General features: G+C 40.2%; 17 protein-coding genes, 2 long non-coding RNA genes, 5 other non-coding genes and 1 pseudogene across 34 annotated transcripts; 8 read left to right on the forward strand and 17 right to left on the reverse strand.

The window, feature by feature from the left end:
• The first annotated feature begins 10,674 nt into the window (after nt 1-10,674).
• Nucleotides 10,675-21,825, forward strand: pcyt1bb (phosphate cytidylyltransferase 1, choline, beta b). Its single transcript, XM_017704430.2, has 8 exons — nt 10,675-10,768; nt 17,604-17,703; nt 17,974-18,090; nt 18,454-18,605; nt 18,784-18,862; nt 19,253-19,395; nt 19,500-19,688; nt 20,424-21,825. The coding sequence occupies exons 1-8, from the start codon at nt 10,700-10,702 to the stop codon at nt 20,541-20,543; spliced, it is 969 nt and encodes a 322-aa protein (XP_017559919.1). The 5' UTR covers nt 10,675-10,699; the 3' UTR covers nt 20,544-21,825.
• A 56-nt stretch (nt 21,826-21,881) lies between these two features.
• Nucleotides 21,882-35,915, reverse strand: pdk3b (pyruvate dehydrogenase kinase, isozyme 3b). The gene is made up of 11 exons (XM_017704429.2): nt 35,595-35,915; nt 33,495-33,636; nt 31,867-31,938; nt 31,084-31,268; nt 30,403-30,492; nt 29,791-29,868; nt 28,062-28,138; nt 27,870-27,971; nt 26,964-27,077; nt 26,771-26,884; nt 21,882-24,056 (listed from the first exon to the last, which is right to left on the reverse strand). Exons 1-11 carry the CDS (start codon nt 35,695-35,697, stop codon nt 23,913-23,915), a joined length of 1,221 nt encoding a protein of 406 aa, XP_017559918.1. The 5' UTR covers nt 35,698-35,915; the 3' UTR covers nt 21,882-23,912.
• A 4,677-nt stretch (nt 35,916-40,592) lies between these two features.
• LOC108431258 (organic solute transporter subunit alpha-like) lies at nt 40,593-55,049 on the reverse strand. Its single transcript, XM_017704277.2, has 8 exons — nt 54,812-55,049; nt 49,957-50,108; nt 48,608-48,681; nt 48,225-48,383; nt 47,043-47,154; nt 44,885-45,031; nt 42,980-43,085; nt 40,593-42,295 (listed from the first exon to the last, which is right to left on the reverse strand). The coding sequence occupies exons 1-8, from the start codon at nt 54,882-54,884 to the stop codon at nt 42,126-42,128; spliced, it is 993 nt and encodes a 330-aa protein (XP_017559766.1). The 5' UTR covers nt 54,885-55,049; the 3' UTR covers nt 40,593-42,125.
• Nucleotides 55,050-59,384: 4,335 nt separating this feature from the next.
• On the forward strand, nt 59,385-85,268 carry taok1b (TAO kinase 1b). Of its 3 annotated transcripts, none has more exons than XM_017704422.2 (20): nt 59,385-60,032; nt 71,887-72,134; nt 74,190-74,261; nt 74,764-74,865; nt 74,956-75,001; nt 75,452-75,548; nt 75,709-75,822; nt 75,915-76,006; nt 76,117-76,210; nt 76,345-76,426; nt 76,904-77,071; nt 77,219-77,422; nt 77,915-78,052; nt 78,345-78,581; nt 78,756-78,884; nt 79,142-79,345; nt 79,994-80,233; nt 80,421-80,633; nt 81,158-81,340; nt 81,484-85,268. In XM_017704422.2, exons 2-20 carry the CDS (start codon nt 72,003-72,005, stop codon nt 82,021-82,023), a joined length of 3,087 nt encoding a protein of 1,028 aa, XP_017559911.1. In that variant the 5' UTR covers nt 59,385-60,032; nt 71,887-72,002; the 3' UTR covers nt 82,024-85,268. The 3 variants fall into 3 exon arrangements, with proteins under 3 accessions (XP_017559911.1, XP_017559913.1, XP_017559912.1); XM_017704424.2 differs by lacking the exon at nt 59,385-60,032 and adding an exon at nt 71,606-71,624; XM_017704423.2 differs by lacking the exon at nt 59,385-60,032 and adding an exon at nt 71,666-71,685.
• Nucleotides 85,080-89,454, reverse strand: LOC108431346 (protein ABHD15). Its single transcript, XM_017704425.2, has 2 exons — nt 87,990-89,454; nt 85,080-86,148 (listed from the first exon to the last, which is right to left on the reverse strand). The coding sequence occupies exons 1-2, from the start codon at nt 88,895-88,897 to the stop codon at nt 85,497-85,499; spliced, it is 1,560 nt and encodes a 519-aa protein (XP_017559914.1). The 5' UTR covers nt 88,898-89,454; the 3' UTR covers nt 85,080-85,496.
• A 1,575-nt stretch (nt 89,455-91,029) lies between these two features.
• On the reverse strand, nt 91,030-107,239 carry coro6 (coronin 6). Of its 2 annotated transcripts, XM_017704428.2 has the most exons (11): nt 107,105-107,239; nt 104,497-104,696; nt 99,565-99,687; nt 97,298-97,427; nt 97,007-97,185; nt 95,877-95,996; nt 95,671-95,775; nt 95,419-95,564; nt 93,891-93,948; nt 93,488-93,715; nt 91,030-93,245 (listed from the first exon to the last, which is right to left on the reverse strand). In XM_017704428.2, the coding sequence occupies exons 2-11, from the start codon at nt 104,692-104,694 to the stop codon at nt 93,123-93,125; spliced, it is 1,410 nt and encodes a 469-aa protein (XP_017559917.1). In that variant the 5' UTR covers nt 104,695-104,696; nt 107,105-107,239; the 3' UTR covers nt 91,030-93,122. The 2 variants fall into 2 exon arrangements, with proteins under 2 accessions (XP_017559917.1, XP_017559915.1); XM_017704426.2 differs by lacking the exon at nt 107,105-107,239 and having other exon boundaries at nt 104,497-104,724.
• A 3,514-nt stretch (nt 107,240-110,753) lies between these two features.
• On the reverse strand, nt 110,754-138,732 carry ssh2b (slingshot protein phosphatase 2b). 4 transcript variants are annotated; one of them, XM_017704419.2, is made up of 15 exons: nt 138,536-138,732; nt 134,886-134,929; nt 122,363-122,478; nt 121,779-121,843; nt 121,479-121,600; nt 121,143-121,208; nt 120,983-121,048; nt 120,615-120,809; nt 119,009-119,102; nt 117,836-117,964; nt 117,649-117,695; nt 116,992-117,138; nt 116,410-116,610; nt 113,595-114,531; nt 110,754-113,052 (listed from the first exon to the last, which is right to left on the reverse strand). In XM_017704419.2, the coding sequence occupies exons 1-15, from the start codon at nt 138,596-138,598 to the stop codon at nt 111,736-111,738; spliced, it is 3,609 nt and encodes a 1,202-aa protein (XP_017559908.1). In that variant the 5' UTR covers nt 138,599-138,732; the 3' UTR covers nt 110,754-111,735. The 4 variants fall into 4 exon arrangements, with proteins under 4 accessions (XP_017559908.1, XP_017559910.1, XP_017559909.1 ...); XM_017704421.2 differs by having other exon boundaries at nt 113,604-114,531; nt 138,536-138,731; XM_017704420.2 differs by lacking the exons at nt 134,886-134,929; nt 138,536-138,732 and adding an exon at nt 126,199-126,569 and having other exon boundaries at nt 113,604-114,531.
• Nucleotides 138,733-141,680: 2,948 nt separating this feature from the next.
• Nucleotides 141,681-145,029, forward strand: nsrp1 (nuclear speckle splicing regulatory protein 1). Of its 2 annotated transcripts, XM_037545764.1 has the most exons (8): nt 141,681-141,747; nt 142,354-142,441; nt 142,551-142,607; nt 142,811-142,939; nt 143,204-143,411; nt 143,704-143,806; nt 144,033-144,372; nt 144,406-145,029. In XM_037545764.1, the coding sequence occupies exons 1-8, from the start codon at nt 141,725-141,727 to the stop codon at nt 144,841-144,843; spliced, it is 1,386 nt and encodes a 461-aa protein (XP_037401661.1). In that variant the 5' UTR covers nt 141,681-141,724; the 3' UTR covers nt 144,844-145,029. The 2 variants fall into 2 exon arrangements, with proteins under 2 accessions (XP_037401661.1, XP_017559765.1); XM_017704276.2 differs by having other exon boundaries at nt 144,033-145,029.
• A 606-nt stretch (nt 145,030-145,635) lies between these two features.
• LOC108431256 lies at nt 145,636-146,027 on the reverse strand. Its single transcript, XR_001858140.1, has 2 exons — nt 145,995-146,027; nt 145,636-145,809 (listed from the first exon to the last, which is right to left on the reverse strand). It is a non-coding gene; the product is annotated as an uncharacterized LOC108431256 (long non-coding RNA).
• On the reverse strand, nt 145,880-145,953 carry LOC119265490. Its single transcript, XR_005131683.1, has one exon. It is a non-coding gene; the product is annotated as a small nucleolar RNA SNORD65 (small nucleolar RNA).
• A 78-nt stretch (nt 146,028-146,105) lies between the features above and the next one.
• On the reverse strand, nt 146,106-146,181 carry LOC119265488. Its single transcript, XR_005131681.1, has one exon. It is a non-coding gene; the product is annotated as a small nucleolar RNA SNORD65 (small nucleolar RNA).
• Nucleotides 146,182-146,634: 453 nt separating this feature from the next.
• LOC108431255 lies at nt 146,635-147,345 on the reverse strand. Its single transcript, XR_001858139.2, has 3 exons — nt 147,122-147,345; nt 146,899-146,998; nt 146,635-146,698 (listed from the first exon to the last, which is right to left on the reverse strand). It is a non-coding gene; the product is annotated as an uncharacterized LOC108431255 (long non-coding RNA).
• Nucleotides 146,768-146,848, reverse strand: LOC119265481. The gene has a single exon (XR_005131674.1). It is a non-coding gene; the product is annotated as a small nucleolar RNA SNORD49 (small nucleolar RNA).
• Nucleotides 147,346-147,888: 543 nt separating the features above from the next.
• On the forward strand, nt 147,889-147,971 carry LOC119265482. Its single transcript, XR_005131675.1, has one exon. It is a non-coding gene; the product is annotated as a small nucleolar RNA SNORD49 (small nucleolar RNA).
• An 884-nt stretch (nt 147,972-148,855) lies between these two features.
• LOC119265489 lies at nt 148,856-148,931 on the forward strand. The gene has a single exon (XR_005131682.1). It is a non-coding gene; the product is annotated as a small nucleolar RNA SNORD65 (small nucleolar RNA).
• Nucleotides 148,932-149,366: 435 nt separating this feature from the next.
• nup98 (nucleoporin 98 and 96 precursor) lies at nt 149,367-166,509 on the forward strand. Of its 2 annotated transcripts, none has more exons than XM_017704416.2 (33): nt 149,367-149,573; nt 150,981-151,087; nt 151,538-151,633; nt 152,324-152,506; nt 152,612-152,748; nt 152,868-152,975; nt 153,083-153,266; nt 153,556-153,689; nt 153,826-153,957; nt 154,191-154,323; nt 154,452-154,544; nt 154,656-154,799; nt 154,943-155,076; nt 155,193-155,380; nt 155,502-155,621; nt 155,803-156,086; nt 156,218-156,331; nt 156,433-156,571; nt 156,723-156,900; nt 157,339-157,482; nt 158,508-158,735; nt 159,206-159,335; nt 159,450-159,867; nt 160,124-160,350; nt 160,534-160,803; nt 160,929-161,086; nt 161,349-161,489; nt 163,353-163,507; nt 163,629-163,850; nt 164,251-164,492; nt 164,595-164,749; nt 164,903-165,014; nt 165,123-166,509. In XM_017704416.2, the coding sequence occupies exons 2-33, from the start codon at nt 151,009-151,011 to the stop codon at nt 165,323-165,325; spliced, it is 5,385 nt and encodes a 1,794-aa protein (XP_017559905.1). In that variant the 5' UTR covers nt 149,367-149,573; nt 150,981-151,008; the 3' UTR covers nt 165,326-166,509. The 2 variants fall into 2 exon arrangements, with proteins under 2 accessions (XP_017559905.1, XP_017559906.1); XM_017704417.2 differs by having other exon boundaries at nt 153,829-153,957.
• Nucleotides 166,510-167,200: 691 nt separating this feature from the next.
• On the forward strand, nt 167,201-192,392 carry LOC108431341 (neuronal acetylcholine receptor subunit alpha-9). Of its 3 annotated transcripts, none has more exons than XM_017704412.2 (5): nt 167,201-167,352; nt 179,853-179,998; nt 182,890-183,044; nt 189,165-189,697; nt 190,639-192,392. In XM_017704412.2, the coding sequence occupies exons 1-5, from the start codon at nt 167,292-167,294 to the stop codon at nt 191,370-191,372; spliced, it is 1,629 nt and encodes a 542-aa protein (XP_017559901.1). In that variant the 5' UTR covers nt 167,201-167,291; the 3' UTR covers nt 191,373-192,392. The 3 variants fall into 3 exon arrangements, with proteins under 3 accessions (XP_017559901.1, XP_017559902.1, XP_017559904.1); XM_017704413.1 differs by lacking the exon at nt 167,201-167,352 and adding an exon at nt 169,810-169,896; XM_017704415.1 differs by lacking the exons at nt 167,201-167,352; nt 179,853-179,998; nt 182,890-183,044 and adding an exon at nt 187,669-188,241.
• Nucleotides 192,393-202,120: 9,728 nt separating this feature from the next.
• On the forward strand, nt 202,121-203,378 carry LOC108431240 (olfactory receptor 10T2-like). The gene is made up of 2 exons (XM_017704261.1): nt 202,121-202,155; nt 202,391-203,378. The coding sequence occupies exon 2, from the start codon at nt 202,419-202,421 to the stop codon at nt 203,376-203,378; it is 960 nt and encodes a 319-aa protein (XP_017559750.1). The 5' UTR covers nt 202,121-202,155; nt 202,391-202,418.
• Nucleotides 203,379-208,150: 4,772 nt separating this feature from the next.
• Nucleotides 208,151-209,095, reverse strand: LOC108431239 (olfactory receptor 4E1-like). Its single transcript, XM_017704260.1, has 2 exons — nt 208,742-209,095; nt 208,151-208,612 (listed from the first exon to the last, which is right to left on the reverse strand). The coding sequence occupies exons 1-2, from the start codon at nt 209,093-209,095 to the stop codon at nt 208,151-208,153; spliced, it is 816 nt and encodes a 271-aa protein (XP_017559749.1).
• Nucleotides 209,096-213,232: 4,137 nt separating this feature from the next.
• LOC108431238 (olfactory receptor 10T2-like) lies at nt 213,233-214,192 on the reverse strand. Its single transcript, XM_017704259.1, has one exon. It carries the CDS (start codon nt 214,190-214,192, stop codon nt 213,233-213,235), a length of 960 nt encoding a protein of 319 aa, XP_017559748.1.
• Nucleotides 214,193-225,336: 11,144 nt separating this feature from the next.
• Nucleotides 225,337-226,275, reverse strand: LOC108431237 (olfactory receptor 146-like). Its single transcript, XM_037546251.1, has one exon. The coding sequence runs from the start codon at nt 226,273-226,275 to the stop codon at nt 225,337-225,339; it is 939 nt and encodes a 312-aa protein (XP_037402148.1).
• A 7,192-nt stretch (nt 226,276-233,467) lies between these two features.
• LOC108431236 (olfactory receptor 146-like) lies at nt 233,468-234,406 on the reverse strand. The gene has a single exon (XM_037546255.1). It carries the CDS (start codon nt 234,404-234,406, stop codon nt 233,468-233,470), a length of 939 nt encoding a protein of 312 aa, XP_037402152.1.
• Nucleotides 234,407-245,450: 11,044 nt separating this feature from the next.
• LOC108431235 (olfactory receptor 146-like) lies at nt 245,451-246,389 on the reverse strand. The gene has a single exon (XM_037546254.1). The coding sequence runs from the start codon at nt 246,387-246,389 to the stop codon at nt 245,451-245,453; it is 939 nt and encodes a 312-aa protein (XP_037402151.1).
• An 11,319-nt stretch (nt 246,390-257,708) lies between these two features.
• On the reverse strand, nt 257,709-265,690 carry LOC108431340 (annotated as a pseudogene).
• A 2,536-nt stretch (nt 265,691-268,226) lies between these two features.
• Nucleotides 268,227-269,165, reverse strand: LOC108431254 (olfactory receptor 52D1-like). The gene has a single exon (XM_017704275.1). The coding sequence runs from the start codon at nt 269,163-269,165 to the stop codon at nt 268,227-268,229; it is 939 nt and encodes a 312-aa protein (XP_017559764.1).
• Between the last annotated feature and the right edge of the window lie 19,193 nt (nt 269,166-288,358).

Consider the following 288,358-nt stretch of genomic DNA (forward strand, 5'->3'; position numbering starts at 1 on the left):
ATTGTAAGAAGAAGTTAAAACATTTTAATAACATCTTAAACTCTAAGGACACACCTGAAGGTTAGGCTTGCATTATTCACTTTCATAAAAATGTCATTGCTGCCATATAAGAACCTCCAAACTCTGTTTATTAGTATTATTTTAGTTTCACTGTTTAAAATGTTTCTCTTTATCTGGTCATGGTTTAACAGAAATGGTCCAAAGGAACACTGTTAGCAAAAAGGGTTCTATTTAGTACCACAAAAAAAGGTTCTTGTATGTGGCCATAACAATAGTGCAACAATAGTTTAATAACAGCGTAAAAATAGTGGAACCGTTTTTGGTGCCATATTGGAACTTTTTGAATGGTTTCTTAAAAACAATTTAACAGGCTTTCCATTACAGAGAAGAACCATTTAAGCATTCAAGGGATTTCTTTGTGTTCTCATGGTTCTATGTATAATCATTGCCATTACTAAAGGACACTCTTAGCAAAAATAGGTCTATGTAGTAAAGAAAAGGTTTTTGGTCATGTAAGAATAGAAGAACCCTTTTGCTGCTATACAGAACCATTTTCAAGTAACCATACACGTTTTCCATCATTATACCATGCAAATAAACATTTGTTGTTCTTGTTAATTGCTGAAGTTTTACATACACTTATACTTTTACAAAGGACCTCTTTTTTGAGGAAGAACTTTTGAAGAACCCCTTTTTGGGATGTACTTGAAATAAAAATCTCATTACATTCATTTACATCGAAATGTAATTTTCTCACAAAGTTTTCTTGCAACTGTGACAATGTATTACGGAATTCCATAATAGTTACTGAATAACATGTGGTAGTTACTAGACAAGGAGGCTTAAAAATCACTAAATAAACAGGGTCTGAAAGTTATTGTTGTGCACAGTGTCTTGTTTTGCAGAACATTGGACCTCATTCACCAACCACTCCTGAGAATATTTTCTTAAAACCCACTTATGCAGTTTTCCCAAAGTATCTAAAATTCACCAGTGTTTTCTTACGTGGGATTTGTTATTCACTAAGCACAGAATCTACAGATACTCAAGACCAAAGGTGTGAACAATTCTGCTCTTTAAGGACACGTCATAAACTGGCTTTGTACTTAATTATGAAGTATTAATTATAGAATTGTATTTAGACAGTACAGAGAAACTTCTAACCCCTAGACATCTAGGGGTTAGCCATTACAGTGACTGATGCCATGACTGCTCTTCCTTAATGAGTGAGATGTAAGTCAGCGCTGACTGACTCTGCTCCTCTACTAACACAGCTAATTAGATTCCTCCGTGGTGTAGACCATGTTAAGTTGGCCCCAGCACTCATTAACCTCTCGCTCTGCTCATCCAGCAACTGAGAGCATGTTTCATCAGCTCCAGCAGCTGAGATACTGTGAGGGAGGGGGAAAACAAGGAGGGAGACAGAGTGAGGGAGTGATTGAAAGACAAGCAGTTTGACCGTGGCCTGGGAATGCTCCATGTTGTGGGGGGTGGGGGTGTGATGAGGTGTTACTTTGAACATATGCCCAACCGCCACATACTGAGCACAGCACTACGGCTGGGAGGACGGTATGGAGAGGGGGAGCTCTAAGAGTCCCTGTGTCAGAGAGGAATGGCCATCCGTTAAAAGGACGCAGACACTTAAACTCTCTAATGTCATGTGAAGGGGCGTTTGGCTGTAATGAGTTATATCTTTATTACTGAAAGAAGTGAAGTGGTTCAGTTTCAAATAAGCAGATGCAAATAAGCAGCTATTTGCACTTTGAGTAGTAATGAGACTGAAGAAATGCTGACTAAAACAGGTACCTTTATTGCAACAAGTGGCTTAAAGCCTATGTGCATTATGAAATAAAGGCTCTAAAATGGGCTATTTTGAGTGACTCTAAGAACAAAAGCATTTGATTCCCTAAAGAATCTTTTACCCCTGAAATGGCCAGGGCCCACCTGCAGGTTTTATTACACACTCATATAACCTAAAAATAGCTCATCTAGTTAGTTACTGGACAGTAAGCCTTAGTATATAATAAGCCTGGGAATTTTAAGAAGTTAAAAGGAGTGGCTTCAATTGTAATTTTAAAGAATTTTCGACTGAGAGGTTCTTTATGAAACTAAGAGTGGATCTTCTCTTCTATGCCAAAGAACCTTTTGTGGTACCTTTATTTTTTAGAATGTTTACAGTTGTAATCAAAAGTTTGGTATCCTGGTAAAATGAACATTTTGTTCATTTTCTCAGTGAAAAGTAAGAACACATTGTCTACAGAGGAAGGAGCACATGTCTGCACAATTAATGTTAAATTACAGATTATTTGCTTAATGTCACACAGAGAGGAAAAAAAACTTTATGTTAAACTCAGTAAATAAAATGCAAACTGTCAGATGTTCAAACATTTGTCAGTGACTGTATGAGGCAGGCTTCATAAACTGCTGTTGGGCTTATCAATATAAGAATACTAATTCTCTCTCCTTCTTTTTTGTAAAAAAAAATCACCTCTGGTGCACAGCCACCAGGTCTTGCAGCCAAAGGAAGGCCATTATACCCCTGTAGAGGAGGGGGCGCATGTTCGGGCAGTGCGCTCATGGAACCCAAACTCGCCGTGCGTCTGCAAATCCCCAGCAATTCCCCTCTTATTCAGTATGTTCAATACAACCACTTGGGACAGCTATGGTGGCAAGAGAGGCATGCTGGCACTGCCAATGCAATAAATCAAGATGCCACAGCACTATCCCTCCACCACCCCCCCACCATCCCATCTAACCCCCAACACACACACACTCAATTAAGAGCAAACAGAGTATAAATAACACAATGCCTTGGACATTACATAGAATGAACACAAAGATGCCACATGCCAACTCGGCATTCCTTAAAGATCAGTGTTTGATCAAACACAGCCCAATGCTACTGTTCATTACTGAAAAGATTTTTAAAAAGGCTCTGCATATGTTCTAAAACAGTTTGCATCTGAGTATCTGTTGCTTTGCAGTGCTGTGCAAAATCCTGAGACCACTCCCCTTAATTTATTTATTTTCTAGTCAAAGTATATGAGGTAGATGTCTGGGGTCTAAGGCAGTTGTGATCCATTTAGCTTTGCTCTGAGTAGTTTTGGTTTTCCCAAAACCCAGTCAATCAATCAAAAATGTAAAAATGTGAGCATGGGGTATATACAGGAGGAACTGGCCAGTGGTCAAACAGTACTTCTTAGATCACTTCTGAGAGCCAATATAATGTTTTTCATTGGAATATGAAAAGCATAAACTGATCTTAGATCAGCATTTTCACTTTAGGAAAGAAATGCCTGTGATCACTTGCATGAAACATCTTAAATATTTCTTTTAAATAGTTCTAATTTTAACGCTTAGAAAGGGACAAATGAGAGTCTAAAATATTCACAATTATTTTTTCATGATTTTAAGAGGTATTACCCACCACACTTAATGTAAAAGGAAAAATTAAGGCCAAAATTCCCTCAAGCTGTTTTATGGAAGTGACCAATTTGTATAATTTATGATGGTCTTTAAATTCCTATTACATCAAAATAACCAGCCTTTGAAGTAGTGGAGAATGACAGCCCTGTCTGACCTGCTGTCCATGATCCAAACATTAAAACGGAATTTATTGATTGTTGTAAATACATGTAGTACACCCAGTGATATTTAATACGGCGGGCTGGCAGGCTGACTCGGATTCATCAACAGCATGACTTCTGAGAACATGCCTGACATCATCCACAAATGACTCGCGCACAGCTTTTCTAGAACACGATGAATGAGATGGGGATCAAGGTTATAACATTGTGACAATATCACTTATGCATGTCTCTCTTCCCCAATTTGTTTGCTTCCTGGAAACCCAAATGGCACAATTTGTGGTTCTGAAAACTGAGGGTGCCTAGCTGGTGAAAATTAATGGGCACGAGGTGTCCAGGAATGTTCGTGGTCGTCATTTCTCCGGCCACACCCACCTCTCCTTGAGACCCTTGGCAGCTTATAACCCTTGGTGTTATAAGCACATATGTGGTTTACATTTTCACGACAGTTGCTACGAGGATAATCAGGCTAATTTAACTCTGCAAATGTCTGCCAACATACCTGTGGCTAGAAGCCATCCATTGTAATCTTCACTTAATTGCTAGTCTCCAAACTGACCATTTTAAATGGTCTTTGGGGTTTCTACTGCGTACATGTAGAAAATGGGACGGGGTCAGCTTTAGAAAAGTACATTTTAGAAGTGTTTGACTCAACTTAGGTATATCCAACCTTTAAGCAGTTCTTGGAAAGCTGATATGTTGATTGATGGGCCTTTGGCTGCCTGACACAGCTGCCAAGTTGAACAAACATTTATGACTGCTATTCTGCCATTAGCATCTCATGTCTCACCACTGTTCCAGCCCATCACCTCTTTTCAGGAAAGCATTGCTCTCATTCTTCCATTGCATACTTATTGTGAAGCCATTTGAGATTTAGGCTACCAATCATTGGTTAATAATGTTTCAGATCACGGAGAGCTGATATGAGGAACATGCAGCCTCATACTTCCTCAGGAAAACCAAAATATTGTCTGAACACCAACAGCAAAAATTGGAATAGTCCTGATCTGTCTCCTTAAACAATATGTTCTGAACATGCATTCTAAGAGAGATGTAGGCCACACCATAAGAGAACAACACAGTTCTGGGGAAGACCTGATCTTTCTGAGAAGGAATTCTGTCCAATGTCCAAATGGAGCGCCAATGAGGTTCCAAAAAGCCACCCTATTAATTTGGATAGCAGCTTGTCCACTTCCTTGAAGCTGGTGGCACCTCAAGCTACTTCAGAGTTGCACCGCAGCCTAAGGCCACTGCTAAATGCGGCTGGTGAGTAACTGTGGCAGGTAATTGTAATAATCTGCAGAGCTAAATGTTCCACACTGGGGGGATGCCTGAGAGACACACTAGGGTGGCTGACTGCCATTTTACTTCTGAAAATGACACAAAGCCATGGACGCTGAGCTTGTGGTGCTGACAAGGCCCTTTTAAGACAAATTGGTCACCCAAATTTTGCCTATGGTGATAGAAGTGATTAATAGATGGGGCTCTTATTTATTCAACACAGTTGATGTGGCTATTTTCATCTTTTGCTGACCTGCTGCAGCAAAGTACATGGCACTGGTGGTTATATAATATATACATTTCTATCATAGTACGTAAGTGTGCAGTGTTGATAATGTACATATGCCAAAATATGAACACTTTTTCTCGGGCTTCCTGTGTATTTGGTGCAGCAATCATTATCAATTCATCGATCGACAGTCTAAAGGCTTTTTGGAGAACCCAATTTTGTTTCTTTAAAGAATCTTGATGAAATGTGTGAGTATGAGGAACCTTTTTAAACAACCTACACATAGATCCTATATCAGTTCAAGGTTTGCCTTAGACACCTGGAATCAGTTAAACTAGACACACCCAAGCTTGATTATTGCCAGCTCTGTTGAATCTAAACATCCCTTATATAGAACCTTTCCAGCAATGTGAAGTAAACATATGAATATATACGTGTGTGTGTGTGTGTATGTGTGTGTGTGTGTGTGTGTGTGTGTGTGTTGCTGTTGGCAGAAGAAACCCTTGTATCTCCGTTTTTGAGTTTTTGACAGAATAGTGCCAATTGCCCTTTACATTGTGTATAAATGGACCAAACAAACTGGTCCAAAATGACTTCTGGTTCCATTGATTTAGATTAAGTAGGTTTTTGCCTTTCCCTCTTAAGTCACCATTTGAGTGGGATTTACTGGTGTTCTTGGCCTAAAAAAAGCCTTTGACCTTTTTTTATAGAAAATAATTGCAGTTAAAACTGATATTTTCCCCAAATTGTTCAGCCCAGTGTCACATGGTCACAGAACTTGAACAGTTCACACTTAAAAGCCCTCCACTGGGGCTGAATTAAAGCAATTCTGATAAGAAGAGTGGGCCTCCACAGCCATGTGATTTCCAGTTATACAAAGCATTCGGATGCACTTGCTGCTGATAAATGTGGAACAGCCAGTTTAGGGGCAATTTTTTACATGGGTGCTATAACTTTTTTCCATTCAATAAATGAAACAACCATTTATCATTTCTTCAGGCTCCCTATGTCATATATTACATTCTGAAAGCAATTAGTGTCACAAATATGCAGCAATACAGGAAATCAGGCAAGTTCTTTTCCACAGCACTGTGAACAAGGCTCTTCTACTGACATGGACTTGCTTTTGTTTGGTGAGACATGTGAAAAACAGGTGCGAACATACCATAGCTGATTGTTCAGTAAGCTCATGACAACAGAACGTAGCAAAGATGTCAGCAAAGTAATGGATACTGCAGGACAGTATTCATCAACAAGAGAGCTCACAGAGCTCTCCTGCTGGATTTCTTACCTTCTTCCACCTCAGGTTGTCAATTATTTGAAGTGGTGCATCTTAAATGTTGCCCATAAAAGTGTTCAAATGAACTGTTGTGTAGAAAAATGCTAACATCATCTCATATGAGAAAACACAAATCAAATAAAACAAATCTAATAAAAACCCTATGTCCCTATGTTGTGTGACTTTAGAGAAAGAGCAAAGGCACTGAAAATAGCACTGTAAAGCTACTGTAAATCATAAACAGTTGGATAAATCACGTTAAGTGAACAAATGGACAGATGATTCACTTGATTGTCAAATAAATTATCATTCCACCAAAGCTACTCCTTATTTCGATGGTCCTCAAGGATTTTCTATAGATGTTAAACTGCTAATAAACTACCTGGTAAATTACAGCTGGATATCAACAGTGCTTACAGTTAGGTCTAGAATTAGGATTGATGTTAAGATTAGATTTAGGTTTAGAGTTAAAGTCAAGTCAAAGGTAATATATTTTGCAGCTCTGTTGAGTTTACTCAGTTGTAGATCTCCTAATCCATCGTTTTTTAGCTCTGCATCAGACTTACAGAGCTAAACTACTGTGACTCCATCGATTTTTCAAAAGTTCGGCATAATTAAATGGCTAAGATGTAAATGATGTCATTCAGAGTAGTTTGGTGCAAAATGTTTGATTCTAGTGAAACTTACTGAGTCGGAATCATTCACAGTGGTAGTGGTAGGAACCAGACGTCTAAAGAATTTAAGGCCTCTAAAAGGTACATCACAGGAAGTTACGTCAAATGGTTATGAATACTCAGCCTGATGTCTGAGACATCATTTTATAGTAGTTTTGGGATAAGTTTTGGCCTAAAATGTACATTAATCTGTTCATGGTGGAGGGATACATTTAGGTTGTTCTAAGGCAAAATAGTCCTCAAAAAAAAGTCTTTTTTTAAAGATTTGTTTTACCATCACCAGCATTACATACAAAATCCATACAAAAAACATACAAAAGAAGACTTATCTATACTGGTTTTAGATGTGAAATGAAATGGCTGTTTTTGTGTTTAATTGTTTAAGTCAATGGCTTAATTTGAGCTTGCTCAAAAAAGCAGTAATTGTACAGATAAGCTGATTTACAATGCATCTATGAGGGGTTCCCAGAATAAAGTGATACTGCATTGTCTAAACTAATCATCCAATAACTTTCAGTAATAATGAATCTCTCTTTACAGGTCCCTTCAAGAGCCGCCTGAAGCAGCCATTACACCTCTCTAATGGAAGTATTGTAGACTGCTGACACCTGCTGGTCATATGGTCCTCATACGGAATAGAGATATGATTTATAACACATTTTCCCACAATCCCACATGCTGCATCATGCACCTTTCTATATAGTGTCCTAATACAATCTATGAAATTGTAAATGGATTTACAGAAGTGTTTTTGAGATTTAAATCATTTAAATCGTGTTCATGGTTCTATATAGCACCATCTTTGCTGAAGATGTGTATGTGTGTGTGTGTGTGTGTGTGTGTGTGTGTGTGTGTGTGTGTGTGTGTGTGTGTGTGTGTGCGTGTGTGTCTGTGTGTGTGTGTGTGTCTGTGTCTGTGTATTTGACTAGAATTAAGTACGTAATTAAATACACAAGTTTGTTTTACTCTCTGGTGCGACACACGTGTACATTTTGGTTTGTAAGAATATCATAAATAGCGATGTTTTTATTATTTGATTCTCCTTTGCTTTTCATTCAGTTATACCTTCAAACTGCAAGGGGACAGGAAGCACTTGGTTGCAGCTGTTCCTGCTAAAGGTGACGCCGTTATTAAGTTTAGGGGGCAATTAAATTTTCACATGGGTGATACAGATATTGCCAAACTTCTGTCTTTCAGTGATGAAATTAATTTAAAAACTGTGTTTTATGTTTCCTCATATTCTCTTGTCCTCTACTACATTGAAGACATATGTAATATGGGCTTGTTGGTTTTAGATAATCTTGAACAGCGTTTTTATTGTTCGATTGCCCAAAGCTTTTCAAAAAAAAAGTCAGGTCAGCTTTAAAAATTATGAGAAACTATTAAAGCCCATGCAGGTCACACTGCTCTGAATTCATTCACCTTTTCAGTCTTTCTTGGACATTTAAGCAACTCTGTGGCACCTGAGTGGGACAACCATCTGACTACCTGCCCATCAAGCGATCATGAGTTCAAATCCTGGCAATAAAAACTCAGAAGAAAAAACTCTCAGGACAGGAAGGTGGAAAACTCTCAGGAGAGGAAGGCAGTCAGATGGTTGTGTAGTGGGAAACACCTCTGCCTTCTATGCTGTAGACTGGGGTTCAATCCCCACCTGGGTAAGCACCCTACACTACACCAATAAGAGTCCTTGGGCAAGACTCCTAACACCACCATCGCCTACCTGTGTAAAATGATCAAACTGTAAGTCACTCTGGATAAGAGCGTCTGCCAAATGCCATAAATGTAAACGTAAGGAAGGCTTCACCTCCCTGACTGGGGGCACTGTGTCATCAAGTGGTTGGACATTAGCAATGACTAAACTCTACAATGAACTGAGTAGAGCCTCAACAAAGCTTGTATTTTCATCCCATGCTGATAATCGATAATTGAAGCTCTAATTATCCTGGCTCATACACTTTTTACTTACTTGTTAGACTTATTAATGAGCTGGTCTAAACTGCTTCTCTGTCCGGGTCGCGGGGTTGTCTAAAACATCACATTTCAATAGACAACAAACATTCAGTCAGTCAGTAATATGATCAAATTGTAGGTGCCGGAGAACAGATAACATTTCTTTTTTTATTTCAAATATTTAGTCATTTTTACCTATTAATGATTTTAAGAAAGTTAATCTCAGTTGTCAAGTCTTTGTTTTTACTTCTTAGTAATTATAGTAATAGTAAGAAAAAATGAATAAGAAATATTAATCAAAATATTATCAGACTTAGATTTAGAATCATTTCGTATTTAGGCCAATATTTTAAAGTAAAAACTACTGCACTGAGTCATCACTAGTCTAATTAAGGACAAGACTATGATTAGTTTTACTTCAATTTGACATTACACTCTCAGGTGTAATAAAGGTGCTAAACTGTCACTGGGGCAGTACCCCTCTTCTCACTGGGGTGGTACCCTCAATCTCAGTACCTTTAGTCAGGGAACATATTTATAAAATAATCCTTTGAAATTATGTTTTCTAAGTTGTACTGAGTCCACACATCCCGTCTCATCTCCAGGCTTTTTATTTTACTGGTTATGAAAAGGTATACATACGTACGGAGCCTGCTGGTGACATCCTGTATAAATAAAAAATAAGGCGTGGCCACACCTAATTAACATGTGGGAATGCGATCCTAATGCGTGGCCACGACTTAGTAAGGCATGGGAATGAGATGATTACGTCATGGCCATGATTTAGTAAGCCGTGGGAACGAGATCGCTTCTTATTAAGTCGTGGCCACATAGTGAGATTTTGTTTCCATGCTTTACTAAGTCGTGGCCATGACTTAATTATCCCATTCCCACGCCTCACTAAGTCATGGCCATGACTTAATCATCCCATTCCCACGCCTTACTAAGTCATGCCAAACATTATTTTTATTTATACAGGTTAGTTTTTACCTGGGAAAGTGTATTTAAGATACACAACTGGACCTTAAATCGACTGTTGTACCTTTGAGGGTGCATTTACATTGTTTGTACCTTGATGAATGAAAAACGCACTTGCACAGTAACTTTACTTGTAGGCTGGAAGTTTTATACCATCAGGTAACTGGGAAACTCTGAACAAATGTTTGTATGTTCACACACATTTTTTTACAGAGCCCCGCTGGTGACATCCTGTATAAATAAAAATAATGCGTGGCCATTTTATGTGGGAATGAGATGATTAAGTTGTGGCCAAGACTTAGTATAGCGTGGGAACGAGATCCTAATGTTTGGCCACGACTTAGTAAGGCATGGGAATGAGATGATTAAGTCGTGGCGTTAATAAGGCGTGGCCACGCATTACAGGATGTCACCAGCTATTTTTACTACTGTGAATGAATTCGAGTGAGAAGTGAGATCAGACTGGGCCTCCAGTGGTTTCCCTGTAGCGCAGGGCGTCCCCGGTGAGCTGGGTTGTTTTAGTTCCATCCCTCCTGCGTTAGGATTGGCTGGTTCTGTCTGTTCTCCTGCCCTTTGATTGGCTAGTAGTTTATCTACGCCAGAAGTTCGCCGCACTCCCAGCCAATCATAGCGCAGGAGGCGGCGCGTGTCCAAAGTATGTGATACAAGCAGCGCGTGCCCGCGGAGCCCTCTGACTGGAGAAACCCGAACCTCCAGCATGGTGAACAGGAGGCGACACGGCTCACGCGCACATTCACACCCGCGCCGCAACCCTCCACCAGCCCAGGTAACACCAGACCGCGCCTGCGGCTCCTTCACGGAGCTTCTGCTGCGGTTCTTCATCCTTCTGTACTGACACAGTCCGCGGCGGAGATGATTAAAGGGGAGTTCCACCGAATTTTCAACATTTCTGCGTAATTCAGTGGTTGAGATGTAAACAAAGTCGTTCAGACGTGATGTGATGTGTAAGGTTCATTGTAGAGAAACTTACCCTCTCAGGTTTCTTTACAGTGGTGGTGATAGGAACCAGGCGTCACAATGTCTGTAACACAAATATACACCTGTCCTAAACGAAGCTGCATGACTCTGCACGTGTCCTTTGAGTGTTTTTATGTAATGTTGATAAAAGAAAACTGAAAAAAAGGTTTTCTTTGGGGGCTATTTTGTATTACAACCACCTGCATGCACCTCTAAGCCATTAATGCATTAAAACACATTTTAGACCAAACTCTTAACTGAAAACTAATCAAATAACATCTCCAGCTTTAGGCAGCACATTCTAAACCACTTCATCTAATCACTTTCTGTGAAGGAGCTTTTAGAGGCATTAACGTCTTCAGACGTCTGGTTCCTGTCGCCACCGCTGTGAACACTTCTGGCTCAGTGAGTTTCTGTAGACCGGAGCATTTCACACCAAACCGCTCTGACTTTCTTACATCTGAATGATTTTATTATGCAGAAATAAAATATGGTGGAATTCCACTCCTGTGCCACTGTGACTTACAGTCTGTGAACAAGTTATCACTCCATAACAACAGTCTAGCTTTTATCACTGGCAACTTTTTGAGTTTTGGTCTACAGCTGTGTGATGACACCAGCATCACACTGGTATCTGTTAATAATTGTTTTTTTAAATGAATTGGATAGATTTTTACATTTTGCTAATAATTCATTTTGAAATTAATTTAATTATGCATTTATTGTGTTCTGGAAGAGCAGAATGTTTAGGTGACACTGGGCTGCTGTGATAAAATGGATTTGTTTGTATATTTTGCTGTATATTTTATATCATATTAACATTTCTCTCTAAGTAGGTCTAAAGCATCCACAGATATGGACATAAAAATATCTGATATCAGCACCGGTCTACAATTCACACATCAGTGCATTGCTGGTGATGTCAGATGTTTAAGGCACTCGGGGTACAATATCTAATATATTTCATGTACAAATCAAAACTACCTGGATTTGCATTACAGAGCAATCTAGCATTTATTTATGCTGTTCTACAAAATCAGTAAATTGAATAAAATGCTAATATTTTATCACGGTAACCCAATATCAGCTAAAGTTTCTGCACTTCCAAACTGCACTACATCATCAACTGTTGGTTTAATACATAAGTCAAATCTAATCATCTGTTTGATGCAGATGAAACTGATTTGATCATGATCTGCTGACGTGGATATGATTCCAATATCATTGCGCATCCCTAACAAATAGATACAAACACACAGTTGTATGCAAAAGTTTGCACTCCCTAGTCAAATGACATGTTTTATTGAATTTGTAGGTAAACATTAGTTAAAAGTAAAAACATCCTCTACAGAGAACAAACTGAAATATGTCATTTTCTCATTGTAATTGACAGGTTCTGTTTATTTGCAGAGGTTACCATATTGGTGAAAAAAGGAAACATTAAATATAAAATGTAAAATAACTTTTGCTCAGGCCACATATATTTTATCTGCCCCCAGTGAGCTAGAAGATAAACAGTAATTGTGCATTAAAATGCGCAGAAGTGTTTTTTCAGTAGAGGATGTGTTCAGTAATTGCCACTTAGAAAATCAAAAAAGCATATAAGACTGTTGAAGATGAACATGATCACATTATGTGTACATATCCCTAAAAAAAATCTATAAAACTTTACTGCAGCATTATTACATAGTAACTCATGCCTTTTCCATTTAAATTTAAATGATAGATTATAGTTCATGATGTGTGTGTGTGTGTGTGTGTGTGTGTGTGTGTGTGTGTGTGTGTGTGTGTGTGTGTGTGTGTGTGTGTGTGTTTGTGTGTTTAATTGTAATCCATATTAACTGACAAATTTCAAAATTATAATTTTTTTTTATTTTAAAATGCTGAATGTTATTTTTGTAGTACTTGGCATTTATATACACTGCTTGAACATTCATTCAGGTCTGATTTGCTGTCATTCCTATAACACATGGTCTTCTGTGATAATGCTGTGGAGTAATGGAGGGCACTAAATCAATAAAACTCTTACATAATATTTGTGTGCACATGAGTAGTTTGCTCATCTGAGTCAGCAAAGACTTGTTCCATCATGCAGTGGCTCATAGTTAACATACAGTCGGGCACAGTTAACATACAGGGGGCACAGTTAACCCTTTAAATTCCCAGGGGCCACTCAGGCCCAAAGTTTCATTACACAACTCTATAACTCAGCTAGATTACATTAAAGTCCCTGTAGTTACTGAACAATAAGCCTTCAAATGTAATAGGCCTGGCATTTGAAGGGGTTAACATGCAGTGGGGCAAAGGTAACATACAGTGGGGCACAGGTAGCGTGCAGTGGGGCACAGATAACATGCTATATGGGGCACACTCATTAGCATGAATTTGCACAATTATTATTTTTTTGCATCTCTTTGTACAAGAGTTGAGTATGGGAGGGAAATCCTGCCAAAAAGGAAATGAAAATGAAAACAATAAATGTAAATGCAAACCTCTTTTTGCCATTTTTCCAAACATCTGTGCAAATATCCTGCCAAAATTGAAAATGAAATGAAATTTAATTTGCAATTTAATTTTTCACATGAGTACGAGCCGTTTGTGACAAAAATAAAAATAAATTGAAAACGCCTATTTGTCATTTCATTGTATTCGTTATTCTGGTTTTTCACGGCCAAATCTAACATGAAAACGCTAACAGACAAAAGAAAAAACAAACTTCACTTTGGCCTTGGCTTTTCTTCATGAAATGCAGAAAATGTGTCAAAACTAAAATCAAAATGCAAAGTTTACTTTCTTGTTTCTTTTTCATAGTGATTGGCTGCAAATCTGATAAAATTAAAATGAAAATGCAAAATGAAGCAAAATGAAAACGAACATCAGCGCCACCTGCTGCAGATGCACTTTTCATTTTCCAGTTTTCTTTTTCTAACTGACCAACATGCAAATATATGTTAATTAGCACTATGCAGGGTTACGGGTACATTTTAGGACATCCTCAGCCATCCGCGTCGGAATCTCCAGCATTCCTCAAGATAAAAGACTTTTTTTCATTTCATTTTGATTTTAGTTTTGACACGTTTTCTGCGTTTCATGTAGAAAAGCCAAAGCCAAAGTGAAGTTTGTGTTTTCTTTTGTCTGTTAGCGTTTTCATTTTAGATTTGCCTGTGAAAAACCAGAATAACGACTACAATGAAATGACAAATAGGCGTTTTCAATTTATTTTTATTTTTGTCACAAATGGCTTGCACTCATGTGAAAAATGAATGAAATTGCAAATGAAGGCATTTCATTTCATTTTTAATTTTGGCAGGATATTTGCGCAGTTGTTTAGAAAAAGAAATGCCAAAAAGAGGTTTGCATTTACATTTGATTGTTTTCATTTTCATGTCCTTTTTGGCAGGATTTTCCTCCCATCGTTGGGATGCTGTGCAGAATGTAAAGAAAAGTAGGATGCAATGATATGAAAATCATGTAAACCATACTTTTAAAGAAAAATACTACAAAGACAAGATATCTTGGTGTGAAAGTAGAGGAGGCAATGGATAGGGCAAGATGGAGGCAGATGATCCGCTGTGGCGACCCCTAAAGGGAGCAGCCGAAAGAAGAAGAAGACTACAAAGACAACATATCAAATATTGACACTGAGAGATTAGATTGTTTTTGGGAAAATGTGTGCCCATTTTTTATTTGATGCCAACAACATGTTCCAAAAAAAGTTGGGGGCATGTTTACCATTGTGCTTCATCACCTCTTCTTTTAACAGCACTCTGTAAGCGTTTGGGAACTGAGGAGACCAACTGCTGTAGTTTTGAAAGTGAAATATTTTCCTGTTCATTCTAACTGCACTACTGTTTATATTTGCACTATTTATACCTACAGACCTTAATCTGTATGTGCCTTATGTCACTTTAGTGTTCATTTCATAGCCTCTTATATTTATATTATTTTTTATTATTCAATTTTTCTACAATTAATGTTTATTTTTATGATTAGTGTCGTGTTTTTTTCACACTTTTCCTGTTTACCTTCTATTTAACTGGTAACTGGTACTGCCCCTTTTGACAGAAACAAATTAATGTAGCATTTCAGTGGGATTCAGGTCTGGGCTTTACTAGACTCATTTTTTTTCTTTTTGAGCCATTCCTTGATGGATTTACTTGTGTGTTTGGGATCTTTATCCTGTCACAAGGTCCACTTCTTCAACTTTAGCTTCATAAAAAACTTTATTCTTTGTACTATTTTCAAACATAGGGTTTCAACAACTTGCACATCATTGGATTTAGTTTTATTTACATTTTGCACAGCGTCCCAACATTTTTTGGAAATGAGGTTGTAATTATGTACCAGTTATCAATATATTTACAATATGGTGCCGCAGTCATCTGTGTTGTTGTTACAGTGATACTACGTATTTGACTGAAATCTTTATGTAAACTATGGCATTTTATGTTTATCTTCAACACATTTGTTCTTATCCAATGTAAAGTTTATGTTGCCACTGTCTAGCTAGTTTGTGTTAACTGTACGACATGATTTACATGACATTTCCATGCGTCTATCCTGTAATAACTTGTGCACACAGAACTACATTTGACAGGGCAAGTCTGTGTGTCTCCACTTTGCCCATATTGGCCATAAACAGGGTTACAACATGAAATATCCAGATCCTCAGCCACTGCCTGCTATGAAATGCCTCTTACTATTCTTGTTTGTCCTCGATTGGCTGTTCTGAGGAAGTTCTTTCAACAGCCGATGGTCCAAAGGCCACTGACAACATCACAGAGTTAGAGTACATGTACATATTCTGTGTGTTCATTGCGTGTCTATGGATCATTTGTCATTGCAGTTTCTTATCTAATACCAGATAGGAAGAATTGAGGGAATGAACATAGCAGTTATGTCAGGATTGTCCACTGCGGTGTTGAGCACTATTTTACATTTACGGCATTTGGCTGACGCTCTTATATATGTGGGCATAGAAGTATTTGATCATCAGCTAAACAGTATGTATAAATAAATGTTAAGTAATAGAACAAAAACAGAAGACATTTGACTTTGCAGTCATTCATTTGATAATAAATTGATTGAGATGTCATTTTTGTCTGCTGAAAATTAAGCACATTTCAGTAACTGGTGCTGCCCCTTTTGACAGAAACAAATTAACGTAGGTATTTCTTGTAACTGTCTACCAGTTCCTGGAATCTCCTGGAAGAATTCTTTTGAACTCTTTGCCTGTTCCTTCATGCGTGTACAGCCTGTTTTAAATCAACCCACAGCATTTCAGTGGGGTTTAGGTCTGGGCTTTACTAGACTAATTTTTTTTCTTTTTGAGCCATTCCTTGGATTTACTTGTATGTTTGGGATCTTTATCCTGTCACAAGGTCCACTTCTTCAGCTTCAGCTTATGAACAGATGGCCTTACATTCTCTGCAGGTTGCAAGTTGACCAGGCCCTGATGCAGGAAAGCAGCGCCAAACCATAACATTTTCACCACCATGCTTTATTGGTATGAGGCTCTCCTTTTGAAATGTTGCCCTCTGGTACTGTGCCCAAACAACTCTATCTTTGACTCATCTGTCCAGAGCACATTGTTCCAGAAGTCCTGGTCCTTGCCTAGATATTGATTAGCAAGCTTTAGTCATGCCCTGATGTTCTTTTAGACAGCAATTCCTTCATCCTGGTGTACCTCCCATATAGGATAGATTTGTGCAGTCTCTTTCTAATGGTACTTTGACATCCGCAGTGGCAAGAGCTAATCGCAGATCCTGTGATGAAATTTTTGAGTTCATTTGGCATCTTATGGTCTGCTCTTGGGTTAAAATGATCAAACTCTTCATGAAAAGGAGAAGGTGTGTTGAGGCTGAGAGTAGTGCTGTGCATCACCGGGAGCAGCACTGTTCTAGAGCAATTATCTTTATGGCTGTTGAAGACTGTATAATTAGTTATGGCCATTTAAATGCTTGGCAGGTTGTTATCAGGTCAGAACACTCAGTCCAACTCTGCCCAGCATAATCCTGCCTCTAATGATCTCTCTCACTCTGTCTCTCTCTCTCTGTCTCTCTCTCTCTCTCGCTCTCTCTCTCACTCTCTCTCTCTCTGTTGAAAGTAAACATGGCTAAAGGGCAGAGCGCACTGACCCAACAAAGCCCAACACTGTGTTGATTAGCCATACCTGAGTGTGATTGTTGAGAGTCTCTAGGCTATTTTGCTTATTCACACTAATCTGGAATGTTCTCCATTCTCACACTGTTCTAGACTATTCTCACCATTCACACTTTTCTAGAATGTTATCCCAACTCATGAATGCTCTAGAATGATCTCCCCATACACTGCTCTCCTCCATACACTCTGTTCTAGAATGTTCTCCCCATTCACACTGATCTAGAATGTTCTCCCCATTCACAGTTTTAAACGATTGTCCTCATCCACACTGTCCTAGAATATTTTCCCATTCACACGGTTCTAGACTGTTCAGGTCACACTAGTTCATTTGGATTAGTGGTTTTCTTAACATTCTAAAACTACTGCCAACCCCAGAATGTTAGTGTTTGTCGATTTTTGCTCGGTTGGTATCTGTATCAGGCTTCATGTTTTCTGTTTGGCATTGGGAATCAATGAAATCCATGTCAAATTTCTTTTGACAGACTCTGAGACAACCAGCAGTCTTTGCTAAAGCATCGGGCTCTGATTCTGATGTCCCTCATGATAAGCTGACCTTAGCCCAGGCCCGGCGGGGAACTCCCGGTAAGGCCAATTCTCTTTTGTTCATAGATGGACTGATAGATTTCTGTGTAGTGCTGAACTTTGTTGGAACATGGAACAGTGTGCTGGGCAGAGACTGAGGTGATTAATGCAGCATAAAGTTACCAAAAATGATTTTAAAGCAATGCCAAAAAAGAAGCACAGTTGATGCCCTAAAAATGGTTCTTTTAAAGATTTTCTTTGTAAATGAGATGTGTGAGTGTGAAGAATATGGAAGCAGTGAGCTTTCGAGAAATGTCCCTTCTTCTTTAGCTCACCGGCCTGTGAGAGTCTATGCTGATGGAATCTTTGACCTCTTCCACTCCGGCCATGCACGAGCTCTAATGCAAGCCAAGAATCTGTTCCCCAACACACGCTTGATTGTTGGAGGTGAGGTATACACACATAAACAGCTCACAGACACACTGACTACCAGCAGAGAAACATTAGTCTTCCTATTTTGAAACATTTACACCGCGGTGTCCAACCTCCAAAAAGGTGTGTACAAAGACCGGTGTGGCTACAGGTTTTCATTCCAAATAATGATTCCACTTCTTTAATCAATTGGTCAGTCTTCAACTGATTATGTGAGCTCCTGCTTTGTTGGAATGAAAACCTGCAGCCACATCAGCCCTTTGCGGATAAGACTGGACACCCCTGACCTACACAGAGTTTAAGTGAGGCCTAATAAAGCTTTAACTTGCTCCACAGAAAACAAGGAGACTTAATTATATCTGTGTATATCTGTCTCAGTTTGTAATGACGAGCTGACACATAAGTATAAAGGCTACACAGTGATGACTGAAGCTGAGCGCTACGAGGCCCTCATCCACTGCCGCTACGTAGATGAGGTGGTCCGCAATGCCCCGTGGACCCTCACACCTGAGTTCCTGAAAAAGCATAGGGTCAGTAGAGTACTTTGCAATCATATTTTCTCACCCAACATACAACTGTATGTTTCTAAATTATTGTCACCATCAAGAACTGGAGCTGGTTGGTGTCTGATGTCACATAAACAAGATTTTTCAAATGCTTAATCTAAATCTACTTTACTGATATTCTGCAGTTGTTTCTTTTACACAGATTGACTTTGTAGCCCATGATGATATCCCGTACACTTCTGCTGGATCAGATGATGTCTATAAACATATCAAAGCGGCAGGTAGGGACAGACCCTGAATTTCCCAAAATCAGACATTATATGCAACATAGTAAATATGAGTAAGGCAAAATTGCAATGACAATGCAATATTACCAGATCATATATGCACCAGAGGGTGCTATTAGCACATAAATTGTTTTGGTGCTTCACACTAATTTCACTGTGTCTTTGTTCTTCGTTTGAATCCTGTTTTAAATATCATGAGAATATCAAATCATGAACCACTGTGAATCGAACAGAAACATAGTCACAAGTTTATTGTTATATCCCTATTGTTATGTTTCCTCTCATATTTGCTCTCTAAATTTTGATCATCAGTCATCTTTGTTTAGTTTTGAGGGAGGTAAATAATTGAATGGACCAAATGTCTCTGCTGGGGTTGTGTGTTAGGAATGTTTGTAGCCACTCAGAGGACAGAAGGCATCTCCACCTCTGACCTTATCACACGCATAGTCAGAGACTATGACGTCTACGTCAGACGGAACCTTCAGAGAGGCTACACAGCCCGGGAACTGAATGTTGGTTTTATCAATGTAAGAATCCTTAAATATGCTTTACATACACTTTTAAGTGATTCTCAGCTTGGGTGTATACTTTTAAGAAAAGAAGTTTGCTAACTTCTTGCAAACAATTACAGGAGAAAAAGTATCGTCTGCAGAACCAGGTGGATAAGATGAAGGAGACGGTGAGGACGGTGGAGGAGAAGTCCAAACACTTAGTGCACCGTGTAGAGGAGAAGAGCCATGACCTCATCTTCAAATGGGAGGAGAAATCCAGAGAGTTTATTGGGAACTTCTTGGAACTCTTTGGTCCTGATGGAGCATGGGTGAGTGTATGGGGGTGCTACAGTATGAAATGGACATCCACTTCTTATTAAGGTTGTGACCTATTTAGTAATGCGATTTGGAGATTTGAGGCTATTTCTGACTATATTCGTATTAATATGAAGTGAATAAGGGACTTTAGGTAGATTAGACAACAAAAGTATTTATTAATCTTGTTAGCAGAGGTTGGTAAAGTGGCTTAAGCCCATGCTCAGATAAACCTATTGTTACTTCAGTGAAATAACTAAAAGAAAACTTACGTCAGCAAACAAAAACGTGGGTAGAAATTGTACTTAAACGAGATGATTAAGTCGTGGCCATGACTTAGTAAGGCGTGGGAACAAGATCGCGGCTTACTAAGTCATGGCCACGACTTAATCATCTTGTTCCCATGCCTTATCAAGTTGTGGCCACGCATTATTTTTATTTATACAGGATGTCACCAGCAGGGCTCCGTAGGATCCAGTGATATTCGAGAGAAAAATGCTTATAGGACAAATACGCATCAGCTTTGAAACTTTTTTGATAATCACAGGATGTGACAGAGGCAATTTTTGAAAACCCCATTCAGTTTCTCAGAGAAATTACTTTTAAACCTGAAGTTCCTTATATGGGCGTGGCGCTGACTGGAGAATGACAACATGATCATAGTGGTCTATGAAACAAAGTCTCAGGCATCACTGTCTTTCACTTTGACCTCTGAGTTTTTCTAACACTTTCCGCTGTTCATTTGGCAGCATATGATCCAAGAGAGGAGTGGTCGTGTGCTCCAGGCTCTGTCTCCATACCAGTCTCCCCGCAGCTCACCCAGCAGCAGCCCCACTAGAGGGCGCTCTTGCTCTCCCCCATCTTACTGACCCATATCAACCATATCTAATGGAGCCCATCTGTAGCAGTGTTGAAGACACACACACACACACACACACACACACATATATATATATATGTAGAGAGAGAGAGAGAGAGGCAGCAAAAAGTATTTGGACTCTATAACTCTTTAACCATTTCTGAAAATCTTCAGTTACATAATAAAATAGTTGGCAAAATGAATATTTGTTTCTGAGAGAAACACTTTTAGCACAACATCAAACTAATGGTTTAGTTTGTGGCTGGACAAAAAAAATCTAACCAGACTGCAACAACAGTTCTGTAAGGTGCAGATGTGGAAATGACAAAGCTTGGGCCTGTTTCTCTTGTGTTTATGGAATCATTCATTGAGAAGCATTTAAAGACATTTGGGGTGCAAAGTCTGCAAGGAAACTACTTAAGCGATAATGATCTGAAACACACCAGCCCTGTTTTGAAAGTGCCAAAAAATGCCACTCGGTTTTATGTTTTGTCTCCTCACACAACAAACTTAATATATTTTTAAGTATGGAACAAATGTCCAAATACTTTTTGTCCAAATATGTGAGATCACATTTTTCTCTGAAACCTGGAACAGCAAATTTTAGAATTCTGAAAATTTTAAAACAAGTTATGACAAAATGAAGAACAACTTTTTCTGCGCTATTTCTAGGTCACTATTTACACTGGAGCAAATTTGTGAAACTCACCATTTTAAGTACAAAAACAGCGGATTTTAGACAGCTCCCAGCTGGATTTCATCTACTGATCTGAGGCTTTTGCTCAGACTTATGGAATTCATGCCAGCTTGAGGACACATTAAAGCAAAAAGGGGACCGAATACCAAATACTAAGAAATTCTGAATTTCATAAAAACATTCAGATTCTACTTTTCACTCAAATTGTTATGCTAATAGCATAATTTGTAATGAAAAACTCTGTATTAGATTTAAAAGAATGCAAAATAGAAGCATTTTAACAGTGGTTTCAGACATTTGGACCCCACTGTGTGTATACAAACACACATACAAACATGTAGACAAATACGCACTCACACAAAACCTGTTTGCTGCATTCCAGTATCACTGTTTGTTTAGAACCTAAAGCACTGCCTGTGAAATTACATTGACACTACGTTGTAATTTTGATACGTTACTAAGATGATTGGTATTTATTGATGTGATTTTGTATTTATTGATTCTGTTGAGCAACTCAATCAGGTGTACTTCAATGAGCTCCAACATTTGTAATTCTATGCTTTTAAAAATGTAATAAACCACAACTCTTTATTAACAGCCATCCATAAACATTTCCTCAACATATTCATCAGAAAGAAAAAGTGTCCAATATCAGTTCATGAACTCATTTTTATTTGTCTTAAGACCTCTTAAAAACAGAACTTTCTCATAGCAGAGAGTTTTCCCTTTTCCACACACACCTGGCACAAATCGTCAGATAATTTATGAGCGCTTATTGAGGTTAAAATGGCAGTGGTAGAACAACATAAACAAAAACAGGGTTTTGGAAACACTGCTTTACAGCAACAAACATTTCTGTGTTTAACTACACATTCCTATAAAAATAAAGTCATATTTCTTTAGTATAGTTATTACTACTGTGTTCTACTAATTCCCTCATGGCCTGGAAAGAAGTTATGTTATTAGGCACAGCAGCTAAGATGATTAAGCAAAGCTTAAAACGATGAAGTCACCAGCAATGATGACGTATTCTTACCATAAGACCTCGCTCTAGACCATCATGTGGGCAGGCAGACATGGCTGTTCTGCTGTTCTGTTAGTTAAAATGACCAGACTAAGATCACCCCCTTTAAACCCTGAGGGTCTGTATGTAGGTCCTCACTACAATTTCTCAATTTCATAACTACATCATTTACATATGTTACCATGCTATAAGTCAGAGACTACCCTTTCATTCATTTAATATCCAGTCAAAACATCAAATTGTTCATTTTTCAGCATGTATATTTAACAGAGGTGTGTGCAGGACTTTTCAATATAAGCATGATCATTATTTTTTCATTATTTACTATGCTCATTCTTTGCCTTTGGTACAGCTTCCATTTCTTTCAGGAGACTTTCAGTTTTTCAAAGAAATCTACTTCTTGTAACCATCTCCAAATTTCAGTCTTAGAAGTTGGTTGCATTTTGTGCTTCTCATGATGCAAGTACTTTCAAACACATTCAACACTTTTGAGGTCTGGACTGGGTTTGGCCAGTCAGTTGTTCTAACAACACCATCAACAGGGGAAGGATCAAAATATTTTGACTGGAAGTTGAATAAACAAAAGGGTGGTCTCTGATTTTTGTAGAGTACTGTGTTAGTTTACTGTATACTGAATAATTCTTGAATAACTATTATACTGTGACATGGTGTCTTTAGATTAAAAACTGAGTACTAAGCCTAGGATTGAAGCACCTAATGCAAATAACTGTGTGAATATGACTTAGCACTACTAAGCAAGCCTAAGAACTCTGTAGAGGAGGAGACATTCAAATTAGTTCAGTTCTTATAGGGGATCATTTATGTATAGGAATTATAGTTAGTCTTGAACAGAAATGACCCGTTTCTATACATGAATTGTAACATTTCCAAATGTCCTGTCAGCAATCTATAGTCCTGCATACAATCAGAAGTCTTCACAGTATTCAGTGGCATCACTGAATCTTGACCATGAAAACACAGAAACGTGTTGACCTGAATCTGCGCTCAGTTTTCACTAGGAGAATGCAACAAACAACATGAAGGCAAATATGTACATATCTACTGCATGTCTGTGCATTTATGTTATAATCTGACAGGGAGTTTGAGCATAAATAGCTTCTTAACACCCCACACAGTACTTCTCTAAGGCTTTGGCTACAAAAGAAACTTTCTTTATATTCTTTTAACTGAGGTCATACAGTACAGTAGTTCTGTAATCTACTGCAATCTATCAAAACTCACTCATTATGTGTCTGCGTGCTTAGCATAAAGTAAAACGCAGTATCCCTGCAAAGAGACTTTGTGATAAATAAGTTTAAGCATTAATTTAGTGACAGAGAGCACAAATCACCCTTTGGCTCCATGGTGTTTCCTCTTGTGTTCATTTGAAATGCATGCTGCATAATAACCACAAGTGACTAGATTCCCCATGAAAAAGCCACTCTGCCTGATCTTCCACTAAGCCACACCAAGTGCATTTATCCCATGATATTTCAACAACAGAATACAAAAAGCAATATTTGAAAAAAAGCAAAAGGACAATAAATAAATTCAAACCAAACTATTAAACAAGAGTAGCTGTTTGTTTGGAACTTGCATTAGATTCAAGCATGCATACAAATGTGAAGCTAGTCAGGGCAGGGCAGGAGGATTTTAGGTCACGTGTTGACTTTGAATGTGGACGCATCGCATGGGTCACTGCTGGGGTTGCTCCAGTCATCAGCCTCTGGCCCTAACTGGTAGTGTCTCCACGCTGACTTGTTGAAAACTGGAAGACGTTCAAAAGACTCGCTGGACAGTGCCTGAAACAGTCAGAAACTCTCTCTTAATTTGTCACCTCTGTCTGGAGTGACATAGTCTGTCAGAGACCACATGGAGTTTGAAACAAGTTAATGTCTTGCATGATTTGTGTTTTACTGAAAAATTGACAGGTTACACATAAAATCATCAGTAATGAATTAGCACTTGCTCAAAAACCTGGAAACAGTTTCCCTTTTTTAAATCTTCGGAATAATTTTAGATTTTTACGGTCACTTTTCAGTTAAGTAAGAAGATGGGTTTGTTGCCATAAAACTGCTCATAAAATTACTCCTATAATCACACTAACACTATACCAAAACCTTGAGTATAGCTTGTAACACTCCACTCTGTGTCCTTTGTGTTCTTATTTGGTATACTCTTTAAAAAGATGGTTCTTTAGTGAACCCATGAAGAACCATCTACATAGAGCCATTTCATGCTTAAATGGTTCACTGCATGATGAAATCATTCTTCATGGAGAATGTGTTGAAAACGTAGCATGAAAGAAGGTTATTCTTTTGTTATGATGTCAAGCCTGTCACAATAGAAAAACTCTTTTGGAGCTGTAATGACCAATTTTCAAGAGGTTTCAATACAGAACCATATACAATACATTCAAGCAAAGAACCATTTAAGCATAAAAGGGTTTTATTTATAATTCATGGTTCTAAATAGAGCCATTCCCTTCACTAAAGAATTCCAGATAAACCAAGACAATTTCAATCTTGTATTTGTTCAGTCTACAAACCTTAATGTATTAAACTGCCTAATCAACTATATCACTTTCTAGTGATCTTTATTACTAGCTAATACTGAGTTACTGATGTCAAGTCCTGATGTCATGTAATGACATGAAATGATGCACCGCACTACTGCAATCTGGCAAATCACCAAGTGTCTACAGTAACACAGGAGCAAGCAAAGCTTACATTTTCCTCTTTAGAGTGTGAAAATCCAAACAAAAAATATGTGTTCTGTGAGCATATGTTCTAATGATGTTAGCGCCAACTACATACCCTAAAAAATAAAGAAACAGTACTTGTGTTGATTGTGCCGTGTGTCTCAATTAATGCATTTACTGCATTGCTTTATTTACATATAATTGCCTCAACCCAGTTCACATTCTGCTTGCCACAATAAAATATGATTGAATTCTAACCACTGTTGAAAATAATTGCAGTCAGCTTGAACAATCTTGATCAGCTCAAATAATCTTGATCTGGTGATTGTGTAACAATCATTTAACAGGCCCCCATACACTGAAACTTTTACTTTGGGGCAGTCGTGGGCTGGAGGTTAGGGATCTGGCCCTGTGACCTGAAGGTTGGGCCGACAGTCCATGACTGAGGTGTCCTTGAGCAAGACACCTAACCCCCAACTGCTCCCCGGTTGCCGTGGATAGGGCTGCCCACCGCTCCGGGCAAGTGTGCTCACTGCCCCCTAGTGTGTGTGTTCACTAGTGTGTATGTGGTGTTTCACTTCATGGATGTGTTAAATGCGGAGGTGGAATTTCCCCGGTTGTGGGATCAAAAAAGTATCACTTAACTTAAAGGTGGCTGAAACAGCTGAAAGTGCTAATGAGTGCTGACATCAGAACAATGGAATAAATGTGAGGTGTAAGTTTATTACCAAGGCAAGACTTTTTATCAGTTGTTACTTCAGTTTTGTAGTTTTTGGAAAGGAAAAATAGCCAGATCTAAATATTCCCAAAAAGTTATGACAGTAAGAAAAAAGTTATTTTCTGCCTTAAGAACCTTTTAATATATAAATATACACTCATTGCAAATTTCATGCAACATTAGAACTTCTGAACTTTACAATGGTAGCACTCTGTATGGTGCTTCACTTCTTTGGCTCAGAGAACACAACCTCCATTCTAAACAATCTGAAAGTCTGTCCATTTCAGATGAGTTCAAACCCAGAAAACTCGGTGGCCTTTCTGGATATTGTTGACATATTGTTTCTGCTGTGCATATTGCAGACTTAACTTGCATTTGACGATGCAATGAGCACTAATTATTGACAATGGTTTGTCAGTATATGCCTGAGCCTATGCCGTGATATTCATCATAGAAATGTGTCAATTTTTAATGCAATGATATCAGAAAGATCAAAGGTCACAAGCATTTATCTGAGGTTTTCAACTTTCTCTTTTACGTACAAATTTCTCTGGGTTCCCTGAATATCTTGATGATATTATGCACTGTAGAGGGTGAAGTACCTAAGATCCTTGCCATCTCTTATTGAGGAATGTTGTTCTTTAACTGTCTGATGTTTTTGCTGATACATTTTTGGCAAATTGGCCAAACACACTTGCTCAAGCTTTTCCTGGATGCTGTGTTCATACCCAAGCATGATTGGATCACCTGATTGATATATATTTTGAACATTTCATAATGTTCCTAGTTGAAATTGTCTCATTTTTAAAAAAATGTGTTGCAGATGAACTGAAAAAACAGTCTTTCTACTGTTTGTTTAAATACCAGTCAGAGTGGATTAACCACTAATGTAAAACACTGCTTTCTGTTTTATTTACATTTCACATACAATTTCAACTTTTTTTGGAATTGAAGTTTGCATTTAATATGCTATGTTATTGCAAACAGACAAAGAAAACATGCTCATTGTAACAAAAACTGAAAAGCTAGAACATTTAACAGGAAGCTTAGTTTGAACTAGGCTACACTTATGTGCTTTGAAGAAAGAATAGTCACACCTTTAGATAGATGACTGCATGAGTTCCTACACCTTCCATTGAGTACAGATTTAGGTCTCCCTGGAAGTACCGTGCATACAGTCTGGAGATTGGCAAGCCATAACCAAAACCAGCCTGCAGGAGAATGAGACTGTTACTACATCAGCCCACACATACACTCATATAGCACTGCACTGCTTAAGGTGTGGGTTACCAGAGGTGCAGCCGTCTGTGAGGAATTCAGTCTTGGCGTGGGAGCCGTGGAGTACATGTAGTTGAAGAGACGGTCAATCTTTCTTAAGGGAACGCCACCTCCCTGGTCACTAATCTGTGGAAGTATATACAGCACTTATACAATATCAGGAGTATATATGTGACAAACAGGCCACACAACTAGAACCCAATATTCACTCATTTTACTAATTTCTTGAGGCTGATTATTCAGTTGTTAATATTAAAGCTACAGATTAAATGTTTTGGGGCCTCTCTTGTGGAAATATTTACCTTCACGGAACGTGCGGAACAACATTTTGTAACGTCAGTTGTACTAAGGATCCTTGCCCAAGTGGATGAAACTGATGATTCTGAGCGAATTAAAGGATGATGTAAGTGAATTATCTACTTCTGGTCTCATATCCTCATCTGTATAATGTTGATTTTGCATTTGACACATAAATAACAAGCCAGATCTTATTTTTGAACCAGTGCATATAAAGTTAATACATAATGACAGTCTGAAAAACTCCTGCCAAATCCAACCCAACACTTTTAAATGATTTATTTCAGGCTCTACTTGGGTGACTTGCAGTGGTGGGTGCACATCATATTTCGGTGTTTTTTTCCCTTAATTAAAAAAAAATACATAGTGCAGCTTTAAATCTTATTAACATGTTACTTCGCTGAATTATTCAGTGACTACTCTGAAACTACTATGAATCTGAATCCTACATAGTTATGAGAGTGAAGAATTGATGTATGCATCCCCATATGAGCCATTGAAGGCCTAAACAAATTACATTTACATTTGACAAATGGGGTGTATTGTCTTCCTTTCACTAAGATTAAGGAGCCATTATGTCAGGACATAATGCAAGTAACAATCTGAAGTCGAAGCAGTTACTTTAATGGAGAGATCTTCCTTTCCCAGAGTGACAAGTGCCTTCACAGGAGGGAGTCCTTCAAGGCTGTTCTCATGAAGTTCCACTGTAGCTCTCATGGAGTTCTGCAAATAAAGCCAGTATTATGATCCATCATTAGAGCCCTTGTAGAAATACAGAGCGAGACCAAAACACTGTAACCTAAGTTCACTTGCCTTGAAGAGCTCAAAGAGCATGTGGAACAAATGGGATGGCACATAGACCACCTGGATGGGCTTGTTTGGCTTCTTGGCTGAAAAATATTGGATCACATTGATATACAGAAGGTGTGTTGTTGTCATAGGTACATGAGAGGCATTTACCTCTTTAAACTCTGAGACTTTTTTACAACCTAAGGATCATTAATCAGTAACTACATGGAAAACAATGCAAATTGGTCAATTCAAGCCTGGAACCACCCAGGGATGCAGGATGGTGTTTTATGTAGCTGGTGCGGATGTTCTGAGCAATATATATGTGATGTGAATGATGAAACCATGCTAAATTATTTGTCTTTATCCCATTTTTAATTGTTAACTGCTGACACACATCTTCTCTCTGCTCTTTCATTTTAGACATACTTTTAAATTAACTGAGTGGAGACAAATGATTAGTTAATATGTAGCAGGATAACTGACTGTGCCATGCACAGAGTCATTTCATAAGATTTAACACTGAAACACTCACTGAGTGGGATAAATACGGCATTATTATGATGTTAGTATTTTTAAGTTTAAAAACAGAACCTGCCTCTATCTATGCATAAACTTTACCTTAGTCTGTTTGTGTTTTTGTGACGCACACACAAAATGGCCAAATGTTGGTAAGGAAATTGATTCAACTCTGTAAATACATAGTTAATTTAGCTGCTGCAGGTTTTTGCAAATATATTAATAAAAATAGAAAAATACAAACTCCTCTAAAACAAGCCCAAATTAGTCTTTGCTATGTTCAAATCATCAAAAAAAGTTCACATCTCTCTCATGTTATTAATGTTTTTAGCCTTTTAAGTCCTGACATCAGGGGTTGCTGCCGTGCCCCCAGCACCCCCATTTCCCAGGTTCCTGTATGTCTGGGGTCCATGAACTCGTCTGTGTGTCAAATGAATTGTGTCTATAATTGTTTCTCTGTCTCTGCAATAATGCAGTGCAGAAATACAGTTCAAACATGTCCTTAATCTGTAGAGTCCATCTTACCATGAGATCATACATGACTCACATCTGGAGTCATGACACTACGAAGAGGGGCTGAGATATGCATCATCTGCCACTCAACATGTGGAACTGGTGGATTTGTGTATCTGTCTACATTTTGTGTGAAACTGACCAATAGACACTCAGGATATCACTAAGAATTTATTCATCACACTTCATTCTTCATTTATTCGACATCAGAGACATGTGAAATGGCATGCAAAACGTTTATAGCCGCTAAAGTTGCTGCAGCGATTTTGATATGAAACATATGGGGATCATCTTATATGCAATTGCCTTCAAAAATGAAATTATATGCAAAAATTGAGAAAATACACTTAGAGCTCAGAGGGTTAAAAGAAGCTGGGTTACTCTAAGATGAAATGGCATTGACACTGGGAGACATCTTAGTAGTTGTCAGTGGTTTATGTGCTCAACTTGAGCTTTTATTTTACTGGGAAAATGGCTTATGCCAGTTATTCTTTCAATAAGCACTATTGTCTTTTATGGACAATGGTGGAAACATTTTGGGGAATTACCAAAAAATAAACAATTAAAGGCAAAAGCTATGTTGCCATTTCATGTGTTATTGTGACGCAAAAATGGCAGTACTTATCAAATCGCAAAATTTGCATCTCATTACACCCCTAAGAGAATGCAAATATTCGTATTTTATAACAAGCTACAAGACATAAATGAAACAAGAACTCACAGTTGAATTCCTTGATCTGTAGTTCAGGTGCCCTCGTGTAATACTGTTCACACAGCATCTTTGCTGTCTCATACGCATCTGAAAAAAGAAGGAGTAATGAAGAGCTTGTCAAAGACTTTAAAAGGGCATGCAGCTAAATTACTGTATAAACTGCCCAGAATAACAATGACTAATGATAAATGAACACCTTCTGTATTACCACAATCACTAAAGTTAACCATACAGTCACAGGTTGTGCTTGCAGTTATTGCTTTTTTCTCGCTCATGGTTCAAGGAAACAAGCAAAGAAATTCTGCTGAAAGTGAATTTTGAACTTTCAATCAATACATTTTGTCTGCAGGTACAGGAGAGCATATTATGTAAGGATCTGGATCTGATGAAATACATATGTCTAATTTTGTGGAAAAAGAAGTTACTTCATGACATTGAAACAAATAGGAAAGTTGGAACTGTAGATCTGAACCAGTTGAAATGGAATGTAAATTGACTAAATGTAATTCATTATGTAACTGTGTCATTAATTATGTAATTAATCCTTAGATTTCTAAGGTTTCTGTGAACATTTGCTACAGCCTTTTTCAGTGGTTTATGTGTTCGTGAGGAAGGTCATACCTCTCACTACCTCAACCACATTGCAGTTTGGGTCAATGCCCCCAATGTGTTTTGGAGGTGCAGGGTTGATGCCATCGCCAAAGAGGAGAGCTGTAACATGACATGGTTAAATCTGGTCACCACTTTATACTGAAACATAATACATTACTGGTCCATCTGGGCTGAGTGTCACAAAAGCATCTTAGGACAAAGATGATTCTTAAATGGTAGAGCGACTGTCACAGTGAACACATGCTCCACCAGTTAAGATGATCTTAGCATTAAGATTTTTTGGGAACCTGGGTCCTGATGCTTTCTAATAATATATTTATGATCCACATCAACAAGGACACAGTGACACTGATGTGAAGCATCACTCTTATGAAGGACCAAAATCTACTTGAGTGCTAACAGTGCCCCCTTGTGGAGAATCTACAGCCTCCTAAATGTAAGTAAGTGAGTAAGTGAGTTACAAGCCAGTTCCATGCTTTGCCTATAAAAAGACAATATTTTGGAGCTACTTTTACACTTTTTATAATGTGTAACATTGATATAGGGTCATGTTTCAAATTTAGGAGATATACAAGTATTTAAATGCAAAAAAACACATGACACTGCCAGGTATATTTGATTTGCTAATCACATCTATTCTCAATTGAAGCTGATTTTAAGATGCTAGCTCTCACATTTGAAGGCACCTACTATGCTGATTGATGAGCATCCGGAAAGAGATGCGACTGGTGTAGAAGCGATCCAGGAAATACTGCACATTGCTGCTGATAAAAGGGTCGAAACCAAACTTTTCCTTGTACTCGATCACACCCTGTGCCATGGTGGGAACCACATCATTGTGTCTGTTCCGAATCTGGATAAGAATGTCTAGGAAACTGAATCAAAAGAACAGTGATAAAAAGCGCATCTCAGGAGAAGAGAATAAAAGGCCTATGCATCAAGAACATTTCAGGGACCCCACTGTAATACATGAACTCATGGACCTACAAGCTTTCTACCAAGACATGCTGTTATATGCACCAAAACAACAGAAAGGGATATTAAAATCTCAACAGTAGAAATAAAAAATCAAATATTGCCTTGTAAACTTTCTTTGGTCACCCACAGTGTATAGACCTTACCTCTCATATTTAATTATTTCTCACTTATAGCTCACTGAAGCAAATGGAGAAGTTCAGATTATAGAAGTTCAATCAATGCCACATTTATCCCTGAGATGTTGTATTATGTCATGAATTTGATGCAAATCTTAAATGTGTATAATCTTGCTTTGCGGAAAGAACAACTATTGTTTACACTTTTGCCATGTTTTTTTTTTCTTTGTTGACATCAAATCAAATGGAAAAAGGTGGAGATGCATATTCAAACCTGACTAAAAAGAATATAAAACATAAATTTAGACTTGTAAAGGTTAACCCAACACAACATTCTGTATCTTTTTAGTTTAGATCCCTACTGTGAGACATAACTCACTCGTTGAGGGTGCGAGGATCCTCTGGACTCCGGTTCTCACACTCTAGCAGTTCCTCAAAGCTCTGACTGTACCTGAAACAGCATGACCCCAAGAGCTCAAAATGACTGCTTTTAGGACATAATATGTTTCAGCATACTCTGGATACTTTAAGAAACAAGTACTCTGTTGCTGACAAGCAAAGGACACAGCAATTGTTTTATGAAAAGATCAAATCCTGCCTCATCTTGTGACCTTCTGGACACACGTGTATATCATTCTCTTATTAGTTTGTACAAAACAAAGGCTAAAAATATACTGTACTACCCTGAAATGGAAGCAGAATCAGGAGGACAAAATGAATTAGCTCTACAAACATGGTCTGCTTTCCATCTTTCTTAAAGATGGAATGTCTAAAAGGGAATATGGAGATCTATTGGCATAAATGAAAAATAATATACAAAACTATGTGTTCATTAGTGCATAACCACCTGTAACTACGAATCGTTGTGGTTTTATTACCTTAGAATAAGCCCTTCGTATCTACATAGGTTCACCACGCTGCACTGCTATGTTTCTACAGTAGCCCAGAACACTGGCTCTAGAGACTGCCTTTCATGGTTTGAAGCAGCAGCTTGAATTTGGTGTTGCTATAGTACAGGCTGGAAGGTGTAGAAAGAAGTAGAGTCAGTGGTTGCTGCCGGTGCTGGCCCAGATTTTGACAAATTGAGGTTCACACTCACCGCTAGATGCCACTAAATCTTACAAACTACACCTTTAACTACAGGGAGAGTTGTTAGATGTTGCCACTTACCTTTTACATTGTGTTACAGAAATGCAGGGCAGCTGAATGCATTTGGAGGCTACTAATTGTCCAATTCTGTGACCTTACACTGTCTTTCCCAATCCCTGTCTTCTCCAGAGGGTCAAAACAACCAGCAGGGCTGAACAATTCAGGGAAAACATCTAATTGCGATTTTTTTGCCAATATTGTGGTTGCAAATAAAATTGCAATTCATTTCTATAAAATATGGTCTAGGCCTGTTTTAAGCCAAGAAAACCAACCCATCCACTTCTTCTGGCATTAGACTTGAACACTGAACATAATGCGTCAGGCTGCCAGTTTGTTGTGTTACTATTGTGAATAATCTAATTTGTTCACAGACAGTTCACAAGCTCTGTTATTGGGTTACATTTCCCCCACTTAAGACAGCACTGCTGATAATATAGGCTATAATAAAAATTGAAGCTCTTGCAATGTGAGCATTTTACCTTCATTGAACTTTCAAACTGCGATTTCAATGTGAAAATGTATTCATCTTTCAGCCCTAATCTTTCAGACAATCTGGATTTCTCCAAGAACCGGATGTGGACACTCTGGTCTAACACATGCTTATTGGCTAGTGTCGCTATGTATCGACATGGATAACCTAAGCAAGCGTTCCCAGTCAATAAGATCATGGTCACTTGCGTTCTGGTGGACTCCAGGCCATGGATGACTCTGGCTTCGCTGGGAATCCAACTTGGGTTCCAGTGATAGCTGAGCAGACTATTTCAGCTTAACCCTTCAAGGCTTTATTATTGCTTCTATACTCACCACTGTGCTCACACTCATCACCACCCCCGCCCTCACTGAGCCCCGCCCCCTCACCAGCTCTGAACCAACTGGACAGATGGCTGACTTAGCAGATTGCCAGGCAACAGAGTGACTTCTCTCATAGTATTGGCCAATCGAACTGCCAGTTCTTTCTTCAGGAACATGTAGGCCGTCTTCTCACATGCATTTTCTCTACCTGGACAAGCGAGGGAGCATAGAATTAATACTTCACTCAAGTGGCACATTGTGAGTGAGCTAATGTATGCCTATATGTGAATATGTAGCTGTGTGCTTTATGCTTTACTACTGCACCTCTGCCTCCCCTCAAAGGTCAGGGGCAGCTGGCCTTGCCAGGAAAGTGCACCATGTGATGATGGTTGATATCAGCAAATACGTTACTATGTTTAGTTGATTGATATACCAAGATCACTTAAAGAGGGGACATAAAAGATAGTGTGTCAAAAAACACAACACAGGTTTCTGTCTTTACACTATTTTCATATTACTAACTGCAACTCAGTAAAGACATTTTGAGAACACGTCCTCTATGTGAACCAGATCTGTTAGAACAGAAAAACAGAAACCACACAGAGCAGCAGGTCACCACAGCTCAAGCTGGAACCTCTCGAAGTGTGATTTTTTTATGGGAAGTAATTTTAAAAGCCTAGAGTCATGAAAAAGATGGTTCTTCAATGGTTCTTTAGTGAGGACAAGAACCATGTCCACTCCAAGAACCATTTGCATCGTAAAATGAAAATGCATGATGAAACAGTTCTTCAGAATGATGGAGAAGGTGTGGAATATGGTTCTATATTGAAAATTGTTCTAGATAGCACCAAAAAAGCTTCTACTGTTACAATGGCAGGCTTGTTAAAACAGAAGAATTTAATCATGCAAATGGTGCTTTGAGGGTTCACAATTCTATACTGAATGACTGTCTTTACTAAAGAACCTCTGAAGAACCATGTTTTATGTGTATCATGAGGTTTTATAGGTGCAACTTAAGCTGGAACCTGTAGCTTTTGGTCGTCTATTTTCTGCTGTTTTTCTGACTTTGGTACACTGAAACGTTTTAACTTGTGCTTCTGTTTCACTACAGTTCAGTGTTTAAAGTAGGAATATCTTTGTTACATGATTCCATTCTCCTTCTATAATGTTGGAAACCTCCAGGCAGCTGTTCAGTCACCCCAACCCTACACTGAGCCCTTTCATTATCCCATGCTCCAATAAACAATTTTACCTGCAAGACCGAAAGACTCAGACAAACAAGTTTAGTTGTGTGCAGCAGTGTGCCCTTAAAGGGGAATACCACCACTTTTTCCAAATTTCCCAATAATTCAGACCTTGAGATGTAAATAAAGTCATTCAGGGTGGTTTGATGTGAAATGGATCATTGTAGAGAAACTCGCAGACTCAGATTTCTCTACAGTGTTTGTAATAGGAACCAGCGGTCATCTAAAACACAAGTATAGCCATTCTATTTACTGTCTAAAACCACCAGTGAACCTACGCATGTCTTGAGTTTTTATATGTGATGTTGATGATGGTAAAATAGTCATATATCTGTTTTCTTTGGGTTTCTGTTTTGCCTTACAGCAGCCTGCATGTACCCCTCCACCATGAATGGATTAAAATGAATCAAAATACTTTTCAGCCAAAACATTATCACCAAAAATGTCTGAGGTAGTGCATTTATAGCTATGTTCACATAATAACTTCTAGTGAAGGAGGTCTTAAGAGGTCGACGGCTGGTTCCTATCACCACCACTGTGAACAATTTTGACTCAGTAAGATTCTCCAGTACAGAGCATTTCACACCAAACCACTCGGAATGACTTTGTTTACATGATGTAGAAATTTTGAAAAATCGTTGGAGTTCCCCTTAAATTTTCCTCCCCCCTCAGCGTCTGACATGTTTATACCTGCAGAGCTCCACTCAGCAAGAAAATACGCCTGGATTCCGCTCTGAGAGTGAGCACACTAGTGAACAGACTGGAAGAGTTCACTTTATTCCTCTGGTCAACACTAAGTGTCCCCCCTGTCGGTAAAACCGCGTGTTTCTTCATTACAGCAGTCTTTCTGCCTCTACAGTGGCTCGCAGCGTGTCTCTGGCTCAGAAGCTGCCTGAGGTAAACTTCTGAACACACAACTCACCGAAATCCAGGAACTGTTTGATGGACATCGGCGAGGGCGAGAACCTGGAGTAGTACTCTATTTTGGGCGTGATATCTTTCAGCAAGAGGTTTAACAACTTCATGATTACGAAACACAGCCGAGGCAGCAACGTACTGTCCACACAAGTGCAGCTTCCACCGAGTGACCCGTCCGTTCACTCGCGGTCCGCGGGAAAAGCAGGAGCTCCCAGCTTCGTGTCCATTTCGGCGCCTCTTCTCTGCAGAGTTACTTTATTACATTTAATCTCACGAGCTCGTCTGAGCCTCTGCGCGTGACATAACAGCGTGTTTGTGAAGTGCCGCTCTGGGCCAGCAGGGGGCGCCCTTCCCCAAACACAGACATCAACCGTCAGCACACACAACAGCCTCTAATCCAACATAGACCCCATTATACAGCTATTACACAGCTATACTAATCATAAGAAACTATACTGAAACTATAGAGATAATTCTACTGCAGCTATAAGAAACTCTACTATAGACTCATTGTCCATTTTATCAGCTCCACTTACCATATAGGAGCACTTCATAATTCTACATTTACAGACTGTAGTCCATCTGTTTCTCTGCATACATTGTCAGGCCCTTTTTATCCTGCTCTTCAATGGTCAGGACCACCACAGAGCAGGTATTATTTGGGTGGAGGATCTTTCTCACTGCAGTAACACTGACGTGGTGTTAGTGTGTTAGTGTGTGTTGTGCTGGTACGAGTGGATCAGACACAGCAGTGCTGCTGGATTTTTTTAATGCTGTGTCCACTCACTGTCCACTCTACTTTGTCAGTCCACCTTGTAGATGTAAAGTCAGAGACAGTAGCTCATCTGCTGCTGCACAGTTTGTGTTGGTCATCCTCTAGTCCTTCATCAGTGGTCACAGGATGCCGCCCACAGGACGTTGTTTTTTGGCTGCTGGACTTTTCTCAGTCCAGCAGTGACACTGAGGTGTTTAAAAATTGTAGCAGCACTGCTGTGTCTGATCCACAGGATGTAACTGAACCTGGATGTAAATGAAAGTAGTCAGTGTACAGATTGTATAGCAGTATAGATTTACTGTCCTTTGAAAATAACTCAACACACAGCCATTAATGTTTAAATAGATGGCAACAAAAATGAGTACACGACACAGTGAAAACATCCAAATTGTGCCCAATTGCGTCGTTGTCCCTCCCTGGTGTCATTGTGACTCCAGGTGTGAAAGGGGAGCAGGGCTGTTAAATCTGCTGTTTTGGATACAATTCGCTCATATTGGTCACTGGATATTCAACATGGCACCTCATGGCAAAGAACTCTCTGAGGACGTGAGGAATAGAATTGTTGCTCTCTACAAAGATAGCCTAGGCTAGAAGAAGATTGCTAAAACCCTGAAACTAAGTTGTAGCACAGTGGCTAAGGTCATACAGCGGTTTTCCAGGACAGGTTCCACTCGGAACAGGCCTCGCCAGGGTCGACCAAAGAAGTCCACATATTCAGCGTCATATCCAGAGGTTGGCTCCAAAAAGTAGACGTATGAGTGCTGCCAGCATTGCTGCAGAAGTTGATGCAGCAGAAGGTGATGGACTGGCTAAGTACATCTCCGGACCTAAACCCAACCAGGCACCTGTGGGGCATCCTCAAGCGGAAGAAGAGGAGCGCAAGGTGTCTAGCATCCACAAGCTCTGTGATGTCATCATGGAGGAGTGGAAGAGGATTCCAGTAGCAACCTGTGCAGCTCTGGTGAATTCCATGCTTAAGAAGGTTCAGGCAGTGCTAGTTAATACTGGTGGTCACACAAAATATTGACACTTTGAGCACAATTTGGACATGTTCACTGTGAGGTGGACTCACTTGTGTTGCCAGCTATTTAGACATTAATGGCTGTGTGTTGAGTTCTTTTCAGAAGACAGTAAATCTATACTGCTATACAAGCTGTACACTGACTAGGCATGTGACGATACACTCAGCTCACAAGACGAGACGAGACACGATATTGGGTTCACGAGAACGAGACGAGATTTTAAGAAAACTAAAATGACAAATTATATGACTGGACAACAGACTTTTATTTGACTGAGTTGCACATGCATTTTGAAATGTTTTATTATAACTCTTAACATGCATGATGTAAGCATGAACCTTTAATAACCTTCTTCCTCTACAAATTGAAATTTAAATAAAATTTTATAAAAGTTAAAATAAATAAAATAAATATTTCTCCTTTTTTCAAGTGCAAACAATATTATGTGCAAAACAAAAAGTTCTTCTCTGTCAATACAGAGTGCAAATAGTGCAAACAGAGCCTGACCAAGTATGTCACTGACAATTTGCTGCAACTACATAGCAAGTTCTTTTTTAAGAATATCAGCATGTCCACATTCTCTGGCAGCAGTTGGGATCTTTGCGCATTGACTGTGTCTCCTGCTGTTGAAAAGATGCGCTCACTTGGAACAGAAAGGGACAGAAAGGCACGCTGTGGCAAGTTGAGACGGGTAAAATGCGTGCGTGACGGGATGGTGTACTTAGGTTCCTGTGTGTGAAGGAGTCGCCGAAATCCTTGATTTTCTACCACAGAAAATGGCCTCATATCTGCTGCGATGAAAACACCAATGTCTCTAGTTATTGCTGTGGCTCTGACGCTTGACTGTGGAAGTTGAGGTCCGAATGTGTTAGTCAGCGTTGTCTGGCTTGTTTTCTTCACAGGTGCAGTTGTTGATTTGAGTACTGTGCTGTGCTGGTGCTGTAAATGTCTGCATCGTGCTCGTATTAGCCGCGGTGTACGGCATTGTTTTCATATGGTCCGTGTCTTATCAGTCACTCTCTTCCCATTTATCATTTCCGCCGGGTACCCAAAATGCTGCCAAACAAACGATTTGAAAGTGGCGGGGGCATCTTCAATAGTAATACCTGTATTTTCCGTCGTCATTCTGGCTGCTTGCTGGATCACAAATCCCACGAGACAGATTTTTAACGCGACGAGAAATATCGCTGAGGTACATCTCGCGTGACACGAGATCTCGTCACACCCCTAACACTGACTGTCACGATTGGCCCCTCCCAGTCCTGTCCATGTGTTCATGTTTTGGTTTAGCCCATGTGCATTTGTTTTGGTTTAGCCCCCTCATTTCATGACTCCGCCCCTGATTGTCTCCACCTGTTTTCCACCTGTCCCTCGTTTTCCATGTGTATTTAAGCCCTGTATTTGCCCCTTGTCTTTGCTGGTCTTTGTTGGCATCTGTGGCCGTGTTGTTGGTTATCTTCTGTGTTGGTTGTACTGGTCTATGTACAGTTGTTCGTTCTGTTTTATTCTGGTTTGTCATGTCTGTCCCCCAATCTATCCATGTTGGATCTATGACCCTGGACCATCTTGACTATGACCCTGGATTTGCCCACAATAAACGTCTCTTATCTCCACATATGCGTCCACCTCCTCGCTCCCCGTTACACTGACTACTATGAGTTACATCCACGTTTCATTTCTATAGTGTCGTCCCATGAAAAGATATAATAAAATATTTGCAGAAATGTGTGTATATATATGTATATGTATGTATGAGAACTGTTCCACCACCTCACATGTTACAGGTCCTGTGTGATGAGGTGTTATTTGTCACCAAAACATAAAAATGCTTAATGAAGTGGAAATTCAATTTTTTGGTAATATTTAACTGAAACAATGCAGTGTGATTCTTAACTTGAACAAAGTGACACCAATCTTGTGGAATTACTCAGGAAACTCCACTTTGGACTTACAGCTAAAATAATAATATGAAACTCCACTTTAAACCTAATGCTAGTCCACTATAACTATATACATATATATATATATATACAGTACTGTGCAAAAGGCTTAGGCACCCAAACACATTTTCAAAATCTATTTATTTGTGTAGTGTGTTTGCTGAGAAAAGTGTTAATATTTGAATAAACAATTGATAGAATATTAACAAATAATGATTATATATATACATACATATATATATATATATATATATATATATATATATATATATATATATATATATTTTTTTATATATATATATATAAATATATATATATATATAATTATATTATATATACATATATATACTCCCGGTTTGACTAATCAGTGCTTCATTAAATTGTGCTCATGATGTAATTGATGATATTAACAAGTCCCTGTGGTGGCTGTGAAGGTTTCAAGGGAAAATATGGACCTAAGAAATTCTTGTTACTTTTTATTGTTTTTATGTTTATTTGAATTATGAATATGACTTTATTCTAATGTATACTGTGATAAACTCACTGCTGAGGTAAATTGTTTAAAAATGTGCTTAGATGCCTAAAACTTTGCACAGTACTGTGTGTGTGTGTGTGTGTGTGTGTGTGAGCTAGATCATATATGACCATATGACTGTTATATTCAACACTTAGAAAGTACCTTGAAGTTACATTGCAATTACTATGTATTGCTAGTGTTTTAGCTTAAACATTGAATACTTTCAGCACCTCTCTTGGTGATAAATAAAGTAATCAGCACCAATAGATGTGTTTCCCATAAATGCTTCCCATAATCATGATCTAGGTGTGGCTTATGAATTTTGAAACCGTTGATAAAGCACTAATATTCTTGACATGATTAAGCAATCTCTTAAGCAAAGTCTGACTGTGTATTTCCTCAATTAGATCTCATTTAAGCTATCACAAAATGGAAAGGTCTTAGTCATGCCCTACGTGGCTTTATGACACAATATGTTTATGACTTTGGCAGATACAGGGAGGTCGCTGTTATAATTAGGTGTTACTGACTTATGGACTAGGTTGGGAGTGGTACTCTTATGAAGCATGTTTGTAGCTATATGTAGATCATTGGTCATTCAGCAGTGCATTTGGTGCTCTGCAACTGATACACATATATCTGACATGTGTTAATTATGAACAGCTGCAGTGCCTTTACAGTGCATGAAATGGAATTTCAATAGATGGGTGTTCAAATAAAAAGCCAACAGCAAATATAGAAACTAGTCAATATATATTTTAAAAACAGTGACATTTATAAACAAAAGTTTGTTATAGTTTGTTTTTATGAGACAACAGCATTGTAGGATTGTTGACAAAGTACTTGGGAGACTATAGGTCAGTTAATTTATGCCTAAATGGGGTTATTGCCTATTCAAAAGTTTTAAAAAGGGACAAACAACCAAATAAACACAAAACACCAGGTAACCATGCTGTAAAAAGAAGGGCAGTGTATCAACAATGTTGGAGGTCTGATACTGTATACTTGGTGTATATGTTTTATAATGACAACCTGAAGTCAATTGAAAATGAATACTGGAAGGTTGGAGGTAGAGATACACAATGATATCTGAAAAATATCAGTATCAGTAGCTGATTGCTTAAAAAATATCAGTGTTGGACAGATTTGACTGGTATTTCAAAATGATATTTGATGACGTATTTAGTGGAAGACCAGAATGTTTAGTAGATGCTGGGCTACTGTGCTAAAACATCAGCATTTTATTCATTTTACCGCTTGTGTAACCCATCAAGGTGATTTTAGTCCCAATTTCTACACATTATACATAAGCATTGACAGATACGTACACGAAAAATGTCAGATATCGGCCACAGTTCCCATATCAGAGCGTCTCTAGCAGAGTTGGGCAGAATACTTTACAGAAAAAGTAGTGATGAATGGCTGAATAATGAATACACCATCCTAAATGTATTCAGGTATGTATTCCATTACAGTACATAAAGAAGTAATGCATTCATACATTTAGAATAAATATTGTTGAGACATATGGGAAAACTGTGCTGTAAGTAAGTTAAAATTCAGTGTTGCCGGTTGTCATTTTTTTTCGTGTAATCCTTCTCTTCATGGTCCATTCATTAAATTCACTCATTTAAATGAAGCTGCAAAATTCTCAATGTTATTTTTGGCTCTCACTGCCTGCTTTAGTCCACTGACTGTTAATTCCACTGTCCTCTCGTGAACTAATCAAGCAATTTGCCATATCCCAATAACAAAATCTTGTAAAAAATTTTAAGTTGATATAAAGTGGAGAGCTCAGTAACACTGAGATTAATATCATCACATTGGTTTATCAGTCTACTCAGGCTTTAGCAGGAACAGTGTTTGTAAATAAGCTGTTTTTGTGAGTTTTTCTTTGCATGTCTTTACATACCTTGTGTTGATTTCAAAATAGTTAATAAACAAACACTAGTGGTGTTTCTTGTAAAGGTTATTTTCCTTTAAAGGTACGTGTTCTCAAATAATGTAAAGGGTAACTGTATTCATATTCTGAATTCTGGAAATGAAGGCCTGGAAGGCAAGCGATAAAGTGATCAGTCTATAATAAAAGTAATTTGCTGAACTAGTGAACATGTAAAAAAGTAAGGCAGATATGAACTTACGACTTGTGCTTAAACTTATAGCACTGCTATAAGAAATATTGATACACTATAACACTTTTTCAACAAAGCATTTTAAAAAGGCATTGATACATTTCATAAATAGATCTCTCTCTCTCTCCCTCTCTCTCTCTCTCTCTGTCTCAGGCTGTGTGCTCCTCCACTGAGTTAGGGCACAGTCTGATCTTAACGTTCATCTCATTGTCGTTCTCATGGGGATCCAGGTTGACCGGTTCATATATGCGTCGGTACAGCATCCGGGTCACCAATGTGATGACGAACAGCTCCACAATCATCAGCTGCTGACTAAACGCTACAGAGTGACAGAGATTATGGCATTAGACTCTGAGCTGAGCTGAGTTCATTCACTGCAGTCTGCACATAATACAACCAAAACATTGTCAGAGTCTGTGGTGTCCATTTTAGACCGTTCCATACAGAATCATATTAAAGGTAATCTAACACTAGTTAAATTACTGGTGTTAATCAGATTCCACACTATTTAACACACTGAAAGAGATGTTTAATAGAAACGTGCCTAAAGAGCACTCAGTGGATTCCTGAAATACTAGCCACTGCACTATAAAATGATTTATCCAAAGTGATCAAAATTGTTGCCTTTTTAAACATTTTTTGTTAATTTTAGAGAAGGGTTTCTCAACCATGGGGCCACAAACCCTCTGGTGGTCCTTCAGCCTATACTCTGGAGTGGGCCAGGAGCACTTAGGGGGCAGTGATGGCACTTTGTCATAAAATTAGTAAAAATATATAAAAAAACATGTATTTTAATAAAAATTGGCTTATCAATTCAACGTAAAAAAAGACTTCATGTGGTAACAAATAAATAAAATAGTTTTAATTAAATAAGTACTTTGAATGAAGGATTCTTTCAGTCAAAGAAATATTTCAGTTGATTAAAACAATTTTTTTAGGTTGAACTGACAAGCCATTTATTATAGTGCAAGAGAGAGAGAGACAGAAAGAGAGAGAGACTCACTAGATCCTCGGGCAACGGAGGAGAAGGGTGGTGAGCAGGCAATGACACCATTAACGGCCAGGATATTGATAATAGCCGCCTGTAACTGGCTCAGAACAAAGACCAGCTAAAAACACACAGAAACAAAGTTCAGATATTCTGCTCACATCATGGACTTGTCATTAAATGTCATTAATATTTTCAAAATTTCAGCACAATAAATTGTTTGTGTAAATGAAGTCATTCAGAGTGGTTTGGTATGAAATACCCTGCTTTACAGAAACTTACTGAGTCAGATTTGTTCACTCTGGTGGTGAAAGCAACCAGATAGGAACTCTAAAAAGCTCTAAAAGTTCCGCCTGATGCCTGAGACATTTTTATAGTTTTGCGATAGTTTTGAAAAGGTTTTTAAATGGTGGAGAAGTACAATTAAGTTCAAACGTTTGATCTTCTACATCTAAAAATGTACCCCTATTATAGCATTAATCTTCCAAATAACATTACATACTCATTTAGAGGTGTTTTTCCCCTGTTATGACTTTCGTGTTAGTACAGCTCAGTCTGAGTCACCATTCATCTTTAATAGCAAGCAATTTAACTTTGTAGAATTAGGTGTCTGAGCTTTAAAATCATTGCCAGCACTTGATTCTTGATGAGTGGCATCTGGTGTATTAGGCTAGGCTTGTGGTTCAAATTTGCAGGTAGGCAGGTCTTCAGTAGCAGCCTCAAGCAGTTTTCGGAGAGCAACAAAGATGGGATCAGGAAAACAGATGTCAGAAAACCTCAAAAATAAATAGTAACATTTCATAGAGTTGGAGATGGATATACCAGGATATAAAAGTGTTTGGCACACCAGTAGCAACCATGAATACCATAATTCTGAAATGCAAGAAACGTAGTATAAGTGACTGTGCCTATGAGCAGAAGAACAGTAAATCATGGTGGTGGGGATGTTTTGGAGGTGTATGTCTGCATTAGGGACTGGAGGTCTGTAGTGGAAGGAAACATGAATGCAGGCCAACATCAACAGATTTTAGAGCAAAGCCTCCTAAAAATCAATCCAAAAGCTGAAAATTAAGTGTGGATGGATCCTGCAACAAGACAATGATCTAAAGCCTATAGCAATTTTTATAACATATTGAGTTCATTAAAATAACTTTCTTTGTTTTACTCCTTTTGTCATTTCAAAGTAAGAGGATGTATGTGCAAGGCATTGTAAGGTAATATAGTCTGCAAAGAAAGTTATTTTGAACTCTATTTTACTGTCGTCAACATTACATATGGTGGTTTTGGATGTGAATAAAATAGCTATATTTGTGCTGAAGACATCAGGAAGTTTCTCTACAATGAACCACTTCACATAAACCACTCTGGATTACATTGTTTACATCTCAACCACTGAATTATGCAGCAATTTTGAAATATCAATGGATTTCCCCTTTACGCACTGTGCTTTAACTGCTTGAAGACAGACAGTTAAATGAATGTCCATCGGGTGTCGCTGTTGTCACCTTGACTTCACCCTAATTGACTACAATGTGGCAGTTTTTATTCCCCTGATATTAGTCAAGCAACAAAACAATGTTAACTAATATCATTTATATCTAACATCATATACACATAATGTATAATGTGTCCAAAAGATTCTAGAGACCTGCTGATCCATTCTCTTGGAAATCAAGGGTTTTATTAGGGAGTCTGCCCCCTTGGCTGTAGTAACTGCCTCTATTCTTCTGGGAAGGCTTTACACTAAATGTAGAAACATTGGTGTGAGGATTTGAACCTCCAACTGCATGGAGGGCAGAGGAATTATTCACTACGCTCACCAACCACTATGTGTAACCAGCATATTAATCTGAATTTGAAAACAAAGGCAGACTGACCCCACCCGTGTGTTGTCAGTGGGCAGTCTGCATTGACACTGACCTGATACATGGCATACTTGGGCATGATCTTGAGGGGGCGCAGGGAGTCGCGTACATGCATGAACATGATTCCTATAGGCCACAAGCCAATGATTGTCAGCACTCCTACAAATAAGTTTATCCAGAGTGCAGTTCCATATATACTCAGCTGTGAATGAATAAACACAAAAGGAAAATGTTGAAATAACATTTATGGAGGAACAACACTCATTTATTCCTAGACTAGCTTTCCTGCAAAACCTGCTATCATATTTCTTGCATTTTCCTGGGGTGGACACTGAGAAATGCAATGGAGTGACCGTTCAAAAATCAGAGCAGGTCTCTGAGCTAGCTAAGCATTTTCTCCTGGTGAGAGATGGGGTTGCTGGGAGGAGGAGGAGGTCAAACATGATCTTATTGCTTAATATTATTTTTTCCCAGAAAACCTTTCGGGTATTTCACATTAAGAATCACACTTTTCAGATGAAGGCGAAACTTTATCTTCAGGAGCACATATTGGGGCTTTATTAAGGCCTTGTTATTAGTTCCCTAAAGCCCAAATTAGACACCTCTAAATGATTCATTCACTATGCTTCATTCATAATGTCCTGTATTACTACATCGTTGTGTGGCCAAAATGATAAATAAACAAATAAATAAATCAATAAATATATAAACAGAAATAAATAAAAAATGAGTAACAGAAAAGTAAAGTACATTTCTAACCTACTTTTATATTTAATTTATCTATTTTTATACTACTATACTATTTACTATTATATTTATTTATTATTTTGTCACATTTCACCCTCCAAATAACTGGAGGTCTGTTGTATGAACGTCAGTAATAATTTTATTATTCACTGGAATAAACACATTGTTAGGATATCGTCGAATACATGACCTAAATTCACATCTTAATGGTGTATAATTGGCAGGATTTTGTTCTAGGTAGCATTAAGTGACTGCTGGAGTTTATTGCTGTAGAGATAATAAGAGTTCAATAAGTCAGTAATACTAAGGTGTGTCCCACTAATACTTAAAGGTGTGTACAAAGTGTGTAGAGCGCTATCAATAAATAGTTCCTAAAAAGATTATGACAGAGTTTCAATAAGTGAGTTAGCATCATATATTCAGCACCTTGTCACACTATTTTGATTCCAAAAAGCACTGAAAACTCTTAAATACAAGAGTACAGTTTATCCACATTTGGTTATGTAAGTAGGTTAAGTAGCTTGTACTTTGGCTACCAAAAAGCCATGACATCAACACAAAACAGCTTGGGATGCAAATTAACTTATTGACACTCTGTTTATTTGTGCTTTAACCTCTAATTAATGATGAGTGAAACTTTTCTTTAGAATATGAAGCACATCTTGAAGTGTTAGTGCCTTATTAGCTTATATGAGTTGAAATGCACTCATCTCCAAACACACTTTATCCTCCCTAGAACCTACAGAGATAGAATGCAACCGAATATTACTAAAAAGATGTAAATAGAGATGATTACATGTCCAATCATTTGTGTAACAAGATCTTAACCATGTGTTTATGGTGCAATAAGTGATTTTTAAAATGTTGTACTAATACAGTTCATAATGAGCTTAGAGTGTAGTGAATAAAGCATTTAGAATGATCTTCAAGACCTTAATGAATCCCCTGAATGTGTTACTGACAATAAAGAGTTACTAAGATCATGCTGTTAATGAGTCAGTCTGTTAATTATTCATTCAGTGTATATTACTTTACTGTTCATTAGGCATCAGTTATTACTTACTAAATGAAAAGTAATTACAAATGGAGTAGTTTAGTTAAGGATAATTTGCCAATGTCAGTGGTTTAGAGCTGATTTGATCATTAACTGTGTACATTTTAGAGGCAGTGAAATACTTAGAAAACAAGAGTTTTGTGAACAAGATAGAAAACAAGAGTTTTGTGTTTTAAATGACACGATATGATGCACCATGACCAAAGTAAAAAATGTTTCACACAGTGATTAAATTAACTCAGAATATACCCACGTTATTCTTAGCCTACACACTCCAGAGCATTAACTGTTTGGTTAAGATCGTGTGTGTGTGTGTGTGTGTGTGTGTGTGTGTGTGTGTGTGTGTGTGTGTGTGTGTGTGTGTGTGTGTGTGTGTGCGTGTGTGTGTGTGTGGCATAATAAGCTCACGTACAGTTGAAACATCAAAGTTTCCATTGGCCCATAATGCAATAGAGAAGATGGAGAACACGGTCTTCAGAATGGCGTACTGCAGAGACCCCAGCTTTAGCAAGAACAGCAAGCGCCTGAAGACGATATTAGTGATACATCATCATGGAAAACATCATATTCTTGATTTTTTTTAAATTATGTATGTAAACATTGTGAAAGTTTCAAAATACATATTTTATGCCCTAGTATATACAGTCCATATAAAAACCTAAACTAAACCAGGGGACATGAGTATTTAACATTAAAACATCACAGTCTTTGTCCATCTTATCAGCTCCACTTGTTGTTCTTTTACCACTGTGTAGTTCTACAATTACAATTACAGACTGTAGTCCATCTGTTTCTCTGCATACTTTTGTTAGCCCCCTTTTACCCCGTTCTTCAATATTCAGCACCCTTACAGAGCAGGTATTATTTGGAAAATTCAAACAAGAAGCTGGCGATTGTCCTTATAAGAAAATATTACCAACATTAAAAGAATAGGATATTTTGATTGCCTAAATCAACTTATCATGCGGACGTAGTGATATTAGGTTGCGTCTGTACTGAATTAACATCAGAAACACATTAAAACACTGAGCTACTATGCTGTACTAATGAAATGTGCTTGCTTGGCAGGATGAATTTTGTGTTGTGAGAGTTTGAGAATCCAAATTTTGACAAGTAGAGGATCCTACTTATTATTTAGCCAAGAAAAAGCATGGTAGGCTGAAGCCTCACCGCCAAAGAAGCAAACACTTACAAGCGAAATAATTGAGCTGATGGCGATGGCCATTGTTGGAAGGGGAGGGGGAGAAATGGGGAGGGGGATTTGAGTTGGTTGCAAGTTGTAACCTCATCACTAGACATTACACACTGCTTCTAGGTAAAGAATGTTGTTGCTTTCTCCTGGACATACTTGCTTTTCTTTGTTCAGACATCGACAGTATGTAAAGGGGTGTGACACCCTGTCATTGAAAATCTAAATTATTTTTTGGGTTCCATGATTTGATATGTTGATTTGTTATATTGATACATTATATGTTATATCCATGTTAACAGAATATATTTTCATTGCTATGAAAATGTCATTTAAAAAAAACTTTAGACCTGTGTGCACACAGTTGCTGTATACAGGTCTATGCTTGCACCAGAGTGGGTTTACCGTGTAATAGACACTGGGGGCAGGCAGGGGCAACAGCAGCAGCAGGGTCCAGTGCTAACCTTGATCGTCTTCTTCTCAGAGTACCTCAGAAAGGCCTCTTCACCCCCACACTCCTCGAACAAGAGGATTAGAAACTTGTAAATTACGATAGCAAAGTATCTACAGAGAGAGAAAGAGAGAAAGAGAGAGAGAGAGAGAGAGAGAGAGAGAGGGAAAAGACGGGGTGTTACATCATTCTGCACACGCACACACACACATACAGTGACCTGGTGTAATATTTAAAAGAAAGTCTGTTATACTGTCCCTGGTCATTACTTATTATATGTCATACGTCAGTGACCTTGTCTTCATGACATTCACAGTGATTCTAAAGAATTTCTTACGAGTTAGACGTCATATCTGTGAACAAAGTGGCTCTTGGGATCCACAGTCCAAGGCAGCACATGGTGGAAATGACCTGCAAGGGGCAGGAACAACAGCATCAGCATGCCAAACATAATATGAAGCTAGACATAGATCCAGGTGTCTTGGTTTCTATTGCACAAGTTGACAGTGAGAATAAAACATCATTAAAATATATAGGTTTTGTTGTTCTGGCTCTAGTCTAGTCACGCATTGGCAGGTATGGGCGATATGGCAAACATATTTTGTATAGTAAATAAAATGGCTATATTTGTGCTGTAGACACTGAGACCCCTGGTTCCTTTCACTACCACTGTAAAGAAATCTGAGTTCATATGTTTCTCCACAATGATCCATCAGAATACTCTGAATGACTTTGTTTACAACTCAACAACTGAATTATGCAGTAATTTTGAAAAATCAGTGGGGCTCAATTTTTTTGCGTTAGGTCTTCCGCTGATGACTCTCAAGTAGATCTGATCTACTCATCAAAGATGGCAAAAGGTCAAAACACATAAGATCAAACAGAACAATAGGAAGCGCTCAGTACTCTCAGAGAAACAATACTTCGCAATGATTTTATCTAAAGGCCGGGTGTATCTACTCTATGCTAAGGATCTATGCTAAGGATTATGGGATCACAAACACAGGTGAATCATATCAATAGTCAGGAGACTGAGACCGCTGATAGGAGCGTTGGTGCAAGTTGGAGGTCACGTGGGATTCCTGAGTATTCTAGGAATTGGAGTTTGAATGCGACAGTTCCGTCACCTGATCTCCCAGAGCATTCTTTCCTCCATAGAAGGCTCCAAATGCGTGACAGAGCTAAGCAAGTTCAGTTACCTTCTCTTGGGTTTGTGGCATCATCAGCATTCAGAAACAATTTCATGACAATTTTGTGAAACCTTAAAAATAAATGTGCCACAAAGGTACTTTAAGTGATGCTCAAACAAGCCCAATTGTTTCCCAAAAGAACCAGATGGATGAGTATGAGAAACCTTGTAAAGGTTTTAAAAGCCTTCCCATAATGTAAATGTCCTTTACCAATTCACCCCTGTGAATGGCCAGGGTCCACGGTTGGGCCCAAAGTATAGAACAGCTCAGCCAGTTTGCATTAAAGTCTCTGTAGTTACTGAATAATAAGCCTTAGTATATGATAAGCCCCTGCTTTTAATGGATTAAGAATTCTTCCTAGAACATTAACATGAAAAGAACTTTCACATAATGTATATGTTCTAGAAAAAACGTAAATTGGTAAAGAATGTTTACATTGTGGTCGCCATGGTATTTATATGAGGATTATGTACAAGGTTGGTGCATGAACTCTTACTGGTGCAGCTCCAATGACCCATACGATGTTGGTCTTCTTTGGGTAGGGCACTTTTTTGTAGATGTACACACACATCTCTAAAAACACTATAATCGACACCAAGGTCATGAATGTGAGGATGGTGTACAGAGTGATCCCGAACACACTTAGGTCTGAAAGAGAGAGAGCGAGAGAGGGAGAGAGAGAGAGAGAGAGAGATAGAATTGTTGATTATTTTATACATACCCTGTTAACTTAAATTAGTTCATTTACTTGAAAACATTATGCAAACTTATTGCCTTGAAAAAATCACTTGACAGGTTCAAGTCTAAATAACTTTATATATGAGTCACAGTTACTTTCTCATTTTCAGTGATTCCGACTCAAACAGCACAGTCATTTTAAATACTTTCCACTGATCTGGCCTTGCTTTACTTTTTCTTGAATCAAATACCCTTGTTTGTGTATGTATTGGCATCAACTAAACAGCCCCATGCTTTTAAATCGACTGTTCTTTACAGTAAGGAATAAATGGTTTAGATCAGACTAGGATCACTCATTTGTGAGAACTCTATTAGCATACTTGTCATTCTGTTAGAACTCACAGCTCCAGAATAAACTGTAAAAACACCATCATGGTGAAAATAAAACAAACATAAATGCATTTAGACATCAGAGTGTGCTGGAACACAAAAATAACAGGTTGCACATAGAATTAGATTAATAAATTTGAATGAACAGAATCCAACAAAACGTCTAGGAATGCTGAGAGGCTTTTTGGGCACAAGACTCTTCTCTGTGTAGGATTTATTCAAATTAAATGATTGCACAAGAAATAGTAGGTGTTACTAGAGTTGTATTATGAATTTTGACAATAAAATTATAATTAAGTCGCACAGTGTGTACATAAATTCTACTCAAAAGCAAGATCTTCATGAACTGCACAGACAGTCCTGCTGAACATACACATTGTGTCAGTTGCCAAGCATTACCTCACCAGAGAAGACATTACCCAGACCTAAGTGCGAGGCTTTAATGATGCTCAGTGTAAAAAGTTAATTGAGTGAAAAACTGCAGCAAGCAACACAAACATAGGAGTCCACAGAGTCCATTAACACTACTCTTTAACAAATTCTACCAATTTAGTTCAAACTGCAGTCTGAGAGAAATTAAGTTTCTATCTTCTGACCTGAGGATGGTCAGCTCCCTCCATTGTTGGTCCTATCTGCTGATCTGAGGTGGTCAACTCCCTGCATTGTTGGTTTGGTCCTTTGATTGCTGACCATAAGGTCACACAATAACCTTCCAGGGTGGCAACCATCAAGGAGTGTCCCACAGTCCCACAGTAAATATTTAAACTATTTTAAAAACTGTGACATATTCAGACCTTAGATATTTACAAGGATTATTATACGTTTGATTTAAACCAACAACACTAACAGAGATAGTAATAAACTAAATATATACAAATCATCATTTATAGGATACTTTCTATCGGGCTGTCCCAAACCCATAAATTCAGCATGTGAAAATAATGTTTTTTTCTGTTTTTTTTAATGTTCAATGTACATTCCTTTTTATTTTTTCTATAAAGCTTTCAAATATTGAGATTTAATATAAGTTTAATTTTTAATAACTTATAAAATAGTTTTTAAATGAGGCATTTAGATAGTAAAAAGTATGCTGATCTTATAGACACTAAACTCAACACTCAACAGTGTCGAAGTTGAACGTTGCTTTAAATGTGCATTTAACAGTGTCGAAGTTTAACGTTGCTTTAAATGTGCATTTAACAGTGACGAAGTTGAACGTTGCTTTAAATGTGCATTTAACAGTGTTGAAGTTTAACGTTGCTTTAAATGTGCATTTAACAGTGTTGAAGTTTAACGTTGCTTTAAATGTGCATTTAACAGTGACGAAGTTTAACGTTGCTTTAAATGTGCATTTAACAGTGTCGAAGTTTAACGTTGCTTTAAATGTGCATTTAACAGTGTCGGAGTTTAACGTGCTTTAAATGTGCATTTAACAGTGTCGAAGTTTAACGTGCTTTAAATGTGCATTTAACAGTGACGAAGTTTAACATTGCTTTAAATGTGCATTTAACAGTGTCGAAGTTTAACGTTGCTTTAAATGTGCATTTAACAGTGTCGAAGTTTAACGTTGCTTTAAATGTGCATTTAACAGTGTCGAAGTTTAACGTTGCTTTAAATGTGCATTTAACAGTGTCGAAGTTTAACGTTGCTTTAAATGTGCATTTAACAGTGTCGAAGTTGAACGTTGCTTTAAATGTGCATTTAACAGTGTTGAAGTTTAACGTTGCTTTAAATGTGCATTTAACAGTGTCGAAGTTGAACGTTGCTTTAAATGTGCATTTAACAGTGACGAAGTTTAACGTTGCTTTAAATGTGCATTTAACAGTGTCGAAGTTGAACGTTGCTTTAAATGTGCATTTAACAGTGTCGAAGTTTAACGTTGCTTTAAATGTGCATTTAACAGTGTCGAAGTTTAACGTTGCTTTAAATGTGCATTTAACAGTGTCGAAGTTTAACGTTGCTTCAAATGTGCATTTAACAGTGTCGAAGTTGAACGTGCTTTAAATGTGCATTTAACAGTGTCGAAGTTTAACGTTGCTTTAAATGTGCATTTAACAGTGTCGAAGTTTAACGTTGCTTTAAATGTGCATTTAACAGTGTCGAAGTTTAACGTTGCTTTAAATGTGCATTTAACAGTGTCGAAGTTAAACGTGCTTTAAATGTGCATTTAACAGTGTCGAAGTTTAACGTGCTTTAAATGTGCATTTAACAGTGTCGAAGTTTAACGTGCTTTAAATGTGCATTTAACAGTGTCGAAGTTTAATGTTGCTTTAAATGTACATTTAACAGTGTCGAAGTTTAATGTGCTTTAAATGTGCATTTAACAGTGTCGAAGTTTAATGTTGCTTTAAATGTACATTTAACAGTGTCGGAGTTTAACGTGCTTTAAATGTGCATTTAACAGTGTCGAAGTTTAACGTTGCTTTAAATGTGCATTTAACAGTGTCGAAGTTTAACGTTGCTTTAAATGTGCATTTAACAGTGTCGAAGTTTAACGTTGCTTTAAATGTGCATTTAACAGTGTCGAAGTTAAACGTGCTTTAAATGTGCATTTAACAGTGTCAAAGTTTAACGTTGCTTTAAATGTGCATTTAACAGTGTCGAAGTTTAACGTTGCTTTAAATGTGCATTTAACAGTGTCGAAGTTTAACGTTGCTTTAAATGTGCATTTAACAGTGTCGAAGTTTAACGTTGCTTTAAATGTGCATTTAACAGTGTCGAAGTTGAACGTTGCTTTAAATGTGCATTTAACAGTGTCGAAGTTTAACGTTGCTTTAAATGTGCATTTAACAGTGTCAAAGTTTAACGTTGCTTTAAATGTGCATTTAACAGTGTCAAAGTTTAACGTTGCTTTAAATGTGCATTTAACAGTGTCAAAGTTTAACGTTGCTTTAAATGTGCATTTAACAGTGTCGAAGTTTAACGTTGCTTTAAATGTGCATTTAACAGTGTCGAAGTTTAACGTTGCTTTAAATGTGCATTTAACAGTGTCGAAGTTAAACGTGCTTTAAATGTGCATTTAACAGTGTCGAAGTTGAACGTGCTTTAAATGTGCATTTAACAGTGTCAAAGTTTAACGTGCTTTAAATGTGCATTTAACAGTGTCGAAGTTTAACGTTGCTTTAAATGTGCATTTAACAGTGTCGAAGTTTAACGTTGCTTTAAATGTGCATTTAACAGTGTCGAAGTTAAACGTGCTTTAAATGTGCATTTAACAGTGTCGAAGTTTAACGTTGCTTTAAATGTGTACTCAACAGTATTGACACTTAACACTGTCTTAAATGAACACTCAACAGAAATAAATGAGGCATGACCAAAAACATTGCTGACAGACAAACATGTACATCCATAAAGCATATAGCACTTAAGCATGCTGGCTGGATCAAGGACCAGATGACATGGCGCACAAGCCAATGAGAAGCCCTGAGTGCCACAACATATTAGTGATCAATCCGTTCTGAGATGGATGATCACTCTTAGGAGATCCTGGAGTATGAGGTGCTCATGAAGTCTGCTGAAGACTGTAGTTAAACGACAACTAAAACACAACCACAGTGGGGATTAAAAAACGGTAATCATAATTAAAAAAAACACTACAAAAGTTAATTAACAGACACTAAGAAAACTGAAAGGAACCTGCATTCAGTGATACAGTGTGGTCGACTTTTACCGTCACCTTCAGGTTTAATCACCTCCTTGTGAGAGTGATATGTTTACACTCCGTAAAATACCACTCTCTGTGTTTGATTAACACTCTGTACGTAAAAATGACCCAGCACTCAAATTTGAACTCACTGTGAAATTTGCTGTGTCCTCAAATTCTCTGTGTATTATCAGAGAACAGGAACATACACGGGCTTTGTGATAAATTCAGAACATCAGAGAGTCCTGGTACATGTACATTACAGAACATGATTAGATAGCTTCAGTAACTTCACTTACACTTTGAGCACACGTCTATGGCAAATTTGAATTCGACTCCATTCATCAAATTTTATATAATGTCATTCAAGAATCTCTCCAAATGTTCTTCATTACAGAAGAACAGGCTAATTTTTTTCCTTTACATTATGATCTGTGAGTATGAGCACCTACTTTACTTACACTGAAAGCTACATTTATAGCACCTATAATTAAAATTACAGTGCAAGACAATAAAACCAGGTGAACTTGGTTCCATCATCAAATGTAATCTTTGCTCAAAACCTGGAGTGATATGTCCTGCAGTCTTATTATTCATTAAAGCAAATGCTAAGATAAGAACAACTTAATGGGTCACTTACAATTAATGACCTCCATAGTCAGCGGACGATCCCCTAAACATCTTGGATCGATAGTTCCGTTCAAATCATCCATTTCAACGAGTGACTAAATCCCCTCTCAGTTGAAAAAAGAAGTGCTTGGAGTGAAGTGTAGATTCCCGAGATTTGATGAATTCAGCTGACAGGTCGAGGATGGAAGCTTCCCAGCGCTGAATGTGAACCTCACCTCTGAGAGTGAAAAATGTGATGAGCTCGTTTGCTGGATGGCCAGCAAAATCAGAGGAACCTGCTCCTATTTTAGCGTTATTCCCACCCGTTTTGCGGAAACCCGCCTCCTGCGCACCGATTGGCTGCATCTCTCGAGGGTGGAACTAAGAATTGTCCAATAGCATTAAGCCATACTCAGCATATACCTATCCAGAAACCAACCTGAACATGTACAACGTGATCAGGTCAAAAAACTACGCACTGTTAGTGGACATTCTCAGTGTATGCAGCATTTACGGTGCTATTCTTCTCTTTTTTGATGCGTTTAGTCAAAATTAAAATGATATCGACCAATATGACCAACTTGGCGAAGCTGATTGACCAGTTTGACCAAGATGAAAAGTTGAAAAGCTTAATAATGGCCAATGTTATGTTTCTTCCTTCACATACTGCTGGGATTTGTTTTAAGTGTTCAGTAGGAATTGGTAGCACACGACAGAAGATCTCCCCTTTATGTTCAAAAAACGGATTTTTCATCAGTTCCCCTTGACCTGTGCAGTCAGTGTCTGTTGCTCTTAGCTATGCAAACATGGCATTGAGTTTGATAGATTTAGGCAGAGTTCAATGGTTTCATCCCCACTCAAATGACTAAACCGAACATTTAAATCAAGTGCTTGCCCACTTCTGACGACTAGCCAATCGTGGCACACGAGGCGGAGCTTAGTGGGAGGCGGACGGGGAAATCAGTGTCACTTCCAATAAAATGACACACGTCACTTTCTCTGGGGCTCCAAATCTTAACGGAGAGTGACTTCAGCTTCATGTCTTTTTACATGAAACGATCCGCCACAAAAGGTTACGTTGAAAAGAAATGTAGAGGGATGTTTAGTTAGATTTGTGTTGGTCACTTTGTTTTAAAGCCCTTGGTTAATATTTCAGTCAGGTGACTCACAGTCCAAGACATGAACTTTGAACATAAAGGGTAGATATTCTGTCGTGTGCTACCAATTCCTACTGAACACTTACAACAAATCCCAGCAGTTATGTGAAGGAAGAAACATTGGCCATTATTAAGCTTTTCAACTTTTCATCTTGGTCAAACTGGTCAATCAGCTTTCGCCAAGTTGGTCATATTGGTTGATTACCATGGTCAAGCTGGTCAACTAGCTACACCAGAAATGCACAACTCTGGCCCCTGAGGGTGGTTTGGTTATTACTATGCAATTACACCCACTAAACCGGTTATGTAACTGGAGAGTGGAATCGAGTGTGTTTTATCAGTTAAATCACCAAATTCTACTGGACACTGGCCCTCCAGGACCAGAGTTGTGCACGCCTGAGCTAAACCATCCGATGTAACCTTTGGGAGATGGAGGTTCTAGACTCATCAGAGGTCTCTCCATGAGTGGGTTTTGTTGAATCGTGATTTAGGATGGGACTGTTGACTGCTGTTTGGTAAGACATGTTTTCAAGATTTGATACACTCATGCTTTTGTTTGTTGTTCTTATTGTTAATATGTTTTGTAGAAAAACATTCCTTGGATGGCATTTTCACATTTGTTACCTTTGCAGACATTTTAACAACAACAACAACAAAAAACAGCTTGATTCGCTCAAACTAGTTAAGCTGGTAGACCAACCTATCTGGTTGACCAGCACAGGGTCCGTTTTTATTTGAGTTTGATATCGTGGCATTTCTCACCAGTGATTCTTTCTACAGTTTCAAGGATATGTTTTAGAGAAAACACCAGGCATGTCCTTTCCTTGTGTTGATTTTTCATCAGTTGACCTTGACCTGTGGAGTCAGTGTCTGTTGCTCTTAGCTATACAAACATTCGCAGACAGTAGAAATGGCATTGAGTTTGATAGATTTAGGCAGAATTCAATGGTTTCATCCCAACTCAAGTGACTAAACCAAACATTTAAATCAATGGCGTGACTGGTAAAGCATCAAAGTCACAAAAAACAGTCACTTTTAAGTATATATTTCAGTACCTCCTAACTATTGGATGTACAGAGGTATAAGTTATATTAATCTGTTTCTTGGTAACATCAAATGATACATGGTCATTAGGTCATTCCCCTTTAACCTGCTTTGTCATAACTCATTGAATTTCTCCTGCCCTGCTGTGCACCAGAAGAAACACACCCTTACTATGCTGACATCCTCCTCAGAGATAATCACAGGAGAATGTGAAACAGTAAAAATCTTTGCTGAACAAAAAGTTTAACAAGGTGACAAAGGTCAAGATCATAACCTTAACTCCAGTTATTATTTTGTCCTACAAAGGCAGAAAAGGAAGAGCTGCCTGTTGCTGTCGATCTGGAATCCGCTTGGTATGTTCTTCAAGGGATACTTCAGCATTTTTCAGCCAGATCTCCATCTGTAGCATATAACCAACAACAACTTTGACTTCTTATGGAGTAAATAAATCAGAATGTCTGTTTTGAGAGAACAGGCTTTCTGTTTTTTTTTCTGTCTATACAGAAATTCTTGTTAGTGGAAACTGACCATAAGATACTGAAGCAGCAGACAGAGATTAGGAATTTAAATACTGATGTAGTCCACTCCTTTAAAGTTAAGATTTGGCTAATCTCATACTTGTCTGACGCATCTCTGTTCATTTTTGTAAATTCTCCAAGTGGATACATAAGTACTGGCTTATCAAAATTAAAATCTCAAATGTTTTTCTTATTAAATTGGGATATTTTGATATGGACGTTTCCATTTTATTTCAGTTTGGAACTGCTTTGCTTCTAGACATCACTTTAACTTCTTAAAGGGCCAGGGCCTGCTGGCGGCTTCAAAGTTTTATTACACACCCCTATAACGTAAGAATAGTCCTACCAGTTTGCATTGTCCCAAATCCCTGTAGTTACAGAATAATATGCCTTGCATGTAACAAGTCTGGGATTTTTAAGAAGTTGAATATGTTCCATGTGTATGTAATTTTTCATCACAGTAACCATATTAAGTAACGATGTATTACTGCACCTGATTTAAGGAACTAGGTGCACTTGTCAAAACTAGCCAATGGACATGCGAGTCTAAAGCTTGAATTGACTAAGATGACTGTGATCAGTTCCTGAAGAAAGCACAAAGATGTTGAGTTTGCTTTAGTAATTATGGCATTATAACACTTGACACAAGCATGTTGCTAGAAGCGATCATTAGATCATCTAAGAATAAAGATTCTGCACAAAAAGTCATCAACACTGAGGTCTCTGACCCTTAAATGAACAGTAATCTGAGATGTTCTCACGTTTTCTCTGGCTGTTAATGGTTGCCTAGAGTGACTTTGTGTCTCTTCTTTTATTGCATCAGATAGAACCACTGCATTCATGAGTCATAACATGCATATATAAGACATATTTGTACTCCATTCAGGTTGTTGACCTTGTTATCTAGTAGTCAATAAGTTAAGCACCAAACTCATCTCCAGAAAGATAAAAAGTTGGGTCGTCATTGAGTCTTTAGGATGAAATTCTAAGTAATTAATACATCTGTGGAAATATGCTAAAGGGGGCTTTTCCTGATTGCCTGGGGGGCTTCAACTTAATATAAATCAAATAAATACCAGGAATGCTATAATGCTATGCCATTTTCCCCAAATCATTCAGCCCTACTTTTCTGGTTCGTTCAATAAAGGAGAATTTCCTTGAGTAGAAGTAATGGCATCCTCTGGTTCCTCTTCACCACCGACACCACAACATTATTCCGGACCTAAAGCTGCGTTACTGAGAAGGTTCTAAAAGCTGGAATAATTAACCCATTCATGTTCATAGCTGACATTTGACATTTCTACTGGGACTTACGTTCTCTTAATCTTTCTGAGCACATATCTGAAGAGACATTTCAATCTGTCGCACCACATGGATAAAAAGTGAGTTTTATCACTTCTCGTATTGAGCTGTTTCATCAGATGGGACTACTGACTTCATCCAAACTATAGAAAGTCCAAATCTGGTTATGAATGAAAGTACGAAAATGACGCCAAAATCAAATAGATATGATTGTTCATTGAAGATAAAACTATACAACATAGTCACTTCAGAACAACCAGAACACGTTCTGTGGGATTTTCTTCATCATATTTAATGTACCTGTTGGACATGAATGGGTTAATGTGACTTTATCAACTGAAACATCAAAACAACAACTTGATTTTCCAGCGCGCTGAGGCGCACAACTCTCTGTAGCGAAGGTGAACTCAGTTTGCTGCTCCTACCGAGTCTCCGCCCTGCAGGGCTAGAAGAGCGTGACCGAGCACACCCGCCGATCTACACGTCATATTCGCGGAGAACCTCCGGCAGACGGTCACTTAAAGATCTGCGGGCGGAATCAGCGCCGACCGAGCGCGCCGTAGTCTCCGCTCATCAGCGCCGCTTCTTGGGTTTCGTCCCTGGCGGTGGGAGACGGCACTGCAGGCAGAGAAAGTGAGGAAGGCTGTGGAAATCACTGCCCGGCCACAGACAGCATTCACACATTCGCCACGCACGAAGAACTCGTATGGCCAGGGCGACTTCAGCCTCCGTGGATCGCGGCAGCGCCGTTTGGATGGTTTCAGAGAGTTTATGACGGTGTTGTTAGAGAGCTAGCCTCAGTTTCACTCGTGTTTGTCACGGAGGAGAGGAGGTGAAAACTACCCGCCGCCATCTTTTGGAAGTGACTGGGAGTGGGGAGTTAGCTTTTAAAGCTATAACATTCATTGGCCAGGCTTTGGGCCTCAGCTGCTCGTCATATTTGCTTATGAATCACCAACCTGCAGACATAACCAACACTAACGGTTCCGGATAATCTAAATCAAACGACTCGGCAATGCCACAGGGACTGTCGCGGTCCTGAAGGAATAAACACGTCCAGATTTGAGTCCAAATCTGTGCTCCACTCTCTCAGCGCCCAGCTGCTTTCACCCTGTCCCTCCCCCAGCACAGCTGTGTGGGCTAGTTAGCCAGATAGCCAAGTTAGCAGCCTAGCTAAGATTTCTTCTGTCCGGAGTCCTGCTCTTCTCAAAAAAACTGGCCGTTTGGACAGGTAAGGGTGCCCGCGTAACTAAACACATTTTGTGCTTGTGTGTTTACGCTGTCAGCTTTGTCAAAATGACGGAGAAAATCTTGATCCAACAGTTAGCTGACGTGCTAATACAGCAGACGCCTAGCTAAGCTAGCTAGCTAATTGCAGTGGCTAACGTTGGGCAGCTGTAAACAGGGATGGCGAGGACAGCTAGCTGTTCGGCAGGTTAGCAGATTGGCTGCTCAGTTTTTGCTCGGACGTTTCATTTGACATGTTAGTGTGTAATTTGAACTGTGATAAGTGGTCAAGCCAGCTAGTTAAACCCGTTGTTTATCACCAGATAGCTTCTGTTCTTCTTGCCACCAGCCTCTTGTTTCAAATGACATTCCTTTCCCGACTAGCACGGCTAATAAGGCACTTTCTGTTTGTGAGCTAGCTTGCTAATATTGTAACTTGCATTACTTAAAGTTCTGAAACTTTAAGATACAGAGTTCGTTGGTTTGGGCTAGGTTACGCCAGAGTTTGACATGCCGGCCCAATAGCCAGGTCACGTTATTTATTTTTTATTCAGCCAAAATGTGCATAACGTGACCCTCTCCATGCGTTGAAAGGTTGAGTTGTTTGGCACCAGCTCGCCTTGGTAATAAAAAATCAAGTTAAGCTGCTTAAAATTTCATCTGTGAAACCCTCAGTAATTATTGCCATCATGACTGTCAGATATGCGAAAGCTGTGCGCTGTTCGCGTTCAACAATAAGCTCATGGACTCCTGTTGCAACGGCACTCCCTGCTTCTCTCACACGCCTGATCTTGGCATTGAGATTGTCATTATTAGTCCGGCAGACGATGAAGGCGTAATATTTCACTGACATTCACTTCAGTAAACCTGCTTGTATGTATGTGGCGATATGATAAAGAAAACGCGGCTGACGCGAGTAATCGGTTTAACACTGAGCTGGGTACTCCTTGTAAGCGCATTCACCGCTTACAGTGCTCTGACGTGCGCTGCATTCCTCATCCCACTGTGTTGACATTGCGTAACCGACTGAACTGACCAGCCAGCTCTGTGCTGCCTCATGATATCCTCTAAATAGCCATCATGTTTTTTGTATTATTTACAGAACAACTGATGCTCGTTTTGTTTGTTAAACGGGCGGAATTCTTTGCGCGTGCTCAAATTTAAATGCTTTCCTTTTGTTTTCTTGCTCTGGACAAAGCTGATTAGGTCGAGCGCGAGCTCACTGGGATTCAGAAGACTAGCGTCTTTACACCGGGCTGCACCTACACCAATATGAATATGTTTTGGCTGTGTATGTAGAACAGGTACACGACAGTCTTCTGTAATGAGCTCCTCTGCACGTCTGCAGTGCCATTTGAAGTCAGGGAAATTTGGCTTTTTTTGTCTTACTGCTTCTGGTCATGTCAAGCATCATTTGGTATACCATGCAATTTAAGAACACCGTTTTTGTTTTCCTGTAATATTAAATCTGTAATCCAAGTTCAGTGCCTTTTACTTGCCTCAGAGGACATCTGAGTGTTAAAAAACCTCTGTGTACCAGTGGTCAGGTAAAAATATTGACCAGTACTGTTGTTTTCCCCTCCCCCCAGTTTCAACCCTGTACCTGTCATCACACGAAAACATTCAACTCTGAGACCGTCTGTGACACTGTGATACTTTCACTCACAAATACATCATGGAACAGAAGGAAAAGTGTGATCTCCGATTCACGTTAACCTTAAAAATATGACACTGGAAAGGGCATAATGTTATGACGGAGTTGTTTTTCTTTAGGTGTGCAACTGTCACTACACCATCCTTTTGGATAGTGCTTTCGAGTTTCTGACGGACACGTATGTTAGTACTTCACTTGAAAACCCTAGGGCTGTAAACAGCACTGGGTCTCAAACTGGTGCATGCGGCAGGGCATTAAGGAGGCTGCCAAAAATCTCAAACTGTCTCTCTACTTAGTAAGTTCATATTTATTATTACACCTAGTTCAGCAATATGTAACAATGGTACTTGTTAAAAAATCAGAGCTGTTTTTAAACATTATTAGAATGAAATATGAGGAGATCACAGCCATATTGCGCTCCCTTAATGAGTTGTCTGTGATGTAGTAGAACTTGGCCATGTCTCCTGTATGTGCAGGTTCGCGTTAGCTACAGAGAACACTCACAAATGGACAAGACAAGGTCCTGGTGTGTTAAGTGAAGTTAATGAGTGGGGCAGGGGAATAAAGGGGGTGACACAGGAGCTCAAATTGGATTTAAGAATTAAAAAAAAGGTTGAGAACTGCTGCTTTTCAAGATTCATAGGTGGCTAGTGGATGCTATTGTCTTACCTTTCTGGTCGCACTAAATAGTACAGTATATTGTATGAATTTCCTTTTTTCCCTTTTTGACAGATGTTCCTTTAGGCAGACTCACGGCTTCTGTTAAAGCTGCACATTTTTATTAAAATTGGAAAAGTAGTATTATTGAATGAGGAGAAGAAAACCTTGCTGATGATTCCTGCTGCGTGTCACTCTGTGAAAACTGAAATGATCATTTTAAAAGTTAGCACTGTTGGGTTTAGTATGACCACGTCTTGTGTCTTTACATATTAACGTCAAATGCAAAATCAGGATGATGAGAATATGACTACATAAGTAGATAAATTACTTGTATCCTCTGAAGACAGACGTTTTAACTGAGTTCTCTTTGAATTTTCTTTACACATTCCCTTATTCATCAGATTCCTCTGCTTGTGGGGGTCTGAAGCACAACTGATATTACAAAATATTCTTCTGGACGTTGTCATGTTTCCAAATCCTGATAACGTACAGAGTTCACTTTTAATTTTGGAAGTGGCTGCTGCAGTAGTCATAGTAACAATGTGGTGACATATTTGTGAAAGGTTAGATTTTACTCTCTCTCTCTCTCTCTCTCTCTCTCTCTCTCTCTCTCTCTCTCTCTCTCTCTCTCTCTCTCAGGGTGTAACGATACACTGAGCCCACTGTCTGATTTGATTCAAGATATTGGGTTTGCAGTTTGGTTTTCACACAATATTAACACAATAAAGTAATTACTATAATGATATGGTCGAGTCCATTATTATAGTGCTCTGAGCTTCATTTAAAATAATTTACTATTCATAATAATTCACAAATTTAACAATCTTGTTGTGCTTCTGCTAATGTGCTGTATTGTCTGAGGAGACTGATATTGCTCTTCTCTAATACAGCGGTAACTTGTGATTGTGACTTCGTCCAAATAAGCAAATCTGCTGAAGCAGTTACATGACAGAGCTGAGTCAGAGAATGCGTTCCTTGCATAAAACGTGCACTGTCTAACCTTTTGCTCTTGCTTGGTATACCAAACTCTTATGAAGTGCCCCCTAAGTGCGCCTTAGACATCTCTGCTATTTTAGCTTCAGTGGCCACTTGGAAAGCAGTGCAGTTTGTTGCACTGTGAGGCAAGGTGATGTGGCTACCTGACTTTATGATGTATTCAGCTAAACTGATTATTTTTTTCCATGTATTAACAACCACTGTTCTTTGTAAAGGCTTTTGTTGATGAAGCTTATTGTAGTTTAGGCAACAATTTTGTGGCTTAAAAAGGACAAACAGAAATGAATATTGACAAACAAATATTTGAGTATTATTTAGGCCAGCCATACTGGACTACCAGACTATTGTTCAAGGGCAATCTTATTCAGAGGAATCAGAAGATACTTCAGAAGTCTTCAAAAGAAAAGGTGTTGAACACACATTATTTATATTTATAGTACATATTTTTAGTGTTTTATATATTTTGTATTATAGGTTTCTAGATAATGGTTTAAAAATATTGCTAGCTGTATTTGTCAGTTTTTTAATTTCTGAAATATTGACTTTTGTAGAATGGTACCCAGTTTGGGGTTTAAAATGGTTTTCTACAACCTTAAGCCTGAAAACATTTCAGCAGCCTAGTTTCAATGGATTAGTGTGTGAACAGATTTGAATATTTTATGCTTTAATTAAAATAATTTCCCTATTAGCTTGATGGCTTGTATTCTGGTCATTATAACTTCAATCACATCTGTTCCCACACCTGAAAGCATGAAGGCTGAATTTCATTAACTCAACTACATCTGTAGTGGAACAGTAACAAGTAGACCCATAGTACTTCTCACAACTACTCGCTACACTGAACACTAGAAGTTAAGTATAAATGTGTAAACCTTTGTTAGGTCTTACTATAATACAGAAATAATAGCACAGTTCTTTAGAGAATATTCCGTTCATTCAGAGCCATTAGCCTACTGTGTTTTGCACACAGAGGAATTAGACCTCCGCATTTAACCCATCTGTGCAGTGAAACAACCACATACATGCACACTATTGAACACACACACTAGGGGGCAGTGAGCACACTTGCCCGGCAGCCCTATCCACGGCGCCCTGGGAGCAATTGGGTGTCTTGCTCAAGGGCACTTCACTCACGCACTTTCGGCTGAGAGGATCGAACCGGTGACCTTCCGGTCACAAGGCTGGTTCTCTAACCACCAGCCCACGATTGCATATATTCCACTGTAATTTTTAAACGCAGTTTTGCTTTCTCATTCTGTGCTCATTCCAGGAAGTCTGTGGGAAGTCATTTTTCCATCATGTGTGTGTATAATGTGTAGTTATGTGCATGTCAGTATGAACAGAAGGAATACCACAGATATCTGGGATGCCAGTCAGTGGAGCCAAAAGAAGGCTAGATGATTCACGTGTACTCTGTACAAGACTCTCTTTTGAATCCTTTGTGAGTCATGTCAGTCTTGCTCTTCTGTATATAGTTATGTCATGAAAATATTGTTGGTATGTTAAGTATAGCATGAATGGGTTGATTAAAAACAAGCAAAAGGTCATTGGTTTTGACACATACAGTAATAAGATGAATTTACACAAAGAGTCTTCCTTGTTTTCACAGGAGCTCTCATGAGGAAATGTGGAAGTAACATTTCTTAGCAAAGTCTTTATATGTACATCATACATAGATCTAATACTGTCAGTGCTTTATAAGGTTTATTCGACCACCAGCCAATAGAAAATGGATGAACACCATAGTTATCTCTTTTACAGGTGGACTTTTACTTTGTCTCGTACTGATTCAGGTTCTTAGCTAGAGAGCTAGAGTTGATTTAGTTGAAATCCAGCTTTGCAACTTCTTTGTGTAATTTTAGTTTTTGACAGTACAAGCACTGTCAAAAATTTTGCATCAGCAGTGTAGATGTGTTGTATTATACAGAAGCTACAGCTCAGCATGGCACCTGAGCCTTCTCATAAAGGGACTTTGCTAAGCCTTGATGTACTTGTTTCTGTATTTGCATTTCAGGTAAATTTGTTGTCAGTTCAAACTATACCAGTATTGCAGTCCTCGAGAATCAAACAAGCAAGCAAAGTTTGTTTATATAGCGCTTTTTGCAACAGGTGTTGTCATAAAGCAGCTTTACAGAACAATCAGTATTACAGAAAGAAAAGAAAATAAAGATCCGGGTCCAAGGCCCATGAGCAAGCCAGTGGCGACAGTGGCAAGGAAAAACTCCCTAAAAGAGGAAGAAACCTTGAGAGGAACCAAGGGGAACCCATCCTCCTTTGCTCAACACTGGATAGCAAACATTGTTACTATGAAGTTTATAGAACAAAGTGGGGGTAAAAGCAGTGGTTAATTTGATGAGTTTATGATTATGCAGCAGCAGCAACAGTGGTCGTCAAGCCGAAGGCTGGTGAGCAGTGGCACCTGATCAAGGCAGAAGGGGCAACAGCATCAGACGCACAGGGTGGGAAGCTGTTCAACTCGGCAAAGAAAGGAAAAAAAGTCAGTTCTGTAAAGAGTGACTGATCACAGATCACAGAATACACTCACTGGCCACTTTATTAGGTATTAGGTAGGTGTTCAGTTGCTTGTTAACACAAATAGCTAATCAGCCAGTCACATGGCCGCAACACAACGCATTTAGACATGTAGAGGTGGTCAAGACAACTTGCTGAAGTGCAGACCGAGCATCAGAATGGGGAAGAAAGGGGATTTAAATGACTTTGAACGTGGCGTGGTTGTTGGTGCCAGACGGGCTGGTCTGAGTATTTCAGAAACTGCTGATCTACTGGGATTTTCACACACAACCATCTCTAGGGTTTACAGAGAACGGTCTGAAAAAGAGAAAATATCCAGTGAGCGGCAGTTGTGTGGACGAAAATGCTTTGTTCATGTGAGAGGTCAGAGGAGAATGGGCAGACTGGTTCAAGATGATAGAAAAGCAACAGTAACTCAAATAACCAACCGAAATATCTGAGGAATGTTTCCGACACCGTTGAAAATATGCCCTGAAGAATTAAGGCCGTTCTGAAGGCAAAAGGGAGTCCAATCTTTTACTAGCAAGGTGTACCTAATAAAGTTGCCGGGGTGTGTAACAGAGCAGCAGAGACTCTGGCAGGTCTAGATCTGACAGGCCAGTCCAAAGGCTTGACTGTACAAGTATGTTTTTAGCCTAGACTTAAAGACTGAGGCTGTGCCTGAGTCCCGAACATTAACAGGAAGATAATTCTAGAGCTGGGGGGCTTTGTATGAGAAGGCTCTCCCCCTGATGTAACTTTATTAATTCTAGGTACCAGTAGTAAGCCAGCACCTTGCGATCTAAGTAGGCGTGATGGTTCATAGTAGGGGAGAAGTTCACTCAGGTACTGAGGGGCGAGTCCGTTTAGAGCTTTATAGGTCAGTAGTAGAATTTTATAATCAATGCGAAATTTAACTGGTATCTAGTGCAGGGTTGATAAAACTGGGCTAATATGGTCGAACTTTCTGGTTCTTGTGAGGACTCTGGCTGCAGCGTTCTGAACTAGCTGAAGCTTTTTGAGGTTTTTGCTTGGACATCAGGGCTTTACAGTAATCTAGCCTTGAAGTAATGAATGCATGAACTAACTTCTCTGCGTCCTGTAGAGATAATGCATTTCTTAAATTAGGAATATTGTGGAGATGCAGGAAGACTGTTCTAGTGATATTAGTTGTATGTGCATCGAAGCACAGATCAGGGTCTATCATGACACCAAGGTTTTTAACAGATGAGCTTGATGCGACTGAGAAATTGTTAAGTTTAAGTGTTAAGTTAGACAGTTTGTTTCTAGCTGCTTTTGGACCAAGAAGGAGGACCTCTGTTTTATCTGAGTTAAGTAAGAGAAGGTTACTCGACATCCAGTCTTTTACACAGTCCCCAATCTTGCTACGTTTGATTTTATCATCCGGTTCGTTTGATATGTATAACACTGTCATTGGCATAGCAGTGGAAATTTATGCTGTGTTTACTGATAATTGTGCCCAATGGTAACATATATATTGTGAATAATATAGGTCCTAAAACAGAGCCTTGTGAAACACCATACTTTACTTTTACAAGGACAGATGATTCACCCTTTACATTAACAAACTGATAGCGATAAGTGAGGTGGGACCTGAACCAGGAAAGACCTATTCCTCTTATCCCTGCAAGGTTTTCCAGTCTATCTAGTAAGATAGAGTGGTCTATTGTGTCAAATGCTGTGCTAAGATCAAGGAGAACTAGCAGAGACACATTTCCTTTGTCAGAGAATAATTAAAGATCATTTACAATTTTTACTAGTGCTGTTTCTGTACTGTGATGTGGCCTAAAACCTTTCATTTCGACGATTCCTATGCAAATAAGAGGTTAATTGTTTTCTAGCACTTTTTCCAAGATCTTAGATATAAAGATAAACAGATCGCAGGGATCGAGGTTAGCTTTCTTAATCAGCGGTCTAATTACTGCACATTTAAATGTTTTTGGTATATATCCAAGACTAAGAGAGGAGTTTATTGTTGAGAGAATAGACTTGGTTATTTCTGGTTATTAAACCTGTAGAAATTGCATCCAAAATACAAGTGGATGATTTTGTGGAAGAGACAGTTTTAACTAGTTCATTTTCTTGAAGTAAGGTAAACGATTCTAGTCTATCTGCAGTGATTATAATATTCTCAGGATCTAGACTAGCGTTATAAGGCAGCAGGTTGGTAGAGTTTAACTGTGTGTTCTGAATTTTATGCCTATTTTTTTTTTTCTTTCCAATTTTATCACTAAAGAAATTCATAAAATCATTGCTGCTATAGGCTGATGGCATCTGGGGTTCAGTGACTTTTTTTTGTTCTCTGTTACTTTAAAAATTGTGCTAAACAGTAGTCTAGGATTATTCTTATTGTTTTCTATGAGAGAGGCTGAGCGTGCTGCAGTAAGAGCTCTTCTATAGTCTATAAGGTTCTCCTTCCAGGCGGACTGGAACACTTCTAATTTAGTCAGACACCATTTTTTCGCTCTAGTTGTCTGGCAGTCTGTTTTAAAGCTCGAGTGTGATCAGTATACCAAGGGGCGAGTTTTTTCTGCCATACTATTTTATTTTTTAATGGTGCCACATTATCTAGAATAGATTGAAAAATATCGTCTAAGAGCTTGCTCATAATATCTAACTCAGTAGGCTTAGATGGACAGCTGACAGAAGCTGATAGCTGCGGAAGGTTTCTGATAAAGCTGCCAGCTGTGGAGGAAGTTATAATCCTCTTAATATGATAACATGGTGATGAACGCATATTACTACTAAACTGAATTTCGTATGAGGTTAAGTAATGATCTGAGACTGCTTTGCTCTGGGTGAGAGCGGGTAACTTATCTATATCTACACCAAAGGTCAGTATTAAGTCTAGAGTGTGGTTGTGGTAGTGTGTGGGCCCTTTTATAATTTGGGTGAAACCTATGGAGTCCATCCATCCATCCATTTCTCCGTCAGGGTCGCGGGCCTATGGAGTCTGTGATGAATATAAATGGCTTACTTAGTGCGTCGTGAGGATTTTCAAAGTGGATATTAAAATGTCTGACAATTATTATTTTACTTGAAAACATTATTAAGCTTGGTAGAAACTCAGAGAATTCCTATACGAACTGAGAATATGGCCCAGGTGGCCTGTAAATTGTAATTAATAAAAATAAATTCTTATTTGTTCCTTGATGAAGTATATTAAGTACAAGAACTTCAAAGGAAGAAAATTTATAGCCTACTTTCTGGCTCACGCCTACAATTTTAGTATGGATGGTTGCTATACCTCCACCCCGGCCGCTTAAACGAGGGCTATGTGCATAGCTGTAGCCTGTGATAAAATAAAAAAGATAAAATAAGTTCCAGTGTGTGTAGGGTAATAACGTTAGCTGAGGTATTTGTCTGTTTATCCTAAAGACTTTTGATTGACTTTTAAATATCACCAGGTGGCTATTGTGGTCTGGTTTTAGATTTAATTTAAATCAGTAATAGAGACATGCTGAGCTCTGAGACAGTCACTAGGGCTAGAAATTGCTGACTGGCCAAGAATTTCAGGGAAATTGTTTCAGTTGGGTGTGTTTGTGTTTCTTGTACTTGTGCACAACAGAAAAGACAATGAAATTGTTAATCGTGATGTTTTATGACAAATAACCTAGTTAATTATTAACTTTTTTGTTCTTACAAGTATGTAACCATAACATCATGTTTACTTTTTTTTTTTAAAGAGCCCTATAACATGAAGCAACTCTATTGACATGTCACCAAAATGATAATCACAACCTCACAACCTCGTCTATATTTTGAACACAGTCCTTGTCTGCACTTTTAACTGTACATTTAAGACACACTTTAAAAAATTTAAAGCATCGTTTGTTCTAGTTACAGAGGGATATGGGCGGTATGATGGTTGATGGTTCAGATGAAAAGGTGGTGTGATTGAGTTGACATCAAGGAATGTTAGGGATGAGTAGCGTTGGAGTTCATTGACTACAGAGCTGCTATGTTCTACGTAGTCCATACTTGGAGGACCGGCCTATCAGCTCTAGCTGAATAGTGGAGTCTGCATAATTAAACTGCTCCAGGGATCTGGATCACTCTCGGAGTGCCTTAATACCCAACTCTCTAGAGTGAGAGGTTACTGGAATAGGCTGCTCATCCACTAAAGGCATAACTTTTTTTTATACAGTATTAAAATAAAATAGGCATTTGACATTTAAGTGTCTTAACATCGTTGGAAAGCTATGATGGATATACTCTTCAAACTTCAGTTTCTCACATTTGTTGGCTTTCATGCAAAACACTGAGTGATCAAAACTAGGCATCAGGGTGCATCCTGTCGGGGCAGAGGGGAGGGAGGAAAGGGCTTATGCTTTCTGAAGTCACATATACATTTTAGGGGTTGTGATATTAGAAATTTTAGGGGTTGTAATTTTAATTAGAACTCTGGAATTAAGACATAGTATTAAAACAAATTAACTGGATTAAAACATATTAGTGATTCCTGAAATCAGGAGACACTGGGCAAAAAACTCCAATGATAAAAGCTAAGCTTATTGTGGTAAAATAATAAATAATGTTTTATATAAACTTACTAAATTTATTACACTATGGCAACAGTATATGCCAAATAAATCTAACATCCTCGATAATGGGGTGGACATTCAAGGCAATGAATTCCATTACTTTTTTTTTTTTGTTTTAATCTTACTTGGCACTTTGACTGCATGATTTGTAGATTTTTGTCATTTTAGAAGTGTAGTTACAGGTGACTTTGGCCTGCTAACAAGGGAATTTCCTTCTTGCTTGTGATGTTTTGCTGCATTCTGCAGATTGAGAGGGTGGCCTGTTGTCAAGTCATGTCACACCTGTAGTAGAGAAGTTATTGATTGTTGATGTTCAGCATAAACAGTGATTTACAGATGATCTAATGTTGCTCATATAAACCGTAAAACAGTTCCACATGGCTGATATTTTCACTGTTGATCTGCTGCTGCACTGACTGTTTGAATGCAGCTGCACTGACCAGCCAGTTTCTACAGCTAGCACACAAGCAGGTAGTCCAGGCAATCTCAAATTAGTGGCCGATCCTGGAAGCCTTCACGAAAACGTCATTTTTTTACCCTCAGAATAAAATTCTCAGCTTTTTTCAAATGTAAAAATACATTTTTTGTCTGTGTTTCACTTCTGGGTAAATATTCTTACCGGCTATTTTAAAAGCTGTGCCTTTTTGTTTTCAGACTTACAGTGATTATGATCATAAGTTTATGGGCTGTTCTGTCTGTTTAGAGACCCTCTGTGTCAGAGCCCATTATACACTTCACGGTTTACCCTGAATTTAATTACCCTTAAATTTAATATTTACAGACTTTGAGCATGCAAGGTGAATAGGCAGTATGCTTTGAATATCATAGAAGCTGATCATTAAGCAACCCATCACTCTGAAATAGAGTGCCTGGGAGGCTGGCTTTTTTGTGTGGTGGTGCCTTTATGACAAGTCGGGTCAGTAGGTCTGGGGTCAGTTTGTAAGGTTTAGAAGATTACAGGGACCCCCTGGTCTGTTTCCTTCCAGGAGGCACAGCCCTCTTGGGGATAATCCTACAGAGAATCTCCTCCAGTCCACTCAGATCGCTGGTCTGCATGCAAATGCCGAGTGTCATCTTTTCTCTCCATTTGCTGTCTGTCTCTGTCAGTCAGACTCATCAGTGGGATAATCTCACTGCAGTAGATGAGTGTGAGCACACAGCCATCTTAATTTATTTATCCCTGGACACACTTCCCAGCAGTTGCAGTTCTGTAAGATGGATAATCTTAGCCCATTTTCTTTCACTGTTGTACCAACATGTTTAGATTTGAGGTTGGTTTAAGTGCGGATAAGTGTTAGGAATGTGATTTACTTCTTTGTATTCATGGAAAGGAAGCACTTGGAAGTGATTCTGATTTATTTACTAGAAGGCTGTACTGAGTGCAGTGAAAAGCTGTGTCACATCCAAATGTTATTTGATCAGTGATTGATTAGTGTCTCTAATATTCCTTTTTTTCCCCCTCTGTGTTGCAGGTCCCTATGCGTACACTGCCTCCCTCTGGCAGATGAGTCATCAGCGGGGGCTTGCGCGTCGCAGTCGCACGGCCAGATAGTCCCCTGCGAGCGCGGCTGCCTCCCGGGCTCGCAGCATGCCCTCCACCAACCGGGCAGGGAGCCTAAAGGACCCCGAAATTGCAGAGCTCTTCTTTAAAGAGGACCCTGAGAAGCTCTTCTCTGACCTGCGTGAGATCGGACATGGCAGCTTTGGAGCTGTGTATTTCGTAAGTGTTCAGCCCTCCATTTACATACATTTCCACTTATTTCAGTATTTATGGACACTGAAATAAGCAGACAAGTAACTGCTACTGCGAGTTTCATGTTAAGATCGTCGGAATTTAGATTTCTGATTTATTTCTTTTGCTATGGACTGTCCTTCCACTAAGATTACACTGTTTGATGCAGCAGTGTTGGTTTAACTATTTTTTAATTTTTCTTGACAAATGTCCTTTCTGTCTCACCTCTCAGCTTCATTCCGTTTGATTATATTCCTTTTCTAAAGCTTTAGGTGTAGGCTACCCTAACTAAGAAAACTGTGGTGGTGGTGGATTTTTTGGTGCCTTTCCCCACTGCTTTTCTTTATTTCTGTCTTTTCTTGTCTCTTAAAAGGATATGCACAACTGATTACTCCAGCTTCTATTTTTTTCTCACATCAACAAAATTAGTTATTTTGTAGACATAAAAAAAAATATATTTAGTTTTTCGACAAGAAAAGGGAATAATACAGTAGGTGTAGAACGTCTATGTTTACAAAGCCCCAAAAAAGGCTTTTTTTTCCTTTATTTATAAACTGTAAAGAGTATGGTGAAACCACTTTTTTTTTTTTTTTTTTTTTTTTTTTTTTTTAACTTACAGATTTGAGTTTGTTTAGATGCACCTCTTCCAACTTCGTGCACCTTGAGGGAAGAAATTTTCCCTGTTCTTTCTTGCTTAATTGATCAAGCTTAGTTAAAGTGCGTGATGGCCATTAAGGACCTGCTCTCAAGTCTTTCCAAAGATTTATAATGGGATTTAGGTCACGGCACTGAATAGGTCACTAAAAGACATTCACCTTCCAGTTCTTTACCCACTGTGCATTGTCAATGTGGTTATCTTGAATCATCTTCCCATTTTCATGTTCCTGATGGAGAGCTATGGATTTTCTACAAGGATTTGTCACTGTGCCGTACTGTATGAATAGTGTCTGCTAGGTGGTAAATTGTGTTGGGTTTTCACCAGTTTTGCAGGCCATCCTAAAATTTGGTCTCATCGTACAACATCGTCTTTTCCTTTTCACCCCAATTCTACCAAATTAGGAGGGTGAGGGCTTCTGAGACATGTGAAGCCAGCCACCACATCATTTTGAACTGCTGTTAATGCAGTGCTGTTGAAAGGCTCATTAGATGCCTGCACTGGCTAGCATCACGCTGTGTGATGAGGGATGTTCAGAGCTTTAAAATCTGTTATACCCGTTTCCTAACTTGCGCCTTTTCACACCTACATCTTTAAGCTCTTTTGAAAGCACCTTTTTAGCCATAGTGCATGATTTTCTTAGAAAGGCAATGCTGAAGTGGAATCCTGTAGAAACTGCTAATTTAATTCTGAGGAGATCAAAATCACCCACAGTTCCACACAGGTGGGAGATGTCTAGACTTTTGTGTCATTGGTCAGGTGGGGGTTGTGCACTTGAAAATTCAGTTAACCGTTACAGATGAAGTTATTTGAATACTGAAATCACTGTACGCTCGCACAAGTCAGGAACAAAATACACACCAACAGCTCAGTCAAACACCACTAACTTTTAACAGGGCTGTAAAGTAAACTGTATGACAAATTTGCTCATAGTTGTGATTAATAAAACATGTCTCAGTACCATTCATCATTTAAGACATAATTTTTCTTTTACTGTAATTTTCTGTCAAAATGTAGTGACTTTTGCCTGGCTCTAAAATGTCTTATGCATGCATCAGCTTGTGGGAAAAGGTAATATTAACCAACAATGTAATATTTTACTTCTGTCTCCCACCACCTCTACCTGTCATCATTTGAAATGCTCATATAGCTTGTATGGCCTCCCTAATACTTGGAAATATGGAAGGAAAATGTGATACATTGACTTTAATAATGTAAATGAGAAGCTACTGTCTGTGTGACTGTAACTAGGGTTACTGCTCTAGCTGGCGATAACGTAAAAAGATTTTTTTTCCCCAATATCATAACATGACACATCTATTTTATGTAAACGAGTCATCACAAGTATGACTTGTCTTCTGAATTATAACCCATGTGTCTTGATACAGGCACGTGATGTGCGAACTGCAGAGGTGGTGGCCATTAAGAAGATGTCCTACAGTGGAAAACAGTCCAATGAGGTGAGAGACCTCGAGATTCTCACCTACAGTAGTATCGTTGGAATCAACCAATGGCAGTTTTGGCCATGCTAATACTGGTGATACAGACAGTGTTACATTTACATCACATGTAACAGTTACAGCTCGATCATAACAAATTACATTTTCTCTGTCTTGACATTACATGTGGGCTTTGAGATTGCTCTCATATACTGGCTTTCGACACTCACTCATTTCCTGTAATCTCATGTGGATTCAACAATTGTTTAAAGCTTTAAGGTGTGGCATTGTAACTTTTTACAAGCCACGTTAAAAGATCATTGACCTAAGATTATGATGCTTAAGTTCACTCAAATATAACACGTTAGAACAAAAAGGTCATTCATAGCTTGTCAGCCACAGCAAATTTTTCTTTAAAATTTCAGATTAGTATTAATCAGAATACAATATAGTCTAATAGATTTAAAAAGAAATGAACATGGTTGATTGCAGTGTATTTACTGTTGTTTCTCTTTTGCCCCAGAAATGGCAAGATATAATTAAAGAAGTAAAATTCCTTCAGAGAATACAGCACCCAAACAGCATAGAATATAAAGGATGCTATCTACGGGAACACACAGCATGGGTAATATGAGCTTTTGTTTTTATGTGCACACAATTATTTTTGTTATTTTCTACAATGTGAAATTCTGTACATTCCACTTTCCTTCTTTAGCTCGTGATGGAATACTGTTTGGGTTCAGCCTCCGACCTCCTTGAAGGTGAGCTGTAAATTTTGACCATATTTATTGATCAGATGAATTCAATGCAATTGCTGGGCATTCTCCAACAATCTAGACAAGTTTTAAAGTGGGATTCTCTTTTTCATCTTTCCTTTAGTTGAGAATGTAGTTTTCTTGCAAGATTAGCTAGCTTTCTGGTTTTGACACACACATCTATCTTCTAGCTAGTCTGAAAATGAATCCAAAGTAACTAATCTCAATATTGGAGCACATTCGGCATTAAATAAAAAAAAGTGGGGAAAAGTGCTTTTTTTGGCCACCTATAGGCTCAGCTCACATTGGCTCTAATAAATCTGCCACTATGTTAAATATTTTGCTAATATTAATTATTCTTTTTTCCTGTCAGTATTTATTTATTTATTTATTTATTTTCAAAGTGTGTGGCTTTAATTTTACCCATTTGATTCACTTCACTTTTTCTTAATTCAGTTCACAAAAAGCCCCTTCAGGAAATGGAGATTGCAGCTATCACCCATGGTGCTTTGCAGGGGCTTGCCTACCTTCATTCTCATAACATGATTCACAGGTAGGTGTGTGTGTGTGTGTGTTTATCTTTACATTCCATCTTGAGCATACCAGTTTGTTTAGCGTGTTTTACTTCATATCTAATGTCTCCTGTTAAGTATCATAATCGTCCTTTTTTTTCTCTGTGTTGGACTTTTGCAAATGTTACTTACCTGTTTCAGGGATATCAAAGCTGGGAACATCCTGCTGACCGAGCCTGGACAGGTCAAACTGGCAGACTTTGGCTCTGCCTCCATCGCCTCTCCAGCCAATTCCTTTGTGGGCACGCCATATTGGTGAGACCATAGGCTTTTTGTGCCTTTAATATATCTAAGTGCTCCTTTTTAATAGCCTCATTATTTGGAATGTTTCCTCTCTCTTCTCTCAGGATGGCCCCAGAGGTGATTCTGGCCATGGATGAGGGACAATATGATGGAAAAGTGGATGTCTGGTCCCTTGGGATCACTTGTATAGAACTAGGTGAGATGACTCCAAGTTAAATTCTGTGTATGTGTGTGTCTTTCTCCTAGAGGTTTAGACTGAAGCCTTTTGTCTGACAGTTTTTTTTTTATCTGCCCTTCTTGCTTAAGCTGAGAGGAAGCCCCCACTGTTCAATATGAATGCGATGAGTGCCTTATACCATATAGCGCAGAATGAGAGTCCAACTCTGCAGTCTAGTGAATGGTGAGTCCAGTCTCACAATAATTTGTTGCATCTGTAATGGGCCAGTAGTCCAAGATCAACAGCAGCTTGTTCAAAACAAGGCCAAATATAAAAACATTTTCAGCATGTCATCATTGTGTTTTCTGTTTTCCTAGGACGGATTACTTTAGAAACTTTGTTGACTCTTGCCTTCAGAAAATCCCACAGGACAGACCGCACTCAGAAGACCTGCTGCAGGTGACTTCTAAATATCTCCTACCTATATTAATATTACATATTTAAGAAGCCCACTACATGAAGAAGTGAATGCTTATTTTATGTTACAGTGCTTTTGTAGGCTTTGGAATCACCATCTTCACCTACCTTGACGATTGTTATTTTTGGGTGTCTGTCTTTTGCTGTCATCAGGAAATTTGCATAATCCATGACAGCAATGCTGAACATTAAAAGCCAAAGCTTTGACTGGACACACATTTGATTTCTTCATTGATTTTGACATTTGAAATAGCACTATTGTGCTGTTCATGTTTAAATTAGATCTCCAAGAGGAGTGTGGTACCACATTATTGTTCATGAATATTATGTATGTGTTATGTAGCATTCAAAATGTTCCAGTGTTCACAAGTAAATGTAGATATTTCTGCAATGCTTTTACAATTTTTTTTTAACTGAATATAATTAATAATTCTTCTGATTTAACTCCTCTGCATACAGCATGCCTTTGTTCAACGTGAGAGGCCAGAGACTGTCCTGATTGACCTGATCATGCGGACCAAGGATGCCGTCCGAGAGCTGGACAACCTACAGTATCGCAAGATGAAGAAGATTCTTTTTCAGGAGGCCCACAATGGGCCTGCCGTCGAGCCCCAGGAGGGAGATGAGGTCAGACACTAACCTCTAAATGTTAACAGGCCTAAGTAGTTTTGTATATAATAGCACAAGTTAATACATTGCTCAAGTTTTATGCTCTTTGGTGTATTAACCATCTACATAAGTACTAACTTTATTTTGCATTGTTTGTGTGTTTAGGAGCCGGAGCATGGTCCTGGGCGTACAGGCACAGTGAACAGTGTGGGCAGTAACCAGTCCATCCCCAGCATGTCCATCAGTGCCAGTTCTCAGAGCAGCTCAGTCAACAGCCTGCCTGATGCTGCAGACGACAAGAGTGAGCTGGATCTGTTGGAGGGAGACCACACAGTCATGTCTAACAGCTCCGTCATACACCTCAAACCTGTATGTTCACATCACTCCAGACAGCCCAGTTTAATTGAGCTGTTTTTATTAATTGCCATTTCTGCAAGGAATTTTCAAACTTATCTCCATGTAGTTTTTCACATTTGTAGCATATATTTGATTAACATGAGTAAATTTTACTATACTTAGACCAGAGAAACAGTTGGCATGAAACTGATGCATGATGGAAGCCAGTGGGACAGTAATTCAGTGTTTTCAAAAATGATCATCCTTGATAATCAACTACATGATACAAATGTAGCAGATACAGATTTTGATGTGGCCTTTTTTTTGTAATCTGCCACAAAGCCACACTTTTAGTGTTCAGTAAATAACATTATTTATTTTTTAATTACTGAATCATCTTACAGGTTTTGTTCTCTCATGCAATAGCTCCAAATTTGACACACGGTTAATTATTACATATTCTGGAAATAGTAAATTGCAGGCATATTGAGATTTAATTTATTTTGTTTGTGTTGGTATTGACAGGAGGAAGAAGAAGTTTACCGTGATGACTCAGAGGCATGCAGTCGTCCCTCGGAGGCTTCAGCAGCTCCAGCGCAACCACCCCAGCGCAAACATCACCGCAACCGTGAGCACTTTGCAACCATCCGCACAGCGTCATTGGTGAGTCACTGCACTATTTAAAGTCACAACTGGAGTAACTCTGGACTGTTTGTTTTTACACACACACACACACACACACACACACACACACACACACACACACACACACACACACACACACATATATATATATATATATATATATATATATATATATATATATATATATATATATATATATATAGGTGAATCTCAGTGATGGTTTAGAGTTCAAAGATGGGGAAATACATAAGCAAGACTGAGTAAGTGATATTTTTTCCAGAATATTAATCACTAGCTCTTTGCTCCCCAGGTAACAAGGCAGATGCAAGAGCACGAGCAAGACTCTGAGCTGAGGGAGCAGATGTCCGGCTATAAGCGAATGAGACGGCAGCACCAGAAGCACCTGATGGCCTTGGAGAACAAACTGAAGGCTGAGATGGACGAGCACCGGCTGAGGCTGGACAAAGAGCTGGAAACCCAGAGGAATAGTTTTGCTGCCGAGTTGGAGAAACTGGTCAAGAAGCACCAAGCAGCAATGGAGAAAGATGTAAATGTGCATTAGATTGTCAGTCACTTCATAGAACCTCTTTCTGTTTGGGTGCTTTAGATGCTCTCTCAAAATAGTTAATCTTGGCTAAAAGACAATAGATCAACGGATGTGTTCGTTACGTATTGCATATTTATATGTGATTTATGTTTCTCTGCTGTTCTCTGCTTGAAGGCCAAGTCATTTGCCAATGATGAGAAGAAGTTCCAGCAGCACATCCAGGTTCAGCAGAAGAAAGAGTTGAGCAGCTTCCTTGAATCCCAGAAACGAGAGTACAAGCTACGCAAGGAGCAACTGAAAGAGGTTCCAATTAATGCTTTTTTTTTCTGTCTGCAGCTGTAGTAGAATGATATGAGCAAAACCAAGAAGTTTTTAAGAGTAACCCAGAAAAAACTGTATCTGAAATGGAATTTCTGCCAGTACAAAGTAATGTTAATATGTGCATTTTGTGCCAGTGGGCTGTGTCACTTCAGTCAGTAATTGTGTAGGAATGCTGGTTTGCCTGAGAACACACTGCCTTCTTTATATACTTTGTCACTTGCTTGTCACAATGTGCTCAGGAGCTGAATGAGAACCAGTCCACACCTAAGAAGGAGAAGCAGGAGTGGCTATCAAAGCAGAAGGAGAACTTCCAGCACTTCCAAGCTGAGGAGGAGGCCAACCTACTCCGTAGACAGCGGCAATATCTGGAGCTGGAGTGCCGGCGCTTCAAACGCCGCATCCTCATCGCCAGACACAACGTGGAGCAGGACCTCGTTCGAGAAGTATGTTCAAGGTTTAGCGTTCAGATATTGAATGTCATTAAAACTAAAGTCAGATTTTGGAATGTGCCTGAATATTCATCGATAGCCACATTTGGCTATTTTTACTGACTTAGCTCATGGTTCCCAACCCTTTTGTTGTTCCTGCTTTAACACACCTGATCCAGTTAATCAACTAAAATGCCTTTCCTGATTTGAAGTGGTTGTTTCACTGCAAGGCAGAGGTGTTCTAAGACCAGGGCTGGTAACAGAGCATGTAAGTGGAGTGGAGCAGCAGAAATTTCCACTCCGCTTCAGCTTTCTATTTTCGCTCATCACTTGTTGTGCAGAGGAAGACAGTGAGGGGGGGAAAGGACTGTCTGACTTGCGGTATGGAGTTATACCAGAGCAGTTTCTGAGCAGGAGACAACACTTATGCTCCGACTTTCTGAAAAACCTCTGTTCTCTGACCAAAATCATGTTTGCTGCTCTGCTCCCACTCCATACTGCTCAAATGCTTTGGTTGGTAATCATTAACGTTAACATTTATACATAATTGATCACAGGATTTTATTAAAAAAGGTCCACTTCTTGCTCAGAGTTTTATGGCTGTACTTGCTCTTTTACATCGCCTCCCCAAACCTGTCTGTTTCTTCTGTTGATCCAATGCAGGAACTGAATAAGCGTCAGACACAGAAGGACCTGGAGCATGCCATGCTGCTGCGGCACCACGAGTCCATGCAGGAGCTGGAGGTGAGGCAACTGGGCACCATCCATAAGATGAGGACTGAGCTCATCCGCCTGCAGCACCAGACTGAGCTCACCAACCAGCTGGAGTACAACAAACGCAGGGAGAGAGAACTGCGCCGCAAGCATGTGATGGAGGTCCGCCAGCAGCCTAAGAGCCTGAAGGTGGGTGAGACAGATATCATGCACCAAGGTATATTGGATAAAAACGAATGAATGATTGCAAATACCGCCTCCCAATTCCATCTCCATTCCGATTTCTTTCTTTTGCGATTCTTGTGCTCTCTTTGTCTGTCTGCAAACCCCCCCCCCCCCCTTCCTGTGTGTCTTTTTGCTGGCCTTTTTGTCTCAGTCCAAGGAGCTGCAGATCAAAAAACAGTTTCAGGACACATGTAAAATCCAGACACGGCAGTACAAGGCCCTGCGGAACCACCTACTGGAGACCACACCCAAGTCAGACCACAAGGCTGTGTTAAAGAGACTCAAAGAGGAGCAGACACGCAAACTGGCCATCCTTGCTGAGCAGTATGACCATTCTATCAATGACATGCTCTCCACACAGGCTGTAAGTGAAAAAGGAGGGGTTGCACAATGTTTATTAATCACTATCAGTTGATCTATAATACTAACGTTGCTGTAATATTCATGCTTTATTCATATTTCAGAATACCACTGTTTTTGTCCACAAAATGTAAAACTGAACTTAATAACATATATATATATATATATATATATATATATATATATATATATATATATGACACACTGTAGATTTTGCCTAAGCCTAGACTAAAAAGAATTTCCAATAGTGATTCACTATTCATAGCATAGTTTAGTTCAAGACTAGACCAAATGCAATGCAAGGTATATCACAACTGCACTATGTAGCTGATTAATTGCAGAAAGATATTTTGAGTAACCCTTAAATGGAGTCTTGATTTGAGGACAGTGAGTACACAATGAACTGAGCTGCAGGGGGATGTCTGGGGTTTGTCTCATGGGGTATTTGTGGAAAAACCAAGATGAGATACAGTTATCATTTATGGCAGCAACCTGCAATCCATCCCCACCCTCTATTCTGCTCCTTAGTTGCGGTTGGATGAGGCCCAGGAGGCTGAGTGCCAGGTGCTGAAGATGCAGCTGCAGCAGGAGCTGGAGCTGCTGAACGCGTATCAGAGCAAGATCAAGATGCAGACAGATGCTCAGCATGACCGCGAGAGGAAAGAGCTGGAGCAGAGAGTCTCACTGCGCAGAGCCCTCCTAGAACAGAAGGCATGTGTCAACTAAGACCAAACAAAATTTCCCCCTGCCACTGCATTTTTTTTGTGGTTTTCCAGATATTAGTTTTTTTTTTTTTTTTTATGGTACAGCTATTGCAGTAATCTGACCTTTGTATTTTTTCCTCTCCATCTCAGATAGAGGAGGAGATGCTGGCCCTGCAGAACGAGCGTTCAGAGAGGATTCGCAGCCTGCTGGAGCGCCAGGCCCGTGAGATTGAAGCGTTTGACTCGGAGAGTATGCGTCTGGGCTTTAGCAACATGGTGCTCTCCAACCTGGCCTCTTCTGATGGCCACAGCCACAGCTTCCCAGGGGCCCCTGGGGGGTGGGGCTCTCATCACGGGGCCAGCTCCCAGGGGCCGCACTGGGGAAGCGGTGGTTCTGGGGTAGGGGGGCATCATGGCAGCCAGCACGGCCACCACCACCATCACCACCCTAGTCAGAGCGGCTCCATCCAGCAGCCCTGGGGCCATGGCTTGCCTTCTGGCGGGCCCCCTCCCTGGGGTCACCACAGCTCTGGGGGTAGCCAGCGTTCAAGTGGTAGTGGTGGGGGTGCAAGAAACAGCCCCCAGGCAGTGCGCCGGACCTCATCGGGAGGCCGTAGTGACCAGGGGATGAGCAGGAGCGCCAGCATCGCCTCTCAGATCTCCAACGGCTCACACCTGTCCTACACGTAAGACCGCCCACGCTCTGCCCACTACATCCCGCCTCACACTGTTCCACAATGCCACAGGAGAAGGGGACAGGGGTGCATCATAGTGGAGGGTGCAAGAAGGGAATCTGAGCCCTGAGTGTCATCTACTCTCTTTCTCTTCCTATTCAATGTTTTGTTATTTCCCTAATTTTCAAAATACCCATCTGAATTTTTTGCACCTTATATGTAAGGACATATGGTTTTAAGGTCCCGGTTATGAATGAGAAAAGATCCACAGAATGTTTTTTGCACTTTGTGAAGCACAGCAAAGCTTCAAAAGTCATTTTAGTGGTGCATTAAAACTGAGTGGAACAGAATGGAAGTATGTGAATGTGTTGGGTGCCGTTGCCTCAGTATGTTGAGCATTTATTTTATGCTGTTTGGGCTTACTGCAGTACATTTCCTGACAGGAAGGGTTTTTGTATGTAAATCTGTCATGGGTTTTATCATGATCTTGTTTGCAGGTTAATGCTTGAGTTCACCATAAGAGAATTGTACAGTCTGTGTGTGTTGTCATAAAAAACTTTGCAGTACATATGGTGGTGTTCAGATAGAACTGTTTTTAATATTGGCATACTTTTAGTAGAAGAGGCACAGGAGCCACAGGATGTGGACAGAGATAGGAATCATTTATGACTTGTAAAGCCAGTCATTTTTTTTGGAAATCAGTCTGTTTCCATTATGGCACATAATTAAAACAGCTTTAGAATGCACTTGATTTTATTCTTTTTTCATTAATGCTGTGCCATGAGTGAAATTATTAACAACTTTGGTTTGTTTTAAAACACTAAGCACTAATATTCTGAAACATTGTTAAATAGGTTATTAGATGTTCGTGTTTTGTTTTGTCATCTGGACTTTTTTTTACTGTTTACAATGCTGTGAGAATCCCAGAAAAATTTGGCAGTGATATTCTTGTTTCTATGTATTTTGCCAGATTTGGTAGTCTTGAGCTGTTGTTACCAAAGTTCCTACACAGTGCTGATTTTTAATTATAAGGCCAGGATTGATCAAAATTGTCAAGGGACTGTTTCTTTTAACAGTTTATCTTTCCATGTTGTCTCTGTATCAGGTTGCTTATGGGTCCAGGTAGCCAAAAAAGGAATTGTAAGTGTGAACGCAGAACAAGAGATGGGTTTTTCAGTTTGCTTTGGGAAGTCTGAATGTAATTATACTGACATTGGAGATGGATAAACCTGGTATAAGTAAAGTTAAATGGGTACAGAAAGGAAGAAGTCAGGAGGATGGAAGGATGGACCCATGTGTTTAAACGTCAGTGTTTAGCGAGGTGTGTAAGGGAATTTGAGAAGTAGGGTTTTGTCTTTGACTGCACAAATGGAATGTCAGGAAAACATTGTGACCTGTGTAAATATGTATGTATGAATGGATGTGTGGGTGACATGAAATACTTCCCTCTGTGATAAAGAGAGGGTTATGGAAAAACTGATATCAGTCAAATATCAGATTTATATTTAGAATGCCAAAGTTAACACTCATCCCAGCTATGCACAAGGAAACTTTTATTATGTGCAGTGAAACAGACCAAAAGGCCATTATCTCAGTCATTTTGTCCGCTGTTCGTTTACCCCTTTATCTCTTCGACCTCTGATGCTCCCCCTTGCCCCTTCCCCAGGCTTGGCATCAGGGCAGAATGTGTGGGTTTGGGGGTGGGAAGGTAAGTTTTGGGCAGGCTTGTGACCGCTGAATGTTCTTGCTGGGGTGAGTGGGTGCCGCTGCTGTCGCCCCTGCAATGCCTTTGTCACTTTCATGCCCATCCCAGAGTTTCGGCATCTACCGCCCAACAGCCTCCCTCAACCGAGCATTTATAATGATGTGTACAAAAGTGATAAAAGAAGAAAAAATTAAAGGTCAGAAAAGCCTATATAACAGTGTGATATGTTAAAGAGATATAGTGAGAAGACAGCTTTAAGTGGGATGTATAGGAAACATTTGTGTATATTGTACATTTAGAAAATTTAAAAAAAAAGGAATTATAAAATTATGAAAGATAAACCCAACTAGTTAAAGAAAAAATAACTGCTTGAATGTGAAGACAAAAAGAAAAAAAAACAGCTTGATTTCTAATTTTATTTAAAGAAAAAATATCAGGCAAAGTCTCACAGGGATTAAGCACAGCTAAAAACACCTTTGATTCACTTCACACCTCCCCATCCTAATTAGAATTTTCCCTCCACTGACAGTGTTGCTATTCACTGCATGTCTATCTGGATCCTGTCCCTCCTATTTTCTTTTGTTCTCTCATAGTCAGTGGCCACAGAGAGATCTGTGAAGTTTACTTTTATCACATTTCTTAAGGGGTTTTTATCTCATTCAGAATGAGATGAAGCCATAACTGCCATCAAGGTTGTCAAATAATTTTGACTTTTTTGATCTCTGCTGAGAATGAAGTGTCCCAAGCTCTAAATGCTTAAGTGTCTATGCTGTCATCTATAAACTAGCTTGGTACATGTTATTTGATGTGTGCATGGCATCACTGATTACACAGAGATGCCATTAAGATCAACCTCTAACTAGCCTATATCGCAAGCCAACTGAGCCATTATTCTTTCAGGCTTCAAAGGACCTGGGCCAAAAAAAGAAACTAAACTAACCTTGGCGTTCAGATGCAACATGCCAAAATCATTTAGCCACCTCGGTGCTGTGTTTGTATCAGCAGAGTGGCCATAGACATAAAAATCTTACAAATGTTACACAAGAGTTTCATCTGTTTATTACGCCAGGCCTTTTAAGAAAGGCCAGTCACCGTTCTAAGAAGGTCCATCCTGCCTGAGTGCTGGAGCTGGACTTTGCAGTATGTTTATAACAAGAGAGGAGGTGTGCCCCCTTGTAGAAGTGCAATCCATACAGTGTCACATTGGAGCCCTTATTATACCCATGTTTTAATGAACCTTTTCAAAAGTGTGAGAACAAGGGGAACGGGCAATAACAAAGCAAGGGGAACTTCTCTGTACAGTGTGTTTACCAGTATTCCTTCAAATGCTTTATTTTAATGGTCATTGTTTCCTTTTTTCCTGCTTCAACATTACCATAACAATCCATATATAACCTGTATTAAAATGTATAGATTGTGAAAAGCTGAATGTTGGAGAGATTACATCAAATGTATGGCTATTCATAACAAGAAAAAAAAAAAGAATTAAAATGTAAACAAAAAATTCTGAAACCGTTAGGGGACAAATGTTTTGTTTGTAATTACTCCTTTTGTTGGCAGAGGGCTACTGGATAAAGAACTGTAATAAAGTAATTTTAGTACATCATGGTCCTGACAATTTCTTTGTCGGAGGGGAAAAAGCCAACAATTTGTTTTCGAATGTTTGAATTAATGCACAGGCCTCCTGAAATAGGATGAAGTGCTAGTTTTCTTTCTTTCCTAGAACTATGTATTGAAGGGTTTGTTGCTCTGTTGATCTGCCTTTCTTCAATTTAGATACACACTCAGCGAGTGTATGATCTGTTCCAAGTGAATGTGTCATGCTCTTCTTCAAATGGAACCAGCCCTGAATGAACTGAGTGTTGTCTTTTTGGACCAAAGACAGGCCTGTCCCTCCTGAACATGACTGCTCTCCTCTTTCTGGGCAACACTGTACACGTCCTTTGCCTGAGACCTTGAACAGCACCCTGTCCGACAAAGTTCCTCTCCTCCACTTTGAAGAAATTTCCCACAGCCTGAAAGTATTCAAGCACTGATTCGTGGCTCCAGCACTCAGTGCCTCCATGTTTCTCCTGCATGAAGCCGCAGTGGCTTCCCCGAGTTGTCAGGGCCAGAAAGAAATAGGGACTATTTTGGAAGAGGGACAAGGGCAGGGTCGAAGAAGGAGGCAGGAGAGGGTCATCGCTACTACATAAACAGAGAACAGGAACAGCTACTTCATCTGCATCTCGCAAAGGTTCATTACGATCCCAATAACTGGCCCAGTCAGGCTTCATGGATGATCTTGATCTCGGCTCTCTGGCCTGGTCTAGTGTGTTCATTTCATAGTTATCTTGCTGCCTGGCTGAACAAAATATGAGCCGCTCCATATCTTGAAGTGAACGGGAACAGAGAATTGTCTCAATATCCATAACTGAGCTTAGAGCCGTTGCATACCTGCATTCAGAATCAAATAGAAAAGGCAAAATCTAATGCAAAAAGCTGTGCTGGTGTTTAAATGGACATGCACTTTTATTTACTTATTTTAAATAAATAAGACCCATCATGCAAAACCAAGTCATAAAAAGTAATTTGATGTGAAATAGTTTATGGTATAGAAACTTGTCAACAATGCTTTCTTTATTGGTGGTGATGAGAACCAAGTAACTATTTTATTTGCCATCTGCAATGGCAGGTTATAATAACAGGTTGATGACAAAATAATAACCCATACATCGATTTTAAAAATACATTTTAGTGTAAACATTGTCTGACACCAGGCAGTGTGTTTACAACCACTTATATAACCTCCTTGTTTCTACACTCATTGTCCACTTTATCAGCTCCACTTACTATATTGCTGCGCTTACAGACTGCAGTCCATCTGTTTCTCTGCATACTTTGTTAGACCGCTTCTACTCTGTTCTTCAGTGTTCAGGACCCCCATGGACCCTCACAAAGCTGGTACTTTTTGGGTGGTGGATCATTCTCAGCACTGCAGTAACTGACGTGGTGGTGGTGTGTTAGTGTGTGTTGCGCTGGTCTGAGTGGATCAGACACAGCAGTGCTGCTGGTGTTTTTAAACACTGTGTCCACTCACTGTCCACTCTATTAGACACTCCTACCTTGTAAGTCCACCTTGTAGATGTAAAGTCAGAGACAGTAGCTCATCTGCTGCTGCACAGTTTGTGTTGCTTATCCTTTAGTTCTTCATCAGTGGTCACAGCGTGCTGTTGGCTGGGCATTTTTGGTTGGTGGTCTGTTCTCAGTCCAGCAGTGACAGTGAGGCGTTTAAAAACTCCAGCAGCACTGCTGTGTCTGATCCACTCAGACCAGCTCAGTACACACTAACACACCACCACCACATTAGAGTCCCTGCAGTGCTGAAAATGATCCACCACACAAATAATACCTGCTCTGTGAGGGTCCATGGGGGTCCTGGCCACTGAAGAACAGAGTAAAAGGCAGCTAACGAAGTAAGCAGAGAAACAGGTGGACAACAGTCTGTAACTGTAGAACTACAAACTGCTCCTATATAGTAAGTGGAGCTGATAAAATAGACAATGAGTGTAGAAACAAGGAGGTGGTCAGAATGTTATTCCTGATTGGAATGTATGTATGTAATAACTTTTAGCTTTTCGAGGCATTAAACACTGGACATCTGGGTCCTATCACCACCACCACTACAAACAGTTTTATTTTATTAGAGTGCTTGAAAAATCACTCTATTGTGATCTCTCATACGTCTTATTCTTCTTTCACACTTTTCTGCAATTAATACAGCCCGAACCGCTTAACATACAGACTCCGTTTAAACTGTGTTTCGAAGGTCTTGGCGCTGTGACTTGTGCTGTGTATTTTTTCCGTTTAAGCGATAGAGTGAACAGTTCCCGAGTTATGACTCTTTGTTCAGAGGGTGCAAATCGGGCTCAAACAAGGGTTTTCTACTAAGAGCTGCATAATAACACACACAAACACACACTTGCAGCTCTTTTCAAGCACTCTTGCAGTTCCTTCAGGAAATGCACATCTAGTTTTCTCTAAAACAGAATATTTCATGTCAAACCACTCTGAAAAACCTTTACATTTAATTATGCACACTTCAAAAAATCTGTGGAATTTCTGTTTAAAGCAGGCTACTCAAGTGTATCTGTATTCCTATCCAAATCATTTCGTTACAGATATATAGTTTCTAAATGCTTTATGCAAGGAACTAGTAATTAATTAACAATATCATAAAGACTTAATCATCTGAATATTGGTTTACACCTATTATAATTTTAAGTAATATTTGTTACCTGCTAAGTTGCAGCTTGTGGTAGAGCAGGGCTGCCTCATTATAAAGCCATGGGAGCGGAGTCTCAAACCACGTTTGTCCATGGAACACTGGTGAAATACAAGCAGCTGCTAACAAGCAAGAGGCTGATCCATACTCCCCAAGGTAAGACAGCAGGAGGCCAGAGCCAGAGCCTTCACTGACGGCTAGCAGGACAGAGGATGGATGGCGATTTCGTAAATATGCTACTGCCTGCACCAGGTCGGAGGGATCCCCAAACTGCTGGTAGCGTGGAGTAGTAAGTGGACAGCTACCATGGCCACGGCGATGAAAGACCACAGGGTAAAAACCCTGTTGCAGAGCTAAGCAGCATAAGCTGAGAAAGTGTTGTGTGATCTTCCCCAAAGCATTGGGGATCAGAATGATGATGGGTGGGTTGCTGGTATGGCAGCCTAAGACTCTTCCTCCTGGAGGATGATCCTTTTTAGCCTGAGCTTTCTGGTCTATTTGCCCAACGGCCCAGTCCAGAGCTATAATACCTCCATCCTGTAAGAGTAAATTATCCCTTGTGAAGTACACTCCACCATCTTCCTCTGTGGGCCACATCAAGTTAAAGAGAATCTGCAGATGGAGATCTGTCCTTGGCCACCTAGCCACTGGGGAGTGTGCTAAAGTGTGACAGTGCTGCTTTATATAGCTGGCCAAAGCTGTAGGTTTACAGAACAACTTGACTTCTGACTCTTGGTCTCCAGGAGTATTAAAAAGAACAGAGCGTGGAAGCTTCAGTGTCCAACAAGTTGTGATCCATATATTCCAAGCCACCAGCCTCATTCCCTCCTTCACAAAATAACCAACTTTATCCCATCGCAACAGTAGAACAATCAGGAACAAAAGTAGAAAAGGCCAGAGGCAGATTTTAAAGTCCCACATGATAGAAATAACAAGGCTTGATGCTAAAGCTTCAGGCTTAAACAAAAGCCTAGCAGAAGAGCAGGTGCTTTACTGTTTTTCTTCTTTTGGGTGTACTCTACTCCAGTCCAAACACATGGAAAATGAGAGAGGACCTCTTAACTTACATGCTCTGTTACCTCTCACTGGACTCTGTTCCTCCCCATGTTTTTTGCCCCCTTGTTCAGAAATCATTGGAGACATTGATCAAACAGGCTCTTTTAGCTGAAGGAAATTAAGCCAACCAAGGCAACAGATGAAAGTGTCTTGACCACATCCTTCAATCCTTCTCATTAACTTATGAGCCTATTCGAAGATCTGTCCAAAAACGGACAAATGACTATAATGAACCACTGCAGTGGCAAAAAAGGTGAAGGACCTGAAGGTTACTGCACCTGAGCAAACTTTGCCCTTAGGTTTTTTTTTTTTGTTTGTTTTTTTTAAACGTGACCAGGACCATAAACATCCTTATTTCTGTAGAAGTCAGATACTTTGAAACTTGGTTTCCTGTAGGCTAAGGAAACAAAATGAAATGAATACCTTTGTCTTTTAAAGACTGTAGTCTTTCAGTATTAACAAATGTCAATCTCAAAAATACCTCCATACTTTGGCTACTGATGTCCAGAATCACATTACTTCAGGTACACAATCATTTTGCAGTCTCCCGGAAGTTTAAAATTTTTATGATCATACCTTTTTGAACACCAAACCTTTAATCTAGCTATATTAGTTCATAAGCAGACTTCTTGAACAATATTATCTGCATATATTGTGAGAATTTGGCTTTATACAATGACTTCAAACAAGTAAAATGTATTGAAATAAGTAGAATAATAAAATTCTAACAGCAGTCTTAAAGTGAGAAATAGAGTAGATTTATGATGATTTCACTCGCTAATTTATCAATTTATGTAGTTCGGAAAGTGATTTGAACGAGGTGTGTAGATTAATGATCAGCTGTACGGAGTAAAACCAGTGTCTGGCAAACCTTCATTTAGCATAATGAATGAAGTGTATGGGAAAGCTTGTGTCACTACATAAGCAGCTTCTAACAACTTGCTGATGGTAGTAGTCTATTTTAAATATACAGTGCAAGACGGTTCAAGGGTGGGATGAGCCACTGTTCTCTTTAAAGTGCTTTTTAGCAATCAAGACCTTTTGTTTTGGTAGTTTAGTAGTCTTTTGTTGTTTGGCTCACCTGTCCTGTGGCTCATCTTACCCCACCATCACCATTCAGACAAAGCTGCTTTACACAACAGTTAAGGCTTACTTCTGTGCTTTTTTCATCTAACACATCATAGCTTATGAGCATCAACTAAAAACTGAAATTGCACAAAGAAAGTGGGAAAGTGATTTTTTAAAGTAAATTGCATTCCTTCTGTGTTCTCATCTACCATAGATTGTATAGAATGATTCCCTGCACCTGAAAACACCATGACGTCGTGGCACTCTTACAGTGCTGTCCCCTATTCATTGTTTGGCATTAGGAAATATATTACTGTTAGAATTATTCTAGAACTACCTGCTATTGGAACTTTGATTACCTTTTATTTTTATGGTGCTGTTTAGGAATGTAACAAATACCTTAAGCCACCGCACATTTGAGGCATTTCCATGGGCCACAGTGTTGCGGCAGCACCTCATCAGGACACACAACTCCAGGTGTTTCGTTACAGAAGAAAAAAATGTAATTTTAAGTTTGGACAGTGTCTCAATGTATGGTGGTTGTATGATAGGAGACTGATAGAGGGAGGGAGAGTGACCTGGGGCTGGAGTTCTGGGTGACTTCTGCCTTGGAGGTATAAGGCCAAACCGTCCCTTTTGGACAGTGGTGCTGACAGAATTGCGGAACACAGAGGAGATGGGGTAGTGGTGGAGTTTATCACGAGAAATAAAAAGTAGGGTGTTGGAGTGGAAGAAGGAGGGATTCCAGGCATGAATCCTCCCCCAAAATGTCAGGAGCTATTCCATAATGATGTGTGGGGACACCAGAAACTTTTATTTATTTATTTATTCATTTATTTTTACAAAAAGATGTTTTATTGATATCATTCTCACAAATGATCTGCTACAGAAAACACAAAACTCAACTTTTTATGTCTTTGGTTTTGATATTTCGCTTTTTTTTCATATTTTATTCATTTTTTAAATAATATTTACATTTTAAAATGTATAACCAGAGCCGCATGAGACATCTTTCATGTTGGTCAAAGATGGACAGGTAGGGCTGTGTGAGTCTGGATGCAAGAAATGAAAGGGTTGCTGTTTAACACAGTACTGTAGGAGCCACAGCAAGAACACGTTTCAGAAAGTAGAGATGCTTGGGAATCCGTTTGTACTACAAAGATACGTCCTATAGCTATTCGGGTCTATCATAAATACACCTTAGGTTTCTCTGCATGACAAACATGCTGAGATGACTTGTAATGAACTGGCAGACATAAATGATGTACATGGGTCTTTAAAGTATAGCCTGCTTTATTTCAGCCTAAAGTTCAATCTTACTCATTGAGCTGTCTCAACCTTCACCGCTGTATTTACATTTTGGGCTGTGTGGTCCAAACCGATTTCACTGTAATGCATACATGAAATCTGAGACTCCTTTGTTTCTGGGCTTTATGACAGTTGTTGTTTAGTTGACTCTTAATAAGGTCTGCCATTTTACTGAACTAAGAGCTGCTGTATCAGATGTTCATGAATGTAGCAGTGTTCTACGATAATGCAGTAAATACATCACAAGCAAATAAGACGAAAAAAAGAGGAGCCTGCTCTAACAATCACACCCCAACAAACTGTCAGTAAACTTGAGTTATTCACACTAGTAAGTTAGTTTAATGGGGATGCCTGATGGTTTTACATTGAAGTATTGTTGAGCAGCAGAGTAACAGCAGTAAAACTACACACAATTTATTTAACACTTGGAATATGCAGGGGTTGTACACTTGCCATGGCAATATACTATCAATTTAGAAAGTGCTTCCCAGATTCCCAGCTTCTTCAATTACTTAAGCTTTGTTTTCCCATGTAGCACAGCACTGTGCAAAAGTCAGAGACCACCCTTTATTTATTTCATTTCCAGTCAAAACTGCCATTAAGTACAAGTTATTCAAGTTTCAGGAGATAATTCTAAGGAGATTAGGTATAATATAATCCACTTGCATAAGGAAGGAGGAAGTCAAAAGGAAATAAGTTAAAAACTTATTTCCCAAACTGGAATTAAAATTCTGATTAAAAGATGTAGAGAAAATGGGACTCACAACCACACAATACCACCAGCAACTGTTGCCGTCAGATAAACAGTACTTAAAACTTTCAACTCTGAGAGAGAAGAGAAAGTCAAGCTCCACTCTAAAAAGTGATTGTCACTCCTTTCACTGTGAGAAGGCACCTTAACATAAGGACGAGTAGCTGACAAGAAGCCGTTATTGTGGAAAGGAAATAAACAGAAACAATTGCAAATCGAACCAAGAAGCGGCTGGTGTTCTTGGAATGATTGACTGACGACCCAGAGCCCAGACCTCAACATCAAATGTGTGAGGGATTTCTTGGACTGGGAGAAGCAGAAAATGTAACCAACATCTAATACTAAACTTTTGTGGTGTGGAGATTTCTTAAAAAATCTGAAAGCAAGTCACTCAGGAGAATGTAAATTGTATTTGTTGAAGCTTCTGTGAAATTTTCTGAGAAACATGTTTTTCCCCCCTCTAATTCGGATACCTAATGGCCTTTTCGACTAATTTTTGATTCATTTTGAAATCAAATGATGAAGTGTGGTTTCTGACTTTTGCACAGTATTGTATATCTGGGTCAACATAGTTCTGGAAGGTTCATACAGTGGCTCCCACAAAGAACAGGTCAGGTCGAATATGACTATTACAAAGAATTAACTATTAACTGCAGGGGAAATCTATAATTCTGTAACATTATTCAAGTTCACACTCTTGTAGCTTATGTGCAGTAAATGTCCTTTAAAATTATAGAAACGTTTGAAAAGATGCTGTAAAGCTTGACTGATAGCATTAGTAAGATCCATCATTTTAACTTTAACTATTGCTCATTGCCTCAATAACAGAAGCTGTAAGGAGTGAATGCACTTTAATAAAAACTCAGTTAATGCTGTGGTAGTGTGGTATACATGAGTGCATCTATTAGGAGTTGGTAGGGATTGGGCAGTGTGTACAAGGATGACTGTGCTTTACTGAATCGGTCAGACAGTGCCGTTGGTGTACTTGGAGAGTTTATTCTCTAAGTCACAGATTCGCTTCTCTTGAGAAAGAACTGTGGCCTTCAGGCTTTGAATTTCCTCCACAAGCTTCTCCAACAACTGAGGCTAGTGAGCAGACAGGAAACAGGAGAACAAAGGTAGAGTAAAGAGTAAAGCAGAAAGAGATGGTAAGGGGAAGAAAGACAGGAAAAAGAAAAAAGGATTGGTTTTAGAGACAAGAGTGGAGAATGAAAAGGTGCAGAAGAGAAGCAAAAAGAAAAAGAAAGCAATTGAGGGGCAGGATAGATCAAGCTTGTGAAAGAGCCCTATAGCTCTGAAGGAAGGTGATAGAGAAACAATGTACTCACTGGCAAACTGCTCCCGTCAACAGCGGACAAGCTCCTGCGAGGTGCAGGTCTAGAGTCCAAGACGTTCTTCTTAGACACTTTTAGCTCTCTGCTCTTTGGTGGAACATAGCCATCCCTCAGGGAGATCAAGATGGGGTCCTCATCTCGGCCATCCAGCCACTCTTCAGGCTCCAGCGCTGGGTCTGGACCCACCGTATCTGGGTAAAGATCATCCTGGAACAGATCCGACTGGCAAGAAGGTAGACAACACATTAAACAGAACAGCCGCCATTATGGGTATCAGAGTTCAATGAAGACTGGGTAAAAGCCTTAAATTGAGCTGCTCCTGTGATATTTCAACATGAATCACTTCTGTTTTTGTGCTTAAAATACTACTGAGTTGTGATTACAAGAAGACACTTACCTTTCTAGGGACTGTCATTATGATAGGCTCACATTTCCTTTCATGGAGCTTGAACAACCTGAACATAGAGAATCAAAAGAGGGTTTAATCCTGAGTGAAACTGTACCATTTGCTGATGTATTTTTAATAATGTTTTAAAAAGACATCTCTTGTATTTGGACTTACAACTAAAATGCTAAAATAAAAACACTTCATACACTGAGTTGCCAGTTTATCCTGTATGCCTTATAGTGTATGCCTTAAAGTGTTTAGAAATGTATAAATTCTACAAAATGCTGAGCTTGGTCAGTAATGACATGCAAATATGCCATGCTGTTCAAATGTTCTTCAAAGAGTTTCATAGGCCATACACATCACACTGCCACCACCAGCCTAGGCTGCTGACGTCAAACAAGATGGCTTCATGGAATCCTGTTGCTTGAGTTAAATTCTGATCCTTTCATCAGCGTGATGCAAACCTCCTCCAACCAAGTAGCTTTTTCACACTCCGAAGCAGTTCGGTTTTAATGTTCCTGCACCCAACCAAAAAATTACTTTGTTCTTCTTCACTGACAACACTGGTATCCAACATGGTGTTTCACTGTTGTAGCCTGTTCACAGGGTTGGTAGACTGATAAATCAATTTGATAAGTTATTAATCTCAGCATTACTAAACTCCTTTTAGGCATGATTGAACTGATTAGTCTCCTAAGTAGGTTCATGAGTGATAATCTTAATACTGATGTACTGGATGTGTGTGTGTTTCGTGGCAAGTTGCATATGTGTCTTTAATTAAAAACCACACAACTTCCCATTTTATAGTCAAATTTGCAAGATTTTTTTAAAATGAGGATTTGAAGAATTGTTTGAATCCATGAGATGGCAGTGGGATTATGGGAGCAGCGGTAGACTGAAGCAGGCAATGGGAGGCAAAAAAATGTTTAGAATTTTGTAACTTAATTGAAATAAGTGAATTTTCCATGAAATGCAATAACAGAAAAATTACATGAAGAAAACTGACCACCAGTATCAGTGAGCAGTGGACAGAGTGAATTAAATACAGATTACAACAGCAGATTTTTTTTCCAGCAAGTAATCCTAACAAGTTAGTTATTCTATTGACAGATCATTTTGCATGTTTTAACCGTTTCTTTTAATTAAAACAAGTAAAAATATCTGCCGATAGAAGATCATTTTACCAAATAAATTTACTAGAAACAAGCAAACATCAAGAAAGAGGTTGAATAATCTAATACATATTGCCATTAATATAACTTTTTTTGCAGTGTAGAACTGATAGGCTTAGCTCCAACTATCATGCCATCACTAAGGTCACTCATTTTGCCTGACACTCAAATGAACTGGTATTATTAATACTGGTGTCTCTGATTAATACCACACACTGCACTCATGTGATATGATTTGTTGGACTGTATAATTTACATAAATTACCAATAAACTGGCAACTCATTGTAGCTGCACTGCCATGCTACAGTACATTCACCCAACGAAACACCTACTCATATGTAATCACTCAAGTCCGTCTGACCTGGCAATCTCACACTTGCTGACGTCCACTCCTCTCTTGGGCATGAAGCCCATTCCTCGCTGTGGCTCCTTGCTACTGTATGTGCTGAGGTAGTGCACATAGGGAGGCTCCTCTGTAATCTCAAAATACCGAATGCTGCTGTCCCCCTGGAAGCAGTGAGACAGAGGAAAAATAGAGTCAGGCTGTCACACATTTAATACTGTGCATTCAATTAGAATTATTCTTACAGAATGCTAATCTGCTGACACTTACTTTGCCACACAGATATACCATGCTAGTGTCTGGATCATAAAATGGCAGTAAGACCCCATTACTTGTGTCCAACTCCAAAAGTGCAATGGGCTCCTCAAAATTTGTCTACAGAGATAAAAAATGAAAATTGACGACGTGAATTTTGTACATTGAGAAATACATTAAAATATGATTTGACCCAAATATGCAGAAAGTGTGTGTCTAACCGGGTCCCAGAGGCCAAGCTCTCTCTGGCTCATCCTGGTGAAGCCTGTGGTGAAGATGTTGCCCTCTTTGGTGAAGATTGCTCTCATCGGCCTGATGCCTTCATGTGGTGACAGTCTCTCCTGCAGGAACACAAGACAACGGAGCTCAGAGCCACATAGCAGAAACTGTCAGCAACATACAAGCTGGTGATAAATGACAAAACTACTGTTTTGAAGACTTCCCACAGTTGTTTAAATATCAGTTAGGGCAAGCTGAAGGAGTGGGCACCCTTGATTTGAGTTAACAATGTTATCTGACATGTGGCCATTACAGATTACATAATTACAAACTAGCATATTGCAAGCTAAACATCTCACCTACCATCATATATATGGAATAATTAATGCCCTATTACTATTCTTTGCTAATAATAAACACACATATAAAACTTTTAAGCCCTATTTAAACTAACATGTCCATCATGTTACTGTTCAAATTTGTTGGTAATAAGCAGGCATGTTCAACCACAGCAAATGTTGCAGACGCCTGTCTCATGGTGCAGTTCTGGGTTAGGTTCTAGACTGTGGCCTGGCCACATATGGACGTAATGTGTGTGGGGGGTATTATTGATTCTTGCATAACATCAACTTTCCAAGATACTATTGGTTAAATGTAAGCTGCCTGGACCAAATACAACTCACATGTATCATTTTTTCTTTATTATTTGTTTACATATCCCTCTCAATAGCAGCTGCTAAGGAAAAGACTATGCCAGTCATCTATTCATTATCCTACTCCTAGAGTAAATGGTTGCCTATTTCAGTTTAATTTGAATGTATGTGTGCCTATTTCAGCATTTCATCTGCTGTTGCACTTGACAATACTAGAGAAGAAACGACGCATGCAAATAATGTTTAGTTCAGAGAGCTTATTTCCATGTGTCTGGCGCTTCACAACAAATGCTACAGTGACAGGCCTGAGGAGAGCAGTATGCTTGCCACTTCAAAGTGATGACCCTGCTGCTCCAAGTTCAAGTCACTCAGGCCAGAAGGGTTCAATCCCAGCACTATGGTGCAACAGAATTAAAAATAATACAATCTACGTGAATTTGGGCAGCCACAAGATCCTTTCACTCGCTCTCCATACTCACCGCCACCACCTCTCTCTTCCTGGGGTCACAGACACGAAGACGGCGGTCTTTGCAAGTGGTGCAAAACAGGCTTCCATTGTAGTTCCAGCTGACGTTATAGATGAGGTCTGGGTGATCATCCATTGTGATCAGAGGCTCTCCAGTGCCCACATTCCAGATGATGATCAGATTATCACTGCCTGTGATATTTACACATTTATAACTACAATAAACTAGTTTCAGAATTGTAAAAAGTCAATACTGATAATAAAAAAGCAAAGATGAGAATGCAAAAAACAAAAGGTCCCACACCGGCAGTGAGGAGAATGTTGCGGGCAGTGGGATGCCACTTTACAATGCCCACGCGTTTGGAGTGTCCCTCCAGCACTACAATCGGCTCGCTGATTGGCCGGCATGGAGTGTGGTCAGGAATCTGCCATACCTGCCGAACATGAAAACCACAACGTCACACTGAAAGATGCACATAGAACACTTTCTCAAAGAAAGCTTATGAATTGAATCTATTATTACAACTCAAACATAAGAGAAGTGGTGCAGCAGCTTGCAGTTTATAACAATCTGTTATAGAGAGATAAATACCAGTCTATCTTCATGTATTTAATTAGAGTAAAAAGTCTAAGTTTTACGATCGTGTCTAGGCCTTGTCTCTGTGGAACTGACCTCTTTGCCTATGAGCTCAGGGGAACCATGTACTATGAATTCCTCAAGGTCAAAGTAAGGGCTAATTATGGGCTAAATATGTTCTCTGAGCTCAGTTGAAACAAGCATGTGTTATATGAGTCTTTTCTTGAACAACACAATGCAGCTAATGAGAAATCACTGCCAACCTGCTACACATCTTTTGATACAGCATTGTGCAGCCCCTTAATGTTACCAGGAACATTAAATGAATGTTGTTTAAATATGAGCGCAGGCCCACTAGAAATAACAGCTGCAGTGAGCCTTCTGCACCAAACATGCATAGAATGCATGCCTTTTACATTTGTAATGTAATGTAAGACGAAGACATTAACATCTTGAGATCTGTACATCATCTCAACCAACAGAGTTTAGATGAGAAATATAAAATTATTTTAAATAGTTCACAGATATACAGGGTGGGAAATATAATATTTATTGTTATAAATTATATTTATTACATGATGATGTGATTTTCTGAGCATCAGTGTCTTCAATGCTTAAGGACAGCATGTTCCAAGGACAGCTTAATTAGTCATGATTTTTGAATTTAGTGTAAAGAGGAACATTGTACAAAAATCATTGTATTTTCAGTTTTTCTGTTGGTTCTTTTTTGTCTGTTCCAACTCATCACACGTCAAAAAAACTGATGAAATGGTGATGCGAGAACTGCGATATTATTTATTTGCCAAATAGCCCACACTTGCTGTCAAAATATGTTTGACATACATATTAGAGATAAATTCATTACAGGTACAAAACTGGGTATTTTTATTGGGCCAATATCAGCAGAAATCGCTGGATCAGATAACAGAAGGAAGAAAAGAATCAGACGCGACTGAGTCACAATTTTAGTCTAAAATATGACAGAATTGCAAAGTCAGTCACATTATAATATCAGCAACATGATAACATGGTATGATATTTTAGCAATAGAACATGGGGATGTGTTATCTCTAATAATATCACTTGCCTTCAGCTTCAGCTTCACCTTCAACACACAACCTCATTTCTTTTACATAGCAGTTTGGCAAAATCAAGGAAAAAGTAAAGCAAAGCCCTAAACATTGTAAACATGCTTTAATCTTGGCAATTCCTTCGTCAAAAAAAGGAAAAAATAGTCCTTGCCAAAGCCATAAACCTGTGACAATATCAACTTCAGCTCAGCTTTTTCAATTTTGGCTAAATTACTCTAAAAGCTGATCCAGTCAGCCTGTACAATAAGCCCATCTTGTTCACTGACTTGGTATGTTCAACCAAAAATTCAGTCTGTGTGGTCAGAAATATCTGTGTAAAACATTTACATTATATAAAATATTTCCTTATATAGCTTTGGTTTCAATATCAGTACTGGTATCATAAAAAATGCTATTGTGTCATCTTTAACACATACGTTATGACAAAAATGTAGTGAAGAAGAACCACTTCAGCACTGAGTCAGGTTGCTTAACTATGTATGCAAGTGTGTGTGCATGTATGCATGTGAAGGATGGCGTTATGTGTAGGCTGAGTTCACATTACTCAACTTTACAGAGTCCTCCTGCGAGCAGATCCTGTCTGCCGTCCCATACGTTCATATGAGCCAGTTCTGGCTATGTACATTCCACTAACATATGTTTATAAATACCAGCCTTGTTTCATGCCCCCTTAGTGCTAGTCACCCTGAAAATATGTTCTCTATGATCTTTTCTTCCAGTGTAGGTAGTCAAGTGTGCAGTGAACACATGGCATCCTTTCCTGAGTGCTGCAACAGATATAGGCAGTACAGCTATACAGGTACAGCCATTGTAACAGGAGTTCTATTCATAATGATATGTACTGCATAATGTTTTACCATTGTGAAGAAGTTAGGTAAAGATAGGATGAAAGGAACAAACTACCATAGTAGTAGTGTCTTCAGAACCACTGGCCAGGATATTGTCATTGTGGGGACACCAGTCAATATCCAGGACAGGCCCAGAGTGTCCTATGACCAGGGGGTAGTTTTTGTCCACACGGCCCACCTGCAATGTACAACACCTAACATAGTAAAGATGAACAGCAGACAACAGCATCACCACCTAAATGATGTCATATTTAAGCTGTATACATTTCTGGAGCTGTGTGTGTAGTACAAAATACAGCTAGTGATCAATGAGACATAATCATTGTAAAGTGTTACATTAGGTAAATACTTCACATTACATGCTCTCATCTACAGCCATTCACATCAGTAGTTAATGCAACATTTGGAGTCTTGTCCAAGACTTCTTGCTGGTACTGCACTGATATTCTTTCCTGAATGAGGTGCAGAACCTTCTGTTTTCTCAATGTGGAGTGGTGATGTCATCCACTGTATTAGTTATTTGAATGAGTTAAAAGTAAGGAAAATTCCTACTGCGTGAGCGTCAGTGCACATGTGAGCTAAAAAAAGAGCACAAAGGTATTGGGTGAATTCCGATATCAGTATGCTGATTTTACATTTTCCCATTTAGCTGCAAATAAATCCATATAAGTACTCTGTACTCTGCAGTCTAGTCATCATCATTTACACCAGGGGTGCCCAATTCTGGTACTGGAGATCTACCAACCTGGAAAGTTCAGATCCAACACACCAGGCACTGATATTCACATGCCTCTGAAAGCCTTCAGTACCTGGATCAGATGCAGGGTGGTAGACATCCCAGACCAGGACTGGGCACCCCTGATTTAGACTGACATTTGGATGATTTTTCTCTCAAAGTACAAAACTGTGCAAATGACACCATTCATTTGCTTAATTTCCAGTGAAAATGGCCTTTGAGTAGAAGTTATAAATGTTTGAGTATAAGGGAAAAAAGGAGAAGAAAGCGGAAATTGCACAAAAGCCTCGCTTTCAGTTTTTCAAAGAAATCACAATAGATGTTTTTCACACCTCCAAAGTTGAGTTTTAGAAGGTAGCATTTCCTGCTTCTCACAATTCAAATAATCCTGAACACAATCAGTGATGTTGAGGTCTGGACTGCAGTGGTCAGTCCAGTGTTTTGAGACTCACTGCACTGAGTTGCCCTCTCACCTATGGATTTTCTCATATCTGAATCAACAGTGGAGTGTACTGAAGGCTTTCATCTCTAAGACATACAAAAACTACTATCTCTTAAAGATGAAAGCAAAAAGTACTGTTTATCTGATGGCCACTGTTTTGGTGGTCTACAAGGTCTTGCACAGTTGTTAAGAGATTCATTTCCATCTACAGTTTTAGAAACTCTTGCTTTTTTACTTTCCCTTCCTTATGCAAGTGTATTATTTTATATCTAATCTCCTCAGATATCTTTCCTGTAAAATGAATGACTTGTACTTATAAATAAATAAATTGTGCTCACTGACTTTTGCACAATACTGTAATACTAGCATTTTTAAAACAACCAGAAAACAAAAAATCATTAGTTCTAAGCATCACCTCATTCAACAAGGTTCAGACAACATTAAGAAAAAATTATAAATTATAATTACTTACAAATAGTTTACTGGTGTTTGTCCATCTACAATAACATACACTCCATCAAACATAATCTTCAATGTACATATGTATAGATCACAGTATGGCCTATTGCATTATCTTTACAATGTTTGGCACAGAGCAGTGTTCAGATTCAATCTGCTTCAAATGTTTAGCTGTGATCAGAGTCTCAAAGCAACATTTAGGCACTTAGCTTTCATTTTTGATGGCATCAACAAGTCTCTACTTTTTATGGTATAACTCCCCACCCCAGTTGTCATAATTCCAATTGCTGTTCCTGTTTCTTCCCTGGATTGCTCCTCCTCCAGCCACTCCCCTCCCTCCCCTCCCCACACTAGACCAGTGTGTATTTATAACCCCATGACGAGGCGATGAAAAGGGAGTTTTTCTTTCGACCTGCCTGGGACTGGGCGCAGGAGAGAAGGCAGGCAGGGTATTAATAGTGTGTCTGTTCACCCCTGCTGATATATGCTCATGTCTCTGTGTAATGAGTCTGAATATATGGCTATACTAACAAACTCTTAACACTTACGACAGACCCTTCCCTAAACAAAGGGATCTGCATTTATACTCTAAATGATAAGCAGATAATTATTATTACCAAATAATCCTCTAATATGGACACTGGTCTGCCATGGACATCAGAAAATAGCCAGCTTCCATATATGGGACTGTAGAAACATTATGAAAAACAGTTCTATTATTTTATTTTAGAGGTGTATAGGTCACTTTAAAATTAAATTATCAACATGCCAGTTGTGTTCGTCTAATCTTGAATGTCACTTCTTCTCTTACAGTAAATAGACTAAATGAAATATTAATCTTCCACTGCTCAAATTCATAATCGAGAGACAAATGAGTTAAAGAGGCATGGACAAGCATAAAGGCATGGAAGTCTCCTGGTGAATGTGCAAAAAAGGAAAAGATATAGTTAGCATCTGCTAACTAAATGCTACGACTAATCATGAGACCAACCCTAAGGAGGAAAAAGTCAGACTGTTTTTAGAAGTGTCAAACAAGGCAATTTTTAGCAATCCACCATGGTAACTAGGATGGGCAACAGTTCATATGCTAACTCTTCACAATTTACACATTCTAGTAGCAGCACAACTGTGAAAAAGGCTGAAAAAAGAAAAAGAATGATACTGCCCAAAAATATGGATATTATATTTCCTAATATTGCTTTGATCATAGTAATCAAGACCAAATTATATGACAACACCATAGATATGTTTGCCAATGCCAGTCTAGAAGATTCCCAGTGGTGCACAATTTTGTAAGAAGTTGATTCATTACATATTAAAATGTAAACTGTCAACTGTTCTTTGTTAAAGGTCTTTTTAATCAGACATTTAAATGAGACATCACTCCCAACTAAAGATTCAACTCAGGCATGTTAGAATAAGAACAACAGCAAACTGTGCCATTATGTAAATATCCAGAACTAAGACTGAAGAACACTGCTCTCAACACCAAGTTCAGTGCTGGACACACTGTATGTCCAGAGGTTTGCAGACACCTGTTTATGCAACATTTTTTTTCTGAAATCAAAGGTATTAATACAGAGTTTGTCCCCATTTGCCTCTACCCTTCCAGGTAGGCTTTACACTAGATGTAGGTAAGGTTTTTTTATTGCACTTAGCCATAAAAGCATTAGTAGTCAGGTACTGATGCTGGGAGATTAGGTCTGGATAACAAACACCACTTCAACTCATCAACTCTTCCTAAAGGTACTAGATTGATGAACCTCATGACTGACGTTGCCTCTGAGGCTAATTATATTATATATATACACTGCACTAGAAACTACAATGAACGGTCAGTTAAACGCAATTTTCTAATGACGGTCACTTCTTAAGTACACTGAAAGTTAATCTGACAGGTAAAGCCTCCGGTTTTGCTCCTGTTTTGGCTTCATTAACTTAGACATCATCAATAAAAAAATCTGACTGAATATATTTCCTTTGGGTGTTAAAAACCAACTGCTGGGATAGGCTCCAGCTCCCCCCGTGATGCAGAAGGATAAGCGGCTTAGAAGAGTGTGTGTGTGTGTGTATGTGTGTTCCAAACCAAAACATAACTAAAAAACAGGACTAATACCACAATATTTGCATGTTTAAATACAACAGGCATGCTGACTCCACTGAATAACAACAAAGTACACATTCCAGACATGTATTGTTTAGTTCCCAGACAGCATTAGGCCATGACAGCTTCTGGAATACACAAAACATGAGTATAGCATAAATGGTTAAATCTAAAACAGCTCCACTTTGCTGATCTGGAGTCAGTCCAGCAAAAAGAGCCAAAAGATTTAAGTGTCTTTAAGAGGAACTTATTCATATGACACTATAGAATTTGTTGCCTACATTTAAAAGTTATTCGCAGTTTGCACTTGCATGTCCTCCAGTGTTAAATGCACTGGCGTATATGGCATTGATCAACTACATACTATATATAGCCTGGAGGAATAAAACAATGTAGTGTTAAGTCCTTTTTGACCTTTCGAAGTCACCACAAGTATTTCACATTTCTCATAGCTGTACAAAAACATCCCTAGTAGGGAGAACTTCGTGGGTGGGAAGTTCGTGGAAGTTCGTGGGTGGGTAGCGCTGTCGCCTCGCAGCGAGGGGGGCCTGGGTTTGATTCCCCGGCCGGGTGATCAGGGTCCTCTCTGTGTGGAGTTTGCATGTTCTCCCCGTGTCTGCGTGGGTTTCCTCCGGGTTCTCCGGTTTCCTCCCACAGTCCAAAGACATGCAGTCAGGCCAATTGGATATGCTACATTGCCCCTAGGTGTGTGTGTGTGTGAGTGACTGTCTGTTTGTCTGCCCTGCGATGCACTGGCGACCTGTCCAGGGTGTATCCTGCCTTCCGCCCGATGACTGCTGGGATAGGCTCCAGCACCCCACCCGCGACCCTGATGGAGAAGCGGCTTGGAAAATGGATGGATGGTTGGATGAACTGACCAGTTAGGTGTCCACTTGATAATACTATGTTCAAGTTATCTTAAAAAGTGCCAGAACTGCTTAATGCTTAATGAAAAAATATTTAAATAGTGAGGGAAGAGTGTCCTCAATAAGAGGCAATTGAGATGAGCTGAGCTCATGCTTCTGAACAAATATATTCACAGCTACATTCATGTCAGTGAATGAATATTCGTAGTCAATGACATTTACAGCATGAGTTCAACACATTTGTTGCATCCACAGGTTCTTCTTCTAAAATCCCTTCTAAAAAGCACTTGCTTTCATCAGTTTGACTCTAAGCTCAACCTCTGAGTGCACAGGAACTCATTGTTATTATTACTTTATGCATTGTTCTCTTATCTTCTTACCTTTGACAGAGGTAGAACCAAAAAGGCCCCTCCTCCACTGGACTCCACTATAACAGCCAAAAACTTTGGGTTGACTGCACAGAAGGAGCTGTCCCATGTCACCTTGGAAACTCGAATGTCATCATAGCTCTGCTCTGCCTTCGCAGCCTGTCCAAAAACATGCCGGAACTTACTCTGGCGCACAATACTGCGACTCATCACTACAATAAGGAAACAGAAAAGAGACATCAGAGAGGTTAAAAACAATGTTGACATTTTTTAATGAAAGTAATGATGAAAATTAGTCATTAGTACCACCTAAACATTTCAACATTTCTTCATTTGCATTGTTGATATTAAATGTGACACTGCTGTTGACATCTCATTGCCTCTGTCTGCTTATTACTTTTATTATTCACGTCCAGGACTTACTAATAAAACATGATTAGTTATTTACTGAGTGATGGATTTTAATTGCTAATCCATTCGTGCAGACATTTTAAACCCTCACTGAAGTATGGCTGAATCAGCACCATAATGACCAAGAGGACTTCCTTTGCTAAGCAGGAGCAATCAAAATGCACTAATTGTGCTTAAAAACACCAGATCTATGACAATTTTGCTCTTTTCCCTGCTAAAACTTGATTTACTCCTCATATGCAACATCAACTTTTCAGTCAGCATCAGACTGAATCCGAGTTTACTAACAGAGTACTACAGAGCTTTGGTGAGATACTGTTATTAGAAAGCCTGTTGTAGAAGTAAAATCTGAACTGTCAGGTCCTGGCTGGAACTACCATGGGTGTAGAAGAGGTAGTGTTGAATAAAAATAGCTAATTGTGAGTCTCAACAGTAACTATTTGCATATTCAAGCATTGGTCTTGTCTTCACCATTTATTACCAAAAGGTTTTACCACGTAAGATAACTCATTATGCCATTCATAGCATATTCACTAGTTAATAATCAACTCAAGCAATGGAATTCTGGTATGGCAACATCCTTCCACTGACAGTCACATTACAACTACTTGTGATCATCTTAAATGTACTCTTAAGTCATGAAATTATTGATCAGGGATTAAAATAGAGTACACATGATGTAGGACTTGCTGCAATGACCAGACAATTTGCAAGTTCGGACTGTGTCTTTAGCATATGGTGGTAGTATGAAAACTGACTATAAGGCTGAAGACTCTGAGAACTTTTGAGTTTTGGACAGCTTCTGTTTTGAGCTAGAAGGTCAGATCCCCCTTTCCCCCCTCATTTCTTGATGAACGGGGTAGAACTGAAAGATGGAACTTAGGAACTTGGAGGAGATGAGGTGGTTTTGCGGCAACTGGAAACAGAATGTAGAGGTAAAAAGGACTGAAAGTAGGAGGGACCTCAGACATGGTCCTCCCCCTAACTGTCAGTTATTCTCTCCATTTTGTATAAAACAGTAGAGCCTGGATCATGTTTTCCCATTTGTTTATGTAAGATGAATATGGCCACAGCTGTTATCTGAGAAGTCTAAACCCTGACCTGAATGCAATGTGTGCACTTTTGATCCAATATGCATATCCTTATTTCTCTCTCAATGAACAGGCCGGCAGTTTCTCCATACCTGCATGAGGCCAACATGTGTTCTATTCAGTGTACATTGTGAGTACAAGTGCAGTGAAATGACAGAGCGCTGAACAAAGCAATACAGTTTGACAGGATGCCAATACGTGCCCTTATGTTGTTGTTGCTGCCTAGCTGTCACACTACTGTGCTAAGCCATCATGAAGTTATTCCGGGAAGCTTCCCAAGACCACAACTGACAAAAGCAAACAGGACACACATTCTGCATCACTAACACAATCGCACCCTGAATAACTTGCCCAGGGGACAAACCATGGACAAGCTTTAGCTGGTGAACGATGGTGAAGTTATTCTGGTAAGCCTTTCTGATTTATATTTAGACGTAATAAACAGCCAGATTAAAGACAAGATGTGTGTAAGTGATATGCTGCTGCCTTTTTCCAACCCTCAGCAGTGACACACTTATGAGCCACCCTTGTAGCGGAACTGGGTCTGCTGGAGCCTGATTCTGCTGTAGAAGCTGAGTCTCCTTAGACTGCAGCAACTTCCAGCGTTCCAGCCGGAGTGTCTTCTCTCTGGAGAGAAGAGCCCCTCTCTTGTGTCTCTAGACAGAATGACACGGCCATTTTCCTAATATAGTCATGCTAAACTGCCTCTCACTGCCCCCAACCCCCCACCCCATTTCTCCCACAGGACACAGCCAGCCTCTTACTGTGGGTCAGTCTGAGAAAGAGACCATCATTTTCCCCACTAAGGAAGAGCAGGTTTCCACAGCCACACAATACCCTCCCCTCTCGCACACACACACAGACACCCACCTGCCCATTAGCCATAAATACTCCTGTGCTAAGTCCTCACCGGCTTTGCCTGGAAGCACAGCGGGCTCCATTAGAACAGCCCGTCAATGTGAAACCCCGAAAACAACTGCGCAACCACGATGCCTCCAGAGCTCGGGAGCGCGCACGGCGTGACGAGGCAGTATTAAAAGAGCTAATTACTGAAAAAAGACTTTCCTTTAAACGCCTCTCATACAGCCATTCAGAATAAATGAAGTCGCTCGGATTACCTCAGTACTTTGGAGGAATACACAGCAGGACTCGCTTCTGAATTCTCCCTCTGCTCCGCGCGCTCTCTCTCTCTATCTCTGCCTCTCTCTGCTGAACGGCTCTTCTGCTCTCCAGTTTGTGTCCCTTCACTGTCTCGCAAACTTGGACGAACTCGCGGGACTCCAGTGCGAGTTCCACCTACAGAAAAGAGAGAAGCAGACTGTGGGGGTCTGGAGAGGAGGGGAAGGGAGGGGAGGCGGGGGTCAAGGCGGTCCTGTCTATTTTTGACCCGGCTCTGTTTCTCCCATCGCCTCTGACAGGGCTATAGATTGCAGCGGGAGCGAGCGGCCAGGTCAGGTGACGGCGCGCGACAGCACTGCCATACTTTTGAATGATATTTGTCTTTTCTACCTGAGGACCGTTAGGATTTGGAAGTAAAATAAAAGTTATATACAAGTTTTATATATTTTTATATATAATAAAAACTCAATCTAGCATTCGGCTTTCCGTGTCAAACAACGTGGGAGCCGCGCTGGGCGGTATTGATCCAATTCAGTATCAGGATATTTTTGTCAGTTATATCGCGGTATTTGATGATACTCGACTTTTATAAAGTTAATGGACCAGTGTTTCTTGGGTACTACAGCGGTAACGTGAGGGAAGACGCCCTCCATGATGAAGATGTCCTCTTATTTTCTCTCCTGACCAACTGACAGTGCTGGACAAAACACTTTGAAAATGTAGTGATGGCTGAAAACTAAGTACACTGCACTGAATGTATTCAGTAATGTGTTCCCTTACAATATATAAGTGACATATTCAGAATACTTTTAGAGTATGTATTAATTAGGGACATGGGGGGAAAAATAGTTTTTAACTTTCTCACTGCTCCTCGCTGCTACTGGTTGGCAGTTTTCATATTATAATTATTCTGTTAATATGTTTCATGACTAATTCACTTTAAACAAAGTTCTAAAATTCTCATTTTCTCTCTCTCAAGGCTGCCTTCTGTTCACTGCTTCTCGCAGAGCTCAGTGACACTAGAGAGTAATAACTGATCACATTGGTTTATCAGTCTGCTCAAGCTTTAGCAGAGCTCAATGACACTAGAGAGTAATAACTGATCACATTGGTTTATCAGTCCACTCAGGCTTTAGCAGAACTCAGTGACACTAGAGAGTAATAACTCATCACATTGGTTTATCAGTTTACTCAGGCTTTAGCAGAGCTCAGTGACACTAGAGAGTAATAACTGATCACATTGGTTTATCAGTCTACTCAGGCTTTAGCAGAGCTCAGTGACACTAGAGAGTAATAACTGATCACATTGGTTTATCAGTCTACTCAGGCTTTAGCAGAGCTCAGTGACACTAGAGAGTAATAACTCATCACATTGGTTTATCAGTTTACTCAGGCTTTAGCAGAGCTCAGTGACACTAGAGAGTAATAACTGATCACATTGGTTTATCAGTCTACTCAGGCTTTAGCAGAGCTCAGTGACACTAGAGAGTAATAACTCATCACATTGGTTTATCAGTCCACTCAGGCTTTAGCAGAGCTCAGTGACACTAGAGAGTAATAACTGATCGCATTGGTTTATCAGTCCACTCAGGCTTTAGCAGAGCTCAGTGACACTAGAGAGTAATAACTCATCACATTGGTTTATCAGTCCACTCAGGCTTTAGCAGAGCTCAGTGACACTAGAGAGTAATAACTGATCACATTGGTTTATCAGTCTACTCAGGCTTTAGCAGAGCTCAGTGACACTAGAGAGTAATAACTGATCGCATTGGTTTATCAGTCCACTCAGGCTTTAGCAGAGCTCAGTGACACTAGAGAGTAATAACTCATCACATTGGTTTATCAGTCCACTCAGGCTTTAGCAGAGCTCAGTGACACTAGAGAGTAATAACTGATCGCATTGGTTTATCCGTCCACTCAGGCTTTAGCAGAGCTCAGTGACACTAGAGAGTAATAACTGATCACATTGGTTTATCAGTCTGCTGTGGCTTTAGCAGAGCTCAATGACACTAGAGAGTAATAACTGATCACATTGGTTTATCCGTCCACTCAGGCTTTAGCAGAGCTCAGTGACAATAGAGAGTAATAACTGATCGCATTGGTTTATCCGTCCACTCAGGCTTTAGCAGAGCTCAGTGACACTAGAGAGTAATAACTGATCACATTGGTTTATCAGTCTGCTCAGGCACACATAACATGTCATAAGGCATTCATAAGGCATTATAAACATGGTTATAAATATTTACTAAAATCACACTGAATTACATTTTATAGCCATGTTTATTATACATGTTTATTATACATCATGCATTGTTAATGTAATGCATTGTAAGTAGTGATAATATGTAATACTGTCAGTACCATAGAAGTCAGTCCCAACTTGGCGATTGTAAAGACAAATACAAATATAAGTTTATTTACACCTTAGGATTGCTAGTATTTTATGTCTCACCACTGGTGCTGTCAGGGCTGGTGTCTTTGGGGCTTTAGTCCTGAATATTCAGATGCTCCAAACAGGCTGTCCAGCCTAGAATTATTGCTACAATGTGCTTTTCTTACCCAGCTCTCTCACTTTAAATGTTACATTATATCACAGCATAACAAGTACCCATCAGCCCCTCCCCTGAACCCCCTCTGACATCACACTGAGCATGAAGTTACCGTGGAGTGAAGGCCTGGAGAGGGAAAAGTGAGATAGTAGAGTGCCATTATTGTAATTTGTTTCCTCACTGGTTCTAACATCAAGCACTACAACCCTTCACACACTTCATCACTACACTACAGTAATGCTAATTCCTGCTAGCATTGGGGGTTTCATCTGGTCAGAGGAAAGAAGACAAGGAAAGTTGGTGGTGGAATGAGGAAGTCCAGGAGAGTATTCAGATGAAGAAGGCAGCTAAGAAAAAGTGGGATAACCAGAGAGATGAAGGAAGTAGGCAGGAGTACTGTGAGGCTAGTCGCATAGCGAAAAGAATGGTGGCAAAGGCAAAAGCTCAGGCCTATGATGAGCTGTACGAGAGGCTGGACAGTAAAGAAGGAGTAAAGGACTTGTATCGTTTGGCTAAACAGAGAGATAGAGCTGGAAAGGATGTACAGCAGGTTAGGCTGATAAAGGATAGAGAGGGGAATGTAATAGTGAGTGAACAGAGTGTTGAGTAGATTGAAGGAGTCTAGAAAGTGCTGCCAAACCTTTTTTTTTTAATTTTCACTGTATTTCCAAATGGCTAACATTAGCATTGCTTGCTAGTCATAGTGACTGTGGGCTAGAATGAGCCAACATTTTAGCAGTCTTGCTGGAGAAGAGTTGTACAGCTCTACAAAGGCAAACCACCTGATTTATTGTCATACAATATACAAAATGACACAAAATAACACTACTACTACTATTACTATTAATAATGCACCTACCAATAAAATTTGAATACTACTTTTTTTTTTTTACCTAAATTTGAAAACCCCAGTTGCCCGTTACTGTCTGAACATTTCATAATGAATGGACTAACTGAAAAATACTGGTAATAAAATCTAATTATATTATTATTATTTTTTTGTTCCTCTGTAAAGGTTGCCATTTTGCAAATAAATAGTCTTGTTTGGAAAGTAATGATATATGTGCATCTCAAATGATGGACAAATCTTTGTTATTCTTAAATTTTCTTTTAATAGTCACAGTTTAAGCACAGAATAAAAAGAAAACATTTACATTTCCAGTCTTACAATGAACAGAAATAAAAGAAAAATTGCACTGTACATCAACCATACAGGCTAAGTACACACTCAGCAAGCATGCTTCCAGAGTACAAACCACAGATTTAAAAAAAAAAAAAAAAAAAAAAAAACACACAACATAATAAAAAAGGTAAAGTGCATATTAAAAACTCCCCCATCTTTGTTTATTTTACTAAACAAAAACCCAGAAGGGAGAAACTGCACTTAAGAATTGAACAGACAGAAAAGGTGCACACACTCACATTGAAGTATAGTCATACACATCCATAAAAAGTAGGCTATACATACATACACACCCACTGAGCCCCATAGATCTACATTCTAATAACACATTTTCCCCCATTCTCAAATGACCAACATGCATACTAATCAGACATCCAAAATAACTTTACACTCAATTACATTACATTCACCACAGAATGTATTTAACATTTATGCACCCATCTCACTTTGTCTCACACCCATACATACATACATACATACACACAAAAAATCCCCAGAGAGTGAGGAATTTCAGCTCAGCGAAGAGCATTCTGCTGTACGAGATCATAGACTGACAGGTATTTGCAAGTTTATGACTTTGTAATAAACTAGCTGACAGGCGCTGTGCAAAAGTATGGATCAGTCATAGCACTTCATTGTTTTTACAGAGCAGCTATTTCCTACTGACAGGTCCGGGTTAATCCTGCCCATCAACCCCGTCAGAGACATGAGCTCGATACCGACACCCTGTCTGATCTCTGCCTTCCAACACTGATCTCTGTGTGTCTGACGATAGGCTACAAACCTACCCTGCAGATGTTTTTGATTTCCGGTTTTGTAAGGCCCACTGAGGTATGTGTGGATAAAATTACATTGTAAGACGCACACGCAACAAATAAGCACACAGACAGAGCCTGGGTCACATGGTGTGATAGGGAAAGTTCAAGGTCCGTTTTTTCAGCCTTCTCAAGGGGTGGGTTCTCCCATACTGTTGCCGTATTGCCACAGGTATTATGGCAGGGGCTGGTGCAGGACCATATGATGGGTCTTGAACCATCTCCCGCCTCCAGCACTGACTGGACGAGGGCAGTGGCGTGGGGGCCTCGTCACGGTCACTGTGTTCTCCTTCTTCAGTTCGGTGGTCCTCCAATGTTTTATCTGTGCGCGATCCAGCAGAAGAGAGATAAGACGTGCAGGAGGAAGGGAGAGAGGGCGTGCGCCTGGGCAGAACCCGCTTCTTTTTTGAGGTATCATCGGTAAAAGAATGAGGGCGTGGCTTAACAGTGGGCGGGGACACAGAAGCAGGACTCCGCTCCAGCTCACTCAGATCACTAGCAGACAGTTCCAGGGAACCTAGCTTTGCTAATGAAGCCGAGCGCTTTATCAGCGAGGGTGGCGTCAGGCCGGCTTGGCGGATCCTGGCCTCTACTTCTTTGGCTCGCTCTTGGACGCTCCGCCCCTTTCTCTGTTCTTTTCCAGCCCATGGCTGGCTGAGCCTCTTGTCTGATCTCCCACGTACTTGGCAGAGGAATGCACCCAGCTCTTTCAGCGTCTCCCACGTCTCCCTCATGTCCACTACCAGACGGGGTTCTGAAGGGCAGTCGGTGCTAGTCTCCTTCTCTGTGACGCCCTCTAGTTGAAGAACCATTGCTGGAGAAGAGCTGGATTGAGAGGAATGGCTGTGCCTCAAGTGCAAAAGGCTAGCATCCTCCTCAGAAATTCCAGTGTGTCCACACTCTTCTTCCCTGAGTCTTATTTCGCCCCCTTTTCCCATGCCCTCCTCTATAGGAGAAGCTTCTTCCTTCTCCATCTTCTCCTCCACAGTGCTCTCAGGCTGATGGTGGTGGGCTGACACAGTGCTTGGATCAGGAGTGAGGTCTGTATGAGATGAGGTGTCCTCAGTTCTGTCTCTGCTGCTGGTGCTGACAGTGGAGCGGAGCGAAGGACACCCGAGAGCACATGATAGCAGCATGGACGAGGAAACGTCTTGCTTCATCTTCTGTTCTAGCTGCCTGGTGGCTCGCCGCACTGTACCCTTTGGCCAATCTGTTTGCAGGGCCTCTCCGTGCACCACCTTCTCCATTTCAGCTCCTTGTGGTGTGCTTTTGACCAATTCCTCCTCCTCCTCGGAGCTGCTGGAAACATGCTGGCTGGTGGAAGGAGGAGGAAGAATCACACTGTGCCTTATGGGCTCCAGCTCTGAGACATCATCATAAACTGAGACACTGAAGCTCTCCTGAGAAGATAAAATAGAAACAGAGAAAGAGAAGGTGAGGGACTGAAAATGTCCTAAAGGAAACCAAAACTCACAGACTTTATTTTGACCACCAACATCATAATGGAGATGAAGTGTTCCATGCGACATTCTTTTTCACCAGAAGGTGGCAGTGAATGACATGAGTTCAAACTCAAAGCATGTTAACAGTGATGCATGGAATGTTGAGACATTTGATTTTAATAGAAGGTTGGCACTTACTCTCAGCAACACTACTCCGTTGCTGCAGAATAATGATAGAGCATTTAGAGATATATACTCAAGTACATATTGTGCATTCAGTGTATGCAATTTTTGGCACATTTTGTCATTTTGTCTAAGGAAATTCTGAGAAGGATCTCCATCAGTTCTTTGAAGATAAAGACTGAAATAAAGATTAAGCCATAATGTTTGCTTAATAGCCTGAGCATTATTAGATAAAGTTAAATCCATTTAGAATATGCTGTTCTGATAGTGATAAGACTGCACATTGACAAAGCAAATGTGAAATGTTCTTTACATACATATTTTACCTGTGTTTGGTCCTCCTCCCTTTCAACAGGGTCCTCAGAAAGCAGCAGCTTTGACTCCTGGCTGGGACTTTTGTCTTGGGGTGTCTGCTGCACTGTTTGCTCAGAACTCCCACGTGTTTGCCCCTCCTGAGAGAGGCCAAGGAATTTCTCTCTGGCACTGAAGAAGTCGATGCGGTCTGTGCTTAGATCTGATGGAAGCGAAGTAGAAAGCCCCGCTTCCTCTAATGTGGCACTAGGGTGATATTGGTCATCATCGCTGGTGTGACCGAGCCCTGCACAGTCTACGTCTGTGTCAGGCACTTGCTGGCTGAATTCTTGCCCATGATGCTCAGGCACCTGTGTGAGCAGCCCTGCTGCTGAGGCAGAGTCTGGGTCTTGTTGTCTGCTTGGCTCTGGGGTTTTGCTCCTAATAGACTCTGTTCTGGGCACCGGAGGACCACATTTGACCTCAGCCTTGAGAGAGGAAGCCTCAGGTTGTTCACAGGTGAGTGGATTGGTCTCTATGTCTGAGAGAATCCTGGGGGATGAGGCCAGGTGATGAAGGGAAGCTGGTGGATGAGGTCGGCTCACCGAGACAGTTTTTGCCACATCTGGCTGGACCTCTGGTACCACTGTAGCTGCCCAGGGTCTGGGGAGTGTTGGAGGGTCCTCAGCAGCAAGACTTTCCTCAGAGTCTCCCAGACCGTTGGAGAAGGGGACCTCCTGCTCTCCTGACTCGTCCGGGTCCTTTGCCCCTGCAGCAGTTGTGGAGGCTGGTGTGAGCGTCTGGAGCAGCTCATGGAGTGAGGGAGAGGCCTGGGTGCTGCCTTGGTTGCGGGGATTGGAACGGCCCAATGTTTGTGCCACAGGGGTCTTCATCAGAGGCTCGTGGTGCTCAGACAGGTCACTGTCTGAATGCGAACGCCACAACTTGTTGTGCCTCTGCTTGCTGAAGAGGGAAGTGAAAGACAGAGTTTGGTACAATTCAATTATGATTGTTATTTTTAAAGACACACAGAATATGACAAAGGAATGTGGTCCTGGAGGGTCAGTGTCTAGCAGTCTGGTGATTGTCTTTCTGTTAACACACCTAATAAACCTGGCATTTAGCTGCTGAGATGAAATGGGTGCATTTGAGTAGGTAAACCAGAAAACTGCACAGGACTTCCACTAAAGCCACTGACATAGACAAACAAAACTTTGGATTGTTATATTAAAAAAAAAAAAAAAAAAAAAAAAAAACATTTACCGATTTATTTTTCACAAACCGCAGCAACAGACTAGCATTTCCACGCATGAGCATAGCTAAACTTTTAAACATTTATTGTACTACAGATGTGCTGTGATGGTTAAATGGGCTTGAGAAAAGGCAGGCACTGTATGGTGCTGCCTAAGGCCAAGATCATGCGTGTACAAATCACCATCTTTGGTACAGTGTACATTTTAGGACATTCTCAGACCACAGAATCAGGTTCCAGACATTAACAGCCTCAGGTCTTGGGAAAAACACTTCCTTTTCTCAGCTCTCATACAATTTGGCATCAGGCTAAGCAACCACAGACAAAATAGGCCTGTACAGTGAAATCCTGTGTGACGTTCACAACTATTTTTTTTTAACTAGATTAAAAGGGTTGATGGCCAAATTAAAAGACGTCATATACTACAACCACAGTTTTTCCTGAACAGTGCCATTATTATGCTCTTCTACTTCACAAAGATTGAGTTAAAACAGCATCAGCATCACTTTGTTTGAGCTTCAGTGTTTGGGACCATCGCAAAATTAAAGGCAAAAAAAATATAAATAAATAAATAAATAAATAAAAGTATATAAACGCTTTGTCAAAATAATCTTCACATTACTGCATCATGATCATCAATACAAGTTCACAGCCCTAGTGAGAACACGATTGAAAGGGGTGGAAAACATACTAGGCCACATTTATTTCTCTCTTGTACTGATTTATATCCGAGGCATCTGGTGCATCTGTACCTCTGATACCACTGCACTTCCACCCAGCTCTCAGCCACGGTGAGATCAATTAGGGCCTTGAACGACATCCATTTTCTATCCTGAAACCTATACACTCTGTACAGGCTATTTCTGCAAACTTGCTTGAGCTACAGCACTAAAGCTTGAGCACTTCACACACAAACTTATGAGTCACTTATGAGTCCCAGCAGGTTGGGTTATTTCACACTCTGGCTCTTATCAGTGAAGTAAAAGGCTCACTGGAAAACACACACACACACACACACACACACACACACACACACACACACACACACACACACACTTTACAGTGTCAATATTATTGTGTACCCTTTTGTAGAGCTCTGCATGAGCCCGAAAGCACCAACACATTAATTAAAATTCAAGGTGATACTTGAAGAAATGTTAAGAGGTTTATCATGCATGGAAGCCTATGCAAACAAACACACGTGCCCAAAACTATGCTCCACACACGCAAGCACTCTCCCTTTAGACGTAAAAGTGAGACAGTGGAATGCAGCCAAACAACTAATGACTAATGTAACTCTGAAGCAAACAGACACAATAAAGACAGATATATTATTAACTGCATTCTCTTATTAGAAGTGGCACAATATGTTGATCACAGGACTGAAAATTCTGCAACCATTTGTAACATGCATGCATAATTACTTTCCTGATTAGACGCTTGCAAAATAGTTTGTGCTCAGGTGGGAACATGGAAACATATTTTGTATTCTGTTCAAATGTAACTTCTAAATGATTCTGTTAAGTAAGCTATTCAGATATCTTCAAAGCTGCCTTCCTGCGTTGTTTAAATGCAAATAAGGTGCATACCTAGCTAAGAGAATGCCCTGGTACTCCTCCAGCTGCCTCATGAAAGAAGGGTTAGGCTTGGTAACGGCCCGGCGCTCCTTTACGTATTCGAAGGCCTGCTCCAGGTCCCAGCCGTACTCCTTCATCGCGTAGGCGATCACAGTGGAGGCCGAACGGCTCACGCCCATCTTACAGTGTACCAGACACTTGGCCCCTGTTTTCCTGCAGACAATTTAGTCATTTGTTATAGAAGAAGGACATGATTGTTCACTCAGGTGAATTTAGCAATGGCCATGATGTGGTTTTGGCTCAAACTTGATGGAAAAATTATCTAATTCATTTAATTAATTACTTTATCAATAATTCTACTAGGAATGTTACAACTGTGAAGAATATTAAGAATAGTAAGAGAGCCAGAAACAAGAGAAGGGGTGCCAGGTGAGTTGCCAAACAAACTGCAAGAAAGAGACCAACATGCTTGAGGAAGGCTGTAGTGGTACTCTATATTACTATATTAAATAAAATCACTCATCACTACACACTGCTTTTCAGCAATATCATGTCCTGTGCCAGAACCCAGTATTTGGCAGCAGTCACACTTACTTGGCTCTGGAGATGAATTTATAGGTGTCATTCCAGTAGGCCAGCAGGTCCGTGGCCTCCTCATCATATACGCGGATGTTGTGGTACTCAAACAGGCCTGGGAAGAAGTTATCAATCTCTCGTGTCACATTGAGGATGTATTGTATCCTAAGCAAAGAAAAAAGGGGGACAGTGTTTGCTGACATGTAAGCAGTCAATATGGTTGGGTGATGACACTGACATGCTGTCATATTACTTTTCATTTATAGCAATATTCACAGCAATATATTTAACCAAAAATGAGCACTACATCTACAATATAATACCAAGAAAAGCAAATGTTCCTATTATGAGCAGGTTTAATTTAGTTTTTATTCCATTTTATTCACGGTATCCAGGTCTTGAATATATTCAATTCACTCGGCAACTGTTTTGAAAGAACAACTTTCTGATTTCTTTCTGTTTTTCTTGTATGTAATTACAAGAGAAGAAAACAGAACAAAACAACTCAATCAAAAACAAGTTGTCATGTTTTTAAGACATTCTTTTAGCCCAAATTTGCAGCACTTCATTAACTTTATTAATGAAAACAAACATATCATCAAATATACTCAATTTTATCAATACTGCCCAGCACTAGCATGTGTTTGGATCAATAAAGGACTCTAGCAGTCTTACCCGCTGTTTTGTAGCTCTTCTAGATTAGACGCATTCCACTCCGAACCCTTTAAATGAATACAAATAGTCTGTTAGTGTTGACATATGACAAATCATACTGATACTTTAAACTGGTAAAACATTAAACAAGAATCTAAAAAGCATGCAGAATTTTAACTGAAAAACTGACACAGAAGGAACGACTCACCAGATATACATGCTCAAAGATCTCAGTGGGGCTGTCCATCTGACCGAGGATGACGATCATCTCATTATCAATGTACTCTTTAAACTCCCGCAGGTTACACACCATATGCATCTCCAGCTCTGTGCGGATCTGTTAGAATTCAGATGCGGTTAGTGTTCAGTGAGTCCAGGAAATATTTAAACAAGCATGTACAGCAACCCATTTTAGAGTTTACTGACAATAAAAATGGCAAACAGGACATCATCTAAACCAAGATCTTTTGGGCTCCAGTGCACAAAAAATATGGCACCTCATTCAAAAACATTTCCTTTAATGAATAAGAAAAATGACTATGTAATATTCTTGACTTATGTTGTTGCTAACAGTTGATGTATATTATTAAAGATTTGGGAAAACAATCAAATTACACCATTTTCCACTTACCCCAGATGTAGTTAATCAGCCAAAAAATGTGTGGCGTCAAAATTTTGATTCTTTAGTTTAGTGCTGGACCTACAAGGCTAACAGTGCTAAAAAACACCAGAAGTCAACAGTCACCTAAATCATTTCCAGAAAAACCAAATCCTTTCTCAACCTACTCAAACTGCATCCAGGGCTTCATTAATGTTACACAGACTTACCAGTGTTGTTTAGGACACAGCATGACTTCCTGTGAACTATAACCGTGAACAAAACTTGCCAGTGTAGCTATATGGATGCTACAGATTATGTTTGCAATTTCTGTTATGTCTCTTATAAACAAGTGTTCAGTTTGAAACCCAAAAAAGCAGAAACATAATCAAGCTTCCTTGACCGTGTGACATGCAGGAGCCAGGGAGAGGGAAATCCACGGTTTTCCACATTTACTGCTGTGCCATGAAGGTATTCACATATCTGTTTGCCTGCAATGACAACCTGGATGTGGTTTGAATTCACTGACAGAAGAGTTCTTTGAGCAACATTAGCCTCATAGCTCCACTGCAAACTAAAGAAGCAAAATTTGGTCACCAGATGTGTCTTGGCTGATCGCCTCCATCTGGGACAAGTGTAAAACTGTAAATTTGATTTTTCACCAAAACATTCTCTGAAGTTGTAACTAACTATGAGTCATGGGTGCAAAGTCCAACGAAGTTATCGGGGGTCTGCTGTATGTATACACAAGGTATGCATGAGTGAATGCATGTTTAAACAAACCTCTTTAGAGGTGACATTTTCCAGGTCTTTCTGCATCATGATCTCCCTCAGACGAGTCTTGATTAGCCGCTCTGTTCTCTCTCGCTCTGTTGGCCTGCCGGTGCATGACAAACAGTCTTTATGGCATTTCCGTTTAGCAGTTGCTTTACCACAAGCTCCAAGTGGGATCTGTAAAGCACTTTCAAAGGGGCCAGTAAAAAGGTAAAAACTGCAGTAATGAGCAACTTTCAGAGCTATATTTCATTAACAATTCCAGACATCACACACACAGACAAAGCTTGCAACACATCAGCCTGTTAAAGGAACTACTCATTGGGGCTCATTATAGCAGGCTCAGATAATGTGACCACAAACAGGAAGTGTAAGTGAGCTTGTCTGTGCCGTGCTGTGTTGAGAGAAGTGACTGTCTGACTGTTGCCCTCTTTGCCCTCACTTTTGCAGAAGTGTTGATGTGATACTCATGCCAAGGAGCTGCCACAAGTTCAGACTCGCCTTCCGTATGTGCAAGCTCACTAACCGCAGTCTAGCACACAATGGCGACACACATACTATGTAACCTGGTCGTCTGTACCAATTACCCAAAATCTGTTAAATTAGATGTGCATGGAGAGCTGTTCTTGTGCTGTATTAATACCTATACTATATGACAAACTTCATAGAACATAGTAGTAGGTAATATACTGGTTCATCCAGTATACTGGTTAAATTCTTCTTAAGGTATTAGTTTCGTCATAACCTTTATACTGGTATGCCCCACAAAAATATGCAAATGTAATGGCTGAGTTAGGGATGTTTCAGCAATCTCTCATCTTCCACTGTGTAGTCTCAGTCTGTTTGAATTAATGTTATTCCAGTTTGTTACCAAGGAAGCAAAAATTACACAGAAATATGAAAGGAATGGCCAGTTTCTTGGGATTAACCTTTAGCCTAGCATCTCAGGGCCTTGCTATCCTATCTGCTACTGATAACACGAATGACATAAATATACATACATATATACACACACACACACACACACACACACACACACACACACATATATATATATATATATATATATATATATATATATATATATATATATATATATATATATATATACACACACACACACACACACACACACACACACACACACACACACATATATATATATATATATATATATATATATATATATATATATATATATATATATATATATATATATATATATATATATATATATATGTGTGTGTGTGTGCGCGCGTGTGTACGTGTGTATATATGTATGTATTATATATAAACCCACACACACACACAGCCAAATACTGCAATTATTTGACCTTACGAGTAAATGCTCACACACATTCCTGCCTCATCCCTTCACTCACTCCCTAACCTTTATCACTTTTCATCTAGAGCCTATAGAGTGCAAAGTCTATAAATTACTCAAGGTAAAAGTCTCAAAATAGTGTAAGAACAGTGTACGGATGATTCAAGGAAAGGAACAGATTTGTATACAAGATTCAAAATATAACACTACAAAAAAGACTGAAACCACTCAATTATGACAGCAAGCACTTTAAACAAGAGCTGTTTGTTAAAACGAAAAAAGTGCGCCTACACGTTGGAGAAGAGCACGGGTGAGTCAGCCCGGTGCGACTGCACATCCTGCATGGCATTCCACTCATTGATGTGTGCCTGGTCAGAGGACACACTGCTCTGATAGTAGCTGACCCAGGTCAGAAACAGGCTGCCTGGGAAGTAATTATGGCAGCGTGCCACCTCACATGCCTTGTGGAGAGACTGCAGGGCGGACCTGAGGAGAGGAGCAGGGAGAGGGATTAGAGTTGTCATTGATTCGAGTGAGGAGAAGGAAAGATGGAAAAAAAGATAAATGGCAACAGAATAGCAGGTGTTTTTTTTTAATTATTATTATTATTATTATTATTATTAAATTATTAGTATTAAAACAGGAGAACAGCCACCTACCACATGGCCTGGACAGACACGGGTTTGAAAACATGGATCCTGTTGTCTGTGGACACACTGAAACCCCTGTGAGGAATGAAGAGAAATTACAAGGGTTCAACACTGACACATTCAGAATGTGTTTAATGTATAAAACGGCGGTATGACATGGCTCACATACCCATCTCCATCCAAATGGATCAGTGTGTCACTCCACAGGGGAAGCACCAGGCCTATAGAGCAGGAGCTACACCATACAAAATATTAAGAATTTTGTACGACAATATACAACAGAATGACAATCATCAATTCATCAAAAGAATTTAAACCCTTAAACTGCAAGGACCTGCATGTGGGTCCACTCTCATCCTCGCACTCATAAATTGCATATTAGTTAACCAAGTAACATATATTAGTTTCATAGCAGTTACAGAGCAAATTAAAGTAATAACTTAAGATTAATAACTTAATAATAAGCTTATAGTTTAAGGAGTGAAACAGTAGTGAAACCACATACCTGTCTGAGGGGCTGAAGTCCATGCCCAGCACCACACTCTCCTCGGTGTCCTGTCGCCCATTCGTGGACACTACGACCATGTAACGTGTGCACTGAGGGTGCAAACTCTCCAATCGCACAGCCTACCAGGCAACACAGTATAATAATTAATACACAGAATCAGCCGCACTGGAGAGATAATTCACACAGATCTTTCATGGGACAGTATCGATCTCTATAATTCACGTCTGTGTGTGTGTGTGTGTGTGTGTGTGTGTGTGTGTGTGTGTGTATATATATGTGTGTGTGTATGCCATTTACCAGACGGATATTGTCCTCTGGCCGTAGCAGTGTGAACATGGTCTGTAGGTGCTGCTGAAGATCCCCTACAGAAGTGAACATAAACTCATAATTCATTCATGGGTGTACCAAATACCCAAATACTCTCACAGCAAACGGTGTACACCTACATCTTGCTGCTAATGCTTACTAGATAGACAGTTAGAGAGCAGTATCCTAAAAATGGTGATTTCATAGGACAAGCTGTCAATGTAAACGGTAACATAAAAAGTGTGCTATTCTTTTTCAATAAAATAAAAGAAATAGTCTCTTTTAAGATGCCACAACATTAAATAAAATAACACTTTTTGACAGTTTTGGCAGTCTAATGAGATTAGAATAGAGAATAGGCCTGACTATATTATATCAATCATACTTTTAATAAAAAAATTTTTTTTTAAATCATCTGCACATTATTTTTTACAATTAATGAACTAATCTGATTTTTTAATAGGCCAGTAGTAGTTGAAATCCAAATAGGCATCATCTTTATTGCCAACTGCCAACTAATCACTGATTTAAATAGAAGCAGTTTTAGTGAGGGGTGCGCGGCTGCTTTTTGATACCTGCATGTTTGCTGCGCTGTCCTGTGGCTCGTGAGGAGCAGGAGGAAGAAGGGGAGCCATTTCCTCTTGGGAGGAAGAGTGCGGCACCTTTCACCGTTAGAAAGCTCTCACTGATGCTGTGAAGGCAAAACAAAGCATAATGTTTACAGTGTTTGCAGGCTTTAATCTAATGTCTAATCTGATGGGCATTAAAACCAGGAACTTGTCATTTGGCATAATCATCCAGCCAGAAGCTTTATAAACACTACTGAAAGTAACCCTTCCTGAGAAACCGCTGAGATTACAAAACATCAGGAACACTACTAATCATTAAAGAAGAAAAACGTGACAGCTGATACGACAACATAAAGAGCACTTTATTGCTAAATGAGAACTGTGGTTTGGCATCCTCCCATTGTCCTTACAGTGTGGGACTGTAAAAACTTCATAAAAATTGAACATGCCAATATTTTTCATTAGATGTTGCAGTACTAGATTTATTTTAATTAGCAGTTGGCATTAACCCTTAACATGGCCAGGGTCTGCCGACAGGCCCAAAGGTTTATCACATACTTCTTTAACCTAAAAATAGCTCAACCAGTTCGCACTGAAGTCCCAGCAGTTTTTGAATAAAAATCCTTAGTATGTTATAAATTTGAGATTTTAATGAGAGTCAGTGTTTCCTGTTTTCTGCTACTTTATGCTGAAAGGACATTTAACAAACATGACATAGGCTGCTGTGATTGGATGTTATTTGCATCGTTCACTTAGCCCACCCGGTGTGAGCTTTGGGGGGAAAATAATAAAGAAGGCATTAAAAAAAAAAAAAAAAAAAAAAAAAAAAAATGCTGTTAAGAAATTTTTTTTTAAATGGAATCATACAAATTCATAATTGGTGCATGTTCATTTTTAACTGCTCTTTCAATACTATGTGAAGCGCCCAGAATATAAGAATATAACATTCAAAAAACACATGCCTTACGAATATCACTAAAACTGAAAATCAATATACCAGTACATCTACACCAGTACTACTTTGTTTTGATGTGTTTTCTGACCCTGCGAGAGCATATGACACTCTGGATGGGAGTTTTTTTGGGGACATTGTCTCAGACACTGAGCACTTTGTGCAGGACATAAATAAGAACAAGCTGTTCCACTGAGGCCTTGTTTCCTCATCACTGCAACAGCTGGGGGATCAGAGAGAGCAAGCAAGCTGTGTGTGTGTTTGTGTGTGTCCAACATAACTTTTCTTCCTGAAATCAACTGTTATCACATTAGCAGACAGAACAAACAACAGGAACTGAATAGCAGCCATAAAGGTGGGAATGACGCCATTTGTGTGTGTATGGCGGCTCATGTTGGAATCATTATGGGTGTGTGTTTGTGGTTCAGGTGTCACATGCATAAACATGTGTTGTTCTGAACTGTTTCAGTAAAGCAGAAGTCAAATACATTTTCGACTCCTTTCCTAAAGTTGTTTGAGGTCATCTGTAAGAAAATCATTATTCCTTCTGTAAATAAAAGTGTTGGCTTGTGCCCAAATGGCTTCACATCTAACATCTGTCTAAAGACTGTAAATCTCCCTCTACGGTCACAGAGTAATAATAATATATCACTGTATTCTCACTGGTGAGTCTGCTAACATAAACAGCTCATGGTTTCCATGAAAGAAAGCAACTCATTGTGCAGCAACATGAGACAGTGGATTCCAGCCGGCTCTGGCCACAACACATCAAACTCAATGCCAGATTCTTATGATCTCAATAACCTCACATGACTGCCCTCTGCAGCCTCCGCCACCACTCACTTATTTAGCCTCCGATTTCACCCAGCGGCAGACTGATTGCTGAGGACAGTGACAAATGAGACAAGCTGAGAGAAAACAAAAGTATAAAACAGTATCAACTTCCTCTTTTTTTTTTTAATTATCAGAATCTCTTTGTGGGTGAGAAGGCAAAAACACACATTCACAGCACTTGAACACATTTTTAGGATGTACAATAATGCTTCGTGATATTTAGCTTTACATAAAAAAGGCTATAAACATAAGCTGACAGGTAATCAACTACTTGTTTATATATGTTTAACAAACATTTAAAACAGCTTAAGTCACGTTTGTTAAACATATACTCTCTCTCTCTCATTCATACACACACAAACACACACACACACACACACACTATGCGGTTACATCAGTAGATGTTTACAAACTCTCTATGATACATGTGGTTGTTCAGTGTGTCTGAATGTACTAATACCCAAGGTATCCTCAGAAAAGCAAACGGTGGCATAATTTGACGATACCCTCATGTAGCTGAACGTTACCCGAATACAGACACTGAATTCATTCGAATCATAGATCTAATCACCATGGTGCCTCTAAAATTCTTAATTGTGAGTTACTCACTTCCTTTCTCTTATTCTTTCTTAATCATATTGCCTTTTATTTAACCTAAAAAGGAATTCTAACAAATAATGACCTGTTTTAAATTATCTGTAAGTCAACATACAGACACACTGCTTATGTTACTGCTGCACATCAATTTGTTCAATCCTGTCAAAGTACTGCTACCAAGCCTGGCAGAGAAAAACTACGGTGTATGAAGTGTGGCGATGCTAATAAGGGTGTGGATCCGCAGGAAGTCAAGCTTGTACACAGGAAGGGGTTGGAAGTGATGATAAAGAGGTGTCATGCACAAGTCTGTTTTGATCGCATACAATATTGCCATGTGACCCAAAATACAAGCAGCAGAAATCTCACACCTGTCTATACACACCCCTGTTTATTACACAGGAAAGGCAGAGCTCACAGTAACAGCAATTGAACCAGACTTTAGATTGGGGGGGGGGGGGAGAGAGAGAGAGAGAGAGAGAGAGAGAGAGAGAGAGAGAGAGAGAGAGAGAGAGAGAGAGAGAGAGAGAGAGAGAGAGAGAATTGAAAGTAAATCCAGCAACAGGACAATTAAGCCACTTTGTTACCAGACAATGATATGGAGGTGAAGGATACAGGAGAATGAAGGAAGACAGTTTCTAAGCAAACTCGTCAACATCACAGCACACACCCTTACATGCTCCGTCATGCTCCTGCTTAATGATTAATAAGTGAACATCAAGACAGGTGAGTGAGTCATTCTGAACCTACACTGAAGGGAATCCCAGTATCGCCCTCTTCCTCCATTCACACGTACTTCTGCTGACAGTGACGCTGAAACCTCAACCACTAAAACCTCAAAACACTTCAAAATCTATCAAAACGTGATAAGAAGTAAGAGCCATGAAAGTGATAACCTAATATAAGAGCTAAGCCCACACTGTAAACAGTGGGGTGGGCAATGTTAGCTTATTTAATACATAAGTGACATGACGATCGTCATTTCAAGCAGATCGTCATTTCTTAAAGAACACTGTTCCACTAAAACACACAGCAAAATGTCCTGTTTAACTGGATCAGACCTTTGGCTTTTAACTTAGAGCAGTATGTGAAAAAACACTGCTCTGTTTCTCACAGGCTTTTTTACACCTGAAGCATCTGTCTGGATTTCCAATCAACCATCAGAACAACTAAACACGGTCTAACGTATCATTAAACAAGACATTATCTTGAAAATGTCTTGTGATGTTATATTGCGTCATATCTTTAGTGAAGAGCGATTAATGCGAGGACTTGTTTCCTCGCACACAGAAGATCAGACAGCCTCTCCTTACAGTATTCTGAGGGCTACTATTTCAGTAAACAGTGAGCAAAACTCAGTCCTGAGGGCAGCAAAGCAAAGGCAACAAGCCTGAACTTCACGAACCAGGAACAAAAGAACAGACGGAAACGGTGTTACTGATTATCAGCTCCGTCTACTCACAGGCGGCTGATGCTGTTCTGGGAGATCAGACACGGTCCGGCTCTCGCGGCTCTGGATCCGCACCGACAGGCCAAAGCCGGCCGCGGCGCCGCGCTCACACCGCCCAGAGTCATTTACACACCGGTCCTCCTGCGCTCCTCTCCACTCCTCCTTCAGACCTCCTCAGCCCTCCTCAGCCGAGCGACAGGCTCAGGCTTTACCACCCGCTCCACACAAGCAAGCCAGAGACCACCGCATCCATCCATCCGTCGGGCGAGACGGAGCTCTTTCGGAAACGTGGAGGATTAAAAAAAACAGTTTATAGTCTTCTTCTAACTATAAACACATCCGAGACGGTAACTGGCTCGCCTTCCCCTCCGTTTCACACTCGCACGCTGTTCCTCAGAGCTCAAACTGAAGGGGAGGAGAAGTCCTGCACACGTGCTCAAACAGGTCCCGCCCTCTGACGCCACTCACTACAAACCACTCTTCTTCCTTCTTTATGTCTATTTCTTTCCGTTTTTCATTCCTGTTACCTACTTTAGTAGAAATGACTAACAAGTCTTTTTCTTTCCTTTTTTATTTTCTATTGTCTACATTAGGACGTTTTTCTGCGTTTCTCAATGTGACAAACTCACAATATTTTTTCTGTGTTTACTGTCGGCTCTTAAAGATCAATGACCGGCTGTATTGTTCCATTGAAAGGAGAGAATTATTAGTCTTAACTGAATCAGGAATACATGTTACGTTGCCCCTCGGTGTGAGTGATTGTGTATGTCTGTCGGCTTAGAAAGTGTGTGTGTGTGTGTGTGTGTGTGAGAATCAGGAATTTTAAGTGCAGCCCAGTGTGTAAATGCTGATTTAAAAAAAAAAAAAAAAATCTACTGTTTTCTATTCTTTTCTGTATTTGTCATTAAAAAGCAATGTTAGATTAGTTTAATTTGAGTGTAGCCTAAACTCTGAACACTTGTAAAGTCTGTAGGTCAGTTTCAGCATCTAATAGGTTCAAGCCAGAATCAAGCCTGAAAAGCAAAACTGCATAATTTTATTTGTACCGGACAGTGGCCCTCTAGGTGTGCACCCGTGCTTTATATGAAGTAACGCTGAAGCGTTTTTTGCGGGCAAGTGAAAGCGTTATGATTTCAAAACGACAGAACGATAGACAGAAAAGTACAAATCCATAACAATTTTACTAGCAACTGATTAAATGTGACTAGCTTATACTAACCTCTGCCCAACGATTATACATTAATGAGACCAATGAACACACAGTGATGGCATTACAGTTCTACCCCTTAATTCCTATTCATTGACAGCCTGCAATTTATGCCCACATACAACCCTTATGCTCCTCACAGTAACAATGCTAATGCTTATCCTCATCATGAAAGGTGTAATCTATGAGCTTGACAATGTAGCTACACAGCTCAGACTCAATCACAACCTTTCTTTCCTCCATTGTCCTTGACAGGTCAGAGTGGGGACACCCTAGGTTCTGGAATTTCACTTAGCCTACAGATGTATTAGCCTTAGTCCAGAGAGGCATCACAAGAGGATGGGCCAGATCTCCCGCCTGCCCTTGCACACACTCCCTTCTTGACCAGACTGATGAAATTCAAAACTCAGGGTGAAACCCAAGGCCCTTGTAAACATTTAGGCTGCCTCTCGCATGACAGTGCCATGGCAATGTCAGTGAGTTTGAGCTGTAGTGAAGGTAACGTACCATGAAAAACACAAACAGGGTCTTAGAGATGGCCACTGTCTCCAGTTAGAGACCTGACATTGTTTAGAGTGCACAAGGTAGAGGGCAGGAAGCACTGGTCAATTAGGCCACTGCCCTGCATAAAAAGGAGGAAACCATAAACAAGCCTTTCTCTGGGTCTTTTCGTGTACGGTTCAACCCTCAACTCTGATTACCACATGCATAATATTGACTAGCAGGATCAATCTCTCATCATATGTAGAGCATAATCAATAAAGCTATATAGGATAAGGTCCTTTTGAAGATTATTTACTGCAGCCTTAACAGACTGCTCTTATTACATAATAGTTCATATTGACGAGTTTAACAGAATGGCTATGCTCAGTAAAAGCTAAAAGTGGAAAAGGTGAGGAAAAAGGCTATATTATAATAATTATAATTTAATTAATAATAATTAAATAATAAACCTAGGGTTCACATAGTTAAATGTTATGTACATCAATAAGATATATTTATTTTTATATTTATACAGACCTCACAATGCTTTTATTGCCCTGACTGTTGCCCATGGTTTGTGCTGTTGGCACTGGTCATCTCTCATCAGCGTCATTATGACTCAGTGACTCAATTACTCAAAGCTGTTAATCACCGCATAGTGAGAGAAATGAAAGACAGCATGTGATTGGTAAAGGGGAGCGCCCATGTGTCAAACACAAAGCCAGTGAAATTATTTTAATTTACTATTCTTATTAGCCTGTTTCACCCTGAGATGCACTACAGTCCCCAGCATGCACTCCAGCACGGTGTGCATTGGCTGTGGACAAAGTTGGTGAGATGAGGTCATTTGCACGTATTCAGGTGCTTAGAACCACATTCAGGTGCAGGCAGCAAATAAACCGTGTGCCCTGGAACACCTGCTAACCAGGAAGTGTGCAGAGTTAAAAAGCCTCAACCTGTTTTTATCCCAGCCTGTGAGTAAATGTGACGAAACCTGTCAATACTGCATATATATTCATAAACAGATTTAATGTTTCATACTTCTACCATTCCTAAAATCTCGAGCCTCAAATCTTAAAACTGTGAAGTAAAAAGTAAAATAATTTTACTGCTCACCCTGAACAGCTGATGACAAAGATGTTTATACATAACTAAAAATGATAATACGGGCAAGATGGACTGGTATTTGTATTCTGAGCAGAAAAACATGTCAAGGACAAAAACAGTATCTGGAACTGTTTGCAAACAGATTCAGCATCCCCAAGCGTGACCATTTTCTATGTAAAGTTGCATTGGAATGTATTTAATGTTCCTTTTCTGTGTCCTCTATGGCGGAGGAGAAGCAAATGTTCACTACACTGTTCCCTTGAAATGTGGCCTTGACTGCATAAACTCTAGCCTACAAATATGTGACACAGAATAAGAAAACATGCAGCAAAGATTCTGGTTTGTGTGTTGTTACCAACTTAAAAGTCCACAGAGAGAGAAGAAAGTGTCAAGCAGAGAAGGAAAAAAGGGGATGTCAGCATAGACTATAATCAATACCGCATATGTATGTCTAGGTGCAAGGGCCAGCTTAAATCATTTGAACATGAGTATTTCTTTGTTATATTGACCTTCATTTTCTATGTAGTATTCAGAAGCTTTGTTAATTTTTTTAAGCCATAAAAATTATACCCCAAAATGATCTCCTCAGCAAAGGCCTCTAGACAGAACAGCGATTGTTAATTTGGGGAAAGTTTTGAGCCTCACCTATGCCTCATCTATGCCTATGCACAACAACTGCTTTCCACATAGCCATTGAAACTAAAAGAGCAGAGATGCCTCTGAAAGAAATCATGCGTGGTTGAAATTATCAGACAACGAGAAAAATGCTCAGTGCAAAATCTGTGATAAGAGGCTGGTACAGCACTGATGCATAAAAAGATGAATCAGCTTAAATTTGTAAGCTACAGTGATACTTATCTGAGTACCGCAATGACTTAACAGGAGTATGTACTGCTGAATCAGAGGCTCCACAAACCAAGATTTGCTCTGCTAGCACCAATCAAATCATCAGAATTAAGCAGATTATGTTAAATATAGTTCAGAAAGCTACAGAAAGTGACAATGGAAGCATATCTGTTCCGCCAAATACATGATTAAATACTCAAATATTATTGTTCTGAAGGATGATTTTGATAATGTTTGGAAATACATGTTTGGAAATACCACTTAATACCTCAAAACTTGTAAAATGCTGTTAGGGCCAGCCCTACTAGACACCGTAAAGACCTATGAAATACATTTAATACACATTTTGTGATCTAACCTCTTCAACACCTTGAGACCACCTGTGGCTCCAAAACGCACTTCATCATATTCTTCATAACTTTCATATTAAATAAGCTACATTCAAAAGGTGGGAGTCATATGAGGCTGTCTTCTTTCCAGTAAAATAGATGGGTAATGTAATTTTAAACCTTTATAATACAAGACTATAATCTGGGCTATAAACTGTAAACAGGTGTGATCAGCTCTGTAAAAATGACTTTTATAAAATAATACAAAATGCATCTAAAATTTTTGGCTTTCTGCAGTAAATTGTAAGCGTATAGCAGTATGCGTCATCATAAAACTCATGTTCCGTTTTGAGGGGAACTTCTACACACACAAAAAAAAGATAAAAAAAAATAAAAATTTACATTTATTTCTTGTAGTTCCTGAATAATCTGCCTTACGATTGGGTCCTGCAAATTTAGATGGAAAGACCAAAATATACCCTGGGGAATAAAAGGCTAAACAAATAAACAAACAAAAAAATTCATGGGCTTCTTTCTAAGATGCCATTTATTAATGCCCTGAAATATGTAAAAAGGTCAAATACAATTGAACAAAAACACCAGCAAGATCTGAATGACTTGATATCTTAGGGTAGTGCTCAAAGAAACAATATGCAGCGCTGTCACTGGACCAAACATGCTCTCAGATTCTATCAATAAAAATTTAGTAATTCATTCTCTACGCCTGTCCTACAGACCATGCCAAATGCAAATCAACATGGCTTATTTACTTACAGGCATTACATTACATGTGAATGTAATCTAATGCCTATGGAAAAAAACGTCATAAATAAGATCCATCAACAACATCCTTGTTATGTAACCTTCAGTCTCACAGAACTATTCTCTGGCTCTCTACAGCATGGCATTGCTTTGCAGCATGTTCTTGTTGACTGCCTAAACACTCACATAAAACACAGGCATGTCTAAAATAAACTCCACTGACCCCTCTAGTGGACAGACGGGTCCTGCTGCAGGGATCAATCTGAATCTGCTGCTCCATACAAACTCCTTCAGCTCTAGTTCAAAACTGTATCGGTCTTATTTCAAGCTAAGGGATTACCAAGTAATAACTGCTTTTATTCACTCTGAAACAAGTAACATCAACGTTTCCCTATTCATTCATTCACTCACTCTGGCTACTTTCAAATGAACTGAAATTCAAGAACGACAATCCCTTCAACCCAAGTATAAGATTCTGTGATTAAACTGAGCACAAATGCATATTAATCTTCATTTATAATATTCACATATCTTTAGCTCAACACTAATTTGAGCAGAAACCTTTCTATTATCACCAATCTAAGCAAAGCTTAGATTATTACAACCACATTCATGCTTATATTAAATGATATTCTCATAAGTCCTAAAATCTGCCTGGGTTTCTCGTCTAACAATAGAACTAAACCTGAACTGTTGTAGCTACCAAGAAAAAAGCTTTGCAGTTATGGCATAATTAACATGTACATGTAGTGCCAGCAACAATTAAACTGAAAGAATTGAAAAAAAAAAAGTTTTATTAAATGGATGAACAGCCATTAAAAGCCCTGAGCCTTTGGTTTTATTAAAGGAATTGTTCATAACAGAAATAAGAAAAGAATTCACTTACAGCTTTAGTTAATCAGTGAAGACATGTTGACCTCCAAATTTTGCTCCTTTAGTTTAAAACTGATCCTACAACGCTAACATTGCTAACAAGCACTGGACATCAATAGTCACCCAAATCTTTCCCATAAATGCATCCTTAAAACTTCTCTCAACTCGCTTAAACTGCATCCTGGTCTTCATTAAGATTGTGTAAACTTGATGTGGTTTGAGACACAGTATGACTTCCTGTAAATTATAAAAATTAGGAAACTTCAGTGTGCAGCCAAACGCTGTGATGTATTAGTTTAGAAAACACGTGCTGTTCTGAACAATACCAGCACCTTTCAAGCCAACTCTCGTTCAGGTACACACAGGTCAATTTGATTTTTCACTAAATTATTCCTTTAAGGAGAGTTAGCAATAATCCCTTCCATTGATTAGACTATTGATGGGGGAACCTTTTTATAGGTTCTGAAAGAGTTTGGGAAGTAGGCCAATCGCAGAGCACAGGAAATTCTCAGTTAACAGCAGTTTGCTGAAACTTGAGTAAGGATGAGACCGGTTTGACTTGCCTGCTCAGTGTGACCATAGACTCAGGCTGAAGCTGCACTGTGATGTCAAATCCTTTAACACAGTATACTGAATATTATGCATCAGGCTGGCATTATTAAACACACAAATGAAAAGAAAAAAAAAAAAACAACAAAAACAAAACTCACATTCATGTAGGGGAGAATGTCACGGTTTTTGTTTTGAGGGAAATACTTGTGATACTACAGTTCACTCACATAGCCTGTACTGTTAACATATTAGCATGCCATTATAAATAGACAAGAGCTCAGGGCCCTTCCAACTGAGCGGAAAAAACTGTATAAACTGACTACCGTCATTCATTCAAAGCAATAGCTGTGTGAAATAAGAGTAAGAGATTAGGGGCTGTAGAATTGAGCTTGTGAGCCTTTGTAATACCCCAGTTCTCTGTCAAGGTTTGAAAGGAGGAATCCTTGAGATGTACATATTATGTGAGGGATAAACCAGGATGGGATGTGCAGTTATATAAAAATAATCCATGACGGGGTGGTGTGATGTGGCCATGACGCAAAACTCATGCAAACTGACCAATGATTACACTAGGGGTGGACAAACGTTGCCCATCATTTTGACTATAATTATTGTGATAAATTATAGCACAATATAGTTTTCCCAAGTATATCAGGGGCATTGTCAGCACTTCTGATACAACTACATGCATCACAAAAAAAGACAAGTTCTGAACGAGCCTGTAAATAAGACAACAACAAGAACAACAAGCAACAAGAGGCTGACTGGCTGCCATATTATACCAATTTTCCTTGTACACATTTGATCTGGTTTTGCCTTTGCATTGCAATTTAGTAAGTGCACTGAAGAACTCTGCATGACATACCTATGTCCTGTCATCACCACCCACATGGGTTCTGTCTCCCTGTACTTCACATTGATTGTGTAGAGGAGCGTGGGCAGCCCTTTCCGTTTGAAAGGAGAAAAATGTTGACTTTTGACTTTTTCCTCAGACAAAATTACATTTAAGTATTTCACCTACTCCTCCCTCCATCTGTTTCTGTGGCTTATTTTACTCCAGTTATTTTTCCTTCTTCTATCGGTTAATGGGTGATGATAGCCTGCCTCAAATTCCTGTAATTTGTCAGAAAGTTTCACCTGGTAAACGAACCAACCATGCTTCAGTTTGATTGCGACCAAGAACATCTCTTTCAGGCAGACCAAAATTTATACATGGGAGGAAAAAAGGATGGGAAAAAAATGACATAGCACCTTTTATCTTGGTTTGAACCAAACTGAAAAGTCTAAAGGTCCAGACTTCACAAGAATAAAAGTGCATTCAACTGGGCTCGGAAGTAGGAATAAGGAGCTCGGAATTACATTTTTGACCTCTTTGTGTTTGAGCTGCAATAGTGATCTCACGCTCTGGGGAGAACACGGACACCTTCATGAAAGAGTATTGTTAGGAACAACAAGCTAACACAGTGATGCGAGTCAATCAGTTGAATGTTCAAATGTATTTCTTCTCAAAACAATGAACTTTATGGTCAGTGTTGTAGACTTAACCAATCACTGCATCTGAACGTTGACCGATTTAAAGCAAATCTTTCTTTACTACTATTGATGGTGTGAGCGGACATGTTGACTGATGTCATACATTGAGCTTAGAGTTGACAACACCATCCCAACCTTGCCAGCCATTCCAGTCTGAGGTGTGAAACTGAATTACGAGCTTCAATTGAACAAACGTAACCTTTATGCGTAACCTAACTAAATTATTTGCAACAACTAACACAAGTTACTAAAGAGTCACACTTTAAACCAAGTGGTCATATTTAACCGCAGGATTCCACTGATGGTTAGGTAGATCTTTTTTTCACAATTTATAATTGTGATTTACCCTGAAACTCGCAGTACTTTTCAAAGCACTGAGTTGCAGAGACTTAGTTAACATATTTGTCCAATCAACCATGCTATTGTACAAATGATTCACAAAGTTCATTGCTTGATTCAGTAAGACACAGTGGCGTTATTCGATTTTTCAAAACCGGCAAAAACGGGGCACAAACATGCCTCACATTAATGAGTTAAAACATTTAAAAACTAAAATTGTGCTTTATAGTGATCTAATATACAGTGGAGCTAATATACCAGTCACAATAAAATGTGACCTGCTGTGACACAATTTGATGTTAAAACTGTAATAAATGACTATATCTACTAACAAAACAGAAGTGATGTTGGGAGAGCTTATACAAAACCCGTGGCATCACAGCTCCCATCCATAAGAGAACAGTCATATTTCAATTTCAACTGTCATTTATCTGAAACAAGTCACACACCTACAGCCCAGTAAATGGAAATGCAACACAATACAATGCAATCGGAGCTTGTGGAAGAAGAACTTCTGGGTCTGAGCAAAATGGTTCCAGGTTTGAACAATAGAAATGCGGCTATTGCGAACAGAGAACAGAGAAAACTAGCCGATACCACCTGCAGACAGAAAGGAAGCATTCATAATGACTGCACGAAATTAAGCCTACAGGAGACCTTTTTCTTACCTTCTGGGCTGAGATCGGCGGTCATCCTCTCCACTGCCAGACTCCTGATGGGGGAAAGCAATCAGAACCAGACATTTACTTATCAATAAAAAACTAACAATCATAACTAGTGACAAAGTAGCCGGTTGAAATCAAAGGCGCACTGAATACAATTTTATTTCAGTTATAATCTGTATGTTTCCAGGTTTCTGCTAGTCATAAAGCTGCAACATCTGACCAGAAACCAACCTTGTGACACCCTCATTGTTAACTGCAGAGCAATTCTATTCTGTAATCTCAACTGAACACGTCTACATATACGCTTGATATTAAGGTTGTATTAAGGATCCACATGGGAATCGGCTTCAAATGATTTACTACCTTAAAGCTGACTCTGTTGCACACTCACGCTGTATTTGAATGCTGCTACACTTGGAACACTATTTAGTGTGCTAGACAGCCAGTTGCCTTTTGCTTTCAATGTAGCACTTTATCTGATTCATATTATTTAAAAAGAAACGGACTGAAAAGGCAATAGATAAAAAGGCAACTACTAGAAATGTGGTAGCATGTTTCATGTGTTCACAAACAAACATTTGCACTGTATTGTAAATAAAATCATGTTTGGATTCTTAAAGGAAAGATTTAAAAAAATATATCTAAACATAACCTAAACAATAACAGATCACGCCATAAGAGTCATTCAAAAAGTATTTGCCTTTTTTTTTGCATAACCTCTGATTACTCAATTACTTGATTGACTAGTGAACGATTGTTACAGCCCTACTTGTGACTATGTGCTTTTTATTTTTCTTCAACAGTTCATTAAAGATTTAATGGAAACATCAAGTTGATACTACGATAGCAATAATAAATGAGAAATTCACTCTCCCCTGCTGACTTCCATACCTTTCAGAGCTCTGTATGACACTGCTTTGCATACAAACCATTTGTATAAAAAGCACAGTGGGATGGGTGCATCTACACTTGAAAAGGTGACACAGCATTCATGCATGTAGTTAACCTCACACAAGCTCTCACACAGTCTTTAATATGGTAAACTGAGTGGGGAACCTCAGTTTTAGGTACAGATACACACACAAACTACATGAATTTACACTCTTCAGTCTGTAACAGTCTGCAACTCTCCCTGAAGTTAACAGACCAACTCTCCCTAAACAATCTACCATACCTCAAGACTCAAGGCTTTCATAGCCACACTCTTGTTCTTGTGAGGCAGAGTATTATAACTAAAGACAAACAAACTCTAATGCATGCAAATTTGCCTGAGGATAACAGGGTGGGCAACCTGGACAGGAAAACCTTATTACCATGGTGTAGGACTAAAAAATATGAAATGTCATAGCTTTCACTTCACTGAACAGATAATAAGTGTTCACCTAGGACCATTTGTTATGCCAGCAAATTTAAAACAAATTTAGCTGACATTTAAAACTATTGAATTCATTCATTGCAAATCATTAAATTTAAACATAAGATTTCATATAATACTGGGGCAGAGCTTACATAACGCTATACAAAGTCCTTCACAGTATGAATTCCACATCGTAAAAAACATGTACTCGTGTTTTACTGCCCAGCCCTGGGGAAAAGATCATATGCTCACCAGAGCCTGCTCTGTGCACTACACAGCTTTAAATGATAGCATCAACGGACAGGTTTTTCTACTGTTTTAATACACTTAATACTTTCTAATGTGATTCCTTATTATAGTTGAACAAGAACTCAAAGCTATTGTTTCTTATGGCTTTAAACCTTTGGCTGGGCAAAAACACCACACAATACAAAGGGTTACAGGGTATGATTTGAAACATGATAGGAAACACGAACTGTCATAAGCCATTTCACCCCTTAGCCAACACCCAACAATCTGGGGGAAAAAATAACTGTTTACTTGAACTGACAAGCTTATATGATATGATTAAGCCCTTTCTTTTTAACACAACAGACTGTATGTAACTACCTGCGGAAAGAACAGATCATTCAGATCATCATCGTACAGCACAATACATTACCACGTTTTGCATAATGGAATTCTGTCAACCTGCTGAAATTTAAACCTATAGCAGCACAGATTTGTTCCAATCTGTGCAGTATAAGAAAATAAAAACTTCTCAAAGTAACTTAACATTACTGCATGCAATAAGACATTTTACTGGTTCAGTACTGCACAGGACTTCACAATTCATGTTTGGAACATGACCTACAGATCAGCTCACATTTCCATTTGCTAGACTGTTTCAAAACTCTTTCGATGCAGGCAAATCCAGAGAAGTTGGACGGTGCAGAGTTTCAAGGCAAATCTGCAAGCGTCTCACAACAGGCTTTCACACGAGATGTCTTGCTGAAAAGTCACATGATAGGTGAAACTAGAGGGAAATACAGCGGACCAACTTAACGTGATTTTGCTGTTTATCTCTGAGAGGGCCGGTTGTCGCTGACTGCTAAAGTATGGTGGCAGTAGCTATGGATTCACATATTTTGTATAGCCTTCTGTTTCCCATTTAGTTCACGTACTTCACCTGAGAGCTCATTCAGGTTTAATTGCTGACTGTGGACAACACTGATCTCTCAAAGAAATGATACTCGTGACTCATGCTGGCTAGGAAGCTGAATGCATTTAAATAAGTTTAACTACAGCAAGGCCAAAAATCACCAACATAAAGAGGCCCCTAAGTGTTTGGACATTTTAACCACCTTAACCATTGGTAAACCTTTTGAATGGTGGACCCTTGGTATGGAAACAGCCAGGAAAATTATGGTCAAGAAACAGTCTGCGTAAAATAAACGCCACTAGCTTGACATTTTCCCAACAGGATGAACTCAACACATTGGCAAGTAAGTCGCAAAGCACTTCTCGAGCTACTGCTGGTTACATTGCTTTGACTATACACCGTGTGTGTGTGTGTGTGTGTGTGTGTATGTGTGTATGTATATATATATGATATTTCTTTCCACAGTCAAAGTCAAAGCACTATATTAGTCTACTTTTGACTTCCTTACGTTTTGAGAATATACCAGTATTTTCCTTCGTGCTCTGCAGCGTCTATGCGAAAACATCATCTCCTCCACTTTCACAGTTCATTGACTACAACTGATAAACGAAGCAAACTGTCTCAGTGATGTTTTAGGGCTACTAGTTTTACAGCAAATGCACGAAGGCTCGGCCTGTAGGCCTGGCCTTTCAAACCAAACACCAGTGGTTATGTGAAACGCGCTTATTCTGCTTCATGACGATCACAAGACTGGCCGTTTTCTAAGCAGAGCAGATTAAAGCCTCATTCGCTCAATAACTGCTGGTTTAAGGTGGAGAAGGAAGGCTGTCGCTTTCAGATGCCCGATAAGCTGCCACCACCAATGCAGCCCACATCGCTGCTCCAGTCCTGCAAGTGTGCCGCTGTACCACTCAACCTGCTCCTGAAAACGGACAGATCAGCCGAATCGCCCCATAAACTCGACACATTCTGTCACTTTCGCCCTTTTTCATTTGACCACCTTCACTCGGTGCCAACAATGTAATATCAAACCAATATTTCCGCGCATGCGTGTTGCTGAGGGCTAATGGACCATCGGAAAAAAACAGCGGAAATGAGCCCAAAACTACCGAGAGGTGTCGGCTGAAAGAGCACCGAAAAACGAGAAATACTCACCGAAACGCACGGGCTGGACGTCGCGCTTGGAGTCGGCGACCTCTGCACAGTAACCAACGCCATTCAGGCTCCGGGAAACGGATACCTGAGCGAAACTAGTGGCGGCGAGACAGACATAATTGTGTGGAGAGAATGAGCCGCGAGCGGATCCAGCTCGTCCGTTGCTGCTGCTGCTGCTCTATCGCTTCCTTTGTACGACTGCTCTGCGCATGCGCCAGACCGCCAGCTGTCAAGCCTCGGTCGAGCCTTCAGACTAAGGACTGGGCGCTAAACGGCTGCCTGACCTCGCCGTGTGGGAACAGGTTTCTTATAAAAGGAAATGTGGGAGTTTTACTCTTTCTGAGTAACCCAGACGCGCCTTGAAAACAAGCTGACAGACAAATGTATAAACCTAACCCATTAATGTCCATATCTGAGCTCTGAAACCTGTGGTTTGCTCCCTGAGCCTGAACTCAAACCCGTTTTTAAATCGATGAAGACATACAGCTAAAATGAGATGGCGCTTAATTTGTCCTATTCAATCTGCTTTGGTCGCATGTGACTACTGACTATAACTAAACAATAGAAAAACCAGAATTAACTGTGAATGAATGAAAGCATGAACATTTCAAATGGGCACCGTACAAATTCAAGACTATTCAAAATTCAGTTCAGTTTCGCTTTATTTATTCTTCAGAAATCTGGTCCACTGGAACAGAGAAAAAACCCAGTAGTGCTCAGTTTAAAAAATTTGAATTGTAAAACTGTTATTTTTATTCAATATTTGGATGCTGGAGCCTATCTCAGCAGTCATTGGGCGGAAGGCTGGATACACCCTGGACAGGTCGCCAGTCCATCGCAGGGCAGACAGACATACACAATTACTCACACACTCACAACGAGGGCAATGTAGCATGTCCAACTGGCCTGACTGCATGTCTTTGGACTGTGGGAAGAAACCGGAGAACCTGGAGGAAACCCATGCAGACACGGGGAGAACATGCAAACTCCACACAGAGAGGACCCCGGTCACCCGGCCGGGGAATCGAACCCAGGCCCTCCTCGCTGTGAGTATAGTAGTTGTAGCAGTAGGTTTTTTATTAGTGCTTATAGTGAAATATCTAGACTGCAGGCTGGTGTAGAAAATGGAATAAAGAAGAACAGTAAATAAGAATGCATCTTCTAGTATCTTGAATGTGCCTACCTTAATAGTTTATGGCCTACCTGCTGACAGGAAATGGGTTTCTAGAGGCGGTTCACTCTTCCTCCCCTGGTGTTAAAAAATCCACAACACACTTTAATGCCACTCATTCTTGTATCTGTCTATATAAATAAAGCAATTTCCGCCAAGAATTAAAAAATGAGTATGTGTATATCTGTCTGTCTATTTCTAACTGTTGTACAAATGCACCCTTGAGATCAGCCATACAGGCTGTACTATTCTCAGAATAAACGTTCAGCTCACAGTTCTGCCCTCTCTTGCCCCAGCATCGAATCTGACCCTTTCTCTCTGATGTCTGTCTGCTCCTGACAGCAGGAATCAAGAGTAGTCCGCCTCTGAACTCTCCTCCATCTGTCCACCCACCCTGAGCAGTGTGCAACTCTCTCTGAGTGGGATTAGCAGAGAGAGTAGGGGAGATAAGATTAGGATTACGGCAGGGATAATAGCGTTTGGGTTTATCACTGCATCAACAGGAAGAAAGCAATTCTGCATTTTTTTTTTTTTGCAAATTCTGAACATTTGGGTCAGGAAAATGAAAATGGACTAACATAATGCACTCTGTGGTACTTTTCTTTTTTCTTTATCAACCAATGACACATTTGACCAGATGCCATGCGATGGAGACTTGTAATTGGACTAACAACAATGTTTTAGCTAAACAGTTGCATATAACAAGATTACTTTACCATATGGCAGATAGTTACAAAAACAAATGAAAGTTGGTCTTTAACTTTGAAATCTATAGGAAATGGATATATACATATATATGTGTGTGTGTGTGTGTATGTATGTGTATATATATATATATATATATATATATACATATATATATATATATATATATATATATATATATACATACATATATACATATATATGTATATGTACACACACATACATATTTATGTGTGTGTGTAAATAAAAATATTTATACATATATAAAATAGTTTATTTTGATGATTAAGTTTGGCAGTCAGAGTGTAACAGGCCACATTTCTGTGGGCCTACTGGAGTGTACACACACTAACAGAGGTGGGCTAGCCTTTGAAATAGAGAACAGTGAGGTACCTTATCATTAAGCGCCGTTAGTTTGACCGTTCATTCATTCATTATTCAGCACACTGCTGTCTTCCTCACACGCGGTTCTGCCGTTTCTGTAGGACTACCAACATGACAGAGACGACTGCCGCCATCCTGTGGCCATCAGCTCCACTGACGCACAGTAATGCCGGACTCCACCTCTTGCGGGCTGGGGCTGGCTTTAGCCTTTCCTCCAAAAACTGAACGTCAGAAATTCTATTTGAAAAAGAGAAATTGTTACCAAAATGAATAAAAACGAATTATAACGTCAAAATTCAACCGACACGTCAATAATTCAAACGTTAAAATTCAACTTTAACTTGAACATATATGAACTAAATTTCACAGATTGGAGAATTCGACTTATCAGCAGTTCTAACATGTAAACACCTTTATGTTCTTTTCTCTTGGGAAGTTTAAATTAGCGCATTTAATTTGTATAATCTGCTCCTCAGTTACCGTGGACTGTCGTTCATTCTTACTGGTGAGAGCTAAACCTTTACCTGCTATGTTTTTATGAAATATTGTATTTTACATTATATACAACCATCATTAGTTAACTCAAATATATAAATATGATATCACTATAATGTAATATTATATCACTGTCTGCTAGTAAAAGCTGGATTTTGACAGTAGAATTACATTTTTTACGTGTCAATGTTTAACTAGCATTAATAACATTTAATGCTAATGCTAAATTAAATAGTTGACATCAAAACATGGATTAAAAGCTAAAACAATGCTTTCTTCACGTGGATCACGTAAAGACATTTTTATTTAGTTAATATCACTTTGATGGGTAACATTATTTAAACTCTAAATGCCTAAAACATTTCTAGCTGTATATTTCGGCGGCACCTTTGCGAAACAGCGATTCTAGTTCGTCAGATAGTGTTACAGGCAAGATGGCAGCCGCCCGCGGTAAACAGTGAGTAGCTTACCAGTAAATTACAGTTGAAATGTACATTTTATGCGCTGTACTGCGACTGTATTAATAGCTCAATACACGTTACACATGCTGAACTGAATGTTTAAATATAGATTTCTCAGCCAATTATTTTCTGTTACGGGATAGCTCGCCTTAACTCTGCATAACGAAGCCAAAATGGCTAGGTTAACTAAGCTAACACGGCTAAAGCAGCCTGCGCGCTTTACCGAGGCGGCGCAGCTTCGCTACACTTTCAAAGCCGCTTACAACATTTTACTACCTATTAGTGGGAATAACTAACTACATAGATAAACATGCGACATGGCAACTTTAAAATGCGTTAGTTTGGTGCGACTAGCGAGCTAAGACGTTTCCTCACGGTTATTTATTTTGAGAGTATTTAAAGACTGAAGTTGCAGGTCAGTGATCCGAACGGATTAAGTTACAAGGCCATTCCACAAATTAGTACCAATTAACTGAACTAGATAGAAAAGACTGCGAGATATTGTAAATGACAAAAATAAAACAAGTGTGAAATTAGTAAAAATCTTAAAATCGCCGCGTTTAATGGTTTTCTTGCTTTTATCCCCTCTACTTCAATTTCAGGTATGGGCTCATATTGCCCCAGAAAAGCACGTCCAAATCTGCCTCGCTCCCGCGACCTTCTATATTTGAAGATGACTCGGATGAGGAAGTAATATACAATGTTCCACCTTCGTTGCCTCATATTTTGGCTTATTCAGAATTCTAACTACTTCAACACTTTTTATTTCTCATTTATTATTTTTACATTTCATTCACAGACCTCTGTTGGTGAGACTTTACAGAAGGAGGCAATCAAAAAGAAAATGATGAAGCAGGTAAGAATGAGATTACGAGCAGGCTAGACTCTGTGGAATGAGCCCTCCTCCTGTAGAGTATGGTCAGTTGTTTTTCTGGCACAAAACATTTGATATAAATGGTTCAAGTCTTCTGATAATTAGAGATGAGCCCTACTATTGCGCCACCTCAGTATGGAATCTGTATATTGATATATTTTAATATATTTTGATACCCATATTAGACTCGCCTTGAGATGCAGAAGGCTCTGGAAGAGGACAGCAGTGTTTATGAGTATGACAATGTGTATGATGACATCCAGAAACAAAAATTTGAGAGCAATAAGAAACTGCTAGGAGGTACCGACAAAAAGGTATTGTTGATTTAAATGTAATTGATGTTTTTAGTAGTATTGTAGTTGATTTATATTTTATGTTAAACATAGACAGCATCTAGCCATTCATATGCTTTTATATCTATATAATGAAATATGCCCAAGGACATTCAATGTTTACTTTCTTCCATTTCCTAATTTTTCACAGCACAGTGTAGCTGTATCTTTTTTATGTGTATATAAACTGTGATCGCATTAATTATAGTAGAAGTTGAACCAGACTGATCAGTTTTAACTTTTTAGCCCAAGTACATAAACCAGCTAATGCATGCAGTAGAAGAGAGAAAGAAAGAACAAGAACGGCGTGAAGAAAGAAAGGTCCAGAAGGAAAGAGAGGCAGAGGGGGAAAAGTTTGCTGATAAAGAAGCATATGTCACATCAGCATACAGGCAGAAGCTCAAAGAGAGACAAGAAGAGTTGGAGAAGGAGAGAAGAGCAGCAGAGATAGAAGGTAAGATCTTGTCATGCCAAAGCTTTTCCCACTATTAAAAGTTGTCTTTTCACAAAAATAATTTCTTGAACATTGTTGAAAACCTCCTGGAGATATAGTAAATGACCCTTCTTGCAGGATTAGACCGCGTTGTCATAGTATAATTTCCCCCCCGACACCAATGACTAACTTCAAAAATTTTAATACACAATTCTAAACCTCAATGTTAATTTTAACATTTATGCTAACTTTTAAGAGATGAATTAAGGGGAAAGTAACTTCACTTGGGTATTTTTTTTTTTCTTTCCCCCAGCTGCCTTGGATGTAAAGAAGCAGAAGGACCTTAGTGGATTTTACAGACATCTCCTGAATCAGACAGTTGGACAGGAAGCTATTCCTGATCCGAGTGCTGAAAGGTTAGTTATGGACAGTGGCCATTTAGTGCCAAAAGTGTGCTTCATTATGACCCTTTTAAAAGTGTATTCAAGCCTTTCAAAATTGTTTAAGGATGATGGAGTAAAAAGTCTTGTGCCTAATTGCACCTTTTGTAGGACTGAAACACTGTATGCAACATATCCGCATTCTTTGTAATTGAAGGAAGCACAACTGTAATAAACTATTGATACCTGTAATTTGTCACAGGCCAGATAAATCTAAGGAAGAGAAGTCTCCAGTTGTGAACTCTCCACAACGAGCCAATGACAGTGAGGAGGAACCCCACACTGACGAGGACCAAAGGACCTCAAAACCAGAGTTTAGCAAGACAAGTAGCAACAGCAGCCACTCTAGGAGGCACTACCGCCAGAGATCTCCTTCCTCAGGCAGTGATGAACGAGAGGAGAGGAAACCAGACAAAGAGAAGAGGTGTCACAAAGAAAAAGAGAGGGACAGAGCGAGGGATAGAGATAGAGAAGACAAGCATGGCCACCGAAAAGACGACAGGGACCACAGGGGAGAGAGGGACCGACATCGGGAGAGGGAGGATGACCGAGGACGAGACAGAAGAGACAGGGAGGATGACCGAGGACGAGAAAGAAGGGACAGGGAGGATGACCGAGGACGAGAAAGAAGGGACAAGGAAAGAGACAAAGAGGACAGACATGGAAAGAGGAACAGAGCAGAGGGCAGCCCAAAAGACAGAGAACATGACAGGAATGAAGAGAAAGGGAGGGAGCGAGACAGACACAAGGAGAGAGACCATCACAAAACAGACGATAAAGAGAAAAGAAAGGATGCAGAAAAAGAGAGGGAAAAGAAAACCCAAGGGGAGGGGAAGGAGAAAGAAAAGGGTGCCCAGGCTGAAAATGGCACTGAAGGTGAGGCAGCACAGGCACCCAGCAAATTTGCAAAGCGCAGTAGTGAACAGACTGTGAGCTCCGCCAGGGAGAGGTATCTGGCCCGTCAGATGGCTCGATCGGCTGCAAAGCCCTACATTGAGAAAGAGGATGACTGAGATGCAATTGTTTTACTATGATTATACATACTGTGGATGTTGGTACCTGAACAAACAGTTTGAGGAAAGTGTTGAAGTGTAAATGAGCCTGTCCAAATATTAGTCTAGTTTTCACTGCATTTGCAATTCCTTTGCCAGCTGTACAGTAACTGTGTTGTGATAATTAAAGAAAAGTGATTGTGGGTATTTTTTTTTTTTTTGCTTAAGTTGTTCTAAGAAACTGTCATTAGTGAACAGCCTAGTGTATCCTTAGATACAAGTAATTAGCTTTTTGATGTCATGAATGTAGGCATTGATTACTATAACATTAATCAGTTATTAACTTACAATCAATCCACAAAGTCCATTTGAGAATCTCTACACTTATGCAAGCCATGTGAAGTTGGCATGTAGTTTACACTGCCAATAATGGTGGGATACTGTAGTGGTTAACAGCTCTGCCTTCTACTCGGTAGACTGGGGTTCAATCCCCACCTGGGCAAACACCCTGCACTATACCAAGACTCCTAACACCACCTTGGCCTACCTATGTAAAATGATCAAGTTGTAAGTCGCTCTGCATAAGAGTCAGCCAAATGCCACAAATGTAAAGGGGAGTTTTATTGGTCATTGTTTTAGGACCAGTCTAAAACCAAAGTGAACTTAAATTACTAATTTGAAAAAGCTGTGCAAATTTGTTTCTAAAATGAAGTCCCAGTTATAAAGAAGAGTACCCAAACCTGCACCAGTAAACCTACACATTTGACTTTAGTAGGTCAAGTTAAATATTAAAAGGGTGGGCAATGAGAAGCATTTTCTTTGAGGAACATTTCCTTTAATTGACCACAATCAACAAGCAGGGGAAAAGTTGCATCATGATTCACAAGTTTACTGTTCATAACCAAGATGAATAATATCAAGTACAACGAGGTCAGTTTCTGATGCAGTCTTGATTGTTTCCAAATCCAGGTCTTCTTGGATTCAAGTCTGGCAAGAAAAACAAAGTTGGATCAACCACTCATTTGAATATTACAATTTTAATTTTTAATCCTTCCCATATCAGATAAACTGAGTGTCACCACTTAACAATCTGCCGGTAATTCCAGCTACTCAGGTTTGTTTTCATCATAAAGGGTTTATTGGACAGTAAGCAGCAGGAGCTGTACATTTACCTTGCCATGCACCGTGCTGCCACACCATCTGCAAAAGATTGAACAAAGTTTAAAAACCAAAGTTTAAAAACCAATCTCAAAACACTAATGTATTTAAGGAGTCTGTAAAGTGTTCAGAAAACCGACGTTCACCACTGAACAATCTGCCGGTAATTCCAGCTAAATTTCAGTTTGGGTTTCATCACAACACCAGCCAAACATCCACATGGATCCATTTGAGATTTGGCTTCCAACCAAATCTTAAGATGGATCCATAATATCTAAAGTGCAGTCATACAATAGGATGGGTCCATATGAGATGCGACATAGGGGTTCCAATAAAGTTGTCAATTACAATATTTGTAGATGTTTAAGTAACATTCAGGTCTATTCATTGGTTGAGAAAGTCTCAAATGGTGAGATGCAATATGGTGCACTGTGAATTGATTGATCAGATAATCGTTTTAAGTTATTTAAAGACACCACAGGTTATTGTGTCCACAGAATGTAACAATGCATAGAGGTCCATTTCACAAAGCCACTCTGAATGGCCATTTGCCTCTAAACCATTAAGTTAAATGGAATTCCCCTTTACCTGCACTCACATGGGGCTCTATATATTTGTGGAGTTATTTGAGGCCAAGCCAAAAGCATCTTCAACACTTGCCTTGTTAACAGGAATAAATGTGAGCCGTTGATTCGAGATCCAGGAACGCCTCTCTGCTCTGCAAGAAAAGAAGCACCATTACAAGACTGCAACACATCAGCCAGTACTACAGGTGTTCATTTGAGTCTCTCAGACGAACTAAGGTAAAAAAAACATCGGCAGTTATCGCATAAGACGGCACTTCCTATTCAAGGTTTTCATCACAGAGACACGATCAAATCAAACTAGCCAAGACCGTCCACTTCAGCAGTTTCTCACCTTTTCACTTCAACCAAGTCCGAGCCACATGTCTACTCCCTCCTCTCCTCTTCACACTGCTGGGCCGCTGGAGGAAGTCCCAGACAGTGAAGCAAGAACCCTGTGTGGACAAAGGGAGCAGCAAGATGAGGCCCAACAAGCCTACAGAACAGCGTTCGGTGCTTACATAGAACATTTTTAGCGCACATTTATCTGAACGACAAGCCCGTTTCTCTTCACTCACCTCGGACAGGGTTACAGGCTCCATGCAGCCACGTGTTTCTCACAACTCCTCACAAAATGAACTCATATCAGCTCGTGCGCTCGGAAAGAGACCAGTCACGAGCGCGCAATCGTTCACCGCCCCGTTTCTCATTGCTAAATCGATCAACTCGCCTTTTCCTAGAGTTGTTAATCATTTTATCGTGTACGTCCTCTTCGCTGTTCAGCATGGGAAAGAGCGAAAAATGGTCGACCCGTCGAATATATTCGAGCCAGTCGATGACGTTCTACTCATGTTCTGTCACGAGGCACGCACTCCTGCTGACGTCATTGATTCAAAAAGAAACGTGTGTGTGTGTGTGTGTGTGTGTGTGTGTGTATATATCTATATATGTGTGTATGTATATATCTATATGTGTATATATACAGTATATGTGTATGTATGTGTATGCATATGCATCAAACATTCGTATGTTAATGAAATATGAAATACACTTTCTGAATCCTGAGTGAAGGACATCCACAACAATTTCTATTGACATTTTGGTCTTCATTGAAGAAAGGCTACTCCTTTTATGTAGGAGTCGGTAAAAGCGCCACTGACGTATGGAAAGCCAGTTTAAACGGTTTATTTTGCCGTCGCCGTTACGTAAAAAGCGGCAAGTCGGCACACGTGTCGGGACCCTCTGTTAGAGCCCAGACTATTTACATATATAAGGCTTAAGGTGAAAATGTGAGAAACTGAAACTGCTGAAGTGGACGGTCTTGGCTAGTTTGATTTGATCATGTCTCTGTGATGAAAACCTTGAATAGGAAGTGCCGTCTTATGCGATAACTGCCGATGTTTTTTTTTTACCTTAGTTCGTCTGAGAGACTTAAATGAACACCTGTAGTACTGGCTGATGTGTTGCAGTCTTGTAATGGTGCTTCTTTTCTTGCAGAGCAAATAGAGCCCCATGTGAGTGCAGGTAAAGGGGAATTCCATTTAACTTAATGGTTTAGAGGCAAATGGCCATTCAGAGTGGCTTTGTGAAATGGACCTCTATGCATTGTTACATTCTGTGGACACAATAACCTGTGGTGTCTTTAAATAACTTAAAACGATTATCTGATCAATCAATTCACAGTGCACCATTTTGCATCTCACCATTGAGACTGTTTCTCAACCAATGAATAGACCTGAATGTTACTTAAACATCTACAAATATTGTAATCGACAACTTTATTGGAACCCCAATCTCGCATCTCATATGGACCCATCCTATTGTATGAGAGCACTTTAGATATTATGGATCCATCTTAAGATTTGGTTGGAAGCCAAATCTCAAATGGATCCATGTGGATGTTTGGCCAACACAGGTGGTCTGTTTGGGACTACAGGGGCAGCTACTCCCAGCACTGCTGCTGGACTCTTTGGTTCCTCAGCTACTAATACAGGCTTCAGCTTTGGCCAGAATAAGACCTCTTTTGGCACCAGTAAGTTAATGTGTCTATTGAAATGTAGTTCAAGCTGGTGCTAAGAGCCAATGGTAAAAGTTTAGTTATGTAGTCACTCTGCACATTTGCCTATTGTGTTTGCATATATATTGATCTTGCAGGCTGTGCATTATGCCCCTTTGTTCAGATACCCAAACCATCGTCACTTCTCATATGGACCCATCCTATTGTATGACTGCACTTTAGATATTATGGATCCATCTTAAGATTTGGTTGGAAGCCAAATCTCAAATGGATCCATGTGGATGTTTGGCTGGTGTTGTGATGAAACCCAAACTGAAATTTAGCTGGAATTACCGGCAGATTGTTCAGTGGTGAACGTCGGTTTTCTGAACACTTTACAGACTCCTTAAATACTTGAGTGTTTGATCTGTTTTTAAACTATTTACATGTATCAGGCTTAAAGGCACAGTAACAGCAAGCCAGCTTAATTTTAAGGGATAAAGAGAGGTTGGAAAATGCATACAAAATGTAGGATATTTTTAAAAAATGAAGTCTTAAAAGTGCGTTTAATCAGTGGGAAAAAAAAACCGATGCTAGTATTAAACGTTTATTGAAGTTTTAGCATTTTTAAATAATGCGTAAATGTAAGCGAGAATATTATTGGATAAATAAGCAGTTTCACACAATAATATATCTGTTTTGACCTATTAAGGTCGTAGTCCTTTTCGTTTTCACTTGTAAAAAGTGCATTCAGATCACCCGGAGCGCGGAACATTCACGGTACATGGACACAATTCGCGCACAACGTGGTGACGTCTGATGACGCGCTGTGACCTAAGCTGCTAATAGCTTAGCTTTGCTTGCTAACTACGTTTCCCTCCTTCGACACAAGTTAGCCAAATGCCTGAAACCTGAAACCGAGTAAACGGCGTACTTTAGCTCTGGGCAAACAGTTCTATGAAACATCCACCGTCGGAAGAGACCGAGAGAAGCACTTACGAACCTCGCTGAGAGCAGCGACTGCAGCATATACGGTCAGTATCTGGACGCCGTTTGTTTGTTGTCCAAATCACATTTTGAATCTTCGTTGCTAGCGCGTTAGCCAATTAGCCAGCGAGCTAAGGCGTGTGGAATTCAAAAGTTCCACTATACTGGATTGTAATTCTTACAGTTATGCTCCCCACGTCAGTCAGTATATATTTTATACGAGTACGGTCTACAACTTCGGGATTTACTTATATTGTTAAAGACATCTTTAGCAGATGCACGTTTGTCAGCTAAAAGCTAACTGCTAGCTCACCTCAGCGAGGTAGCTAGGTTAGCTATCTTAGCTAACATTCTAAGAAGAGACGGCTAGTTCACAAGCCGTGTGTCTAACCTAAGTGTTTTCGCTTGTATTGTCCAAGCAGGTGAATCTGATAAAAGTAATATAAACCGTACGCGAGTATTATTCCACATCAGCGTCGCTAAGTGCAATACATTTAGCGCTGCAGCATAATAAACGGAACAACTTCTAACAAAACCTAACTGGCTTTGGCCGGCGGATATTTGCGCACACTGGTTTTCTCAGGATAAATCCGGTTACAGTACACACTTTTGAGCGGTTCAGACTGGTAATTAAATTCCAGGCTGTGTTTGTGGTCAGTGATGGATCTGAAACTAATGAAACCAATGTCTAAACTTCTTTAGCTAACGTTGCCATACCAGGCAGCACGAACCGTCAGTCAGCACAGCGGCTTTGCTATCGTTGGGCCTTTTTCTGGCGACCACGATTATCAAACTGGCACCAGTTGTCAGATTGTCATGAAACATACGTTAGCTTCTTATTTCAGTTGACCATTCTACCAAATAGTACAGGGGCAAGATTGTAATTGCTGCCCTATTTAAAGGTGGAAATGGAAAATTCAAATAAGATACTGGCGAATAGGAAGCTAGCTTCGGCCTCTTTAGAAAGCTGGCTAACTTTTAAAAGCATCAAAATGACATTTTAGCTACAGGTTAGCGGTATAAGAAGCCGCTCCATGTTACAGAAAAAAGTGCATTTTATAGTGTGTAAGCCATGCTGTAGCAGTGTTTTAATGTCTCACATGAAAGCTTCTTGTTAGGTCCCTATTTCATTGTCATTCTGTAGCCTGCTCTCTGACGTTACTTAGCTAAAAGCGGTGCAGTGAATAGTGAACGATTCAGCGAACTAAACCAGTCAGTAGACTGTAACTTACCTGTGTGTGAAAATGTGAAGTCTACCAAAACTTTGGCGATTTTTGAAATGAAAGTGCATTTACGTGTGTGATTTTACACTTACCTGTGCTGGCTATTGGCCACAGAAGAGCTCTAGCTACACGTGTTTTTGTTGAATATATTAATTTGTAAAGTGTGACACATCATGCATGAAAACATATTTTAGAGATGTCTTTTTGAATAAATATTTGTCTTTTGGGCAGACATATGCAGGGTCTATAGCAGCACAAGATGTTCAACAAGTCATTTGGTGCTCCCTTTGGGGGAGGAACAGGAGGATTTGGGACTTCATCCACGTTTGGACAGCAAAGTAAGTTGTAAATGACCGAGATTTTTACTAGGTCTTCTGAATGTGTTCTCCGAGAAGACATGTGATTAAGACCATGTTGCAACTTAAATGGTTTACTAAACATCTTTTACTAGCTTTTTATCTTGATCAACAAAAGAATTGTATATGTGCTTGGATCAAAATTAGTATTGTACATTTACATGGCAGAAAGCACATTGAATGAAATGGGCATATAACCAGAAAAATGTTTAAGTATGGAGTAGTTCTGAAATATTTCTTAAGGCTCAAAGTAACAAACACTGGATTCACCTTTTGCCCAGTTTTTCAAAAATAGTGTCAGTAGTGCCTGATGTCAGTTTTGTCTTACAAAATGGGTTGTTTCAGAATTGTCAATTGCACATCCTATTAACAATGGAAATGTGCATGTATAGGGGCAGCTCAGAAATCTGTTGTTTTGCCTTAATTTTCCAGACACTGGGTTTGGAACAACAGGTGGCTTTGGCTCCTCTGCTTTTGGGACCACAAACAACACAGGAGGTCTCTTTGGGGCAACTCAGAACAAACCTGGTATGCTACTTTATCTAAATACTACTGCTGTCTACAGCTATACAATATTGAGAAACGTTTTTTTTGTTTTGTTTCTTTGAAGCTGTTGGATATGACTGATTGAAATGTAATAAACACAATTTACTATTGTGCATAATGAAAAGTAATGAAATGCTAACAGCTACTTGCATCAGAACTGCAAGCACATTGTTTTTCTGCGCTGAAAGGCTGAGAAACAGCATTATGTCAACAGCTTTTCTTAAAAAGGCTAAAAAACCTTTAGTATGTTTATTTTTATGTAAGCATTAGGTAAGTAAACACTTTATTATACTTAATTTACTTATTAAGTAAAGAAATAACATCTGATCTGAAAACAGGCCAAAACCACTACTTCAATCAATACATCCTTCTCTAATGAATCTGAGTATTAGCTCCCATTCTGTAACAGACAGACAGCAATATCACTTTCCACTACCTTAACTAAAGCTGCAGTTTAATGCTACAGCCAATGTAGCTGATCTTAATCTAGTGACGTAGATATTGTAGGAGACATATACAGATTGGAAGCTTGATTGTTTGAGAAATGAAATAAATTGAATCTTAATGTGAATAACAGCAAGATGACACACAAACAAAAGGGGATAGTGGTGTTAAGTTCAGATTTAATTAGGCAAATTCTAAACACAATTTCTTGTGAACTCTTCGGTCTAGGTGGACTGTTTGGATCCAGCACCTTCAGTCAACCTGTCACTTCCTCTACCAGCAGTGGGTTTGGGTTTGGTGCTGCCAGTGGCACCTCCAACAGTCTTTTTGGAAGCACCAATACTGGAGGTGGAGGACTCTTCTCCCAGCAGGGCAATGCATTTGGTGCCAATAAACCGGCCTCTTTTGGCAGTAAGTTCAGATGAATGAGTGTGATGAGTGGCAACCAGAAATGTGATTATTTGGCAGAGGATAATAAGTACATTAACTGCTGTGGTTGTGAAATTTGCTTTGCAGCTTTTGGCACCAGTACCAGTAGTGGCGGGCTGTTTGGGACAACCAGCACCACTTCCAATCCATTTGGAGGCACTTCAGGGTCCCTGTTTGGTTCGTCAGGTTTCACTGCCACGCCTGGCACAACAATCAAATTTAATGTAGGTCACGTCTAGTTTTTATGGTTTGCTTTGTTCTGCATTGTTCTAATATGTTCTAGAAAGTGCATGAGGGTTTCCTTATTTAACCATAATTTATTTCTTTTGGATACCTTATGAAGCCACCAACTGGAAGTGACACAATGGTCAAGAGCGGTGTGACAACCAGCATTAACACCAAACACCAGTGCATCACAGCCATGAAGGAGTACGAAAACAAATCCTTAGAGGTGAGTCGCAATACCTAGGGCATTTTTCATTATAGTTCTCTATATTTGAATGTGATTACTATTAGGTTGATATATTTGAGCTCAGTACATGCATCTTTGCTTTTTAGGAGCTGAGGTTGGAGGACTATCAGGCAGGCAGGAAGGGGCCCTCAAACCCAATGGCAGCCAACACAGGTGGTCTGTTTGGGACTACAGGGGCAGCTACTCCCAGCACTGCTGCTGGACTCTTTGGTTCCTCAGCTACTAATACAGGCTTCAGCTTTGGCCAGAATAAGACCTCTTTTGGCACCAGTAAGTTAATGTGTCTATTGAAATGTAGTTCAAGCTGGTGCTAAGAGCCAATGGTAAAAGTTTAGTTATGTAGTCACTCTGCACATTTGCCTATTGTGTTTGCATACATATTGATCTTGCAGGCTGTGCATTATGCCCCTTTGTTCAGATACCTAAACCATGTGGTATCTAGCTTGAATAATATAGTTGTGTGTATGTTATCTATTGGGTATCCCCAAACTTAAGTTGTACTTTTCAAAGAATGCTAACTAGTGTGATTTAGAAATCTAATGAAATGACACTTTTGCAGGTACAAGTGGCTTTGGTGCAACCACAAGCAGTTTATTTAGCCAGCCACAACCTGCTAATAGTCTCTTCAAGCCCTTCGGCCAGGCCACCACAGCCCAGAACACTGGCTTTTCTTTCGGAAACACCAACACCATGGTTGGTACTCCTCATGAAGAGTAAATCATGCTAATGATCACATTTGATATAATTTTTTTTTTCTTGTTAAATATGTCAAGGACTGCTGACTGTTGTTTAATTCTGTTAAGTTAATTAATTCTGTGTGTTCCATAAGCAGGGCCTGTTTGGAAGTACGGCTGCCACTCAGACCGGTGGGCTGTTTGGGAACACTGCAAACACCAGTACGGCCACAGGCTTTGGCACAGGCACAGGCCTCTTTGGGCAGAACAACACTGCCTTTGGGAATGTGGGTACAATGATAATTAGTGGAATAACTCAAACCTTTGCAATATCAGGAGTTCATGCTCATTTAGTGAAAGCATTAGTCTGTATGAGCAATGTTCTTAACTTCTGCAGTATTTGCATTTTAATTGAAGTGAATTAGTTGGGTGATGGTTCATCTGATATGTTTACCTGTGAGTTGCAAGATGTAAACTTTCTACTTTGCTAATGGTGAAATCAACTATTTTGTTCACATAGAACTTGTTTGGAAACAAGCCTGCTGGTTTTGGCACAACCACCACCAGCGCACCCTCCTTTGGTACAGGTACTGGCCTATTTGGCAACAAGCCCGCCCTCACTCTGGGAACTAACACAAACACCTCCAACTTTGGTAAGTCTCACTTTTATTTAAAACATTCAGCCCCAGTTCTTTTTGTTAGTAACAAGCTTTTTTGTAGGTCTTGATCATGGTGTTATAGCAGTTAAAAGCAGCATAAGTTTGTTATTGATATATTTTAGGATTTGGGGCCAATCCTGCTGGAGGGAGTCTGTTTGGAAATAAAACCGCCACGGGTGGCCTAGGGACAGGTCTAGGAACAAGTTTTGGAGCAGGTAGAAGCATTTTGGGGCATGCATTTCTGTTTATAGGTCGTGTTTTAGAGATTTCCAGAAATCTTTTGCCTGATATATATAAGCATCTGAGAAGCTTCTCTTCTCTTCCAGGTGTAGGCACAGGACAAACATCTCTGTTTGGAAACAACCAGAACAAGATGGGTTCAACTCTGGGCACTGTAGGGACATTTGGAGCTACTGGATTCAATACAGGAACCAGTGCATTGAACTTTGGAGCGCCACAGCAACCTGTTGGTCAGTATTGCACTTGAACACCTTGTGCATTAAAACACCTTGGGTCTCTATAAACATAAAATTTCGCCTCAATCAAAAAATGTCTAGAATCAGGGCCCACAGATGTGATAATTGGGTAATTTGTTTCTTGTTCTTTCTTTAAGCCCTGACTGACCCCAATGCTGCAGCAGCCCAGCAGGTGGTGCTACAGCAGCAGATTAATGCCCTGGCTTACGCACCTTTTGGAGACTCACCCCTTTTCAGAAACCCTCTTTCTGACCCTAAGAAGAAGGAGGAGGTGGGTTACCAATTCTCATCATTACTTTGATTTACAATTTTTCTTTCTGTATCATAAGCTTTAATGCAATTGATGTGACTGCGTTGCCACTGATTTCATATGTTTACTTTAATCAGCGTTTGAAGCCTACAAATCCAGCTGCCCAGAAAGCCCTGACAACCCCCACTCACTACAAGCTGACTCCTCGTCCTGCAACACGTGTGCGACCCAAGGCCCTCACCTCCTCAGGCTCTGCCAAATCTCAGCTCTTTGATGGGCTAGATGATGATGAGCCTTCTCTAACCAATGGAGCCTTTATGCCCAGGTAAAGGACAGCATTGTACAAATGCTTAACTGTATTTTCATGCGTAGAGTGTATAATTGCCATAATGTGAAAGTTTATGAAAGTGCACTAGTTAATGTTGCTTTTGCCTGTGCAATTGTAGGAAGAGCATAAAGAAGCTTGTGCTGAAGAACCTGAATGGCAGCAGTCTGTACAGCAGTCCACTGAACAGAGAGGCTGATGACTTGGCCTCTCCTTCAGAGTACCCACAGAATGGACTCGGGTCAGATTTCATAACTAGTTAGAATGTCTTGCCCTTCAAAGTGCTTTGTCCTTTTCCTCCATGAAAAGGCTATCAGATGCTCTGCAACTTTCCTGTTCTCTTTTTGTCTATTTTCTGTTGATCTGCTGGCATGATACTATCAGAAAAGCCTCAGTAAATTATGATTTGAACTTGTGTGCAGTTTGAGATCCGATGTGGAGGAGACCAGAGATGAAGAAATAGAGAGGGGAGCAGAGGATGATCTGGAAGTGTCCAAATTTTACACAAATCCCATTGCAAAGCCCATCCCACACTCGCAGCCCAGTCCCTCACTGCAGGATACTATTACTGAGCTGAACATGCGGAGAGGTGTCAGTGCTCGCAATGGATTGGAGCTCAGCAGTGAGGAAATCTCTTTGGGAGAGGACTCAGTTCAGGAGGAGAGAGATGAAGAACTGGAAGCCCAGAGACCTCCTCACCCAGCTGGTACGTTTTTTTTTTTTCCTTAGACACACTTCAAAAGACTTTTAGTCTGATCCACAGATCGATTCAATGTAATGCTTGTCTAATTCAGAATCTTTTGACATCAGCATTTGTTTTCCTTTCTGTGTCTGTAGGTATTGTTCTGAGCCGAGTGGGCTACTATACAATTCCATCCATGGAAGAACTTGGAAAGATGCTGAATGAGAATGGTGACTGTATTGTGGAGAACTTCACTGTTGGCAGAAAAGGTACCTGACACAGTAATGGAGATTTTCTGTTTATTCTTTATCGTTTTCTCTAGCTAGACAAAAATTAAGGTTTTACTAGTCATGATTGTGTGACTTTGCAGGTTATGGGTCAGTTTTTTTCCCTGGTGAAGTCAATCTGACAAACATGAATCTTGATGAAATTGTGCACTTCAGACGGAAGGAGGTAATTGTCTACCCTGATGACAAAGACAAACCTCCTGTGGGAGAAGGACTCAACAGGTCAGTATATTTTCACTACAATTTTAGTTTTGACTTCAATGAATTTTAAGGATTTTGGTTATCCTTTAACCTGTGGCACTGTATTATTCAAGATTTAAATCTCACTCTTGTATGTGCATTATGTTTAAATATAAATATTTGTCTTTAATAGACGTGCAGAAGTAACCCTTGATGGTGTTTGGCCCAATGACAAAACCACCTGCACACAAATCAAGAGTCCTGAGCGTCTCAGTGAAATGAACTATGAGGGACGGTTGGAGAATGCCTCCCGCAAGCAGGGTGCTCGCTTCCTGGAGTATCGGCCAGAGACTGGCTCCTGGGTATTTGAGGTAAGGTAACATTTTTCAAGAAAGTATTTCTGTTAACTCATTCTTTGTTTAAGTAAAATGTTTAAGGCCTGTTTTTAATTAGACATGTAATTGCTAAGTATTGAAATCCTCAGTACTGCAGATTCCAATAAGAGTTTGTTAGTTACTCACTCCCCAGTAGTTTGAGAGAATTGGTGTAGTGAGGCAAGATACTGAGTATTTGTGAATTTATTAGTAAATGCCCCATCATGTAATGTTGTTAGCCTATATTACGTTTGTATAGGATGTGTTCTGATCCTCTGTGATTTCTTCTGCACTAAATATTCCTTTTATTCTGTTTTTTTTTATTAATGTTTCAATGTAGATTTGCTGTCAGATGTTTTGTCTGGGCATTTCATTTTATTGACTTTTCTTGTACTTGACTTGCTTTTGATGATCATTAAATTTTTGCTTTGGCAGGTGGCCCACTTCTCTAAATACGGCCTGCAGGATTCGGATGAGGAAGAGGAGGTCCCCCCAGCCAAGACTGACCCAAAGAAAATGAAAACGACCACTCAGCAACAACTTCCACCAACCCAGCAGCAGATGGCACCCCAGGCTCAGGTAGACTGAGCAACACACCGCGTCTGACACACACTGGGTTCAACTATACCTGCTTTGCCTCCTGGGCCCAAATCTACATTTGTGATAGTCAATAAAGCTGCCTTGTGGTCATTGATGTCTGTAATTGATGTTAACAAGATTACATTTTATGATTACAATGTACCACGTTCACATACATAAACAGTTTATATAACATTTGTCTAGTGGGCTGGCCTGTGTGCTACTCATTCCAGGGGCACTATTTAATCAGAAGGGCAGCCTCTCATGCTAAAGCCTAAGATTCAGTTTTGAGTCTGCTAACTTTGCAGAGGGGATTTTATTTTATTGTTGTCCAATTACCTAATTCATGAGGTATGTGTTCTGTCTTTCTTTAATAAACATTTTAGAGTATAGTTTGCAGATTACATTAATTAGCATATTACTGCAATAAACCAAGTTAACAATAAGTAATATAAAAATCAGGAGATGGCATCTGGATGATGCTGTCATAAACTTTAGGATGCATGTGAAATATTGTGAGATGACGAGCCTCACATGCACTGATGAATGTATTTGAGAACTATTTGCCAATATGTTGTGTTAAATTGATGCAGCTTTTGGATTATGCAAGGAGTACACAAATGCATGTATTGGTTCTTAAAGTAATTTTTCTGAGAAGTAATTTGAGTGTGCCTCTGATGACAAACATTTTTCTGAGTTTGTAATGCTTTTTAAAAATGTTGCCGTTTTTAGTTTCAGAAAGATTAAATGAATGGAGTTATGAGTGTGTGCATTTGATTAATTTTGTCATGTGTCCCATCAACAATAAAATTGCAATAAACATTTGTGTCAGTCAGATTCATGTGTGCATAGAGATGCCTGCAGGCTGTGCATATTTTACTTTTATGTATTGCATAATGTAATACTATGAAGTGACTTGGTATGTCCTTTTTTACTGTTGAATATATATTCAGTGATCATACAGAGTGTACATATGTAAAAATATGTATATCTCAAATGGTATGTCTTTGCACATATTTGCATAGAGCACGGCATTGTTGGAGCTTCTCAGTCGTGTGTCGGAGCTGGACAGTGACATGGCCGACATTACCCAGGAACAACATGCAGATGGAGTTTTGTGTGAGGAGGATGAAGGTACTCTAGAGGAGGATGCTAAGATGGCACTAAGAGCAGAAACCCCTGCTGAGCATGAGCCTGTCTCTTCCTCCAGCCAGATCGCCTCTTCACTAGGAATCAACCCTCACACCCTTCAGGTAGTGTATAGTTAATAGCCTTCACATCCGGCAAATGGCACAAGTTTATTAGATGATGCATCACACAGGTAGTGCACGGTCAAGCATATGAGGATGCTCATGCTTCTGTCCCCAAAATGATAATTTTCAAAATGTTGATAGGTTGTGTGTGTGTGTGTGTGTGGGTTTTTTTTTTTTTTTTTTTTTTTTTTTTTTTTAAATATATTAAATGTAAGCTTAAGTTTAATTTAAAGTGAGGAGTTGTGCATTTTTAAGTCATTTCATTCCATTTCTTTGAATCTATTCAATTATCTGTTCTGAATCTGTTCTCACACACAATGTTAAGGGCAGCCAGCCTTTAAATTATTTTAAAATATGAATAAAATTAGTTACAGGTTTTATCTGACACCACTGCCAACATAACCTTTTCACTTTTGTGTACTTGTGCACTCTTCACTGATGCGGTGTGTGTGTATATATCTTTTAAACAGATTATGAAAGCATCGCTCTTTGCTGGGGATGATGAGTGTGACCCGTTTCATGAGCAACTCCCTCAGAAACTCTTGGAGGAGGTTCCGTCTCCCAGGGTTTTACTTGGTAAAGCCCAGGGTGGTCTGTCAGGTTAGCAGTGTCTAAAATCTTGAAACGCAGAGACTGTTACTCTAAAAACTTCAGAAACCTTATTAATTTACTGATCTGAATCAAATTGTTTCTGTCTTGTCTCTTACCTGACAGTGGGCAGCCTTCTGCAAACCAAATTCTTGTCAGGTGGAGGGCTCCTTGCCCATCTGCCAGATGTTCCTTTTGGAGGGTTCCCTCAGAAGCTCAGTAAGCCAGCAGTCTCAGATGTACCATGGCCCTCGTTGGGCCCCTCTTTCCTTTTGCCACCTCCAGTACCAGAAGTCACCCTACGTACAGTGGGTGCTCGCAGGCTGGAGGGCCCTGTGTCTTCGAAGAACTCAATTACTCTGGGGAAAGGGAGCCTGCTGATTGATTCAGCACTGTACATGGGTCGTTCCTTCAGGGTAGGTTGGGGGCCAAACTGGACACTGGTACACTGTGGAGAGCCACTCAGCACAGCGCAAGAGTCAAAGGAACAGGCCACAGACACCATGGGATTCGGCTTCTTGCCCAAACCTACCAAGTCCAGGCAGTGAGTTGAGCTGCTCATTTACTAAGAGCTGTTGGCAGTAGTGTTTTTTTTTTTTTTGTTTTGTTTTTTTTATCTGCTTAAGGTTATGCTTGAGAATTTCTGTGGTTGGTTATATACTGCTAATGTCTTTTAAAAGTATGTTTATTAAATATCTTGCTTTAGTTGTTTTTTTTTTTTTTTTTTTTTTTTTTCTTTTCAAAGATGATTCATTGCTTTATGCAGTTTTCCATACCTTTTTGTTGTGGTATTTTTGCAGGATCACTGAAAGCCCCTTTAAAGTACATGTAGAGCAAGTGCTGGGCATGGAGCCCAAGAAGACAACAGAGAGCTTAGTTGTCTCTCACCGGCCACTGGAAATTGGGCTCAAACACAGCACTATCAGCACTGAAGATGCTTGCCCCTTCATCCAGCCTGAAAAAGGAGTGGAAGCACTGCATGAATATGCTCAGTGGATTGTGGAGGTCAACAAAGAGACAGGAGATGGTAGGATGTGGCTCCCCATACCTCTTTCCCACTCCCAAACTCGGGATAACAAAAGTATTGGAAATCACAAGTGTTACAGAATCAGAGATAAGAATGGATAAGATTGATATAATTGAAGACTCCTATTCAGCCATTAATTACTTCCAGCCATTAAAACTGTTTTTTCCCTCTGCTTCCTGTCAGCTGTTCTGGGCCACTGGCAGCAGGTGTGGACCCTGTGTGCAGCTTTATGGGGCAGGCTGGGAGATCAGGACTTGGAGGCTGAGCATAGCGGGAATTACCAAGAGCAACTGGCTCGCAGGCGGAGTTTCTCTCGCTGGCTAGCCGAAAGTGCGGCCCAGCGAATCCAGGAAGAAGTGGGCCAAGCTCAGCCGCACAGCCATGTGGAAGCCATCTTCAGCTATCTGACGGGACACTGCATAAGTGAGGCCTGCAGACTGGCTCAGAAAAGCGGTGAGACCAAAAGGAGAAAATTATTACAGCATACTATTGGGCCATGCTGTGATTTTGTTGTGCGTACTATTGAGGTGATCTGTTGTTGGTGTTGTAACTTCTCTTTTGTGGTTGTGCGTCTGTAGGAGACCATCGTCTATCTCTACTGGTGTCCCAAGCAGTGGGCTCTCAATTCAGCAGAGATCTCTTGGCTCTGCAGCTGGCAGACTGGAATAGAATGCAGACAGACTCCTTCATTCAGGAGGAGAGGCTCCGAATTTTTGCCTTACTAGCAGGCAAACCTGTAAGTCTCTAAAGTGTGTGCATGAGCATGCATGTATGCAAGCATAAATAAACTGAATATTTACAGTAGTATGGAAAACTTAGTATTGTTTTGAAAGTTTTTTAGTTTACTTAGTATTACTGAAATTGAGTTCTTAATATTTTTTCCTCTTTTTAAATGTCATTAAAAATGATCTCATTTTCAGATATGCCCTTTTATATTATGTGTAATATCTCAAATTAGAACATGTGATCACTTTACGTATCATACTACCTTGTTTCAGGTGTGGGAGTCGACAGACTGCTGTATAAATGTGTGTTCTGAGCTGGACTGGAAGCGTTGTGTGGCTGTGCACCTGTGGTACATGCTGCCTCCCACTGCCTCTGTAGCAGATTCTCTTGCCAAATACGAGGCTGCTTTCCAGGTAAGAATCTTTCATGCTAGTCATGTTACAGCAAAGATCGATATCTGATCAGGGACTAAGGTGTACACACATGCATTTAAGTAGTGCAGCACTTCTCCTTAAACAACTGTTCCTCCATCTTGAAAGAACCACAAACCAAAACCAGCTCAGTTGTTTTTATGCAAAATTTGAAACCCAATGGACATCTCCCCTCTCCCACTGGTCTAGCCTCCAGCCTCTTTACTACACACTTTCTGCAGCCTCTTCGTGCCTCTTTCCCACATGCTGTCATCTCAACACCTACAACCCACTTCCAGCACTTCTCTAAACAGCAGGTTGGCTGTGTTCTAGAGACAGAAGGTCAGGAAAGGAGTTGGCCCTGATGGTGTCTCACAGAACAGCTTTTTTTTTTTTTTTTTTTTTTTTAAATTCTTGCTGATCTCTTCAATTGGTCTAACCCAGTCTGTTGCAGTTGCATGTGTTAAGACTTCTGTCATCATACCAATTCTTAAAATGGAAAAGATCTGTCTGCCTGAATGCCTACAGACCAAGACTGAGGGTTGCCCTGGTTTTGCACAAGTTTATACTTGGTCTTGGACATGAAGTCTCTACTATGTCCTTAGTTATCACTAGTTCATTTCAAACTATGCTTTAAATAGGTTTGGTTGCACCATAAATCATTGTCAGGTCTTAACTAGTAACAACTCAGTAATTTGTACGACACTTTTACATAAACTACAAACCTACTGTCATGGAAACACGACAGCAGCTTGCGCTGACTTCAGTGGAAAAAATATCCAGCCTAGAATAAGGAAATGTTCAAGTTGCAGCTGCCGAGTCTCACTAAGATGGAGCTGTGGGTATTTTAGCTTTGCGCTTGGAGTTCAAACCAAAACCAGGGCGATGATTAGAGCTGTATGTAAAATTACAGCGCATAGTGTTTAGAATTTTTTGCTTTTGTTAACCAAATCATCATGTTTTGGATCCATTTTGTGCTTTCTGTGTGGTTTCTAATGATTTTCCCAAATCATAAACCTGCTGAGGGGGAGTTGTAAAAACCTACAGCTAGCTTTCGTTTGAACTTTAGGGCAGCTGGTGCAACAAGCGGCCACAGTTTCAAAACACTTCATGACTAGAGAAAGTCTTTCACTTCAGCACCTCAGTCATGACTGAAGCCCTCCAGGACCTGTAACAGGTCTGTAGATGAAGGCATCAATTTGGCTCTGTATTACGTTTTGTAACACCTACACGAACACTGAAGCCCATGTGTTGTTTGTAGACTTTGGCTCTGCTTTCAAGGCCATTAATTCTGACCCTCTACTAGAAAAACTGGTAGCTCAGTGTCCCCTTTTGGCTGTCTTAGCAGAGACCGTGAGTGAATGCCCTAAGGACTAGGACCACTCGCCCCTTCCACATCTTCTTTCCCCAGGCCATCATTCTCCTAAACAAGGGCCATTCTCATGGGTGCATGTGTACTTTATCTACTTTATGGCAGTATAATAACTACCATATATACCATACTGTAATCTTTTATGAATGAGTGCCTCTCGCACTTTCCCCTACTGTAACAAGTGCACTGCAGTAATTTAGTATTTGATTGTAGCTGTACTTATTATACGTCCTTTTACTTGCAGGTTGTTTGTGTATTGTTGACACCTGCACCAAGAGAAATTCCTTTTACACCTGGTACATGGCAAATAATTTGAATTCTGAGCTACACTAATTCCTTGAGTAGTCCTGTTTTAAAGGATGGATGAAATGGGTACACAAATCAGTTCCTCTTTGTGTGAAACTACTGTTTGTACACTTTTGTTTTAAAGGCATTCGTTGTTTGATAGTGATATGATGAGCATCTGTATTTATTTTTTGCTTTCATGTTGTCAGGGTCTGGAGGATGGGAGGAAGTATGCTTGTGCACCTTTCCCTCCATATGTGGATGACATAGAATTGCTCGGTCTGTATGAGGAGATGGTGGACACAGAATCTAAGAAATCGCTCTATGACATCTGCTTCCACCTTCTCAAACTCTATAGTGACAAGTAAGGAATGTACTTCTACTCGCATGTGCCTTTTAGATTACTATAGGTATAGAGCTTGTCTTCTCTTAATGAATTATGGTGGACTTTTGAAATTTAGTTAGCTGCTTTCTTTTTCTCTCAGGCACTACAGCCTACAGCAGCTACTGGATCCCAGCACTGTGACTGCAGATCAGCTGGACTACAGGCTGAGCTGGCACCTGTGGAACGTGCTGCAGGCTCTAAACTACACCCACCTCTCACTGTCACGTCAGGGCCTCCTGCACGCCAGCTATGCTGCTCAGCTTGAGAGTGCAGGCCTCTGGGAGATGGCTGTTTTCGTTTTGCTGCATATCCCTGACTCTGCGTAAGTAACAAGTCTTTAATTTCAACAGAGCTCTTCCTAAGCTGCTGATTCAAGGAATAGTTACCCTAAACACTGTTTACATGCTTAAAAGCAAATGAAAGCCGCATCTCATATATTAGCTCTTATATCGGTCTAAAAATACTGACAGTGGCCCTTTTGGTTAGAAAATGGCCATTGTTTAAATAAAGTAGACTTTTGCCATATTTGAGTTTGTGTGCTTTGTGTATTGGAAATGGTATTGTTTTTCCTTTGCTGAAGTCTTAAAAAGTCTTATTAAAAAGCATTTTTTATTGTAAAAATGTATGCGTTGGCCCTGCAGCCTTATCTTAAAATAATTACTGCTATTAAGCAATTTTAAACAATTAAGCTTTGCTGATCATTCACACAACTGGGCCTGTAGACTTCGAGAGCGTGCGGTGCGAGAGATGTTGAACCAGCACTGCCCCCTTGAGGAGACTGAGGATTCTGCAGAAAAGGAGCGTTTCCTTACAGACAAGCTGCTGATCCCCATACATTGGATCCACGAAGCCAAGGCGATCCGTGCCTGCAGGGATGGAGATAAACACGGAGAAGCGCTGCACCTTTACAAGGCTGGCCACTGGAATCATTGCCATCGACTTGTCATCCAGAACCTGGCCTCAGGTTAGTACTCGGTCATGAAAATCTTACTCTGATGTGTAATGATGATGATGACGTTTAGTCTAATGGGAAGTATCTTCCTTTGTTCTCATGGTGCTGTTGAAGACTGCATCATTAATGATAATCATGATTACCTGATGGAGTTCCTGGAAGGTTTGGCAGTGCCTGAGCGCAGCGTTCAGATCCAAGACTGGGACACGTCAGGCCGGGTCTACCTGGACTACATCCGTGTTATTCAGACGCTCCAAGCCATTCAGCGGGTACCTCAGAAAGCTAATTGACTTCATTTCTTGAATTGCTGTTACTTTAAATGCTATACTGAAGTAGACACAGTGGGTGCTACTTCTGTTTGTTATTGGACTCTGAAACTTTAAATTATTTATATTTGTAATTCCTGTTTTGTGTACGTATAGATGGAGAGTCCAGGATATGAGCTGGAGCGTCTACACACAGAAGTAACATCTCTGTGCAGCAGGATTGAACTGCTCCCCTGCTCTAAAGCCAAAGACAGACTTGCTCAGTCAGGTCAGAGATGAGTTTCCATGGCTGTGCTTTAACATGCCTGCATGATCTTGCTCATTTGGTTACTTATAGGCATTGTTAACTTTGGTACTCCAATGTTTGTGCTTGCAGAAATGGCCAAACGTGTGGCTAACATCCTGCGTGTGGTGCTAAGCCTTCAGCAGGGTGGCGAGGGCACTCCAGACCCCCGTCACATTCCCTTGTGCCACTTGGCCCCCCACATCGGGCGCCTGCCCATGCCTGAGGACTATGCTCTAGAAGAACTTCGCAGCCTCACCCAGTCCTACCTACGGGAGTACATTGTTAGTCACTGAGAATCGGAACAACATCTGGAACTGCAGGGCTTTCTTAACTCCTGAGCAGTCGCCATTGGTGACCATCTTCAGACTTCAAGTGCTCTGGGTTCAGCTCTTTCAGACTTGTGGAGTCCTATTGGCCCATAAACACAGACACAAATCTGGATAAGTCATTCCTGCGTGTGTTTGGTTTCTTGTATGCTTAGATATGTGCGCCTGTGTTTGATAAAGTATATTTTGAAGAGTCTTCTTGATAAACCTCTTCGGCCATTGATCTGTAAATGGATAATTCCCTTTGAAGGGGGTCCTCACCAGCTTTTAGATGATGTCAATTGCAAGTTGAGAATCACAATACTACATAAAACATCCCATTTGAATTCAAAAGATCAATAGTGTTTTGGTAGGTTACGTTTTATTGTCTGAGCTCATGATGGTGCATAAACCACGGAGACATTTAGCTGTTTTTCCTTTGAGGATGAGTATGCGTAGAGTTTACTGACTTGTAATGCGACATTAATGTAGATGTGGGTTTTAGTCCCTTCTTTGAGTCTTTAAATATTTTTGTCAGTATAATACAAAAGAGTGAGGACATGTTGGTAAAATGTTTGCAATTTGGAATGAGTGCTGGTCTTTTTAAGGGTGAAGATGAGGAGATGAGATGGGGGTTCAGCTTCATCTAATGAATTTCCTCGGTTTGCACCAGTGGTGACGCAGTAAAAATGTAAATTGGTCATGAATATCTCTATTTTTGTAAGGTTTTGTACATATGCCAGTCAGCAAAACCGCATTCTTAAAAGGTTTTCAAGAGTGTAACAAACACAAATAAGTGAATAGTGCTCCAACGAAGCAGGTGATTCTAATGCTGTGTGTTACTTTGAGGATGCTGAGAGAACTTAATATATGGCTGCCGTTTTTTTTGCTTATGCACACATTATATATGTGTTTATTATAATTACATCACAGCTGTATTCTCCTTCCTTGCTTCTTTTTTTTTTTTTTTTTTTTTTAATAAACGTCACGTTAAGTGCTTAAGTTCTTCAGATCGGTCCTGTAGTAATGTGCTGTTTCCCTTCAAATGTATGTTTTGAACTCTGTTGAAGCCTCTGTTCCTTCAAGGTCTGGATGTGTGTGTTGCGGTCTGCGTTTGTTGCTGTGCATGGTCGTGCAGATGATTTCCTTTTTTTTTTTTTTTTTTTTTTAAACAGAAAATAAAATAAACAATAATTGTACTTCTTTTTTTTTTTGGTCATCATTTCTAGTGTTTGAGTGACGAGTGAAGCCTGCTCCTGCCTTTTACGCTGCCTACGCTCAGTATGGTTCTTCAAGGGTTCTTTAATAAAGGGAATGGTTCTATTTAGAACCAAGGAGTTCTACTCCGAACCATTTTGTGCTTAAGTGATTCTCTGCATGATGAAATGGTTAGGATTCATGGAGAATGTGTGTTATGGTTCTATATAGAGCCCTTTTGAAAATGGTACTACATAGTACTGAAAAGTGGTCTGTTACAAGCTTGACATCAAAACAGTAGAGGCCCATTTGGTGCAAATACAACACATTCTCCATCAATCTCAAGAGCCGTTTAAGCATGAAATGGCTCTATACAGAACTCATGGGCCTAAATAGAACCATTCCCATGCTAAAGAACCCTTAAGAGTGTGTAGCTGTCCCGTACAAACTACACGAGGCACAGTTTATATGACTACTGTATCTCCGTCTTACATGAATTAGCTTCACTTGATTGGTCAACAGCCTGGAAGCAGCTCGTTATTCCCGGTGTGTGTGTGTGTGTGTGTGTGTGTGTGTGTGTGTGTGTGTGTGTGTGTGTGTTTTCCCGCGCTCGCTGGTTTCTCCGCTGGTTAGTTAACGACCTCACACGGAGCTGAGCTAACGGCTCGTTGAGCTCGCGCTGCCTCGGTCTGCCCGGTTGGTACGGAGATTCCTGAAGACTGCAGTACGTCCCGCTTGGCGGCAGAGCTGGGAAAAAATGAATCTCTGGAGCCGCTTGTTCCCGCTGCAGTTCCTTTTCGGTTTCACCGTTTTCCCAGGTAGGAAATACAACGTTCATGTGAAGTTTACCGAGTTATTTCCACCGTTCCATCGCCACTGTTGTTGGTACGTCTACGCGAAGTTTTGAGCCTGCAGCCTCGGACCGACTCGTCTGTAGTAACGCTAGAGCTGCTTCTGCGTTTATTTTCTGAAGTCCAGTTTATTCCGCCCTGGGTTTATGCTTTATTTTGAATGTGTGTGACGAGTTTTGTTGCTGCTCATATGGAAATAGCGATAGGGTTTAACTGTAATGCGGAGCGTTTGGCGTTCAGTAAAATCTGGTCAGTGCTCAACGAAGCAAAGCAAACATGCCTTTAGTGCCGAGCATCATCGCTTCGAGAGGTTTTGTTCATGCGGAGTTGATGTGCGTGTGAATTCCTCTCTGCGGTGAGAGATTTTGAGTTATTCCTCTGTGCTTTCTTCTCCGTATCGTCTGTTTATAATCTTCTCCACAGTGCTGGTCCTTCAGTGATCAAGTACAGCCTGGTCCATAAGTATTTGGACAGTGACAGTTCTTGTATTTTGTCATTTCGCATCTTTACACCACCACATGGTATTTTGAACAAAGCAGTCAAGGTTATTTTCAACTTTGCTTCAAGAGGTTTAACAAAAATATTGCCGTAGCTGTTTAGGAATTATATCCAATTTTACATAGTCTCTCCATTTTCATAAGCTCAAAATTAATTGGACAAATAAACAATTATAAATACAAGGATGATTTTTTTTAATACTTGGATGCAAATCCTTTGTAGTCAATTACTGCCCCGAAGTCCTCACTTGAGATGCTTTGCCAGGCCTTTACTGCAGCCACCTTCAGTTGCTGCCTTCAGTTTTGTCTTCAGTCAGTGAAAAGCATGCTGGGTTGAAGTCAGTCATTTGCCTTATCTTGCTCTCGTGATATGTTTATGTTATTATCTGTCTGTACTGTGCAATGCCATCCTATCAGCTTTGCAGCATTTGAGTGAATCTGAGCAGAAAGTATAGTATGAGTCCTTCCTTTCTTTCTCCATACTCCTCTCTTCCCATCATTCTGGTATAAGTTAATCTTGGTTTCATCTGTCCAACGAATCTTGTTCCAGAACCAGGTGGGCTTTTTTTTTAGATGTTTTAAAGCAAAGTCGATTCTGGCATTCTGTTCTTGACTGTTGTCATGACCAGAACTATTTTCTCCTTGCCCAAAGCCCTGACATATGAGGTTTAAATACTAAGGCTATTCTGTACTGTGGTTTTGTTCTAACTGCTGTCTAATCACTTTAAAAAAATAAACAAAATAAAAGAGAATTCAACCAAAAGTAAAAGAAAGTAGAATAAAAGACTTTCTTGTGGAAGGGAGGAAAAGGCCCTCTTCATTTATTGAGCTTCAGGTGGCAAGATGGTTCCCGGACAACCACACATGCAAGGATCATCACAAAACATCCTTCTTTATATCCTATTTTGGGGTGAGCTCATTGACTTTGAACCACTTTTGGTTCCCGTTATTTAATTTAACACTTTCCTTGGAAACTTTTAACTCCAACCATCCCTGGGATCTGTTCTTTCTAAAGTTTCCCAGCAGTACCAGGCCAAGGCCATCACTTTGAAACTTACTTTATTAATTTATCTCAAGAATCCTTTTTTTGCCGGTTCTCACCAGCTTACTTCGCTCTTCGAGGGTCAGCTTGCATTCATCTTTTACTATGTAAGTAATTTTGCTGGCCTCTCCAAGCTTCTGGTGTCCAAAGCTCCCTTACACCAACAATCAAGGCCTGTTCCTGGTGAGAGGATTCATGAATTTCATTTGTTTGACTAAAACTTATTTTTGTGATTTTAAAGTAGTAATATTTGAGGAAACTCTTATTAAAACTCCACATTCCCTCCTTTCATGGTTCCCTAACCATGAACTCCACAAACATCTTTGTTTCTCATGAATAACATATGGTCAGTATGGTGAGGTATACTGATATATAAGATTTAAGGATTACTTAAATTAGTATATGCCAAAGTAACTAAGCATAGTACACACCAAGACTAAAAATTACACTCTGTGATTACTTAGTTACTAAGATTAATTCACCCATATTAATTGATCCACATTTCTTCCTCCAAAGGTGATCAATGCCCGAGTTCTCTGCAAGTTTGTTGGCTAAAGCAGGAAGGCCATGCAAAGCCTCAGTGACTGAACCATCTGGAGCAGTGTTGTTTGGAATGAATGTGCAACAGGTAGCACCGAACGTGGCACAAACCCCTCATTTTTCCGCCAGAAGCATGTCAAGTCCTAGTCTATTCTGTCATGCCATCAGGCTGGTGGCATCAAGTTGTTCAGCCAGTCCCTTCATAGCGTCTCTGGTGTAGTTGATGAAACGTTGTTGATTGTAGTAGATGTAGTTGATCCAATCTACATTCTTGTTGATGGTTGACCACCAGAACAAGACTGACTCAAATCGTGCTGTGATTTGATTTCTTGCTTTGAATTCGTCAGGGACCCCTCTACGGACGCCTGTGGCATCAATGTAGATGGTGTTATTGAAGCTGCCAGGAACAGTTGTTGACCTCTTGGTTCTATGGTGAGTTGCATTGTCATGTACAGTAATTATATCTACTGGCATAGTAAATACTGCAAGGGCATATGTACCTGTCCAAGTTTTAGGTAAAATTGGTCTTAAGGTGGTTGTTAAGCAGTACCACAAAAGAAAGCTCTTGCAACTAGCATGGTCAAAAAGTTCAGTGAAGAAAAGTCAGTCTCGTTATATGTCACTATACAATGTGGGAAGTTGCCCACATTTCGTCCTACAGCAATCTGTCGGGTAAAACATGTATAGTTGCCTTCAGCAGGCTCAAAAATGGGTGGCACGTTTCCTATTTTCCTAACTGGTGGGAATTTCCAGTGCATATTGGCACAGACTGAGTAATTTGGAACTGTCCTACTAGAAAGTAAGGTGAGAAGGCATGAAGTGCGATCTCTATCATTTAACAGAGCTGAACATGGTGCTGTTGGCAAAACTGGCTTAGCTGTGGAACATACATAACAAATACATGCACCTGAAGTGTGAACTGTGTAGTGTATCCAATCTATCCAACTATTTGTGTCTCTAAATCCAGTTTCTAAAGCTGTCACTTCATCTGGGTCTCTAAAGTAGTGTTTTTATTTCAGGTGCAGTTTCAGGTGTAGAGTGGGCAGTTGTATTGGGTTTAACCACCAGGATTTTAAGTCTAACTATTGGATCAGAACCTGAAACGTGTGCTCCTAAACCATGAGTTCTGTTTATTAATTGTGTAGCATTATTGATGATCAAGAAAAGTGGATTGCAATTCATGGAACATGGGTGTGAAGTACAGCCTTGTATTAGAGTTAGACTTTTCTGAAGTTAATGAGGACTGCCTGTATGTATAGCCATTAAAACCTGTGTTCAACCATACCTCATCCCATCGTCTACAGACCCAGGTAGGGTTGTGTTGGTATGTGAGACTAAGACACATGTTTTTATCTGCAGTTATTAGTTTTTGGGCATAAGTTGAGTCTATCTGGAGATTATGGAACAGAAATCAAAACTAAATGTGGTCGTATTTTCTTGGGCGTGAGCTTTTACCCTTCTTGAAGCATTTTGTTGCTCAGAGTGCGGGCACGCCGAATCAGCACTTCTCCCATCTCAGCTGGGCTCCTGCACACCCTCCTCAGTCTCAGAGTCTGAGTCTGGTTCTGGTTGTGAACATGAGTCTGAGTCTAGACTTGAATCTGAACTGTCACTGTCTGTCTTGTCAGGTGGTGTGGCTTTACATGTTTGTGCAGTGGTGCGTGGTCTGGATGGACCACTGGTTCCTTCTTCAGGAGAGTCCTCTGCAATGCCTTGTTCTTATTGTTGTGCTGGCTGTGGTGGTGTATGTTGGTGGTGCAGCACAACCTTAAAGGGACCCTCATGCCTGAACCCATTGCAACCTCTCTTGAAGGTTTTTACATATACATAGTCACCAGGGAGCGCTTGTTTAAGTTCTCCCTCTCTTATCTCTGAGCGTCGCCCTTTAGTAGCATCGTGGAAAATCTCCAGATGAATTTTAGTCTAACATTTAAGATATTCGTGCAATTCTTTTTTAAACTGTTCGAGTCTGAGACCTCTAGTAGGTGCCCTCAAGTAAGCTACTGACATTGGTCATCTGATAAGCATCTCATGTGGAGTGAGATGTGTATTGCGATTGGTAGACATTCTCATGCTCATCAACGCTAATGGTAAGGCAGTTCATTTTCTGTCCACTTGCTGCACATATCTTAGCAATTTTAACTTTAAGAATTCCATTTTGACATTCATCTATACCCTACAATTATGGATGATATACATGTCCCAATCTATATGAAATTATTAATTAATAATTAATGTCTATGCGGCACGGTGGCCCGGTGGGTAGTGCTGTCGCCTCACAGCGAGGAGGGCCTGGGTTCGATTCCCCTGCCAGGTGACCGGGGTCCTCTCTGTGTGGAGTTTGCATGTTCTCCCCGTGTCTGTGTGGGTTTTCTCCAGGTTCTCCGGTTTCCTCCCCCAGTCAAAAGACATGCAGTCAGGCCAATTGGATATACTAAATTGCCCCTGGGTGTGAGTGACTGTCTGTGTCTGTCTGTCTGCCCTGCGATGGACTGGCGACCTGTCCAGGGTGTATCCTGCCTTCCGCCCAATGACTGCTGGGATAGGCTCCAGCAACCCTGACGGAGAAGCGGCTTAGAAAATGGATGGATGGAATTAATGTCTATGTGAATATGTCAATAACTTCATTAACAAAGTGTTGGCCATTGTCAGAACAAATTTTAATATCAAATCTAAACATGATCCATCCACGAACAAAATTAACTCACTATTCGATAGTGGTTCACTACAGACACCGTCCCCAGGTTTTAAGAAGGTTGTGCTTAACGATTCACAATGATGTGTTATGCATTTGTCAGGCGTAGCTTACCGCTGCTGGATTCACTCTGGAGCATCTCTGTATTGTCAGTTCAGGGCTGAAAGAATGCTGTCATATCCTGTTTGTCTAACTTTAGTCAACACAAAAGAATTAGATGTTAATAACGTGTATCACATTATTATGGATGTTGCTTTTTCATATGTGAAGACCGCTGCTAAGTCTTGATACAATGCCTTTAGCTAACATTAACCTAAAAGGTGTTACTTCTTTCTTTTGTTAAAACTTGGTTAGTGTGTTTCCCATAATGTATCTACTTTCCTTTAATTAGTCAAATAATCTGCATTGTAGCCTCTCTGTGCAGACTGGGAGAAGTCTGTGTATGTGTGTGCTCCAACTGTACTAGATTAATCGCTGTCCTTGAAGTGCTTGTGTGTGTGTGTAATCTCCTGGTCTGCTGCCAAGAGCCCCCCTTTCTAACTTTCTCTCTCTCTCTCTGTCATTCTCTGTCCATGTTTTCAAATTCACAACTATGTTTCACACGCATCAATCTTTTTTTTTCTCCAAAGGGAAATCTTTAAAGTAATCTCCTTTAAGCAGCTCATCTCGTGAACTTCTAAATACATGTTGCATTCGAGTTGAGTTAGGCCATAAAATCTTAGGCAAGGGGTCAGTTTCTCATAATTTAATCCAGTGTAGAGGAGCTTACCTAAATCTTAAAATAGCAGCCTTTTCTCTCTCCCACAATTTTTCTTCATTTGGACCTCTTTTTTTTTTACAGTAAGGTGTAAGCTCTCTGCACCGCTCAGATTTAATTTAAGCCACTAAAAGGGTTTGACTAATTAATATTGTATTTAACAACAGAGCTGGATGTTTTTTTTGGTGTTTTTTTTCTACAAATCAGTTTAATTCTCCCTTTCAGCCTGGGGTGAGGAACACAGTTTGCACTTCATCCTAATTAAACCATTCTGTCAGCTGCCATAATTTTTCACTAATCAACACTGATGCTTGCCAGCACTCTCTGCCTTCTACATCTTTGTAAGGTTTTTCAAGCCAAATTGAGCTTGAACACCATTGCAGGTTGATTATTCATAAAATCACTGTGGACAATATTTTAATACAATCACTCTGCTCTGTATCGAGGAACCAAGAGCTTTTTTTCATATACTGCGTCAGCCATGCTGTGTTTATTTAAATAAAAGTGGCTCCTGTCCACCTTTCAATTAACTTAAATTTTCATTCATTCAATTATTTTTCACCATTTACATTTACACTCATTTACACTTATGTAGCTGTTATTGTCAGTTGCTTATATTTGACCTCACTTTTAAGTTTTATCTGTGTTTTTAAGTTCTCCTGTATTTCAGTGATTTAGTAGTTTACAGTTTCCTTTTCTTTCCGAACAGCAATCTTTTTATAGCTTTAAATGACAGCACTGGTACATATTCTTGAGTTGCTTGTATTAAACATGTTTCATCCGTTCTAATAGGCCTCCCAAACAGATATATTTCTGGTGGTGGTGATCCACTGTTGATCTGGTGCTGATAACACAGTGGTTTTTCTTGTTTGTCACTAGTCCCCCCATTACAGGGCCAACATTTATGTCATAACCAGAGCTATTTTCTTCTTGCCCAAAGCCCTGACATATGAGGTTTAAATACTGACTATTCTGTACTGTGATTTTGTTCTAAGTTGTCTCACTTTCAAAAAATAAACAAAAATAAGAGTATTCAACCAAAAACAAAAGAAAGTAGAATAAAAGACTTCAGCCGCTGAGTTCTTGTGGAAGGGAGGAAAAGGTCCTCTTCAATTATTGAGCTTCAGGTGGCAAGATTCCTGGTTCCTGGACAATCACACATGCAAAGATCATCACAAAGCACAAAGTTTTTTTTGCTCGTTCTCACCAGCTTACTTCGCTCTTCGAGGGTCAACTTGCCTTCATCTTTTACTATGTAAGTAATTTTGCTGGCCTCTCCAAACTCCAGGTGCATTCCTGTGTCCAAAACTCCCTTACACTAACAATCAAGGCCTGTTCCTGGTGAGAGGATTCATGAACTTCATTTGTATGACTATAACTTATTTTAGTAATTTTAAAGTAGTAATTTTTGAGGAAACTCTTATTAAAATTCCACACTGTTACCAGTGATTTGTATCTTAAGGTAAACCCTCTGTATATACATTGATGAATGTGTCTCTTGATTGTAGACTTTTACAATGATAAGCCAACCTCCTCCAAAAAGTCTTTGACTTCATTAGATGTTGTAAAGGGGCTGTTCCTCACCACAGAAAGAATTCTGCAGTCATGCAGTTAAATTGTCTTCCATGGTCTCTCGGGCCTTTCGGTGTTGCTGAGCTCACCAGTGCATTCCGTCTTTTTAAGAATGCACCAAGTTGTTGATTTGGCCACTCCTAAAGTTTCTACTATCTCTCCGATAGGTTTGTTTTGTTTTCTCAGCCTAATGATAACCCCCATCACATCAACACTTCTTTGGACTGCATATTGAGAGTTCCCATGAACAACTACCAAACTATCCATCCATGCATCCACAAGCTATCTAAACTTGGAATCAACCCCAGACCTTTTATCTCCTTTATGTGTCATGAAATAATGATGGAACACATCTGTCCCAATACTTTTGAGCCTGTGAGAATAGAAGGACTGTATAAAAAATGGTTGCCATTCCTAAATGGTTAACGCAGTATTTGTTAAAAATGATAGCTGAATGTTGAAACTTCAATCACATTTTAATGGCTTCATTTCAATTCCATTGGGGTGGTGTACAAAGGCATACTTACAAAAATTGTCACTGCCAAAATACTTAGGAACCTGATTGTATGTTTCAATGGAATCTCCTTCACACCAGTGCTCTTTAGAATTCATTTAATCATATCATTTAATCTCCTGGTGAATTCTGTATCTGAAACCATCTGCCTGGCAGGCACGTCATTAATCAGACTGGGCAGATTTGAATTATTAGTATACTGAATATGAAACACAGCCTGTAGCTGGAACAGGACTAATTTGGGATTGCCTTTTACAAGTACTCAAACTACCAATAAATATTTAGTGACTACAACCCACCAAGGATATGAATACAGAATCTATTTTTCAGCATTCAGATGTTTCCTTGTAGTTTTCCAAGGGACTCTTACTGGCATAATTACTTGTATAATTACAGATAGCTCCAAAAGTATGTGAGTTACTGAGTTATTTTATTTATTTCAATAAGTCAATCCAAACAATGTCCCTCTTATCAGAAATTGGGAATTTTTACAGTTGTATACACTATCACTTTCATAGCATGACAATACTTGAAAAAGTAAATATCATCTTGTCGTTTGCATTTTTAAGTTCTGACGTATTTCAATAAGCATCGTGTATATCTGTAATGACGGTCTGCCAGGTTTGTAGCTACTGCAGGCGTCTTTAATTCTTGCTTGTTTCAGAGCTTTTAGAATGTGAACTGTATGCTGTATTGGATTTAGATCAAGTGACTGACTTGGCCTGTCAAGAATTTGCCCCGCTTTTTGGCCATGAAAACTCCGCAACTGCCTGCATTTTAGGGTGTGGTTGCTGCAAGATAAAGCATTGTCCAAAGAGTTTTTGATATATTCCTCAAAAGCCAAGAGGTTTGCAGGCTTTAGAATTTGTACTGCAAACTACTACCACGTGACAAAGTCCCAGCTGCAGTCATGGATGTCAAAGTAATTTCACTCCCTCTAACATGTTGTAGGAAAGTGCCATCCTTTTTTGCACTCTGCCATGTCTTTTTTTTTCCTCCACTACCCTCCATAGCTATGGTACATTCTGAAGTGTCATTTATCCTTAAGACTGTGTTCCAGGACTGAGCAGACTTCTTTTAGAGAGTGTTTAGGTAACAGCAGCAACTTACCAGTGTATATTTGTATTTGTGCGTATAAATGTATAGTGGTCTTTGCCACATATCTGTCTAGTCAAGTGGTTGCACTAACAGAATTAGGCCTAATTAATTGACTGATTAGGAAACATCTGTTGAGTTGAATCCAGTGTGTTGGAACAGGGGACACTAAAACGTGCAGGGCAGGTGGAAGCATAGAACACAGTGTGGAATACAAACAATCAGACAATCATGATGTGCTCTGTAACCCATGAATTCTGTTTTTACCAAAGTACTGAAGAGTTTGTCCTTTCAGCATTTTTCAAACTAATCTCTGTCAACTGCAACTGTACTGTTAAAAGAATTGAAAAAGGTTTTCTAATATCTATATGTTAATATAGTTTAGTTTTCTAAAGACACACAAATACAATATTTCTTTATACAGTTTACATATTTCATACAATTTTTATACGTTAAAATACATTCATTTATCTATGGTAATCAACCAGATACTGTAGATGCAGCAGATTAGGTAAATGTAGAAAAATTCTTTTAAATACTTGACCAATGCACCTTTCTAAAGTCATGTTGTTTTGCTCTTAATTGGCAATTTGTGCAGCCAGTTTGGCTTCAGAACACCAAAGAAACCAAAGAAAGTCTTCTATCTAAATGAATTTAGGACTGTATTAGTCATTTTTGAGTCCATGTTAATTATATGTTTATGTCCTCTTACTTGTCTTCTTAGAAAAGCCCTTTTGACGGTCACTGCTAAGTGCAAAATGGTGACCTCTAATCAGGCCTGTGCACAGACATTTTGGGGGCAGGGCTTAAAGAGGAAAAAAGGCAAAATGGACACAAGTAAAATCTATTTTACTGCATAGTCTTAAACGTTTTATCAGAGGCAACCAAAAACACTAACATTAATATCTATACATGGGTTTGAATCACATCATGCAAAGCTGTGAAGCTATCTCATTTACATGTACAGCATTTAGCAGACGCTCTTATCCAGAGCGACTTACAAGAAGTGCTTTGTCTATCTAGAGAAAGTATCTTTGCTAGTTACCAATAGGTTAGAGAAAAAGACAGTCCTGAGCTCAGGTACTGCTAATATAAGATCTCATATAAATGCCTGTTTTTACAATAATTAAAAATTTGTTTAGCAAAGTTTAGCAAGTTTTTAACAAGCCCTGTTATGTTTGGTTGTTGTTCCTCTAGATATTATCAGTCATTTATTGGTGGAATGTCTCCACAGGCAGATGGTACTGCATCTGTGTATGTGCCTGCTTCTTATTTAATATGTGTTTTCACAAGCTTGACTGTGAGTTTGGGAATGAAAGTATGAAACATGAACTTTTTGACCTCCTTCAGATGGCACCTACGTGTCTACATCTGCTCTGCGGATGGCGACCTGTTTTTTTTTTTTATTCTTCATAGCATTTTCAGATCCTTTGTATCTGGCCAGGGCGCTCACTTTTTTCACACCAAGCTTCCAATCCCTCATTTGCTTCTAAGAACAGTAGGTCAAGTTTTGAAAATTGGTTTAATAAAGCAATTATATAGGAGCCAAATACATGTCTCATCGTCTTTACATTAGTATTATGCTTGATTACTTGTGAAATTCTCACACTTCGCAACCACACAGGTTCACCTCTCGGCTACCTCAGACTGTTTTATTTTACCCAGTGAAATAAAGAATTTATTACAATTTTTTACAGAAAAATAAAAAACCCAGAAGGATAAGTAGCTTGTGTGGTGTTTCTCTTTGTCTGATTTGATGTTTGTAGAAAAGAGCTGAGCACACTGGTCCTGAGCTCCAGGGAGCAGTAAAGACCTGCTACTTCATTAATGCCTTGCTGCTATAGTAAATGTAAGTTAGCATCTTCCCAAGAGTTTCCTGTAATTCAAGATTTCATTTATAGGACATGCATGGTGTCTTTTATGCTGATCTAGAGCCATCTTCTTTCATCTAAAATCATAGACACTGAATGAGTGAATGGACTGGAAAACTGACTTTAAGATCAGTATAAAAGAGCAGCATTTAGCACCAAAGGCAGGATGACCTGGATATGTTGGAGTAAAAGAAAAAGGGCATTAGACTTTGCAGTGCAATTGCAGCACTCAAGTAGAGCCCCAGGGGAAGTGTTGTAGTAGTTTTCTCATTCATCACAGAGTCTGGCATCAGACCCACCTTGAGCTGCCAGTCAGAGATCCTGCAGAGTTTATAGCTTGGAACGACTGTTTGACGTTAAGTTGGCTCGTAGTAAGCAGATAAACAAGCAGAGGCTACCTATTTTATGTGTTCCACCATTATACTAACATAATGTCACAGCATATTTCTTGTCCTTGTACTGGGTTTGTACATGCTGCTCATATATTTCACAGCCATCCATCCATTTTCTAAGCCACTTCTCCTTCAGGGTCACGGGGGGAGGGGGTGCTGGAGCCTATCCCAGCAGTCATCGGGCAGAAGGCAGGATACACCCTGGACAGGTTGCCAGTCTATCGCAGGGCAGACAGACAGACACAGACAGTCACTCACACATTCACACTTAGGGGCAATGTAACAGGTCCAATTGGGAGGAACTGTGGGAGGAAACCGGAGAACCAGTTGCAAACTCCACACAGAGAGGACCCTGGTCACCCAGCCAAGGAATTGAACCCAGGCCCTCCTCACTGTGAGGTGACAGCGCTACCCACCGCGCCACTGTGCCAAACCTACAGCCAATTTTTACAGCCATTTACAGTTAAAGAGGAATTACACTGATTTTTCACAATTCAGTATGTATGACTCCCTCTTTGAGATGTCGACAAAGTTATTTAGAGTGTTTTGATGTGAAATGGTGCCTTGTAGAGAAACTACAATGGTGGTGATGTCTACTAAGCAAACAGTTGATCTGCTTATGGTCTTATGAGTTTTATATATAATGATGATAATGGTAAATCGGCATTACATATCACATAAAGTAGTGGTTAATTCTGAAAAAATCAAGGTGCCAATTTATGTTATCTTAATGCTATATAAAATACTTTACCTTTACCTTTACTTAGCATCCTGCATCTATCTCCCTTTTTTTGTATTATGTATATATGCTGAAAATTAGGTGTGCATCAGCTTGTTTGGAATGAAAACCTGCTGCCACACCAGCCCTTTAAGATTTGACACTCCTGGCCTAAAGCGTCTGTAAATATCAGTTTTATTTATCAAACATCTATCTAATTAATTTTTTTGTGAATATCCACAGATACCAATATTCAGATGTCATTGTGCATCCCTAATGAGATTAGACGTTGCTCACCATTGAAAAGAAAATGTGCCACATAACTAAAATATAAAGGCATGTTGCAGACATTTATTCTTCAGTACAAATGAAACTACTCTTAGTAACCTTTGCCAAAGAAAAATGTTCTCAAAGAGGAAAGAAAGGTAATTAATCTATTATCTATGGTGTTGCTGCTGTTATACAGTGTGATGGCACCAGGCTTTGTGTGGAAAGACAGACTGCAGTGAGGGGAAATGGGAAATCACTCAGGCGATGCAGATTGTTCCTTCTTTGCCTTCACTTTTCAGCAATCACAAATCAGTGCCTTCACCAAGCACATCTCATTAAAGAAATAATGGTGTTCAATGGAGTCCATCCTCAGTGTATGTTTCTCCAGCTGTTTGGAAACAGTGTGAGCCTGTCACATTTTTGCATTGGTCAGTTAACTGTTTAACTAAGACAGTTTCACAAGCAGAGCAGTTAAGTCATCATTCTCTCTCTGTCTCTCTGCAGTTTGTTGGAGTGCTCAGGGGAAGTATGCACACAAGCTGATGAAGGACTTGTTTGCTAATTACACCAGTGCACTGAGGCCGGTGGAGGACACGGACAACATCATTAACGTCACTTTACAGATCACTCTTTCCCAAATCATCGATATGGTAACGGCACCTTGTGTTGTGCTTTACATCTGTCATACTGTCTGTGTCTATTTTGCACTTTTAAACAGTGCCTGGATCAAATGACACTAAGGTAAACAAAGGTTATAAGAAAATATTTGTTGAACACTGAAATTATGAGAGAAATCTAACCATTCATTTTGGTATATTGTGTAATTATTGAGTCTTTTATAATGCTGGATGAGGTGGGAGGACACGTTAAAGGGATTTCCTCCACTTCATATCATTCCGCAGGTTTTCAGTAGGGTTGTAAGGGGGAGCGAGGAGGCGGACGCACACGCTGAGATAAGCGAGATTTATTACGGGCAAATCCAGGGTCGTGGTCAGAACAGTCCAGGGTCAATGAGCCGACACGTACAGAGTTAGGGTATGACAAAGACTAGAATCAACACAAACAAAGACCAGGTACAATGAAACAACGATACAAAGACTGGCAAACGCAAGGGGCAAACACAGGGCTTAAATACATGGAACAACGAGGGACAGGTGAAAACAATCTGGGGCGGAGTTACACAACCAAAACACGAGCACATGGACAGGACTGGGAGGGGCCAACCGTGACAGTACCCCCCCCAAAGGCACGCACACCTAGGCGTGCCACACAAAACCGAAAACAAAAACACAAGAAAGCAAAACCCAGAAAAAGAAAACCAAACTAGACAGGCACAGACACCGAAGCCAGACAGGACTGGGAGGGGCCAACCGTGACAAGGGTGTAAGTCAGGAGCCAGAGATGGCCACTGCAAAAACTTAATTCTATTGTCAGTAAATTGTTTGTTGCAGATTTGGACTTCAAACTAACCATGAACCAACCAGGAGCATAATCAACAAGGTTTAGATCTAAAATGATATCACATATCTAGAGCTGGGCGATATGGCCAAAAATGTTATCACAATAAAGAAGATTCATATCGTTCGATATCGATGCATATCGTGATAAATGTCAAATCGTTGTTTCTTTGTTTGAATGTTAATTTTTGCTCCCGGGTGGTTAATTACAGTTTTAAACTATCCTTTATGGTTGGAACATAACAAACCCTCACCAAACAGTGGAATATTTCACAAATCAGTCATGGGACAGTAGAAGAAAGTGGTGAGCTGGAAAAGCACGGTTGCACTTGAGTGCTCAGCTATCCCATTACAAATGCTAAAGAAGTGGCCAACAACAGTGCTAAACTGTTTAGTTTCTGAACAACATCAATTTAATAGGAACAGCAAACATTAGCTGGCTCAGTACGTCAGTGATGGATCACATCGTGTTACTACTGTTACTCCTACCACATCCATATCAGAGCGTGTCACAGTATTCCGACACCAGCTAGCAGACGACTGGATTTCAATATTCTATCATAGTGTTTGAGGGATGAACTGCATATATATCAACACCAGACAAACAGAGTCCTCATTTTAGGTATGTTTAAACTGAAAGCAGTGCTTTTGTGTCTTGTTTGTTCACCAATTCGCTGTGTTGTATGAGTGACGGAGTGCTACTTCAAGTTAGCCAGCTGCTAAAAAGAGCTAGCCTGGAAAGATAGTGCTCTCCCACTCTCCAGTGCCTCACAGCTTCCTCAGTTTTCTTTTGTTTAAATCTGGGCTGTAACTAACATGAACCCACTTCTTTCTTTCATTTCCCTTGCTTGCTTACTTTAATATGACTTTTTGAGCTGTGTAATAGCGCTGTAGTTGAGAGTAGCAGATGTGATTTAATGCTGCTGAAGCTTGTTAGAATGTACAGAAAGAGGTGAGTTCACTGTAGGACAGTGTAGTTATGCCACTTATCTTGTCACTCATACTTGGTCACAGGAGAACAGATTGCTGGCCACTCCGCTCAAACAGGGAATATGTAACTCCACGTTCTAGCCGTTACTAAAGACTCAGTTTACTCATCGCTGCCTCCCTCTCTATTCATGCTAAAAACTCAGAAGTGCTCCCTCTCCTGGCAACAGCAGATTAGTGTCACTTTCCTTGCAGTAGAAAATGCCACCAGGGCTTTTGTTAGAATGTGGAAGTGTGAGAATGGTGTATTATATCGAAAATTTATTGAACCTTTCTTATCGCTCTATAGAGGAAAAGTTATATCGTGATAATTATCGTTTTATCACCCAGCCCTATATGTATCTAACAAGTTTCAGCCCCACAGCATAATGGGTCCACCACCATACTTCACATATTCTTTTTTGACAAGCAACCTACACTTTTGCACACTAGGTTTATCAAAGAGCCTGTTTTTAATTATTGTTCTGGTAGTGGAGCTGAGTATTTTCAGATAAAATGTAACTGAGAATGATCATAGTGTTATATTATGAGACAAAATTATTACATCATCCTTTAGGGAAAGCAAAACACCTCTTAAATTTATGAAGATATTACATGTAATTTAATGAAAATGTTATAAATTCTCAATAAAATAATAAGGTATTGTGTTATTAATAAAACATATTGCATCATTGCTCAATGTATTTCATTATAAACCAAGTTAGTACATTAGTTAAGTGCAAAATGTATTAGATTTTTATGAGAGTAATCACATTTTTGGTAAGTTACAAAGGTGGTCATTAAAGCTGCGCTGCATTTTGTCTCTCTTTCTCTCTCTCTCTCTCTCTCTCTCTCTCTCTCTGTCTCTCTCTCCTTCTCTTTTGAGATTAAAAAATACACAAGGGATCAAATCTGAGCTGGTCTGGTCACAAATTGTCTGGTCACTGCATGAAGTGCTTTTTACATGTTCAAATTATTTTGCACTGGGGACCAAATAAATAATATTATGCACAGAAATTGGAACAGGCTGAGATTATTACTGTAGAATACTTGATTATAGGATTTTCTGTATTATTTTCCTGTTACACTTGTGTCTTAAAGCACATGTTTTGTCTCAGGATGAACGGAACCAGATCCTCACCACATACCTATGGATTCGTCAGGTCTGGTTTGATGCATACCTCACCTGGAATAAGGCGGACTATGATGGGCTTGATACCATCCGTATACCTAGTAGTTATGTATGGAGACCAGATATAGTCCTATATAACAAGTAGGTCGGACGGGTATTGAGTTTCATCGATTTTGGTTCTGCCTGCCAGTCTTGCCCATTTGTCTCACCATCTCCTGTGCCTACTTCCTTCTACTGTTTACTCCAGTGTTGCTGTGGACACAAGCTGGACACTTTCCCAAACGTTTTATTTACTGGAGTGTCCAGTCAGCTTATCTGCTTCTGTATTTCATCACCCTGCTCTGTTTTACTGCAAAATATATAGCTATAAATGGAGTACAGATTCTTATTTCTGGTAAATAATGTGGGACAATGCTTTACCTTCAGGGAAATGCCTGCGCAGGTACTTAGACAGGTGTGGGGGTCATTTAATCCCTGATAGGAATAATCTTTTTAAGCATGAGCTTTGCTGCAGGACATAAGGGATTGGATACTACATTTTTAAATCCCTCTCAAAGGAGAACAAGGGAGCCAAAGTGAAAAATAAATCTCCCCAACAACTATGCTAGATTGTTATTGTCTGCTAATGCGTGATTTTTTTTTTTTTACAGATGTCTGTGTTCTCCATTTATATCTGAAAACAATACTCTTAAAAGGAAGTGCATGTAAAATCCAGAGGAAACACTGCACACTTAATCCTTTCCTCACAGAGGAGGTTAAGCGAGAGCTCAGGACACAAAGCATATTTTTTTTTGGTTAAATCATTTTTATAAGAACAACCTGCATCTCTGCTGCAAATGCCTATCATTTGTGAACAATTCAGCCAAAATCAACACTAGTGCATTTTTAGTACTTATCCCATAAGTGGGATTCATTGTAACAGACTGAAGGAGTAGTTGTAATATTCACTATGAAGTCTGGTAAAATGATGCAAGCACAGTTCATTAAATACAATTCAGTGTGGCTTAAACCAGACAAGCCTAACCTAAATACATAAAATACAAGGATCAAAATAATTATGACTACTATAAGAATGTGTGTCAAATGCGGCAAACTTATTTTAACTGCACAGTGGAAAAGCAAATACCACAACAATAACATCCATCCATCCATCCATCCATCATCTTCCGCTTCTCCGGGGTTCGTGTCGCGGGGGGCAGCATCCTAAGCAATGAGGCCCAGACCTCCCTTTCCCCAGCCACTTCCACTAGCTCCCTGCGGGGGATTCCAAGGCGTTCCCAGGCCAGCTGGGCGATATAGTCACCCAGACACCATGCGGAGGAAACTCATTTCAGCCGCTTGTATTCGTGATCTTGTTCTTTCGGTCATTACCCAAAGCTCATGACCATAGGTGAGGGTGGGAATGTAGATTGACCAGTAAATCGAGAGACTTGGCTCAGCTCTTTCTTTACCACAACAGACCGGTAAAGAGCCCGTATCACAGCTGACCCAGCACCAATCTGCCTGTCAATCTCCCGCTCCCTTGTACCATCACTCGTGAACAAGACCGTGAGATACTTAAACTCCTCCACTTGAGGCAAGAGCCTATCCCCAACCCAGTGAGGGCTCTCCACCCTTTCCCGCCTGAGAACCATGGCCTCGGATTTGGAGGTACTGATCCTCATCCTGGCAACTTCACACTCGGCTGCAAACCGATCCAGCGAAAGCTGAAGTTCACGGCTTGATGTCCCCAATAGGACCACATCATCTGCAAACAGCAGCGATGTGACCTTGAGGTCACCAATGTGAATTTCCCCGCTGTGGGACTAATAATGGATTATCTTATCTTATCTTACCAAACCAGATACCCTCCATCCCCTGACTGTGCCTAGAAAATCTATCCATAAAAATGATGAATAGAATCGGTGACAAAGGGCAGCCCTGACGGAGTCCAACTCTCACTGGGAACGAGTCTGACTTACTGCCGGTCATGCGAACCAAACTCCTGCTTTGTTTGTACAGGGCCTGAATGGCTCATAGCAAAGAGCCATGTACCCCATACTCCCGAAGCACCTCCCACAGAATACTCTGGGGAACACAGTCGAATGCCTTCTCCAAATCCACAAAGCACATGTGGACTGGTTGGGCAAACTCCCATGAACCCTCCAGAATCCTGGAGAGGGTAAAGAGTTGGTCCAGTGTTCCCAGGCCAGGGTGGAACCCGCACTGCTCCTCCTGAATCTGAGGTTCGACTATAAGCTGGACTCTCTTCTCCAGTACCCCTGCATAGACCTTACCAGGGAGGCTGAGGAGTGTGATTCCCCTGTAGTTGGAACACACCCTCCGGTCCCCCTTTTTAAAAAGAGGCACCACCACCCCAGTCTGCCAATCCAGTGGCACCGCCCCCGATGTCCACGCAATGTTGAAAAGGCGTGTCAGCCAAGACAGCCCCACAACATCCAGAGCCTTGAGGAACTCGGACGGATCTCATCCACCCCTGGAGCCCTGCCGCCAAGGAGCTTTTTAACTACCTTAGCCACTTTGGCCTCAGTAATGGACAAGCCTCTTCCCGTGTCCCCAGACTCTGCCTCCTCACTGGAGAACGCATCGGTGGGATTGAGAAGGTCCTCAAAGTATTCCTTCCACCGTCCAATGACGTCTTCATTCGAAGTCAGCAGCACACCATCTCCACTATATACAGTGGTAGTGGCACACTGCTTTCCCCTTCTGAGTCGCCTGAAGGTTTGCCAGAATCTTTTCGGAGCTGACTTAAAGTCACTTTCCAAGGCCTCACCAAACTCTTCCCACACCCGGGTTTTTGCCTTGGCAACGACTCAAGCCGCAGATCGCTTGGCCTGTCGATACCTGCCAGCTGCCTCTGGTGTCCTACAGGCCAACCATGCCCAGTAGGACTCCTTCTTCAGCTTGACGGCATCTCTCACCTGGGGTGTTCACCACCGGGTTCGAGGATTACCGCCCCGACAGGCACCAACTACCTTGTGACCACAGCTACAGTCAGCCGCTTCAACAATGGAGGAGCAGAACATGGCCCATTCTGAATGTCCCTCACCTCCTGGTCACCAATGTGGTCAAAGTTCTGACGGAGGTGTGAGTTGAAGATCAATCTGACAGGTTCTTCTGCCAGACGTTCCCAGCAAACCCTCACTATACGTTTGGGTTTGCCTAGTCTGACCGGCATTTTCCCCCACCACCTGATCCAACTCACCACCAGGTGGTGATCAGTTGACAGCTCAGCTCCTCTCTTTACTCGAGTGTCCAAAACACATGGCCGCAAGTCCGATGACACGACTACAATGTCAATCATTGAACTGCGGCCTAGGGTGTCCTGGTGCCATGTGCACTTATGGACATCCTTGTGTTCAAACATGGTGTTCATGATGGACTGTGGTTTGCACAGAAGTCCAAAACCTGTACAGGTTCAGATCAGAGAGGCCATGCCTCCCAATCACACCCCTCCAGGTCTCACTGTCGTTGCCCACGTGAGCATTGAAGTCCCCCAGTAGGACAATAGAGTCTCCAGGAGGAGCACTTTCAAGCACCCGTCCCAAGGACTCTAGGAAGGCTGGGTACTCTGCACTGCTGTTCAGTGCATAAGCACAGACAACAGTCAGGACCTGTTCCCCAACCCGAAGGCGTAGGGAAGCTACCCTCTCGTCCACCGGAGAAAACCCCAACATACAGGCGCCGAGACGAGGGGCTATGAGAAAGCCCACACTTGCCTGCCGTCTCTCACCATGGGTAACTCCAGAAAAGAATAAAGTGCAGCCCCTCTCAAGGAGATTGGACCCAGAGCCCAAGCTGTGTGTTGAGATGAGCCCGACTATATCTAGCCGGTATCTCTCAACCTCGCGCACCAACTCAGGCTCCTTCCCTGTCAGTGAGGTAACATTCCAAGTTCCAAAAGCCAGTTTCAGCAACCGAGGATCAGAACGCCAAGGCCCATGCCTTTGAACACTGCCCGATCCACAAAGCACCGAACGCCTACTATTGCCTCTCCCATAGGTGGTGGGTCGATGGGAGGGGGGACTCATGTAGCTCCTTCGGGCTGGGCCCGGCCGGGCACCATGAGTGAATGCCCGGCCACCAGACGCTCGCTGGCGAGGCTCCATGGTGGGGCCCCGGTAACCCTGATCCGGGCAGGGAACACAAGTCCTGCTTTCTTGTTTTCATAGGGGTGATTATGGATCACACTTTGTCTGGCCTGTCACCTAGGACCAGTTTGCCATGGGAGACCCTACCAGGAGCTTTTGTTTAGCTCCTAGGATCATTCAAGCACACAAACCTCTCCACCACAATAAGGTGGTGATCCATGGAGAGCACAACAATAACATTTAAGTATATTTTATTTGAATGATATTGGTAGTACATTTTTATAAATATGTAGATAAAGATTATTATATAAGGACACCAATATGTATATATGCCCTTCCTTTGAGAAAGTGAATGTAAGTTTTAGACTTTAGGGTCCAGAATTGGACTTTAAGACCACTGCTATACCTTTACGGGTGCATTTACATTGTTTCTACCTTGATGAACAACAATATATGCTACCTGCACAGTACTCTTTTTCTATGATAGTGTATTTTAAGGTCGGATAAATAGTTTAAGCCATACACTTATCTGTTTTTTATCTCCCATGAGTGGCACTTTAAGTATTTAAGTATGTACAGCTTTAATTTTCCCAAGAACTGTAATAATAATAATTTGTAATTAATAATTAAAAATGTATAATAATTTTGCAGGGTTTTAGGTTCCAACAAGAACGTGTCAAGCGAGAGTCTGCTTTTAGGTGGGCAGTTAATTTTTCAGTGTACTGGTTAATTTCTAAAAGACATTATGAAGAAATGTCTTAAAATTGCAAAAATACTTTTAGGAGAATAGAATTGTTCAGTGCTATTTATAGAAAAATGAAAAAACTTCACAGATGATATTAAAATGTTGGAGATCTCTCAAAGAGGTGCTCATAAACTAGGCACTTGAAATGTACTTAAAGTGAGGAGTGATATTTAATCCAGGAGCCATAGTGAGCATTATGATTCAGGAGAATTAAATTTCAGTAAACACGAGTATCAGTTTTATCACAGTTTAATGCATGGTAATGAAATACAGAAACAGACACAGTAATGGTTAAAACGAAAAGGGAAATAGTGTACAGTTCTGTAAAGTGTGCACCATCTCCCTCTAGTCTTTTGTGCCCTGGCAGCCTATATTTTCACGTTACTTCACTGCCCAAACTTCATCCTCAACCGTCCATGCACTGCTTATTCCAGTGCTCACCTACAGCCACAGGTTTTCCATATCTGTTCATCATTTCCCTCTTAAAACTGGCACACTACAAGTGAGTATCTAGTTGTTTTTTTTTATCAATCTCTATTTGAGTAGATTTATTATGTGTATGGTTATTCTCACCATATCAGTTTTAAAATACCATCTTTTTTCTGATATAAGGTCCACTTATGATATTTATTTAGGTTTACGTACCAAAAATAATTATTATTCTTTTTACATGACTATTTTCTAACCTCTCTTTATCCCTTTAGAATGAAATAGGCTGTTTTTGTTATTGTGTCTTTAAGACTGATGTATATAAATAATCTACGTTTGATTGGCTGCCCTGCCCTTGCTGAAATACTCTATATAACATAATCGTGAATGAGCAGTCTAATGTGTTGTAAGCTGAATAAGTGGATGTGTGTAAATGTGTCACTCTTTAGTAATGCATTTAAATTGTGTTTTTGAAGAGAACACCAAGCTAGAAACATGGCAAAATTCAAGTATAAATAAGAAAAAGGGCCTCTCCTCTTTGCAATTACATGTTCTTGCCTACTGCACTCAACCTGTGGCAAAATATCTTTGAAAATGCATTCAACAAGATTGCATTTTCATTTTCATGGACTTCCCAACCTGCATTAATATGCCATCAAAAATATTTTAATATGCATCAAAATCTTTGTGTAAATGAAATGACAATGCTAGTATACCAAATGGCATATTAAAATTACAGAAGTAAATTTTAATTTTCATTTTGTGCCTAACATTGCATATATGAGGGGGAATTAAAATGCAAAAATAAAAATACATTGCTGTTCTACATATTACATTTTAATTTTAATACATATGCTTCCATATTTTAGTAGCTTAGTTATTATGAAAGTCTTTTTTTGAAACTGATAAAGATGACTTGAAACTATAATAAAAACTTTAGTCAGATGAAGCAGCTAATTCTTTTCTGTCCTTTGTCTGGGTTGCCTGACATCACAGTGCTGATGACCAGTTCTCCAGCTCCATGGAGACCAATGTGGTGATCAGCTATGATGGCCATATCACTTGGGATCAGCCAGCCATTACCAAGAGCTCCTGCAAGGTGGATGTCTCCTTCTTCCCCTTTGATGCCCAGCAGTGCCGCCTCACCTTCGGTTCCTGGACTCATAACGGGAACCAGATGGACATTCTCAATGGAATGGACAGTGCTGACCTGGCTGACTTTGTGGAGAATGTTGAGTGGGAAGTGCTTGGAATGCCGGCAAAGAAGAATATTATACTGTATGGTTGCTGCTCAGACCCATATCCAGATATCACCTACACACTGCAGTTGAAGAGGAGAGCTTCTTTCTACATATTCAACCTCCTCATTCCATGTATGATGATTTCCTTTCTGGCTCCCCTGGGCTTCTACTTGCCAGCTGACTCAGGAGAAAAAGTCTCCCTTGGGGTTACAGTACTACTGGCTCTCACTGTCTTCCAGTTGTTAGTGGCAGAGAGCATGCCACCCTCTGAAAACGTGCCGCTTATTGGTGAGATTTCACATACATATTCATTATGTAAATTATCCTGACTTATAATGCGTGACTCAAACTATAAGGTAATTTTCTGTGTCATGTAAAGCAACAGAGAGCAAACATTACAGAATCTGCTTACCATGCAATATCATACTGTGCTGTAATGTGTTGTCTTTACAATACTAAAAGCAGCTTAAACATCAATGAAAATCTGTAGAAACTGTGAATAAGACTGCCCAGAAATATTGCAGAGATATAAGCATTCAGCCCGGAAGACTACACAAAAATTCCTAAAACATGAATAGAAAGACTCATAATTGGCTACAAAAGCATTTGCAAGGTGTAATATCTGTCAAAGGGGAGTTTGCATGTTCTCTTTTTTTCCCACAGTCCCAGAGTCCAAAGACATACACTTAGGCCAACTGGAGATACTGAAATGCCCCTAGGTGTGTGAATGTGTATGTCTGTGTATCTGCCCTGTGATGGACCGGTGACTTGTGCCAGTTTTCTGGGAGTCCCAGATTTCTGAATATTTAGCAGCTTTATATATTTGGTAGTGCATGGTATTTTAGTAGTTTGCTTTTTGTGCAATGTAATCCCACAGAAGGAAATGAACATTAAAAATTAATGTTTCATAAGCTAAAAAATGGGCCCAGAGGTAAAGCCACCCAGGATAAGTTCAGTAGCTGGATAATGCAGTAATTAGACTGGATAATGCAACTGGCACTGTTACACTGCTGTAATTCTTTATTTCCTAGGCTGTAGTTATCTCATTATACCAGTCTCAAGGCAGTCAATAATGAACATTCAGATAATATATTCTAACTGCGCTTTTGGACCTGATAAGCAATAATCCCCTGGCCTCATAGTGGGTATTTATGATTGCATCTGTTCATTGCTGTGTGCTCCGTGTGCAGTCTGCTATGGTGGTCTAATCAAACCTGTTGTATTCACAGGGAAATACTACATAGCCACAATGACCATGATCACAGCCTCCACAGCCCTGACTATCTTCATTATGAACATCCATCACTGTGGTCCTGAGGCACGACCTGTGCCTGAGTGGGCTCGCCGTTTCATACTACACTACTTGGCGCGAATCTGCTTTGTGTATGAGGTCGGTGAAAGCTGTCTATCAGTCCAGACTGAGAAGACTGCCAAGAGAGGAGCTAGCTGGACCGTCAATGGCCAGACCAGAAAGGAGGAACTGGCTTTGAAGACAAGAAAAATCATAGCCAGTGAAGCTAATGATTCTCAGAAGCTGAAAGACCACAAAGAAGAAGTGGAAGACGACCTGAGTGCAGCCCTGTCACCGGAAGCAAACGTAACAGCCTGGAAGGATGGGGCTTTTGTGAACATTGATTATGGAGATGTGTCAGGAGCGGTAGGTGGGTGTGAAGGACGAAGAGGAACAGGTGGAGGGAGAGATGGTGAAAGTTTTGGAGCTGTGGGAGGGAAGGACTCAGTGAAAAGGAAAGAGTTGCTACTCAAGGGCCAGTGCATATGTCATCACCAGTCTTTGCTGAGGAACATTGAGTACATTGCCAACTGTTATCATGACCAAAAGGCCACACAGAGACGGAGTGGGGAGTGGCGTAAAGTTGCTAAGGTGATGGATCGCTTCTTCATGTGGATCTTCTTCATCATGGTCTTCCTCATGAGTTTGCTCATCATGGGAAAAGCTATTTGAGATCAGCCATTCGGCTGCTAGAAGCCTTGTCAAGCAAATTAATTTTTGGACACATCACTAAAACCAGGTTTTGAAGGAGCTGCCAGGAACCACTGGCCTTTTTTAGTAAATTTCAAGACTGATCTGCTTGAAGAATTATGAACATTATAGCTATTTTGACTGACCAAGTGGAATATCTGTAATGTTGTTTTCAGAGGTGCTCAAAGGATTTTTAATGACCATTATTTGCTGATTTTATCATTTATTCTGTTTGTTGTCCCCATAGCTAAAGTTCTTTCATGTGGGCTATGATTAGGACTATGCCCTACCTTTTCTTCAAATGATGCCTCTAAATATTTGAGCGTAAATGAGATGAAAAGCACAGAGGAATGAATATAGTGTTCCTGTTTTTGTATTTTACATTATAAAATGGATAGCTTCAGTCCTAAAATTAATTGGCTGCACCGTTTGTTGTAAAATACTTGATACATGCACACGTGTGACTGCCGCATAATCCTGTATTAATGCACCCTTACGTTTCTTGCATGCTTCAGTGTGTATAAGGTCCTGAAGCACTACTATATATACCCTACATAAGAATCTTGTTTAGTTTAAACTTATTTTTTCACCAGCTAGATCTAGGCTAACCAGTTACCGGCAAGTAGCAGACTTGGAAGCACCTCAATCAGTATTAGGTTTTGAATGTAAGTATTTACTGAAAGATTCACTGTGCGACTGCTACATACACACTAAACTATGTTACTTGCATGCCTTTAAATGTCTATGTTTTGATAGATCTGCCACTGGTTGCAGTAATCCCAGTGTGGGAAAATCAATGCATGGCATCTTTACCTTGATGCTTACATGACATATGCTAGACTTAGCATTATTGTTGAGGTGGTAATTTGATAAGAAAAAGGTACTTCATAAGATGAATGTTTAATGAATGAACATCATGCTATATTATGATTTTTGCATTGTTACCCATATTTCATCATGTTATATGGTGTCTCTGTTTTATAAAAGCAATATGGCACTGAAGGCCTTGTGTGACAGTTATTTTACCATGAGTAAGAGGGTTTTAATAATCCTAGGCTTTGGCAATATCCATTTTTTTATAAATCTTAACCGTAACCAAAATGTTACCATGGTAAACTGTGCTTTTGTGCCATCTCATCTTGCATTTATATAAAAATAAAACAATTAAAAAGTTCTGTTTGCTTACACAGTCACCAAATAAGTGAATGCAGTGCATTATTTTCAGTCTGTCATTCAATAAATGTGAACACTGCTTTTACTGTGTTACAAGTTCTGCTAACTAGGAGAGATGAGCGGGTTAGCATTACCTTAGCTAGCATGGTAACAGCTCTGCTCACTATAGAACACATTTAAATATGGTTAACACCTCAGAAGCATGATAATGAGTAAAAAATATGAAGTGAAGTTGAGTGAGGGTGTTTGATGTAAGGTTTGAAGGCAAAATTAAAAGGTTTGAAGTTGATAGAAAACCTAGTGTTAGCTTAGCGAGCAGCCTGCAGATATAATGAGTGCTACACACCACAGTACAGGTTTGATTTTTGACTAACTGGTGCACGACTGACAAACAACAAAAAAACAGCCAAATGGGAGAGCAAAGTTGAGTGGCTGGTGTTGGAGTTACAGGAAATCTGTTCTGTGGTGTTTGCCAAGCTAAAAAGTGCCACATGCCACAATACAGGCTCAACTTGTAGCTAATTAGTGTTCAAAAGTCATACATTCAGAGATTAAAGACTCAAATCTGAGGAGAGCACAGTCTTGAGTGGCTGGCACAAAGTTGAGTGACATCTGAAAAAGAACATGTTCCAATATTTTGTCCTACATAGTTTTTCCTGATCCTGATTTAGCACATTGAATGGAGAAAGAAACCATAACCGACACAGTATAGCCAAGGGAACCCTTTGGAAAAGAAGACTTTGAGTTTAAAAGCATTTGCGAATTTGTGATTAGAGGGTGCTTTTTTATTGAGATGCATGTTGGTCCTCACTTTTTTTAAAATCCTTGGTCCTCGCATGTGTTTTCTAGATAGATGTGGAAAAGAAATTTAACACCATCATAATTTTGAAATGACATCATTGTTTTTAAACATACTTTATTACCATTATAACCTAAACAGCACCTCTTATTTGTGATAAAATGACCGTAAAGTGCAGCCTCTTGTTGCTAATTGCGGTCCTCCGCTGACTGAGAGTTTGGCGTTCCACAGACTGCTTGTTTCTGCATGTAAGCCATAGTGCCTGTTTACCACAGTAGACTTGCTTTGTATATACAAAGACAAATAGTATTTGACCCATTGCATATCTGTCTACCTGCAGCTGAAACATATGTTGTGTATGTACAATGCCATTAAATGCTCAGATGTATGGTTTAATTGCGGTTGTACTTTTTTAACAAAGCAAAACGAGTGAAAACTGGAGGAGATTTCACCAAGTACGTTTACATGCACTCAATAATCTGATCATAATCAGATTTCTACTTCGGTTTCTGCTTCAGAATATTCAGTTATCTAAACATTCAAATAGTTAGCATACTCCAAATTCTTAGATTGGAGTAAGGTCTAGAAATCTAATAAAGAGAGCTAGATTTTAGCTTAGTGATCAGTTTTTTAGTCTGCACATTTGCAAAACAGACTGTCGTACCGGAAATAAGCAAGCACCATATATATATATATATATAAGATACTTATTATAGATGCATTTACAATGTTTTTTAAAAGGCATGAACCTTTAAATGGAATTTATGATCACTACATAATGAATTTAGTAAAGTAAACAGTTGATAGTTCAAGTAGTTACTTTAAAATTTTAAAACTCAACCTTAAATGTGTGTTAATGGTGTCTGTGTCTGTCAGTTATATTGATCTTTGTATTTGTGAGTGTGAAAAACAGGAACAGATTCCTTGAAACAGTGTGGTTCCATGTTGACAGGAGCCACGGATACAGTTTTGAAGTTGAGGCCAATTTTAACATAAATCATCAAACCTTCCTTTGATATGTTCATTATTACCTCCACTCAGTCATGTAACCTTCTGCTCTGTGTTCTGTCACAGCAGCCATAAGGTTAATTAGAGCCTGCTGTCAGTGGAGAACTGAGGGGGGTAAGATTGCTGCGACAATGTAAACCTCTTTCACTCTCCCACTACATGCACAAACAGGCCTTATCTGTCCAGCTGCTTCTTTTCTGATAGCAGAGTTTGCACAAACTGCAAAGAAAAGCCATCAGCATGTGCTGAAATTTCAAGTTTAATACCAAATTAGCCTGTTGACCTTGAGAATCCTCTTACCAGCCAGACTATACTTCGTTTTAGTCTGATTCATTACAATGGGAGCTGCCAGTCTTGTAGGAAAGCTTTGGCCTTGCAGTTTTGCTGTGATTGCAGTACCAGGGCACTGCTGACTCACCGAGATCCTTTATTTAAGTAATCGTACTGTGCTCGAAAGTGTTATGGCAAGATAGTTTAACCACCACAGTTAAGCCTGTGCCAATAGCCTGATAGGTTTGGGTAAAGCATAATAAAAAGACAATGAGTGATCATCAGTACTTTATATATGGTTAAGACTTTTTTCCTGAGTTCAGTATTAAAGGGACCATATTATGGAAAATTGAATGGAAAATGTACTGTTGACTCCCTAGTCCATTGAAAAACGATCTGTTTTCAATTCATTGTATTTGTAATGTCACAACCTTTTGAACAAAAAAAATGTGGCAAAAATTGGTACATAAACATAATTACATTATTGCATGAAGATACTGTTCACTGCCCCGTCCATGCAGTCTGTTTATGGAAACCAAGCTTCAAAATGAGCCAGTTTTGAATTAGTTGTTTTTGTGATGTCACAATTTCAGTTCAATTACATATATTCACCTATTTAGCCTACAGCAGGTTAGTCTCCTTCTTGTTGGAGTTGTAGAGTATTTCACCCCAGACTTTTTAAACTTCTGAACAGTTCTGAGCTGGTGAAAATACTGTACCTAAAGACGTCTGTTCTAAGGGATGGAGTTAGGTTGGAAAATGGTCACGTAAAAATTAATTACGACTAGTTTTTGGCATATACAACTGAACAAATATAATTAGACCTCAAGAAAAATTTTAAATAGAAGGCAAATGCAGAATAAGGGCCCTTTTATGTGCGTCATGTACTGGAAAAACTCTTGATGTCTCTCATTTCATTCTTACAATGAATAGGCATAACTCATGTGGCAGTCATGGGCTGGAGGTTAGGGAACCAGCCCTGTGACCGGAAGGTTGCTGGTTTGATCCCCTTGGCTGCCAGTCCATGACTGAAGTGCCCTTGAGCAAGGCACAAGTGTGCTCACTGCCCCCTAGTGTGTGTGTTCACTAGCGTGCATGTATGTGGGTGTTTCACTGCAGGGAGGTGTTAAATGCAGAGGTCTAATTTCACAGTGTGCAAACACAGTGACAAATGTTTATAAATTCTATGAGAAGGGTTTTTTTTATTGTCCAACTTTAAATCACATTTTGAATGTCTTATTTGCTAAAATACATTATTTAACTCATTTAACCCCCCTGAATGATTCACTGCATAATCTCTACGTATACTTCATCTGAGTGACTCCAAATGCAAAAACCAAACACAAGATGGCGCCAAAATCACACAGAATTTCTCCAAGTGAATGTGTGAGAATTAATGTTTGGTTGAAGTTTTTGCTGCTTAGGGGGGTCACACCAGATACTGAAATGAGAGGTTCACATGCTTTTTGCCAATAAAGGCATTTCATATTGGATTGCTTTGATCTATACATCAAAAAAAATAAAAAATACACACACACACACACACACACACACACACACACATACATACACATATACATATATGTTGTTATGACTTAGATGAAGATCACTTAGATGAAGATGAATACACTATTGTATATTATTGCCTTGTTTGAATGGTCATAAGGAGGCTATATCAGGACATTTCAACAGGGACTGAGGGTTGAAATCTGAAATGGCCATAATTAAATATCATTTTGTTCTGTTTGAGCCACTTTTATGTGGATCTATATTTTGTTTTGCCTGGGTTTTAGACCACATATGGATTGACTTTCTGCTGAACAATTTATTGATACAGCTTAGAATTCATTAGTCTTTCAATGATTTTCAGTTGTTTAGGCCTTGAAGCAGCAGCTATTATATACTCTTCACCATGTTTCACAGTTAATATTTTGGTGTTGGCATGCAGCTTGTTTTGTCTTTTAATTTACCATGTAGTGTTGTGGAATATCAGCACTACTTTTTCTTTTAGAGAGCAGCCATCAGTCCTGAGCTCCCATGATGTAAACATAGATGATACCAAAAGCTGGAGGTGCCTGCAGATCATAAGCTGTCACAGTAAGGTTTTCATAATTTATTTAAGGACTCTATAGTGTGTCTTTGCACCGATCTTTGTAATGCATTGACTGCTAGCATTACAAACTTTTTAAATATCTGGCTACATTGTTCAGTAAAGATACTGAAAGCTTTTTGTTTCAATAAATATTTTATATAAATATATGAACATCAGGTCTCATTTTAGAAGACATTTACATTTATTTTTTTCATAACTATGCAGTAAAGTCAGAGACTACATTTCATTTATTTAATTTCCATTCTTTACATACAAGTTATTCGTTAGATGTAAAATAATCCACTCTCATAAGAAAGGAGTTATCAAAGGACAAGAAAAAAAGGGTTACAGAGATAATGCTCCAAAATTAGAAACCTGACAGTAAATGTTGTTGAAATATGATGGAATTGTACTTAATTTGATTTGACGTTCACTTGTTGACTACACAAGATGTTGATATACCTACTGTGCTTCTTCAGTATACAGTATATGGCACTGAATCATGATGCAAAGTAGACATTTTGATGTCCTTTGCTTGAGGAAAGCTTCTCGACCTGGACCTTATTGAATTTTAATTAAATACCCCCGTACTAGACCATCAAAACTGTCAGTATCAGACAATATGTAAAGCTTTCATCTTTGAGAGAGAGGAGAAAAGCAAGCTCAGCTCTTGATACTGTCCATCCCTCCACTGTGAGAAGGCAACATACGTTTGAAAGGATGTGTAGCTGTCAAGAAGCCGTTACTGTGAAAATAATACAACCCCAATGAAGTTGGGCCAGTCTAGTACCCGCACTCTTTTACTATGAAGCGACGCTGTTGTAACACGTGCAGAATGTGGCTTGGCATTGTCTTGCTGAAATAAGCAGGACATCCCTGAAAAAGACGTTGCTTGGATGGCAGCATATGTTGCTCCAAAACCTGTATGTACCTTTCAGCATTAATGGTGCCTTCACAGATATGCAATTTACCCATGCCATGGGCACTAACACACCCCCATACCATCAGAGATGCTGGCTTTTGAACTTTGCACTGAAAACAATCCAGGCAGTCCTTTTCCTCTTTGGCCTGGAGGACACGACATCCATGTTTTCCAAAAATAATTTGAAATGTGGACTCGTCAGACCACAGGACACTTTTCCACTCTGCGTCAGTCTATCTCAGATGAGCTCGGGCCCAGAGAAGCCGGCAGCGTTTCTGGGGGTTGTTGATATATGGCTTTCGCTTTACATGGCAGAGTTTTAACTTGCACTTGTAGACGGAACGACGAACTGTGTTCACTGACAGTGGTTTTCTGAAGTGTTCCTGAGCCCATGTGGTAATATCCGTTACAGAATGACGTCGGTTTTTAATGCAGTGCCGCCTGAGGGATCGAAGGTCACGGGCATTCAATGTTGGTTTTCTGCCTTGCCGCTTACTTGCAGAGATTTCTCCAGATTCTCTGAACCTTTTGATGATATTATGGATTGTAGATGATGAAATCTCTAAATTCCTTGCAACTGCATGTTGAGAAGCGTTGTTCGTAAACTGTTGGACTATTTACTCATGCAGTTGTTCACAAAGTGGTGAACTTCGCCCCGTCCTTGCTTGTGAACGACTGAGCCTTTCAGAGATGCTCCCTTTATAACCAATCATGACACTCACCTGTTCACCTGTTCAATTAACCTGTTCACCTGTGGAATGTTCTAAACAGGTGTTTTTTGAGCATTCCTCAACTTTCCCAGTCTTTTGTTGCCCCTGTCCCAACATCTTTGGAATGTGTTGCATGCATCAAATTCAAAATGAGTGAATATTTGCAAAAAACAATTAAGTTTATCTGTTTGAACATTAAATATCTTGTCTTTGTAGTGTATTCAATTGAATATAGGTTGAAAAGGATTTGCAAATCATTGTATTCTGTTTTTATTTATGTTTTACACAACGCCCCAACTTCATTGGAATTGGGGTTGTAAAAAAAATAAATAAATCAGGAAAAATGACTCTGCAGAATTCTTTGGACAACTGAAAGCAAGTCACTCTAAAAGAATGAAAGCTATAATAAAGTGTGGACCCTCTAAATACTGACCCACTAAAGGCTTCTGTTAAATATTTACTTACTGCCTTTTTCTATACTTTAAATCTACTTTCTATACATTTGAATGGAAATTAACTAAATGGTGATCTCTGACTTTTGTGCAGGCCTATAAATACAAAAGATTTCATACAAATGAAAAAGAAGCCATTTAACTTTTTTTGCTGTGATACATTTAATCAAAACCAAGATCTCCCATGACTCAGACTAAGCCTATAAATTAATGCTTTCAATATATAAATATGTAGATTTATGTTTTTGACTGGTACTTTGATTATAATTGGTTAAAATGAATATTGCTAAATTATCACTGCAAAATTAAAAAGAAAAGTTAAGTAGTTAAATAATTAAATTGTTATTTTTAATTTACTTGGCAATTTCAAAAGAAAAAATGTAAACAGTAGAGGTACCTTAGATGCTATGCTTCTCTTCTGAGTAGTAGTCCAGGTGCTGAACCAAAAGAACAGAATGAAATTACAAATATTCTTCAGTATAAGTAAAAGCAATTTTGTTTGAAAGTAATCAGAGAAGTGCAAATCCATCAAAAGCTGCTACATGTAACATGGATTAAGTTAAGTGATACTTTTTTAATCCCACAAACGGGGAAATTCCACCTCTGCATTTAACCCATCCGTAAAGTGAAACACCACATACACACTAGTGAATACACACACACAAGGGGGCAATGAGCACACTTGCTTGGAGCAGCCCTATCCACAGCGCCCGGGGAGCAATTGGGGGTTAGGTGTCTTGCTCAAGGACACCTCAGTCATGGACTGTCAGCTCTGGTTATCAAACCGGCAACCTTCCAGTTACAGGGCCAGTTCCCTAACCTCCAGCCCACGACTGCCCCAACTATAACTGGATGCTCATTAGCAATTTTATTTTGGTACCTTAACCCTTTTTCATGTGAAAAAGCACATGAAATACATTAATTATCCTTCTGTATTTTCCCTCTGAGCAGATGAAAAACACAATAACAAGGGAAGCAAAAACATTCAGCTGTTTAATTGGTCCAGGAATCACTTTTAATTAATAAGAATGAAAACAAACACTTGCACTTGACAACCTATTAAGATAATGAAACTCCTTAGTTTTGATTTGTGTTTTTAAGGCATCATATATACTTTGTTCCTTCATTTCATAAGATTAAATTTATTTGAAAATGAGCTGCACTTTCACAGGTATACATTTCTGAAAATAGTCCACCTCTTTTTCTGCTTACTGTTTTGAATCAGACGCCCCTCCTGAGCCCCTTCATTTACAGCTTGAGGAATACAGAGCCTTCTGCAAATACAGTGTGACCTCTCACACAGTCAGGAAATTGGATCCCCCGTCTCATCATGATATAGATGAAAAAGATGTATTTATATATATATATTCAAAATATTTATCTTCAAAGCATTGGGAATATAAAACATTAGAAGCATTAGGCAACACTATAAAAACTAGACATCGGTCTGGTCTGTGCACAAAAAATAATCTAGATTAAAAAACATTTCTCTTGCCTTGCTAATAATTTCTGGTACATATTTGCAGAGTTCAGAAGAAATATCAGATGTTTCACCAAGCAATCCTAGGGAGTCTGCCTTACCTGAGTGAAGATGGCAACAATTAGACCATTAAGGGCTTTTCATAAGCAAGACATTGTAGTCAATGTGAAGCATGAAGCCAGTGTAAATGGCAGCAAACACTGGAGTAATGCTCTGAATTTTTTTATCTGGTCAGCACCTGGGCTACCACAGCCTGAACTATAGTTTGAGCCCATTTAGAAACACAGCAGGGCAACTATTCAGAACAGTAGTCTAGTCTAGAATTTATGAAAGCATTAATTATTTTCATTATTAACATGTTTCATTTTTCTTGTTAATAAAGCAGTGACCTTGGGTTTCATCATCAGCAGTGAACTGGAAGTTCTTTTTAGTTTACAGTTTAGATCTCAGATTGAGTGAAAAAACTTTAATGTTTTAATATTTAAAAAAACTTTTTTCAATGTTGAAAATATGTACAGTGCTTAAATGAATACATTGCTGCTGTAGCTACAAAATAATGACTTTACAGTTTCCTTTTAATCGTAATTGATTTTTTCAAAGTACCATAAGTTTTAGACCATATGCCATGGCCTGTTCATTAAGTTACTGTTAACACAATGCAAAGGGCAATTGGTGCTTTTAAATTATGCAAATAAAAGTATAAACAACAAAAATGAAGATATTTGTGACAGTGACAACATACATCAATGACTGCATGACCACTAATTTAATGATGACAGTGTCACAATTGGCTCCTCCCAGTCCTGTCCATGTGCTTATGTTTTGGTTTTGTGCTTGTCCATGTGCTTTTGTTTTGCTTCCTTACCGGTCCTGCCCCCTTGTTTCCAGACCCTGTCCTTGATTGTTTTCACCTATTACCCTCTTGTTAACTACCTGTGTCTTGTTACCTGTCCCTGTATTTAAGTCCTGTGTTTTCCCTAGTCTCTTGCTGGTCTTTGTTTGAATTGTTTGATATGTTTGGTCTTTGTATGGTATTGTTTGGTGTTTGCTTTTCTGGTCTCTGTTATATTTCCTAGTCTCTGTTATTGTGTTTAGTCTGTGTTTCTTTTGGTCATGTCTGTTTGCCCTTAATAAATCTTGCTTCTCTCAGCATGTGTCCGCCTCATCTCTCCCCAATGTTACAGACAACAACTGCTAATAAACCTGAATAAACCCTTAATTTAACTGATGCTATGCAGAAACAGCTCAACAGAAATAGAAGCTGGAAATATACTGTGGTAATAATAGAGTTATAAAATACAAGCAATAAAACTTTAAAATAATTGTACCAGCGCTTTTGACTAAACCAACCTAATGAACAGAGGAAAATGTAATCACAGTTCTTTAAGAGCACCGAAGAATATAATTGAACAGGCATCTCAGCTACTACAAAATAACTACAAAAACTAAGTAATTAAGGTTCCAAATCCAAGAGGGCTGATTAAGCTTATGTAATTAGCCATGTTTGAGCAGATGAAAAACAGAGTAACCCAGGGAACAAAGAAACACTGATATTTTAATTGGTCCACAGGAAGCTTTTAATTGATATGAATGAAAACAAACAAACCTGCCAGTTAAGGAAATGAAACTCTAACACTGGAAATTGTCTATTTAAGACTCATACTAATACGGTGTTCCCTCATTTTTGAACATGAATTGAATGTTGGCATGAATTAAGGTGAGATGTTTTCACAGATATAGGGAATGTGGAGCTTTCACGGACTTGATCACGATAAGTTTCTTGTCCTTATGTTTTGTATAACTTTTTTTATAGATTTCAGCCAAAAAGCCAGTGTGATCAAGGCAGGATCAGGGAAAAGGTGTACGTAAGACTGCTTTTGTTACTCATTACTGCATTTATTGCTTTTACTCATTCTTTGCAATATATGAAGTTGCCTGAAATAATACAAATTGTGTGTAAATTCATACAAATGTGATAAGCAATAAATACAGTAATGACTTCTTTGATTGTAATATACATGAAAGGCCTTCCTTACAACCATATTAATGTAATACATGCCACTTAATCATCCTTTTTACTTTTCCTTGTTAAAGGCAGAGTTCCAGTTCCTGATTCACCAAAATGAACATGACTGAGCCAGTAACGTTTTTCATCATTGAGGGACTGAAAGATAAATACATGATTCTATTTCCTATTTTCCTTACAATATATGTACTTGTTTTAGGGGGCAACAGTATGATTATATATCTGGTCAGAACAGACCCCAAACTAAATTCGCCCATGTACTTTTTCCTCCACCATCTATCCTTCTGTGATATGATCTATACATCAAGCAGCATCCCAAATATGCTTTCAGGATTTCTAGTCGATGTCAAGACTATTTCCAAAATGGGCTGCTTTGCGCAGATGTATATTTTCCTCTCTATGACTGTAGTAGGACGTGGTTTGCTGACGGTGATGGCTTTTGACCGATACTTAGCCATCTGCCATCCTTTGCGATACACATCAATCATGACCAGGAGGATTCGTTATTTGCTCATATTTTTAGCATGGCTGTTTGGGTGGTTTATTCCTTTCCCTGCCTTGATCATAGCTCTGCCACTGCCCTTCTGTGGGCCCAACATAGTTAAGCATATCTTCTGTGATCATACCTCAGTCGTGCGCCTGGCTTGCACTGACACTACAAGAAACAATATAGTATCATTAACATTTGCTTTATTTGCCATTATTTCTACCTTCCTGCTGATTCTGGCCTCTTATATTTGCATTGGAAAAGCCATCAGCAAAATGGGCTCAGCTGAGAGACTGAAAGCTGCTGCTACTTGTGTGTCTCACCTTATTGTGGTCTGCATCTCCTATGTGTCTGCGTCCTGTGTGTACATCTCCTACAGAGTGGCCACGTTTGACCCAGACGTGCGTTTGATTATTGCTGTGCTTTACTCTGTGCTGACGCCCCTCCTGAACCCCTTCATTTACAGCTTGAGGAACAAAGAGCTGAAGGATGCACTGAAAAGAGCCTTCTGCAGATACAGTGCGGCGTCTCATGCAGTCAGGAAAACTGTGCCCTCTATATCATCATGACATCTTGGTTACAAAAATATACTATCAAATGTTGTTGGGTCTTTCTGGGTTTACAGTTGAGCTAAGTCAGGGAGAGTTATACTGAAATCAGCCCATTTCTCACTGGACTGATTGCCCTCCTCATTTCCTGACCCACAGCTGGAGAAATAAACTCAACCAGAGTCCATCTCTGAAGCATCTGAGGAAAGAGTTTAACAATAACAAACAGTTAATGTAGCCGAGCTGTTATTGCTTTCACATGTTAATATGTATAGGTGAAATGTATAGTAAATATACTATTCAAGCAATTTCTAGACTAATTGTGGACTCACTGCTACATCTCACTTGGGTGCAAATGGAAGATTTTTAAAAATTATTGTGTGTTAATGTCATTGAATCAACTGTTCCAGTATTTCATCTGAATGTGTGGTAATGAAAAGATAGTGGTTTATCTAAAGCATGCAGTGTCTACTCTGTGGTATAAAGTGCTTATTAAATACATTACTATTTTATCTGTATTCATCCTTAAATCCTTTTTCATTGTATAATTCATATAACGATGTATTGCTGATGCGCTGGTCAGTACTGAATTAAACTTAACTTCTGACATTTTTCTCTGCTGTTTTGTGGAGGTACAATTCTGTATTTAGACTTACATACACTACCACGCAAAAGTTGGAATCAGTGTTTACTTATAGTTTTGTAGATCTTGTAGCAACATTGTAGGTCACAAACAATGAAATACAAAACATTAGGAAATACTGTTCTGCATGGCAAACAGTGCTGTATATGACTCCAAAATGACAGAGAGAGTTACAATACATTGATAATACATAGTGATCATGATCAAATCTTGGTGGATACTACAAAAATTGGAATAATCACAATAGCTCGTTATAACTTATTATTTCTCCTTCAGAACTTGAAATATCCAATGATGTGAAGCACAAAAATACTTGTGTTATTTATGTTTGCATATCATTATTGCATAAATTCTATTGAAAAAAGAACAATAAATATTGAGTAATGCAAGTGATTCCACTGTAGAGCAGGAAGCTGTTCCTGCTGCTGTTTGCCACTTGTAAGTTTTAAGATTTACATGGTTGCAAAAGCCTAAAACCTTTGAATTAATGTAGACTCTCTAAATACCAAAAAAAGGTCTAATTAAACTGATAGCATTTCTCAGTTCCCAAAAACTCTGAAGTTTCGTTGTGTTGAAATCTGTAACAGATATTGTATTATTTGTTGTATTTTTGGCCGTATGAAAATTAGGACTTATGCACATCATTTTATTTCATGGTTAAAGATGCTGGTAGCTATCAGTCTGTGATCTGTCTTTCTGCATATTTTCAATGCAGTTCATCTTAGGTAGGTTATAGATAGGTCATCTTAGGTAGGTCTATCAATGATACGCTTGACTACTCTGACCTCTGCTGGCTGAGACGCAATAGACCACTCTATCCTACTAGATAGACTAGAAAACCTTGTAGGGGTAACAGGAACAGCTCTTTCCTGGTTCAGGTCCTACCTCACCAATCGATATCAGTTTGTTAATGTAAAGGGTGAATCATCTGTTCGTGCAAAAGTAATGTATGGTGTTCCACATGGCTCTGTTTTAGGACCTATATTATTTACAATATATATGCTACCACTAGGCACCATTATCAGTAAACACGGCATAAATTTCCACTGTTATGCCAATGACACCCAGTTATATATATCAAGTAAACCGGATGATAAAATTAAACTTGGCAAGATTGAGGACTGTATAAAAGACATAAAAGATTGGATGTCAAATAATTTTCTGTTACTTAACTCAGATAAAACAGAGGTCCTGCTTCTTGGTTCAAAATTAGCCAGAAACAGACTGTCTAACTCAACATTAAAACTTAACAATCTCTCAGTTTCATCAAGCTTATCTGTTAAAAATCTTGGTGTCATGATAGACGCTGATCTCTCCTTTGACACGCATATAACTAATATTACTAGAACAGCTTTCCTGCATCTCCGCAATATTGCTAAATTAAGAAATTCATTATCTCTACAGGACGCAGAAAAGCTAGTTCATGCATTTATCACTTCAAGGCTAGATTATTGTAATGCCCTGCTGTCTGGATGTCACAGCAAAAGCCTTAACAAGCTTCAGCTAGTCCAGAACGCTGCAGCCAGAGTCCTCACAAGAACTAGGAAGTTTGACCATATTAGTCCAGTTTTATCAGCCCTGCACTGCTTACCAGTTAAATTTCGCATTGATTATAAAACTATATTACTGACATATAAAGCTCTAAACGGGCTCGCCCCTCAGTACCTGAGTGAGCTCCTCTCCCACTATTAACCATCACGCCTACTTAGATCACAAGGTGCTGGCTTACTACTGGTACCTAGAATTAATAAAGTTACATCAGGGGGGAGAGCTTTCTCATACAAAGCCCCCCAGCTCTGGAATAATCTTCCTGCTAATGTTCGGGAATCAGACACAGCCTCAATCTTTAAGTCTAGGCTAAAAACTTATTTGTACAGTCAAGCATTTGGTGACTAGTCTTCCCTGTCAGGTCTAGACCTGCTGGAGTCTACACTGCTCTGTTTTACTGTAATCTGTGGTCAGCCACTCTTTACAGTACTAACTCTGTTTTTTTCTTTCCTTTCTCTGCCGAGCTGATCAGCTGCCCATCCTGTGCGCCTGATGCTGTTGCCTCTACTGCCTTGATTGGTGCCGCTGCTCACCAGCCTTCTGGACCGGTTTGACCACCACTGAGCTTCTTGCTTTACAACGCTGTGCAGTCCTCACCCTCAGATCTTTTCTTTTCCCACTTTACTATAATACTTCATACTAATAATGTTTGCTATCCGGTGTCGATCATAGGAGGATGGGTTCCCCTTCTGAGTCTTGGTTTCTCTCAAGGTTTCTTCCTCTTTTAGGGAGTTTTTCCTTGCCACCGTCACCGCTGGCTTGCTCATGGGGGCTCGGACCCGGATTTTCTTTCTTCTTTTCTCTTCTCTCTGTAATACTGATTGTTCTGTAAAGCTGCTTTGTGACAACACCTGTTGTAAAAAGCGCTATTTAAATAAATTTTGCTTGCTTGCTTGCTTGCTTGCTTGCTGTGTTCCAGTTTTGTGTATCACTAAATTGATGGGGTTATGGAGTTCATCCAAACTCTTACAAGGCCGGTCCCTTAAGACAGGCATGACAATTAGTTCCTCCTCCACATATGCTGTTTGTAATTATTGTTTAAGACTGGTTGACCAGGTGGTCCTGCTGGCAAAGGAACATATGGAGGAGGCCCAGGAGGTACAACACTGTGCCTATCCATATTCTGGTACAACAGGTTGGCTCAACCCAGGAGATTTCAGCTGGGAGACTCATCTCTATGGCCACTTGGCAGGAGCCCTACACACTTAAAGGAAGGGTTGGCTGAAGGGTTGAATTGCCTGGATTAACCTGATAAAGCTTTAGGCTATTTTAAACTGATTACATTGAAATGACATGAAAATTGTTTGTGCTTTAACCACTTATATGAACTTCTGCCCTGACTGAGGTCTCAGTCTTCAACTGTTACCACCTATCCAGAGAGGTTAACTTAGATGTGAGAAGGCCCAGTTTATCCCCATGCTTGACCTCACTAAAAGCTATTGTCATGTGGCTCTCATCCCTGATCAGGCAATGTTCTGCATCCTAGGGGCAATAGGCAGTGCAGGGTTCTTAAATTCCATGCTACTAAATGTCTATACTAACTCTAACCTTATGTGTTGTTTTTGTGTCAGTATGGCTTTGTTGGATCATGTTTTTTTGTGTGTATGAAGTTTTAATCTTTTTTTTGAATGAATGAAAGTAAAAAAACTTTCAGGTGCATTATTTGAAGACAGATGAAGGACCTGGGAGGCTGCTCACACACATCTGATTCAACTCAGAAGGTGATTGCCAGGTGTAGTAGGTGTGTTAGAGCAGGGAAATCACTAAGTGTGCTCTAACCCTTCAGGACTGAATTAGACTCCCCAGAGAAAAAACGGATCTTTGTAAGTCCTCTTCGTCGCACTGAAACTTGAAGAACTGGTTGACCTTGCCATGGGACATTCTACTATTTCCACTATGAATATTATGGCAAAAAAGAAAAATTAAGAACATTTTGTAAAATATTAAATAAATAAATAAATAAATAAACAAGCGTTAGTTTGATTAGGGGGCAAATGAAAATAATGCAGTTAAGTGTGTTAAATCTAATAAACAGAGAAATGTAAACCATTTGATCATTCATCACGTGGTCAGATTTTAATATATTGTAAATACCTTCAAATGTTTCATTAGACAAGATTTATATTTTATACTTTTTTATACATACAACATGAAATTTGTATATTAACTCAACTGATCAGACAATATACAGTATGGGTTTGTAATTTATCCAAAAATAAATAGGGACGGACAAAATAATACTTCATCTCATTTAATTTGGTAAAATGAAACTGCTCTAAAAGAAGCTAACAACTAGGCAAATGGGACATATTTTCTGGACTTGGTAGTCATGTATTATAATATACTATGCTTTATATCTCCCTGTCCCTGTACATTTTGTCCATATCAAAAATAATATCTTGCTGCTTACATTACTAGTTTATCACATACGGCCTCCACCACCTATATTAGGTTTCCTACTTACCTAGTCAATGCAGCACCAAAGACAACCTGTCATGTAATGTGAGACTTAAAACTGTCTGCCTATGAAATGTCTGTGTCTTTAACACTGCATTCACACTTTGCATGTAAATAGACAATTCAATTAATATAATTAATAAAGTCATGATTCTGGAATCACTTTTCTTTTCCAAGGAATCTGCTGAAGCCACTGCCTTATTTCTTTGGTTTGAAGTCCGTATATCACGGGGTTAAGAGCACTAGGAATAACATAAAACAAAACACTGGTCACTTTTCCCAGTTCTGCATAAGCAGGGAAGCGATGCAGAACAATTGCAGTCATTCCACACCCAAGGATAATGAGGTACACGATTAGATGTGTGCTGCATGTTTTCATAGCCTTACTCTGCAGAGCACTGTTTCTACTCTTTACACACACAATAGCAATTTTTATATAAGTGAAAGCAATGCATGACATTGATATACCCCAGAACACAACAGAAGTAAACAAGCCGATGACATTATTAACTAATAGGTTCTCGCAAGACAGTTTAAAAAGAGAAGGGTTGTCACAGAACGGATTTGAAATAGTTGAACTACAGTGTGATAGTCTGATACTGAGGCCCAAAATAATTCCAACTGGTACGATGGCTATTATCCATGCTAATGCAGTCAGTTTAATAACCATTTTGTTGGTCATTATACTGTTGTATCTTAAGGGGTTGCATATGGCCACATACCTGTCAAAAGCCATTATCATTAATATGGTGTGCGCACTTGTACTAAACATGTGAATACCATAAGCTTGAATTACACAAGCAACATAGCTGATATACCTGTCAGATTCTTCTCTAAAAATGTCTTTGAGCAAAGCAGGAACCACCACAGTAGTACTAAGTACATCATTCAGAGGAAGGTTAAAGAAGAGGAGGTACATAGGTTTGTGTATAGCTTTCTCTACCGATATCAAGGCAATAAGCCCAATATTGGATACCATTATGAAAAGGTACACTAACAAAAGAAGAACAAACACTGGATAAGCAGACTGATATGTGACCCTCAGTCCTTCAATCCTAAGAATTTGGTTTGTATCTGTTCTGTTTTCCATCACTCCTGTAGAACAAAATGAGGAAAATGAACATTAGTAATATTGTCAGTGCAAATCAGTTTTCATTTTTGATTGCAAAGCACACGTGATTATGATTCAAACTTTCACATAGTTCATCTGTAAAATACACACATACATCTTTTAACAGCATCTTTTAACAAAACAAGTCAAATTGAAGTTGATGTTGAATTTGGACTAAACATTATTCTTTTTCTGCTATTATTGCTCTTTTAAATTGTAAAAGACTTGCAAAAAATGTAGATTTTAACAACTGTTCCATCAGATTAGAGATTAAACAGTAATAATATATTAATATCTTGGTTGTGTACCACCTTATACAATTGAATCCACAGCATGCACAACTTTCCTTAACTTGAGAATGAAGAATAAGCACTACAACTGAGGTGATCTGTTCAAAATATATAATGTAGCAGTATCTCCTGGTGCTTCCTGACATGACCCCACTGACTGATATAATAATATCAGTACCAACAACAGCAGAGTCCCTTGGTAATTTTGTTAACAGCAGCATAGTTCAAAACATCACCTCAGAGTTGATAAACAAGTCTGAGATTAAAAGATTTGAAAGATTTGTGGAGCAGACTAAGTCCAGACACAACAAATATTATTACTTGCCTGTATTTGACAAGGACAATAGATGTCTAATTATATCTATATAAATATACTTACAGGTTTGAGTAGTATGTTTGATAAGATATGTGATGGAAAGTATTATTTTGTTAATGACATTAAAAGAAAATCTTGTAGTTATATTTTATATTGTTAAAAAACTCAAAATATTTACATTTTAGTCCTTCCTCTTGGAAAACAGTTTTCAGTAGTGTCTGCCGCTATTTATACAGTCAGTGAGGAAATGGACAATAAGATGGGAATCAGATGTCCGGTATGCTGACTAAGGTATGATTTTGTTGTCCACTATTCTTTTAAAAACATGCCATAGTTTGTATAATTTGTTACAGTTACAAAAACAAACACATACTTCATTTCCACCATCATAAAATAATTAAATTTTACTTTTATAACCTTAACTTTCTCTGAGTGATGTTAATGTCATCAATAATGTGTTTCTATCTAGAACAGTGACCTTCATTTCCAGTCCTGGAGAGCTGGTGTCCAGCATAGTTTGTTGGTTTTCCTGTTTTTTGATTTCTGACTAAATAATAACAATTAGTGGGTTTTGTATGTATGATAGAATAGGAAAATTGTCAAGTTGTGTTGGGCCCTGGACTGCATATGCTCAGGCCATGCAGAACCCCTGTTGTAGTAGGCTGAAAATTCTCCACAAAGGGCACTATTAGCAACTAGTCTTTGGTGCTAAAAAAAAAAGATGCATCAATCACACTTTATTTCTTTGTTCTACTGGAAACTGCCCAAGCTGAATGAAACTACATTTGTGGGGAACCATGGTCCTGGAGGGGTGGAAACAAAAGACAATGGCACAAATGGACACCCAGTAGGAAATGTTGGTGCTACCCAAGGTGTTCAGGAATTCTATTTATTTAATGATGTTTAATGATGATGCTTGAAAATATGCTCAATTTAGACATGTTTTTGCTTGTTTAAACAGTCTTTGTTGGCCAGTGGTCTCCAACTCATCCTATAGAGCTACTTTCCCGTAGATGCAAGTTCCGACCACAATATGCACATATGTTCCAGCTAATCAACCTTTTCGCAAGTCCTTGATTGGTGGGATCAGATGTATTACAGTTAAATAAGTGGCAAGGCAGCTTATTGGACACAAGGTGAAACTAAACTCTTCAGGAAGGTAGTTCTTCAGGACCAGTGTTGGAGACCAACTTGACAGATGACTTACTTTGCTAGTGTTAATGGGGTGGTCTTCAGAACCAAAAACAGTGCAATGTGGTGTACTGCAAGGCTCTAGTTTAGGCCCCTTACTGTTCTTCATAAAATTATAGCTCCTTGGACACACAATTCACATAAATGGCTTTAACTTTTATGATGATGATGCACAGTTTTAAATTCAGACATGTTCTCACAGTTATACAAAATGGAAGATTGTATTACAGCCATAAAAATGTGGATGACCTGAAAATCCTGCTTTGAAATTTTGATTTGGAAGGATTGCTGCCCAAAATATGGTTGCAGATTGTATCCTTGGCCTTAATGATTGTTTATTCTGTGCAAGTAAAAGCTACATGATAACTCTGACATTGTTTAAATCCCATCTGAATAACAACTCTGTAACATCTCAAGACTGCATATTTCCACTTATGAAACAGGGAAAATGAAACATGCTATTAATGAAATCAGTTAATGTTTTCATAAATTCTAGATTAGAGTACTGTTACTGAATGGTTGTCCTGCTGTGTCACTAAATGGGCCCCAACTATAGTCTAGACTGTGGTAGCCCAGATGACCAGATCATTCAGAACTTGTTACTCTGGTGTTTCGTGATAGGTTACACTGGCTTTCTGTTAAATTTCACTTTCCCTCAAGTGAAGCAGACTCCCCAGGATTGCTTGGTGAAACATCTTATAGTGCTCCTCAACTCTGCAAAAACCATGCTAGAAAATATTAGCAATGCAAGATTGAGAGGTGTTTTTAAATGCAGATTATTTTTTGTGCACAGGTCAGTCCAGTGTCTACTTTATTGTGTTGCCTAATGTTTCTAATGTTTTATCTTTCCAGTGTTTTGAAGAAAACTACAACACGATTATTCATATTTTGTTGAGCCAGTGCCTTAATTACCTACAAAAAAATGTGTAGAAGGTTGACAAGCTAAACACACATAAAGCCTCACATTACCAAGACGTGTCAAATTCCTTATCTGTTTGCAGTACAGAGAAAAAATTAATAACTTGCATATAGCAGAAAGAAAACATTTAAATAATACACTTCACTTCACATGTTGATTCATCCATTTGGATCATCTAAGGAAGGCTCGTAAGTGATTTCTTCCTATTAACTTTGTGGAAATTGAGGATTTTTCCCTTAACACTGCACTACTATAGTTATATGTCATAGAATGTTTAATATTCCCAGAGGCCTTCCCAGAAGTGGAAGAGGTACAGAAAATCACTAGATTCAGAAATTATTACTAACTGTGTGCAATTTTAGCTTTTTTTTATTTAGCATTTTTAATTTTTTTAATTTGTAACTATTCACATAGCAGACATTGAAGCCATAAAAGCTGGTTTTATTTTCAGATACTCCAATTACAAGTGAATATTTAAAAAGCACAAGTTAATTTCTGATGCTGCATGAAATCTCACTCACATTTCAAAACTTGCACACTAAGGTAATAAGATGTCACATAAATATAGTAAAGTCAGAGGTAAAATAAATTTCATATATATAATATAATATATTTCAATGTTGAGCACTTGATGTCTCCAATAATTACATAAACATATAAAACACAAATAATGAAAATTGTACCAAAGTATAGTAATAGTGTTTCTAGTCTCTTTATTCTTTCCTATTGCATGTAAAACAACATCTAACAGAAGATTAGGATTTAACCACAATTCAGGCCCTGTAGTGTCACATCAGCAGCACAACTGACCATTCTTATTACAGAGTTTGCATTAAAACAGCTTAAAACCAGTTAAATCTGATTAAAACATAAACTGGGTATTGGCGTTTGGGCATGGAAAGATTATTTTGGCATCCATAAATTCTTGTGTTAAGACAAAAATTTCCCCTTTCAATCACACTTCATTTTTATAGGCCCTTATAAATCATGTACAGATGCTTTAATTGCTACCAGCTTGTGCTAGGTTGGCCTTTAGATTTTGGGTTTAGGTTTTGGATTTAATAGAATGTGTCATATAAAATGTTCAGTTGCATTTATTAGACATTTAATTTTGTGGCAGTGTCAGCTATAGACAGATGAGCATCTATGACGTATCTACAGTGGTTCACTAGAATGACATGTTGCTTCACTTATTTAATTCATGGTTTGCTTACCAGTATTTTCAGTGGTTTACAGTACATTTGATATGATGCAGTCTGCTGTGTTTTTGAGAATGTGAAATTTTACAGCACTAATAAAAGTTCATCTTAGGTCCATCTGCGAATCAGAGAAACCAGTACAGGACAGCAAAGTGGAAACAATTAGACCACATTAGACATTTGTTATATCTTCTATGTATTTCATGATGATATAGAGGGCACAGTTTTCCTGACTGCGTGAGATGCCACATTGTATCTGCAGAAGGCTCTTTTCAGTGCATCCTGCAGCTCTTTGTTCCTCAAGCTGTAAATGAAGGGGTTCAGGAGGGGCGTCAGCACAGAGTAAAGCACAGCAATAATCAAACGCACGTCTGGGTCAAACGTGGCCACTCTGTAGGAGATGTACACACAGGACGCAGACACATAGGAGATGCAGACCACAATAAGGTGAGACACACAAGTAGCAGCAGCTTTCAGTCTCTCAGCTGAGCCCATTTTGCTGATGGTTTTCCCAATGCAAATATAAGAGGCCAGAATCAGCAGGAAGGTAGAAATAATGGCAAATAAAGCAAATGTTAGTGATACTATATTGTTTCTTGTAGTGTCAGTGCAAGCCAGGCGCACGACTGAGGTATGATCACAGAAGATATGCTTAACTATGTTGGGCCCACAGAAGGGCAGCGGCAAGGCCAAAGACATGGCTGGAACAATAAGAGTCCATCCAAACAGCCATGCTAAAAATATGAGCAAATAACGAATCCTCCTGGTCATGATTGATGTGTAGCGTAAAGGGTGGCAGATGGCTAAGTATCGGTCAAAAGCCATCACTGTCAGCAAAGCACGTCCTGTTACAGCCATTGAGAGGAAAAAAATCATTTGCACAAAGCAGCCTACTTTAGAAACGGTTTTGACTTCAACTAGGAATCCTGAAAGCATGTTCGGGATGGTCACTGATGTATAGATCATGTCACTAAAAGACAGATTGTGGAGGAAAAAGTACATGGGCGATTTCAGTTTGGAGTCCGTCCTGACCAGATATATAATCATACTATTTCCACCCAGAATAAGAACATACATTGTCAGGAAAACAGTAAATAGAATCAAATGTCTGTCTTTGAATCCCTCAATGATGAACAGTGTTACTGACTCAGTAGCATTCATTTCAGAAGACCAGCAACTCAAACAATAAACCAGATAAGAAGAAACAAAAAGTTATATTTAAGAAAACAGAGTTCACATTTAAATTTAAAGCTATTAGAGAAATTTGTACCCAAGAAAAATCTCTGTAAAGTCCGATATAAAACAGTAAGCAGAAAAGAAAGTGGACTATTTTTGGAAACGCATACCTGTGAAAGTGTCAGCTCATGTTCAAATAAATTTAATCTTATGAAATGAAGGAACAAAGTATGTATGATGCCTTAAATACACAAATCAAAACTAAGGAGTTTCATTATCTTAATAGGTTGTCAAGGGCAAGTGTTTGTTTTCATTCTTATTAATTAAAAGTGATCCCTGGACCAATTAAACAGCTGAATATTTTTGCTTCCCTTGTTATTGTGTTTTCCAACTGCTCAGAGGGAAATTACAGAAGGATAATCACCACTCTTGGATTTGAATTTGAGTCATTAGATCTTAATTACTTTGTTACTATTAGATTCAGAGAACAGTTTGTTTAACCAAGTTTTCATGTGCTTTTTCAGTAGTGTTATGGTACCAAAATAAGATCGTTAATGAGTATCCAGTTCTAAGTTGATGAGGGCCATCTGTGGCATCTCATAGATCCTGAGTGGTAGTAACTAGTCATGGGTATAGTAACTAGATCCATGTTACATGTAGCATTACTTAACTATAAAGCTTTCCTTGGTAATTCTGCCATGGCAATTTAATACTGTTTATTATTATCAGTTATAAATCAAAGGCCCAGTGAAAAGCATGGTGAACTTATGTGGCTCAGTGTGACTCACAGGGAGGAGTTCTATTTAAATGTATCACATAAAAACATAGAAATGACTTCTCTTTCATTTCTATAGAGTCTTTTGTATGTACAGGGCTGTGCAAAAGTCAGTGATCATCTTAATTTTTCCAGTTGAATGGCCATTAAGCACAGGAAAAAAAACAAGTAAATTTATATTTAACAGAAGCCTTTAGTATTTAGTGGCTCCACTCTTTAGCTTTATTATAACTTACATCCATTGAGGATGTCTTGCTTGGATTTGGTTTTCTTGTCTCTCTCAAAGATGATAAAAAATCGTAAGTCTGGAAAAGGCTGTAGCTCTTCAATAGGACTGAAAAATCAGTGCCGCTATAGAGACACTATAGAATCTTTATGATGGAAATCTTACTGTGACAGCTTATAATCTGCAGGCACCTCCAGCTCTTGATATCATCTGTGTTTATGAGTCCACATCATGTGAGATCAGCACTGGCGGCTGCTCTCTAAAAGAAAAAGTAGCGCTGATATTCCACAACATTACATGGTAAATATACAGTTCTAAATTTAAAAACAGAAAACACTTCATGCCAACATCACAACATTAACTCAACTGTGAAACATGGTGAAGAGTGTATAATATATGCTGCTTTGAGGCCTGAACAGCTAGAATCATTGAAAGACTAATGAATTCTAAGCAGAATGTCAGGCCATCTGTGATCTAAAACCCAGACAAAACCAATTTTCAACATAAGAGTGGCTCAAACAGAACAAAATGATACTTTATCATAGCTATATCAGATTCCTAACCTCAGCCCAAGTTCAAATGCCCTGATATGGCTTCAGCAAAAACTTCAACCAAACATTAATTCTCACACACTGACTTGGAGGAATTTCTGTCCAGTTCTCCTGACATAACTGCCTCAGCTCAGTGATGTTGATGAGATTTCTCACTATGAACTCCACACTTCAGGGCCTGCCAGAACATTTCAATTGGACTAAGGTCTAGATTTTGATTCCAGAACACAAAAAGTCTTTTGTTTCAACCACTCTTTGTTAGACATACTGATGTGTTTACGGTTGCATTCTTGCTGTATGACTCATCCTTTTTTCTTGAGCTTTAGTTCACAGATTGATACCCCAACATTCATTTCTTAATCCTACTCCAGGTAACTTACAGCTCATAAAGAGCTCCATAATTAGTTGAAGAGCTACTTCAGTGCTGGATTGAGTAAAAGAATACCTGAAACCGTGAGCAAGATTAAGAAATATAGCTGTGCACAATTTGTGTGAGCACAACTGTATCATGTAGAATGTTTTTTTCAAAAAATTATGGAAACATACACTATATTGCCAAAAGTATTCACTCACCTATCCAAATCATTGAATCCAGGAGTTCCAATCACTTTCATGGCCACAGGTGTATAAGACTAAGCACCTAGGCATGCAGACTGCTTCTACAAACATGTGTGAAAGAATGGCTCACTCTCCGGAGCTCAGTGATCTCCAGCATGGTACCATGATCGGATGCCACCTGTGCAACAAGTTCAGTCATGAAATTTCCTCACTACTAAATATTCCACAGTCAACTGTCAGTGGTATTATAACAAAGTGGAAGCATTTGGGAACGACAGCAACTCAGCCACAAAGTGGTAGGCCACGTAAAATGACAGAGCAGGGTCAGTGGATGCTGAGGCACATAGTGTGCAGAGGTCAGCAACTTTCTGCAGAGTCAATCACTACAGACCTCCAAACTTCATGTGGCCTTCAGATTAGCTCAAGAACAGTGTAGAGAGCTTCATGGAATGGGTTTCCAGGGCCAAGCAGCTGCATCCAAGCCTTACATCACCAAGCGCAATACAAAGCATTGAATGCAGTGGTGTAAAGCGCCGCCACTGGACTCTGGAGCAGTGGAGACATGTTCTCTGGAGTGATGAATCACGCTTCTCCATCTGGCAACCTGATGGATGAATCTGGGTTTGGCGGTTGCCAGGAGAACGGTACTTGTGTCACTGCATTGTGCCATGTGTAAAGTTTGGTGGAGAGGGGATTATGGTGTGGTGTTTTTTGTCAGCAGTTGGGCTCAGACCCTTAGTTCCAGTGAAAGGAACTCTTAATGCTTCAGCAGACTAAGAAATTTTGGACTATTTCATGCTCCTTACTTTGTGGGAACAGTTTGGGGATGGCCCCTTCCTGTTCCAGCATGACTGCGCACCGGTGCACAAAGACATGGATGGGCGAGTTTGGTGTGGAAGAACTTGACTGTCCTGCACAGAGTCCTGACCTCAACCTGATAGAACACCTTTGAGATTAATTAGAGTGGAGACTGCAAGCCAGGCCTTCTCGCCCAACATCAATGTCTGACAAATGCGCTTCTGGAAGAATGGTCAAAAATTCCCAGAAACACACTCCTAAACCTTGTGGAAGGCCTTTCCAGAAAAGTTGAAGCTGTTATAGCTGCAAAGGGTGGGCTGACATCATATTAAACCCTGTGGATTAAGAATGGGATTTCAATCAAGTTCATATGCGTGTGAAGGCAGATGAGTAAATACTTTTGGCAATATAGCATATTTTACCTTTTTGATGATGTCCAAAGAGGAGCAGCTCATCTATTTAAATAGAAATAGAAATGCAGTCATGCACAACTTTAATCGAGGCATCTGATTTTCTCTCGCTATTGTCTCATTCAGAATTTCTTCTTCTTCTTCTTCTTCTTTCTTTTTCTATTTATATAGTGTTTTTTACAGCAGGTGTTGTCACAAAGCAGCTTTGCAGAAAAATCTGGGTCCAAGCCCCCATGAGCGTCTCTAATGGTGACAGTGGCAAGGAACAACCCTAAGAGCAAGAGGAAGAAACCTTGGGAGGAACCAAGACTCAATGGTGGTCAAACCGTCCAGAAGGCTGGTGAGCAGTGGGCATCCGATCAAGGCAGAAGAAGCAACAGAAGCAGCAGCATCAGACACACAGGATGAAGAGTTATTCAACTTGGCAAAGAAAAGGAAAACACACAGAGAGTTAGATCTGTACAGAGTGACTGATCACAGATTACAGCATTAACAGTATTAACAGAGAGCAGCACAGATTCCTGCAGGTCTAGTTATTACAGCATAACTAAGAGGGGGAAACTAGAAAGGTAACAGAGACATGAGGGCTCCCTGAGATGTCAGCATCCTTCCACTCCACTGTCAACAAACCTAAGTGAACACGTGAGAGCAGTGGGATGGCAGCACCAACACTCCCAGTTTACCTTAATAGTCAATGTACATGAACTCCCAGATCTGCACCTTTTTCTAACAGGAAAAGCTAATTACCAAAGGCTTGACTAAACAAGTACATTTTTAGCCTAGACTTAAAGACTGAGGCTGTGTCTGAGTCCCAAACACTCACTGGAAGATTATTCCAAAGTTGGGGGGCTTCATACAAGACGGCTCTCCCCCTTGATGCAATATTATTAATTCTAGGTGCTAAGCTTGAATTACCCAAGCAATACAACTAATATACCTGTCAGATTCTTCTTTAAATACATCTTTGAGCAAGCTAGGCACCACAATAGTAGCTCCAGTTGCATAATTCAGAGGCAGATTACAGAAAAGAAGATACATGGGATCTTTTTGTAGCAATGAGGCTCAGTAAACAGAATTAGGATTTATCTGGATCGATCTGCCAAAAGAATATACGTAGCTCATGAAGTTTCTCATTAAGAAACTGTTTATGCCTAAACTCAGTGGTGTCTGATGTATTTAGATGCCCTTACGAGTCCTGTTGAGATTGGCTGCGAAGGCCTGCTGTGGGGAAACGGGTCGTTGTGGTCGGAGTGTTCACATTTGCCTTGTTAGACCTTCTACTGTAAACCTTTGGTAAGTGAGTTTTCAGAAGCTGTTATTATTGTTTGCAATGATTTATCACCATTTATTACACTTTGATAGCACTGTTAAGATCATATTTACAGAAAAGTAAGTGTTTTATTTTCTAAAATGTATAACTTTAAAAGTCGAGCTCTGAGATGAATGAAACCAGGCTCAGACTGACCAGGCCATTTTGTGAAAAATTTCACATTACTTATTTTGCCTGTCCATTGCCTGTGTAGACTATGAGCATGGAAAGTGAAAGTAAGTGAAATACAAGCGGTTTTTGACCTCGCAGGTGATTTTCAACACAAATTGCTTCAAAATCTATGAAAATGTGTTTAATTAAGCAAAACTCGATTAGTGAAAAAATTTGATTGATTGAAATAATCATATCTGAATCATATCATATCTGATTGTAGTATGGCTGGATGCTTAAGTGTTGTGAATATCAATATGAACGCTTGCATTTTAAGATCAGCGCATTGAGCAGGAGAAGGTTCATCTATACAGTCTCCCATTCAAGGTGGTGCTCCAGAGGAGCCAGCTATTGCTAATGGTGTAATAGAAAGATTGATATATATGCCAAGAGAAAGGAAGTGTCCAAGGATTTCAGGAGAGGTGTCTAGCAATTCTCTTGCTGTTGAGGATTGGATAGAAGAGGTGCAGTGCGCAGGTTTTTGATATCATGTCCTGGTTCCCGCTCTGAACAGTCTTTGACTGTATTTGATTTATTAGATGGTGAAGCACGTACAGAGGTTAAATTCCATCGTATAGGTGAATGGAACGATCTGGAGAAATTTTTAGCATTCTTATTAGCATTTATGGCTGTATTCAGTGTTGTATTAGTTTACAGAACCAGTTCTTCCAGCAGCGACAACAGCAGAGTCTTTAAGAGCTTATTCTCATGCTCTACTGTCTTTGATGGAGGTAGTAAAGCATCAAGACCCTTCTTGTTTCACTAGTCCAGACATTGTATTAAGTGACCAGTTTATTGAACACATTAGGGATGTTGTTTTGAGGACAGAGTCTATGACTCCAGGTTCAATTAGATCCTATTCTCACCTTTTTAGCAATCCAGAGCGAAGCAATTCATTGGGTAGAGGAGGGTGAGTCTTCTAGTACTCATCAAGCTCAGGCTCATTCTTGTTGTACTTATACCGCTGCAGTAGAGTGTGGGGTGGATGCGACTGCTGTTATGGCAAAATGTACTGATGAGTTGATTGATTTAAATGAGGGACTTTGAAGGCAACAAATGCAGTTAGACACCATCATGAAGCATCTAGAGTCTCCTCCGGTCACTGCTCCATCTAGGGGTGGCTCCTTCAACTATGGTTCAAGGGGTAGGTTTCAGGCTGAGTGCTGAGTGATCTGTTTGGGGTATAACTGACCTGGGCATATTGCTCGGCTTTGCAGAATGCCTTTAGAGGGGAATTCCGAATTTGGAGGAGTTACAACCCTTGTTGCTACGCAGCAGTAAAACTAATACCCCCCGGCACAATGGCCCAAGTGTCGGGAAGGAAAGTTGCGGGCTCAAATCCATTCCATACTACCCAGTTGATTAGAACGTGCCCAACAGTAGAGATTATTGTTGGGGGTGTGGCAATAGCTTGTTCCATGGTGCGTACTGTTACACAAGAATTTTTTGAGGAACATTTATCCCAACAGCTTCAATCATCTTTACAATCTTGCTCTGGGCTCCAAATAAAGGACGCAAATGGCTTGGAAATACCTTATGTGGGATATGTGGAAGTTGATGTTTGTCTTTTGGGAAAAGTTTTACCTATGGGTAAAATGGGTATCTTGATCACCAAAAGTGCTCCTGATGCCCAAAGACACCTTTCCAAAAAGGCAATTCCAGGCGTGGTGGGCATGAATATTATTGGTCAGTACTATCAGGAATTGTTTTCACAGCATGGACAGGATCTTTTTGAGGTTCCAGATGTTCAGCAGGCAGGTAAAGTCTGGCAACAGGCACTTTTTGAGTGTCAATATTTGGAGCATATTTCACAAGATGGTAGGGTTGGGTTGGTTCGGGTCCAACAGGGTCCCGCTGTTCGGGTGCCAGTGGTTGCTATGACACTAGTTTCAGCTTCATGCCATGATGGCTTCGGTTATGTCTCTCAGCTGGGTTGTTGGAGCCAGTATCTTTTGCAGATGGTCAACTGCCATGTGATCTCCTTATTCCTTCTGCATTTGTTCCAGTGGGAAGGGGGGCCCTGTAGGCACTAAAGGACTGCTTGGTGAGTGCACCTGTACTGGGGTATGCTGACTTTACAAGCCCTTTTATATTGGAAATTGATGCTAGCCATGCAGGATTAGGAGCCATGCTGTCCCAAGACCAGGAGGGACAGCGACATCCCTTTGCATTCGCTAGTCAAGAATTGCACCCTAGTGAGCGCAATATGTCCAATTATAGTGCAATGAAGCTTGAACTTCTGCCTCTTAAAAGGGCTGTGACAGAAAAGTTTAGGGAGTATTTGTTAGGTACCAGGTTTACTGTGTATACCAACAACAATCCCTTAAGTTACCTGCAGTCTGCAAAATTGGGAGCAGTGGAACAGTGTTGGGCATCTCAGTTGGCACTGTTCACTTTTGAGATCAATTTAGAGTATAGGTCAGGCACAGCCAATGGTAATGCTGATGCCCTCTCTCGGCTGTCAGCTGTTCCCGTTCCTCACCAAGTCTTGGGGGGATTTCGGTTCCTCTTGAGGTGTCTTTAGCTGCAAACAGAACAACAGTGGGGTCCCAGGTGGCCTTATCATTAGTGGTGGATGCTATTCCATCACATAGTCTGGTAGATCTGCAGGTTTTGCAAGCTGCTGACCCCATTATTGCAGCGTTTTGTGTCTATTGGAGGAGCGGGCAGGCACCTACCGCCAAAGAGTTGAAAGGTGAGAGAAAAGGGGTTAGGGAACTGGTTAGACAGTGACCAAGATTTGAGGAAAGGGAAGGAGTCTTGTATAGAAGAGTACAGTTGCCCCCTACCAAGCACACAGTGTTCCAGCTAATATTACCTAAGGCATTGCAGACTGAGGTGCTGACAGCTCTTCATGACTGTCATGGCCATCAGGGGCTGGAGCGCACTATAGATCTGGTGAGACAAATCAAATCAAATTTATTTGTATAACGCTTTTTACAATGGATGTCGTCACAAAGCAGCTTCACAGAATTCCAGAAAAGACAAAGTTTTAACAAGAATGTAAAAAATTTGAAAACCCCCTGGCGGGCAAGCCAGGGGCAACAGTGGCAAAGAAAAACTCCCTCAGAACTGAGGAAGAAACCTTAGGAGGAACCAGGTTCACCAGGGGGGACCCATCCTCCTCTGGTCAAACTACAAGTGATTATACTACTAATATTAATAGCAGTAGTATTGGTAGTAGGAATAGCTAGGAGTCTATGAGAACATCAGTGTAGAGTGGGCAGCTAGTCCAAGGCAGGTGGTGGTAGCTGGGGGCGTGGGCAGCTGGTCTGAAGTGGGTAGCAGGAGGGCTCGACAGTCAGTCGTCCTTCAGTGTCTGGCCGGACATGTGGGCGATTGTATACTCGGAAAAAAAGCAGGGAGAGGGAATTACTTTTATTCTGTCTGTTTGTACATAAAACAGGGGATGTAAACATTTACAGAGTGTGGCTAATGACTCTGGCAGATCTGACTATGACAGCTTAGCTAAAAAGAGAGAAGCAGAAGGAGACACAGAGAGCACGCCAGCACATATATATATAAAATGTACTGTTATGTTACCCATATCTGCATTACATATAAAACTCAGAAGATATGTGAAGGTTCTCTGGTGGTTTTGGGTATTAAATAAAATGGCTGTATCTGTGTTGTAGACATTATGACTCCTGGTTCCTATCACCATCACTGTAAATTGATCTGACTGGGCAAGTTCCTCTACAATTAACGAGTACACATAAAACTGCTCTAAATAATTTTGTGTACAACCCAATAAGTGAATTGTGGAGAAATGTTGAAAAAAAATGTGGAATTCCCCTTTAATACAATCAATCTCCTCTGATTGGCTTTAAAAAAAATCTTAAATTTACTCTTTACTCATTCAGACAAATACAGTGATTATTGTCTTCTTAAATATGTCATTCATATCCTTAACATTTGTTTGACTTGACCTGTTCAGAACATCAGCTCTGATGCTGATTGGTAGCTGAATGGAATGCATTTGAACCAGACTTATAGTCAAATGTATAAGAGCTGAGCTGCACAACAAAATGCTCAAAAAGCAAAAGAAGTACTTACAACAGCAGACTTTGATAAGAAAAACAAACAAACAAAAAAAAACCCACAAAAATAATAATGTGTTAAATGACAATATACTATCATTTGTAGTAGACCTTGGTCTTGTACTGGAGATGTTAGTCCTAATGGTTTAACTGAAGAACATCTACCACTCAAAGAGGCGACTCATCGCTGCAGATTGGACAGAATGCAGCTACAGTATATGTCCAGATTCAGGACATGTTTACATTAGTCTAAGTTACAGTCCTCATATGGCTTTATTAAACCTATTTCGTAACAGTTAACTGTTCATTCATTCATGCCAGTCATAAACATAGTGTATAATAGAGAAAACCTTAGCCAATGATTTATCAGATGTCACCTAAACATTAAAATCATGCACCATTTAAAAACTGTGACAAAAATTGGACATAAAATAAATGTGAGATGATAAAGGGGATAAAAAATATACATTGATGAATAACTGATATAAAGTGATATAAAGTTTATTTTATCATTTGGAGATTTTAGCAAATAATTAAAAGCTTTTTTTAACTAGTTTTAATAATTAATATTTTTAGTACTTCAGTGATTTCAACGGCGGTATGTAAGTACTGTAAACAAAAGCAATTTGATATTTTGGATGTTGAAGTTTCAAATTCAGATGTCTTACGCCATTATTTGAATTTATGTCTCACTTAACCTGGATTATAATTGTTAGGTTAGTTCACTAATTGAAAACATAGTCAACTGATTAATTGAGTATGGAAATAATTATTAGTTTCAGCCCTAGTGCTAATTATTTTTAGGTTTCATGCAGGCCAAGTAATTTCTTTCCTCTCTCTTGGTCCCACAACCCACCTATGGTCCCCTGGATTGATATGCTTTGGTTACTGAAAATAATGGATCAAACACTGCAATTTAATTTCAAACTGACATACTGTACCTCATAAACGTCTCTGTATCAGGCATTGTGGGATCTTCCACAGCCAATGCTACCCTAGAACCACATAACACCACATCTAATGAAATTTCTCCATGGTCTTCGTCACATTGTAGTTGAACAACAGCACTAAGAACAGGAGCAGCTACAGTGTATTTGCTTTGTCATAAGGGAAAGTTCAATGATAACCCACAGTTTTGAAATGTCTTTCTTCTATCATATTCCCTTTTTCTAAGCCATATGGAGTTTTTTTTTCTCAAAGCTAATGGCAACAGAAGAAAATTGACAGAAATCCATATAAATGTGAAAATAGTCTCCACACTATAGTGACCACTTACTATGATGACATAGCTAAGTTATCCAAGAGAATTGTGTTTTTCAAGAGTTACTGTATATACCCATACCAGGAAACTACATCCATTATGTTTACTTCTTTGTCTATACTTCCTCTACAACATTTCCAATATAGAACATACAACTATGCAGTTAAGTATTGACTTCTTCAGAAGCTGTGTTGGATAATTGCCAAAGATTGCTCTTACAGAGTAGGTCACTTGATCATTTCATTGACATTGCTAGCATTCTTCTGCCATCAACAATTTAAGAAAGAGGTAGTTTTTAAGGCGTTGATGCAAAAACAGGGTGGTGTATGGTTGAGTATTAGAAGGGACAGTTAGCTGTAGCTTTTCAGGCATACATTTCTGCAAGACTACAGTATGGGGGGAAAATCCAAATTGTCAAATTCATATTCACACTTTTCCAAAAACCTGAGTAGCAGGCCTTGAGCACGAGCCATGACCTTTTCATTTAGTCGATATAACACTAAACATAATTGACTTAATGGGTGAAAAATGTGACAAAGCTTAAACTTAAGTAAAAATGCATTTTGCACAGGAATTTATTTGCCATTTGTTTATTTTGCTATAGGATCCAAGAATTTGTCTTGTGTTTTTTTTTTATTGTATTAGAAAAAGCCATATGTAAGTAAAATGTTACTCATTTGACCAAAAGTAGCCTAATAAAATAACTTGAGTAACGAACTTGAGTCACCTACTGCAATGAAAAACATCCACAGAAAAGAGCAAAATAACAACTCAAAATAATATATTTCCTTGCAAATACACTGTAGTGTAAGTTAAAGTATTGTTATTGGAATATAGTCAGAAAAGTATAAATCTATCAAAATGAATGACACATAACTAAGAAACTAGTTTGGTGAAGAACTATATATGGACACCATAGACAGGAATATCACAATTTCAAAACTAGTACAAGTTACTGTGAGTCACGTGAACAATTTAATGTCTAACTACAGACAGAAATTCTTTCTTTAATAATGCATGAAGATTCTGGCTATGGGACCACCCTCTTTGAGTGTAGAATCTTCAGCAGAGCATGTCTTATCTCAGTAGTTTGTAGAGCATATATGAGAGGGTTCAGAATTCCTGGGCCGACATGGAAAAGCAGTGCAGCTCCTTTCCTGTATTCTGCATAACCAGAGAAACGATGGAGTATGATCATGATAAATCCAGACATACACATGATTAAATAGACAGTCAAATGTGTGCTGCAGGTTTTTAAAGCCTTTTTGTTCAAAGTTTTGTTTTTACTGTTAATACACACAGCTGTTATTTTGGCATAAGTAAGTAAAATGCATCCCATAGAAGAGCCAAGGACAGCTACTGTGTATATCAGGCCATATATATTATTAATGTAAGGATTTTCACATGACAGTTTGAACAGTGATGCATTATCACAGAACAGACTTTCTATTATTGTTCCACAGCGATTCAGCCTTATTGTCAGAGCTAACAGTATGCTCACACAGAGCAGCGCAATACCCCAGGCTGATGCAGTCAGTTTAACCACCATTTTGGTAGTCATGATAGTTGTATAGTGCAGTGGATTACATATGGCAACATATCTGTCAAAGGCCATAACCATGAGTACAGTGTGAGAGGCAGCAATATGCAGGTGGAAACCAAAGGCTTGAACAACACAGTCAATATAACTGATGTAGAGTTGAGATTTTGGCCTTAAAAGGTCCCCAAGCAACCGAGGGAAAATGACAGAGTTTCCAAATGCATCATTAAAGGGAAGATTACAGAAGAGAATGTACATAGGCTCATGCAGGCTTCTTTCTATTGTTATGAGCAGAATGATTCCGATGTTAGCTACCATAATGAGCAGATAGAAAACCAGGAAGAAAAGAAATGTAGGATACAAGGTTTGTTCAGGGACAACCAGTCCCTCTAACTGTAAATAAGGACTATTAAATGTCATGTTTTCCATTGAGAAATATAAGCAGAATGTAAGCTTGGGGGCTTTAAATCTTTGTTGTTCTATACAATTTCCGTTCTATATTTTTAGTCTTCATTCTTCAAGATACATGATTCCTCGAGTCCCAATTCTTTGAGAATTCCAAAAGTATTCTTCTCCCAATATATATTTGTTGTATACAGTGTACATGTAGTGAACGTAGATATATTTCAAAATAGTTAAGTAATAAGAGCAAAATCACTGAAATGTAAAATGTAACAGCAATAACAATTATGGTCTTTTAGCTCCCCTGGATGATTAAGAAGTATTTACATGATACAGTATTAAAATATTATGAGCAAGTCCAGCTTTGATCTATTATTTGTCATTTACTTGTCAAAGAGCATCAGTACATCAATACAAAACATCAATCAGATCATCAATACAAAACAACAGAGCAATTATTATAGATGTCTGTTCCTCTGTCCTTATATTGCTGATCAGCCTCCAAGAGCTTATTGAACACGTGACAGAGTTTCATAACAACAGGTTGTTTTTCAAAAATGATTCCATTCTAAAAATAACTCAAAACCCCTGGTAATGTGCTTTTATATGCTTTAAAACACAAAGCTTATTTACACAGATAGTCTCCTCGCTTTAAAACATTCTTTCTCAAAGAAACAACATAACTAAGGATAATTAAACATATTGCATACATTTTCTTAGTGAAAGTTTGACTGAAATAGTTTTCAAAACTGATTTACTTAACTCACATATTGACCTTATTTAATTCTGGGTTACAACAATATAGATTTGGCCATCTTTATACATTTAAACATGAAATTGTTTTAAACGTTTTAGTCTCATTATGGTTTATATGGTTTAAAATGATAATGCACGGTTACCTGCTACTGGCTTAAAGTCTTGTTTGTTGAAAGATGCTGATGCCCAGTCCCCAATGACAGTTCACTCTCCTCTTTATGCCCTCTTAGCCATTTACTAGCCAAATGACAGTTAATACATTTAGAGTTTGTGTTCTTTGATGATCTTTGATAAAATTTGAGTTTGTGCTTTTACTTTGACAGATAAAGTAGAAGCAAGATTGGCTGAATAGATTTTGGACAACAGCAGCAAAATCACAAGGAACAATTATATTCCTTTGATTTTTTTTGTGGAAACAAGAGCATAAAATGTCTGAGTACTGAAGATTTTATTTGAATTTAAGGTAAATAATTTGACTGTGATGCTGAATTTTTGTTGTGTGTGCAGCTAGTGTTAATATTATCTGTATGCTAGGACAAGCTGCTTGTCACAGTGTCAAGGCTTTCTTCTAATACTTTTATTTGATCATATCTGACATACTAATGACAAATTCTGATTTTTCATCCCTCTGTTCATTCTAACTGCCAGTGCTTCACTGACTCAATTTAGGCATAAACTGCATCATGTCTTACATTATAAATGCTACATTGACTATAAATTTGAATGAATAAATTATTGAATTTTATTAATGACTTGTCTTAGTTATAGTAGATAATTATTGCATTTCTTATTTTTCAAAGGGTAACTCCTCTGATTTTTCAAATTTCCTGTGTAATTCAGTTACTGAGATGCAAACAAAGTAATTATGATCAGTTCAGTGTGAGATGTGAAATGGTTTATTGTAGAGATCTGAATTTTTTGGGTACTTGTGTATTTTGCTTTACAATTCTTTGTGTACCTCTCTGTCATTAAGGCATTTAAAATTTGAAACGTTTTTCAGGTTTTGAAAAAATTTTAGGCTAAAATATAACCACAAACCTGTGTGTAACAGTGTGTCTAGAATCAGGCAATGTAACCATTTCTTGTAATAGATTTCTATAAAGTATATTTAAGATTAATTGAGTTAATAAACTGTGGATGTCTAGTTCCCAACAGCACCAGTGTTAACAATTCAGATCTCGTAAGTTTCTTTACATCATCATCATCATCATCATCGTCGTTAAACGCTTAGTCCAGATAGGGTCACAGTAGAAATTGAGAGAGGAGAGAATCCCAGATGACCCTGTTCCCCGCAACTTCCTCCAGGTCATTCCTGGGGACCCCAAGCCACTCCCAGGCCAACTTGGAGATATACTCCTTCCAGCGGGTCCTAGGACAACCCCGGGGTCTTGTCCCGGTAGGCAGAGCCTGGTACACCCCCACCAGGAGGCTTCCAGGGGCTTCTGGATCTTTATGGCTCAGCTCCCTCTTCACCACTAAAGTCCAGTACAGTCATCGCATTACTGCTGCCGCCTGCCGATCTCACGATGCCTATTCCTGTCATTTGTGAACAAGACCCCAAGATACTTAAACTCCTCCAACTGGGGCAAGTCCTTTCTCCTTACCTGGAGTGGGCATGCCATCCTTTTCTGTGTTAAGACCTTGGACTCAGACTTGGAGGTGCTGATCTGAATACCAGCCACTTCACACTCAGCTGCAAACCGGAGGCATCCATGTGATCCAGGCAAAAGAACATCATCATCTACAAATAGCAGAGACGCCACCCTACGGCCTCCACACACAATGCTCTCCTGACCCCGGCTATGCCCTGACACTCTTTCCATGAATATCGCAAACAGAGTGGAGATAGGGCACAACCCTGGCAGAGTCCAACACTAACACCAAAAGAGGCTGACTTAATGCCGAGTATATGAATTCAGCTCTCATTCTGGGAGTACAGAGATTGATAGCCTAGCATCAACCTTCAGAACAAAAGGCTCTGAAGGGTCTGGGTGTTGTAAAATAGGGGCTGTGGTAAAAGCTTCCTTTAGTATTTGGAAAGCCTTATCTTCCTGCTCTGTCCATCATAATTTCCTACTGCCATCTTTGAGTGGGGAGGTATCAAATCAAATCAAATATAATTTATCTGTATTGTGCTTTTTACAACTGATGTCACAAAACAGCTTCACAGAATTCCAGAAAAGGCAAAGTTTTAACAAGAATGTAAAACCCACCAGGTGAGCAAGTCAGTGGCAACAGGTCCCCAGACCTGTGGGTGGTCGTGTACTTGGACAAAATGCAGGGAGATGGAGTTAGTTTTATTCTGTTTGTTTGTATGTAAAACAGGGAATGTGAACATTTCCAGAGTGTGGCTAATGATGCTGGCAGATCTGACTATGACAGGTTACCTAAAAGGATAGAACCATGTAGGACACCCAGACATGAGAGACATGAGACTTTGAAGTTCTTTTATGGAGGAGGGTGTTGGCCACTAAACTACCACTTGGACCTTTTGATCGACTTTTTGATCATGCCTTGGGAACTGATGATGTAACCCAAAAGTGACATTGCTTGTAGATGAAATTCACATTTTTCACATTTTAGGTACAAGCTATTGTATTGAACATGGGATCCCCTATCTCTGGAATAGACTAGGATGTCATCTAGGTATGCAGTTACATATCTCCTTAGCATGTCTCAGTACTTCATTTATAAAGGCTTGAAAAACAGAAGGGGCAATAGAGAGCCCAAAAGGCATCACCCGGTACACATAGTGCCCCCTAGTGATCACGAAAGCAGTTTTCCACTCATCCCCTTCTCTGGTTCTGATCAAGTTGTACACACTTCTGAAATTGAGTTTGGTAAAGTATTTGGCTCTTGACTGTTCTAAAGTGACAGTCAATAGAAGCAGAGGATAAGGGTTAAAAAAAATGGGGACAGTCGTGGGCTGGAGGTAAGGGAACTGGCCCTGTGACCGGAAGGTTGCTGGTTCGATCCCCAGGGCTGACAGCACATGACCGAGGTGTCCTTGAGCAAGACACCGAACTCCCAATTGCTTCTCAGGCACCGTGGATAGGGCTGCCCACCGCTCCGGGCAAGTGTGCTCACTATCCCCTAGTATGTGTCTATTCACTAGTGAGTATGTGGTGTTTCACTTCACGGATGGGTTAAATGTGGAGGTGGAATTTCCCAGTTTGTGGGATTAATAAAGTATCATGTAACTTAATTCTTGCCGACTTGATTGAGTGCTTGATAATCGATACAAATGTTTTTTTATTAATAAACAAGAAGCTAGAAACTACTGGGGAGGTGGATGGTCAAATAAAAACTTCATTCAAGGGCTTTGTTGATATATGTGTCCAGTGCCCTCTCTTCTTGTGCCAGGGGATAGATGCAGCCTTTGGGAAAATCTGGATTATCTATGAATTCAGTGGTGCAATCACATGATGTATGTGGGGGCAGGTGTTATTGGTCTTACTAAAGGCCTCTTTCAGGTTGTGGTGTTCAGAGAGGACATTGAATTCTTCATTAACAGTAAGAATCTCTACAGAATTGGATGATATTGTGATGCAATGAGTAATACAGCTCTGAAAACAAAAACCTGATCATCTTTCTATATCAAGATCAGTCCATGAAATGGAGGGGTTGTGTTTCTTGAGCCAAGGGAGACTTGGCTCTCAACTTCTTATTGTTGGAACTCAAATTCTTATTGTTCTAATACTAATAGGGGTAGAATCTCTGTGTGAAGTGCACTAGTCTGTACAGGCCCTGGATCTGTCACTTCTGAGACGATCCCCAGACCTGCTGGACCTCCATCATGTGCTGTTAGCTTGAAAGCTCTCTTTAACTTCTCTACAGGAATTTGAACTCGGGCAAAAGCTTTCTTGGTCCTTGTATCATTATTGGTGTACGATGGTATAATAATTGATCCAAATGGATTGCAAGATTAATTAGCTGACTGAAAGTCGTTCCACACACTGCTGGTGGCTAGGGTACAGAACTCTAGAGAGTAGTAGACTACTGAGTGATGTGCTTGCCGTAGTTTGATAACAGTTCACCTCTAACCTTGCCCTTGTATGAATTGGGCATAGGTTTATCAATGAATATAAGTCCAACTAGCCGTGGCCCATTCCAAAGCTTTATTAGCTAATCGGGAGACAAATGGGATCTTGGCTTGGTCTGAACTAAACGGTGAATTCTCAAGAAACACTGAACATTGCAGTAAGAATCCATGGCACTTATGCAGACCTCCTGCAAATTTACCAGGTTTCCTCACAGGAAATATGGAAGAAGGAGCCTCCACCTGTGATGTAACTTCCTGTGTGAAAACCAGAAGTGTAACGCTGGGGAGCGAGGAGGCAAATGCATACGCTGAGATAAGCAACTTTTATTATGGGCAAATCCAGGGTCATGGTAAAAACAGTCCAGGTACAAACAGCTGATACAGAGAGCAGGAGAAACAGACATGACAAAATTAACACAAAACTCCAAACAGACCAGAAATAAACAAAACACTTCAAACAACACATACACTTCGAACAGTACATCCAACAAACCGCACAAACAACAAAGACCAGCAAAGCCAAGGGGCAAACACAGGGCTTACATACACAGGGATGATGAGGGACAGGTGGAAAACAGGTGGCAACAATCAGGGGCAGATTCACAAAACATGGGGCCGGTCTAGGAAACCAAAACAACGAAAACACATGGAAGATCAAAACAAAAGGGCACATGGACGATCAGAAAGTAAACAGAAAAACCCCATGGAGTAGTGGGAAGAACCAACCATGACAAGAAATCAGCTGATCTCTGTGTGTATTCTGGGAGATGAAATGCATGTGTGTTTTCTGGCGATAAGGTCATGTGATCTCCCAGGGGATTCTGGGAGATTGAGTCTGTTACTTCATTCGAGACAAAAAAGTTTAAATGGAGGTATGTAATAGTACTGTAAACAAAAGCAATTTGATATTTTGGATGGTGAAGTTTCAAATTCAGATGTCTTATGCCATTATTTGAATTCATGTCTCACTTATACTGGAATACAATTGTTATGTAAGTTGATAAATTGAGTATGGAAATAATAATTAATTTCAGCACTAGTGCTAATTATTTTTAGGTTTCATGCAGGCCAAGTAATTCCTTTCCTCTCTCTTGCCCCCCCCTTCTCTCTCTGCTGAGGTGTAATTTCCTGTTCTGTTATTTAACAGTTTTAAACGATTAACTACCAGTGATTACATTCAGTGTGCAGAGCTGAAGACATTATTGCATACTAGTTTTCCTATACTCTTATTAAACCAGCCATATTTTTGGTCATATATCATTGTCAGAGGAGCTGTAGCTTGATATTTTATGGCAAAAGTAGGATCTGAACAAGTATTGAAAACGAGGCCCCACAGCCCACCTATGGTCCCCTGGATTGATATGCTTTTGTTACTGAAAATAATGGATCAACCACTGCAGTTTAATTTCAAATTGTCCTGACATACTGTACCTCATAAACCCTCATTGTGGGGTCTTCCACAGCCATGCTACCCTAGAACCACATAACACCACATCTAATGAAATTTCTCCATGGTCTTCGTCACACTGCAGTTGAACAACAGCACTAAGAACAGGAGCATCTACAGTGTATTTGCTTTGTCATAAGGGAAAGTTCAATGATAACCCACAGTTTTTAAATGTCTTTCTTCTATCATATTCTCTTTTTTTCAACCATGTGGAGTTTTTTTAAAAACAGGGTGGTGTATGGATGAATATTAGAAGGGACAGTTAGCTGTAGTTAGCTGTTACAGGCATACATTTCTGCAAGACTACAGTATGGTGGAGAATCCAAATTGTCAAATTCATATTCACACTTTTCCAAAAACCTGAGTAGCAGGCCTTGAGCACGAGCCATCACCTTTTCATTTAGTCAACATAACACTAAACATAATTGACTTAATGGGTGAAAAATGTGACAAAGCTTAAACTTAAGTAAAAATGCATTTTGCACGGGAATTACATGTGACATGTCATTTGTTTATTTTGCTATAGGATCTTCCAAGAATTTGTCTGTGCAACAAAATTGATTTTTTTTTGTTTTTTTGATTGTATTAGAAAAAGCCATATGTAAGTAAAATGTTACTCATTTGACCAAAAGTAGCCTAATAAAATAACTTGAGTAACGAACTTGAGTCACCTACTGCAATGAAAAACATCCACAGAAAAGAGCAAAATAACAACTAAAAATAATATATTTCCTTGCAAATATACTGTAGTGTAAGTTAAAGTATTGTTATTGGAATATACTCAGAAAAGTACAAATCTATCAAAATGAATGACACATAACTAAGAAACTGGTTTGGGGAAGAACTATATATGGACACCATAGACAGGAATATCACAATTTCAAAACTAGTACAAGTTACTGTGAGTCTTGTGAACAATTTAATGTCAAACTACAGACAGAAATATTTTCTTTAATAATGCATGAAGATTCTGGCTATGGGACCACCCTCTTTGAGTGTAGAATCTTAAGCAGAGCATGTCTTATCTCAGTAGTTTGTAGAGCATATATGAGAGGGTTCAGAATTCCTGGGCCGACATGGAAAAGAAGTGCAGCTCCTTTCCTGTATTCTGCATAACCAGAGAAACGATGGAGTATAATCATGATAAATCCAGCAATACATATGATTAAATAGACAGTCAAATGTGTGCTGCAGGTTTTTAAAGCCTTTTTGTTCAAAGTTTTGTTTTTACTGTTAATACACACAGCTGTTATTTTGGCATAAGTAAGTAAAATGCATCCCATAGAAGAGCCAAGGACAGTTACTGTGTATATCAGGCCATATATATTATTAATGTAAGGATTTTCACATGACAGTTTGAACAGTGATGCATTATCACAGAACAGACTTTCTATTATTGTTCCACAGCGATTAAGCCTTAATGTCAGAGCTAACAGTATGCTCACACAGAGCAGGGCTACACCCCAGGCTGATGCAGTCAGTTTAACCACCATTTTGGTAGTCATGATAGTTGTATAATGCAGTGGATTACATATAGCAACATATCTGTCAAAGGCCATAACCATGAGTACAGTGTGAGAAGCAACAACATGCAGGTGGAAACCAAAGGCTTGAACAACACAGTCAATATAACTGATGTAGAGTTGAGATTTTGGCCTTAAAAGGTCCCCAAGCAAACGAGGGAAAATGACAGAGTTTCCAAATGCATCATTAAAGGGAAGATTACAGAAGAGAATGTACATAGGCTCATGCAGGCTTCTTTCTATTGTTATGAGCAGAATGATTCCGATGTTAGCTACCATAACGAGCAGATAGAAAACCAGGAAGAAAAGAAATGTAGGATACAAGGTTTGTTCAGGGACACCCAGTGCCTCCAACTGTAAATAAGGACTATTAAATGTCATGTTTTCCATTGAGAAATATAAGCTGAACGTAAGCTTGGGGGCTTTAAATCTATGTTGTTCTATACAATTTCCGTTCTAAATTTTTAGTCCTCATTCTTCAATATACATGATTCCTCGAGTCCCAATTCTTTGAGAATTCCAAAAGTATTCTTCTCCCAATATTTATTTGTTGTATACAGTTGACATGTAGTGAACGTAGATATATTTCAAAATAGTTAAGTATTAAGAGCAAAATCACTGAAAATGTAACAGCAATAACAGTTATGGTTTTTAGCTTCCCTGGATGATTAAGATGTATTTACATGATACAGTATTAAAATATTATGAGCAAGTCCAGCTTTGATCTATTATTTGTCATTTTCTGGTCAAAGAGCATCAGTACATCAATACAAAACATCAATCAGATCATCAATACAAAACAACAGAGCAATTATTATAGATGCCTGTTCCTCTGTCCTTATATTGCTGATCAGCCTCCACGAGCTTATTGGACATGTGACAGAGTTTCATAACAACAGGTTGTTTTTCAAAAATGATTCCATTCTAAAAATAACTCAAAACCCCTGGTAATGTGCTTTTATATGCTTTAAAACACAAAGCTTATTTACACAGATAGTCTCCTCGCTTTAAAACATTCTTTCTCAAAGAAACAACATAACTAAGGATAATTAAACATATTGCATACATTTTCTTAGTGAAAGTTTGACTGAAATAGTTTTCAAAACTGATTTACTTAACTCACATATTGACCTTATTTAATTATGGATTACAACAATATAGATTTGGCCATTTTTATTCATTTAAACATATAATTGTTTTAAATGTTTTAGTCTCATTATGGTTTATATGGTTTAAAATGATAATGCACGGTTACCTGCTACTGGCTTAAAGTCTTGTTTGTTTAAAGATGCTGATGTCCAGTCCCCAATGACAGTTCACTCTCCTCTTTATTCCCTCTTAGCCATTTACTAGCCAAATGACAGTTAATACATTTAGAGTTTGTGTTCTTTGATGATCTTTGATAAAATTTGAGTTTGTGCTTTTACTTTGACAGATAAAGTAGAAGCAAGATTGGCTGAATAGATTTTGGACAACAGCAGCAAAATCACAAGGAACAATTATATTCCTTTGATTTTTTTTGTGGAAACAAGAGCATAAAATGTCTGAGTACTGAAGATTTTATTTGAATTTAAGGTAAATAATTTGACTGTGATGCTGAATTTTTGTTGTGTGTGCAGCTAGTGTTAATATTATCTGTATGCTAGGACAAGCTGCTTGTCACAGTGTCAAGGCTTTCTTCTAATACTTTTATTTGATCATATCTGACATACTAATGACAAATTCTGATTTTTCATCCCTCTGTTCATTCTAACTGCCAATGCTTCACTGACTCAATTTAGGCATAAACTGCATCATGTCTTACATTATAAATGCTACATTGACTATAAATTTGAATGAATAAATTATTGAATTTTATTAATGACTTGTCTTAGTTATAGTAGATAATTATTGCATTTCTTATTTTTCAAAGGGTAACTCCTCTGATTTTTCAAATTTCCTGTGTAATTCAGTAACTGAGATGCAAACAAAGTAATTATGATCAGTTCAGTGTGAGATGTGAAATGGTTTATTGTAGAGATCTGAATTTTTGGGTACTATTTTGCTTTACAATTCTTTGTGTACCTCTGTCATTAAGGCATTTAAAATTTTAAACGTTTTTCAGGTTTTGAAAAAAATTTAGGCTAAAATCTAACCACAAACCTGTGTGTAACAGTGTGTCTAGAATCAGGCAGTGTAACCATTTCTTGTAATAGTTTTCTATAAAGTATCTTTAAGATTAATTTAGTTAATAAACTGTGAAAGTCTGGTTCCCAACAGCACCAGTGTTAACAATTCAGATCTCGTAAGTTTCTTTACATCATCATCATCATCATCGTCGTCGTTAAATGCTTAGTCCAGATAGGGTCACAGTAGAAATTGAGAGAGGAGAGAATCCCAGATGACCCTGTTCCCCGCAACTTCCTCCAGGTCATTCCCGGGGACCCCAAGCCACTCCTAGGCCAACTTGGAGATATACTCCTTCCAGCGGGTCCTAGGACAGAGGCGTCCAGGCGCATCTGGATCTTTATGGCTCAGCTCCCTCTTCACCACTAAAGTCCAGTACAGTCACCGCATTAAAACTGCCACCTGCCGATCTCATGATGCCTATTGCTGTCACTCGTGAACAAGACCCCAAGATACTTAAACTCCTCCAACTGGGGCAAGTCCTTTCCCCTTACCTGGAGTGGGCATGCCATCATTTTCTGTGCTAACACCATGGACTCAGACTTGGAGGTGCTGATCTGCATACCAGCCACTTCACGCTGCAAACCGGAGGCATCCATGTGATCCAGCCAAAAGAACATCATCATCTACAAATAGCAGAGACGCAACCCTACAGCCTCCACACACAATGCTCTCCTGACCCTGGCTATGCCCTGACACTCTTTCCATGAATATCGCAAACAGAGTGGAGATAGGGCACAACCCTGGCGGAGTCCAACACTAACACCAAAAGAGGCTGACTTAATGCAGTGTATATGAACACAGCTCTCACTCTGGGAGTACAGAGATTGAATGGCCCAGAGTTGTAGCCCAGGCACCCTATACTCCAGGAGGACCCCCCACAAGATGTCTCAGGGAACACGGTTGTAAGCCTTCTCTAAATCCACAAAACACTGGGTTGGCAAATTCCTATGTTCCTCAACAATCTGTGAGAGAGTGAAAAGCTTGTCCATTGTTCCATGGCCGGGATGGAATCTGCATTGTTCGTCCTCAATCTGAGGTTCAACTATCGGTCGAAGTCTCCTTTCCAGCACCTTGGCATAGACTTTCCCAGGGAGGCTGAGCAGTGTGATACCCCAATAGTTGGCATACACCCCCCGGGCCCCTTTTTTATAAATAGGACCACCTCTGTCACTGTTGTGGCTTCCACCTTTTTTGCTGAGTTGGGAGTCCTTCGGGCCATCCAGTCCTTAATGGCCTCTTTCTTCATCTTGATGGCCTCCCTCACCACTGGTGTCCACCAGGGAGTTCTTGGGTTATCTCTCTGACAGGCACCCACAAGGTTTTGGCCACAGCTACACCTGGCAGCTCCCACAATGGAGGTTTTGAACAGGGTCCATTCAGACTCCATGTCCCCTACCTCCTCTGGGACATGAGAAAAGCTCTCCCGGAGGTGGGAGTTGAAATCATTCTGAACAAGGGCCTCCGATAGTCATTCCCAGGACATCCTCTCTGTTCGCTTGGGCCTACCGGGTCTGACCATCAGTCTTCCCTGCCATCTGAAACAACTGACCACCAGATGGTGATCAGTTGACAGCTTAGCACCTCTCTTCACCCGAGTGTCCAGAAAATGTGATCCCAAGATGAAATGACAACAAAGTCAATCATTGACCTTTGACCCAAGGAGCTCTGGTACCATGTACACTCATGATCATCCTTGTGTTTGAACTTGATGTTCATTCTGGATAATCCATTACTGGCCCAGAAGTCCAATAACAATTCACCATTCGGGTTTAGAACAGGCATGTCATTCCTCCCAGTCACGCCTCTCCAGCTCTCCCAGTCATTGCCAATGTGAGCATTGAAGTCTCCCAGTAAGACTATGATGTCTGTAGGCAGAATCCTGCCCACTTGCTCCATGAAGGCCAAATACCCTGACCTGTTGTTTGGTGAATAAGCACAGACAACATTCAGAATGTTCCTCTCTACGATTTTAATTCGCATTGACACAACCCTCTTGTCCACCAGGACAAACTCCAACTGCACAGCTGCCAGCCGGGGACTCGTGAATATCCCCACAGCTGCCTGGCACCTTTCACCCTGTGAAACCCCTGAGTAGAAGAGGTACCAACCTCGATCCTGGAGTTTGGTTCCAGACCCGACACTGTGGGTGGAGGTGAGCCCAACTATATCTAGTTGGTACCTCTTAACCTCTTCCCCCAAGTGAGGTTACATTCCACATACCAAGAGCCCGTTTCTGTCACAGGGGCCTAGGCCACCACTCACCCATGCTGGACCTTGCGGGGGGTGGTCTCCCCACATTGCCTCTTCAGTTTCTTTATAGCGAAGCATCTTAAAGAATTTTTTTTTAATTTTGAAAATTGGTGCAATTTCCTTTCATCCAAAGTACTATGGGACAGTGCTCCACAAGTTTTGCATCAGTTAATTATCTGTCTTAAATATTACAAATGCATTTATAACATTCAAAAATACTACAAACTGTGACAACAATGCAAAATAAAGAAAATGATTAAATACAGTATTTCATAAAAGTGAGTACACCCCTCACAATTCTGCAAATATTTTATTACATCTTTTCATGGGACAACACTATTAAAATGAAACTTGGATATAACTTATAGCAGTCAGTGTACACCTTTTATAGCAGTATAGATTTACTGTCCTCTGAAAATAACTCGACACACAGCCATTAATGTCTAAATAGCTGGCAACACAAGTGAGTACACTCACAGTGAACATGTTCAAATTGTGCCCAATTGTGTCATTGTGACTTCAGGTGTGAATGGGAAGCAGGGCTGTTAAATTTAGTGTTTTGGGTACAATTTACTCATACTGGCCAGTTGATATCAACATGTCACCTCGTGGCTCTCCACAAAGATGGCCTAGGCTAAAATATTGCTAACACCCTGAAACTGAGCTATAGTACAGAGACCAAGGTCATACAGTTGTTTCCCAGGACAGGTTCCACTCGGAACAAGCCTCGCCAGGGTCGACCAAAGAAGTTAAGTCCACATGTTCAGAGTTGTATCCAGAGATTGGCTTCAAAAAATAGATGCACGAGTGCTGCCAGCATTCCTGCAGAGGTTGAAGAAGAGGGTGGTCAGCTTATCAGTGCTCAGACCATATGCCTCACAATACATCAACTCGGTCTGCATGGCCATCGTCCCAGTAGGAAGCCTCTTCTGAAAATGACACAAACATATAAAATAATATATCTTATATAAAATAATGCATGGCGACAACTTAGTAAGGTGTAGGAATGAGATCCTAGTGCTTGGCCACGACTTAGTAAAGCGTGGGAATGAGACTGTAATTCATGACCATGACGTAGTAAGCCATGATCTCATTCCCATGCCTTACTAAATCATGGACATGCATAAGGATCCTGTTCCCACATGTTAATAAGGCATGGCCATGCATTATTTTTTATTTATACAGGATATCACCAGCCGGGCTCCGTATACTTTTGTTTCTGCAACGGTGTAATTATTTCACAGAATACAGATGCCTGCGTATAAAATAAAACAATCAGGCTTTCATGTTGAATTCGGAATCCAAAAGTCTTTATCAAAAAACAGGCAGAAAGTGAAAGCACAAAGTTCCAGAGATGCAAGGCAAAACAATCCAAAGGGCAAATCAGAACCCAGAGTCAGAGAAAACCATGAAAAAACAAGTCATACACAGGAATACAATCGAAAGAACGCTCAGTAGTCTTCAGAAGAAACAAAACCTTGTGACTAACTATTGCCAAAGCCCGGGCTTATGAGCTAAATTGATGGAGTCATGTGATCATGAGAACAGGTGTTACACATTAAAATTTGGGAGATGTGTGGAAACCAGAAGTGATCTGATGACCCTGTGTATTCTGGGAGACCTGTGTTTCAGGAAGCAATAAGGTCATGTGATCCCCGAGATGATTCTGGGAGATCAAGTCTGTTGCTTCATTCATGACATTAACCCAACCCAAATAGCCTGGGGTGGCCTCAGAATTAGGCTGGCCAGGACGACCACCACTAACTCCACCTTAACTCTGAACAGGGGCAGACCCAGAGCTGCCAAGGCACTATGCACACAAGGACCTTTCATGTGGACATCTCATAGGAACAGGGAGAGAGCTAGCGAGCACCTTACATGAGTGCCTTCGGGGACGAGGAGCAGGTCTGTCCAGGTGCTGACTATGGAAATTGGCTACAAGACTGGGGGGCCAGGATGTCTTTCACTGATACCCAACTCTGCTCCTCTGGTCCATATCCCTCCAAGTCCACAAGATACTGGAGTTGGCCCCCACACCTTTTGTTCAGCAGTCTTCAGACAGCATAGACTGGCACCCCATCTATCTTCTCAGGCGGAGGTTGTGCACCGCCCGGCATAGCCTTGTCCAATCGCCCTGCAACAATGAGTTTGAGAAGAGACACATGAAAAGAATGGGACACACAATATTGGGGACAAGTCTAGTCTATAATTAATATCATTGATTCTTTGCACAATTTTGAAGGGCCATATATATTTGGACTGAAGCTTCCTACTTCACTTGAATTGACTAAAGTCTTTGGTTGAGAGCTACACACGGCTGAAATATTGGGTTCTCACTGTCAATTTGTTCTTTGTTTTGTCTTAGGACACCATCAATCCGCCAGTGCATATTCTCCCATACTTGATCACTCTTTTGCGTCCACTCATTTATGGTATTTATCAATACTCATTGGTGGGAGTTTAAACGTTTACTGGTATGTAAATACTCTAGGTTCTCGTGACCAGTTAAAACAAAAAACGGGTCTGTGGCACCTTCAAGCCAGTACCGCCATTCTTGAAAAGGTAGTTTCACAGCTAACAGTTCTCTATCTCCGAAGCCATAATTACATTCTGCTGGGTATAGTTTGTGTGAGTAGAATGCTACAGGATGTCATTTAAAAGGTGAGTCTGAGCATTGGGATAAAACTGCTCCTCCACCTGTCTTGGAAGCATCAACTTCCACAACAAAAGGCTCTGAAGGGTCTGGGTGTTGTAAAATAAGGGCTGTGGTAAAAGCTTCCTTTAGTATTTGGAAAGCCTTATCTTCCTGCTCTGTCCATCGTAATTTCCTACTGCCACCTTTGAGTGGGGAGGTATCAAAGCAAATCAAATTTATCTTTATAGCTTTTTACAACTGATGTCACAAAACAGCTTCACAGAATTCCAGAAAAGGCAAAGTTTTAACAAGAATGTAAAACCCACCAGGTGAGCAAGTCAGTGGCAACAGAGGCAAGGAAAAACTCCCTCAGAGCTGAGGAAGAAACCTTGGGAGGAATCAAGGCTCACAAGAGGGGACCCGTCCACCTCTGGCCAAACTACCTACAAATGATTATACTACTAATATTAATAGCAGTAGTATTAGTAGTAGTAATAGCTTGGAGACTATAAAAACCTCAATGTAGTTTTCCGGGCAGCTAGTCCATGGCAGATGGCAGTAGCTGGGGTGTGTGCAACTGGTCTGAAGTGGGTAGCAGGAGAGCTTGACAGTCAGTCGTTCTTCAGTCTCCAGCCAGACATTTGGCATCACTCCGTTCCACCGTCCACAAACCTGAGTGACCGCATGCAAGCAGCAAGACGACAGCACCAGCACTTTAGTGGTGTTGGCCACTAAAGTACCACTTGGACCTTTTGATCGACCTTTTGATCATGCCTTGGGAACTGATGATGTAACCCAAAAGTGACATTGCTTGTAGATGAAATTCACATTTTTCACATTTTAGGTACAAGCTACAAGCAACATTGTATTGAACATGGGATCCTCTATCTCTGGAATAGACTAGGATGTCATCTAGGTATGCAGTTACATATCTCCTTAGCATGTCTCAGTACTTCATTTATAAAGGCTTGAAAAACAGAGGGGGCAATAGAGAGCCCAAAAGGCATCACCCGGTACTCATAGTGCCCCCTAGTGATCACGAAAGCAGTTTTCCACTCATCCCCTTCTCTGGTTCTGATCAAGTTGTACACACTTCTGAAATTGAGTTTGGTAAAGTATTTGGCTCTTGACTGTTCTAAAGTGACAGTCAACAGAAGCAGAGGATAAGGGTTAAAAAAATGGGGGCAGTTGTGGGCTGGAGGTAAGGGAACTGGCCCTGTGACCGGAAGGTTGCTGGTTCGATCCCCAGGGCTGACAGCACATGACCGAGGTGTCCTTGAGCAAGACACCAAACTCCAAATTGCTTCTCAGGCACCGTGGATAGGGCTGCCCACCGCTCCGGGCAAGTGTGCTCACTATCCCCTAGTATGTGTCTATTCACTAGTGTGTATGTGGTGTTTCACTTCACGGATGGGTTAAATGGGGAGGTGGAATTTCCCAGTTTGTGGGATTAATAAAGTATCACTTAGCTTAATCCCTGCCGACTTGATTGAGTGCTCGATAGTCGATACAAATGATTTTTTATTAATAAACAAGAAGCTAGAAACTACTGGGGAGGTGGATGGTCAAATAAAAACTTATTCAAGGGCTTCGTTGATATATGTGTCCAGTGCCTTCTCTTCTTGTGCCAGGGGATAGATGCGGTCTTTGGGAAAAACTGGCTTATCTACGAATTCAGTGGTGCAATCATATGATGTATGTGGGGGCAGCTTGGTGGCATTGGTCTTACTAAAGACCTCTTTCAGGTCGTGGTGTTCAGAAAGGACATGGAATTCTTCATTAACAGTAAGAATCTCTACAGAAGTGGATGATATTGTGATGCAATGAGTAATACAGCTCTGAAAACAAAAACCTGATCATCTTTCTATATCAAGATCAGTCCAGGAAATGGAGGGGTTGTGTTTCTTGAGCCAAGGGAGACCTAAAATCATCTCAAATTCTTATTTTTCTAATACTAATAGGGTTAGAATCTCTGTGTGAAGTGAACTAGTCTGTACAGGCCCTGGATCTGTCACTTCTGAGATGATCCCCAGACCTGCTGGACCTTGGTCCTTGTATCATTATTGGTGTACGAGGGTATAATAATTGATCCAAATGCATTGCAAGATTAATTAGCTGATTGAGAGTCAAAGCATCATCCTTACATGAGAGTTCATTAATGATATCAGCATTCAACCTTTGACAAAACATGACTAATAAAGTGGCCTCGTTCCACACACTGCTGGTGGCTAGGGTACAGAACTCTAGAGAGTAGTAGACTACTGAGTGATGTGCTTGCCATAGTTTGATAACAGTTCACCTCTAACCTTGCCCTTGTATGAATTGTGCATAGGTTTATCAATGAATATAAGTCCAACTAGCCGTGGCCCATTCCAAAGCTTTATTAGCTCATCGGGAGACAAATGGGATCTTGGCTTGGTCTGAACTAAACGGTGAATTCTCAAGAAACACTGAACATTGCAGTAAGAATCCATGGCACTTATGCAGACCTCCTGCAAATTTACCAGGTTTCCTCACAGGACATATGGAAGAAGGAGCCTCCACCTGTGATGTAACTTCCTGTGTGAAAACCAGAAGTGTAATGCTGGGGAGCGAGGAGGCAAATGCATACGCTGAGATAAGCAACTTTTATTATGGGCAAATCCAGGGTCATGGTCAAAACAGTCCAGGTACAAACAGCTGATACAGAGAGCAGGAGGAACAGACATGACAAAATTAACACAAAACTCCAAACAGACCAGAAATAAACAAAACTCTTCAAACAACACATACACTTCAAACAGTACATCCAACAAACCGCACAAACAACAAAGACCAGCAAAGCCAAGGGGCAAACACAGGGGTTAAATACACAGGGATGATGAGGGACAGGTGGAAAACGGGTGGTGACAATCAGGGGCAGAGTCACAAAACAAGAGACAAAACGTTTAAATGGAGGTATGTAATAGTACTGTAAACAAAAGCAATTTGATATTTTGGATGGTGAAGTTTCAAATTCAGATGTCTTATGCCATTATTTGAATTCATGTCTCACTTAAACTGAAATATAATTGTTAGGTAAGTTGATTAATTGAGTATGGAAATAATAATTAATTTCAGCACTAGTGCTAATTATTTTTAGGTTTCATGCAGGCCAAGTAATTCCTTTCCTCTCTCTTGGTCACCTCCCCCCTTCTCTCTCTGCTGAGGTGTAATTTCCTGTTCTTTTGTTATTCAACAGTTTTAAACGATTAACTACCAGTGATTACATTCAGTGTGCAGAGCTGAAGACATCATTCCATACTAGTTTTCCTATACTCTTATTAAACCAGCCATATTTTTGGTCATATATCATGGTCAGAGGAGCTGTAGCTTAATATTTTATGGCAAAAGTAGGATCTGAACAAGTATTGAAAACAAGGCCCCACAGCCCACCTATGGTCCCCTGGACTGATATGCTTTGGTTACTGAAAATAATGGATCAACCACTGCAGTTTAATTTCAAATTGTCCTGACATACTGTACCTCATAAACCCTCATTGTGGGGTCTTCCACAGCCATGCTACCCTAGAACCACATAACACCACATCTAATGAAATTTCTCCATGGTCTTCGTCACACTGCAGTTGAACAACAGCACTAAGAACAGGAGCATCTACAGTGTATTTGCTTTGTCATAAGGGAAAGTTCAATGATAACCCACAGTTTTTAAATGTCTATCATATTCTCTTTTTTTTCAACCATGTTTTTTTAAAAACAGGGTGGTGTATGGATGAATATTAGAAGGGACAGTTAGCTGTAGTTAGCTGTTACAGGCATACATTTCTGCAAGACTACAGTATGGTGGAGAATCCAAATTGTCAAATTCATATTCACACTTTTCCAAAAACCTGAGTAGCAGGCCTTGAGCATGAGTCATCAACTTTTCATTTAGTTGATATAACACTAAACATAATTGACTTAATGGGTGAAAAATGTGACAAAGCTTAAACTTTTTTAAATACTGATTGTATTAGAAAAAGCCATATGTAAGTAAAATGTTACTCATTTGACCAAAAGTAGCCTAATAAAAGAACTTGAGTGATGAAGTTGAGTCACCTACTGCAATGAAAAACATCCACAGAAAAGAGCAAAATAACAACTCAAAATAATATATTTCCTTGCAAATACACTGTAGTGTAAGTTAAAGTATTGTTATTGGAATATACTCAGAAAAGTATAAATCTATCAAAATTAATGACACGTAAATGAGAAACTAGTTTGGCGAAGAACTACATATGGACACCATAGACAGGAATATCACAATTTCAAAACTAGTACAAGTTACTGTGAATCACGTGAACAATTTAATATCTAACTACAGACAGAAATTCTTTCTTTAATAATGCATGAAGATTCTGGCTATGGGACCACCCTCTTTGAGTGTAGAATCTTCAGCAGAGCATGTCTTATCTCAGTAGTTTGTAGAGCATATATGAGAGGGTTCAGAATTCCTGGGCCGACATGGAAAAGCAGTGCAGCTCCTTTCCTGTATTCTGCATAACCAGAGAAACGATGGAGTATGATCATGGTAAATCCAGAAATACACATGATTAAATAGACAGTCAAATGTGTGCTGCAGGTTTTTAAAGCCTTTTTGTTCAAAGTTTTGTTTTTACTGTTAATACACACAGCTGTTATTTTGGCATAAGTAAGTGCAATGCATCCCATAGAAGAGCCAAGGAAAGCTACCGTATATATCAGGCCATATACATTATTAATGTAAGGATTTTCACATGACAGTTTGAACAGTGATGCATTATCACAGAACGGATTGTCTATAATTGTTCCACAGCGATTCAGCCTTATTGTCAGAGCTAACAGTATGCTCACACAGAGCAGGGCCACACCCCAGGCTGATGCAGTCAGTTTAACCACCATTTTGGTAGTCATGATAGTTGTATAGTGCAGTGGATTACATATGGCAACATATCTGTCAAAGGCCATAACCATGAGTACAGTGTGAGAGGCAACAACATACAGGTGGAAACCGAAGGCTTGAACAACACAGTCAATATAACTGATGTAGAGTTGAGATTTTGGCCTTAAAAGGTCGCCAAGCAACCGAGGGAAAATGACAGAGTTTCCAAATGCATCATTAAAGGGAAGATTACAGAAGAGAATGTACATAGGCTCATGCAGGCTTCTTTCTATTGTTATGAGCAGAATGATTCCGATGTTAGCTACCATAATGAGCAGATAGAAAACCAGGAAGAAAAGAAATGTAGGATACAAGGTTTGTTCAGGGACACCCAGTGCCTCTAACTGTAAATAAGGACTATTAAATGTCACGTTTTCCATTGAGAAATATAAGCATAATGTAAGCTTGGCAGCTTTAAATCTTTGTTGTTCTATACAATTTCCGTTCTAAATTTTTTGTCCTCATTCTTCAAGACACATGACTCCCTGAGTCGAGAATTCCAAAAGTATTCTTCGCCAAATATTTATTTGTTGTATACAGTGTACATGTAGTGTACGTAGATATATTTCAAAATAGTTAAGTATTAAGACCAAAAGCACTGAAATGTAAAATGTAACAGCAATAACAATTATGGTCTTTTAGATTCCCTGGATGATTAAGAAGTATTTACATGATACAGTATTAAAATATTATGAGTCCAGCTTTGATCTATTAATTCTCATTTTCTGGTCAAAGAACATCAGTACATCAATACAAAACATCAATCAGATCATCAACACAAAACATCAATCAGATCATCAATACAAAACAACAGAGCAATTATTATTGATGCCTGTTCCTCTGTCCTTATATTGCTGATCAGCCTCCAAGAGCTTACTGAACATGTGACAGAGTTTCATAACAACAGGTTGTTTTTCAAAAATGATTCCATTCTAAAAATAACTCAGAACCCCTGGTAATGTGCTTTTCTGTGCTTTAAAACACAAACCTTAGTTACACAGATAATCTCCTTGCTTTAAAACATTCTTTCTCAAGGACACAACATAACTAAGGATATTTAAACATATTACATACATTTCCATAGTCAATTTTTGACTTAAATAGTTTTCAAAACGGATTTACTTAACTCACATATTAACCTTATTTAATTCTGGGTTAAAACAATATGGATTTGGCCATTTTTATACATTTAAACATATAATTGTTTTAAATGTTTTAGTCTCATTATGGTTTATATGGTTTAAAATGATAATGCACGGTTACCTGCTACTGGCTTAAAGTCTTGTTTGTTGAAAGATGCTGATCCCCAGTCCCCAATGACAGTTCACTCTCCTCTTTATGCACTAACATAAAGCATAACAAAATGCAGTAACATTTACTAGCCAAATGACAGTTATAATATAGTTATTATAGTTACAAATACAATTAGAGTTTGTGTTCTTTGATGATCTTAGAGTTTGTGCTTTTACTTTGACACATAAAGTAGAAGCAAGATTGGCTGAATAGATTTTGGACAACAGCAGCAAAATCACAAGGAACAATTATATTTCTTTGAAATTTTTTGTGGTAACAAAAGTAGAGGAGGCAGTGGATAGGGCAAGATGGATGCAGATGATCCGCTGTGGCGACCCCTAAAGGGAGCAGCCGAAAGAAGAAGAAGAAGAAGAAAGCCTTGACACTGTGCCAAGCAGCTTGTGCTAGCATACAGATAATATTAACACTAGCTACACACACAACATAAAATGCCTGAGTACTGAAGATTCCATTTGAATTTAAGGTAAATAATTTGACTGTGATGCTGCATTTTTGTTATCTGTATGCTAGGACAAGCTGCTTGGCACAGTGTCAAGGCTTTCTTCTTCTTCTTCTTCTTTCGGCTGCTCCCTTTAGGGGTCGCCACAGCGGATCATCTGCATCCATCTTGCCCTATCCACTGCCTCCTCTACTTTTACACTAACCATCTCCATGTCCATCTTCACTACATCCATAAACCTTCTCTGAGGTTTACCCGGCAGCTCCATCTCCAACATTCTTTGACCAATATATCCACTATTCCTCCTCAACACATGTCCAAACCATCTCAACCTGGCCTCTCTGGCTTTATCTCCAAACTGTTCCACCTTCACTGTCCCTCTGATCTGCTCATTTCTAATCTTGTCCATCCTTGTCACTCCCAACGAAAATCTCAGCATCTTCATGTCCACCACCTCCAGCTCAGCCTCCTGTCTTTTAGACAGAGCCACAGTCTCCAAACCATACATCATAGCAGGACACACTACTGTCTTGTAAACCTTCCCTTTCACTCTTGCTGCTATCCTTCTGTCACACATCAGCCCTGACATGTGTCTCCACCCACTCCATCCTGCCTGCACCCTCTTCTTCACCTCTTTTCTACACTGTCCATTGCTCTGGATGGTTGACCCAAGATATTTGAAGTCATCCACCTTTACGACCTCTACTCCTTGCATCTTCACCTTTCCACCTGCCTCCCTCTCATTCACACACATGTATTCTGTCTTGACTCTACTGACCTTCATTCCTCTCCTCTCCAGTGCAAACCTCCACCTCTCCAGATTCTCTTCCACCTGCTCTTTACTCTCACCACAGATTACAATGTCATCTGCAAACATCATGGTCCATGGAGCCTCCTGCCTGACCTCATCTGTCAACCTTTCCATCACCATTGCAAACAAGAAGAGGCTCAAAGCTGATCCCTGATGTAACCCTACCTTCACCTTGAAACCATTTGTCACTCTAACTGCACACCTCACCACTGTCTCACTATCCTCATACATGTCCTGCACCACCCTAACATACTTTTCAGCTACACCTCACTTCCTAATACAGTACCACAGTTATTGTCTTGGCACCCTATCATATGCCTTCTCTAGATCCACAAGGATACAATGTAGCTCCTTCTGACCTTCTCTGTACTTCTCTCCCAACATTCTCAATGCAAAAATTGCATCTGTGGTACTCTTTCTGGGCATGAAACCAAACAGCTGCTCACCGATCTGAACCTCTCGCCTTAGCCTTGCTTCAACAACTCTTTCCCATACCTTCATGGTGTGGCTCATCAACTTTATACCTCTGTAGTTACTGCAGCTCTGCACATCACCCTTGTTCTTAAAATGGGGACCAGTACACTACTTCTCCACTCATCAGGCATCCTCTCACTCTCCAGGATTTTGTTAAACAACCTGGTTAAAAAATCCACTGCCTTCTCTCCTAAACATCTCCATACCTCCACAGGTATATCAACTGGACCAACTGCCTTTCCATTCTTCATCCTTATTAAAGCTGCCCTGACTTCCACCTTACTAATTCTCTGCACTTCCTGATCCACTATCTTTCCCCCTGTTGTCCTCCTCTCTCTCGTTTTCCTCATTCATTAGTTCTTCAAAGTACTCCTTCCATCTACTCAACACTCTCTGTTCACTCACTAGTACATTTCCCTCTCTATCCTTTATCAGCCTAACCTGCTGTACATCCTTTCCAGCTCTATCTCTCTGTTTAGCCAAATGATACAAGTCCTTTACTCCTTCTTTACTGTCCTGCCTCTCATGCAGCTCATCAAAGGCCTGAGCCTTTCCCTTTGCCACCATTCTTTTCGCTATGCGACTAGCCTCACAGTACTCCTGCCTACTTCCTTCATCTCTCTGGTTATCCCACTTTTTCTTAGCTGCCTTCTTCTTCTGAATACTCTCGTGGACTTCCTCATTCCATCATCAACTTTCCTTGTCTTCTTTCCTCAGACCAGACGAAACACCCAACACATTTTTGCCAGTTTCTCTCACCACCTTAGCTGTAGTTTCCCCATGCTCAGGTAGCTCCTCACTGCCCCCAAGGGCCTGTTGCAATTTTTCCCTGAACTGCCTGCAACCATCCTCCTCCTTCAGCTTCCACCATCTAATCTTTGGCTCTGTCTTCACTCTCTTCCTCTTCTTTGTTTCTAAGCTCATTCTACAGACAACCACCCTATGCTGCCTTGCTACACTTTCCCCTGGTACCACTTTACAATCTTGATCACACCATGATAGAACAGTTTGAATCCATGTCCAATGTTCCTGGCCTTGCTTCCTTTCCATCTGGTCTCCTGGATACACAGAATGTCTACCTTTCTTCTCTCCATCATGTCTGCAAGCTCTCTATCATTGTCCCTATGTTCAGAGTCCCTACTCTAACCTCCACACTCCTGCCTTTCCTTCTCTCTCGTTGCCTTCTAACCCGCCTTCCTCCTCACCTCTTTGATGGTCTTCGACCTACTTCGCCGTGCTGGTCAACAGCACCGGAGGGTGGTCATTGTTAACCCGGGCATCGACCGATCCAGTATGGCAATCTGACATACTAATGATAAATTCTGATTTTTCATCCCGATGTTCATTCTAACTGCCAATGCTTCACTGACTCAACTTAAGCATAAACAGCATCATGTCTTATATTATAAATGCAACATTGACTATGAATTTGAATTAATAAATTATTGAATTTTTTTAATGACTTGTCTTAGGTAATAGATAATTATCACATTTCTTATTTTTCAAAGGGTAATAACTCCTCTGATTTTTCAAATTCAGTAACTGAGATGCAAACAAAGTAATTTTGATCAGTACAGTGTAAGATGTGAAATGGTTAATTGTAGAGATCTGAATTTTTTGGGTACTATTTTGCTTTACAATTCCTTGTGTGTACCTGTCTGTCATGAAGGCATTTAAAATTTAGAACGTTTTGAAAAACCAAAAATTTTAGGCAAAAATCTCACCACAAACCTTGTGTGAAACAGTGTGTCTAGAATCAGGCAGTGTAACCATTTGTCACGGTTGGCCCCTCCCAGTCCTGTCCATGTGTTCGCGTTTTGGTTGTGTAACTCCGCCCCTGATTGTTTTCACCTGTCCCTCATTGTTCCATGTATTTAAGCCCTGTGTTTGCCCCGTGCGTTTGCCAGTCTTTGTATCTTTGTACCTGGTCTTTGTTTGTGTTGGTTCTGGTCTTTGTCATGTCATACCCTAAATCTGTATGTGTTGGCTCATTGACCCTGGACGGTTTTGACCACGACCCTGGATTTGCCCATAATAAATCTCGCTTATCTCAGCATGTGCGTCTGCCTCCTCGCTCCCCCTTACACCATTTCTTGTAATAGTTTTCTATGAAGTATCTCCAAGATTAATTGAGTTAATAAACTGTGGATGTGTGGTTCCCAACAGCACCACTATTAAGAATTCAGATCTCGTAAGTTTCTTTACATCATCATCATTATCATCGTTAAATGCTTCGTCCAGATAGGGTCGTGATAGAAGTTGAGAGAGCAGAGAATTCCAGATGACCCTGTTCCCCGCAACTTCCTCCAGGTCATTCCTGGGGACCCCAAGCCACTCCCAGGCCAACTTGGAGATATATTCCTTCCAGCGGGTCCTAGGACAACCCCGGCGTCTTGTCCCATTAGGCAGTGCCTGGTACACCCTCACCAGGAGGCATCCAGGGGCATCTGGATCTTTATTGCTCAGCTCCCTCTTCACCACTATGGTCTGGTACAGTGACCGCATTACTGTTGCTGCCTGCCGATCTCATGATGCCTATTGCCATCACTCGTGAACAAGACCCCAAGATACTTAAACTCCTCCAACTGGGGCAAGTCCTTTCCCCTTACCTGGAGTGGCATGCCATCCTTTTCTGTGCTAAGACCATGGACTTAGACTTGGAGGTGCTGATCCGCATACCAGCCACTTCACACTCAGCTGCAAACTGGAGGCATCCATGTGATTCAGGCAAAAGAACATCATAATCTGCAAATAGCAGAAACGCCACCCTACGGCCTCCACACACAATGCTATCCTGACCCCGGCTATGCCCTGACACTCTTTCCATGAATATCGCAAACAGAGTGGAGATAGGGCACAACCCTGGCGGAGTCCAACACTAACACCAAAAGAGGCTGACTTAATGCCGAGTATATGAACACAGCTCTCACTCTGGGAGTACAGTGATCGAATGGCCTGGAGTTGTATCCCTGGCAACCCATACTCCCGGAGGACCTCCCACAAGATATCTCAGAGCTAGGGAGCACCTTACATGAGCGCACTCGGAGACTAGGAGCAGATCTGTCCAGGTGCTGACTATGGAAATCGGCTATAAGACTGGGGGGCCAGGATGTCTTTTGCTGATACCCAACTCTGCTCCTCTGGTCTGTATCCCTCCCAGTCCACAAGATACTGGAGTTGGCCCCCACACCTTTTGTCCAGCAGTCTTCAGACAGCGTAGACTGGCGCCCCATCTATCTCCACAGGCAGAGGTTTTGCACCGCCCGTCATAGCCTTGTCCAATCACCCTGCAACAACGAGTTTGAGAAGAGACACATGAAAAGAATGGGACACACAATGTTGGGAGCAAGTCTAGTCTATAAGTAATATCATTGATTCTTTGCACAATTTTGAAGGGCCATATATATTTGGACTGAAGCTTCCTACTTCACTTGAATTGACTAAAGCCTTTGGTTGAAAGCTACACATGGCTGAAATATTGGGTTCTCACTGTCAGTTTGTTCTTTGTTTTGTCTTAGGACATCATCAATCCGCCAGTGCATATTCTCCCATACTTGTTCACTCTTTTGTGTCCATTCATTTATGGCTGGCATGTCCATGCTATAGGTAGTTGATACCCCAAAATACACAGCAATTCCCATGCCATTCCTGTGGCAGAGCTGGTGAGAAAATTTTGTGATGAAAAAGAGTTTCCGCTGTCTGAAATGCAGTGGGGAAAGCAGAAAAGGGAACGAATCTAAGCTCCCTTGAGAAGCAATCTATGACTGTTAAGATGGTGGTGTGGCCTTGGGATTCGGGTAAGTCTGTGACAAAATCCACTGCTAGATGGGACCAGGGTCTGCTAAGGATGGACAAGGGCAGGAGTTTTCCTGTGGGCAGCATCTTAGGGGTCTTACATTGGGAGCAGATAGAACAAGAGCTAACAAATAAATAAATGTTTTTATGCATTGATTCCCACCAGTATATACATAATATATAATATATATATATATATATATAATGAGTTGTTGTGTTCTAGTTTTTCCTGGATGGCTGGATACAAGGCATGAGTGAGCCCAAGTAATGAGGGAAGTGCAGAAATGATTGGGTACATAAATGTTCCCTGAGGGGCAATGAACCGGTACCTCTATATTAGGTAATGTCTTTTTGGTCTCTTCGTCTATCTCCCAGCGTACCCTACTTATGTGTACTTCAGGTGGAAGTATACGTTCCACCTTGTCTACTGAACTTGCTGTGGTGTCTGTGTGATGTATTCTGGACAGGGCATCAGCTTTAGTGTTTCGAGATCCGGGTCCATAAGTGATGCTCCGGGTCCATAAGTGATGGGAGTTTAAACGTTTAGTGGTATGTAAATACTCTAGGTTCTCGTGACTAGTTAAAACAACAAACGGGTCTGTGACACCTTCGAGCCAGCACCGCCATTCTTCAAGAGATAGTTTCACAGCTAACAGTTCTCTTTCTGCTGGGGATAGTTTGTTTGAGTAGAATGCTCCATCCATCCATTTTCCAAGCCGCTTCTCCGTCAGGGTCGCGGGGGGATGCTGGAGCCTATCCCAGCAGTCTTCGGGCGAAAGGCAGGATACACCCTGGACAGGTCGCCAGTCCATCGCAGGGCAGACAGACAGACACAGACAGTCACTCACACACTCACACCCAGGGGCAATTTAGCATGTCCAATTGGCCTGACTGCATGTCTTTTGGACTGTGGGAGGAAACCGGAGAACCCGGAGGAAACCCACGCAGACACGGGGAGAACATGCAAACTCCACACAGAGAGGACCCCGGTCACCCGGCCGGGGAATCGAACCCATGCCCTCCTTGCTGTGAGGCGACAGCGCTACCCACCACGCCACCGTGATGGCTCATAATAGGAAATAAGGTCTTTCAGGTACTCAGGAGAGGTAAGAGGTGATTCCTGATTCGAAGTTCCTGATTAATCTATGGTAGACATGATCAAACCCTAAGAATCTTTGAAGTTCTTTTATGGAGGAGGGTGCCACTAAACTACCACTTCGACCTTTTGATCATCCATGATCATGCCTTGGGAACTGATAATGTAACCCAAAAGTGACATTGCTTGTAGATGAAATTCACATTTTTCACATTTTAGGTAAAAGCTATTGTATTGAACATGGGATCCTCTATCACTGGAATAGACTAGGATGTCATTTAGGTATGCAGTTACATATCTCCTTAGCATGTCTCAGTACTTCATTTATAAAGGCTTGAAAAACAGAGGGGGCAATAGAGAGCCCAAAAGGCATCACCCAGTACTCATAGTGCCCCCTAGTGGTCACAGAAGCAGTTTTCCACTCATGCCCTTCTCTGGTTCTGATCAAGTTGTACACACTTCTGAAATCGAGTTTGGTAAAGTATTTGGCAGAAGGTTGCCAGTTCAATCCCCAGGGCTGATAGCACATGACCGAGGTGTCCTTGAGCAAGACCAATTGCTCCCCAGGCACCGTGGATAGGGCTGCCCACTGCTCCGGGCAAGTGTGCTCACCACCCCCTAGTGTGTGTCTATTCACTAGTGTGTATGTGGTGTTTCACTTCACGGATGGGTTAAATGCGGAGGTGGAATTTCCCTGTTTGTGGGATTAATAAATTAATAAACAAGTAATAAACAAGAAGCTAGAAACTACTGGGGAGGTGGATGGTCGAATAAAAACTTATTCAAGGGCTTCGTTGATATATGTGTCCAGTGCCTTCTCTTCTTGTGCCAGGGGATAGATGCGGTCTTTGGGAAAAACTGGCTTATCTACGAATTCAGTGGCGCAATCATATGATGTATGTGGGGGCAGCTTGGTGGCATTGGTCTTACTAAAGACCTCTTTCAGGTCATGGTGTTCAGAAAGGACATGGAATTCTTCATTAACAGTAAGAATCTCTACAGAAGTGGATGATATTGTGATGCAATGAGTAATACAGCTCTGTAAACAAAAACCTGATCATCTTTCTACATCAAGATCAGTCCATGAAATGGAGGGGTTGTGTTTCTTGAGCCAATTTACTCAAATTCGTATTGTTCTAATACTAATAGGGGTAGAATCTCTGTGTGAAGTGCACTAGTCTGTACAGGCCCTGGCTCTGTCACTTCTGAGATGATCCCCAGACCTGCTGGACCTCCATCAGGTGCTGTTACCTTCAAAGCTGTCTTTAACTTCTCTCCAGGAATTTGAAGCTGCTCAACCTCTCTGGCATGAATGAATGAAAGGGCTACGGAGTCAATCTGGGCTGAAACGACAAGAGATTGATGATGAAAGTATATAGTAACCGGTATCATAACACACTCTGAGACCAACTCCTTTGTGGAGTAAACATGTATTGGCCAGAGGTCAGCGCCTTCATCATTTGTGGCCTGATTTGGCACTCAGGGAGTGACTACTTTAACTCGAGTAAAAGTTACCTTGGTCCTTTTATCATTATTGGTGTATGATGTCCTTGATGTAGTTTGATAACAGTTCACCTCTAACCTTGCCCTTGTATGGATGATCAAAAACAGTTTTAAATTCAGTTATGAATTGGGCATATGTTTATCAATGAATACTAGCCGTGGCCCATTCCAAGCTTTATTAGCTAATCGGGAGACTATGAATGGGATGTTGGCTTGGTCTGAACTAAACGGTGAATTCTCAAAAAACACTGAACATTGCAGTAAGAATCTATGCCACTTATCCAGATCTCCTGCAAATTTACCAGGTTTACTCACAGGAAATATGGAAGAAGGCGCCTCCACCTGTGATGTAATTCCTGTGGTGCTAGTTTCATGTTTTGTAGCTGGCTGGTTAAACCCTTTACATTTATTACTAGTACCGCTAGCTGACTGTTGTTCAGTTTGTTGGTGAGCGTCTCAAGAGAATGAGTTATCCGCATCATAAACCTGCTGATAACGCCCAAGCAGCTGTCCTTGTTCTGTCAAGGCTTTCTGGAAAGCTTCCTGAGCCACTGTATGCATGATGACGAGGTATTCAGTGATGATTTCACAGAATATAGGTGCTTGCAGATAAAGGAAAACAAGAAGGCTTTAATGTTATATCTGGAATCCAAAAAGAAAGAAGAAAGTCAAAGCACAAAAAACAGAGATCCAAGGCAAACAATCTAAAGGGCAAATCAGAAACCAGAGTCAGAGAAAACAGGGGAAAAAACAAGTCATACATGGGAATACAATTGAAAGAACGCTCAGTAGTTTTCAGACTAACTATTGTTAAAGCCCAAGTGAAGACAAGGGGCAAACACAGGGCTTAAATACACAGGGATGATGAGGGACAGGTGGAAAACGGGTGGTGACAATCAGGGGCGGAGTGACAAAACAAGAGGCCAGACTAGGAAACCAAAACAAAGAAAACACATGGAAGATCAAAACAAAGGGGCACAAGGATGATCAGAAAGTAAACAGAAAAAGCACATGGAGTAGTGGGAGGAACCAACCATGACAAGAAGTCAGCTGATCTCTGTGTGTATTCTGGGAGATGAAGTGCGTGTGTGTTTCTGGAAGCGATAAGGTCATGTGATCTCCCAGAGGATTCTGGGAGATTCAGTCCGTTACTTCATTCGTGACAAAAAGTTTAAATGGAGGTATGTAATAGTACTGTAAACAAAAGCAATTTGATATTTTGGAAATTCAGATGTCTTACGCCATTATTTGAATTCATGTCTCACTTAAACAGGAACATAATTGTTAGGTAAGTTGATTAATTGAGTATGGAAATAATCATTAATTTCAGCACTAGTGCAAATTATTTTTAGGTTTCATGCAGGCCAAGTAATTCCTTTCCTCTCTCTTGCCCCCCCCCCATCTCTCTCTGCTGAGGTGTAATTTCCTGTTCTGTTATTCAACAGTTTTAAACGATTAACTACCAGTGATTACATTCAGTGTGCAGAGCTGAAGACATCATTGCATACTAGTTTTCCTATACTCTTATTAAACCAGCCATATTTTTGGTCATATATCATGGTCAGAGGAGCTGTAGCTTGATATTTTATGGCAAAAGTAGGATCTGAACAAGTATTGAAAACGAGGCCCCACAGCCCACCTATGGTCCCCTGGACTGATATGCTTTGGTTACTGAAAATAATGGATCAACCACTGCAGTTTAATTTCAAATTGTCCTGACATACTGTACCTCATAAACCCCCATTGTGGGGTCTTCCAATGCCATGCTACCCTAGAACCACATAACACCACATCTAATGAAATTTCTCCATGGTCTTCGTCACACTGCAGTTGAACAACAGCACTAAGAACAGGAGCATCTACAGTGTATTTGCTTTGTCATAAAGGAAAGTTCAATGATAACCCACAGTTTTTAAATGTCTATCATATTCCCTTTTTTCTCAACCATGTGGAGTATTTTTAAAAACAGGGTGGTGTATGGATGAATATTAGAAGGGACAGTTAGCTGTAGTTAGCTGTTACAGGCATACATTTCTGCAAGACTACAGTATGGTGGAGAATCCAAATTGTCAAATTTATATTCACACTTTTCCAAAAACCTGAGTAGCAGGCCTTGAGCATGAGCCATCACCTTTTCATTTAGTCAACATAACACTAAACATAATTGACTTAATGGGTGAAAAATGTGACAAAGCTTAAACTTAAGTAAAAATGCATTTTGCACGGGAATTACATGTGACATGTCATTTGTTTATTTTGCTATAGGATCTTCCAAGAATTTGTCTGTGCAACAAAATTGATTTTTTTTTATGGTGTTAGAAAAAGCTATATATATGTAAATTGTTGTTACTCATTTGACCAAAAGTAGCCTAATAAAACAACTTGAGTAATGAAGTTGAGTCACCTACTGCAATGAAAAATATCCATAGAAAAGAGCGAAATAACAACTAAAAATCATATATTTCCTTGCAAATACACTGTAGTGTAAGTTAAAGTATTGCTATTGGAACATACTCAGAAAAGAACAAATCTATCAAAATGAATGACACATAACTAAGAAACTTCTTTGGTGAAGAACTATATATGGACACCATAGACAGGAATATCACAATTTCAAAAGTAGTACAAGTTACTGTGAGCAATGTTAACAATTTCATGTCAAACTACAGACAGAAATTCTTTCTTTAATGATGCATGAAGATTCTGGCTATGGGACCACCCTCTTTGAGTGTAGAATCTTCAGCAGAGCATGTCTGATCTCAGTAGTTTGTAGAGCATATATGAGAGGGTTCAGAATTCCTGGACCGACATGGCAAAGGACAGCAGCTCCTTTCCTGTATTCTGCATAACCAGAGAAACGATGGAGTATGATCATGGTAAATCCAGACATACACATGATTAAATAGACAGTCAAATGTGTGCTGCAGGTTTTTAAAGCCTTTTTGTTCAAGTTTGTTTTTACTGTTAATACACACAGCTGTTATTTTGGCATAAGTAAGTGCAATGCATCCCATAGAAGAGCCAAGGACAGTTACTGTGTATATCAGGCCATATACATTATTAATGTAAGGATTTTCACATGACAGTTTGAACAGTGATGCATTATCACAGAACAGACTTTCTATTATTGTTCCACAGCGACTAAGCCTTATTGTCAGAGCTAACAGTATGCTCACACAGAGCAGTGCCACACCCCAGGCTGATGCAGTCAGTTTAACCACCATTTTGGTAGTCATGATAGTTGTATAGTGCAGTGGATTACATATGGCAACATATCTGTCAAAGGCCATAACCATGAGTACAGTGTGACATGCAACAGCATACATGTGGAAACCAAAGGCTTGAACAACACAGTCAGTATAACTGATGTAGCGTTGAGATTTTGGCCTTATAAGGTCGCCAAGCAACCGAGGGAAAATGACAGAGTTTCCAAATGCATCATTAAAGGGCAGATTACAGAAGAGAATGTACATAGGCTCATGCAGGCTTCTTTCTATTGTTATGAGCAGAATGATTCCGATGTTAGCTACCATAACGAGCAGATAGAAAACAGGAAGAAAAGAAATGTAGGATACAAGGTTTGTTCAGGGACAACCAGTCCCTCCAACTGTAAATAAGGACTATTAAATGTCATGTTTTCCATTGAGAAATGTAAGCAGAACATAAGCTTGGGAGCTTTAAATCTTTGTTGTTCTATACAATTTCTGTTCTAAATTTTTTGTCCTCATTCTTCAAGATACATGATTCCTCGAGTCCCAATTCTTTGAGAATTCCAAAAGTATTCTTCTCCAAATATTTATTTTTTGTATACAGTATAAATGTAGTGAACATAGATATATTTCAAAATAGTTATGTATTAAGAGCAAAAGCACTGAAATGTAAAGTGTAGCAGCAATAACAGTTATGGTCTTTTAGCTTCCCTGGATGATTAACAAGTATTTACATGATACAGTATTAAAATATTATGAGCAAGTCCAGCTTTGATCTATTAATTGTCATTTTCTGGTCAAAGAGCATCAGTACATCAATACAAAACATCAATCAGAACATCAACACAAAACAACAGAGCAATTATTATTGATGCCTGTTCCTCTGTCCTTATATTGCTGATCAGCCTCAAAGAGGTCATTGAACATGTGACAGAGTTTCATAACAACAGGTTGTTTTTCAAAAATGATTCCATTCTAAAAATAACTCAAAACCCCTGATAATGCACTTTTATTTTAATCTCCACACTTTAAAACATTCTTTTCTCAAGGACACAACATAACTAAGGATATTTAAACATAATACAAACATAATCACACATTTCCATAGTGAATGCTTGACTTAAATATTTTTCAAAACTGATTTACTTAACTCACATATTGACCTTATTTAATTCAGGGTGACAACATTACGGATTTGGCCATTTTAATAGATTTAAGCATACAATTGTTGTAAATGTTTTAGTCTCATTATGGTTTATATGATTTAAAATTATTATGCAAGGTAACCTACTACTGGCTTAAAGCTTGTTTGTCCCCCAATGTCCCCAATGACAGTTCACTCTCCTCTTTATGCCCTCTTAGGCATTTACTTGGCAAATTACAGTTACTATAATTAGAGTTTTTGTTCTTTGATAATATTTGATAAAATTAGAGTTTGTGCTTTTACTTATAAAATAGAAGCAAGATTGGCTGAATAGATTTTGGACAACAGCAGCAAAATCACAAGGAACAATTATATTTCTTTGAATTTTTTGTGGAAAGAAGAGTATAAAAAGTCTGAGTACTGAAGATTTTATTTGAATTTAAGGTAAATAATTTGACTGTGATGCTGCATTTTTGTTGTGTGTGCAGCTAGTGTTAATATTATCTGTATGCTAGGACAAGCTGCCTGTCACAGTGTGAAGGCTTTCTTCTAATACTTTCATTTGATTATATCTGACATTCTAATGACAAATTCAGATTTTTCATCCCTCTGTTCATTCTAACTGTCAACGCTTCACTGACTTAACTTAAGCAGAAACAGTGTCATGTCTTATATTATAAATGCAGCATTCATTATGAATTTGAATGAATAAACAATTGAATTTTATTAATGACTTGTGGTAGGTATAGTAGATAATTATCGCATTTCTTATTATTCAAAGCGTAACTCCTCTGATTTTTCAAATTTCCTGTGCAATTCAGTAATCTAGATGCAAACAAAATAATTTAGATCAGTGTGAGATGTGAAATGGTTAATTGTAAAGATCTCAATTTTTTGGGTACTATTTTGCTTTACAATTCCCTGTGTGTACATCTCTGTCATTAATGTATTTAAAATGGGCAGTTTTCAAGTTTTAAAGAACTTTAGGCTTAAAGTTCTTTAAAACTTAAAGTTAAAGTTCTTTAAAATCTTACCACAAACAAGTGTGAAACAATGTGTCTGGAATCAGAAATATATGATAATATGGCAAAATAATATGGCATGGCATGTAAAGTAGGAATGGAGGAAAGGGCATCAGCACACAATAGCGATGTTTACATCAAAACTTTTACTTTGCTTCCACTGATAACTGCACATATCAGGAGCATAACAGGAGCAAAACAGGTAAACTAAATATACATAAAAAAGACAAAGAATAACAAAACATTCATTATGAAAAAACAATAACTACTAACTCAATAACTAATTCAATAACTAATAAAGTCCTACCAGCCACAAAGGTGGATGGTGGACGGTGCCAAATAAATGAACAAAACAAAACAAATCTAACCTACCTAACCATACATCTACTCCTGTCCCCAAAATATAGCGGGTGGCACTCGCCCCTTACCTAGTGTGTCTAGACAGTTCAGCAACAATAATGAATGCAAATGTATAGGCGCGCCCAATTTGCCTGCCCACACTTTGCGCTGGAAAGGTGGAAAAAGAAGCAAAGAGAGAGAAAGGGACGGAACACAAGCGAGAGATGGTACTGACTGCATTTTCACAATGAGACTACGACAGACTTTTGTTAGGTGTCTCCGACATGCTGAGTGCTCTCCCATAACCGGTCACGGGTGGTCCATTTATCCGCCATGGCCCATCCTACAGCAGGAACCAGGCCACTCCGATTGTTGGAGAGGAGAAAGAAGCACAGCCAAGCATTGGAGGTCCACAATTATCCGATGCGCACACAGCTGCAACTAATCTGGTGAGGAAGAGGAAAAAACGAAAACAAACATTCAACACTGGCACATAACACAGTGTAACAATTTCTTGTAATAGTTTTCTATGAAGTATCTTTTAGATTGAGTTAATAAACAGTGGATGTCTGGTTCCCATTCCAAAGATTTTTTTGTACAGCGTGTATATCAGTGTTTGATTTACTGTCCTCTGAAAATAACACACAGCCATTAATGTCTAAATAGCTGGTAACAAAAGTGAGTATACCTCACAGTGAACATGTCAAAATTGTGCCCAGTTCTGTCATTGTGATTCCAGGTGTGAATGAGAAGCAGGGCTGTTAATTTTAGTGTTTTGGGTACAATTTGCTCATACTGGCTAGTGGATATTCAACATGACACCTTCTGGCAAAGAACTCTCTGAGGATGTGAGAAATACAATTGTTGCTCTCCACAAAGATGGCCTAGGCTATAAGATGATTGCTAACACCCTGAAATGGAGCTATAGTATGGTGGCCAAGGTCATACAGTGGTTTCCCACGACAGGTTCCAAGGGCCTTGCCAGGGTCAGCCAAACAAGTTGAGTCCACATGTTCAGTGTCATATTGAGAGGTTGGCTTCAAAAAAGAGATGCACGAGTGCAGCCAGCATTGCTGCAGAGGTTGAATGTGGTGAGTGTTACCACAAAGGGGTTGGTTTCTAAGTCGATATTGTTACCACTTATTCCATACTGCCAATCTTGTTCTATTGTCGTCTCAATGCTGATTGACTCCGGAACTGAGGGGAACTTCATACATAACCAAGAGCTGATCCAAGAGCTGCAGATACTAGTCAGGACCCTCTTAAAGCACCTTAAAGTTTCCGATCTGAATGGAGAACCAGTGGAATTGGGGACTGTTTCTCAAGTTACCTGTCCTTTATGGATGCAAATTAGTGCCTTACATCAGGAAGAACTGACCTTTATAATTCTTGAACATTCAGAGTTTGATATAATTTTGGTACTGCCATGGTTAGAAAGACATGATCCTACAATATCCTGGTCAGAACATACAGTCACAAAATGGTCTGAATACTGTTTATGAAATTGCCTCATTTCCCCAGACGTAGCTATCCATTCAATCACCATACAAAGCCCTGATTCAGATTACTTTTTTAGAATTCCCTCTGAGTACGTAGACTTAAAAGAGATATTCAACAAAACCAACGCCACTAAGCTTCCTCGCCATCGACATTATGATTGTGCCTTTGAGCTGAAGGAAGATCCCATTGATGTATACATCCAAGAGGCACTGGATCAGGGGGTTTATGCCCTTGTATCGATTACAGAGCATTGAACCAGATTTCTAAGGGCAGTCGTGGGCTGGAGGTTAGGGATCTGCCCCTGTAAACAGAAGGTTGCTGGTTCGATCCCCAGGACCGACAGTCCATGACTGACGTGTCCTTGAGCAAGACACCTAACCCCCAACTGCTCCCCGGGCGCTGTGGATAGGGCTGCCCACCACTCCGGGCAGGTGTGCTCACTGCCCCCTAGTGTGTGTGTGTGTGTGTGTGTGTGTGTGTGTGTGTGTGTGTGTGTGTGTGTGTGTGTGTGTGTGTGTGGTGTTTCACTGGAGGTGGAGGTGGAATTTCCCCGGTTGTGGGATCAAAAAAGTATCACTTAAAGTGTACCTGTACCCCCTTTGGACCTAACTGGACCTGTGTAACGCCTATAACTTGATCAGAATAAGGGAGGGAGATGAATGGAAAATTGCCTTTCTGACCACCAGGGGGCACTATGAATATCTTGTTATGCCTTTCGGGGTCTCTATCCGTGTGACCGAGAGGGAGCCTCTGTGTTCCAGGCTTTCGTCAACGTCGTGCTCCGCGACATGCTGAGACATCTTGTCCTAGCTTACCTGGATGAAATTTTGGTGTATTCTCCCTCCATAGAGACACATGTGTAGCATGTGCGAGCTGTACGAACCAGGTTGTTCGAGAGCAATCTATATCTTAAAGGTGTAAAATATGAATTCCATTTGCAGTCTATCTCTTTCTAGGTTATGTGATCAGTTATCAGGGTATAGTAATGGATGACCATAAGGTCGAGGCAGTGATTAATTGGGGTAGGCCTACAACCATTAAGGAGTTGCAGAGATTCTTGGGTGTTATTGCTGCACCACGGACTTCTCTCTTAAAATGCAACCCCAAGAAGATCACATGGACTGACAAAGCTGAAGAGGCTTTGTAATTCCAGTAACCTCATCTATCCCCCACGGTCATCAGAATCTCAGACCAGGGTTGTAGGTGGGCTCTGGAATTGCCAATCTGCTATGAGGAAGACAGACTTTATTTCAGCCCTCGCATCCTTCTATTCACTACACTAAATTCCAGCTCGACTTGGATCTTCACTCCTACCAATCTCTCCTTTCCAAGTTCTCACTCAAAGTTACTGCTGCAAAGTCATCTTTGAAACTGGAAATATCAGCATCGGATCCACACAAGCTCTTCAACATTTTCTCCTCTCTTCTCAACCCCCCACTCTCCACCCTGTTCTCTCACCCCTGAGAATTTTGTCAACTACTTTGAAGAGAAAGTGGATAGAATCCACCAGTCTTTTCCCTCTGTCCCCACTCCTTCCACTAGACCGCCTCCTCTCATTCTCAATCCTTTAAACTGTTTTTCTTCTCTTTCCACAGATGTTGTCCTTCAACTCAAATCCAGTAACCCAACCACCTGCCCACTGGATCCCATCCCATCTGCATTGTTTCAGTCAATCTCCAAGGACCTACTGCCCTTCATCACTTTTCTCATCAACAAGTCCTTTGCATCAGGTGAAGTTCCATCAACTTTCAAAACTGCAAGAATACTTCCCATCTTGAAGAAACCCATGCTTTACAGCTCTGACGTCAACAACTACAGACCGGTATCACTTCTTTCTTTCCTTTCAAAAATTCTTAATTGTGCAGTCTATATTCAACTTTCTCTCTTTCTCACACAGAACCAGCTCCAGGACTCCAACCAGTCTGGCTTCAAACCAGCACACTCAACAGAAACTGCCCTATAGCAGTGACTGAGAAGCTCCAATCAGCAAGATCAGCCAAAGTATCATCAGTCCTGATCCTTCTTGATCTCTCAGCAGCTTTTGACACAGTCAACCATATGATACTTTTGGACATCCTCACCAACCTTGGAATCACTGGATATGCGTGGAAGTGGTTCAAGTCCTATCTGGAGGATTACTCTTATCAGGTAACATGGAGAGGGTTCACATCCTCTCCATGCAGGCTCTCCACTGGTGTCCCACAAGGCTCGGTACTCAGTCCTCTTCTCTTTACACTAGCTCTCTTTGTGATGTAATATCTTCTCATGGCTTCTTTTATCATTGTTATGCTGATGACACTCAACTAATGTTTTCTTTCTCATCCCCTGACACACAGGTTTCCAGTCGCATCTCGGCATGTCTGTCTGACATTTCTTCATGGATGGCAGCTCACCACCTGAAGCTCAATCTTAGCAAGACTGAGCTGATATTCATCCCTGCAACTACAGGTCCTCATCATGATCTCACCATCTCATACAAGAACTCTGATTGTTCCGTCTCTAGAGGCAAGAAGTCTTGGTGTGACTCTGGATGACCAGTTATCGTTCTCGACTCACATTGCGAACCTAACTTGTTTAATCATGCAGATATCTCCTGTACAACATCCGTAGGATCTGACCCTTCCTCACCCACGAAGCCACCCAGGTGCTAGTGCAGTCTCTTGTCATTTCAAGACTTGACTACTGCAACTCGATCTTCCCATGCAGGCCATCAAGCCTCTGCAACTCATCCAGAATGCAGCAGCACAGCTTGTCTTCAGTCTGCCCAAGTTCAGCCACGTCACCCCACTGCTGCGTTCCCTTCACTGGCCTCCTGTAGCTGCATGCATCAGATTTAAAACCCTAATGCTAGCTTACAAAGCCAAAAATGGACCAGCCCCTACCTACCAATCATGGCAATGGTGAAATATCAAACTGTATGTCTCCTTGGACAGTGTTCTCCCTCAGAAACCAGAGAATGAAGCTATAAACCAGCTCGGCAAATCCCACTAAGTCCCAAGACAGAGCGCTCTCGGTGCAATGATGAACAAACACTCTCGTATAGAGACAGAGTTTATTCAGCACAAAGCACACAGAAGATTTTATACACAGACAGAGAGAGAGCCCTTCCCACATGCTCGCAGGCAGCCAAGGAAGGGCTCGACCACATTCTAACATATGTCGTAACCTGCATGTCCATACATGGAGTTGTTTTTCTCCATCTCTGGATGTGCTCAGTTCAACATCAAAATCCAGTAAGTCAAAAGTGCAAATGGTTTGCAGAATGAAAGAGGAACAATAGTTATTAACAGCCTGTAAGTATGTAGAAAGGGCAGACACCCTTGCACCCTCAGCAGAGTCTGATTTTATTAATACATGTTAGTCACTGGGGAAGAGACAGGCCAAAGGAAAGTTACCCCTTTCACTGTACCATAAGTCCTTCGAGCTCCGAGTACAGCTCGGCTTGACCCGCCATCCTTCAAGGCATGTGGAAGACAAGCATCGAGAATGTGCTCTGTACTTGCACCCAAGTGGTGGAATGAACTCCCCCTGGCTGTCCGAACAGCAGAATCTCTTGCTGTCTTCAAACGCTGACTGAAGACACATCTCTTCACACAGCACTTAAATGAACATTGAATTAAGTATTAAGTGTTTGCAATATATTGTGCTCCACTTGTATATCATATTTTATTGTATTGCACTGTGTTTTGTAGTTTACTTTATTGTAGAATGCACTGTGTATTGTAGTTTATTGTATTGCATGGCGCTGCATGGCGCAGAGTTCTGTGCTCAACTCTGTTCCTTTTTTCTGGGTATCTACACTGACTTTTGTATCTAGCAGTACCTGAGCTCAGGACTGTCTTTTTCTCTAACCTATTGGTAACTAGCAAAGATACTTTCTCTAGATACACAAAGCACTTCTTGTAAGTCGCTCTGGATAAGAGCATCTGCTAAATGTAAATATAAATGTAAATATAAATGTAAGAGGCATTCCAGAGGTTGAAAGAGGCGTTCATGTCTGCTCCTATTCTGAGTCACCCAGACCCCACTCAACCATTCGTGGTGGAGGTGGACACATCGGAGACTGGAGTCGGTGTGGGTCTGTACCAATGTGGAGGGTCTCCAACAAAACTGCATGCCATGGCATTTTACTCGCACAAATTATTGCAGATGGAAGAGAACTATGTAATAGGAGATTGGCATTGGAAGAATGGTGCCATTGGATGGAAGGAGACAACCACCCTTTTACTGTCCTCACCTGAGCTGAAGACATCATTGCATACTAGTTTTCCTATAGTCTTATTAAAACAGCCTTATTTTTCTGGTCAGAAGAGCTGTAGCTTGTTATTTTATGGCAAATGTAGAATCTGAACAATTATTGAAGACCAAGTCCCACAGCCCACCTATGGTCCACTGGATTGATATGATTTGGTTACTGAAAGCATTCAATCAAACAGTGCAGTTTAAATTTTTGTTGTCTTGACATACTGTACCTCAAAAACTCCCTGTAACAGTCATTGTGGAGTCTTCCATGGCCAGGCCACTCTAGAACCACATAACAACACTGTCTTCAGCACACTGTAGTTGAACAACAACATTAAGAACAGGAGCTACTACAGTGCATTTGCTTTGTCTTATGGCACAGTTAAATTACAATCTGCAGTTTTTAAATGTCTTCCTTTTAACCTATTCCTTTTCCTTTCAGCCATATTGAGGATTTTTTTTCTCAAAGCTCATAAATGTGAAAATGCTGTGATGATGACATAGCTAAGTTATCAGAGAGAATTGTGTTTTTCAGGGGTGACAATGCATACCCATACCATAAAACATTTCTAACATAACAGAACTACTGAGTTATATATTTACTTCTTCAGAACCTGTTTTTTGTCATAGATTATTGGTTACAGAGTAGGTCACTTGACTGCTTCATTGTCATTGCTCATTGCCATTCATCATTTCATTTTCATGCCATTAACAGGGCAAGACAGAGGTAGGTTTTCTATCTTGAATGCAAATGAAGGGTGGTTTATGGTTGAACATTAGAAGGGATCATTAGCTGTTTCAGTATGAGGGAGAAACCAGATTCTTACATTTTTATTCACACCTTTGCAAAAACTTTACAAGCAGGAGCAGAGTCATGACCTTTCATTTAGTCAACATAAACACTAAACCAAATGGCCATAGTGAGTGAAAATGTGACAAAGCTTTAGCTTAAGAAAAAAATTATTTTGCATTACATGACATGTTATTTCCTAAGTTTGCTCTAGCATGTTCCAAGGATTTGTCTGTGCAACAATCCTGAAACATGTTTCTGTATTTTATAACTGTATTAGAAAAAATATATGTAAGGAAAAATATCAGTTGAAAAGAGCAAGCGTACATTTTAAAAGAAAATTAGAAATCTATCAAAATTACTCATAACTAAGAAGCTATGACTATTAACTAACTAGTATAGCGTTGGTGAAGAACTGTATATGGACAAGGAATAGACAGAAATATCAGTTTCAAAACTAGAACAAATTACTGTGAGTGTTATTAACATTTCAAACTACAGACAGAAATTCTTTCCTTAATGATGCATGAAGATGCTGGTCATGGGATCACCCTCTTTGAGTATAGAATCTTCAACAGAGCATGTCTAATCTCAGTAGACTGCAGGGCATAGATGACAGGGTTTAGAATACCTGGGCCGACATGGAAAAGCAGAGCAGCCCCTTTCCTGTATTCTGCATAACCAGAGAAACGATGGAGTATGATCATGGTAAACCCAGACATCCACATAATCAAATAGACAGTCAAATGTGTGCTGCAGGTTTTCAAAGCCTTGCTGTTCAGAGTTTTGTTTTTGCGATTAATGCAGACAGCTGTTATTTTGGCATAAGTAAGTACAATGTATCCCAAAGATGAGCCAAGCAAAGCTGCTGTGTATGTCAGACCATATACATTATTGATGTAAGGATTTTCACATGCCAGTTTGAACAGTGATGCATTATCACAGAATGGATTTACTATTAATGTTCCACAATGATTCAGCCTTATTGTCAGAGCTAACAGTATGCTCACACAGAGCAGCGCTACGCCCCAGGCTGATGCAGTCAGTTTAGCCACCATTTTGGTAGTCATAATAGTTGTATAGTGCAGTGGATTACATATGGCAACATATCTGTCAAAGGCCATAACCATGAGTACAGTGTGAGAGGCAGCAACATACATGTGGAAACAAAAGGCTTGAGCAACACAATCAGTATAACTGATGTAGCGTTCAGATGTTGGCTTGAAAAGGTCTCCAAGTAACCTGGGGACAATGACGGAGTTTCCAAATGCATCATTAAAGGGCAGATTACAGAAGAGAATGTACATGGGTTCATGTAGGCTTCTTTCCATTGTAATGAGCAGAATGATTCCGATGTTAGCTACCATAATAAGCAGATAGAAAATCAAGAAGAAAAGAAATGTAGGATACAAGGTTTGTTCAGAGACAGCCATTCCCTCCAACTGTAAATAAGGACTGTTAAATGTCAGATTTTCCATTGATGAAAATTTATAAGGCAGCTATTTAGAGCAAGAAGAAGGCAGTTAGAAGTTTTAAATTTCAGTTGGTTAGTAAATAAATACGTTAACCAGGGAGCTTCAAATCTATTTTTTGTTTTATATATTTCTGTTCCAAAGATTTCAGTCTCATTCTCCAATATTCATAATTCGGTCAAGTCCCTGTACTTTGAGAAATTCAAATATTTATATATCATATATTTCAAAAAAGCTACATATTTAGATAGAAATCATTGAACTTAAAAATGTAGCAGCAATAACAATTATGATCTTTTAGCCTTCCTGGGTAATAAAGAAGTCTATACATGATAACAGTTCATTTGAAAAAACATTTTGGGTCACTGTTGTTTCAGTATTATAATACTATGAGCAAGTCCAGCTTTGATCTATTAATTGTAATTTTCTGGTAAAAGAACATTAGCATCAATGTAAAACAACAGAAGAATTATTTTAGATGCTTGTGCATCTGTCCTTATATTAACATGCTGTTCAGCTTCAAAAGAGCTCATGGGACATCTAAGTGCCATAACAGTAGCTTGTTTTTCAAAGCTGGTACCAATCTAAAAATGACTCAATACCCCTGATACTGCATTACAGTTTCTTCGCTTATATACACTGTAAAACACACTGTTTAGTTGAACAGATGATCTTACCAGAATACAATATTTTAAAACTTTTCAATATTGCACCAATATTGCAACTTTTGTTTTTATCACTTTATTAGAAAAGGCCATTGTGGCATGCACCCACCCCACGGGCCCCAATGATGACGGCCACGAGAGCCAGCAGAAAGGCGGCCCGAACACCCAGTAGTGACGAACCTCGATGAGCTTGCCGAAGAGAAACCCGTGAGTGTGGAGGGGGCGGAGGGCAAAGCCCAAGTTCCCCCGACGGACGCGAGTCACAGGAGTGACGGTGGGGAGGAGGAGGACAACACTGGTGCCGACCACTAGAGGCAACAGAGGAAGGAGCGAGTCCCGAGCTCCACTGCCCGGGCCACGCCCCCTGTTATGCAGCGAGGCCGCTACATTCAACCCAGGTGGCCGAGTTGCCAGCTGGGGGCGATATTGAGGAGGCAAAAAGAGTGCTCAAAAAGAGCTGAGAGGGAACATAGCGAGAGAGGGACGAGCAACAGCAAAAAAGAGACTGAACAGTTGAAAAGCTCAAGGAAAAGACTAAAAAGTCTGGCCAGCTTGAGCCACTGAAAAGCACATGCCATGCTACAGCCATATATATGCTAAATATTGTTAGTAATTTGATTGAAAGTAGCCTAATAAAACAACTTGAGTAAAAAATTAGGGTTGAGTCACCAACTGCAATGAAAACATCAGCTGTAAAAGAGCAAAATGAAACTTAAAAGAAAATATAGTTTCTTTCAAATATACTGGAGTGAAAGTGTTGTCATTTAACATACTCAGAAATATACAAATCTATCAGAAATACATACAACTGACAAACTGTGACCACTTTCTACATAATATAGTTTGGTGAAGTATACATGAACAGCATATGCAGCAAGGACAGCAAGATTACAGTTTCAAAACTAGAATCAGTTACTGTGAATTTTATTAACAATTTCAAGTCAAAGTATAGACAGAAATTCTTTCTTTTATGATGTATTAAGTTTCTAGTCATGGGATCACCCTCTTTGAGCATAGAATCTTTAATAGTTTGCAGGGCATATACTATATGATAGGCCATCATAAGATAAGATAGGATTAGATAATCCTTTATTAGTCCCACAGCGGGGAAATTCACAGTATTACAGCAGCAGCAGAGTAACAGGAGTAAGGCTCTCAGTAATAGAAACGGGAAACATTATAAACATTATCAACAATAAAAAATTAAAGCTAAATCTCTAGACTATCCATCCATTTTCTAAGCCGCTTCTCCGTCAGGGTCGCGGGGGGGTGCTGGAGCCTATCCCAGCAGTCTTCGGGCGGAAGGCAGGATACACCCTGGACAGGTCGCCAGTCCATCGCAGGGCAGACAGACAGACACAGACAGTCACTCACACCCAGGGGTAATTTAGCATGTCCAATTAGTCTGACTGCATGTCTTTGGACTCTGGGAGGAAACCGGAGAACCCGGAGGAAACCCACGCAGACACGGGGAGAACATGCAAACTCCACACAGAGAGGACCCTGGTCACCCAGCCGGGGAATCGAACCCAGGCCCTCCTTGCTGTGAGGCGACAGTGCTACACACCACGCCACTGTACCGCCCCATCTCTAGACTATTTACAACAAAATAAGGATAATAATAAAATAAGAGTTGCATAAAATCTGTATTGCACTTCAGAACATATTGCACAATGAAAAATGTTTGCATTCTGAATGTGTGTATATTATGAAGAAGAAGAAGAAGAAGAAGAAGAAGAAGTTTATTGCCATTGTCAATGAACAGGATTCACAGACTAGGAATTTGCTTCGGCATGAAGGTGCAACATAAAAACAAGTAGTAATAGGCATGCAAAATTAAGTCCACATAAATAAATACTCTATGCAAATATAAAATATAGATAGAATGAATAAAAATAAAAATACAAAAGGCATGTACAACAGTACTATATACAACAGTGCACGTGGAGTAGTGCAATTCAAGTAAAGTGACCAAGGCAGGGTTATAAAGAGGTAAGTGACGTGATTATATATTGTTCTTGAGTCCAATGGCAGAGGGGAAGAAACTGTTCCTGTGGCGGGAGGTTCTGGTCCGAATGGACCGAAGCCTCCTGCCCGAGGGGAGTGGATCAAATAGTCCATGTGCCTGGTGAGAAGGGTCTGCTATAATCCAATCTGCTCTCCCCACAGTCCTGGAGACATACAGGTCTTGGAGAGATGCGAGGCTGCAGCCTATCACCTTCTCAGCGGAGCTCACAATGCGCTGCACCCTTTGTCTGTCCCTGGCAGTTGCCCCCGGTATACCACACTGTGATGGAGGAGCTGAGGATGGACTCGATGATGGCCGTGTAGAACTGTACCATCAGCTGGGCCGGCAGTTTGGCTTTCCTCAGCTGCCGCTGAAAGTACATCCTCTCTTCCTCCCTAGTTCCTCCCTTCTTGATGAGGGAGCTGATGTTCAGCTCCCACTTGAGGTCCTGGGTGATGGTGGTGCCAAGGAACCGGTAACAGTCCACAGTGGTGATGGGGGTGTCGGTAAGGATAAGGGGGGCAGGGGGCTTGTGGCTTTCCTGAAGTCCACAGTCATCTCCACTGTCTTCTGGGCATTGAGCACCAAGTTGCTGTTGCTGCACCAGGTCACCAGCCGGTCCACCTCCTTCCTGTAGGCAGACTCATCACCATCTGAGATGAGTCCAATGAGGGTGGTGTCGCCCGCAAACTTAATCAGTTTGACAGAGTCATGGATGGAGGTGCAGCAGTTGGTGTACAGGGAGAAGAGCAGAGGGGAAAGTACACAGCCCTGAGGAGATCCTGTGCTTAAAGTCCGCGTGTCCGAGACAATCTTCCCCAGCAGTACTCGCTGACTGCGGTCCGTGAGGAAGTCTGTGATCCACCTGCAGGTGAAGTCGGGCACATGGAGCAGAGAGAGCTTGTCCTGGAGCAGAGTGGGAAGGATAGTATTGAATGCAGAGCTGAAGTCCACAAACAGAATCCTAGCGTAGGTTCTTGGGGAGTCCAGATGCTGCAGGATGAAGTGAAGGGCCAGATTTATGGCATCATCTACGGACCTGTTGGCTCTGTAGGCAAACTGCAGGGGGTACAGAAGGGGGTTGCTGATGGACTTGAGGTGGGATAAAACCAGACGTTCAAAGGTCTTCATGACTACGGACGTCAGGGCCACAGGCCTGTAGTCATTAAGTCCTGTGGCGCGTGGTTTCTTGGGGACAGGGACGATGATGGAGGACTTGAAACAGGCTGGGACATGGCATGACTCCAGGGAAGAGTTGAAGATTCCCATGAAGACTGGGGCCAGCTCATCAGCACAGTGTCTCAAGGTGGCAGAGGACACGGAGTCAGGGCCCGAAGCCTTGTGTGGATTTAGCCTCTTAAACAGCCTGTTCACATCCTCCTCCTGGACTGAGAGGACAGAGGGGGCAGGTGGGCAATCCAAAGTGGTTGAGTGTATTGTGGTGTGGGGGGTGGAGGATAGGGGATGTGAGTCCATGACTTCAAAACGTGAATAGAAGTCGTTAAGGTCATTAGCCAGTTTGAAATCTTCTGAACAATGAGGTGCTCTGGGCCTATAGTTGGTGATCTCTTTCAGCCCCCTCCATACAGTGGCAGAGTCGTTAGCATAGAACCGCTGCTTCAGACAAGCATTGTACTTGGATTTAGCCTTTAACACCTCCCTGCTAAATTCATACTTTGCACCTCTGTAGCTGACTCTGTGTCCCTCTCTGAAAGCAACCTCTTTCTGCTGGCGAAGCTGTCTGACTTTTGGTGTGAACCAGGGTTTATCATTATTAAAAGTGATTCTGGGGCGTGATGGGATGATGCTGTCTTCACAGAAATGTATATATGACATCACGGTATCTGTGTATTCATCTAAGCTATCTGTAGAAGCCTTGAACATGTCCCAGTCTGTGGTGTCCAAACACGTGCGTAGCTCCTCCACAGCTTCACTGGTCCACTTTTTATATGACCTCACGACAGGTTTAGAGAGCTTTACTCTCTGTCTGTACGCAGGGATCAGGTGAACCATGACATGATCTGAGAGTCCTAAAGCCGCATGGGGCACAGCACGGTAAGCACCACTCACTGTAGTGTAACAGTGATCCAACGTGTTCCCCTCTCTGGTCGGGCATGTGACAAACTGTTTGTATTTCAGTAGTTCATGACTAAGTTTCCCTTTGTTAAAATCTCCGAGGATTATAACAAGGGAATCTGGTAAAAACCGCTACACGTTCATAATCTGGTCCGCCAGAGCACGCTCAGCTTCGTGCACATCGGCGCTCGGTGGAATGTAAATAGCGGTTAGAATAAATGAGGAAAACTCACGTGGAGAGTAGAACGGTTTACAGTTAATGAAAATGTATTCCAGAGAAGGAGAGCAGTGTTGGGAAATCACTGTCACATCGGAGCACCAGGCATTGTTGATATAGAAACAGACTCCTCCACCTTTCGTTTTACCTCCGGCAAGTTCCCGTTGTCTGTCCGCGCGGAGGAGCTGGAATCCCTCAAGATGGAGCACACAGTCCGGGGTCTGTGTGTTCAACCACGTCTCGGTGAAGCACAACACACTAGAGGAGGAAAAGTCGCTATTTCTTCTCATCAGCAGCGTTATCTCGTCCATTTTATTGGAGAGTGAGCGGACGTTGGAGAGGAAAATCCCAGGTAGGGGCATGCGTGTCCCCCGTGTGCGAAGGCGCATGAGTACACCAGCTCGCTTCCCTCTTCGGCGGCGTCTCACTTTTTTGTTTATAAAGTGCACTAATAATGCAGCAGGCACTAGAAAAACTGGTGAAATGTCTGTAGGGGTTGTTGTTCTGATGTTTAGTAGCTCCCCGCAGCTGTAGGAGCACGAAGACACACGAATAACGCACAAAAACAAACAAAATAAAGAGCACCCGAACGCCAGGGCAGCCGTACGTGGCGCCATCTTGGATAGACAGTGTGTATATATTGTGTGCGTGGTCTACTGGGAGCAGTGCTGGTTGAACAGTCTCACAGCAGCAGGAAGGAAGGACCTGCGATAGCCGGAAGGAAGGAAGGAACTGCCCAGTGCTGCCAGAGACTCATGCATGGGGTGGGAGTAGTTCTCCAGCAAGAATGCTAGCTTTTTAGCATCCTACTTTTTCCCACCACCTGCACTGGGTCTATAGGAGTCCCTAGGACTGAGACAGCCCTCCTGATCAGTTTGTCCAGTTTCTTCCTGTCTGCAGTGGAGATGCTGCCACCCCAGCAGACCACTCCATAGAAGATGGCTGATGCCACCACTGTGTCAAAAAAAGGTCCTCAGGAGTGGCCTCTGCACTCCAAACGACCTCAATCCCCTGAGCAGGTAGCAGGTAGTCTGCTCTGTCCTTTCCTGTAAAGTGCAGCAGTGTTGTCTGACCAGTCCAATTACAGTTAAGGTGCACACCCAGGTACCTATAAGAGTCCACTCTTTCAATGTCCATTCCCTGGATGTTCACTGCTGGAGGGCGATGTGTGCGCCTGTGGAAATCCACCACCAGTTCTTTGGTTTTCCCCGCATTGATCTGTAGGTGATTCCGCATTCCACATTGCCCCTGTGTTACAGACCACCATGTCGGACACACAGTCCCTTGTCCTCACATACTGTGGACGGTTGGTGAGGTAGTCCAGGATCCAGTGCATTAGGTGATGGTCCACCCCTGCCTGTTCCAGCTTGTCCTTTAGGAGCCCAGGGTTTATGGTGTTGAAAGCACTGGAGAAATCAAAGAACATGATTCTCACAGTGCCCCCAGGCTTCTCCAAGTGAGAAAGAGCTCCATGCAGCAGGTAGATGATGGCGTCATCTACCCCGATGCCAGGCTGGTAGGCAAACTGAAGTGGATAGATGAGCTCACCATAGGGCGGAGTTGTTTAAGGACCAGCCTCTCCAGTGTCTTCATCCGGTGTGATGTCAGTGCCACCGGCCTGTAGCTACTGAGGTCCTTTGGGTGCTGCGTGTTTGGCAATGGCAACACAGAAGATGTCGTCCACAGTTGTGATATTCTCCCTGGCTTCAGGCTTGCATTGAAAATGTGCTCCACTATCCCACATCTGCGCAGGACTTGAGGAGCCTGGCACTGATGCCATCCGGCCTTGTAGCCTTCCTCGCCTTGATCTTCCTGAGCTCATTTCTCACCTGGGCCATTGTGAAGGTCAGACTGGAGTGGCAGGGGTGTGAGTGTTGGAACTGAGGGTTACGGCAACCATCAGAAGAACCAGTGGGGGGTGGGTGTGAGCTGAAAGTTGTGGGGTTGGGGGTGGGTGTGAGAGAGGGGGTAGAGCAGCATGCTAGAAGTGCCAGACAGGAGGGTTTCAGCAGAGATGTCTGTGTAGTGGGAGGGGCAGGTGAGCGATCAAACCTGTTGAAAAACAGATTGAGATCGTTCACCCACTTTTGGTCTCCTACCACCTGAGAGTCGGACTTCTTGTGGCCGGAGATTACTTTAAGGCCTTTCCAGACTCTGCTGACATTATTCTGCTATAGCTGTTCCTCCATCTTTCATTTTATAGTTAGTCTTCCCCTCCCAGATCTTCCTCCTCAGCTCCTTCTGCACAGCTTTCAGCTCCTCCTTGTCCCCTAATCTAAAGGTCCTCTTTTTCGTCTTCAGAAGAGCCTTTATGTCAGGGTTAATTTACGGCTTGCTGTTAGAGAAACACCATACAGTCTTGGTGGGTACAGTGTTCTCAAAGCAGAAGTTCACATAAGATAAGATAAGATAAGATAAGATAAGATAAGATAAGATAAGATAAGATAAGATAAGATAAGATAAGGCTTTATTGTCATTCACATCACATGTGGTACATGAGGTGGAATGAAACATTGTACTCACGGTCCAGTCAACTCCCAAGTAACATAAACAATAAATAGAAGGTGCAAATACAGGGGTGGACAAATAACAGCAGCATGGACCACAGCAGTATGAGTACAAGGTAGGAGGTGTACATCTAAATGCTGGTAATGTATAAAGTGACATTTGTGAATGATATAGTGGAGGCACTGATTCAGTAAAGCAGCAATAAATAAGTGGACATGAAGTGCCATTGCAGTGATTGTCTAATTGGAATATAAGAGTCTTACAGCTTCAGGGTAGAAGGTGTTCCTCAGTCTGGTTGTTTTGCACTTAATGCTCCGCAGCCTCCTACCTGAGGGGAGTGGAACAAAAAGTGTGTGTGCTGGATGGGTTGGGTCCTTCATGATGCCAGTGGCCCTTTTCCTGCATCTGGAGGTGTAAATGTCCATGGTGGTGGGAAGGCTGACTCTGAGCCTTTGAGAAATATTTAGATATTTATTACAAATCCAACAGTCCTCTGTGCAGCCTTCATCACCCTCTGCCTGTCCTTTCTTCCACATAGCAGCTTCTGTGCCACACGGTGATGCTTGAGCACAGAACGCTCTCCACCACACATCTGTAGAATGAGGTGAGGACTGAGCTCCCAAGTCCAGCACGCCTCAACCGTCTGAGGAAGTAAAGGCACTGATGTGCCTTCCTGATCAGGCTGGAAGTGTTATTACTCCAGGTGAGATTGTTACTTAGGTGTACGCCCAAGTACCTATAGCTGGAGACCACTTCCACTGCAGATCCGCCGACATGTAGGGGGAGGGGAAGTGTTGCCCCTTCTGAAATCCTCAATCATCTCCTTTGTCTTCTTCACATTGATGCAGAGATTGTTCTCACTGCACCAACTCTCCAGGTGTTCCACCTCCTGCCTATAGCCAGACTCATCACTATTTGTGATGCATCCAACCACTGCCGTATCGTCCACAAACTTTACAATATGACAGCCTGGATGGATGGCTGATCTGTAATATGTGAGCAGTGTAAACAGGAGGGGGCTCAGCACACAGCCCTGAGGGGAGCCGGTGCTGAGGATGATGGTGGAGGAGGAGATGTTGTGGATTCTCACAGACTGTGGCCTGTTTGTCAGGACCCAATTACAGAGAGAGGTGCTCAGTCCAAGTGTGTGGAGTTTGTAAGCCAGGGTCTGGGGAATCATGGTGTTAAAGGCAGATGTGAAATCCACAAAGAGCATACGGACGTAAGAGTCCTTACTCTCCGGGTGGGTGAGGGCAGTGTGGACCACAGAGAAGATGGCATCCTCTGTGGATTGGTTTCTCCAGTATGCGTACTGATGTGGATTCCCAGTGACATCGATGTTGGCTTTGATGTGGGTCATAACCAGTCTTTCAAAGCATTTTGTGACTATCGGGGTGAGGGCTACTGGCCGATAATCATTCAGTTCTGTCACTGTGGAGCTCTTGGGATGATGGTGGCGGTCTTCAGGCAGGTGGGGACAACTGCCTGGATTAAAGAGGAATTGAAGATATCTGTCAGCACCTTGGAGAGTTGGTCTGCACAGCACTTCAGCACCCGCCCCGGAATGTTATCTGGGCCAGCAGCTTTACGGGGGTTAATCTTCTTTAGGACCCTCCTCACTTCAGTTTGGGTCACGCTGCGGGGCTGTTCTCCGGGTGCTGGAGTGAGTCTGGTGCTGGGGGGTGTATTTGGGTTCTCAAAGCGGGCATGGAACTTATTGAGAGTATCAGGCAGTGAGGGGTCCCTAGTGCATTGTGCATCTCTGGTGTTGTAGTCTGTGATGCACTTAATGCCCTTCCACATGCTCCGTAGATCCTGGGAAGAAAAATGAGCCTGGATCATCCGAGCGTATGCAGCTTTGGCCCTCTTTACGCCTGCCGTCAGCTCTCGTCTAGCTCTCCTCTGTGAATCGCCAGACCTGAAGGCAGAGTCCCTGACTTTCAGCAGAGATCGGACCTCTGCATTCAGCCAGGGTTTCTGGTTCGTCCACCAGTCCTGGTGGTGGTGACATCCTCAACACACTTGCTGATGTATCCGAGGACAGCAGATGTATAATCCTCTAGATCGAGCTCCCCATCATGCACAGCAGCATCCCTGAACACCTGCCAGTCTGTGCACTCAAAGCAGTCCTGCATCACAGAGTCACCGTTGCTGGGCCACACAATAATGGTCTTCTGTGTGGGCCTGGAGCATCTCAGCGGGGGATGGTAGGCAGGGACCAGCATGATGGAAATGTGGTCAGAGAGGCCAAGGTGGGGGCGGGGCACGGCTCTGTATGCATCACATATGTTTGTGTACACGCGGTCCAGTGTGTTATTTCCCCGTGTTGGTATGGTGACATGCTGATAAAACTTCAGCAGAGTGTTTGTCAGGTCTATGTGGTTAGACCTGCCACCATGCAAAATGACTCTGGGTGCTTGTTCTTAAGTGAGCTGATGTGATCATGTAGCTCCTTCAGCACATCATTAGCTTTAGCACCAGGTGGGATGAAGACGAACACTGCCGTGAACTGACAAATTAAATAATGAGACCGACACAGTCACAGTCAGGTATTCTACTGCCTCGGAGCAGTGGCTGTTAACCATAACACAGTTTGTGCACCAACCTTTGTTTACCTACATGCATAAGCCGCCCCCACGGGCTTTCCCCGATAGCTGGTTGTGGTCTGCATGGAAGAGCAGCCGGCCGGCGATCTGGAAGGCTGAGTCCAGCATGCTGTTGTTTAGCCATGTTTCTGTGAGACAAAGTACAGAACAGTTCCTCATCTCCTCGGAAACACTCATCCTCAGTCGCAGAAGGTCCAACTTGTTGTCCAGGGAGTGGACATTGGCCAGGAACAGTGACGGAATCGGCGGTCTGGTAGCATTAGCTTTTAGCCTCGCTAGCACGCCGCCCCGCTTGCCCCACTTCTGACCCCGCGTGCACTGCTTTCTCTTGACCTTTGTCCTCTGCCCTCTGCTCCGCCACTCTGGGGTCCGTAGTAGCTGCAGTCTACCAAGCGGAGCTCTGAGGTTGTGGTCCAAAGTTGCTGTTTTTACAGCCAAACCGTCCTTTATTATAAAGAGTTTGGTTCGGCTGTATGTCACGCACTTAAGGCGTGTGAGGTTAACACTAAAAATGGGGGTCTCTCCAGGAGTGTGAGAAGCTGTTACACTACTGTGCGCTGCCATCTTGAGTCCATTATGAAGTGTCTGAGGCTGTCTATGTCCTCCTCCTCATGATCACACAGCACTTCCCACACTGTTGTGCTGAAACAGTCCTTCAGAGCCTCTTCAGTTCCCTCAGACCTCAGGTTTGTACACAGGCAGGAGATGAACCAGGTTGTGATCGGATCTTCCCAGGGGAGGGAGGGGTGATGACTTATATGCCTCCTTTGTGTTGGCATAAAACAGGTCCAGTATTTTATTGTCTCTGGTGTGGCAGGTTACATACTGGGTGAAGGTGGGCAGAGTGGAGGACTGAGAAGCGTGGTTGAAGGACAGCCTCAGAAGAGCAGTTTAGGCCATGCTGCTCTGAACACAAACTGCTCTCATAGTTAATATGGTTAAATCCTGTACAATTCCTATGCTTATAGGTTTTGAGGAAAACATTAGAGTTTTATTGTTTTTTTTTATTTCTCTTGAGCTGGGCAGGTAAGGAAAGGTGCGCCCATACATGCCTTCATATTCATGTAGGCCTCTAATTGTGTAGACACATTAGGTAAGGGGCGGGCACCATCATGTGTATGTTTTGATTTATTAGAGTAGGTTTAGAGTAGTTAGTTATTTGTTTTTTATTTATTTACGAAGGTAAGAGTATTTTTTGGTTTAGTTAGTTTAAGGTTGGTTTTCTTTTGTTATGTTCTTTCCTTTGGTGCTGTCCATGGTCCAGCTCCCTCTTCAACTCTTGCTTGCAATTTATACCCAGCCATATGTTTAGTCAGCCATGTTCCCATGTTATAGACTCCTCTTACCCCTAGACAGATACCTAGGGGTTGTAAAATATGGGGGCTCGTCTGGGATTGCATTGTCTATTGTCCCGTTATTGGTAGATGGCTGTAGGTAGATGTAAGGTACTTGTGGCTCATTTTTTTTGTGGTGTTTGAGATTTTGGTGGTTTTGTCATGGCTCAATTTGAGGTGCAGGCATTTTTGGCTACTCCTAGTTTGGAGCAGTTAGATGGCTTTCGTAAGCCAGAGTTGAGCATTTTTGAGCATATTGGTGTTTTGGCTTCCAAACAGTTCAGAAAAGAGGAAATAAAGAAGCTTGTGGTTGATAATTTGGTGGAGCTTGGTATTTTAATTTTAATCTGGACAGGGGGTGCTCCCTGCTTCTGCTGGTACCTCTGCTAAGGAGCATGAGGGTGACTTTATATGTACCCCAGTCGTGTCAGTGAAGGGGAGTGTAGGCACACCTCCTAAAATGCATGCAACAATGCCTAAGTTTGTGCCACTTTCTTTGTTGTCTGGGCCCAGGGATGAGGCTCTTTTGAAAGTGCGGCTCGCCCGGTTGGAGATGGAGCGAGAGGAGAGGGCAGAGCAGCTGAGTTTGAATACAAGCTAGCTTCTCGTCAAATGGAGATCGAGCTGGAAATAGAGATTCGGTTGCATGAATTGGAAATGAGGGAGAAGGAGTTCTCCCCAAGACCTAGGATCCAGTCAGATCTTTCCCCAGTTCTTCCTACTGGGCCTACCCCTCCAATATCCTCTCAGATTCTTCTGGGCTCAGGTGCAGAGGCAGCAGTAGTTGGTGAGTCATTTTCTTCTTTTCCTATAACCACATAAGCACATTGCCCTTGTTCCTCCATTTTGTGAGTCTGAGGTGGATACCTACTTCAGTATTTTTGAATGTATGGCTGTTTCCCTGAAATGGCCTAAGGAGTTTTGGACACTGTTGCTTCAATGCAGGTTAACTGGTAAGGCTCAATGTGTGCTCATCGTTGTCATTGTCTGACAGTATGGAGTACGAAGCCGTGAAGGCCGCCATTTTACGTGCTTATGAACTTGTGCCGGAAGCATATAGAGGGAGGTTTCGAGAATATAAAAAGTCACCTGCACACTCGTATGTGGAGTTTACAAGAGAGAAAGCTCTCATCTTTGATAAGTGGGTTGCAGCTAATAAGGTTTCTGACTTTGAGTCACTGAGGGAACTAATGTTGTTGGAGGATTTTAAAAATGGTTTGCCAGATCGAATTGCTGTGTATCTAAATGAGAGTAAGGGGAGTACTTTGTCTCAAGCTGCCATTTTAGCTGATGAGTTTGTCTTGACCCATAAGAGCAGCTTCATAGTTCGGCCTTCGGGTGCCTTAAAACATGGTCAAAGGTCCCCTCTGCAAAATACTAGAGAAAAGGGGAGGTCTGAGCCGGTGGAGTGTTATTTTTGCCACAATCTGGGTCATAAAATTGCAGATTGTATTAATCTCAAACGAAAACAGGAGAGACAGGAAGGACAAGGTAAACAGTCAACTGGGCAAGCAAAGAGTGTAGGGTTCGTTCAGAGCATGTCTGCTGAATCTGTTATCTCCTGATGAATGTTACCATCCTTTTATTTTAAATGGCTCAATATCTGTGCCAGATTCTGAGAGAGTCCTACCCTGTGGTCATTTTAGGTGATACTGGTGCAGCACAGTCTTTTATTCGAGAAGGTGTAGTGCCCTTGTCTGAAGTCTTTTAGTGGGTCTTGTGCACTTTCCCAAGGGATTGACATGAGCTATGTGCGGGTACCTTTACACACTGTTACTCTGCAATCAGATCTTGTAAGTGGTGATGTTAAGGTAGGAGTTAGACACATGTTGCCTGTAAAGGGTGTTGATGTAATTTTGGGGAATGATTTGGCAGGAGGAAAAGTTGTCCCTGTTTTAGTAGTTTCAGGACCACTAGAAGCTCAGTGTGAAGTCACTGATGGAAGTATATTTCCTGCTTGTGCAGTTACTAGGTCTCAAAAGCTTGCTAGAGGTGAAGATGAGCCTGTTGACTTATCAGAAACATTTTTAGCAGATGTATCAGTGGTGTCTTCTCCAGATTCTCCCACTGTAGAAGAAAGAGAACTTGTTTGTCAACTTTGTCTAAAGGCAAATTTATCAGGGAAGATTTCATTTCTGCGCAAAAGCAGGCTGCTAGTTTAAACAAGTGTTTTCAGTCTGTGTGTAACTCTGATGAATTGGGAGACAAACAGGTAGCATTCTTCTTGGAGGACTGCCTATTGATGCGTAAGTGGGTCTCAGTTACCAGTTATGAAAATGCTGTGTTTCAAATTGTAGTGCCGTCTGATTTTCGTTCTTTGGTCTTGAGTGTTGCTCATGATCATCCTTGGTCTGGTCATTTAGGAATTACCAAAACTTATGCTAGGATTTTAAAACTTTTTTTTTTTTTTTTTTTTGGCCTGGTTTGCAGTTTTGCCTTTTGCCGTTCTTGTGATGCCTGTCAAAAGGTAGGAAAACCAAATCAGCCTGTTCCGCCAGCACCTTTACAACCAATTCCAGTGACTGGTGAGCCATTTGAGAGGGTTTTAATAGATTGTGTTGGCCCTTTCAAACAAAAATGGGAAATCAGTTTCTTTTAACCATCATGTGTGCTGCCACACGCTTTCCTGAAGCCCTTCCTTTAAGTATTGTATTACTTAAGCCTTACTTAAATTTTTCACTACTTTTGGTCTTCCAAAAGTTGTACAAACTGATCAAGGTTCAAATTTTATCTCAAAACGTTTTACTCAGGTTTCCAAAATGTTGGGGATCAAACATGAAATGTCTAGTCCATACCATCCAGAGTCACAGGGAACTTTGCAACGTTTTCATCAGTCGTTGAAAAGTATGTTGTGGAAGTATTGTCTAGATAGTGGATGAGAATGGGATGAAGGTGTACCTTTTGTTCTTTTTGCTGCAAGAGAAGCCAAGCAGGAGTCTTTAGGGTTTTCCCCTGTAGAGTGGGTTTTTGGACATTCTGTACGAGGCCCAATGAAAGTGTTAACGGAGATGTTTCAGTCAGAACAGATTCCTGTGAGTAAACATGTCTTTGATTTTACCAGCTCTTTTCGTGAACGGTGGCATTGTGCATGTGATTTGGCAAAAGAGATGTTGTGCCAGTCCCAAGCCAAAATGAAACGTTGCTTTGATAAAAAGGCTGTTATTCGCCATTTTAATCCTGGTGATAAAGTTCTACTGCTTTTACCTTCTCCTGCCTCTTCCATGTCTTCCAGTTTTGCTGGACCCTATGTGATAGAAAAGAGGGTGGGTGATCTTGACTACCAAATAAAAACTCCAGACCACAGACGTAAGTATAGGATTTGTCATGTGAACATGGTTAAACCTTACTATGAGTGGCTGCCTACTTGCAGAAAACCTCTTGAATTGGTGGAATTGCCTGTAGCTTTAGCTTCTACGGTAGAAAATGGCCCTGTTTTGGAAAAAGAAGAATTTGTTTTGTGTGTTGCTTCTCAGTTGGAAGCAAAACTAACAAATTCTGAAATGTTGGCACAGTTAGATTGTGAACACTCATCCCTGGTTAGACATTTACCTGGCCCCCAATGTGCAGGTGTTATAGCTCTAATAAGAGAGTTTCCTACTATACTTGATGTACCTAAGCAAACTTCTGTTCTTCAACATGATCTCAAAGTAGTTACTGAAAAGCCTTTGAAACAGCATGCATACCATGTAAATGCTCAGAAATCATGAAGAGGGAGGTAGACTACTTGCTGAAACATGGCTTAGCAGTACCTAGTAGAAGCCCATGGAGTTAACCATGCTTGTTAGTACCTAAGCCTAAGTACCTAAACCAGCCTAAGGTTGGTTTACTTTTATGTTCTTTCCTTTTGTGTGTGTGTGTGTGTGTGTGTGTGTGTGTGTGTGTGTGTGTGTGTGTACAAAACAGCTGGTTTGGTGATAGTAAATGGTTGAAGCTACCAAGTTGTTTGTGGTTCTCCCTCTTCAACTGTTGCTTGCAATTTATACCCAGCCATATGTTTAGTCAGCCATCTTCCCATGTTATAGACTCATCTTACCCCTAGACAGATACTGGAAAACCTGGAGTAGATTATCTGGAAAAATGGATTTCATTGTACAGTGTCCTTGGGTGTCTTGAAAGACGCTTATCAAATAAAATTTTATTATTATTATTCATTGTTATTGGACTTGTGCTAGTCATGGATTGGTTGGCCTGGAGGACTCTCAACATAGCAGTTAAACTATATTGCTAAAAGTATTCACTCATCCATCCAAATAATTGAATTCAGGTGTTCCAATGACTTCCATGGCCACAGGTGTATAAAACCAAGCACCTAGGCATGCAGAACACTTCTACAAACAATTGTGAAACATTTGTGGGTCGCTCTCAGGAGCTCAGGAAATTCCAGCATGGTACCATGAAGGATGCCATCTGTGCCACAAGTCCAGTCGTGAAATTTCCTCGCTACTAAACTGTCAGTCAAATGTCAGTGGTATTATAGTGGGGATAGACTGTAGACTGGGGTTCAATCCCCACCTGGGCAAACACCCTACACTATACCAATAAGAGTCCTTGGGCAAGACTCCCAACATCACCTTGGCCTGCCTGTGTAAAATGATCAAATTGTAAGTCGTTCTGGATAAGAGCATCAGCCAAATGCCGTAAAATGTAAATATTATAACAAAATGGAAGTGATTGGGAATGACAGCAACTCAGCCACAAAGTGGTAGGCCACATAAAATAACAGACCGGGGTCAGTAGAAGCTGAGGTGCGTAGAGGTTGCCAACTTCCTGCAGAGTCAATCACTACAGACCTCCAAATTTCATGTGGCCTTCAGATTAGTTCAAGAACAGTGTAGAGAGCTTCATGGAATGGGTTTTCATGGCCGAGCAACTGCATCAAAGCCTTACACCAAGTGAAATGCAAAGTGTCGAATGCAGTGGTGTAAAGCACTGCCACTAGACTGGAGTGATGAATCATGCTTCTCCATCTGGCAATCCAATGGCTGAGTCTGGGTTTGGCGGTTGCAAGGAGAACGGTACTTGTGTGACTGCAGTGTGCCAAGTGTAAAATTTGGTGGAGGGGGGATTATTGTGTGGGGTTGTTTTTCAGGAATTGGGCTCATCCCCTTAGTTCCAGTGAAAGGAACTCTTAATGCCTCAGCAGACCAAAAGATTTTGGACAGTTTCAAACTCCCAACTTTGTGGGAACAGTTTGGGGATGGTCCCTTCCTGTTTCAAAATAACTATGCACCAGTGCACAAAGCAAGGTCCATAAAGACATGGATGAGTGAGTTTTGTGTGAAAGAACATGACTGGCCTGTACAACCTGACCTCAACTTGACAGATCATCCCTCTCTAATTCATCCCAAAGGTGAACAGAGACTGTGAGCCAGGCCTTCTCATCCAACATCAGTGTCTGACCTCACAAATGTGCTTCTGGAAGAATGGTCAAAAACTCCCATAAACACATTCCTAACCCTTGTGGAAAGTGTTCCCAGACAATTTGAAGCTGTTACAGCTGCAAAAGGTGGGCAGACATTATATTAAACCCTATGGATTAAGAATGGGATGTCACCCAAATTCATATGCATGTGAAGGCAGACAAGCGCATATTTTTGGCAATATAATGTATGCACTGATGGGTAAAAAAGCCAGCGAGAGCGGCAGTGGCTGAAGCAAAATCCAGAACATGGAAGGAGTTTGGAGAGGCCATGGAAAAGCATTTATGGTTGGCTTCAAGGAAATTCTGGACAAACGTCCAGTGACTCAAGAGGTCAGAGTGCCTAAACTCAAGTTGTACTCTGCAAGGACGGAGAAACTCAGACTCTGAATGAGGATATTGTTGGTCAGGGGATGGAGAACTACAAGGGAATGTTAAACTCCTCATCCCAAGAGACAGGATGTCTCTCCTAAACTCCCAACCCCAAGAGATGGGAGTCAGGGCCAAAGGCCATAGGTGTCAGACTGCATTTCTCTGGTGAAGGTCACTGAGGTAGTTGGCAAGCTCCTTGGTGGCAAAGGACAGGGGGTAGATGAGTATCACCTAGAAAATGCTTTTGATGACTGATGTTGTGGGACTGTCATGGCTGGCACACCTCTGCAATGTCACATGGATCTCGGAAACGGCACCTCTGGACTGGCAGACTGGGGGCATGGTCCTAGGGGCCTGGTATCTAGGGGGTAAGTCCAACCGGTGAGTGGACTTGCATGCGATGGACTGGCAACCTGTTCAGGGATTTTTTTTTGGTTTTTTTTGCCAATGACTGTTGGGATAGGCTTCAGCAGTCCCCTTCTCCCAGAGGAGTAAGCAGCCTAGAAAATTTGTGTGTGTGTAGGCATGTGACAGAGCCAAAAGGACAGTGTTGACTGGAGCAGTTTGTAGCTGAGTGTAAAGCTATTGATATGCTTATCAGCACCAAGTCTAAGCTCATGGTTATAACCTGGAAAAGGGGAAAGAACCTGCCTTTGGTGGAGGAGTTTAAGTATCTCAGGGTAGGAGGCAGCAGTAATGTGTTTGCTATACTGGACTGTAGAGGTTAAGAGAAGCTGAGCCATACCAGTCAGTCTACATCCCAACCCTCATCAATGGTCATGAACTTTAGGTAATAACTGAATGTGATTACAGAAACCAGAAATAGAAATGATCTTTCTTGCTTGGTCATCTGGCAGGAGCTACTACTCCTGCACATTTAAGAGGAGCCTGTTGAGGTGGTTCAGGCCTGATTTAAGATGTCCCTGGCTGCATCCCATTGGAGATTTACCAGGCACAACCTACTGGGAAGAGCCCCCAGAGGTTGGCCTAGGACCCACTGGAAGGATTATATCTCCAAGTTGACCTGGGAGTGGCTCTGGGTCCCTTAGAATAAGATGGTGGAAGTTGTGGGGGACAGGGTCATCTGGGAGGGGTGATGTCTCCAACCTAGTTCACAGAAAACAGTGAGACAGGTTAATAAACATGCCCTAAGCTTCAAAGCATTACCAGCTAGCTATGTTGCACACCTTCAAGGAAAGAGAGTTTTAAACCAAAAGACTTCAGTAAAGATGTGATTTTACGCATCAAAGCAGGGGCAAAACGTGCAATGCAGTACTAGACACTGGTGAAAGGCAATTGCTAATGCTAGCTCACCAGAGACACAGTTAAAATACACAGGAGAGTTTAGAGTTAAATGCATACATGGGGAGGAGCAGATTTACCCAACAGCAGATGTTAACAGTCAAACATACTTACTGAATGTGGGTATTATGCAAAAGGCCCCTTATGCTGTAATCCTTGGCAGAGACATATCAGTGCTGGTAGATCTTTAAATCAGAAGCAAAGCTGAGGCAATGGTAATGACCCATGCACAGACTAAAAACACAGGTCAAGAAAGCAACTCTAATGAAGAACTCCCATTCTGTGAAATCACAAATGCATAAAGCTGTCAGAAGTCAGGAAGAAGTCAGAGATACACCCATAGAGGAGCATGTAAAGCACTAAAACTAGATGCAGAGGGGTTACTACCTGACATAGTCAGCAAGCAGAAGAGCCCACGCTGAAACAGCCACAGCTGAAGGTGACAACAGTTCATTTTAAAAGACAACATTTTATACAGAATCAAGAGTGAGTATGAGCAGCTTGTGGTGCCCAAAAATTTAAGGCATGTAAACTTGTACTTTTAGATCCTTGGGCAGATCATATGGGTAGAATCAAAACATTAAGCAGGATACTCACTAGGTTTCATTGGCCGCATCAATATCAAGTTGTGGTGGAATATTGTAAAGCATGTCATGAATGCCAACTTGCAGCCCCTTTGAAAAGTGCAGGCA

This window comes from Pygocentrus nattereri, chromosome 16 (assembly GCF_015220715.1).
Source record: "Pygocentrus nattereri isolate fPygNat1 chromosome 16, fPygNat1.pri, whole genome shotgun sequence".
Classification (NCBI taxonomy): Eukaryota; Metazoa; Chordata; class Actinopteri; order Characiformes; family Serrasalmidae; genus Pygocentrus; species Pygocentrus nattereri.

Bases quoted from the DNA above. Each gene is read 5' to 3' on its own strand.
- taok1b (XM_017704422.2), top strand. From the start codon at position 72,003: ATGCCCTCCACCAACCGGGCAGGGAGCCTAAAGGACCCCGAAATTGCA. The intron at 77,072-77,218 runs GTCAGACACTAA...TTGTGTGTTTAG, and splicing joins AGCCCCAGGAGGGAGATGAG to GAGCCGGAGCATGGTCCTGG. The intron at 78,053-78,344 runs GTGAGTCACTGC...TTTGCTCCCCAG, and splicing joins CCATCCGCACAGCGTCATTG to GTAACAAGGCAGATGCAAGA.
- LOC108431346 (XM_017704425.2), bottom strand. From the start codon at position 88,897: ATGTGGGACTTTAAAATCTGCCTCTGGCCTTTTCTACTTTTGTTCCTG. The intron at 86,149-87,989 runs GTAACAAATATT...TTCTGAATGCAG, and splicing joins CACAAGCTGCAACTTAGCAG to GTATGCAACGGCTCTAAGCT.
- LOC108431239 (XM_017704260.1), bottom strand. From the start codon at position 209,095: ATGGAAAACAGAACAGATACAAACCAAATTCTTAGGATTGAAGGACTG. The intron at 208,613-208,741 runs ATGGCTTTTGAC...GGAATTATTTTG, and splicing joins CGCACACCATATTAATGATA to GGCCTCAGTATCAGACTATC.
- pcyt1bb (XM_017704430.2), top strand. From the start codon at position 10,700: ATGGTGAACAGGAGGCGACACGGCTCACGCGCACATTCACACCCGCGC. The intron at 17,704-17,973 runs GTAAGGCCAATT...CTTCTTCTTTAG, and splicing joins GGCCCGGCGGGGAACTCCCG to CTCACCGGCCTGTGAGAGTC. The intron at 19,396-19,499 runs GTAAGAATCCTT...AAACAATTACAG, and splicing joins TGAATGTTGGTTTTATCAAT to GAGAAAAAGTATCGTCTGCA.
- LOC108431235 (XM_037546254.1), bottom strand. From the start codon at position 246,389: ATGGAAAACGTGACATTTAATAGTCCTTATTTACAGTTAGAGGCACTG.
- coro6 (XM_017704426.2), bottom strand. From the start codon at position 104,724: ATGTCTCTTTTCTGTTTCCTTATTGTAGTGATGAGTCGCAGTATTGTG. The intron at 95,776-95,876 runs GTTAGACACACA...TTATCTCTGTAG, and splicing joins AGCTTGGCCTCTGGGACCCG to ACAAATTTTGAGGAGCCCAT. The intron at 95,565-95,670 runs GTAAGTGTCAGC...CACTGCTTCCAG, and splicing joins TGGTATATCTGTGTGGCAAA to GGGGACAGCAGCATTCGGTA.
- nsrp1 (XM_017704276.2), top strand. From the start codon at position 141,725: ATGGCAGCCGCCCGCGGTAAACA. The intron at 141,748-142,353 runs GTGAGTAGCTTA...CTTCAATTTCAG, and splicing joins GCAGCCGCCCGCGGTAAACA to GTATGGGCTCATATTGCCCC. The intron at 142,442-142,550 runs GTAATATACAAT...TTTCATTCACAG, and splicing joins AAGATGACTCGGATGAGGAA to ACCTCTGTTGGTGAGACTTT.
- LOC108431341 (XM_017704412.2), top strand. From the start codon at position 167,292: ATGAATCTCTGGAGCCGCTTGTTCCCGCTGCAGTTCCTTTTCGGTTTC. The intron at 167,353-179,852 runs GTAGGAAATACA...GTCTCTCTGCAG, and splicing joins CGGTTTCACCGTTTTCCCAG to TTTGTTGGAGTGCTCAGGGG. The intron at 189,698-190,638 runs GTGAGATTTCAC...TTGTATTCACAG, and splicing joins TGAAAACGTGCCGCTTATTG to GGAAATACTACATAGCCACA.
- pdk3b (XM_017704429.2), bottom strand. From the start codon at position 35,697: ATGAAGTTGTTAAACCTCTTGCTGAAAGATATCACGCCCAAAATAGAG. The intron at 29,869-30,402 runs GTATGACCTTCC...TTCTTTTTTCAG, and splicing joins TGTGGTTGAGGTAGTGAGAG to ATGCGTATGAGACAGCAAAG. The intron at 27,078-27,869 runs GTAACTGCTTCG...ATACTTCCACAG, and splicing joins AGGAAGATCTCTCCATTAAA to ATTAGTGACCAGGGAGGTGG.
- LOC108431254 (XM_017704275.1), bottom strand. From the start codon at position 269,165: ATGGAAAATCTGACATTTAACAGTCCTTATTTACAGTTGGAGGGAATG.
- LOC108431258 (XM_017704277.2), bottom strand. From the start codon at position 54,884: ATGGATGATTTGAACGGAACTATCGATCCAAGATGTTTAGGGGATCGT. The intron at 48,682-49,956 runs GTAAGAGTTCAT...TGCCCCTTGCAG, and splicing joins GGGTCATTGGAGCTGCACCA to GTCATTTCCACCATGTGCTG. The intron at 48,384-48,607 runs GTAAGAAATTCT...CTCTCTCTGTAG, and splicing joins ACAGATATGACGTCTAACTC to ATACTTTGCTATCGTAATTT.
- nup98 (XM_017704416.2), top strand. From the start codon at position 151,009: ATGTTCAACAAGTCATTTGGTGCTCCCTTTGGGGGAGGAACAGGAGGA. The intron at 152,507-152,611 runs GTAAGTTCAGAT...TTTGCTTTGCAG, and splicing joins TAAACCGGCCTCTTTTGGCA to CTTTTGGCACCAGTACCAGT. The intron at 153,267-153,555 runs GTAAGTTAATGT...ACACTTTTGCAG, and splicing joins TAAGACCTCTTTTGGCACCA to GTACAAGTGGCTTTGGTGCA.
- LOC108431237 (XM_037546251.1), bottom strand. From the start codon at position 226,275: ATGGAAAACATGACATTTAATAGTCCTTATTTACAGTTAGAGGGACTG.
- LOC108431238 (XM_017704259.1), bottom strand. From the start codon at position 214,192: ATGAATGCTACTGAGTCAGTAACACTGTTCATCATTGAGGGATTCAAA.
- LOC108431236 (XM_037546255.1), bottom strand. From the start codon at position 234,406: ATGGAAAACATGACATTTAATAGTCCTTATTTACAGTTGGAGGCACTG.
- ssh2b (XM_017704418.2), bottom strand. From the start codon at position 126,311: ATGACTCTGGGCGGTGTGAGCGCGGCGCCGCGGCCGGCTTTGGCCTGT. The intron at 121,049-121,142 runs GTATGTGAGCCA...CATTCCTCACAG, and splicing joins ATCCATTTGGATGGAGATGG to GGGTTTCAGTGTGTCCACAG. The intron at 117,139-117,648 runs GTAAGACTGCTA...TTCTTTGCTTAG, and splicing joins GAAGAGCTACAAAACAGCGG to GATACAATACATCCTCAATG.
- LOC108431240 (XM_017704261.1), top strand. From the start codon at position 202,419: ATGAACATGACTGAGCCAGTAACGTTTTTCATCATTGAGGGACTGAAA.